This window comes from Lepidochelys kempii, chromosome 10 (assembly GCF_965140265.1).
Source record: "Lepidochelys kempii isolate rLepKem1 chromosome 10, rLepKem1.hap2, whole genome shotgun sequence".
Classification (NCBI taxonomy): Eukaryota; Metazoa; Chordata; order Testudines; family Cheloniidae; genus Lepidochelys; species Lepidochelys kempii.
In genome coordinates, this window is record NC_133265.1 from 25,806,820 (window position 1) to 26,077,700 (window position 270,881).

The window sequence follows — 270,881 nt, forward strand, 5'->3', positions numbered from 1 at the left end:
CCCTGACAACACAAGATAAGTGGAGGCTTTGCAGCACGCTCCCACTTGTGTGCCAGCCCCTGAAATGCCACCTTCCTCCAAGGGCTCTGGGGGTTTGGGGTAGGGAGCTGTTGGAGCCGGTATGGACAGGACAGGCTCCCCTCCAAACTTAGAGCACTTCCACACAGATGGTAATAGAGTATGAAAACAAATGCAAAGAAAAAACCCCTCCACTCCCCCCACCCCTACCTGTGGTCAACATGCTAAGCTGTGCCCTATACTGCCCTGTGTTCTCTCAGCCCTGGTCTATACTGTACAGAGTTAGGTCGGCATAAGGCAGCTTAAGTCAACCTATCTCTGTAAGCATCTACACTAAAATGTAGCTCCCACCGACATAACTCGCCCACTCGAGAGGCGTAGTGCTTAAGTTGATGTCATTAGGTCAATGCAGTGTCATTGTAGACACTGTGTTGCTTACATTGGCTGTTGCTGCCTTCCAGAAACCATCCCACAATGCCACACACTGGCAGTTAAATTGGTGCAATCACTCCTGGTGAAAACGAGCACCACTGACACAAGGTGTGTAGTGTGGACATGTAAAACCGATTCAATTACTGCCTTGGCTGTTGACGTAACTTAGATCGATTTAATTTTGTAGTGTAGACTTGCCCTAGGAAACTAGGGAAATACAAAGTTACATTGCCAGTTCCCACACATCCTAAACTCTGCCCGTTCTGGCTTTATTCTGTCATTAGTCTGCACAAGTCTCCCATTGGTTTCACTGGATGTTCTCAATGGTGGCAGGTCCAGGCTCCATGTGTTCCTGGTAACAGGACATGCCCCCAAAACTCTCTCCTCCAGTGTTCAGCCATTGTCGATTTCAACAAGGATGTTATTGCTTCACATTTGAAAATCTGAGCCTGGATTCTTGGGACAGACCGAAATAACTCAACAGAAGCCCCAGGGAGTGTAATATCACCCCTTGAATGTTTTTATGAGACTCTTGTAATTTTGTTTTCCTTCAGGGGGAAAAAACGTAGTCATTCAACCCTCAACAATCTGGTTCCAGCTCCTGGAAAGATCAACAGGTTCATATACAGCATTTTCCCCCCCCTCACAGCAAATTATACCTTTCAAAGAGATATTAAAATCAATGTGATTGTTTAGTAATTGAATTGTACTGTGGTTTAGAAGCCCTGGCTTCCGCTAAAACTGAATTACTCATTTTCTACCACTTTCGCAGTGAAGGGCAGATGCTAACCTCAGTCAGTAAAGGTTGGCTTATGGTTTAAAAATGTCTGGTAAAGGTACAAGTGAGAGCAGCTTCTAAACTAAGATACACAGTGGGAAATGCTGTTTGGTTTTGATTGTGCTACTGGAACACTGAAGGGACAAGTGCTACAGGGAGTTTCTCAAAGAACATATCCAGGTTAAGCAATAAGATGTTCCGGAATATGTAGCTGGTTTATACCAACTGGACCCCTGAAAATTCATCCATTGCTACTGATCTTTGAAATCTTTTTAAAGGTAGGACCTAAGACCATGTTCACGTGCAGTAGCTGCAGAATAAATGCTTGGATACTATAAATCTGTTAGTCTCTAAGGTGCCACAAGTACTCCTGTTCTTTTTATGGTGGTGAATGTTACACAAAGCCTTAAATTAGACACAATGTGGAATCCTAGGGATGGAAACTAAAAATTATGCTTCCTAAGGACCCAGTAGATTCATATGGAGTAACATGAGGTCACAATTCACAAACATGACTATGGTTTGGATGCTTAACTGAGAACCTCTATTCCTTTTTCATTCACTCTTTTTAAAAAAAAAAATTCTTTAAAAATATTTTTTGTAATGCATGACCTCGTTTTGTCTTCTGGCCCAATCCTGCCATTGGTCCAATCCTCTTTCTGCTGATTTCTATGGGAGCAGAAACAAGTCCTAGTTAGTTCTATAGAGCATTTTTTCCCATATAACCTGTCGAAAAACAGGTGAGTCAGCAAAAGTGTCTTTTAGTCTTCATCCGATGAGCTCCTCTAGGAACAGGGTCTAAACTCTGTAATCAGTCAAGTAAATCTTCAGGGCTGTGCAGGACGGGTTAGATCTTGCACCTTCTGATAACATTGAAACCATTGTGCTCCATAAAATAGCCACAATACTTTCCTGCCTCACAGAGGTTTGTGATGACTGATTAGTTTGTGGATGAATATGTGCTCTGTAGAGCTAAGCAGTCTTCATTCTCCAAACAAGGCCAGCATAAGCTAAAAGGCAAAGTCTGCATATTTCCTTCTTCCATCTGTTCCAACATAGTCCAGATTTGAGATGTCAACAAGATCTCATCTCTGTTTTGAAAGGGTCAGTTCACACAAATGATAGGTCATTCTGTTCTTGCTATTAGGGTGTAAGTTATTTCCTAGGCCTATCATGGGATGCTCTTCATTGAGCAGTAATCTCCAAGATAATAGCAGAATTAAATCAGAACTTCCAGGCAACCCAACACACATGAGTTGACATTACTTAACCCAGATGATGCCCGCCACTGAGTTATTTCATTACAAGTAACTGTGTATCACAAAGAATTATTGTCAGTATCCCTAATACATGCTACATTTTTTTAAATCTCCAGAATCTGTCCATCTACAGTCACAGACTGTACACCTGCCACACAGCGACTGGAGTTCCTGATAGTTTCTGTTGTGCTGGGTGTGTTCCCTGCCTTGCAGCTATGCAAGCACCTACAGGCTTGTCGAAACACAAAAGTTGCACTGGTTTAATTTAAGCCCCAACTTGTTTACACACACAAGCTGCACCACTTTAACTATGCTGGTGTAACTATACTCCCTCCCCAGTGTGGACAATTATATCTGTATAAATATGCTTACACCAATATAGCTTTCTCATACACATTGTAAGGAGAGTGATCACTTTACATAAGCTATTACCAGCAGGAGAGTGGGGTGGGGGGAGAGAAAACCTTTTGTAGTGATAATCACCCATTTTTTCATGGTTTGTGTGTATAAAAACGTCTTCTGTACTTTCCACAGTATGCATCCGATGATGTGAGGTGTAGCTCACGAAAGCTTACGCTCAAATAAATTGGTTAGTCTCTAAGGTGCCACAAGTCCTCCTTTTCTTTTTGTGAATACAGACTAACATGGCTGTTACTCTGAAACCAATATAGCTTATTTTCATGTGAGAGGAGGGATAAGATATTCTGGTATAATGTACCTGTAGACCAATATAACTGCACCCACACTAGTATAACAATACTAGTAAAAATCACACCACTAATTGACATAGTTACTCTAGTACAAAACCTTTGTGTCGACCAGGCCTTTGTTAAACAAATACAAATCCCTAACGTGAGCATGTTTATATCTGTTTAGCTTGCCCTGCGCTAAATCTAGTTTAAACCACTATGAGTGTCCACACACAAAGATGCACTAAATCAGGGGAGAATGGCAGCTTTAGTTAAACAGGTGCAACTCTGTGTGTCAACCTGGCTGGAGTTTATTCGATATCGCTCATAGGTATGAAAGTTAGAACTGGTGTTAATACCTTTAAAAAGAAAAAACTCAGGTAGGACAGTTCAGGATCAGCCCCTAGTTAATCCCAGGCATGTGATCTTAAACCCCTTGATTTAAAAAATAAAAAATAGACAAAGAGCATTCTCTCCTTTAGGTACTTGGCTGGCTGGTTCTGGCTCCCATGCTGAGGGTCTAACTGATAGCCATATGTGGAGCTGGGAAGGAATTTTTTCCCAGGTCAGATTGGCAGTGACCTCAGTGTGGGGTGGGGTTCACCTTCCTCTGCAGTAGGGAATGCAGGTCACTTGCCAGGATTATCTGGGTACATCTCACTTAATCTTTTCTCCGTCACTGCAGGGACCTCGAGCACCGGTGTACCTGGGTCCCTCCTATTGTCTGCTGGTGGCACATAATAGTCTAGTCTCCTGTGGGCTGTATTACCTTGCTCTAACGTTGGTTGTTACATTTAGTGGGCTGGTGCTAGGTGGCACTGGTGGCCTGTGATATACAGGAGGTCGGACTAGAACAGTGGTTCTCAACCTTTCAGGGCTCAGGACCCATTTGTAAATGTTTATGGACTGTCGTGACCCAATAAGTGAGGGTTGGGTCCTGCTCGGCACCCTGCCCACAGTGGCGGTTCCTGCAGCTTCTATGCTGTGAGGCTGGTTGGGCATGACTCTCTACTCCTGGTATTATAACCTCTGGAAGTGGAGTTGTGACTTGGCTCATGGGGTTGCAGAGTCACTCATTCAGATTTGGCCTACCTGGCCTCCTGTCATCATAACGGCTGGGCCAAACCTGAGTGGTGCCAGGACCCCAGAGGTTGCAGTGCCTAGAGCAGGGAGGTGATCCCAGTCAGCCCTGTGGGACAGGAGCCACAGGAGCTGCCACACGGCCCTTTGAAGCATTTTGGTGACCCAATTTTGGGTCCCGACCCACAGTTTAAGAAACGCTGGACTGGATAGTCTGCTGGTCCCTTCTGGCCTTAAACTTGATGACTCTAAGAGCAGGCTCCTAAATGGGTTTAATGGGAACAAGTTCATTCTTGGTGTATCTCTGCTGACATCAGAGATCTTTCAGCAGGGAAAAGTTGGGCCCGTTTGTGTTTGATGGACAGAAGACCCCTCCTCCACTAGCTGTACATTTCCTCCCAGCAACGTTCTGCAGCATGTCCTCCAATGAAGGGGTCTTCCCTCTCTCTCCCCTCATGCCAATCCCCTGACCCATTCCTCTTGCTGCTGGCTGATCCTCACCAGCCTGGGGGAAATAAGCTGACTTTGCTGCTTTCTCTTCTCTGTGACTGACTGACTCTGGTTCGACATGGCAAATGCACCAAGAGGTAGGGAGGACTCAATGCATCCGTGACTGACTGCGTGGGGTGAAGGGGCCGACTTGGTATAATAGCTCCAGAATCTGCCCTGGCTAGCAGCAAAAATCCCTGTACTGAAGGGAGCTTGTCACTCATAGCAAATGCTTCCAGGAACCTCAGGCAGGCCTGGAACAGATGGGAAAAAGGGAAAGTCCTGAGCTATCCCTTCCTTGCCGTGTGTCTAACTGGCAGAGACTGTTTGAGGCTGCAGCCTGACAGCTCAATGGTGCTTCATGCCATCTACAAAGGGTCGGGCTTCCTTGTAAACCCTAAGCTATCTGCTGGGGAGTGAGTTAGTGAACACCTTGCTTCTTGCCCTTGCATTTATAAGCTGCCAGGGCAATTGGGAAGCAGCTGCTGGGGACTGTTCCAACTAAACTGTTTCTCGATAGAAAATGGGGTTTTGAGTCAAATTTTTTGCAAAAAGTGTCTTCTTTACACAGAAAATTTAGATTTTTGTCATTGAAGAAACAAACTCCCCCCTAAAATTTCAGGTTTTGGTCGAAAATTTCCAGTATTTGAAATTCTGTTGAAAAACAAAAGTTTTACCTGGAAAGTCTTAGATTAAAACAATTGGTTTTTTTTTCATTTGTGTCAAAATTTTCAATGGAGGAAAAAAAATTTCAAACAGAGTTTTAGTGCCTGATTCGCCAACTGTTACTCATGTGAGAAGTTCCCCTGCAGTCAATGGAGGTGGTACTAGCTCTATTGCCTTATATCTTGTGTAATCATTTAGCCCCGTTAAAAGCACAAAGGGAGTATAAAGTGCTATCAGATCAGTTGTGTATATCTACTTTGCACAGTGGAAATGATTAGACTGGGTGCAGGTAATGGAGAACAGACCCTTCAGAGCCCTGAAGCAGCTGCTCCTTAAGGCCTTGATTCATCAAAGTACTTTAGCGTGTGCTGAAACATTTTGCTGAATTGTGGCCTAATTGCTCATTCTCATGTAGAACAGACACTCTCAGAATTGTAGGGTCCTACTTAAAGACAAAACAGTCCCATCAATTCATCATGGTTGTCCCCCTGCAAGAGGTCAGATGTGACATTACTACCGAGGTCCTAAGCCAAGCAAGCTAAGCAGCAGCCTTCTTCCATGTTAACCTCAGCAACAGGACTCTACAACAATCTTTATTGTTTTGCATTTTGAAACAAAACATAATGCAATTTTCTTCACAATCCCCCCACCCCTTTATACAGTCAAGAAATATAAAACCCTGAACCACAGTACTGACCGGTTAATATTACAGGGAGAAAAATAAACAAACCTTTCCATCAGGACAGGTTTATAGGTCAGCCGGTTGTTTGCACAAACCAGTATTCTCACACACTCTGTGTCAAGCCAATGTTTTGATGCCTCTTCCAGAGTCATCACATAACAAATCCCTTCCGTTGTTAGTACACAGGTATTTACTTCATGACCCAGCAATGTCAACTCTATAAATATAGAACTTCAGCTGCAAACAAAGCTACCTCAATCAGCTGTCGGAATGCAGTTAAGGGCAGTGCCAATGGAGAGGATGGGACCATCCTCATAACTTGTTTTTTTCCATCAGATGCATTATGAGCCTCATTATTCTCCCACTGAAGTCAATGGAAGCTTTTCCATTTGCTTCAGTGAGAGCAGAAGCATGCCCAGAAGCTGTTATCCACATGAAGATTTGTCACGAACTTCAAAAGATGATGTTCTCCTAGGGAACTTCACTGGAGGGCTCTGAAGAATGGTGATGGAATTTGGACACTTTCATGTCTGGGTCACTGGTCTGAATTTGGCAGGGGATGGTAATGACCAAGAGCCTTAGAAATCAGCCTTAGCACACTCCATGCAATTCTCAAAGCAGGTGACGTATGCTGCAACCAGGCCCTGCCCACTGTATTTGTATGCACCCACCTTGCACTCTGACAACCCTCTCTGAAGGTATCGTGCATGTGTATCTTATACTTGCACCCTTAGATGTCTGTTCACACAGGAGTTTGCACCCATGTAAGCTTTTGAAAATCTTCCTGTCTATTTAATAATAATAGGAGAAAATGCTACCAAATCTCAGGGGTTTAGAAAGGCTTTATAAAAAAACAATTATTTTTCAAAGCCAATCTCTTCTTTTGGGCCTGCAATCTGCTTGTGATGGGATAGGTCAGTGAGTTAGACCTCCCCAATGTATTTCCCACCAAGTGGGGCGGATTGCTGTTTTCTGTGAGACGTTCCATAGGTCTCCAGTGCTGCCTGATTGTACTTTCCAGAGCACTTCTGACTCGTACCTAAAAAAAGAATTGATTAGGAGGACGAATGCTGTATCTGGTCATCAAATATTTAAACCTGGAAAACTTTCCACAGACTAGCAAGCCTGCGATTCTTGAAACACCCTTGTCTCCCCAGATACAACTCACCATTGTCTGATAGTGTTTTCAGTGGATTTTTCCAAGGTAATGCAGACACAGCTGCAAAAAAGATCAAGTCTTTTATACTTTTCTGTAGTAATCAGTAAAGTGACACGCCCCTGGCTAAGAGAATACACTGTGTGTATGCCTTGCTATTGATATGACTGAGGAAACAAACACTGTAAGCTTACTGATGACAGATGTGATAACAAGTTCAGGATGAATCCCATAATACACAATTACTTTGTATATAGGGTTTCTGCTTAAAACTCCTGAATCCAGGATTAGAGGGGATTCTGCCTTGATCCCACAAAGAGATCCAAACAGGGGCAGGCTCCTCTTAATTTCAGTCACCTATAGATTTCAACAAGGCTCTGCCCAAACAAATCTCACTGTGGGATTGGGGCCTTGTGTTGTCCTCTATGTAGCTCAGTACCCAGCCTGTACTTTGATTTTAGCTATATTACTAACATGGCACTGAGCTGCTTGAAAAGCACAATTTCCGATAGCCTCCCCAGTACAGATTTGTCAGGCTTTTTGACCAGCAATAGGATGTTTTCTACAGATTTTGTGTTGCTGGATTCTTGTAAAGATCTTCCCCGTCTAGAATTGTTTGTAAATGCTTTTCCTTTTTTTATTCCTTTTGATAATTAATAGTTCTAGCACTGCGGAGAATAGGAACAGGGAGAAAGGGAAGCCTTGTCTAGTTCTTCGTTTGAAGAGAATGTTTTCAGATTGTAGACGATGTTTTTTTTCTTCCTATGCAGATGGCCTGGCATACATTGATTTGTTTTTATTTCATTTTTGTTGTGGTGAAATCTAGAAACCCCAATCAAGTTGTCCTAGACACTGTACACATAGTAAAAGAAAGTCCCTGCTCCAAAGAACTTACCATTTAAGGCCCCAGTCCTATAAATACTTACCTGTATGCTTAATTTTAACTACTGTCACTAGTCCCTTTGACAGTGAATAGGACTATTTGTAGTTTGTAAAGTTCAGTGCATGTGTAAGCCATTGCAGGATCAGGGTTGAAATAGACAAGACAGACAGAGGGGCTGGAGAAGGAAGTAGTATTACGCCCATTTTGCAGATGGGGAATTGAAGCACAGTGAGATTAATGGGAAGATTTCCAAAAGTACTCAGTTCCCAGATTTTCAAGAGTTCAGCTTCTATTTAGGGACCGAAATAAAGTGTCCAGTTTTTCAATAGTGCTCAGTGTTAGGCCATTTTAATTCAGTATCTAAATGGATGATGAACGCTTGAAAATCTAGCTCTACAAGGAATGTGTCTGAGAGCAAGTATTGAAGCCAGGTCTTTTGAATAAGAAGTCCATTTTTTTCACCACAAAATCATCCTTTATCCGCCCACTTACACTCTTAATTTTACTTTACCCCTTACTTGTAACATATGGCTTCATAATTATGACAAGTGAAACAAAACAAACTGCATTTGGGTGACTGGCAATGCTGCTTTCTCCTTGGCCTAGTAATGCCACAATGTTTTTGCCCCTCATATGCCATACAAAGATGAATAATGTGCCTTGTGGAGTTTTAAGCTGGAAAGATCAAGACCTGCCACTGAAGAGATTTCACTCAAAATAATTGACTCATAGTACTATTATAATAACTATGTTAAATATTTTTAGTAAAATTATGTTTATTATGTATATTTCTTAATAATCTTCACCTACTCTAACATTTTCAACAGTTTGGTTTTGTCATGTAGAACCAAAGCATGTAGTGGCTGTAGCAAGGGGCTTGGTATTAGGACACCTGGGTTCTGTTCCTAGCTCTGTCACTTACTGGTTGAATGAACTTGTCACATAACTTCTCTGAAGCTTACTCATCTGTAAAGAAGGATGATTTATACTTTCCCCTCTGAGGTGTTGTGAAGCTAATTTGTAAAACAATTTGAAACATTTGGATGCTGGATTTTATATCTAGATGAGCAAAATAAATAACTAAAATAAAAATGAAAGAAGCACTAAGCAGGGACTTGACCAGTGTTATTAGTCACTGGCATTCAGCCATCACTACTTGATTTAAAATCCAAGATGGCAGCACTTTGTAGGTGTCTCAGCTCCTTCAAAATGGTGATTTGTGCAGTTTTCAGGGTGGGAAATAAAAAATGAACCTGTGCACCCCTCAGGGTCACAGACCTGAAGAAATGGAGTGACTGGCTCCATCCACTTCCTCCAGAATCAAAAAGTTTGAGAGGGATGGGGACGGGAGGCAATAAAAATGGCTGGGGGGGAATCTCACAGATGTATTCTCTGCTGGGTTTCCTGCCTTCTTGTTTCCCAAGCCTCTCTCTGAAAAGCCAGCCCTCGCTCGGTGTCTGGGAATAGGGACCGTGCCTGCTACAAGTTCTCTCTCAAATAGACTTATCAACCTTTATACATAGGGAATCTCAGCAACTGCAGCTGTTGCATGTACAAAATAGTGCCGCTTTCTAGATGGCCATTCCATATTCGTGACTTTGCCACAGGCAGCCTTCATCCACTATAGCCAGTCATAAAAGAAAACACTAAAGTGGGATAGTATTGTTTAGCATTGCGTTCTCCCAAGATAAACCTGTGAGCCTAAACTGATTGTGCTGTGGGCGGGGTGGGGGGGGTGTTAATTGGACAAGACATAACCTCCATTTTGTTCTTGCTATAATTAACCATCATTATGCCTGAAAATGTAAATTCTACCACAATGAAGATCAAACTTAATTAGGCTGCTCAGCAAAAGAGAAATTCTTTAGCTTAATTGTTGGGAAGCTCATGAGGTTTTACTTTCTATAGTATGTGGTAAAACAAATGCATGTAAGTAGTCTGGGTGCCAAAAATATATATATATATATAGATATAGATATATATTCACACAGAATGCTAACTTTCGCAAAGTGCTCAGCAGCCTGGCTAATTAACTGGGATTCATCCGCTGATTCGGGCATCTGCTAGCAGTAGTAAAATAAGGGTAATTTTGATCCTTGCTTAGCTCTAAAATTGGAAACTAGTTCAAAAATTGTAGCTGTCTCAGTTCCTTGATCAATTGGCTTTTATAGTTTGTACACCAACACACACTTTCCCATTTATTGCTGTGCATGAATGAGGCACAGTGTACCAGTGTCTCTGCTAGGTATGCTTTCAAGGGATAATCAGTGTATGGTTCAGTGTTTTATGATTGTCTTGTACCTGGCATCCTGATCTTAGATTGAGCTTTTCTCCTCAATGCACTGTGACTCACAGCTGAAATGCATCTTCTCAGGGGCCCTTTGCTGAGTCTTGTCTTCAGATGTTAATGATACAGGCCTAGTAGTTCATAGCTTGACTTCATAGTGTGTGTAATGCAAAATTTGCATAAGCTCTATTTGAGTAGTTGACAGTCATTCAGATCCAGCGTGACATGGAACTCAGTAAAGAACCAGAATCAGATTGGCCTTTTGATTCCTTATGGTGATGTTATGGCATACATGCTTATAATTGAATGCAACCCAGCCTCTACAAGCATATGATATGAATGGGAATCTCAGACCTCATGGGGGGCAGGGCCAGAGGCTGGGACATCTGAATAATATGCTGCTGAGTGTCCAGTGCATGGCAGGGAAGTGGAACTAGCAGCAGGCAGTTCCTATGGTACACCTAATGAGAGGTTGTATGTAGGGGGGTGCAGCCTGAAGAGTGAATGAAGAAGGGGCTGTGTTTTGTTTCTGAAAACTAACTGTCACTTTAAAACAAAATTAGTTGAAGGCAGCGTGGACAGTTTTCACTTAAGCCTTGTCTTCAGTGCTCACAAAGGTATGCTTTTTACCTCAGAGAAACTAATGCACATGAGCTCTCTCAAGGTAAAAACACAGCAAGGACCAGGCACTTTACGGTAACCTAGGAGATGTTGTTGCTTGATGTCTGGGTTTCGAGGATGTGCATATCTGTTTTGACATATCTGACTTTGGCCTGCTGTTTTTGCCAGGTTATCTATCTTCATTTGTAGTTTTTTGGAGGTATTGCTTAGGGCTGCCAACTTTCTAATTGCAAAAAACCTTGCCCCATCCCTTCCCTGAGGCCCTGTCCCCACTTACTTCAGCCCCTCTCCCTCTGTTGCTTGCTCTCCCCCACCCTTATTCACTTTCACTGGGCTGGGGCAGGGGACTGAAGTGTGGGAGGGGGTGAGAGCTCCAGCTGGGGGTGCAGGCTCTGGGGTGGGGCCAGAAATGAGGGGTTCAGGATGCAGGAGGGGGCTCCAGGCTGGGGCAGTGGGTTGGAGTGCGGGAGGCAGTGTGGGCTCCGGGAGGGAGTTAGGGTGCAGAAGGGGGTTCCGACCTGGGGCAAGGGGTTTGGGGTGTGGGCTCCTGCCAGGCAGCGCTTACCTCAGGCAGCACCCATTCTGTGGTGCAGTTGGGCTAAGGCAGACTCCCTGCCTGCCCTGGCTCTGTACTGCTCCCGGAAGCAGCCAGCATGTCCGGCCCCTAGGTGGCAGCTCTGCACCCTGCCTGCGACCACAGGCACCGTCCCCGCAGCTCCCGTTGGCTGCTGTTCCCAGCTAATGGGAGCTGCAGAGTCAGCGCTGGAGGTGGGGGTAGCACGTGGAGCTTCCCTGATCGTCCCTGCGCCTGGGGGCCAGACATACCAGCCACTTGCAGGAGCTGTGCAGAGCCAGGGCAGGCAGGACGCCGGCTTTCGCTCCGCTGCGCCGCTGACCAGACTTTTAGCGGCCCAGTTAGCTGTGCTGACCAGAGCCGACAGGGTCCCTTTTTGACCGGGTGTTCCAATCAAAAAACGGATGCCTGGCAACCCTAGTATCGCTCCATAGCATAATACCACTAATAAAGTCTAGATCTTCTGTGCATTTGCCATCTATCCATACCGTGCCAGGGTTTGTGTTGCTAATAGACGTCTTCATTATCCATTCTATGGCAATGCCAAACAACAGCAGAGATCAAATGCAGCCCAGTTTCATGCCAGTGTCCACTTCGATCCATTCTGTTGTGTGGTTGTTCACCCTTGCATAGCACTTTGCATCTATATATGGCATTAATCATGCTGACAACTTTAGCTAGGATTCCATATGACTGAAGAATGTTCCACAATGTATGGCTGTGCAGACTGTCAAAAGCTTTTTGAAAGTCAATGAAATTGATAACGAGGGAAACCTGCCATTCTATACAGTCTTCTATGGTGGACCTTATTGTGAATAGAAGGTTTACCCAGGGTCTCTTGATTCTCAATCCAGCCTATTCTTTTCTAAGTTTGCATTCACTGCCTTTCATCCTGTGTAGTAAACCCCTGTAACAGAGAGTCATGTAACTCCTCTCCAGTTGCTACAGTCAGTGAGATCACCCTTTTTGAACATTCTGACAATGATTTTATGTTTCTGCTGGTCAGGAAAAATCTCCTTTTCCCAGACTTCATTAACACCTCTGCCAGTTTCATGAGGGTGGTGGTATCAAGTGTTTTTAGTACTTCTGCTATGATTTGATCATCTCCTGCTGCGTTGTTGGTTTTCAGCTTCTTGTTACTGCCTGTACTTCTGACATCTCTATGAGACCAATATTAATGTCAGGTTAATCAGATCTGCAACTTTCATCAAGAAAACAGAACAGTTCCGCTACCTAGGCAGCACCATACTAACCAACAAAGACCTCAAGAAGGAAGTGACATCAAGGATAGAAAAGACATCCACACCATTCACTAAATTCAAGAACATATGGAAGTTAAAGGTATACAGTACCAGAATAAAACTGAGAATTTTCAATTTGAACATAATCTCAATGCTACGTTTGGCCATGAGAGCTGGAGATCTTCCAAAATGTTAGACAGAAAACTAGACAACTTCATGGGCATTGAACTAGACAATAATCCTGGGCGTTGAATGGAAAGAGTTAATCACCAGCGAAGAGATCCAAGAAATCACCAATCATCAGCTCTTCTACTCCAAAATCAGAAGGAAGCGCTGAACGTATTTGGGGCATGTATTCCAGATACCATCACGTGGACTTCCACATGAAGGTGTCAAGCGTAAACCGACTGGTGTGAGGAAATAAGGGCACCCAAACAAAACATTAAAAAACCCTTAGTAGGGAGGCCAGAACAGTCGATTTCAATACCATAGACCAGATGGAAGCAGAGACAAATGACAGAGAGGAATGGAAGAGACTTGTTACTGCCCTGTGCATCTATACTGGCATGGGAAAGATGAAATGTAAATGAGGTGAGGTCAACCCCGCGTGAGGGTATAAGCCTGACCTCGTGAGTTTAGCTCATGATAAAACTAAAGTGTCTGTTCTTCACTGTTTTAAATTTGCATGTTTTTGCACTGATTTTGTTACAAAATAAAATTATATTATTTAGGACATAATTCACCTTTATTAGTTCAAAATATATGCTGCTGAGTGCACCGCAGTTCTGAAAGCAACCAATTACCTGTTACTGCATGATGTCACACAACTCATAGGATCATTCAGAAATAAAATTAGTAAGTGCATTGACAATGTTCCATTCCCATCTGTACAGCAATCATCACACGATTCCTGGCAGGCCACAAAAGAGCAGGGCCAGGTAGAGCACACTACAACACACATTACTCTGGCTTACCATTAAAATGGTCTTTCAAAGCCTCCCTGAGCCATACAGCTCTGAGCTGAGCTCTTCTAATAGCCCTTGCATCTGGCTGTTCAAATTCAGTAGACAGCCACTCTACCTCCGTCCTCCACTCCCATGGAAACTTTCCCCCTTTGCTTCACATACATTAGGCAGAACACAGCAGGCAGCTATAACCATTGGGATATTCTTCTCACTGAGGTCCAATCTTGTGAATAAACAATGCCAGCGGCCCTTCAAACAACCAAAGGCACATTCAACTGTCATTTACACAGAGGCACTGACTTTCTGAGTTCCCGGGGGGGTGCCTGACCCCCCCAACTCGACCCCAAACCCCCACCCCCATCCCGCCTCTCCTCCCCATTCCGCCCTTTCCCCCACCTCTTCCTGTCCCTGCTCCTCCTCCTCTCCCCCTGAGTCTCCTGCATGCTGCTGAACAGCTGATTGTGGTGGGTGGGAAGGGGCTGATCGGCAGGGCCTGCCAATGGGCATGACAGCTGGGGATGAGGGGGAGGAGCTGCCAGTTTCCTGTGGGTGCTCCACCCCAGAGCACCCATTGAGTCGGTGCCTATGATTCTGCACCAGCTGAATTGCTGGTTGAATTGTTCCTTTGTGCTCTCAAGGTGGCTGGTGTACAGCTTCAAAGCCAGGGAAGCATGGGGTACCCGGTCCACCAGGATGATTATTGGCATTTCAACATTGCCAATGGTAATCCAGCGGTTGGGAAAGAAAGTACCTGCTTGTAGCTTTCTGAACAGTTCTGTATTCTTAAAGATGTGAGTATCAAGCACCTTCCCTGACCAGCCCATACTGATGTTGGAGAAGCATCCCCAGTGGCAAGATGTTCTGTTGCCAAATCGGGATATTTGTGCTGTCTATTGCTCCACCACAGTTCAAGAACCCCATTGCTGCATATCTATCCACTATGTTCTGCACATTGCCAAGAGTCACTGTCTGTGTAGCAGGAGGTGATTAATGGCCCTACACACTTGCATCACAATAGCCCCCGTGGTGGATTTCCTGATTCCAAATTCATTCCAGACTGACCAGTAGCAATCTGGCATTGGAAGTTACCACAGTGCAATTACCACTCGCTTCTCCGCTGTCAATGAAGCTCTCACTTTTGGTGTCTGGAGGACTGGGTGAGCTCAGCGCACAGATCCAGGAATGTGGCCAGAAGTTATGTAGCTTTTGGTACTATGTGATCCTACCAGTCAGTGTTCGCTTCTTGGGCTCAGAAGCGAAGCGCCACCATCTGCAACTGCTCCATGAATGCCACCAACAACCTTGAACTGGTTCTCGCTATGTCCAACAGCAATCCGTCCTCCAAGGAATCGTCATGTTCTCCACTCATTCATTTCCTCTTGTGGCTTTGCAAACACTCCAGGATCATGCATCCTGTGGTTGCATTGCTCATGATAATAGTGTAGAGCTGTGCAGGCTCTATGCTGCTGTCAGGGATAGCAGACAGTGAGAAGGGTTGTGCAGCTTTGTGGGTCTTTGGGGGGAAAAAAGGCATGAAAAAATTATGGGATACAGATAACATTATGGAATGGAGACAGTTGCAAACTGGGATGTTAGCCCTATGTTCCCATTCATCCCTGAGTGACTTGCTTAGGCCCCATCATGCATTGCCAGAACTTCCCAAAAGACGGTGTGCTCAATGGCGGTGAGTTGCACAATGAGATACCTACCTAGGGTGCCCCACACTGTGCATCAGTAAACTCCTGGTGAGTATGTGCACCACCAACACAAGGAGCCAAGTATACATGCACACAAGCAATGTACTAACTGTGGCAGCTGTATGCTGGGTTGCCAACCCTCCAGAATTAAAGATTAATCTCTAATTAAAGATTATGTCATGTGATGAAATCTCCAAGAATTCGTCCAACCAAAGTTGGCAACCCTAGTGTGTGCCAATGTAACTCGAGTTGACATAATTTTGTCACGTAGACATGGCCTCAGTCTTTCATTACAATGGATGGAACTGGGAGACATATTGGAAATGAGAAGGAAAGGCTATGGGACAAGCAGTTAAAGGGCAGAATGAGGGGAATGTAAACTGAAAGCAAGGAAAGAAACAGAACCTGTTTAAGGTCAGACATGACAATTGTCATCATTTCGTGCCTGTCTCTCTGGAAGCCACAATCAGAAGTTCCCCATCATTGCCTCAATTGATACCAATTTCACCAGGGATTGGGAATTGCCTTTCCAGAAATAAAAATGTAGTACTTTGGGTGGAGGTAAAGTGTTGGTTATGATCTTTAGAGCCCTAAATAGCATGGGACCAGCCTACCTGAGGGATCCCCTCTCTCCCCGTGTCATAGTACTATAGTTGTGGGCAGCAGGGGTGCCAGAGCTGGATCCCCCTTGTATAAAAGAGAGGTGGAATGACTAGAGGGCATCTCCTGTGAGGGCTCCAGGACTCTGGATCTTTTTCCCCACCTCCTCATCCAAAATATTCCAAATATGGTGACCTTTCAGGCATGCTGCAAAAGACATTGAGAGGGCTTGGGGAGAGACTGAGGGTTGAAATGATCACTTTAATGTTGCTGAGACTTCATTGAGGTGTTAATGGTATCAGTGTGCCTAGAGCCTGGGAAAGGCATTTTTTAAATTATTTTTAAATAAAAATGAATATTCAAAGATTATTTGCTACCACAATTAGCATTTCCTTTACTGTACTGGGCCACACACCCTAACTCCACTCTTTAACACCCTATGTGAGGGACATCTGAAATTATAATTTGTTTTCTTTATGAACACCAGTGTTTTCATGTTTTCCCTGATCTTGCTGCTATAACTCATCAGAGAAGAGCAGAGGGCTATTCACTTCCTACACTTATGTAAACTGAGTGGAATTAAACTAAAGTGTAATTCAAATAACAGGTGACTAAGATAATGTGGGCACACAGTGATTTAGTTGTTTATTTGAAAAATTTGAGCTTATAAAATGTGGTGCCTATGTCTCTCTCTCTGGTTATATGGTAAACAGCTTTTAACAGGATGTGGAACATATGTTGAGGTTTGATATGAAAGATGGCATATGGTGATTCTGTACTATGCTATTATTGATTTGCATAAAGAATGGTGGCATTTAGTAATGAAGGGTGAAATCCACCCTCATGTAAAGAACCAGTAAAAATCCTACCTACTACTTGAGACCTGTTTAGAGGACTTACGTGGTCTTGTGCTAGCACCGTGCATAGGGGCATTTTTCGCCCAATCTTAATGAGATCCAGCCCATTATCCAATTTTTCCCCCCAGTCCAAGTGATGAAAACACAGCGGATGAAATTCCATTCTCTGCACATTTTAAATGAATGAAAAGCTTCACATCAGTATCCATGGTGCTGTGCTATTGAATGTGTGTTCTTGAGAAATTACAGGCCCCATCCCTAAGTAGCTTGCAGACTGATAGAGAAGTGGCCACAAAGCATAACATAAAACAAAGTAGACAGAGAATAACGGATGGTCACTATAGCAGGCACATGTTATGGAATAAGATCACAAGATCATCCTTCCTCCTGTGGTCTGTTACCTAATGCTGGTTATGGTAGAACAAGGATCTGCAGCCCTAGGACATCAGAAAAACATGGCAATGGGTATTTGTAAATTCGTGGACCAACTCCCCAGCCAGTGCACAATAAAGCTAATATCAATGGCAGAATTTCAACCCCTTTCTTCAGGGTTTTCTTCATTGAACAAAACAATTCAGTGCCAACTCTACCCAGCTCCAAGCTTTCCTAGATGACACTGTTCCTTCTTGAAACCCAAGTCCTGCTTCCTGGTCTTCCCTAACAACTAACCACATTAAAGCTTCCCTGGAGGGATCTTTTACCAGACCTTCCACCTGGTTCGTGCATAGAGATTCCTCCTTCCCTTGACCCTACATCTTCCTTTTATAGGAAATGCTGACTCTGTTCTGTCACATGACCTGACTTGCCCAATTAGCCACGGCCTTGAAATAGAGGGCTTGGGCACACGTATTTGCCCCAGGACCAGTGCCCTGCCGCAAAGTGTTGTGTTCAGTTCATTTTAGGGATGGTCCTTGCTCTCTTGAAGAATCAGCATACTGTTATCAAAGGTGCTGTTGCTTTCAGTAGACATGTTCCCTAAATAAAGGTGTGCATGGAATAATGGCAGGCTGGGCAGGGATAGGTTGGATTGCTCTCCAGGGATAATGCTACCACAGTGATCTCAAGAGCGGGGTCCCTGAGACATCCAAAGAAATCGTTTGGATCTGAAGGAAGCAGCAGGGGCTAAAAAATAAGGAACTAGTCTCAGAGTCAGGAGGCCAGGGTTTTATTCCCAGCTTTGCCACTGTCTTGCTCTGTAACCATAGGAAGTCACGTAATTGTTCTGTGCCTCAGTTTCCCCATTCGGAAAATGCAGGGTGTGATGATAATGCTCTCCCACCTTTACCATGAGTAAAAAGTGTGCTATAAAAATGTGATCCCAGTGTGACGAACCCTCACAATTAAATTGCCTAATGTGATTTGGCCCCTGGTGGAGCCAAATTCGATACAAGAAACTCCAGCCTTCACATTATTTCCAGCTTTGCCCAGGGGAGAAATGCCCTCTGTTTGGCTACCTCCTCCATTTCCCAGCCCTCTGGAGAAAACCAGTCAATCAGGGCTGCTGCAGGAGGCAGAAAGATCTCTCTCTCCTACCCTCAGGAGCGTGGAGGAGTTTTGGGGTAGTAGAGAGGGGATGGGGGGAGAGGAAGCAAAAAAGAGCCCAGCAGCTCTAGGCAGCCCAGCATCCTCCTCCTCCCCCCCTACATCCTCCCTCTATCCTTGCAACACCAGCTGGGAAGGAAGAGAGGGGCTGAACAATCATTGGAGCTGCAGGAGGAGCAGAGGTGTGCCGAGGGGCCAGGGGCTGATATGGGCTCGGAGGTGCAGAACTGATGTGGGAACATAATTAATTGCTAGGCTGGGGGCTGGGTAGATGTGGGGGTAGGTGGTGGGGATACAGAATCAATGAATTAGACGTTTGGAGACAGAAAGATGTTGGAAGCTCTGCACCATCTGGCAGCCTGGGAGAGCTGGTGCAGCAGGGGCCATGTGCACGCTCATGCACACAGACATGCTGGGGTAGCCAGGGGGAGTTATAAAATCCAAAGGCAGACCAAAAACATGAGAGAAATTTGGGTCTAAAAATTAGGTTTGGGTTTTTTTGTTTTAAATCTCATGATTTGGAGATGGGGGGTGACTCCTGGTTTTTGAAAGTTTTAGAGTGGCAATTCTATGATTCAAGCCCATCAAAATCCTTGGGAGTTTCCATTGATATGAATAGGCTTTAGCTCAATGGATGTGCTTATTATTATTATCTTATATTATATTATATTGTGCTTAATATTATTATATTATTATTATTATTATTAATCATTATTATTATTATTTATTTGCTTTCCTTTCACCCTCCTCCTTCCCTAGAAACTAGTCCAATCACACAACCTAAAAGGATAGATGTGCAAGAATAAAATTAAAGCCTTAGGTAGGAAAACTCACAAGTCTCCATATTATGCCCCACTAAGCTGTAATATTTTTTGTGGAATAAGAACTCAGGGGCCAAAGGGACAAGATACCACTGATGATGGCTAATTTGCTCCCATGTAGTATTATTAATTTTCCCTCCTATTTCTTATTCAGGTCTAATGGTGAGTAATGTATATAACCAGAAGTTTTGGAATAACACAAACTGTTTATTTTTCCCAATGAGAGAAATAGCATTTGAGCTTATTTGGGGCAGTTTTAAGTATAATTTGCACACTGCTCTTAGTGCCTACTATTCCTTGTGTGGTTAGGAGTGACTAAATAAAACAAGCATATCATTTTTGCTCCTATAAACCAAACAGTTAACTTCGCAGTGATACTGAGACGTGCTTTGTCTGTTGTCTATAAATAGGAAAAGAAAAGGAAAGGAGACATTTCAAGCCCTATCTACACTACAGCCTTGTATGGTTTCTAAAACCAGGACAGCATCAGCCAGTAAAACTGTATTAACTAAAAACATTAGTCCAACTGGATCCTGAAGACTGTCTGTTAAGCCAGCCAAGACTGTCACGTGCATGGAGCCTTTGGCCAAATTCAGAGGCTGACGTGACTGTGGGCATAAGTTGGTGAGAAATCTGGCATTCAGTAGATAGGAGTGTGACTCGTATTGATTCTGTAGGGTCCAAATTCATTCCCTGGAATAAGTGAGTACAGTTCCCTTTGGCTTAAGTCAACCTCTAACTGTTGGGGGTTAGGAAAAGAATGTCCCTGATGGCATAACTCCATAACTGCCTACTGCAGTGTTTCGTTCACCTTTCTCTGAAGCAGTCTATGCTGTGTGCTCTTGGCAATAGGATGGTGGACTAAGCAGACCACTGCTCTGGTCTGATCTAGTCTGGAAATCCCTGTGTTCCTACAAAACCCAGTTAGAGGTGCACCTGTTTATAGCAGGGGTTGAAGTTGGCCCTAGGAATGTTGGGGATGGTTGGTTAAAATATGGCTTTCCCATAAACTCTCTTGGTTCCTTTTCCTGCTACAGCTTCCTTTTTCTGCCCCTTTGCGGAGCAAATTACACAAGCCTTGAACAGCCACTGAATGCCAAATCAGTGGATGTTACACTACTACAAATCACTTACATATTTTCTGACTCACACATAGTTGATGTGTAACTTACACCACAGCTGAATTTCTTATCGTGGCAATCAGACAAAAAAGATCAATTAGGTTATTTGGCCCATTCCCTGCCAGTGGAGGGTTAGTTCCGAATACATTTTCTATTGCTTTGTCCACCCTCAGGATGTCTTTCCTATTACTCAGCCTAAGTTTTCCTTTTCTTATTCATTTATCCAATTACATCACATGCTTTTCTTTCAGTAAATTGAAGCATTAATTAAATATTAGTTATTATTCTTTGCAGACCAAATGTACTCAGTGGTGCCTGAGCTCAGACGGTTCTCGCGTTCTGGTTGTTACTAATATAAAAGATTCTTTGTTTTGTCTGGCATGTTTTGTTTGTCTTTTACAAGACTCTGTGTTTGCACAGAAAAAATAGTTAAAAAGAAAGATCTCAAGATATTAACAATATTTGTGTAGAGTGAAAAGTAGCAAATTCCGTTTGTGTGTCATTGGGCCAAATCTTCCCTTGTGTAACTCCCTACAAGTTACTGAAGTTATGCCAGGGATGAATTTGGCCCTTTTTGTTTTAGTGAAAATTCTGGTATTTTACAGCATGGCCTTTCAGTCCTACAGTTGTTCTGGAACTTGATGCTAGTACATTTAACACTTGTGTATTGCAGATGCATACCATAGCCCAGATCCTGCAAACACTTAAGCACGTGCTTCACTTCAATCAGGTGAGTAAAATAATAGGATGGCCTTCAAGTTCAGTATATGTGTGAGCATTTGCAGGACTGGGGTTCACCTTAACCACAATTTAAACACGTTGGTACAGAGAAGATGGTGCCCCATTTAAGTGGTCTCTGATGGTCTGTTCAGGGCATGAAGGGCTTTTAAAAGTTACAGAAGAATTTTGTTTTCCTGAGTCTCTTAGAATTAGTGATTTCCAGCTTGTGTGCTGTTCTCTAGTACCAGCAATTAAATATGCACTAGCTGAGGATTGCAGAGATCACACAGTAGAAGCGTATAAAAACATTTAATAACAGTGGTAATTTGAATACAGAAAATCCTATTGAATTTGTGTTGCAACTACTTTTAAGCAGTGCGTTTTTATTGCCTTTTGCTATGAAACATTTGCTTCTTGCTCAGAGCCCTTCATTAACCTGTGGACTTTGCATTGTAATTGCATGCCTGGCCCAGTGCTATTGTTGCTAATTTTGGTTGGACGTATTCCTGGAGGTTTCATCACATGACATAATCTTTAATTAAAGATTAATATTTAATTCCTGGAGACTCCAGGACAACCCTGTAGGGTTGGAACCCTAGAAACTTCATTTCCAGAGGATGGGGGGTGGATGCATGAGGCACATAGAGAGCTTTATCCCTGATGCTGCAGTGCCTGGGTCCCCAGGAAGCTGAGAATAAATAAGGGCATGTCTACGCTACAAAATTAGATCAATCCCTAATTTGCATTGGCATACAGCCGCCGCAGTAATTACAACACTTGTGCATGTCTACACTCTGCTCCTTGGATCGCTGGTGCGTATCCTTACCAGGAGCACTTGCACTGATTGAACTGTCAGTGTGGGGCATTGTGGGATGGCTTCTGAAAGCCAGCAACAGTAGATATAAGCAACACAATGTTTACACTGACACTGCGTCGGCCTAACTACATTGACATTGACTGTTCTCACGGAGGTAGAGTAATGAAGTCAGTTCAGTGGGTGAGTTATGTCGGTGGGAGTGAAATTTTAGTGTACACACTCAGAACTTGTCAACACGTGTAATGCTGTAGTGTGGTTTATTCACAATTCTGAGTGACATAAAGTATGCTGAGAGAAACTTAGTAGTGTAGACACACAACCTTACATAGTTAGGTTGACATAAACTGCTTTGCATTGACCTAACTCCGTAGTGTAGACCAAGCTTGGGTCTACACTGAAACTACTACAGCAGCACAACTGAGGCTGCACCACTGTAGTGCTTCAGGATAGACACTACCTATGCTGATGGAAGGGGTTCAATCCGAGAAGTGGCAGAAGAATTCTTCCATCGGCCTAGTACTATCTTCACTGGGAGTTAGGTCAGCATAGCTACATCTCAGGGGCGCAGACCAGCCCTGCGTTAGGGGATCTCTTCATGCTTTGCCCTTGAGGGGAGCGAGCCAGGGTCTCAGGGTTTCCTTGACACTGGGGGCTGGTCTACACTAGAAAGTTATGTCGACCTAGCTATGTCGCTGAGAGACCTAGTTAAGGCGACCTAAGCCCCATCGTAGACAGCGCTAAGTTGACACATGAATTGTTCCTTCGACTTAGCTACCACCTCTCAAGGGTGTGGATTTACTACAGCCACTTACAAGTAAGGCCTTGTCTACACTAAAGGGAAAAGTCGATCTAAGCTACACCATTTGAGTTACGTAAATAGAGTAACTCAAATCGACGTAGCTCAGATCTACTTATTGCGGGGTCCATACTATGCGATGTCGACGGGAGACGCTCTCCCGTTGACTCCCCTTACTTTTCTCGATCAGGTGGAGTACAGGAGTGGATGGCAGAGCGATCAGCGGCCGATTTAGCGAGTCTTCACTAGATACCACGAGCGCTGCAAGTGTAGACAAGCCTTAAGTGCTCTACACTGCTGCCTTGGCGTTTCTAGTGTAGACACACCCCACCACAAGCCAAACACTTTGTCTCCGGAGTCCAGAACTTTCTAAACTGCCCACAGCAGTATGAGGACAGCTCCTTGGGGAGCAGGGTTTTCAAGCCATTTGGCAGAAGGGCTGGTGTATTCTTGGGTGTATTCAAACTGTGAGCAGACCCAGCACTTAGGGCTCCCCCAGCCTGAGGCTTGGCAAAATTCACTTTTTAATTTTTTTTATCATTCTGACGGATAATATCAACATTTATTTTTAAGCATTGTTAATTTTTATCCATTTAAATTTCCACAATTGCGGGAATTTCCGGTGGGCGGGGAGGTAGTGGGCTCAGCCCATCGGGAGCTCTCAGCCAATAATTAGTTAATGACAGTAGATCCTGCCATTCAAAACAATGAAAGCTTTGTACCTGGGAAAACGCAAATTGTCAGAAAGCACAGTGCAAATACCTCTCAATCAAACTGGAGTAAGTTCTCCAGCTTTTTTCTTCCTTTGCTTGTCTGTAAATGTTGATGATTCGTGATGGAAATATTTTTTTCATGGGGCTTGGGGGATGTACAGTAAAATCCCCGTTTACTCATAAAAATCGAGTCCTTCCAAGCCTTACCCATTGTGCATGCAACCCCGAGCGCCGGCCCCCTTCCCTGCCGGCCTCCCAGCCTCCTCCTCCCCTGCTGCATGCCCCCAGCACCGCCCCTCCACGGTCCATGTCCCCCGGCCGGGGGCCCCAGCTCCTCCGCGCGTAGCCCTGTCCCCGCCCCGTGCGATTGTCTCCAGCTAGGGGGTGGCTCCCGCTTTCAGCCCTGCCCACCTCACCCCCCCGCAGGCGGCGCAGGCACCGGGCGAGCCGTTTGGCCCCTGGAGTTACAGAAGCTGCGGCCGCCGGAGCCTGCTGCACAGCGAGCGAGCGAGAGAAGTTGCCCTGGAAGGTGGGTGGGCCGGGTGCATGCGGACTGCAGCCACATGCAGCGGGGGGGGGAGGAGGAGGAGGAGGAGTGCAGGGGGCGCAAACGTACGGGGCCACCAAAGCAACTTGCACGGGAGACGGGGGAGCCTGGCCGCGAGGGGATAGTCCCATGCGCGGGGGGGCAGGCATGCAGGTTGTTGCAAGTTAAGCGGCATGCACCTGGAGCTGGCAGAGTTCACGCTGCCGTGGTTGCCCGGGCGGTAGAGGGGTGGGGCAGGGTATTGCTACAGGTTGCAGCTGGCTCTCCTGCGAAGCCATCCTCGAGGGGCAGGGGAGGCGGTGCAGGCAGGTTTCAGAGTAACAGCCCTGTCAGTCTGTATTCGCAAAAAGAAAAGTACTCCTTTTCTTGGTGCAAGCAGCGTGTGCTAGCCGGAGTGAGACATCCGGTTGTAACAATGGGTTGCTTTGCAAGTGGCTCTAAAGTAGAAAGCAGAACTCGGGGAACTCTCCGATGCTCCCCTTCTACTTTGCGTCCCCCGCAAGCCCCCAGTCTCTGGCGCGCTCCAGAGGCTGCCCCGTATGGCCTCGGTTGTGCCTCCTTTGCTGCTCCGGAGGAGCCCAAAGTGAAGTGCGTGTGCAGCCGGGAGGCTCAGTAAACAGAAAGCCTGGGAGGGGACTGTGCATTCCCCACCCAATGGCTGAAAGAAGAGATCTGGCTGTGTGTGGTTGGGTTGGGAGCCAAGTAGTGGAGCCACCTCACGCTTTCCCCTTGGCTGATGGCTGATGCTCTTGCTTTAGAATCAGCTCGATGGGGCAAATCCTCTCTCTTCCCTCCGACCCCCCTTTTTCTCCACGCTTCTCCATTCACTTCTGAAGGGTGCCTTTTACATGACTGCCACGAACGCAGACTACCCGAATCCGGTGGCATACAAACTGATTTCTTCACCTTCATACCTGCCAGCATTTGAAAGCTATCAATAAGGACACGTGGGGAAGAAAAATGGAGACCTCCTTTTAACTGCTGAAATTCATTGGAGCGGGAGGGCTTTTTGGCTGGATGGAATAGGGCAAATGACAGATCTGTTGCTTAGTAGAGGCTGTCCATGCTAAACGGGGGCAGTTAGTATAGAAGGTTTGAAAAGGTCCTTTCATTTCAGTTTTGTGTGTGTACTGTAGCAGATTTGTACTTATAGAGGGTCTATAATTAGCATATTTGGTGACTGGACTTTTAAGTGCTGCCTGGGGGAAAAAATTAGGTTTGGGTCTGGGCTCGCTCCTAACACTCACTGAAGGGGGAATCACAGAGGTTTCATCATCTCTCTCATTCCACTGAATTTACTGTAACAAGAGGGAATTCAATCTGAAGACCGGTGTTGGCTCTGTAAACCTTTTTGGAATGCACATTTTTTCCCTTGCAAACTGTGAATATATAATTATTCCACGCAAAGGAAAACATTTACTGCAGTAAACATAAATTTAGGCAATGCATGAGAAAGAAGAGCCCAGAAGACAAGCTCTTCACATAGGAAGGAAAAAAACAACAACCCTTCTTACATTATTCTGGACTTTGTAGGATAGACAGGAAAAAACAATAAAGTGCACAAAGTCTTTTATGTTGTCTTTTCACAGGGACAGTTGCACATTTCAAATAATAACAGTATTTCTTGTATTAATTAGCACCTCAGATTATTAAAGCTGGGAAAAAAACTAAGTCTAATTTACTTTGTTTTTTATGCTGTCCGTTCACACTTTGCTTAGCTCTCAACAATGAAAACAGACCAAGTGCACTAAGTTTCACTTTTGGGTTCAGTTGCTGCAAAATATGTGTTGCAAATACTACTGGGAGTGGATGTCAGTTTGTTTTTTTCCCTACAGTGTTTCTATAGGAATTTACAAAACTAATGCTAAGGAATGTTATTTACAAAACTTTATTTGGGGCTAGATATGATCTCTTTAAAAAGAGAGGGTGAACAGTTGTGTTTAAATCGAGACTGTTTCAAATGATACTCTGGACACTTATTGTTTGTGAAGTTGAGTTTTTAACTGTCTGTTTTAGCTTAAATCATCTCTCTTATTTTTATATTCTTCCATTTGGCAGATATATTTATATCTCTTTCTCCAGCATTTTATTAATAATGGAGGTTGGCTCACCGTAGGTCTGATTTAAGCCTGATTCCTGTGTAGCTGTTGTGATGGTAGCATTGAAATATGCCATGAAGCACTCAGATTTGGATCAGAGGATTTACCTGCGGGCTCTTATTTTTCATCCTAGCAAAGTGCTATATTACCTTGGCCAAATACTGTATAAAATTTGGCTGCCCAAATGAATTTTGGCTTGTAGTATTTATTAATTAATTTATGCTAGCACCAAGAGGCCCTGATCAAGATTGTGGCCTCATTTCTTTTAGGAGTTGTACACGTGTGGAAGTAGACATGGTCTCTGCACTTACAAGCTTACAGTCAGAAATATGTTCTAACGTATATTGTAGGACAAAAAGAATCTGAAAGTTCAAATGTACTCAGAGCCTCCAATACCTATTGAAGTCAATGGGAGTCTTTCCATTGACTTGCAGGGGTTCTCACAACACATTTTTTGGTGGCCTCAGAGTGTAGTCACTAACTCTTGCTGGAGGCCGCACTGAAACTTTTTCCTAAAAAACTTAATTAACTTTAGGAAAAACAAATAGATATGCATGTGTACACATCCAGATTATTGCAGTTTATTTATGTAGGGTTTTTTTGCAGACTCAGTAATTAAAATAATGCTGTGAAAAGTGATATTTATATGTTTGTTAATATCATTTTTCACAGCAAGTCCTGGCAAGTTAAGACTTGGATGGAGGGGCCAGAGGTGAGACAGCAGGGGCCAGGGAGGATTGATGGAGGAGTGGGGGGGTGAGGCAGCAAAGGCCAGGGGTGATGGATGGATGCGGGGCCCCGCCACCGTGTGTTCGGAGATGTGGGTTGGTGCCTGGGTTTGGGGGTCGGTGCCCTGGGCCGGGGATCAGCACCCACTGCCACACAGCCGAGGGTCAGCACCCGGAGCCAGCACCTGCTGCTGTGTGACTGGGGCTTGGGGTCCGCGCCCGTTGCTGCACAGCTGGGGCTAGGAGTCCGTGTCCTGGGCCAGCACCCACTGGAGCCAGCTGTTGCGCGACCAGGACTGGAGGTTGGTGTCCAGGGCCAGCACCTGCTGGTGCCCGCTGCTGCATGGCGGGGCTGGGGATCTGCGCCTGGGGCTGGGGATCGGCACCCATGGCCAGCACTTGCCGGAACCCAGGGTTGATATCCAAGAACAGTGCCCAAGATCAATGGCCAGGGCTGGGGGTTGGAGCACATGGCCGGGGGTTGGCTGCCGCACGGCCAGGGCTAGGGGTTGGCATCTGGAGCCAGCACTGGGGATCTGCACCCAGGGCCAGCAGCTGCTGGAGCTCAGGGTCGGCGCCTGGGACTAAGTGACTAGGGCTGGGGGTCTGAGTGCACGGATGGGGGTCAGCACCTGGGGCCAGCAGGACTGGGGATCAGCGCCATGCAGCCAGAGCCAGGGATTGGAGCCCACCACTGCATGGCCAGGGGTTGGAGTCTGAAGCCCATCCTGGAGCCTAGTCTGCAGCCAGGCTCCCTAAGTCCCCGCCGCCCAACCACCCCAGGCTGAAGTCCGAGCCCCACTAACCCCCTCTGTTCTCCCCCAGGTAGAGAACTGACCTTGCTCCTTCAGCGTTGTGCCCCACCTGTGTCCGCAGATTGGCACATCCAGGAGCAACAGGCAGGGAGTGGGATGGGCTGATGCTTTGCCCCAGGAAGCTGTCGTGGCTGCAGGGAAACCCGTTGGTGGCTGCATTTGAGAAATGGTGCTTTAGTGGCCTTTGGATCAGGTTCTTGTGTATGACACCAAAGATACCTGCTGTCAAACACCTATAGACATGTGTTTGAAATGTGTTCGAAAGAGATGATATCTCCCTTGCAGTCTGTACTAATTTCTGGGTACTTCAGTACTGGAAATTTGTAGATAACGTGGAATGAACTGGGGGAAGAGAAACCAGAATGATTAAAGAGTTGGAGGGCTTGATTTCTGAGAGAAGATTAAAAGAACTATGGGGGAGGGATAGCTCAGTGGTTTGAGCATTGGCCTGCTAAATCCAGGGTTGTGAGTTCAATCCTTGAGGGGGGCAATTTAGGGATTTGGGGCAAAAATTGGGGATTGATCCTGCTTTGAACAGGGGGTTGGACTAGATGACCTCCTGAGGTCCCTTCCAACCGCGATAATCTATGATCTAAACATGGATATATTGGTCAAATGGCCACTAACTTAGTTAGTTAGGCAGGGGGAAGTGAGGACATGGTAGTGTACAATATTTGGAAGTAGAAGCATCTTCCGGGAAAGAGGGAAATGTAATCACGATAGTCCAGTAGATTAAAGCTACGTATAATATAGCTTGTTAAGGGGTTTGGGTCCTTCATGATGAAAGATGCTACAAATGTAGCATGATCATGGGTGAAATTACATCTTAAATACCAGGAAGAATCTCCTGACAGATAGCTAGATTGATTACTGTGGAATAGTCTTTGAAGGAAAGTGGTGGAAGCCCTTTTTAAGGTTGGGGAAATCCTGAAAAGAATAACTTTCAGAGGAAGCCAATGGGTTTTTACCTTGGAAATCTAGCTCTGCAGATATTTTGGATTTCAGTCAGGAAAGCTGAGGAGTAATCCAGGATCTGCCACTCATCCAATCTGCGTATGATTGGATGCCTGCTTGAAACTCAGTGGGGGACTGGAACTGAATGGGGGGCCAGCATTCGTCAGCTTTTCACTTATTATAGAACCAGAAAGAGACTTCTAGCAAGAAGACTGGCCACCGTCCGCCCATGAGGTTGGAACAGCAGGTGTTGGGCCACACAGCGGTGTGCAGATCATGTCCAATTGATCTGTTAGCCACCAGAAAGTGCAGGAAGTTGATAAGTTCGTGTAAGAAAAAGGAAACAAAAGGCTATGTGTGTTCTTCTAGAAGGTGATAGGTTTTTTTAAAAAAGTAAACTGTTTACTTCTCCCGCGGGTCTGTTGTGTAAAATAAAAGGACGATCAAATACTCTATAGAGAAATGGAGGATAGATAATGGTGATTTGGTGTAGAATCATAGAACCATAGGGTTAGATGGGACTGCAAGGGTCATCCAGTCTCATCACCTGACAAAATTTAGGATTTGTTGTGTCTAAACCATCCAAGACAGATGGCTATCCTGACTCCTTTTGAAAACCTCCAGTGAAGGAGCTTCCTGGACTTCCTTAGGCAGTTTGTTCCATTTTCCTACCGTTCTTGCAGTTAGGAAGTTTTTCCTGGGATTTAATCTAAATCACTGTGTTGTAGTTTGAACCCATTGTCTCTTGTCCTGCCCTCTGTGGCAAGAGAGAACAGTTTTTCTCTATGCCTGATTAGTCTCTCTCAAACTGCACTAGTAAAGCCAAAGAGAGGAATTACATGAGTTCATCCAAGTAATTACCATCTCTTCTGTTTCAGTGCAGAAAAAGAGGGTTTCCTAAAAAGGTTCCAAAGAGTTGTTTTGTTTTGTATTGCCTACCTCCGTATAATATTGTCTTTTCATCATGTCCAAGGCAGCCCTCTGGGAAGACAAGTTATCTTCATTTCCTCAGACTTCTAAACTGTCCTCACTTCATTTCTTTTTATTACTCTATGGTAGGATTGTCTCTTGAGGGTCACAGAGGGTAATTCAAAGCTGAGGTTGATGCTGTAGTAGGTTTGAATTGTTTTCTTGTTCAGATCTGTAATTCCATTGCTTTAAGTTGACCTCTGCTAGCTGGGTAATGGATTTGTAATTTTCTCTCAATGCTCTTTTTCATTTTCATACTCTGTGTGTGCAGATTTGTGGTATCTGATGTCTGACTTATGCCACCAAGAATAACATTAAATGAGGCAAGAGAGAACCTTCATTCACCCCATGGTTCTTGTTCAAACATTGTTGAGGCCTCACGGCTTTTGGAACATTAATTCCTACAGCATGATCTCTGCTTTATGTGAATGAGGAAGTATCCTGGCAGAAAGATTGTGACGTGACTCTTCATAAACAAGCATATGCAGTATCACGTTAAAGGAAAACTTCACCCATTTTTCTCAGCTCAGTAGTATGAAAATTCACACATTAAGAAGCAATTCATGAGGGATGAAATTCATCCCAGAGCAGAGAGTAAGGCCCTATACTTAAATGTGATCAGAAAAGTGTGTGTGTGTGACAGAGAGAGAGAGTATGTGAGAAAATTGGTTTGTGCTCTCTTTGTCTCTTTGATGTATAAAGAAGGCCTGAAATGTGGTTTTTTCATATATATGAAAATTATATGGAATATATAAAAATTATACTTGGGTTGTCCCCCCCCCCTCCAGGAATGTGAGACATGTCAAATCATATCTTCCCTGTTTTTGCTGTAGGGTTTATTGGTGACTCAGAGTGGGAGCTTTCTCAGAGCTAACTGAAGGGGTAGGGTTTAAATAGCCTGAATAAAAATTACTTCCCATCTCAGTTAATCAAGGTTCACTTTAATGGTTTCTCTGATGTTGTCATAATTCTACTAGTTCTTCATTCACTCATAGTCTTCCAGGAAAAACAGATTAGACGACCGGAATTTCTAATGCCAAAAAAACAAAACAAAACCAAAAAAAGCCCCAAAAAATCCAAGCAGGGGAAGAGATGTTGGGAGGTGGTAGTGGAGGTAGGGGAAACTTTCCCAGCCTCCGTCACACATCACAAAGAAACAAAAGAGTCACAGACGCCATTTTCTGTTCCTTTGCAAATCATCAGTGAGCCCTGCGCTCAAGTGGGATGTTTAGGGCCATTGTGCTGCTTCTCCTGCATGGGGATGAATAAAAATGAATATGGATAAACCGAAATAACAAATCCCTTTTAATAACAATTGCCATTTCTGAATCTTGTGTCAGGAAGTGACACCAGCCGTGTTAGAATACAGCATTAAGAGCCTGTAAGCCAGTTTCCAACCTGTGTTAATAATGTAACGGGCATAGGGGAATTAATGTTAAGATACGCTACATTAGCCATTGTTTGAATATTGGACATTTTATGCTAATCTAGCAGTCTGCCCTGGATTCTGCCCTTGTGAGGGGGAAACCCTGCTGGCCGGGGGAAAGTGCTCTGAAAATGCCTGCATCTTCCAGCGCTTCTTGAAGGCACACCAGGGGGCATGGTGTGCCTTCAAGATGATCTGAGCTTATACAGCCAGTCCCGCTAGGTTGCTTAGTGAACTCCCCCCAAACACACACGTGTGCCGGACAGCATGACTGATTTAGGAGCTGAGGCTCCTCCTTCAGAGTTGCATGGAACCCTTTGTCTGAGACGGGTAGGTGCTGTGGGAAAGCAAGTTAACGTTGCAGCTAGTGACACCAACTCCCCTGTGGATTTCCATTGGGAAAGATGCTGAATTCAGAGAGGAGCATATCACCTAGGGGATCTGATTTCCAGTCCTCCCAGACTGATGTGGAGAGACATCCAGGGACCATGTTGGATTGGCTCTGCTACTCAGATCGCTGTGTGTGCTTCGGGTGCTCTGCACTGGGCCACAGAGGAAAGTAATAGGACCTTAAGTGTTCAATTTAAAACACTAAACATTATAGTAGGAACTAGAATAGTCTATTATTTTGGGCTTTGACGTTGCTGGTGCCCAAAAGACATCCCAGTGCAGACATGGCCGAGGCAATTAGGACTTTTAATTGTCCACCAATGGCAGAAACTGTGGAGAGTGTAGTGTAGACAGAAGTCCACCTTTCTTACCATAGTCCTCTAGCCCTGCTCTGTGTAGAAATGTCTGAGTCCCCTTTTCAGGACACCTCCATCAATGGAGAATTGAGGTCCAGGTGCCTTGTTATCAGAAGGTCCTGTCTGTAACTAAACTTGAACAAATATGCATCAGATGGCATACTGTGAATCCCCTGCTCCCCCTGGTCAGCAGCAGTTACCTGCACAAGTTCTCCTGTTAACAACAAATGCTCCACAGTGAGAAGAAGAGGTTGGTAACCAGGTCCAGTGTTTGCTCGTACATTTCTCTTGATCAATGAACTTTTAGGCAGCTGGTCTGAAGAAAATGGAGGCATTTTTCCTTTAGAGGGAGGTATGTGTTGAGTTGTGGAAATGACTCCATCCCCTTTAACCCAAAGCCCCATGTCTTGCTTCCAGAAGTGTTGTTTTTCTTCAGGTCTATGTATTTTCTGACACTGCTGCAGTTTCAGATAACATCCAGACAAGGAGTGTATTGTGTCCAGGAAACATTAGCGCTTGACCTTCCAGTTTACTTCAAAGTTTGCTTCTCTGTGTGCTACTGTGTTCACCAGAACCTAAGCAATAGGCAGAGTGAATAAGTCATGCTGCTGACAAAGCAAGTAATGAAGCAAAATGTTCTATCTAGATACTAATATAGGCCTTATCACCACAGTAGCTGGGCTCCTGCCTTCTTGGAAGTGGTGATAGGTGGTTTTCCTGGGCTGATGTGTGCATGCATGCTTGGTTGTTTCAAAAAACTGCTTAGAGGAAGTTGCTATGCTCTCAGGTACTTGATGAGAATGGAATAATCATCATATCTGAAGGCCATGTAAGAGTTGTAATCAACACTTAGAAATGCAACCTTGGCCGTTAGGCATTTTCTTTCCACAGATGCTTGTCCATGAAGCAGTTGTTGAAGTGTAAACAAATATGATTCAGTCTTTTCTGACCAAGAGCAGGATGACAATGCCAGTCAGCATAAGCATGGGAACTAGGGGCATGGTGGGTGCTGCAGAACCCGCAGGTTTTGTGTGGGATCCTGGCCACCGACCCCACACCCAGGGTCCCGGTGCTGCTGGCCCCAGGCCCTGAGCTCTGCTCCTGGCCCCGTGCCCGGGGTCCTGGCTGATGCCAGCCCTGCACCTGTGGCTCTCCTCATGGCCTGGGGCTCTGCTTTGGGGAGAGGGGGCACGGAAAGGGGTAAGGGCGGTGCAAAGTAAAAAGCTTGGGGACCACTGGCTTTCAGCACCCTCGCTGTAAAAAGTGTTCCAGCACCACTGCCAGTCAGCACTGCTCAAAAAAGTATCCAGGCCTGTATGCCCTGCTAACAGCCAGCTAGTAAGAGGGAATGTGATCTGCTTTTTAGGTTTTGTCTTGAGAATGGTCAGTTACTTCTTATTTCAGATGGTACTTAGAGCAAATCTGTCAATAACGATTATGAAATAGGGCACAAGGCCTTTCCAAAGTGCTAGGTAGATAATGGTAGATGAAGGATTTTTGTTATAGAAAGGAGGCATGAAATACTGGTTAAGTAGAAGACTCCCAAGTTGGAAGATGGGTTCTGTTCCTGGCTTTGCCATTGATTTGTGTGGAGAAAGTGTGTCTGAGAAGTGACCCTGAAAGCGACATTGTAGGGTTCCATGGTTACTCATTCTCATGACTTCGAAATAGTGCTGATGAAGAAAAAGGAGGGCAGCACAAGATTTGGTGTGGACTATAGACAATGAAATGAAGTTGTTTTAAAGCAGGGATCAGCAACCTTTGGCATCCGGCCTGTCAGGGAAATCCACTGGCAGGCCGGGAAGGTTTGTTTACCTGCAGCGTCCGCAGGTTCAGCCGATCGCAGCTCCCACTGCCTGCGGTTCGCCGTTCCAGGCCAATGGGGGCTGTAGGAAGCGGCGGCCAGCACGCCCCTCGGCCCACACCGCTTCCCGCAGCCTCCATTGGCCTGGAACAGCTAACTGTGGCCAGTGGGAGCTGCGATCGGCCGAACCTGCAGATGTTGCAGGTAAACAAACTGGCCTGGTCCGCCAGAGGATTTCCCTAACAGGCCACGTGCCAAAGGTTGCCGATCCCTGTTTTAAAGGATTCTTACCTTTTCCCGGAATAGATGATACCCTACAGAAGCAGGTTCTATCTGGTTTTCCACACTGGACCTTAAAAGTGAATATTGGCAAGTGGAAGTGGATCCAAAAGACAGGGAAAGGACCTTTTGTCTTAATGCCAGCCCTGGAAGTCACGGTGGATTTTCAAAGTCCAACCAAGAGTTTGCCATTCCCACATCATCATAACAAAAGTACAATGCCCCTAGCCCTCCACACCCATTCTCAGTTGACCCCAGGCACTAGCATAATAAACACAAATGATACTTATGCCCTTGTTGACTTCTGCCAGTTCCATTGCTTCTACTAGGTTTACACCAAATTGGTGTAACTTTTGGTCCTGAAATTGGAACTTAGTTGATGTGAAGAGGTAATAGAATCCAGATTCACACCCATAGCTGTTGAGCTCACGATAAAATTGTATTTGCTCACTATTTGGCTCTGAGCCCATCTGTAGAGCTGGTCTGCAGAGTAGAGGTGCTGGTTTTGCACTGTTGCTTTTCAGAGTAAAGCTACTCTCACTTTTCTGTGCCTCAGGCCAGGTGTACATTATGGGCGCGACAGTGGCAAAGTTATTGCACTGTAGCTATGCCACTGCAGTGCCATAGTGTGGATGCGTCCTACACAATGGAAAAGGTTTTTCCACCTTCTCGAGTGACAGTGGCTAGGTTGATGGCAGCATTCTTCTGTCAACCTAGCTGTGCCTATGCCATGGGTGAGGTTAGCATACTGGGCTTTGGGTAAAATGGGAATAATAAGTTATCTTTTAAGGCTTAATTAATTGTTGTGTTAAAACATTTTTGAGCCTCGCTAGAAGATACTATAGAAGTCCAAGGTATTATACTTGTGTTTTTCAGACTGCCAGCCGGATGATCATTTAGTAGGATTAGTCTAACTTGCACTCTACAAAGGGTTAAAATGCTATCTGAAATGACTCCTGCCCCTCAGGCTGTTGTAGAGCTTGTGGTTTATGGGTATGTTGCCTCAGCCTACTACTGCTTTGTGCAGCCACAAATCTTGCTTATGCCATGTACTGATTTTTATTTTAATCAGTGTGGGAAAACAGAATTTGTTTACTGACCCTACTTGCTGTAGTATTAATTGTGCTATCAAGGCCTGGTTGGGAAGGGATCTAATTGGACAGAAGGTAAAGTGGCTACATTCTCTGTAATACAGGTAGTTGGTCATGTATACATTTGCAGAGGAAACAGTTTTGTGGCATTTGAATGTTAAATAGCACTTGTCCTATATATCTTAGCTAAATTAACTGAGAAGTTTTGCGTGAGACTCTAAACGTTTTATTTTGTATTAAAGTTGATTAAGCCCTTACCTTGAAATGATGCATAAGTGCTTTCGTATATTAAATTAGTCACTATTAGAAGTGTGACAGATGTTCTTGTTCAGAGCGTGAAAATCCAATTGTATCTAGTGTTTCTGGTCCTGGGAAAAATCTGAATGTGAATCTATGTGAGCAGACTTGAGTCTAAGGGCAGACAGCTCTGCTGCCTTTGCTGCTGCAGGGTGAAATTGACAAGACTTGGTTCAGTTTCACTTTGCTGTTGCTTTGGGAAGCCCTGGATGTATCAGCCTGAGCAGAGACCAGAGCTGGTCCCTAGGGAGTAAGATTCAGAAGTAACAAGAACTTTCCATCTTTACAGCCAGATTACAAGAGAAAGATATGCACCTTCAATTGATGCAATTGTCCGCTGGCACAGCAAAGAGTATACACATTACTTCTCTCAGTCCGATTGGCAGCAAGTTTATTTTCAACCTGATCCCAATCTGTTTCATACACAAGGAGAGTAACGAGACAAGAACTGTGGCTTGACTGAAAGGAAATATAAAGCATGTTATATAAAGTATCATTAGCATGTTGACAACAAACACTCTAGCTCCAAACAGGTGTTATGTCTCCCAAGTGCTGTACAAACGCCAACTAATCCCCAAAACACCACTATGAAGTAGGTAGATATCATCCCAGTTGTATAGATGGGGACACTGAGGCACAGAGGTGAAATGACTTACAGAGGCCAGTACTGTGAAGCATTGTCAGATTCAGGATTACAGTTCAGTAGTTTCTGGCTCCCTCTCCCAAACTTGATCTGCTATCTTATGCTGTTCTCATTTAGGTTTAGTTTTTCAGTTTGTTTGTTTTGTGGCCTAACTTTGACTCTGAGTTTTTAATATGGTTCTGTTGTTGTGCTCTGATTGCTTGGCATTTGCTAAACTTTCAGGTGTTTGACTACAGGTTAGGGTAAAATGCCTCTGGGGTTGCAGTAGCTAGAGTAAGAGAGTAGTATTTATAAAATCCTATTGTCATTGCTCAATAAATCTGCCTTTTTGCCATGTTTACTATAAAAATTACTGTGGGCCCTGAAGTGGTTTAAAAATTGAAATATATTAATCCTGCCACTCTCTCCTGATTACTGCAACTGCTGATTTGGTTTCATAATTTTGTTTTTGAAAGTACAGATTCCCAGTCTTCAGTTCGATTGCTTAGGAGAGCTGTTCCATTATATATAAGGTGCGTGCAGTAGTTTAAATTATTCAGCAGTCTAAAATTCATTTAATTGATTAATAGGGGACGAGTTTCCAGAGTGATACCTGAACCACATCTTCTGTCAGAGCGTTAACTTGGTGAGGATACTATGAGATTTCTTTTTTCTTGTCTATTCTCTTTTTTAGAAATACTTCAGCAGGAGAATCCCTTACAGGAGCAGAGGAAACTAAGCACTACTGTGCAAAGATGCAGTGCTGACCATCTCCTGCTACTGAAGGTCTTCTGTGGTGTGGTAGAAGGAGGAGCAGACCCTAAGGCCATGTCTACACTACAGCCTATGTCAGCAAAACATATGTCGCTCAGGGGTGTGAATATTCCATCCCCCTGAGTGATATAAGTTTCTCCAGCATAAGTGATAGTTTGTACAGCACTGTGCCAGCAGGAGAGCTTCTCTGGCCGACATAGCTACTGCTGCTCGTTGAGGTGGTGTTGTTTTGTTGACTGGAGAGCTCTCTCCCATTGGCATAGAGCAGCTACACAGGAGATCTTACAGCAGTGCAGCTGCATTGGTGTAGACATGTGCTAATATACAAAATGGAAGAGATGCACAGAGATGGGGAGAAAAGCAGAGAAAAGTAGCCATTAAATGGGCTGCTAGCGCTTCCCTGTTAGAACTCTGGTATCCCCCCTCTCTCCCTGCTTTGAGAGTGTGTATGGAAAATCTGCTCCTTTTGTCTGATGCTAATGGAATTTAAATAAGCCTGAGAAATTTGTCAGTTAGTGCAGGTTAAGTAGGTGTGTCATTATGTGGTGGGGGTTTTTTTATTTGTTTTTTGGTCAGGGGAGATGTGGGAAGAGACACTAAATTTTATGCATGTGGAGTATGGTTCTAATACTTTGTTGTGGTAGAATATCTACCATGGTCTTGAAAAGCTTGTTTAGGGACTAATCGATTTTCTGGGAGGTAGGGAGAGTTTGACAGATCAAAGACATTTCTTCCACCTTCTTCCTTCCTCCCCAGAAACTGAGAATTCTACTCCTTCTTCTCTACAGAAATTGAGAATTTGTCATTTACTAAGATGATAGATAATTGGATCTTTGTGACTCATTAATTGATACATAAGTAGATTGGTAATGATGTCTCAGTCACAAACTTTAGATGGATTGGTTTTAGAGAGTCTGAATGTTGGATTAGACTCAGATTATTAGACTCAAATGTTTAGGTTGATTTATAGAATGACGAATATGAGACGCTGAGATGACAGGTGCATTATTGCAGGGAGAAGTATAGAAAAGAAAGGGAAAAGACTTTGGTAGCCTGAGGTTACTTCACAGCACCAGTGAGGGGATCAAGTTATTTGTATAATATGTAAGTAGCTGCTGGCATCGCACCACAGCACTTGTTTCTTGCTGAAACATTTGCAAGGAAAATGTCCTTATAGGATTAATCTTTCTGAATCTGTCTTTGACTAATCCAACAGGTATTTGTGCTGCATAAATACTTACAAATATAAACCTACACTTTTTAATATGATTTAATTTTTTATCGAAGACCTTAGTTGGGGAGGAAAGTTAGGGTATGTCTTCACTTAGGGGGACTATACTGGCATAGTATAGCCCTGTCATGTAAGTGCAGTCTATACCTCCCCGAATGATGTTGGCCATGTCAATTGGGAAGCACTCCTCTGTTGTCATAGCTGCGTCTACACTGGGGGTTATGGCGACATACCTATGTCAGTTGGGGTGGGTTTTTTTTTTCACACCCCTGACCGACACAGCTATGTTGATATAACTCTTTTAAGCGTAGACCAATACTTAGTTGTGTTTTAATTAGTTCTGATATGTCTGTAACCACTTACACCTGATGCTGGTGGTAACTGTAATTGGAAGGACCCAGAATTCCAAGTGGTTTGGGAAGTTTGGCACTTGGTAACTTAATAAAACTGTATTTTGGAGTGCTGATGGAGTGGTGTGAGAGAAGCCATCCATCCAGCTCTGTTCTGAACTGCATTGCCCGACCTTCATGTCTGAGAGCCTTGAGTGTAAGACTTCTGCAATGTTCAGTGTGTATGTGTTAGCAGTAATTGAGCTGGCTGGAGAGAGAGGAAAATGTGAGTGGATACTGGGCCCCAGTCCTACAACTGAAACCATGTGGACAGCCCCTTACACTCCTTGTGGAGCTCTGTTGACTTCCTTATGATTTTATATCGGAACAGGAATCTGTCCACATGTTTTGAATTGGAGTCTTAGTTTGTACCGTATGCTTGTGTACTGCAAAAGTGGGAGCTCCAAAATGGAGATATATCCATAGCGTTCAGAGATTAGTCTGCTGTGCTCTAGTTTTTAACAGTTGTTGTGGTTGTGAATCCTGAATTTCTGCTGATTTAACATTGTTCAGAACTTGATGATAGAACTGGCTGTTTGTTTTATGCTAACTTGCCTACATAATAGTATGTAATGAAGCAACTAACTAGGAATTCCATATAGAAGTAATTTGTTAGAGGTGCCCTGCAAAGGATTACAAAAATTGTTGAACTTGAGTCCCTTTTTTACTAGGATACGTAGAAACTATGAGAACATTTTAATCTCTCTCCCCCCCTTATCCCCCCCTCCCCCCGCTTCTTTACATTTAGAAATATTAGGAGTGAAACGTCTGGTCGTTCCTGGAGGACTGCCTGGGTATGCGATAATGTATGTATTGTGTGCTCCCACACTTTATCTGAACTTGGTTGGACCTTTGACAAAATATTCCTTTGTCCAAAGTGTATTTTAGTCATTGAAGTTGAATAGGTGTTAACAAAAAGTGCAGATTTAAACAGCCTGTTTAAAATATATGTATATTTTTTCCTCTCTAAGTAGTTCAGCTTTCACTCTTAACTCAAGTGACGGTGGCATTTCACTAGTTGTCCAGTCTTCCAGGACAGATGCAAAAGAAACAAGCAGAAGCCGCCCTCCACCAACTTTCCCATCTCTTCTTACTCATCATACAGAAGCAAATAGTAACACAAACATATTACCTTCTCCCCACCATCTACAGGTCACCATTAAATACCTTTGACCTAGCCTGACTTAGCGATATGGGCTAATGTATGGGCCCCCTCCTTTTGATATTTTGGTTTATTGATTGAGCTGTAGTTGAAAAAAAGTAGTGTCTGGATAACTATTAGCTTTGTTTTGGACCTTGAAGCTAGTATGCGTGATGGGGCAGAAGTTGCAGAGCCAACTGTTTGTGTTTGTTATAATTTATAACAAAGTAAAGCTTGTACAACTCCTATCTTACTGTAAGCTTTTTAAAGGTTTAAGTTTAATCCACGTTTACAAATGGAATTTTCAGATTTTTGAATGATTAACTTGTTAAAATGTATTCTTGCTAGGTTCTGCAACAGTTATGTAAATGATTCAGTAGATGAAAAAAGCTCCAAAACACTTTGTGGTCTATGTACTGCAAAGGGCCACTTCTTTCAACCCCAATTAATTTTGATTAGCAGTTTCTAAAGGCTATCGAACAAATATGGTGCAATGAAAATAGTTCTTAATTGCTTATATTGCTTTCTGGACGCTGTTGGTTCTGAGTCTGTAAAGCAAATTTGAAATACAGTACCTCAAATTTGTTTTACACACTTATTACGCAACTTCCTGTCTTGAGAGACTGTTCCAAAATATCCCCCAAATATACAATTCCACTCCTCTTTATTTTGAATAAAGCCACCTCTGTTATGCAACTTATTTATTTAGTTATTTGTTGGTGTCCATAATGCTGTCAAGACAGGTTTCATGGAAGTATTTCGTGATTGAACTATCCTTGTGAGTTCATGAAAAGAAAGAAAGGAATCTCTGCAATTTTCACGGAATATGTATATAGTACTGTTCACACCCATATGGCTTAATTTAACTTCACAACATAATGTTTCATTTTTAGTATCTAAATACCACATTCATCCTAACGTTTCAAGCTTTTGGTAAGCATCTCAATCAAGTGAGTAGCTGGCAAGCTATTAAAGTACAGTAGAATTTCAGAGTTACAAACACCTTGGGCATGGGGTTGTTCGTATCTCTGAAATGTTTGTAACTCTGAACATAACGTTATGGTTCTTTCAAAAGTTTACAACTGAACATTGACTTAATACAGCTGCCATAAACATACTGGTAAGGGTAGCATAAAATCCCTCCTTCACCTGTAAGGGGTTAAGAAGCTCAAATAACCTGGTTGGCCCAACCTGATCAAAAGGATCAATAAGGGAAGAAGATCCTTTCAAATCTGTGGGGCGGGGGAGGTTTTGTTTGCGTGGTCTTTTGTTGTTCTCTCCGAGACAGAGAGACCAGGGCAGAAAAAAAAACCCTCTCCTAAAACCCTACCAGAAATAAGCATCTAGATGACAAAAATTGTAAGTAAAGCAAGGAAATACGTTAGATTATCTTTTGTTTTAGCTTGTGAATTTTCCCTATGCTAAGCGGGAGGTTTATTCCTGTGTTTTGTAACTTTAAAGTTTTATCTAGAGGGGAATCCTCTGTGTTTTAAATCTTACTACCCTGTAAAATTATCTTCCATCTTGATTTTACAGAGGTGCTTCTTTTACTTTTTTCTTTATAATAAAGTTCTGCTTTTAAGAACCTGATTGGTTTTTAGTGTCCAGTCTCTGATCACCTTGTTTACCTATTTAGTTGGTATATGATTCTCAAGCCTCCCATGGAAAGGGGGTGAAGGGCCTTGGGGGGATATTTTGTGGAAACAGGAACTCCAAGTGATCCCTTTCCTGAATCTTTGTCTAACTCACTTGGTGGTGGCAGCGATACCATCCAAGGACAAGGAAGAATTTGTGCCATGGGGAAGTTTTTAACCTAAGCTGGTAGAATTAAGCTTAGGGGGTCTTCCATGTGGGTCCCCACATCTGTACCCCAGAGTTCAGAGTGGGGAGGGAACTCTGACAACAGCTTTGAAACTTTACTACACAGAAGAAAAATGCCACTTTTAACCATCTTTATTTAAATGAAACAAGCACAGAAACAGTTCCTTACCTCGTCAAATCTTTTTTTTTAAACTATCCCTTTTTTTGTCTCTGCTGCCTGACTGCGTACTTCCGGTTCCAAATGAGATATGTGGTTGACTGGTCAGTTCGTAACTATGGTGTTCGTAACTCTGAGGTTCTACTGTAGGTAACTGACACTTGCAGTTTCTATAGAAAAAGCTCAATCCTGTTTAAATATATATTTTTAGTTGTATTTTATTTTATTTTATTTTTTATGGTGGAAAGAGGGAGCGCCTAAAGGTAAATTTTTTCAAAGCACCTCAGTTCATGTTCAAAAATGGGGTGTTGGAAGCAATATAAGCTAAATTGAAAAAAAGGTTCTCTAATTCCAGAATAAGAGTCCACATGTGGTGTCATCCCGGTATAGCTACAGCTTTGTAGTTATACTGGCATAGTTATGTGGGTACATTTCCTCATGTACACAAGTGCTAAATCACTTAGGCACTTTTGAAAAATGTCACCTTTTTCAAAGGGTCTGGGATAGGCTTTTTCAATAGAAATGAAATAAATCCTGGAACCGCATGCATCTTTGTTATTTGAAGTCGATGCTCTGCCCACATGCACGCAGTTGCAGAAATGGGGCCTGAAATTTGTAACAGAACAGGATAGGAACCAAAACGCATGTGCTACTCTATGCTACTCTGCCTACAGAACAGTTGCAGTGAAGGCACAAGTGATAGGAAATTCAGATTGTTCAGATTAATCCCTTTCCATCTGTAGTTCAGTTTGGAGATAGATAAACTCATTGTGACTGAAGTCTATCAGTAAGGATGGCATAAAAAGTATTACATATTGCCTCTCTGCTTCAAGAACAAGCATAATAACGAATAATAATGGCTAATAATGAGTTGATGTGGGGTGCAGAGATCTATAACGGCATGAGCATTCTTTGCCATGGGCCATAAAACATTGATTATGGAACATTGATTACACATGCTGATCCACATGCTTCAAGGTAACTTGTAGACAGGCTAAAGCTTTAGAAACACTTGTTACTACGCAGGAGTGTTATCTAGTGGTAAGGTGTATGCCTTTTTCTGTCTCTCTTATTTTTCTTTTAAACTCTAGGTGAAAGCCTCCCTCACCCCTAATATGTGTGTGTTAATTACATGAGTAAAATTCATTCATCTTTACACATACAAAACTGCACCTCCCCTTCCCCCCGCCTTCCTGCTCTGGCCTGGCTGGTAGCATCCTGGCACCCTTTCTTTCCCTTGCCCTCATTCAGTGTCCTTGCCCCTCCATTCTTCCTCCCTCCCCAGACCCCAGTTCTTTCCCCATTGTGAACTCCCTTCCATGTTTCCTTGTTCCATATGCTCTCTCCCTCCTCTCCACAGTCCCCCTCCACTTTCCCCGTGTTCTGCCTGGGCCTCGTAGGGGGACAGGGTTAGCTGAGGGCAGTAGACCTTGTTCCCACTGGGAACAATAAGAGATGGCAGCCATCTTTACTAGGAGCAGCCTCACTTTTACCTGAAGAGACTGTGGAGAAGTGGCAGTCGCCTTGGCTGAGGGCAGTATATGGCTTCCATTCCATTGAGAGCCATGGGACATAGTAGCCATTTTAAGCAAGGGAACTTGGGGGGAACGTGAGGAAAGCTCCTGCTTTCTTCTGGCTGGATCTGAGTGCAGCATAGATACCCAGAACCAGGAAAAATGTAGTAACAGTGTGAGAGTTGGCAACTCTGGAGCCGGGGTCTGGTACTGGGACCCCTGGATTCTGTTCCCAACGTGGGAGGAGAGCTGTTAGAACAAGGGGCTGCACTGTGGAGGGGCTGAGATCTATTCCCAGGCCAGTCACTGGCGCAACTGGCGGCCTTCTAGCTGGGTGCTGGGAAATGCCAGGCTGTAACATGGCAGTCTTGCCGCAGAAACCAGCAGGCCGATCTTGCTGGGGCAAGTGCCTCCTGAGCCGGGCTGAGTGCCCTCCTCCACTCCCATTGGCTTCATTGAGTCAAGGGTGCTCAGCCACAAGGCAGAATCGGGCCTCAGGGAGTGCAGGTCCTGAAAGGAAGTGTCCTTTATAGGCTTACTTGACTGTCCTGATGCTTATAGGATGGTGAGCTATATCTCGGGTCGGGGTAGAGGAAAGATTGTGAGTGGGGGGGAAAAGTGGGACAGCATAATAAGTTGCTGTGGCCTCGTCTACACACAAACTTGTGCTCGTTTAATGAAAGGTATAGTTATAAATGATTCAGTTAACCACTGCAAGCTAGTATGTAGATGTTCTTATTTCATGTTAAGGTTTTGCTTAATCCTGTGAAGCAAACAAACAAAAAAGTTAAATCAAAGCAAGCCACTGAATTTGAAAGTAGTGTGCCCACACTAGGGGCTTGTACCATTTAACTAAAGCAGTTTATAAACTGATCTAGTTAAATCATTTCTCAGTCCGTGTAAACAAGGCCTTAAGCAGTTTCTAAACCAATTTAGTTAAATCTGAACAACTTCTGTGTGTAGACAAGGCCTTAGTTTTAAGATTCAGGCAAACTGAGCAAATCTGCATGAAATAGGATAGTTTAGATATCCAGATCGCTTGGAGAGGGAGTTCAGGGTAGAGGGAGACACTGTCCTCTTCATAGTTTGGTTTTAGATAAGGCCCAGTGATGTTTATTGAGCCTGGAGGATGAGCCCCCTGTACCAATTTACCTGTGGCAGGCTGCACCTAGCTCACTTTTTTCTGTTTGTTTAAAAGCATCATTTTAAGGTTCCTGATTGATTCCCTTCTGCTAAGCCTGTGGAAGCAAGAAACTGCAGCAGCAGTGGTGAATATCATATTACCCAGAAGAGAGAGTCTTGACTTTTTTTATTTTTGATAGGGCTGTCTACAGGATATTATTGAATAATGTTTGTACCCTGTATAAACCACTGAAATAATATGCATGTTGTCTGATGCACATCTCTCTTCCATTCTCCTCCTTAAATCTGATATTGTTTAAATGGTGTCTTCTTGTGTGTTTACATTATCAATAGAATATACTGACCTGAAAAAATGCCCCCTAATTTATGAATGCACCTTATAGATTGTGTTTATGCCTGATTCGACCTTCTTGTAGACAGCTCCTTGCTATGTAGTAGCTGCTTTCTTCTGCTACCTCCATGGAAGGTTTTGGTAAAAAAAAGGTTAGCTACATTCTTAAGCAAAGATTTTCTAAGAGTTTGCCTTGCACCTAATGTATCTGCCTACTTTGGAATTAGGTTTCGAATGTACCTGGGGCATAGTCTGGCAATGCCAAAGTTGTTGTTAACATACTGCGTGATTATAGCAAATGGTCTCTTTTCCCAATGCTTGTTTAATTAGACATGAGAGCATGACTTGTGTGTCATAGTGCTCCCTGTGTTTTGTAAAAGCATCAGCACCTCAAAAGCACAGTGCAACCGCTCTGGACTTTAGTGTTAATTGACGTATCTGTAGGAGTCTTGGAAAGTTTCCTCATATGCAAACTAGTATATTACTAAAGGGGAAACTCTTGGACAAGCTATTTCACAATCTTTGTTTTAGAGGAACAGCCGTGTTAGTCTGTATTCGCAAAAAGAAAAGGAGTACTTGTGGCACCTTAGAGACTAAATTGGTTAGTCTCTAAGGTGCCACAAGTACTCCTTTTCTTTTTGCGAATCTTTGTTTTGTAAGTACTTGACTTTGCTGTGGTTTGGGAATAGGAGCTCAGTGCTCTCAAAGGATGAGTACTTTGAACAAAGCTTTGAATGTGCACCTGGCATGTCAGAGTATAGTTGAAGGCTGGAGAAACCTGCTTGTCTGGTTGCCTTGGCTGAGTAGAAATTTTGCATATGTTGAAAGGGATAGGAGTCTTACGAGGGATTGACACCACATTTTGGGGCAGAGCAGTTTCTTCAGGAGAGGAGAGTGAGAGAGCAGAGTCGCCTAAGTGATCCCTCTTCGCCGGATGGGAGCAGAGGATGGAGAAAGGTATTTGTAGAGTCAGTTTCATCAATACTAATAATTTTCTCCCTTGTTGAAAACACCCTTGTGAGCATCAACGGAACAGGAAAACCCTTGAAAAAAGATTTTTAAAAGGAAGTAAATTCCGGACACATCATCTATCAGAAACTGGGGTTTTAAAAAATTAGTCAGCTTCACAAATGTGGTGTTGACAGCGTCCCTTTAAATCTAATCTCATGCCACAGGATACCAGGCTTTATGCAGAATAGCTAAGCAGGCCTGTTTGTGCCTCTGCACATGCAGTCAGTACTGTATCCTCTCAGGGACCACTTTCAGGCACACTACTGTCTTCTGTCCAGCTGATGTTGTGCCCCAGCTACAGCGAGCCCAGGTCTCTTCTTCATGCTCTGATGTTACTGCACATGGAGACTTTGGAATATGCCCAGCTGAGTTTTCAAATGATAATCTCTTTGAAGCTGTATGGACTGGATGTAGATGCTACTGTGTTTTGCGAGTGAAAGAGAAACTGTTCATAAGGAGCTGGTCTACCTTGGGAACTTCCGTCGGCCTAGCTATGTCTCTCAGGGGCATGAAAAATCCACACCCCTGAGAGATGTAGCTATGCCAGCCTAACCCCTAGTGCAGACAGTGCTAGGTCTAGAATTCTTACATCGACCTACCTACTGCCTCTTGGAGAGGTGGATTATGTATGCCAATGGGAGAACCCCTCCTGTCACTGAAGTGCTACAGCGGCATATATGTACCCAAGCTGAGAGATTTCTTGAAATGTCTCTCATAACTTGTCTGTTTAGTTTCATGGTCCCTGTCCTGGTCAAAAGTGAGATTAGATTTCCTTTGTAGTCTATTATTGTGCCAGTAGGAATTCATCACTTTGGGAAAATAGTTTCTGCATTTTTTGAGGGGCTGGAGGCTTCGTTTAGGGTGTGGGGTGCACAAAGAGGACAATGACAATAAAAATGACTTTTTATATAGCCTACAAATAGGGGTATCTTTTGCATAGTTAATATTCTCTCCCCCTCTAACTTTTTAACCTATCTCAATAGGTTTTTGCAGCACTTAATAGGAAATTTCATAATAAAGATCACAATACCCCAGAGTAAGGAATAGCTTCCATGTACTGTTACTGATGTGATGTGTATTTGACAGATCCTATATTTATATATCATATGTTGGCGTTCCCATGTCATTCAAATGTTCTATTAGTTGTTTGAAAAAGATAAACAGCAAAAAAATACTTAGCATTCTTGTGTATATGCGTGTGTGTGTGTATATCTATATATATTAGGGCCATCAAGCGATTAAAAAATTAATCGTGATTAATTGTGTGATAAATCGCACTGTTAAAGAATAATAGAATACAATTTATTTAAATATTTTGGATGTTTTCTACATTTTCAAATATATTGACTTCAATTACCACACAGAATACAAAGTGTACAGTGCTCACTTTATATTATTATTTTTAATTACAAATGTTTGCGCTATAAAAATGATAAAAGAAATGGTATTTTTCAATTCCCCCATAACAAGTATTGTAGTGCAACCTCTTTACCATGAAAGTTAAACTTACAAATGTAGAATTATGTAAAAAAAAAACTGCACTCAGAAATAAAACAATGTAATCTTTAGAGCCTACAAGTCCACTCAGTCCTACTTCTTGTTCAGCCAATCGCTCAGACAAACAAGTTTGTTTACATTTGCAGGAGATAATGCTGCCTCCTTCTTGTTTACAGTGTCACCTGAAAGTGAGAACTGGTGTTTGCATGGCACTGTTGTAGCTGGCCCCAAAAGATATTTATATGCCAGATGTGCTAAAGATTCATAAGTCCCTTCCTGCTTCAACCACCATTCCAGAGGACATGGTTCTGCTCGATGACGGGTTCTGCTCGATAATGATCCAAAGCAGCACGGACCAATGCAAATTCATTTTCATCATCTGAGTCAGATGCCACCAGCAGAAGGTTGATTTTCTTTTTTGGTGGTTCCATTCTGTAGTTTCCGCATTAGAGTGTTGCTCTTTTGAGGCTTCTGAAAGCATGCTCCACACCTCATCCCTCTCAGATTTTGGAAGGCACTTCGGATTCTTAAACCTTGGGTCAAGTGCTGTAGCTATCTTTAGAAATCTCACATTGGTACCTTCTTTGCGTTTTGTCAGATCTGCTGTGAAAATATATGATTAAAATGAACAACATGTGCCAGGTCATCAGCTGAGACTGTTATAACATGAAATATATGGCAGAATATGGGTAAAACACAGAGCAGGAGACATATAATTCTCGCCCAAGGAGTTCAGTCACAAATTTAATTAACGCATCTTTTTTTAATGAGCGTCATCAGCATGGAAGCATGTCCTCTGGAATTGTGGTTGAAGCAGGAAGGGGCATACGAATGTTTAGCACATCTGGCATGTAAATACTTTGCAATTCCAACTACAAAAGTGCCATGCAAACACCTGTTCTCACTTTCAGGTGACATTGTAAATAAGACGCGGGCAGCATTTTGTCCTGTAAATGTAAACAAACTTGTTTGTCTTAGCAATTGGCTGAACAAGAAGTAGGACTGAGTGGACTTGTAGGCTCTAAAGTTTTACATTGTTTTGTTTTTTTGAGTGCAGTTATGTAAAAAAAAAATTCTACATATGTAAGTTGCGCTTTCATGATAAAGAGATTGCACTACAGTACTTGTGTGAGGTGAATTGAAAAATACTATTTCTTTATCATTTTTACAGTGCAAATATTTGTAATAAAAAATAGTAATATAAAGTGATCACTGTACACTTTGTATTCTGTGTTGAAATTGCAATCAATTTATTTGAAAATGTAGAAAAAATCCAAAAATATTTAGTACATTTCAATTGGTAATCTATTGTTTAACAGTGTGATTAAAAGTGCAATTAATCGCGATAAATTTTTTTAATCACAATTAATTTTTTTAGTTAATCGTGTGAATTAACTGTGATTAATTGACAGTCCTAATATATAATATGCTTTGATGGAAGGTTACATTTGTTAATAATTACAGAGTATTTTGTGTTTAAATCTGCTCGTATTTTAGTTGACATCTGGGTGGGGTTTTCGAAAACATCTAAGTGAAAATCTCACACCTATGTATAAAGTTATATTGATGCTATAAATGGCACCATCTAAATATTTTGCTAATTCATTTATACATATTAATTATATCAGCTTATTGCCTCAAAGCGCCAGGCACCTTTGGGGCTCCACTCTGATAGACACCTGGTGTCTGGTGTCTGTCAGAGTGGAGCCTCAAAGGTGCCTGAGGCTTTGAGGCAATGGAAGGAAGTCTATCCTTCAAAGTGTCTGTAATCTTAACAATAAATAAATAAATTAAATAAATGCAAAATACAAGCATATTGATCCAGGTTTATAGTTGGAAAATGTCCAGTGAAGGAAGAGTGTGTGTGTGTGTGTATGTGAGAGAGAGCAAATGTAAGGCTGTTAAAAACAGATGGGTTTATTTTTCAGCAGGCAGCAAGAACTGTGCATCTTCACCTTCTGTTTCTGTTTATTTATTGGCATTTCCATGGCACTCAACGCCATAGCATAAAAGAATCTCAGCAGACTCCTGAGTTAATCCTCATAACCACTTTTGAGTTAACAAAGTGTTGTTAACTCCAGTTGTACAAGTGGGGAAACTGAGGCACGTCATCATTAAAGGACTTAGCCACACACAGAGATAGTAGTAGTGCAGAAACAGAATCTATATCTCCTTACTTACTGTTCTGTGCCTTAACTTACACTTTCTTCTCTCTTCTGTCCTCCCCACGACTAAAACAAAGTGCCGTCTACCCCTACCTGTGTCACCTTTGCCAGGGCTCAGTTAAGAAAATGTTCAGATACCTTCAGAAAACCCTGCATTTATACTTCGTGTCATCTGTTTGGGATTAGCTAGCATTGCACTAATGCGTAAGGAATTTTTCACTTGGAATTAGACTGTGCTCTGTTGTTGGAGCAGGACCTTTTTGCTTGGAATTGAAAATAGTACTCAGAGATAATGTTTTCCATTCCACCAGCGTATGTAGTTCCAGGCTGAAATGCTTCTTACTGATGAAAGCTCTGTTTCAAATGAAACTACAAATGGATGCAAGCTGCCTTAAAACTGTTTGTTCATTTTGAAAATGAGGGTTAGCTTGAACTTGTGCAACAAACCAACTCTCTTCTTGTGAACCCTGTCTTTGCAGAGTTTAAATTTGTTGGCCTAGAGGTATGATTCGTGCTCTGTGGGTATGAGGATCTGATTTAAATCCCAGAAAAGCCCTTGAAGAGATTGTAAAAATTAGCTGTACCTATATATTTGTAAGCAAGGGTCATCATGTGGCTGAGAAACCAGAGTGGAATGCAGGGGACTTGGGTTAAATTTCAGTGTCTGCTGTAGATTCCTGTGTGACCGTGGTCCATGAATAAATCACCTAACCTTTTTGGACTTCTGTTTCCCCATCTGTCAAATGGGGATCACACTTCCTGGCTTGTGAGTGTGTTGTGAATATAAAATTCATTTCAATCAATGCTCAGATACCCCCATGATGGGGGCCATATTAGAACGTACAGAGAGACATTTTTAAAAAGCCAAATGTAATGAAGAAAAATCTTTCAGTGGGACCCTCTGCAGTGCTGTCTATTGAGTCTGTAAATAGAGAATCAATAGTTGTGAGAGTTGTCAATTGTCCTCGGTTGTGTTACTATGTTCACAACATTAATTCTGAACCCTATTGATGAACACTGAAATATCAACATTAACTCCCTTTCACTGCTAATAATTTTAACAGAAATAGTCACCTGTTTGGGATAGTGGGAAGACCTTAAGTAGAGTGTCCTCTCATCTGGTTGAAAAGGCCATGATAAGATTTCCTTCAGTCAAGACTATTCTAGAATAATTTTATGGGATGGGATTTTAAGAGGAGCCTTTTGGGAGCTAGGGTCAATTGGGAGTTCATTACATGATTCCCTTACACTCCATTGAAATCTCAGCTGTGTTAACATTTACCTTAGTTTTGACTATGCAGCCTGACCCCTGCAGGAACCTGTTTCAGCTCAGGGCTTTATGACATATTTTAAATATGTTATCATAAACTTTGACATGACAGCTTTCTAGGTTTCTTTTCAGTAACATTGCTGATATTTAGAAAATACTTCGTCTCACGGAGATAACATAAACTACAGAAATGCACCAAATCGTCCTTGATCAATGCTCCTATAACCCTTCCTTTGTCGTCTTTGACAATAAAGTTGCTGTTGTCAGTGGCTTGTAGGTTACACAGTCGGTATTGTTTGTAGGGCCAATCTGCCACGTTATATTTTTGTCATCAGAATACATATTGATTGTGTGAAACCCTATTTCCAAACAGTGTTAGGAATTTATATTTTAATTGATTGGATTGTAAGTATTTTGGAAATATTTTGTTTTTCACTCTGCCCTGGTCTACACTACAGGGTTAGGTCGAATTTAGCCGTGTTAGGTCGATTTTAAAATGACTGCTTTTACACAACCAACCCTGTTCTGTCAACCTAAAGGGCTCTTAAAATCAACTTCTGTACTCCTACCCGGCGAGGGGAGTAGCGCTAAAATCGACCTTGCTGGGTCGAATTTGGGGTAGTGCAGAGGCAATTCGATGGTATTGGCCTCTGGGAGCTATCCCAGAGTGCTCCAATGTGACCGCTCTGGACAGCACTTTGAACTCCGATGTGTTAGCCAGGTACACAGGAAAAGCCCTGGGAACTTTTGAATTTCATTTCCTGTTTGGTCAGCGTGGCGAGCTCAGCAGCACAGGTGACCATGCAGTCCCCCCAGAATCGCAAACGAGCTCCAGCCTGGACCAAAAGGGAGACACTGGATCTGATTGCTGTATGGGGAGAAGAATCTGTGCAGGCCGAACTCCGATCAAAAAGAAGAAATGCTAATATATATGCCAAAATCACACAGGGCATGATGGAGAGAGGCTACAACAGGGACACACAGCAGTGCTGCGTGAAAGTTAAGGAGCTCAGGCAAGCCTACCAAAAGACAAAGGAGGCAAACAGTCGCTCCAGGTCAGAGCCCCATACATGCCGCTTCTATGATCAGCTGCATGCCATTCTAGGAGGGACCCGACCACTACCCCACCGCTGTCTGTGTACACCTGCAAGGGGGGAGTCTTATGAAACAGGGAGGAGGATTTTGTGGATGAGGAAGAGGAGGAGGAGGAGAATCGTTCTCCCCGGCAGCCAGGAACTTTTCATCACCCTGGAGCCAATACCCTTCCAAGTTAGGATCCCTGACCCTGAAGCCGGAGAAGGCACCTCTGGTGAGTGCACATTTGTAACTACAGTACAGGGTTTAAAAGCAATAGTGTTTAATGTTTGATTTGCCCTGAAGACTTGGGATGTATTTGCGGCCAGTACAGCTACTGGAAAAATCTGTTAACGTGTCTGGGGATGTAGCGGGAATCCTCCAGGGACATCTCCATGAAGCTCTCCTGGAGGTACTCTGAAAGCTTTTACAGAAGGTTTTTGGGGAGGGCTGCCTTATTTCGTCCTCCACGGTAGGACACTTTACCACACCAAGCCAGTAGCAAGTAGTCTGGAATCATTGCAGTACCAAGCATGGCAGTGAATGGTTCTGGGTTTTGGTCGCATTCAAGCAACATTTGGTCTATATCTTTCTGTGTCAGCCTCAGGAGGGTGATATCATTCATGGTCACCTGGTTGAAATAGGGGAATTTTTGTAAGGGAACAGTAAAAGGACCCCGTTCATGCTGGGCTGTTTGCGCTTGGGTGAAAGGATCATCCCGGAGAATAGCCATGTGGCAGGGGGAGGGGTGAAGGGATCATCCCAGAGAATAGCCACACGGAGGGGTGGAGGGAGGTGTGTGCTGCACATCCACCCGAAAACCGCAGCCCCTCCCTTTAAATGTGAAACCCAACCGACATTGCTTTCTATGGGAAAGGAGGGCGCTGCAGTTTGAAACCATTCCCACATGTTATGAAGGCATAAGAAGCCAACCCCGGGTACCCTTTGACTTAACATGGTTGCCTGGAAATGGAATTCTGTTGCCCAGCCGTGTGTGATGTGTCACCATACCGGCAGGCGCTCAATAGAAAAGGCAAAATGTGACCTTGTACCTAAAGCACATGTGCTGTCTGCTGTGAATTGCTTGATTCACTGTGAAAGAGTCTCCCTTTTGTTCTCAGAAATGTATCATCTTAAATTTTACTCTCCCTTTTTATCCTCCCACAGGTGCAAATGTTTCTGTGCTCCCCCTATTAGCTCTGTCCCTGAAGTTATCGTAGATTAGAAGGTGAAAAAAATGCACTCGCGATGACATGTTTTTGGTGCTTATGCAGTCCTCCTGCACTGATAGGGCACAGCTTAATGCATGGAGGCATTCAGTGGCAGAGGCCAGGAAAGCATTAAGTGACAATGATGAGCAGAGCAGGAGGTGATGCTAAGGCTAATGGGGGAGCAAACGGACATGATGAGCTGCAGGAAAGCCAACAAGAGCACAGACCCCCACTGCATCCACTGTATAACCACCTGCCCTCCTCCCCAAGTTCCATATCCTCCTCAGCAAGACTACCAAGAATGGGGGGGGGAAGGCGGGGGGAGAAGGCTCCGGGCACCCAGCCACTCCACTCCAGAGGATGGCCCAAGCAACAGGAGGCTGTCATTCAAACAGTTTTGATTTGTAGTGTGGCTACAATAAGCAAAGTGGCCTTGTCCTTCCCTCCTCCCCCACCCCACCCGGACTACCTTGTCAGTTATCTCACTTTTTTTTAATTAATAAAGAAAGAATGCATGGTTTCAAAACAAGTTACTTTATTTCCTTTGCCAGCTGTGATCAAAGGGGGAAGGGTGGTTGGCTTACAGAGAATTAAAATCAACAAAGGGGGTGGGTTTGCATCAAGGAGAAACACACACAACTGTCACACCGTAGCCTGGCCAGTCATGAAACTGGTTTCAAAGCCTCTCTGATGTGCAGCGCACCCAGCTGTGCTCTTCTAATTGCCCTGGTGTTTGGCTGCTCCAAATCAGCCGCCAGGTGATTTTCTTCAACCTCCCACCCCGCCATAAACATCTCCCCTTACTCTTACAGATATTGTGGAGCACACAGCAAGCAGCAATAACAATGGGATTGTTGGTTGCACTGAGGTCTAACCTAGTCAGCAAACAGCACCAGCAGGCTTTTAAATGTCCAAATGCACATTCTACCACCATTCTGCACTTGCTCAGCCTATAGTTGAACTGCTCCTTACTACTGTCCAGGCTGCCTGTGTACGGCTTCATGAGCCATGGGAGCAAGGGGTAGGCTGGGTCCCCAAGGATAACTATTGGCATTTCAACATCCCCAACGGTAATTTTCTGGTCTGGGAAGTAAGTCCCTTCTTGCAGCTGCTCGAACAGCCTGGAGGTCCTAAAAATGCGAGCATCATGCACCTTTTCCAGCCATCCCACGTTGATTTCGGTGAAATGTCCCTTGTGATCCACCAGTGCTTGCAGCACCATTGAGAAGTACCACTTGCAGTTTACATACTGATTGGCAAGATGGTCTGGTGCCAAGATAGGGATATGCATTCCGTCTATTGCTCCACCACAATTAGGGAAACCTGTTGCAGCAAAGCCATCCACTATGACCTGCACATTTCCCAGAGTCACTACCCTTGATAACAGAAGGTCAGTGATTGCATTGGCTACTTTGATCACAGCAGTCGCCACAGTAGATTTGCACTCTCCAAATTGATTCCCGACTGACGGGTAGCAGTCAGGCATTGCAAGCTTCCACAGGGCTATTGCCACTCACTTCTCAACTGGCAGGGCAGCTCTCATCTTGGTATTCCTGCGCTTCAGGGCCGGGGAAAGCAACTCACAAAGTTCAAGGAAAGTGGCAGCCACTGTGAATCATCCTATACCCGCAACACTATGCGGTCCCACCAGTCTGTGCTTGTTTTCCGGGCCCAGAATTGGTGTTCCACTGTATCATCCAGCCCCACTGCTGCCATGATGTCCCAATTGCCATAGCCCGTGCTTTCAGGAATGTCTGTGTCCAGGTCCTCCTCACAATCGTCCTCGTGCTGGAGTCTCTTAGCCAGGTTCTGCACATACTGCAGGATAATGCGCGAGATGTTTACAATGCTCACAACAGCAGCAGTGAGCTGAATGGGCTCCATGCTTGCCATGCTATGGCGTCTGCATGGGTAACCCAGGAAAACAGGCGCGAAACGATGGTCTGCCGTTGCTTTCACGGAGGGAGGGAAGGAGGGGAGACTGACGACATGTACCCAAAACCACCTGCGACAATGTTTTTGCCCCATCAGGCATTGGGAGCTTAACCCAGAATTCCAATGGGGAGCGGAGACTGTGGGAACTGTGGGATAGCTACCCACAGTGCACCACTCCGTGAGTCAATGCTAGCCACGGTATTGAGGACGCACTCCACCGATTTAATGCGCTTAGTGGGGACATACACAATCGACTGTATACAATCGATTTCTAAAGATCGACTTCTATAAAATCAACCTAATTTCGTAGTGTAGACATACTCTTCGTGGAAGATATGCACCGGGGGCATCTCTAAAGAATGTGTATGGTGTTGAATGTTATAATGTGTCTAGTGAGTTTGTGGTTCCGGATTGTTAGCCCAGTAAGAAGCTGGAGATTAAGCCTCTTAAAGTAGCATTTTCCTTGAGGTTTCAGTGGTTGAGTTTGACCCGAGTCCCTCAATCTGCTGATGAGTACAGACTGTGACTAATTTGAATGGATACTAGGTAAAATTCTAATAAGTGACATAGGCTCCTAAATCCCATTGACTTTGAATGGGATTTAGATGCTTTTGAAATGTTGGCCTGCTAACTATATTGTAGTTGCATGGAAACAAATGCCCCATTTACTTTAGCAGTAATACTCTAAAAGCACATGTTTTAACAAATGCAAACATTTTAAAGTACCAATACATACAAGGAGTGTGATTCTTCAGGAAGTTATTGATTCATGTTATCTGAAATACTAATTAGGTTCAATGCTCAAGCAAGTAAACCCCCAACAGAAATCGAGGAAAAATCATGAACTTTTCCTGAAATGTCTTGTCCAAAGGGGTTCCATGGCATGTAAGACCTTCCCAGTTTGCACTCTGTTGGCAGATTGCTTTTATTTCTTTACGTCAATTGATTCACAACTATCTGGCTGTCCTTGCAGGTCTTCTGTTACTTCTGTCTTCACTGTCCCTGTCCTGTTCCTTTGGTTTATTTGTTGCATTTCCTTGTTGCATCGTGCTTGAAATTAGGTGATTAGCCCTCTAAGGCAAGGGCTGTCTCTTGCTCTGTGTTTTTATGTAACATCTAGGTTCTGATCCTGATTTACAACCTCTGGGCTCTACTGTAATACGAATAATAAGTGAGAGTCAGGGAAATACATCTGCTTTGGTCATAGGGTGGGCAGGGGGAAGGGAGGGGGAGAAGAGGGGAGAGTACGAAGGGTTACAAATACCTTACAAATGAATGGTAAGCCCTTTTTTGGACATTGATCACATTTTATTTTATGTCAACAATGCAAAGGGCACAGGGATAGGATAAAGTGAAACAGTAAGGTGAGTCAGCACACTTCAAAATCTTTATAGCCTTTTTGTGTGTAAATGTCTTTGCAGGCCATCTATATATCAAACTAAAATAGATTAATGTGCTTCCGGCTGCTTCCCATCCTCCCCTGCTTTACAAGGCACAGGGGAAACACAGTTACTTTGTGCTTTGCTTGTTATAGATATAAGCAAAATGCCAAGGGTTTCTTCTCTGTGTCCCCTGACGAGTGGATTCAAATGTGTATAACCTGGTAAAAGCCTTGCTTCTTTGTAAAAATTTGTACTGATGCTGGTACAACAGCCCATGTCACCTCTGATTTGTTCAGTTTTCAAACTGGAATTTTAAATCACCTCTGTTTTACTTTTGCTTTAGGGTTCGTTGGAGACATCTTAGGTCTCTACTGCCATTGGGGTTGCTCAGCCCTTGAGAGCAAAGAAAATAAATAAAGAGACCTTTTGAGTTTCAGTTGTAACACTGGGGTCTCTTCTTGACTTCCTCAGCAAAAGCTTGTTCAGCAAATCACTAGGAAAAAAAAATTGGGAAACCCTATGGCTTTGGCACTGTTGTCCCAATCCCTGCCAAATGTTGAGCCCACTTACATCAGGGCTGACATTGGCCAATGACTCTAAGGCTGTGTCTACACTACAGCCTATGTCGACAAAACTTACGTCGCTCAGGGGTGTGAATATTCCACTCTCCCTCCAGCAACATACATTACACCATCATAAGCATATGATGGGGGGAGGGATAGCTCAGTGGTTTGAGCATTGGCCTGCTAAACCCAGGGTTGTGAGTTCAATCCTTGAGGGGGCCATTTGGGATCTGGGGCAAAAACTGGAGATTGGTCCTGCTTTGAGCAGGGGCCTGGACTAGATGACCTCCTGAGGTCCCTTCCAACCCTGATATTCTATGATTCTATGATAAGTGTTCATGTGCACAGCATTGTGTCAGCGGGAGAGCTTCTCCGGCCAACATGGCTTACGCTGCTCACGGAGACAGGGTTTTTATGCCAACGGGAGAGGTCTTGCCTTTCAGCATAGAGTATCTGCAGCAGCGCCGCTGTGTCCAAGGAACAAGACGTACCCCAAGGAACCATCTGTGTCCAAATAATCTGAAAAAAGCATTTATTTCAGCAGGGCGTTGGGGCCCTTGAGGATGTGGTGTGAAAAGTTCAAGCCTTGCTAAAGGGAACATGAAGATCTTGTCTCTTCCACCTTACCCTCTTGACACCTCAAGTAATTAAACCAAGAAAGGTTTTTCCCTGATGTCTTCATTCTAAAGAGGCTGCTTTAATTTTATACTTGATAGTTTCAATAAGGAACTAATGGGAATGGAATTGTTGTATTGACAGCAAGAATGTGACTCTTTTAGCTAAGGATTCGCTCCATAATTCATGGGAAGGGGTGTGTAGGAGTCTGAGCAGGGTGTGAGATGGGTTTCTTTTGTCTGGTTTGAACAACTCCAGTTTGAATCAGCTTTTGGTCTTGGTGATATGTTTTCTGGAACTGTTAGTTGCTACAGCCTATAATGTGGATGCAATTATACCAGTATAGCTTATGCCCCCGTATTCCCAGTTATACCAGTATAGCTATATCGGGGTAAGCACTTTTATTTTGGTGTAAGTGTACCCACACTGGGGGAGTTGTCCTGCTACATTGGTATAATTAAGCAGCACAGCATCTGTGTGTAGAGGAGCCCTTGATCACATTCCTTCAAGTGGATGGGTGAGTGGGTGGAGGTGTGTCAAAGAGACTCAGTGCTTCAAAGTGCTGTTGTTTACTCTTCTGTTATTCACTGAAATATACATGAAAGTAAAAGAAAAGAGAAGCTTAAATCGTAGGTGACGTTGTCAGTGGGTTTCTACTCCATGTACCAGCAGCTATAGCAGTTGTTTATGTATTAAATTAAAAAAAATAATGCTATTACATTTAAAAATAATTAAACCAGGATCCTTTTGCACTGCCATATGAAACCAGTTCAACAGGGCTTTCACTCAAGAGAAATACACAGGGTATAAGCATATACTGTAGCCCCAACAAGAAGGTGTCTGATTGTAACTGGCCAAAACCAGTCAAATGCAATTTGGGAAGCTTTTCTTTCCCTTGTTTCCCTGACTAGTCCTTTCACTAAGAGGTTTTTACTTTTTCTGGCTTTTGTATTCCTCATCACCACTCCCATGCCTTTAAATGAGGCTTTTCGTGTATGTGACATGGTCTCAGTCCTGTAATGCTGGGAAAATAAACTCCTGAGAGTTTTGGATTGTTTGTGTCATTAGAAACACAGAACTTGAGATTGGGGTAAGGAAAGGAAAAGACCTTTTTTCCTTTCCTGCTATTCAAAGTGGGTAAGGACAAGACTGGCTGGTGTTCATGGGATTGGGATTCTTAATTTAAATATGGAGTATTTGCCTCTCCATCATTGGTCTGAATCCAACCCAGGTGGTAAGGACAGACAGTTACCATTGAACTGCAGTGTGGTCTCAGTCTAGCCCCAGTGGGTAGATATGTTCTTATCAATGTGACACCCTTTTGCGGAGTTTTGGCAAGAAGACCAAGAATTTGACTGGTTTGGAGAATCGGGTCAGTTCTGCACTACAAACGTTTCCCAGCATAGCTCGTCACTCATGGGTGTGATTAGTTTGTGACCTCTGACCAACACAGCTGTGTAGTGTAGATGCAGCTGTACCAAAAAAACGGCACTTTTGTTGGCATAGCTTATTTCACTGGGGGTGGGGGTGCATGGAATAAGCTATATCGACAAAAGTTTTTGCTGGTGTAGTCTGTGTCTACGCTAGGAGCACTTTGCTGGTATAATATACTGGCATAGCTCTACCAGCAAAGCGCTCCTAGCATAGACCTTGCCTCACTTATCTTTTCCCTAGTGATGGTTCCTCCTGGTCTGGGCTGAGTTCTGCTGAATATGGCTTGCACTTCCACGGCCTCTGCAGTACCTGTTCTGTGAACAAATTTCTGTAAATTTCAGTCTTCTGGGCTGCAAATCCAGCACTTTTCATATACCTAAAAAAATTCCCTTCCAGTTACCAAGTAAAAGGAAAGAAAAAAGAGCTGTGTGTTTCCAATAGAAATTCCACTTCTTCTATGAGTGGAGGCAGGCCAGGCCTTTGATTCTGGATCAGGGTTTAGGACCAATCCCAGATTTTCTGCCTCCAAGCCTGTAGAGAATGCAGACTTTAATCTGTTTTATCAAATAAAAAAATGTCTTAGGCAGGAACCTAGGAATGCTTTTTAATTTTATGGGTTTTTTTATATAGGTAAATTGTCAATATACATGAAATGAGACTAGCTATGTTAGAAATAGGGCAGCAAATCTGTGAGCCAACAGATGGCCTTTGGAAATTTTCTGTGGGAATTTCCCGATGCAGTTTGTGAGAACTAGCTGATAGAAAATGTATGTAATATGATCCTGCACATAGCAATACGCCTTGGTGCATTAATATCTGGGAATATGGGTGCAGGGAAGTGACCCCGCTTTGATGATTTAATAGAAGCTGGAAAACTATGATCTTTACTGAAAAGGTCAAAATCTTGTACTAAATCAGAATTTCCTCCTCCTGGTAGATATTCCTCAGGGATCAGGAATGTCTTCTGAGCCCACATCTTCAGCTTCTGAGCAGTCCCCCACTTCTCCAGGGTCTCCACGTTCTCTCCGCCTGCCTGAAAACCGCAGAACAAGAGATCGTTCTCCATCTCCCATGCGAGGTTACCTTATCCCAAGCCCCCTTCCAACTCGTCGGACCAGGACGTTTTCAGCGTGAGTATTGGGGGAGCAACGTGGGAGGAGGGAAGGACACCTATTGACATATGACCTCTTTTAATAGTGTTCTGTGAATCTGCACAAAAAACAAGTTTAATAGAGTTATTCAAGGTATATACTAGTTTTCCTGGTATAACTCTGTCCTTGTTGGGTTTGGCTGGATGCTGCGTTTGTGGGTTGCTTGAAGCTGTCTTACAAAGTGTGTGTGTGGTTGTGGTTGTTTTTAATTAGTTAAGACCCTGATCCTCCATTGCAGTCTGCCTTGTCTTGATCCTTCACCCTCCATGACCCACCCATCCAGTGCAGGCCCCTGAGGATTCTACCAAGACAAGGTGTATCCAGAGTGGCCTGGTGAAATAAATATTGCTGAAGTGTCTTCCCCAAAGAGGTCACAGTCTGGTCACTTTTGACCGAACGTATGACGTGGACCTGTGATAAAGAGCAAATCCGTACAATACAACTGTGCACCAAAGCCCACTGAAGGCAATGGGAGTCTTTCCCTTGAATTCAATTAACTTTGGATCAGGCTGTAAGTGGTCCAGTAAAGGATATTACCTCACACAGCTTGTCTCTCTAATATTCTGGGATCCACACGAGTACAACTACACTGCATATATATAATATGAAGCTGTTTTCAGCCATTGGACCCCAATCCTGGAATGAGGTCTTTATGGGAGCTGGGGTCTGTCCAAGCAGACCTCACAGTAAAATTCTACATCACTAAGACCTCAGTCTTTCAGTTTGTCTATATTTTAAATGCTTCTGCATCTAGTTGGCTTGTTATGTTTGTCAGCTGTGTTTTGCTGCTGTGTAACCCAGCTTCTCTTGTCAGAAATTAACATTACTGATTCATAGGAGAATTAAGATTGAGGTTATTTATATTAGCAGTTGTGTTCAAAGTGAGTTTTAAAAAAAACAACAGCCACACCAGAAGAGGTGAACTTAACATGATGTTAATTACAAAATACTTCAGTTGCTCTGAACCTTTATAATGGACCATTTATGGTTTTAAAAAAACCTCAGGAAGTGCTTGCCCAGTTTGATGTCTGGGCTTGATGTGACCTTGAAACATACCTAGGGTTAGACTTTTCCTATGACTAAATTATAGGCTCTAACTATCAGTCATTAATCTCCACTCCAGCTCTTAAAGACTTAGGGTGTTTGTTTTTTTTGTTTGTTTTTTTGGTGGGTGGGGGAGCTCCTGCGATTCTCTAATCACTGTTAATTGTCAGAATCTTGCTGATTTGGTAACTCTGAAAATTAAAACAGCTGTTAATTTTGATTGCCCTTTTTAAACAAAAGGAGCTCTAAGCCAGTTCAGAGTCCTAAGCTGTATGGAAAGAAAGACTGTGGTGGCAAACATCTTGTTGCACCAGTTAGATCTTTTAAATTCATTTCTGATGCATGTGACCTGAAATTCTCCACTTTCAGTTGGTTCATTACAGATTTGAGGTCTTCTCCTATAATCACTGTAGGGAGGAGTGCTTATTTCCCTGAATAGGCTGATTTGAAGTCAATGGATTACTCAGGGCAGTAAGTGTTATACCCAGTAATAAATACTCACAGGATCAGGCCCTTAGTTCACTTTTGGAGGTAGAAATAAAGTTATTCGTGGACACTTTTTTCCATACTGTATGTGGTTATTTAAATTTTCTGTCCGGTTTTCTGGGGCTTGTGGCTTTAAATGAGTGATTCAGGAACAGAGCAGATTTTCTTCTAAGAGATTTTTCAATTCACTCATATCTAAATAAACCCTCTGAAAGTGACCTACATTGTGAAAATTAGGGCTTATCTAAGTGGCAATACAAATGACTTACTGGGGGTTAGCCAGCTCATAATAGCATCCAGCCAGCAGCTCAGAAATGAGAGAGAATCGGCTACAGTGCGAGCAAGGAAGAGGTCAGAAGGGCTGTTGACAAACTGAAACGCTACGTTCCCACCTCCTGCCAACTTTTGATTGGGTTCCACGTGGTGGCAGCAGCACAACAAACAAACAAACAAACAGTACCACAGAATCAGGCACAAAGTGCCGGACTACAGCACCAGCATAGATCTGTATTGATTTTGATCCATTTTCAAAGGCCATTGGGTGCTAGATAAGATGTGTGTAGCATATCATACTGTATGTTAAAATAGTTTGCACAGAGAGACATGTTAGTGGCGTGTGACTGAACATTTGGACTGTTGTGTTCAGTGTGGATGGTATTCTCTAGCTCTGGTGTTGGTGGAAGCCCACATATAACTGAACATGAACTGCTTATTTGTGTCCCTCTCCCTATGCAGGACCGTGCGGGCCTCTGAAGGCCCTGTCTATAAAGGAGTCTGTAAATGCTTCTGTCGCTCCAAAGGCCATGGCTTCATTACTCCTGCAGATGGAGGGCCAGACATCTTTGTACACATTTCTGAGTAAGTCTTTCAAGTTGGATGTTGTAATTTACAGCTGATTGGCAATCTCCTTTCCCCTCTTTCCCCACCTCCCATTACTCAGGTTATAAAGGGGTCTGTGTTGTGAAACTTTAACCTCAGTGCAGAAAAATATGCAAATATTATGGAAAGTAGTAGGCTAATCTGGTTATTGAGCAATACTATAAAGTCATAGATTTTTAGGCCAGAAGGGACTATTAGATCATTTAGCCTGACCTTCTGTATGTCACAGGCCTTTACATTTCACTCAGTGTGTTCTGCATTGAGTCCAATTACTTGTGTTTGATTAAAGCATACCTTCCAGAAAGGCCAAGAGCTGCCAATTTTCATTCACTTTTTTCCCTCTTAAGTTTTCTTCCCAATCAATTTCTTCCCTCACCTTTGGGAAATTAGCCCTTTTGAAGCATCAAGTATCTATATTACTGATTGTCTTCTGTTTGCCCACAATAAATGTAATCAGATCGTGATCACTGGTCCCTAGGTAACCGCCAATTTCCAGGCCAGTGGTTAGTTCATTGTCATTTGTCATAATGAAGTTCAAAATCAAATTAACTTGTATTGGGTGCAATACCCTTTTTGTTAAAAAATTATCATCTATGATTTTTAGAAACTCCAAGTGATGTTTCCTACTGGCTTCATGAGACCTCCAGAATGGAGGTCATGGGACCTCCAATTTTTAAAAAGGGCTTCGGAGGTGATTCTAGGAATTATAGGCCAGTAAGCCTGATTTCAGTACTGGGAAAACTGGTCGAAACAATAATAAAGAACAGAATTGTCAGACACATAGATGAACATAATTTATTGGGGAAGAGTTAACATGTTTTTTGTAAATGGAAATCATGCCACACCAATCTACTAGAATTCTTTGAGGGGGTGGAGAAGCATGTGGACAAGGGGGATCCAGTGGATATAGTGTACTTAGATTTTCAGAAAGCCTTTCACAAGGTCCCTCACCAAAGGCTCTTAAGCAAAGTAAGATGTCATGGGATAAGAGGGAAGGTCCTCTCATGGATTGGTAACTGGTTAAAAGATAGGAAACAAAGGAGAGGAATAAATGGTCAGTTTTCAGAATGGAGAGAGGTAAATAGTGGTGTGCCCCAGGGGTCTGTACTGGGCCCAGTCCTATTCAACATATTCATAAATGATCTGGAAAAAGGGGTAAACAGTGAGGTGGCAAAATTTGCAGATGAAACAAAACTACTCAAGATAGTTAAGTCCCAGGCAGACTGCGAAGAGCTACAGAAGGATCTCTCAAAACTGGGTGACTGGGCAACAAAATGGCAGATGAAATTAAATGTTGATACATGCAAAATAATGCACATTGGAAAATAGAATCCCAACTATAAATATAAAATGATGGTGTCTAAATTAGCTGTTACCACTCAAGAAAGGGGGGAGGGATAGCTCAGTGGTTTGAAAATTGGCCTGCTAACCCAGGGTTGTGAGTTCAATCCTTGAGGGGGCCATTTAGGGATCTGGAGCAAAAATTGGGGATTGGTCCTGCTTTGAGCAGGGGGTTGGACTAGATGACCTCCTGAGGTCCCTTCCAACCCTGATATTCTATGATTCTATGATCTTGGGGTCATTGTGGATACTTCTCTGAAAACATCCACTCAATGTGCAGCAGCAGTCAAAAAAGCAAACAAAATGTTGGGAATCATTAAGAAAGGGATAGATAATAAGACAGAAAATATCATATTGCCTCTAAATAAATCCAGGGTACACCCACATCTTGAATACTGTGTGCAGATGTGGTTGCCCCATCTCAAATAAGATATATTGGAATTGGAAAAGGTTCAGAAAAGGGCTACAAAAATGATTAGGGGCATGGAACAGCTTCCGTATTAGGAATGATTAAAAAGACTGGGACTTTTCGGCTTGGAAAAGAGATGACTCTGGGGGGATTATGATAGAAGTCTATAAAATCATGACTGGTGTGGAGAAAGTAAATAAGGAAGTGTTATTTACTCCTTCTTATAACACAAGAACTAGGGATCACCAAATGAAATTAATAGGCAGCAGGTTTAAAACAAAAGGAAGGATTTTTTCACACAATGCACAGTCAACCTGTGGAACTCCTTGCCAGAGGATGTTCTGAAGGCCAAGACTATAGCAGGGTTCAAAAAAGAACTAGATGAATTCATGCAGGATGGGCAGGGATGGTGTCCCTACCCTCTGTTTGCTAGATGCTGAGAATGGGTGACAGGGGATGGATCACTTGATGATTACCTGTTCTTTTCATTCCCTCTGGGGCACTTGGGGTTGGCCATTGTCAGAAGACAGGATACTGGGCTAGATGGACCTTTGGTCTGGCCCAGTAGGGCCGTTCTTGTGTTCTTATGTTGTGCTTATATGGTGCCCATATTGGTGCCCAGCAGCATCACAGGTTTTCTTTACAGATGAGTGTTTAAGGAGTAATTTATCCTGCTCTCTGGGTTGATTTGGTGGCCTGTAACAAGCCTCCACTAGTAGCCTTCCTTGGGTTTTGTGAGTTAGCAATTGATCCATGTGCATTCAAGGTCCTGTAGTTCTTAGTTATCAGTGATCCTAAAACAGGTGATAGTGTCTTTAACGTAGAGTGACCCTATCCTCCCCAGCTCTTTTACCCACTCTCTCCTTCCTGAGCAGGTTGTAACTGATGATTTTAACATTGCAATCATGTGAAATATCCCACCAGCTATCAGGAATACCAGTAACCGCAATTTTTTTCTCATCAATGAGAACTACCTGTTCCTCTCACGTGTGTCCCACACACCTAGCATTGGTATATAAGCAACTGAAAAATTTCTTCTCTTCACATCCCTTCCATATTGGTTCAATTTGTTCAAACACATGGAGTTTGAGATTGTACCGTGTTTGCCTCCTCAGCACCTCCCCTTGTGTTGATCCTTCAGTAATTCTTTGTTTAAATATGGGCACTTATTTACTCTGGCCCCACCTGGCTCCTATTTCAGTGATACTGGTGGTGTAGAAGTTGGAGCAAGTGCAGTTCTTGATAAATATGTACCACTTCGATAATGCAGTGTCATGTGCATTATTAACCTCCCCTACGCCTGCCAGACTTGCAAACAATGCATGTGCTCTTGAAAACGTATCTCTGGGTGAAGTGCTTTTCTGCTGGAGCTCTTCACTGCACTGGCCCCAGTAGTGAATGTCTGCAGGTTCAAGCCCCACTGATGGTGGTGGTCATGATTTATTTGTATTTCAGGAGTGCCTAGAGGTCTCAACTTAGATTGGGGCCTCATGCTAGGCTCAGTTTGGCTCTGCACAAACACATTGGAAAAGATGACCCCTGCCCTGAAAAGCTTACAGTTGAAATAGAGAGGGCAGAGAGAGAGTGGGAGGGTAGCAGGCAGGCTATTGGCAAAGATGGGAATTGAACATCGGTCTCCTGAATCCCAGTCTAGTGCCTTATCTACTGAACCACCCTGCCTCTCATTTGTGTTTTCCTGAGTAATTTCAGGATTGGCTCTTTTTGCCTGATGATCCCACTATTACTGGTGTCCAGTTTTTCTGAATGCATCATGGTCTGATGCAGAGTTGCTTTATGTTTTCCTTCCAAATACTGTTTTATAAGCATGTTAGCAAGTTTAACACTTCCAAGTTTTGTGGGACTGGAAGGCTGTATATGTCTAGGGTCTAACTCTTCTCTCATTGAAGTAAGTGGGAGTTTTTCCATTGATATTAATAAGAACAGGATTGGGCCTTTAGTTTAAATGTTCAGTTTCAGATCTACAGTTTTAAAATAGTTGACATTTCCCTCCCTCTTATTAATATGTGCAATTACCAAAGTGTTGAAGATTTCAACAAGTTCTGTGTTCTTTAATTATTCTGAAGTATGGTTCAGGTAGGTGGAAATAGCTTTTGTGGTTGAAAGTGAATGGAAGTGTCACTGTCTCTTCTGACACCAGGCAGTGCAGAAATGATTTAATAACTCTTTGCTTTTCAGCATCTTGCATTGGGAATTAGAAACACTGTTCTTCATTAATGGGCATTGCTCATTTCAGGAGCGTTGTATAACCCATAATGGCTCAGTAGATTCTAATGACTCAGTTATCATTATATAGTGTCACTTTCAACATACGATCTGTGTTTACAGGGGTTCACTTCTTCTGTGTGTTTTTCAGCCTCCAGCCTCTCTCACGTGAGATTTGACTAGGAGTGGCATGAAACTGGTTGACCAGGTTTGCAGCACAGACATTTTGAAACAAAACTTGAATCCTTTATCTGCACTCACCAACTTTAGGGGGTTAGATAAAAAGGGACCCCACTGAATTTTGCTCATCTCTACAATGCGGGAAGCTCAGTGGATATTCTAAACAGCAAGTGTTAATCTGGCTGCTTCTCACCGCAGATGAACGTTACTTTAACTTAAAACCAGAAGCCCTGATTTTAAGGTAAAGAAATGCAGTGTAATGCTTGGGATTTTGTTTTGTTTTTCCTGAGCAACTTTGGTAAGATTGTCTGATCCTCTTTTATTTGCTCCCACAGCTGTGAGGAATAGCAAGGTTACGTTTCAATGCAAATGTGTCTCATAAGTCCATCGAACTAAAAGTATCTCATCAAATTAAACCATTCTTCTGTCTGTTTTACCTACCGTTGTAACAAGTAACTCCTAAGTTTACTAGAGTTGAAAGAGATCAGAGGGGAGAAGTTCTCTGGTTCAGTTTGTTTTTACTTTGATAGCACTTGTGTATATTCGGTTTCACTCTTTCTCCTGGTACAGGCAGTCAGGCCCTGATCCTGCAAACTGTTCAGCTTGGGCAGAACTTGAGACCCATGTGGAGCCCGGTAGTAGTGGTACCCACAGCAGGTGTGTGGTGGAATTTCCCTTTGGAAGCATTTCTGAAATGATGACTCTCAGTAGTGTCTGATGTGAAAACTCAGTATTGCCTGATATGTAACCAAACCAAAGGCTGATCCACAAAACTCGTGGTGTCTACTTTTTCTGGCCTTCTGCATTAAGTATTGATTCCAGAAAACCAAGTACCTTTATTGAAAAGCTTCCTTGAGATTATTGGAAAGGCTTAATTTTATTATAATGAAAAGTAATTAAACTAGAAAGACGTTATGGCCCACCAAGTGCTGTAAGGTTTTCATGCACTTTGTCATTGTTTAGAGCTGGGCTTGAAAAATCCACTTCCCAATGGGGGTATGAAACTTTCCCTGGCAGGGTCTTCTAATCCCTTCTCTAACCACAAGGCAGTGCTTTAAAATGAACCAGTATCTCCAAGGTAACAGTGTTATTATAGCAGCAATGATTATAGCAAATTTTCTGTCCTTGTGAATATCCTATCTCCATTGTTTTGATTTCATAGCCAGCAATTTAATGGGGGCTAACGGAGGCTCACATAAATGCTGGGTTCTTGACTGTCATTGAAGCATAACAACTCATATGACTGTAATTTATTCTTTGTTCTCCATCTGTCCTTCCCAAAAAGACTGGGCGCAGTTCCTGATGGATGATGATCTGAGGGCTTTGAAGCTTTTGTGTGGTAGTCAATAGTAGAGGCGATCCCTGCAGAGCTTGCTTGTCAGCAGTTTCCCAAACCATCCTGCTGGTGCAGGACAGAATAGTCAGGGAAGTGTGTGGAAGAGAACAAGACAAGCTGCTGCATAGTACGAGGTACATACTGCAGCATGTGCACTGCTGGTCCCTTGGGGCTGGGGAGTGCTCATGGTGATGGTTGCTAGTGTTCTAGTGAGCATTAGGGAGCACGCAGTGAAGGCTTGTTTATTGCCCAACCCTGTACAGTGCAGAGCAGGATTTGGCCCTAAACTGGCTTGACTATAGAGGTGAGACTGGAAGCTAGCTCATCAGAGCATGTTAACAAGTGAATGAACCATCTGCTTCAGAAAACACCATTGTAGGAGCAGCTGATCCCATGGAATGGGAAGGTGATGTATCTTGCTTCTGTGGCTTTCTGCAGTTTATTAGAACTTGGCTCCAATGAGGAACGGATGCACTGCAGAGACCTTCACACTGTCCTTCAGGCTGGAATATCCTGACCACAGTGTTAGTGAACCAGTTCTCAGAACTGGTTCTCTGTTTGCACTCCCTACTCTTACCTCTCTCCCCGCCTCTCTGCATCATAAACAGCTCTTGCAGAGATTCCCTGGCTTGTTGTAGTTTCCTAATGTATTGGGGCATGAGTTCTGGAAGAACTAGGTTCATTACGTCCGTAACTAAGGTTGCTATATTAGCCAGAAACAGTTTGTAAATGGGGATACCCTGGGATGCATTTTCATTTCAGGCCACACATTCATACGTCTGCTATCAGAAGAGATTACTGAAAGGCAAGAGTTTTACTTTGGGCCATGACATCCTCCTTTTACATCTAGATGTCACACTCCTGTTGCATGAAGGAAATCAGACATTGCCTTTGTTACCCTTCCAGGCTCTTTGGCAGGAATATAGGGATTATCTTTTTCAAACTCCTCTTTGACTTGCTATCAGTTGAGTTGCAAGACCAGCATCTTGCCTTAACACTCTTTGGGCTGTTCTTGTACCTGTAGAGTGGGGTATAAAATCATGTATTGGAGACATGAGAAGTAGTAATTTTTCTCCGGAAGGTGAGTCTAGTTCTGAGCTGAGGGACAGAATTGAAAGTGAATATTCCAGCAAAAGAATCGAAGCTTCAGCACCAAGGGAACTCGCAGTGCAACAGCTCTGAAATTGTCTTGAATGGAGAATGTTTCTTTGCTTATTGGAATCTGCCAGTTTAGAACCTCATTGAGGTAAGCCTGGCAAGTGTGACTGTATCCCTTAAACAACAGAGAGCTAGCAGGCTTATACTGTGGTGTGATTCCTCTTAAAGCACCTAACCTGGCCATGGTCTTTCTCACTGCTTTTCAAGTTTGAAGTATTTGTATTAGCAGGGGTTTGTCCAAGTGCACAGGTCATAATGTTTGATTGAGCGCTCAGAACTTCTATGGAAGCAAAAAATGAGGACTCGGCAGTGAGTTGAAGTGATGCTTTGTACAAAACACGTGTTGTTAATGGCTAAATACCATCTGTTGCTGTGCACCAGTAATGAAATCTGTTCATGTTAAACTATAATTCCATGGAGTTGCCATCCCATTGCTATACCGTATGAACATGCCCAAAGGTGGACCAAGCATCCCTTTGGATTTTTATAGCCTGTTTTAGACTCTCTCTCTCTCTCTCTCTCTCTCTTTCCTGTTTCTCTGCTCCATGAAACACATTAGCTGAGTCACAGGTTGGATTTTATCGTTTGAATATCCCAAGTGACTTTTTGAGTGGCAAAAGGAAGCAGAGAGCTGCTCTGCACAGCCCTGCCTCTGTTACATTTTAAAAGGAGATGGTCCTGAACAATATTCCCCAGTCGGACCTCTTGTCTTCTTAACCCTCTGCCCACTGGAATCTTGGGGTGTTGAAAATCCAGATCTGATTGTTCTGATTTGAGTCCATTGCTGGTTCTAAAGTACCACAGGCAGGCTGTGGCTTTGCCTAGCCCAGAGCTGCAGTCCGTCTTCTTCCCACACTGCCAGTCAGATGGGTTGCTTTCATTGGTATACTGAAATATCCAAAGCAGGATCTGTTATGGCAGGTAGAACTAGCTCCTACAGGAAGAGGGGGAACAAATCATTCAATGTTATTTGGAGGGGTATGGAAATGAGCAAATTAGTGAGCAGGATTTTCCGTAGGTTTTTCTGCCATTCATGTATTTTCACACATAATACTAATGCAAAGTGGACTTCCCATTGAAAACTACAACAGTATGTGTCCACAATGATGTTGATGATAACCCAAACCTAGACCCCGGTCTGCTGCATCCCAAGTAGCCAAGAGAAAAGATGAGTTTTGTGGCATGTTCTGGGGGCTGACAATTCTGTGGCTTGGTCCAAGGATAGGATAGCAACTACAGTGTCTCACATGGGCAAACAGGCAGCTATTGAGGTAGCCAGACCCCAAACCATTTGGGCCTTCTTGGGCCAAAACCATGGCTGAGCACTGGAGTCATGTTCTCTGTGTGGTGCGCTGCTTAAGAATGTGGCATGCCTGACTAATCTAATTGCCTTCTATGATGAGATAACTGGCTCTGTGGATGAGGGGAAAGCAGTGGACGTGTTGTTCCTTGATTTTAGCAAAGCTTTTGACACGGTCTACCACAGTATTCTTGCCAGCAAGTTAAAGAAGTTTGGCTGGATGAATGGACTATAAAGTGGATAGAAAGTTGGCTAGATTGTCAGGCTCATGATCAATGGCTCCATGTCTAGTTGGCAGCCGGTATCAAGTGGAGTGCCTCAAGGATCGGTCCTCAGGCCGCTTTTGTTCAATATCTTCATAAATGATCTGGAGGATGGTGTGGATTGCACACTCAGCAAGTTTGCAGATGACACTAAACTGGGAGGAGAGATAGATATGCTGGAGGGTAGGGATAGGAGGGACCTAGACAAATTAGAGGATTGGGCCAAAAGAAATCTGATGAGGTTCAACAAGGACAAGTGCAGACTCCTGCACTTAGGACGGAAGAATCCCATGCACCGGTCCAGACTGGGGACCGAATGGCTCGGCAGCAGTTCTGCCGAGAAGGACCTAGGGGTTACAGTGGACGAGAAGCTGGATATGAGTCCACAGTGTGCCCTTGTTGCCAAGAAAGCCAATGGCATTTTGGGATGTATATGTAGGGGCATTGCCAGCAGACCGAGGGACGTGATAGTTCCCCTCTATTCGACACTGGTGAGACATCTGGAGTACTGTGTCCAGTTTTGGGCTCCACACTACAAGAAGGATGTGGAAAAATTGGAAAGAGTCCAGCGGAGGGCAACAAAAATGATTAGGGGACTGGAACACATGACTTATGAGGAGAGGCTGAGGGAACTGGGATTGTTTAGTCTGCGGAAGAGAAGAATGAGGGGGGATTTGATAGCTGCTTTCAACTACCTGAAAGGGGGTTCCAAAGAGGATGGATCTAGAGTGTTCTCAGTGGTAGCTGATGACAGAACAAGGAGTAATGGTCTCAAGTTGCAGTGGGGGAGGTTTAGGTTGGATATTAGGAAAAACTTTTTCACTGGGAGGGTGGTGAAACACTGGAATGGGTTACCTAGAGAGGTGGTGGAATCTCCTTCCTTAGATATTTTTAAGGTCAGGCTTGACAAAGCCCTGGCTGGGATGATTTAGTTGGGGATTGGTCCTGCTTTGAGCAGGGGGTTGGACTAGATGACCTCCTGAGGTCCCTTCCAACACTGATATTCTATGATTCTATGACTTCATCTTGCAGGTGGCCTCATGATGCAGCCCCACCTTGGACGTGTACATGCAGAGAGCTTGTTCTAAAATCTAGGCACTTATCCTGTGAAAGTTCTGTCCTTCATGCTCATGCTATTGGTCATCAGTTTCCTGCTTCTAGTTCAATATCACTGTTACGAAGGTGGGACGTAACTGGCATGGAATAGGCATTTCTCTTCGGTAGCTAGGGACAGTCTCATAGATGGTTCTGAATATCAGGACATGGACAGTCTGTTCACTAGAGAGCTGACACCAAGAGCTGGGAATCAGGGTGAAATATGTCTCTGGAGACTGCTTCGCTTCGTACCATTTGGAGCTTTTTCCGGGGTTTTATTCCGTGGCATCAAGTGTAGGTTTCCGTGGCTTTATTCAGTGGCATCAAGTGTAGGTTTCTTTGGAATTGTGGCTCGTAGAACGAACCATTGATTATTTAGCAGGGGGCTCTGTTGTTGTTATCGAACCTTCCCCAGGTGCAGGGTCTGCCTCACAGTGGTAGGGCAGAAATCCCGCAAAAGTTCCAAGGTTTCTCTTTGTGTTGTTGGCTCAAACTCCATTAAGGAAGGTGGATTGAGCAACTCTCTCTTTTTGTCTTGGCTTCCATGGCCCCTTGTTAGGTCATCCCCTCTTTTGTTGATTGCAAGACTGGAGCAGTTTGCCTGGGACTGAAGTTATCTGAAGGCATTCAGGTTTGATAACCCAGGTTAGCTCTACTGGTGTCTCCTGTCTTGCTACTCAATAAAAATATTAGTGTTGTAGGGGTATTAAATGAGTTACAAAGTGTGCAAGATACACAGATCTTAGAAGCATTGAAACTAGCTATCTAGGGCAAGTCTCGGCCATGCAGGATTGTTCCTTCTGACATATTTTGACCACACTGAAAACACTTACACTAAAAGGTTTCCCTTTGACTTTGTCTTTGTCCCTGGAGGGCTAACTAGAGCCTTACTGATATGAATAGCAACTCTGAGACTGTAACATTCCATATTTAGACAATTTTTTAATAAGAGCCCCTCCTTCGATTCATGTGCAGGCCTCCCTAAAAATAGTGCAGTATAAGATACTCACAATCATCACAATGGTATTGTGATGGGAAACGAGAGTTGCCAGATAGCATAAAACTTAATATACATGCTCTCAGTTCTACCCGGAGTCAGGAACAACATTTTCTATTTTAATATTTTTGGCTGAGATTTTTCAAAGTCCCCTAAGGGATTTAGATGCAGAATTCAATTTAAAATTAAAGGCAGTTGGTGTCCAAATCCCTTAAGTAGCTTTGGACAAACTCAGCCTTATTTTCAAATATTCATCAGTCCATAAGAACAAGACATCTTTGTGTTTTAGCCTCCTAGCAGATCCTCTACTAGATTACATCTATAATCTGCATTGCATTTAATGCAAACGTAGTCAAAAAGAAAACAGCTATCACATACTGAAACACTTTGATTCTTTTTGCTTAGTTTATCTGATCTCTTCAAGTTCACTTGATTTCCAAAACTAAACTTATGCTCCCGCCTGTAACTCAAAGAAGGGTTTCAAAACAACCTTTGAATTATTCCTTCATCTTAGACTCCATCACTCAATGCGTTTTTCCACTCCCTCTCTACTGCTGATTTGTCATCTTTCCCATAGCTATATAGTTTTCTTTTTGCCACCAATGGAGAGACTAATCCAGCTCAAACATTGCTTGCTCTTTAACATCAAAACATCATTTAACCATGTCACAAGTCAGGAGCAATTCTCTGTCCCGTGTTTTGCAGCCTGTTTGTGTACTGTGGACACAAAGTTAACATTGCCATATCCAGTGAGACACGCAGTGGGAAGATACAGGGGAAAGAATCTCCATTCAGTAGGAAGCCAAGCGCATCAGTGTGTGAGAAATGAAATCTGTCTGCAGCCCTGGGCCATTCTTGCTGGGTCAAAAGGATTGTCCTGTTTTTGATCAAGTAACTCTATGTCAACAGGAAGGGGAAGGGGAAGATGTGAGGCAGAGAAGCATTAGAGGGAGGAAGCACTTAGAGCCTTTCTAGGGTGGAGTGAGATTTTTCTCATAAACTTCAGTCTCCTGGCATGTCGGTTTGTATAAGGTTAGAAGACGAGCACAAAATTGATGCCGTCAACATAATGCTCAAACATTTCCTGCCTCTCTTACTAACAATAGCGTAGATTAAACTGAAACTGGACGATGGTTCCAGGGGTCTAAGGACAGCCCACTGTAAAACTTTCATCACACGGGCTGGACACTTGCTGTTCTTACTGGTTGGGCGTACTCACAGAGACCTCCATTTTGGAGTACGGTCACCAGGAGTTAATTTTGCCTTGAACAGCATGCCAAGGCAGTTCGGAGCAGAATTAGGATTTTTAGGATCATACTGGTAAAATGTAAATGGATTCTAACATTGTGGAAGGAGAAAGCAGCAACTAGCTTTGTCCATTGGGTTAATTAACTTAAAAGAGCTTGGGTCAGAGTAAGTCCAGCTTTATTAAACTGACAATGTATGGATTACAATGATGCCAGCTTCTTGTTCTCTGTGTGGGCACCCAGTGGGCGAATAGCTGTGTGGATAGAAAAGGTAAGATGGTAATGGAGAGCATAACCTTCAGCCTCTGTACCCATCCCATTCACTCTTCTCCCTAAGACATAGTCTGCACTGCAGGCAGGTGCAGCTCTCATGTTATGTACATGTTGGTGCACATGCTCTGGATTATTAGGAAAAGCTTTCTGTTAATGTGCACCTGGTTTCCCTTTCATCTCGAGAGCTAGCCACATACATGTAACTATACGTATCGTTCAGATTTTCTCGCTAGTCAAACATCAGTACAAAATAATAAACCAATAGATGTTACCACTGAGGGTAATCTTTTTTCTTTTTTTTTTCCACTCTGCGTGGACAAGAACACAAGAGACTTGATTGCTTGCTCTGTTGCTCGTGTACTTAGCACGTTGCTGCTGTGTTCAGGGTTTGCAGGAGGCAGTTAAAATCCTTTCCGTCTAAGGCTAGTTGTCAGTGTCTCTTTTGAATGCCTCAGCATGCACAGAGTTTAGATCGATGTCACCTGCGTTCAGAAAAGTTTTTAAAGCGAAAGCTGACCCCTATTTGCGGAGCAGCTCCTTCAGCCAAACCGACGACAAGGCTTGGGAATGGCACCAGTTTGGATTGAAGCCTGTAAAGCAGTGATGTGACTGCATGCGCTCAACACCTAGCATGCGTGTGTCAGTGAGATGGAGGTGCTTTTGGCTGTCGGGATGATGAATAGATGCTGCTTTGTTTCCAATCCTTTCTAACTCTGCAGCTGTTGCTTTATAAAACGTTGCCTGGAGTTGGCAGAGTGTGTTTGAAGCCCCATGGAAAAGAATGCATCACTGCTCTTTGCTCCATTGCTTCCACTGGTACAGGTTGACCATATCTTTTCTACTTATATTTTCTGTATGCAGGTGATGGAGTCTTGAATTAATGGTTTTGGTCACTGTTTTAGGTATTTTATTCTGTCACCTGGAGCCCCTTACCAGGGGGCTGTGTGTATTTAGTGGTTGTGCACCAGTGCCTTTCACTGAATGGCATTTGGTCTGCTCAGGTGCATCTCTAAGCCCCAGGGACATTGGCGGACAAAAGAGAGTGTGAGTTTTGTTGCCAGTAATAGCTAACGGGGATTCTCTGTTGGCCCAAATAATAGAAGCCTATGGGCTGTTTGGAGCTGAGGGTCCTCAGGTTTGTTCCTCCTGCACATACATGATAGGGTGTGACAGTGGAGTTATAGCAAAGCTGCTGATTTTGTTACAGCTTATGGGCAATTGGCATTCACCGTTGTGCCCAGACTACATCTGGGATAGCATGGCCCAGTGCTGAGTCCTTTAGGTAAGTTATATTCCCCTCGGGTACTTATTGTAAAAATGCCATCCCCAGACGGGTAGTGATGAGTGGAACATGAGTCTTCTGTTTGAATGACTCAGGCTGATTCATATCAGGCTTATCATCTCTAAGAGTATGGCTACACTGCAGTAAAACCCCTGTGGCTGGCCCGCATCAGCTGACATGGGCTGTGGGACTATAACATTTCAGTGTAGATGTTCACGCTTGGGCTGGCTCTGGGACCTGCAAGTGGGGAGGGTCCTAGAGCCTGGGCGCCAGCCCAAGGCTAAATGTCTACGCTGTAGTTTTGTAGCCCCAGAGCCCAAGCCCCACATGGGCCAGCCGCAGGAGTTAAATTACAATGTAGATATACCCCTTGTCATAAATATAAAGGGAAGGGTAACCTCCTTTCTGTGTACAAAACTATAAAATCCCCCCTGGCCAGAGGCAAAACCCTTTCACCTGTAAAGGGTTAAGAAGCTAGGATAACCTTGCTGGCACCTGACCAAAATGACCAATGAGGAGACAAGTTACTTTCAAAGCTGGGGGTTGGGGGGGACAAAGGGTCTGTGTCTGTCTGTGTGATGCTTTTGCCAGGAACAGAAAAGGAATGGTGTCTTAGAACTTAGTAAGTAATCTAGCTAGATATGCGTTAGATTATGATTTCTTTAAATGGCTGAGAAAATAAGCTGTGCTGAATGGAATGGATATTCCTGTCTTTGTGTCTTTTTGTAACTTAAGGTTTTGCCTAGAGGGATTCTCTGTGTTTTGAATCTAATTACCCTGTAAGGTATTTACCATCCTGATTTTACAGAGGTGATTCTTTTACTTTTTCTTTAATTAAAATTCTTCTTTTAAGAACCTGATTGTTTTTTCATTGTTCTTAAGCTCCAAGGGTTCGGGTCTGTGTTCACCTATGCAAATTGGTGAGGATTTTTATCAAGCCTTCCCCAGGAAAGGGGGTGTAGGGCTTGGGGGGATATTTTGTGGGGAAGACGTCTCCAAGTGGTCTCTTTCCCTGTTCTTTGTTTAACACGCTTGGTGGTGGCAGCAAAGGGTTCAAGGACAAGGCAAAGTTTGTACCTTGAGAAAGTTTTTAACCGAAGCTGGTAAGAATAAGCTTAGGGGGTCTTTCATGCAGGTCCCCACATCTGTACCCTAGAGTTCAGAGTGGGGAAGGAACCTTGACACCCCTAGTTGAAGAGCAGCGACAAAAGCTGCATCAGCTCATCTGTCAGTGCTCATTAGCTCATTCTCTGAATTTCCCCACAGCACCTATCGTTCTTCAGTGATGCTCAGATTAACCCTTTGACACGGGGACTTTGGCTTTCTGGTGCCCTGTACCACAGTGCTAGTGCTGTGATGCTGCATTGACAGTCAGGACATCTCACATTTGTATCTAAGCCCCTGGGAGCAGCTTGGAGCGCCATGTACGTAGTAAGAGTGTCTTGTTGGGTCACATTGGAAGTATTTGGGACATAAAGGCACAAGGCAGACTGGATGCCAGAGGGGTGGTAGCCATTTCTTTTGAGCACTTCCAGTGGTTCCACTGAGGATAGTTTCAATAGTCTCTGCTTTCAAGAAGCTACTTGTACCCACTCTCTACGGCAAGCTCCTGGAGCCAGGAGATGTCAAGTCTCAAATAGTCATATGGTTAGTGTGATCAGAGGCAGATTAAGATTTACTGGGGCCCTGGACACAAAGAACTTTTGCCCTGCCCCCCCTCCTCCCCCCTTACCCAGGTTCTGGTGCTCCTGCGGGGGGGAGTGGGGGGCAAATTGGCCAGGGCCCCTGGGCGTGGGCCCATGCATTAATCCACCACTGAGTTTGATGCAGCTGTGGGTTGAGAGGGCAGCCTGGAGCCATGGGAGGTAAAGACCAGTTGGATCAGGCTGTGTGGGGAAGGTGCATTGAATTTGGTGGAGCTGGTATTAAATCATAATGGAAGACTTAACTTAGATTTCCCCTGGGAAAGCTTTTTCTGCCTTATGTTGCCATTCCTTATTGCTGTAAAAGGCTGATTTTACACAGGGATTGCTTCTGCAGAGGCTCTGTGTTGACTGCTTTGCTCCATGCTGGTCTGTCTGGAGTTGTATTCCCGTGGGAAAGAGGAGCTTTTCTGCAGCTATTTTTTTAACCTATATGGTAGGAAAATGTGTGGCTGAGAGTTGGCTACACAATTATTATTAATCACTTGGGCTCCCACAGCCTTCAGGGTTGAAAAGCTATAAGCCCAGCTTCCTGCTGTTTTTGCTTTATTAGTGGCAGGCTGCTGGAAGGAGGGAAGGAGGGGTCCTTGGAAAAGTTTGTAGCAGTCAGTGGAAAAAGTGGTGGGTTAGTAACCTTTAACGTTCTCTATGGCTGACCCTGATATTGGGAACTAGGAGGAGGAGATACATTATTTCCAGGCGGGTTCTGCTTGGATTGCATACAGTAAACAGCTACCAATTAATAAGCTGACTATGCAGCTTTGGGTGTACTTGCTCTGAGGCCTCTGTACCCACCTTAACGCTGCTGATGAATGGCAGATAAAGGGAGCGAGTGTTGTCAATGGAAGTTGAAAATGGCTCAGCATTTGCCTGTTCCCTGAGGCCCACGTTTAGTATTTTTTGCACAGCGTAAGGCTTTAGAGGAAAAAACTCTAAGGCATTTGACACTCTCTTGTATATTAATTTCGATGTCCATTCTGTTCCCCGCCAAAAATGTTGAGGGAATTAAGGCTGAGAGTACATCTCCGTAACTTAAGGGTAAACATCATCATCGGGATGTTGTAATTCTCCCAAAATCCAGGAGTGGAGATGATGCTTAAAAGAAATCCAACCAAGTTAAGGTAAGAATGACACATTTAAGGGTTAGGCAACCTATAATTGTAGACTGCCGTGATGCCATGGAATAATCGTATGGTTATGACTTGAGGCATTGAATCAACTGGTTCAGCATCAGACCTTTCCCCTCAGGGTGTGACTACAGGGCAGAGGGGAACACGGCCTGGCCCCGCTGCAAAAAGCTGGCTTGAGATGTGGAAAAGGTGGGAAATATCTGTATTTCTGGAAGAATAGATGTGACAGAGTTTCCCACCTCACTAGGGTGTGAAGGGGTTAATGTCTTTCCTGGAACAGGGTACTGGGGAAGAAGTCACATGGGCTGGAGGCATCTCTGGAGTGGTGAATGCTCAAGACCCCTCAGCAACTGAACCTAGCCCTTGGAGACACAGTGGAGGACAGAGATCCGTCATTAACTTTTAATGACTGGCAGCCAAACATGTGGCACCAGCACAGCTGCAACTTGAAACCAAGACCCTGAGGTGTCAGCTCGCTGGAATAAGAATTTGGCTGCCAAGTGCAGTATGGCAAATTGAGTCCTAGATGCTCTGGGCTAGAGGCAGGGTGTACTGCTAGCATGGACATCTGTGTAAGCTTCGCTCTCCCATTCTCACCTTCCCGTACTGTGTTCAGTTGACTAGTAAGTGCTGGCTTGTTTTTGAGAAGGCCATCCTATGTTGCTGCAAAACGTCTGCTGGTTGTATGGTTCCCAACAAGGGGTAAGTCTCCAACAGGGGCATAAAGTCCTTTGGACTCGTTGGAGAAACCACAGGAAGAAACGGAGTCATGCAGCCAGAGCCCCAGTCTTGGAGTGGGCAGAGCCATGAGGCTCTCCCTTGCAAAAAGTGAAGGCCTAGGGCAGAGCGCTAATGGGGTATACTCCCAGAAAGAGTGTATAAAGGTCAGAGGCCTGGTAGGCCCTGGGGATCTAAAGATAGGAATTTAATCTGAAAGAAAAGTGCGGGTTATAGAGTTGATGAAGCAGCTGTTACAGAGCAATAGCAGAAGTGGTACAACTAATTATTCTGCAAGTGCCAGAATACATTTACCTGGAGCTCTCTTCCCCCCCCCCCCCTTCTTTTTTGTGTGTGTGTTTTTCCCTTAACAGTATTGAAGGAGAATATGTTCTGGTGGCTGGCGATGAAGTCACCTACAAGATGTGCTCTATTCCACCTAAGAATGAGAAGCTGCAAGCTGTAGACGTGGTCATTACCCATCTAGCACCTGGAACAAAACACGAGACCTGGTCAGGGCATGTTATTAGTTCCTAAGTTATCCCGCATGAAGCTGTATCATCGAAGACACTCAACAACTGACTTTCACGTGAGACTGACAAATGAATATTTTGCATATTGAGTGGGAAAACTGTTAATAAGGTAGGAGTTGGCCAAATTACCATTTTTACAATAGGCACGATACTTAAAAACAACATACAAACTCTAAGGGAAAAAAATAGCTTAAGGAAATTTCCATGCCGGGTGTGTCTGCTTTTGTGATCTGTGACTTGAGTGATAGTGGATGCCCAAAGGTGTTAGGAACTCTAACTAAAACAGATTGGAGTGATAAGATTTTCTATCAAAATGGCAGCACCGAGGGACATGCTTAGAGACCCAGTATCTACCTGTAACATATTGTTCCCTTTGGCTAAATTTCTGTAAATGTGGTGAATGCTCAGGCAGCAGAATGTCAGCAGAATACTGCTAAAAAGTCTCAGAGTAAATGTACTTGTGAGAGAGAGAGAGAGAAAGAGAGAGAGAGAGAGACATTCGTTGCTGCAATTTCTTTTCTTCACAAGCTAAATAACAAGCACATTGTACAGTCTTAATCTGACAGCTCTCAGTTTTGACAGCACCTTCTGGTTAACTGTCAGGTGGAACAGTTGCAAATTAGCTAGCTGCAGGAGTGTGGAATTGTTAGCTTTATTAAATGTGGGTTGTTTGTGCATTTACTTGTGTGCCTTGATGGGTGATTAGCAACAGATTTACAGACCAGTAGTTACAAAAGTAGGTTGCTTCGCACTAAGCAGTAGAAAAGCAACAGAGGTGGGAGTGGTTCACAGCCTCTGATAGTGCCTGAATTTAATGAAATCTTTAAACTGCCTTGATTTTTTTCATATATACATGTTTGCGAGAGTAGTTAGTGTCTACCATGGCTTGTTAGCATTTACAGTCATGGCAGTTGCAAAAAAGCGAACTCTGCCGTGTTCAGATCACTGTATATAAAACGCTGTGTGAATTATTTAGTAGCTTGAGTGAGAGAGCCTTGTAGTGGATTCTGCGTCCTGCTTTCCTGCCAAGCCTGCTCAGTGCTGTGTAGTGCTGCGGCCACCACCTAGAATCTCTTCTCCGCTTCTGTTCCCGCAGGCTTTCGCGCAGACAAACCATTGTAACTGTTCATTTCTGCATTGGCTCTGCAACTGCTTGTCCTCCGTAAATTTTCCAAATGAAGCATTGTCCCCCCACAGAGTGAGCAGAAATTAAACCGGTTGAAATGAAACTCTCTTCTCTTAGTTACGTGGCATTTGCCTGTTCACTATAGTAACAATCAGGACTTGTGCTGTTGTGGAATGCATGAAGATGCTATTTCACAGAGAAAAGTGAAATGGCCCAAGCCATTTCAACCTACAGTGATTTAAAAGAAAAGAAATGTGAAGGTTAATAATTACTGTGATATTTCGTTTCACTTTTAATTCATCTATATTGTACTGCTTAGTTTGTAAGCTACTTTGAGTTTTAAACCTGTATTTGTTGTGGGTTTAATATGCTGTAGATTGTAGATTAGCATACACTGCTTCCTTCACAATAAAAGTTTATTTCATAACTGGTTGATAAGTTATCATCGGTATACTCACTCACGACCTATTCTGTATTTAAGACTAGTACTAATTAAAAGTTTGTGTGTGTGTGTGAGTGAGTGAGAGAGAGAGGTGAAGTTGTTCACAAAAATCACTTCTGTGCAATATCAAATTATGGGTGTTGGAAAATGAGTAACTTTACAGTTTCCTAGCTGGTGAAAACATTAGTTAAATCTAGCAGTTGTGTAGGTTGACTGACCTCTGGTGTATTTTATTAGAAGACTTTAGGTTTTAAGTAAAATCTGTATTCTTTTTCAGGTGTTTACTTGATAATCACAAAGCTTGTTTATTTATGATCACTGCACTCATGACCAGTGAGACTTGCTGTCTGCAGGCTATAACTAGATCAGGCGTAACATGTTTAAGACCCAGCCCACAAAAACACAATGTAATCAACTTGTGTTTGTAGAACAGCCACATTGGTGACTATAAACATGGTGCTTGCTACGTTTTGATATGTAATTGTGCATGTGAGTTTCAGCCCTGTGTAGACATCAGTCTGTCCTATTTAGGGCTTTACTTGCCCTCTGCAAAGCACTTTGACAGCATATGAAGGGTTAGCTTCAATATCAATAGCCTACACTACGCTGAATGAGATGTTGGGTTTTAAGAAAATGTTGTAACTATTTTCCTTATTTTTGGATGTCAAGCTGCACTCATTTATCCCCCCAGGAACACAGATGTCAGTGTTCCCAAGAGCGCGCTGGTCCAAGGTTCAATTGTTGATAGTAGGTCACATTTTAAACGGTAGTTCTAGAATAGCTTAGCAATAAATTGTGATCTAGTAATAACAGTGTGTGTGTGGGAGGAGGGGTGCGCACACGCCAGCCACAAGGAAACCAGGTGGCTCTGTTGTTCTGCCTTCTGTGTAAGCCACTAAGCTAAGGCAGGGGATGCGGGTTGTTCACAGCAAGAACTCAATATTAACTTCACTATGGAATCCCGCAGGTCTAGTGGAAAGCGCCCATCTCCCCACCCCTCTCTCTCTCTTCCCACCTCTATCTAACAGCACAGATTCCTCAGCCCCGCACAGAGGAGTTCAGCTAGAGGGGCCAGAAGAAAACTATGCCACAGAGGTCTGATGTTTTCAGGTACTTTTCATTCCTGGTTTGTAATTTATTTTATCAGAACATGGAGGTTACATGAGTGAATTTCTCTGCAGTCCCATGACTGCAGTTTTTCTTTAAGGTTCTCCATTGTAAGGGATCTGCAGCCCTTTGCACGAGGAACAACACTTAGTCGCATACGCTCAGGAGTGGAACCCACCAGCTGTTCACTGTGGCGCATTACTGCGGCATCCTTATTGCTTGAGTCTGCTATTTGCTGACTTGTTTTCCACCTCAAGGGTTCTCAGTCAGCAAATTCAATAGCTAATGGTCTGCCATAAGATTGTTTCAGAGTTACCATCAGACCCTGTCCTCATGGCCGCACAGCAAAGGGCTGGATTGTGGAGGAAAGGTACCATCATGCTACTGGCATGGGAGCCTTAAAGCTCTTAATCAGTGGCAGGGGATGGATCAGTTGATGTTGCCTGCACCTGGCATTGGCCGCTGTTGGACAGCAGGGCACGGGGCTAGATAAACCATTGGTCTGACCCAGAATGGCCATTCTTATGTAGAATTTAAAGCTGCTTTGCAAGCCACTTTCAGTGCCTGAGAACTTTGAGAGGCAGAACTGGCTCCCTGACAAGCCTCCCCCACACGGAGCAGAGATTGGCACAGAGAAAATCGAGCCCATCTTGTGAACGGGCTGAACAGAAAGTAAAATAAAAATGCTCTTAGTAATCTGTGAGCAACAGCAGCTGGAGGCTATCAAATAAGGGAAGGATCTTCTCCTTACATAGTAATCTGATTGTAGTTTGGCTGAAATGTTTCCTAGGAAATCTGTACAACTAGGGTTTGAACTGTTGTAAAAATCAGAATCTTCTTATTATGGCTTCCTGTCTTTCTTAACTCAGCAATTGAGTCTTGGTTTTTTCCTTTGTTTAGTTATTTTATTATTCGTATTTCATTTCATCCCAGTTGTGGTTTGAACTGGAGTTTTCCCTCCCCCATTTTTTCTTTAGGACCCCTGCTTTTGGTCCATTAGCACTCCGGCTTATGCAGAAGATTCTGGGGTTTAAGCCCTGCCAGACTTGCCCGAGGTCTTTTCCTCCCTCGTGACAGACATTTGAGTTACCTCCAAGACACTCAGGTCTCGTCAAAGTGTAAGGTCGTACAGGGTTTAAAGGCAGGTCTCGGAAGGATAGAGCTGTCTGAAACGCCCTCTAATGGAATGCTCACTAGCCCCGATGGGTTCCACATTGGCCTCTACATCCCAGGCTCTGCCAGTGACTGTTGCAGCTTAAGCAGCACCTTTAGAGACTAGGACACCGAAGAAGCCTCTTTCCCACACCTGAGAAATGTGGAGGAGGTGTAGGTCAGCCCCTTAAATCCTACTCTAAGGAGACTTCATGGCCCTCAAAGGCTCCAGCTAAGGCTCTATCTGATTCCAGTACTGAGCCAAAAAAGCAGGGTGCAGAGAACTCTTCTAATAGACAGGACAGGGAGCCTTCTTCCTCGGTACAGACTGACACCTCTTGGCACCAAGATGCACCTGGCCCTTCTATGCAGGCTTGGATACCCTCACCTTCCGTGCAGAGCTCTGAGATCAGAGCATGGCTCATAGATGGTTCTCGAGCATGGAGCTAACCTGCTTCAATAAAGTCCAATCAATCTAGCAGAAAACCTAGTACTCGCAAAATTTACCTTCAAAAGTAAACTGCTTCCATTCCTGGTGTTTTCTTCGAAATGTCTGATGCGTAAGAAGAGTGCTCTCCCACGATCCTAGTATGACTGAGGTCCCAGGGGAGCCACACTGAGGTTACTCAATTAGGGCAAACAATCCCCAAAGCTGATGGATATTCCAATACTTAGATTTACAAAGCCTGCACAAAAAAGCTCCAACAATACCCTTACTGGTTGCACAGAAGCCAAAACACAGTTCTCTTAAAACAACCCAGCCATGGGCTTCCACCCAGCCAAGTCAAATATGAAAGTTCTACCAATCCCAAAGGATCAGACACATCACCTCCCAAGTTAATGAATATTTCAGATCTTACCCAACTAAACTAACATTGAAAAAGAAGAGAGAGTGAGTATTGGTTAAAGGATCAATATACATACAGACATGAGTACAGTTCTGAGATCAGTTTCGTAGTAGAGATAGTGCATGCTGGAGTTAGAGTTCTTAGAATTAGTCCAAACATTCAGGCCACTCTTCATAGCCAGGGTGATCCAGGTGGGATTGAAGATCTCAGTCTTACAATTTGAACTTCCCTTGCATAAAGCAGATCTGAGATAAAAATGATCAGGACCTAATGCATCAGGACCTAAGCATCACCGGTAATTAGCTATACCGATTAACATAAGACAATTGCCTTAATCACTATGCTGCTATCACTATATTTACAGTTAAACGTTAAGATCTCTGAATTAGCAGAATACAGCATAGACAGGAACTGTTTGTTTGATTACATATATATATGTTAAGAGGTTGACAACATAAAGACTGCAGGATGCTTAATCCTTTCTGGCCATGTGGCACACCTAGACTGCCTGTTGGATTTAGAAACAATGGGTTCAGTCAGAGTACATTTGGTTGCCCACACTACTACAGCCAGATGGCAGCGAGGTTTACACAACTTATTTTCTCCCTGTATAGCCCAAGTGAGACTTTAATGTGGGGCTCAGTGCCCTGAGGAACTCTCCTATCACCTTTGAACCAATGGCTTTCCATTCTTTCCTCCACCTCTCCCTCAAGAGTTCATTCCTTGGAGCAGTGCTTCCCAGAATTGGGACGCCGCTTGTTCAGGGAAAGCCCCTGGCGGACTGGGCCAGTTTACCTGCCGCGTCCGCAAGTTCAGCCGATCGCGGCTCCCGCTGGCCGCAGTTTGCTCCTCAGCCCGCATCGCTTCCTGCAGCCCCCATTGGCCTGGAGCAGCAAACCGCGGCCAGTGGGAGCCGCGATCGGCCGGACGCGGCAGGTAAACAAACCAGCCTGGTCCACCAGGGGCTTTCCCTGGACAAGCGGCGTCCCAAGGTTGAGAAACATTGCCTTGTAGCCATCATTTGGCTAGATGAAGGGGAGCACTCAATGCTCTCAGGGTAGACCTGCCATTTACTACCTTCTGTAGAGAGAGAGGATTACACTGTGTCCCCATCCTTGCTTCCTGCTTGAAGTCTCTTTATTAATCACACAAGCTGCCCACCAGTGATCAATGGCTCCATGTCTAGTTGGCAGCCGGTATCAAGTGGAGTGCCCCAAGGGTTGGTCCTGGGGCCGGTTTTGTTCAATATCTTCATAAATGATCTGGAGGATGGTGTGGATTGCACTCTCAGCAAATTTGCGGATGATACTAAACTGGGAGGAGTGGTAGATACGCTGGAGGGGAGGGATAGGATACAGAAGGACCTAGACAATTTGGAGGATTGGGCCAAAAGAAATCTGATGAGGTTCAATAAGGATAAGTGCAGGGTCCTGCACTTAGGACAGAAGAACCCAATGCACCGCTACAGACTAGGGACCGAATGGCTAGGCAGCAGTTCTGCGGAAAAGGACCTAGGGGTGACAGTGGACGAGAAGCTGGATATGAGTCAGCCGTGTGCCCTTGTTGCCAAGAAGGCCAATGGCATTTTGGGATGTATAAGTAGGGGGCATAGCGAGCAGATCGAGGGACGTGATCGTTCCCCTCTATTCGACATTGGTGAGGCCTCATCTGGAGTACTGTGTCCAGTTTTGGGCCCCACACTTCAAGAAGGATGTGGATAAATTGGAGAGAGTCCAGTGAAGGGCAACAAAAATGATTAGGGGTCTGGAACACATGAGTTATGAGGAGAGGCTGAGGGAGCTGGGATTGTTTAGCCTGCAGAAGAGAAGAATGAGGGGGGATTTGATAGCTGCTTTCAACTACCTGAAAGGGGGTTCCAAAGAGGATGGCTCTAGACTGTTCTCAGTGGTAGCAGATGACAGAACGAGGAGTAATGGTCTCAAGTTGCAGTGGGGGAGGTTTAGATTGGATATTAGGAAAAACTTTTTCACTGGGAGGGTGGTGAAACACTGGAATGCGTTACCTAGGGAGGTGGTAGAATCTCCTTCCTTAGAGGTTTTTAAGGTCAGGCTTGACAAAGCCCTGGCTGGGATGATTTAACTGGGAATTGGTCCTGCTTCGAGCAGGGGGTTGGACTAGATGACCTTCTGGGGTCCCTTCCAACCCTGATATTCTATGATTCTATGATCTATCCCAAAGCCTCATGCCACCAGAGAGGAAACCAGCCTACCTAAGCTAGATGACAGAAGGGCTCTCAGCTGATACCTTAAGACCTCCTGGGCCTTTCCTAGATCGTCTGCAGCGAGGATGAAGGGACAACCTAGTTTGACTCAAAGACCATCAAAGCGGGTTTTGCATTGCAGTTTAACCTGTTATGAATCTGCTGGGATACAGCCCCATCCCGCCTGCAAAGGGCCAGCGTATTCAACTAGCACTCAGTCCACAGCTAAAGTTCTACTGAAAGATAGCAGAAACCTCTGGGACTGCGCCTTGGTCTTCCATTCACATTTGTCAATCATTATGGCAGTTTCGCTGCTGCTGCGCTCCTCTGAACAGTCTTGCCTCCTTGAGATGTTTTGTCCTTATGAGTGCTCCAGTACCTGCTGCTCACGTGAGCAAGCCTCGAGTGGCGGTGGGGCCGCGCCTCCCCTCCTTTAGCGTTGCAGAGACTGCTTTGCATTCGGCGGGGGCAAGTGCACGGGTGACACAGGGGTGCGCCCCCAGAGATGAAACATCTTGAACTCTGACCTCAATAGCAAAACGCTCACTGCTCAATCTTTATTTACGAAGGAAGAAAACTTGGCATGTTACAGCTCGCCCTAGAGCACATTTATTATGTGACATCATCCAAGGCTGTGTCAGACAAGTCTCTTGAATGGTGGGCTGAGAAACACAGGAAGGGTTGGAACTTCCTAAAGTTTTTTTTAAACCATATTCTAGAAAAGGGATTGGCAACAGCAGCGCGCACGCACACAAAAAGGGAGGGGCGAACAGAGTTTAGTTCTTTGCTAGTGAGACTAATAGGCCCGGCTGTTCCTTTTTAAAAAAGGAATTTCAATGTGACTGCAATGCTGCTAGAATAGACACAAGAGAGAAAAGAGCAACACAGGCAAACTCAATTATTTTGTGTCAAGGTCCAGACAACATAATACAAAAACACTAACGCTACTGTCTGTCAAAAGTTACGGGCAGTCTGGTTATTGACTAGCCCTGCCATAGATGACAAATTCAGCCCAGTTCTCTTAGGACGAGGTCACTTCAGCAATAATAGGCAGTATTTCCACTCACTAAGCTGCAGAGTGTTACGATGAGGGTCCATTTGCATATATAAGGCAATGAAAAAATGGTAATACTGTAACATAACTGGCCAGTCAAGACTCTGCTACAAGACACGTGAACCACAGCAGTAACTGAAGATTATTAAAATATGGGGCTGCAGTGTTCTCAATGCAGCTGCCTATGGCAGTCTTTCCAGTGACTTCAATAAAACTTGCATTGCCTTTTGACCAATGAAATTAGTCTGAGACTCAACTAACCCCACCTGGCACATTCTGAATACTTGGTCAGCTTTAGTCATATCCTGTTGAGTGGTTTGTCTGCAAGGTGTTTTTTGTTTACAGAGAGGCTTATTTGTTTGCATGAGACAAAATTCGGTAGCTAACCTGTTTCTCAGTGAGTTGAAGGCTTCAGCTCACAGTAACAAATAGTAAGCTTCATACAAAATCTAAAATAGTTACTGTTAGGGTGAAATGTAGTGTGAACAATTTGTTATACAGGGAAATGATAGTATGTTTAGTGCTGCAACAAACACTCTAGGATCTGGTCTTAGACCAAAATGTACAGTGTAGGCAACATTCCACTTTGCTACTATCAATTGCTGCTTCAACTTGTTATTAAATATACAAACCCATCTCTCTCTTGGTACAGACTAGTTTGCAAGGCATGATTAATGTTCTGACAAGTTATTTAATTATCCTATACTGCAGTAATAGATGTGACCATTACACTTTGCAAGGAAAACACAGTGAAGGGCAAGACATTTTAAAGGTAATTTATACAGGTATAAGGCTGCTGGGCCTTTCTGTTCCTTGTACATTGGCGGTTTATTTAATCCACGTCTAAGCACCAGTAATTTTGCTGCAGTTCCCCGTAGAGGACGATGGGAGCTGTGGTGGACCTTTAGCTCAAACAGGTTGGAGGAAAAATATTTGGTTTAAATGCCAAGGGAAGAGATGTTTGTTTATGGCATTACAAGGAGGAAATGGAACTGATTGGTTCTCCAGTCTTTCAGGTAAAACAAGATGACAAGTCTCTCTCCCTGTTTATTACACCTATTTTGAAAGCACATTGGTGTCATTTCTCCCTTCGTCCACTAAATCTAAATCCAAAACATACATTTCTAGGAATCAAATAAGCCAGTGAAATTTTAATTTTAGCCTATGAGGAGTTAAATCAGGTCGTGTAAATTTGATCCAAAAACATCTAGGAGTTTTCAATTATGTTTCCCAATGTACCACTTCAGAGAAAAAACAGCTGAACCTACATATCCTAGTTAGATAATTCATTTTTAAAAAGACATCAGTACATAACTGAATTAAAAATATGAAAGAGTTGTTCCTAAACAAATGTTGCTATGCTTGACAAATCAACATTGAATTCTCCCTAGTAACATATGACTAACAGGACATTTACTCTTTGTGAACCATTATGAAAGAACACCACTGGAAAGAAGTGAAATATTTCATGTTTGAAGGGATTGGTATTTCTTCTTCAACTCAGTGTTTGGCTGCTGTCAAATCTAAAGGAAAGCAAAGTCATTTATTTAAAAAAGAGCTCTTCACAGATTCTTCTTGTGTCCTCTGGTGATGTAACACTGTGGCCTACTGTTCGGGAGTCTGTGTAGATTTCATAATCATTTCCACCCTGGGGACAAGAGAGAGAAACAAATCAATTGCCTTCTTCATAGAGCAGATGCATGCTCGCTTACACGGTGTATATGCATTAAGGACATTGTGTGTGTTGTGAAAAGGGTGGATGTGAATGGCTTTCAAACTCCAATGGAGCAACAGTCCACTGAAAAGGTTTCTGGAGAGCCAGCTCGTGCAGCACATAAACAAACACAGGTTAGGCTTAACCAGCATTTGAATTGTTATTTACTGCAATAGTAACTTAATCCATTTGTTACTCACCAAAGAGTGTATAAAATAGAAAAAATACTAAACCACTGTCTAGTCATTTGTATGTAAAAGCTGATTTACATACAAATGACTAGACGGTGTAGTAGATTCAATCTGTACACTTACTGGTCAATATGCTCAGAGTAGCTTTTGATTATTTTCTTAGAAAAATCTCTCCACTGTACCATTTAACAAATTCAGTGTCTTTCAAAGATGGGGATAATTGAAGATATACTAAAGTAACTTTTTAAAAGCCTGAGCTAAACGGTACAAACCTTTACGTCAGGTCTAATACTATAAAGTTTTGTTGGTATAGCTATGTTGGTGTGCCAACATGCCCACAAAATCCCCACGTATATGCAGCTATGCTGCCATAAAAACCGTCAGCATATGCTGTGTCTACACAAGGGAGATTAGCCCTTCAGATTTTACTGGCCCAATTGGACACTCACAAGTAACTTACTTATACCGCAAACAGGAAGCTTGTCTGTAAAATGCCTACTGTACAGTTGATAGGAGTGACAAATCATGACTGAGTTATGCATGTTATTTCCAACTTGTGCTAATAAACTTTTATATCATCCCACATCTTGTAATTTCCTTATCATATTTTACAGAAAAACTATTGTACATTTTTTTTTTTTTAAAGAAAAGCACCTTTTATTAATCAGGCTCTCTCACAGCTACAGATAGATAATTGCTAATCTTTCAAGCCCCTTAATTTCAACATCTTGATTTATTTAAAAAAAAATCCTCTTCAGCCCTAGAAAGATGCTTAATACCTTCTGATGGAGGGGATGTGAAAAGACTGGTGTGCAGGGGCAGGGTCTTCCCACACAATTTGATTTTGGTAGGGAGATGTCTCAGGCACTCTGCCGGCTACACAACACAGTTGTGCAAGGGGACAGGGGCCTTACTCCTTCATATTCCCCTGTGAGTGTCCACAATAGATTTAGTATCAAGTAGTTTTTAAAAATCTAACCATGTGAATGCCCCTTCAATTTGATCTGTAAAAGATGGGTTGGAAACAGAGGCAGAGGTTACACTAGTATTTCCAACATACGATTTTTCAGAAGCCAATGCAAGTCCTTATTTTCATGGTGTGACCTAACTGTCTATGTGGACCCTGCTGGTGTGCACTAGGGAGCTTTTAGTGCATGTTAGCAGGGTCCACTGATGCACCTTGTAGACCAGCTAGGTAACTGCAGCTAGCTTGTTCTGTGCACTCTTATTTAAAATCACTCCAACAACACAGCTGTACAGTTCAGTAACAGTACATTTGGAAGAGAGTTTGTTTTGTGCACAAAGTTCTTGTGGTTTTGAGACTGCACAGCACAAGCTGTTCTGACACAATGGTGCTGCTGAATTAGTCTAATCCAATGGTTCTCAAACTTTTTGTACTGGTGACCCCTTTCACACAGCAAGCCTCTGAGTGTGACCCCCAATCCCCCTTATTAATGAGGTTGTAAAGCAGGAGCCCAGGCAGAAGAACTCGCTTTCAGTGTGTAACATGCCAGAGGCCCTTGGAGCTAGAGAATTTTTAATATTTTACACTGAGTGGATTAGAGGGAGGGGGAGAGACATTTTATTCTGTCAAATGGCTAGACAGAAATTGGCTTAAATATTTTTGAGGAAGAAAATGCAGGGTATTAAATAGAGGTAAAAAAGTTCAGCAACGTGAGGTGGTGCCAGTCCAAGAAATGTTTGACAAAAGATTAAAGCCATAGGGTGGTTTCAGTCTCTAATCTAATTGATTAAAAAGTCCTGCTTATGGAGCTTTCCGTTTGGGAAAGGGATTCTAAATGTATATGCAGAATAGTGCAGTACTCACTGGCATGGTCTTATCTCCAAAGAAATAGACAGTCTTGTATCCATCGTTGCCAGCAATTCCTAAGCAGTATCTCTTATCCCAACCATTTGGAAATACATCAAAGCTTATCTGCCCCCCTAAGTAAAAGGTAGACAAGAGGCAAGTGTTAACGGGGGAGGGGAAAAAAAGGAACTCTGCTGACTGAGGCTGAACGCCACTGAAGCAGATTCTGATAAAGGAAACTGAACAAGTCCGAGACATGAATGAAATGGAGTTAAGGCTGAGAGAACACATCAAGACTTTAGTGTAAAACACATTCCAGGGATGTTACAATGGTTACCAAACCAAGTGTTCTACACACAGGATATTCAGATGTTTAAATTTAAAAGAAATCCAAACATCTTTAGTACACCCAAACAAACTGAACCCTGGCCTGTAGCAACAGGATGCAAGACCGCAGGATTTTGATTAAGGCGTGTTAGTGTTTGTGGTCCCAAACTAAACTGAGTTTTAAAGGTTTAGAATTTCTTCCTATCCACGGTATCATGCAGTTCTACTAGGACCAAATTTCAATTCAAACATCTCTCAGAAAAATTAAAAATAGATGTTTAAAGTTCAAGTGACTGCTTTTGAGCGAAAGCAGATCATGCCGCGCCCTTGTTCTACACAGCAGAAAGGGTGGCAGGCTTGGCAGATTCAGACATTGGAGAAAAAGGTAAGTGAAGCCTTTACTCCATCGGTCCTCCTTTTTCCAAGCCTGTAGAAGCTTCTCAGGCTTGCCTTCACTTAATACGGTACAGCAGCACAGCGCTGCAGTATAGACGGGATTCTCCCATCGGCATAGGTAATCCATCTTTCCAAGAGGTAGTAGCTAGCTTGATGGAAGAATTCTGTGTAGTGCTGTCTACACAGGGACTTAGGTAGCTTAACTACATCCCTCAGAGGTGTGGATTTTTCACACCCCGACCGATGTAGTTAAATCAACCTAATTTTCTAGTGTAGACCAGGCCCCAGTGCGAATCAAGCTCTACAAGTGTGTCTGAACTCTCCCTGACACAAACTTTGCAACCAATTCAGCAGAAAATGAGTGTAAATTAAGTTTGTGTGTATTAATGAGGACTGTCAGGTTATCACTCTGTGCTTTGAACCAATTAATTCTGAATGGAGCCAATGCCAGAACCCCCACCAGCTCTACAAAAACAATGACCGTTTTCAGGGACACCACATATCAGAGACTGTCTGACGCTGGATATACAATTAAACTCGTCCATTGACATAATCCCTCAGCATGGGAAGGAAGCTACCTGACTCAGTGCATACCATCTTCTGGAAAGAGACGTTCTCAAACACAAGAAAGATTTTCAGGTAAGAATTCCAGCCACTGACAAACAAATCCATTTGAATAGCCTGTGTGGAGTGCATAAGACCCGCTCCTACTCCTTTTCTCAATGTTCTAATGGAATATACAACATTGTGGGTGAGTTCCTGGTTCTTTGAACATGACTGCGTTCACACAGTAAGATTTCATAAGAGTTTTGAAATAGATGAATAGGAGGAAGTCAATCTTTTAAAGATAGTGATCTTATAAAGAAAAACTTTTCACTCTATTATGGTTAACTCTGAGTTGATACTTTTATTCTAAACCTGTATTTTTCCAAGGGATTTTTTTTTTTATCATGTCAAGCTTAACACTGGGCTGAAATATGACACAGTCTCAAACAGGAGGATTTTCTTGATATTTTAAAAATGTTTTGCCCAGTTCAAGTGGATGTCATCATAGAGGACTGTTCATGGCAAGCCCTGTTTGAAACTCATTTTGCCCCAAATGTTTAACTCTGCCAGAGGTAGAGACAGACAACCATTTATTCTTTCTACTATGAATGAAAGAGAAAGTGGAGAATTTGCCCAGAGATTTTCAGTAGGAAAAAAATAGGAAAGACAAGCCTAGAAAGACACATCCCTACTGTACAGAATTACTGTGCATCTTGTTTCTCCTCTTGAATTTCCTTTCTGACTCACCCCCCTCCGCCCCCCAATAATACAACCACTGAAAGTAAAAGTCAAGGGCTAGTAATGGAGGCAGTGTTCATGCAGTAAGTATTTGTCATGTACATGGTGGGCAGAAGAAGCATCTCATTAGTCAGAAATGTGTAATTCGTTTTTACAAATCAAGCAAAATCAACTGTATGAGTGACATCCGAAGATAATGAACTAACAAAAAGAGATGCAGTTTTCCTTTTGTTGTGGTGTCTTCTACCACAAAGGACCTAATGAAAGACTTCATATACAAAATGGCAGCAGCCATCCCCACCCTGGCCACTGAGTCATACAGCATGAGCAATCTGGCAAGAGGGCATGATTTTTTTTAAATGAAATTCTTTTTTTAAAAGATGTGATACCTATAGAAAATGTGAGGCCTTTTCCTGCAAATTCTCTTTGTAAATCAGCTACAAATTTCTCTCTTATATGTTCCCTCTGTTAAAAACAAAAACAAAGACGCATCAGTTAAGTGATTTTTATTTAGTAATCAGTATCAGAAAAGGCAATAGTAAGCAGGGAACTGTGGTTCTAGCTAGCTGCTCCCAAGTCCATGGATGCAATGGTGCAGTATTAGTCTTACAGAGCTAAGTTCTGCTCAGCATACACCAATGTAGTCTGGAGTATCTCCATGGGGCTACTATGACATTACACAAGTGTACAGTGAATGCAAACAGAATTTGACCTATACCATGTTATTTTTCACTTCCGTCTGAGGAGCTCCACATATTCTACATACTAATGAATTAAAAATTAATGAATGGTGTATTATACCCTTGCTGAAAAGCTCAATTTCACAGCAAGGGTGTAATACAAGGGGAAACTGAGGCACTGAGAGGTTAAGAACAAATTTTCAAAGGTGGTCTCTAATTTTGGATGCCTCACACTTTTGGGCGCCTCACACTTTTGGGCCTGAGACACACTGAAAATCAAGCCTAGTTTTCTAAAAGTTAGGCAGCCAGTAACTGAGGTACTCTAACTTAGAGACATCATTGGAAATCTTGGGTCTTGGTGACCTGTCCAACGTCACAAAAGAAGTCTGAGACAATGTAGGAAACAGAACCCAGATTTCTCAATTCCCAGTCTTACGCTTTTAGGCACAAAACCATCTCTGCCTTGGTAAATGTAACTGCATTTTAAAGATGGCTAATGCTGAGTAGTTTAAGCCTCAAGTTTAGGTTTTGTTTAAAAAGCATTAGAGAAGGTAATAGGAAAAAAAGAGTATTTTCATTAATTTTCAAAGAACATAAAGCTACTACAGTGATTGGTGCTATACAAAACCCAAGACACACTGACAGACGAGGGGTTTCTGGGAGGACTGATGCAGGGTAAGAAGGAAGGGAGATTTATAGGATTGGAAACACCTCACAACAGCATTGTGCTAGAGCACCAGAAAGAGAAAGCGAGATCACCTAATCTGCTTTTTACATTTCCTGCAGTTTGAACAATGAAACTCAACCAACAGCAGGGAGAAAGGTGTTAAACACAGGAAGGGGAGTTTTTGAAAATATAATTTGACCGTGACAGTGTCCTTTAGAACAGTGAGGAGTAAGAGATGTAACCCATTTTAAAAATTGACTCACTTTATCAAATTCATAGAACTCAATTCGCTCTTCCTGGCTGCAGCTTCTCCCAACAGGGCAGACATTCAGCATCCCATTTCGGAACTCAATAAAAGTACCCCTGAAAAAGAGAGTCAACTGTCACTGCTGAAAATGGAGGCAAGTCCACGTATGTCTGAAAGGCAAACACAGCGATGATCAGATTGCTGAAGCTGAATCTCAAGAACTTTTGCTCTGTTACTGAGATCTCCAAAAATGGCATTATGTGATGAAAATATTACAGTTTAAAGGAACTGTGTTTGCCCATTACATTAGTGATAGCTGAGGAAAACATGCAAGTTTTCATTTCAAATTGCAAAATGTAATTACCCAAGTAGAAATTTGCTTAGGATGTCAGAGTAAACATGATTACTACGTATCTTGCACATTGTTGATAAAAACAGTTGTAAGTGCTCAAGACCTTGTGGGTCAGATGATCAGCCCCATTCCTCTTCCTCTGTGTAAGCAGCTAGAAACCCAGCAGGATTCAATTCCCCTGGCGTGGAGGAATCTTTGATGAGTGCAGAGCTCTTTTAGCCATCTTATACTACCCCTGTTGATCTCTGGTATAGAAGACACTCCCATTGAAAAGGATGCATGCCAGAAGCACCCCTTCACTCTAATAATCACTCCTTAGTTGCTGGATCAGCTCAGCTGTGGCTGGACAGAACTGAAAGCAACCTTAGGACAGTTCTTAGCCAGCCCCAATATTGGGGAGCTGCAAGGGTAGCTTAAACCTATCTTTCACTCTCCCTGTCCCAGCTGTATGGAGCAAAAGATCTAGCTCAGCATCTCCAGCAGTTGCATTCCCAAATACGGTGCAGGGCAATTGGTCTCAAATTTTAGAAGAAAACTTGCAAACTTATAATTTATGGAAGCAATAATGCCTTTGAATTCCAGCTGCATCAAGAAATTCCTTTTACATTAAGTTTAATTTTCCCTTCCTGGGAAATGAAAATAGGAGGTATCCCAATCAGCACCCAATGTTCTGTCTTTCTAGATTTTTATGGAGTAATTTGTTCTATGGGGAATAAGTAATTCCCTGTTCCCTGGCCAGCAACTCTGGACAATCTTTTCTTTTGATCCTTCTTCACCTGCTCCAATAGCAGAGCTTGTCTTCCTATGTATGGGATTGCTGGAACAATAATATATATCTATCTCAATTATACAGGGTGCCCTCAAACACAAACCATCCAGCTCTAACTGGACTGGACATTGTCTTCCCTATTGATGCTCAACATCCCAAAAGCGGGAATACCCTCTCCCCTAAGATGTGCATGTGCATATACCTACCTTTTCTTTGGCAGTTTAATCTTTGCAATGTAACTCAGACAATAGTTGATTAGATCTTGGAGCAGGTCCTCACCCAGATGGCTTTGAATGCTCTAAACGTACAAAAAGACCTGTCAGCTATAGGTCCAGAATTCAGGGTTCTGAAAGTAGCTAACTGACAACACAGGTTTGGGATATTCCTGCATAGCAGATCGCAGAAAAACATGTCTTAGATAAGTGATTTTCAGTTAGTATGTGTGCGGTATGGTAAGGCTCCCATTCTCTACCTTAATCATATACTGCTGTGCTGGGCAACTGACTACCTCTCCCTGTGATCCTCTAAGCCCCTAGTTCAAACTGTGGGTTAGAAAATGCAGGATTGAATGGAAAGGGGCAGACAGTGGCTAGTACAGTGTGGGATACCACTGTCTTAGATTTCAGTCTGGGCCCTGAGCTATTTTATTTTCCATTCTGCAATAGCTAGATTGAGTAACTGAAGATTATCACAATATTAGATTTAATCAACAGTATTTTCTCATCCACTTACAGTATTTCTTGTATAAAATACACTAGTATTTAATATTAAATCTTAGTATAAAATACACTAATCAATCAAGAGTTCACTCTAGGAGCTAGATCTTAAGTAGCAGCCAGGGTACACTCCACTCATTTGGAGGGTGGGGAAGGAAAAAAGATGAAAGCCACCTTCCAGTTTCTCAATTCTCAGGCCTGTCAGGGATCAGATATAATTCAGAGTAGCCTCAAGGGTACTCTAAATGAGGCCCAATTGCCATGGAAATTCCATGAGCTTGGGATCACTAGAGGGCTCCAGCCATGATCCCTATGCCAGAGGCTCGGAGAGATGTCACTCAAGAATATCCCATGCTGGAAAAATTCTCACCTAGCCAAATCTACCAGGTTTTGAGCAGCACAAAACAGGAGGTCTGAGGTAAGGATCTGGCCCCATACCTCGTGTCAGTCTACAAGGAGCAAGATGAAGCGTCAATTATACAAATAAAAGACAACATATAAAATAATTTCAGACTTTGTTAAAAAATGATCACTAAAACTGCATACATACCTGCTTGCACAAAAATTCCCCGTCTTTGTATGACACGAGACCATTTTCTGGAAAGACGTAGTCAAATTTTTCAACCACTAAAATACAAACAAAAAAATGCTGCAGCGTCTACTTTAATTTGCCTTCCCTCATACTTTATAATATGTAAACCCTTTCAGGTCAAAATACGGTAGTTTTTAGAATATTAAGCACAAAAGTTACACACTTGTAATGTCCGGTGAGAGACTCCAAGGACCTAATCCTGCAACTCCTCTGTATTTGTTCCTCCTTTGGAAGTCACTGGGAGACTAACATCATGTGAAGAGCTTGTAGTTAAGTTACATACATTTAGTGTTAAGGATCTGACTCCATCCTTAGCACATTTCTTTGTACTTTATTATTGTAAACTGTCCTGGATCCAGTAAGTATTGCAAAACCTTGGAACAACAATCTGGTGATTGTTTAAACTGATTGATTAAACTGATAAGGGGACAAAGGAAAGTTTACCTATTTGAGAGTGATGTTTTTAATGCAACTCTGCCTTATTAAGATTTGTGTGTGTGTGTGTGTTTACACTGAATTATAGGAGTATTGAGTCTCCTCTGAAATATGTTAGTAGTATTAGAAGATGAAAATATATGGTTACAAAATGGTAAATCCAAGCAGCTTGTTCTGAGCCATTAACTATGTTGCAATAGGAAAACGTACTGTACTATTTATTTCACTACAAGCTGTGCGATACTGCTGCTGAAACGAAAATTCAGCATTTGGATTCAAATGAATTTTGCAGGAATAGGCTGAAGACCACTATCAGACCAGCTGTGGAACAGAATATTCTGTTTCAAGAAAAGCTGTGAAATCACATCCTGACCTGAACATTTGCAGCAGTTGTAACACTGCTGGAGATTATTTCAGGGTATCAGGATCTTGCTAGCGTAGGACAAGATGACTTCCTGGAGGCCACTTACAGGCCACGGTTAGGTAACATGTTTGTGGCATGTTCTGGGCTTGCAGATTTGTGAATTACGGAAGGCTATTACTATTGATCTTTCACATTAAAAATATTACATAGAGTTGAAAAGGAAAAGAACCAGATTTTCTTTTCAGAGCCACCATCTAATAAAACCAGCTCCTGCATGGATGAACACATTAGATAGCTTAACAACATATGTAGTGAGATATGCACACCTCCATTTTATAAAGATGTTAAAATATATCTTACTACAATGGTAGTGTGGAGTCAGTACTTCACTCTGAGTCGCAATCCCTTAAGAAAAAATTTCAAGATCTTTAAGATATAAAATCATCCTACCCAAAAGCATAGGTACTAGATAGGACTTTTAATGCAGCTGGTAGGTGTCCACATAGGGTATAAAATTCAGCAATTGTCATATTCTAACCTGAGCAGGTTCTGAGTGGGACAGTAAATAACTAACATTTCATGAAATTGATGTGGTATAATAAACACAGAGAAACTGATACTCAGAACAAGGAATAAGGAAGCTTGCATTTAATGAACAACTCCAGGAGAAAGAGTTTGTATTTACGCATCAGGACTACCTCATAAGCAATTCGTTTCAACTGGGATTGCATCATCCTCTTTTCTTACCATCGTCTCCCAGCTGCTCTTGAATTTTGTCCAAGTCTGAACCACCTACAAGTCCAACTCTCACCTTCTTCCGCAGCTTCTGCAGAAATTCTGCCATTTCTGCTGTGATTTTCTACATTAAAAGAAGAGTTTACAATTTTTAGGTAGTCTAGGTACTTTTAGTTTGAGATACCAGTTGACCGTAGATACAACAGTGCAGTGGGAAAAAGGTCACTGGGAACTAAATTGTGTTGGGCTTTAAGAAACAATATGAGAGCTTTTCAAAAATGCCTATGAGAAAATCTTCCTATAAGGTAAAAATGCCTTAAATAAGAAGGAAGCCACTACAGCATTTGGCTCACTAATGCAGTGTGTTCCCTATTGCTAAAAAGTCAAAAAACTGCACTGGCTTCTGAGGTGTCTTCTAGGTCAGCCTCCACATAGACTGAACTAATCCCCCCCACCCAGTTTGGAAGTCAGAGGCAAGTATGACAACGTCCATATTCAAATAAATGGCTTACAATCACCACACTAAACTCATAGGTTAAAAAATGGCACTTATGGGCACTGCTGCTTCCTGAAACCAAGAAAAACTGAGAATCCAAAAGCTCCCTCCCCTAAACTGCAAGCCAACAACATTATGTGCACCCGCAACTCTCTCAAGATGGAACAGTAGGCATTTCCTTCAAATTACTGGCATTATCTCCATTTTTAATTCATTGAGCTTCAGTCAGCCAACTCTCATTCCAGCCAGCCAGCTATTATTTATTGAGACAAAGTTACTCCTAAAAACAGAACAAAAGACAGTAAAATAATACGAAGGTACATCATCATCTTAAATCTAATGAATTTTTAAAAATGAGTTAAATTAGTTTCAGGCCAGACAACTGCCCACAAGTGTCCTTGCTAAATTTTTGTGGCTTTATAACAACTTTCTTTTAAGATGTCTCTTCTGTTACTGTGAGAGAGACTCGTGCAAAACAAAAGAAACAACAAAACTGGCTATATGCGAAGTATTGTCAAAGGTACAAAGTAAATAAACTGAAAAACAGTTGAAAATGTCATCCACTTTTTCAATTATAGTTACACTGAATATATAAAATATTCAAAAGTAATATGATTTTTATTTTGAAGCTGTTACAAAAAAATCTTGTTACAAGAAATCTCAGTTTGACTTAAACTCAGTGCATATGACTATATAATTATTCATTTCCTAAACCTTGTATGTTACTTCTAAATCAATAGAAAATAAATATTCCAGCCCCCCGGGGAAAAAACCTGAGCTGCACCTCTATTTATTTTTCTGAATCTCAAAGTGAGATATATTAATGTCTGTTCAACAAAATCCATCCCCCAGTGTAATATGGTTATTGCTAGCAGAGGTTTTGGAATAATTAAGGAAAGAAGCTCCTGTGACAGTTAAACATTGGAGCTGACAACAAAACATGCTTCTTAAAGCTGAATCCTAATAATCAGGAATATTATAAAAAAGTTATAACCCAGAACTTATATTTTCTTCCTTGCCCACATACTGAACTCATCCCATGGGGCAGCAATGGGTACTTTAAGCTTGCATTATATAACACCTCCTCTGCCACTCCCACCCTCAGTGTACTGGTTCCTATCCTTTCAGGACTACTGTACAGTTTACCAGACAAAGGCCTCGCGTGAACTTGTCAAGCAGTCTCCCATTTAGCAGTATGCACTATAATATCATGTGGCATTTGTCTTAATCCAAGTCTCCAGTCTCAAAAGTCACCTAAATTGTTACCAAAAAATTACTGCAATCAGAATGGACAGGGCTCATCATTAAAAATAGCAACACAGAGTAGTAGTCACAAAGCCCTAAGTTTCTGGGTGGCTACTCTTTCAGAGTTTGCACATGGGACAGAACTGGTGATCAGAATGTCACAGCAACAAGAGATTTTTGTAGTGTAGTATGTATTTTCTAAATGGACAACGAACCTAATTCTCAATTACTGAGAGACAATCCCCACTCATTGATATATTTTGCTTTCCACAACCAAATCTTTGTACAACTTTTCATGAGTGATGTACCCAAGAATTCAAATTCTAATATCTAAATTGTATTGTTAAATCTAAATTTGGGATATTGCTGATTATGTACTCTATGTATCATATGTAAAACTTTTAAAAACTAACTTTGTATGTGTGGATAATCTAAGCACTATACCCAGATATACAGACACGTTTCTCAATCTATGTATTGTATAACTTTAACATTTGCGTTAATAAAAATTTTAAATCTATCACACGTGCCGCTTGTGTGAATATTTTCAGCCAAAACCTATTTTTGCTGAAGAATACAGATTTGGGTCAACCAAAAATTAATGCAAAGCCATGACAAATGTGCAGAACAGTTTCATTCCAAAAAACTTTTTAAAAAAGTTTTGATTTTTTCAGTACTTGAAATGAGTTTTTTTCTGAAGTTTACTTCAGTTTTAATTTTAAAAAGTTTCAAAAAGCTCTAAAACAGAATGAAATATTTAGCGTGACCCAAACTAATTTTTTTTTTTTTTAACACTTTGGTTAACTGAAAAGTTCAAAAAATGTTCATCCCACATCGACCTGAAACTATTTTCCTCTCCAATTTTTCAGCGTGGCCAGTTGAGTTGACAGAGTGGAGAAATCAGTTTTTTGCACAGTTCTAATCATAAGTCACTGACACACGGTGTTGACAAGCCAGAATACTACAAGCGACATTACCATCTTCCATCCACATGGCAAACAAAGCATGAAAAGAACATGACTGTAACACAGGGGCCCCCTATTGGTGTAAAAGTGATGCATGGAATATTAGTACAGGAGGGAAATTGTAGGTGCTAAATCTTTGGTGGGACTGGAAACTACTATTTTCTAGGTCTTTGATAGTGTAACTCTCAGGGTTTGTCAATTGCATATTTTGGAGTCAGACCTGATGGGTCTGGCAGACAGTATCACCGATAACCCTGCCCAAACCACACCCCTCTCCCCAATAACCTCCCCAGGCTCCCAGTCCAGCCAGAGACTCCCCTAATAATCACCTGCCCAGGTCCTTCTACCCTATACTCCATAACCTCCCATTCATCCGCCATGTAACACCACAGCCCACCCCAACCCTATACCCCCCCAGAACCCACCGTCAACAACCTCCCACACATCCCACAACCCACCCCAACCCCATAAACTCCCACACATCCCCATATCAGCCCACCCGAGGCCTATACCCCCCCACAACCCATCCCAACCCCATAAACTCCCACACATCCCCATATAGCCCACCCCAACCCTCTACCCCCCCCCACAACTCACCATCAACAACCTCCCACACATCCCCATATCTGCCCACAACCCACCCCAACCCCATAAACTCCCACACATCCCCATATCAGCCCACCCGAGGCCTATACCCCCCCACAACCCATCCCAACCCCATAAACTCCCACACATCCCCATATAGCCCACCCCAACCCTCTACCCCCCCCCACAACTCACCATCAACAACCTCCCACACATCCCCATATCAACCCACCCGAGGCCTATAGCCCCCCACAGCCCCTACCCTATGCCCCCCACAGCCCTCCCCAACCCCCACACCCTCCCACACATCCCCCTATCAGCCCACAGGCCACCCCAGCCCTATACCCCCACAACCCACCCGCAACCCCATAAACTCCCACACGTTCCTCCATGTGACGCCCAGCCCCAAAGCCTCCCATATATGACCCCCCGACCCACTCCAGGGCCCGCTCCAGGTCCGAAAGCCCCAGGGACACCCCCGCCGGCTCACCTGCCTGGGGGCGGTCAGGGTCCCGTCCACATCGAAGAGGCACAGGACGCTGCTGCCCGGCGCCGCCATACTGCGGATGACGTGGCTCAGTCCGGCCAGCCGGGCGCTGCACTCGCTTCCGGCTCTGCGCGACTCCGCCGCGGGGGATGCCGGGAACCCAAACGCTCCACCGAAAGGCGCCCGCAGCGCCCCCCCCCCCGCTCCCCCCCACAGTGCAGCGCGCCGGGCCGCGACACTCGTGGCGGCGCAGGCGCAGTGTGCGGCCGCGTAGCTTCACCTCCCTACGCGTCGAGATGGTAAGAGGCCGGGGACTGGCGTTGGGGGATGCGGCCCAGCGCCCGCTCGTAGGCCGGGCCCCGGCGGTATTCGCAGGCGTGCTAGGCGCTGTACATGGCGCACAGCGCTAATACTCCGCCTCTCGAGGGCCGGTCCCAGCAGTAGCTGGGCTGGGCTGGGGTGGGGGACGAGCGGGCCAGGCCGCCCTCAACGGCGCGGGGGGAAGGCGCGGTCGGCGAGGCGCCGCGGGGGGAAGCCCTTTGCCGGCAGACACGCCGGGGAGGTGGCGGTACCTAGCGCCTGGACAGCCCCCATGACGTTTCGCCGAGGGCCGGTGCCGGTCCCCTTGCTGCCCTAAAGCGAGGCTGTTGGGCGCTCCCGGGCCCTTTCGCCTGTATGCGCCGTGATGCGGCTGCTCCTGGGCCGCTCTACGCCTCTGGAGCAAGGAATTCTGCCTCTTCCGTGCTGCGTACACGGGCCTCAGACTGCAACCTGCGCCTGAGTAAGTGTCTCAACACAAACACAGGCTTCACCAGTTCGCTTAGAACACAGTAGGAGTGTAACGGCTACACCCTGATGGTCCTCAAGCTGCTACAGAGACAGATATTATAAGAGCTGCAAGTGTTGTGTAATGCCAGTATTGAAAGATTTAATGGTGTGGTATGGGAATGTTTTCTTTTAGGCTGGAATCTTCAAAACCAGGACTCGACTCCACTTGCTACCTTCCTTTGGGAGATCTCTACCAAGGGAGCTTTCACCAAGATTGTGGAAAAGAGAAGACATGTGCCTACCCCGTAGCTTTGGGACCCATATGTTCTTACAGCCACAGAGATGGCAACCTGACAGTGCTAATTTTTATCCTGGGACAGGGCTGGCACTGCACAGATGTGCTGGCAGCTTAACCCCCACCAACAGAGTCTTAGAAAAGTCTATGATTGAGAACAAAGAACAGTTCAAACTGGTCTACAAGTTTCCAGGAATTAAATATTGTAGAATATTTTCAAGAATGAAGTTGCTACAGACTGGTATAACCATAGTCATCCTCCCTCCTGTCTATCACCTCTATCTGCAGGAACAAGTTTCTCAGGATTTTCTGTTGTATGTCACTGCCACTGCTTGCTTTGCTTCTGCAATGCTGTATGGTATAAGTTATTTTCTCAGACGAATGATTGGACTGATGTACTTAAATGAAGCTGGCACCATTGTAAAAGTGGCACACTTAACATTTTGGGGAAGAAAGAAAGAAATTTATTGTCCAATTGAAACTGTAATGATGTTGAGTGACACTGGAGATGCTAAAAATGAAGTACTGCTCCAGTTTAAACAGCACAATAGCACACAGGTTTTATATTTTACCCTAACGTTTGGCCATATTGTGGATAAACAGAGGTTTGCCCAAATATTTGGAGGATTTTAGTGACTCATTAGATGCAATGACCAACATTTTCCAAGCGTCTAGCTTGTTTAATGTTTTTCCATTGCTCTTCATGCTGAATTCATAGCTTAATAGATTTGTAAGCACTCAAATATGGAATATTTCCAGACTTTTTCCATACAAATCCTTTATGAGCTAACATGCACACCCATGTTTGTATAAAGGGGATACAATGATGTAGCAACCCACTAGACAGAAGTTCCTGTACAGATGAAAGGGGAATCTCATCACACACAACCATTATGTAAAGAAATATAGTTTAATATTCATGTCTGATGGTAACTTACACAGTTGAAATCTTTAAAATTGTTTCACCTTAATCTGCAGTTGCAGTTGAGTGTGGTGGTGGTGGTTTTTTTGCGTCTTTCTCTCAGTGTGGCTTTCAGACTGTAGAATGGCAGTTAAAAAAAACATTTATTGGTAAAACTGAACAAATGTAATTTGCTATCATAGATATAACATAGCAGCCCACAGTGCCATTTTTAGTCTCTTGTGAGACTGCACTTCCAATTTATATAAAATTTTGATCAGGCAAGTCTTATTTATATTAACATGAAAAATTAATAAGTTATTAAAACTGTATCCTGGTACAGGGATTTTCAAAGATATTGTCATGGGAGTAAGGTGGAATTGCTTGCTCGCTCTCTTGTCTTCTGGGCTGGCACCAACTGGAAAGTTTGCCACTCACTTTTTTCTGTAACAGTTGTTCTGTCAGATCAAAAGGTGTTAATGGAATCCAGAGTGAACTTTGTCCATCTTTCATCTGTAGCTTGTGGGTTCAGTGCTTGGATGATCTTCACAAGGCTCTAAGTATTGCTTGGAGAAAAATATGTTGCAAGAGAATATCTACTTCAACTATATGAAAGCACGAAGTAGCTGGACAGTGTCTCAAGAGCCACAGTAAAGCATTTTAAATTGTGTACATAATGAAAAGGGTCAAAAATTCTGAAGAGAAGTATGTTACAGTAGTACTATTTACAGACACACCATCAGGTTCCTGTCCAAGTTTAAAAAACATTTTCTTACCCTGGTCTATAGACAATGTCTTAGGTTATTGAAACAAAGAATTTTAAGCATTTATTTTTCAGTGCTTATGCTCTGTTTGGATTTTCTTTTTCAATTTAACCAACTGAAACTGTCAATTTCATTTTCTTAGGCATAGCATTGTAATATTTGGGTTGCAAAAACAGCAGGGGAATGGTTATTTTTAAAAGATTAACATTAAAACAAAGAATCATGGAAATATTTGAATTGGGCTGAAATTTTATAAAAAGTGGGTGCATGCACAACTTCATGTCATCACTGATTGGGATCTTTCGACAGCAACAGTGCCCACACAGGAGCTAAATAGCACATCAGTTCAAAATATCCTTCCACTGACCAGACTGCAGTTAGAATACATTTGCTTTTTTGCTGTGTGTGGTATGGACTGTACTTATCACAAATTTAAAAAAACCCAAAGTTGCACTGTATAAAGTGTTAAGACTTCAGTTGTGTTGCTTACTGATACGGAATGACAGGTAATTAAGCAGATTTATAAAGCACAGTATGTATTTTAATGACAATGTAATGGCTACCTTTATTACTGTCATGTGAAAAATTACAAACGTCAACACAAGCAAACCATATGGTATAGTGGGAGCTGTTTGATTAAAGTTGCACCACTTTACATAGTATTATGAAAGTTCATAGGAGTAAATCCTGCCCAGTGCCTCTCCAGATATGGAATGCTCTGGTTACACACCATCAGTATCTGTGTTTGTGTTCGCTTTTGGCAGTCTCACAGAGGCATATAGCTGCCCCCACTGCTATGCGCACCTGGAGAGGCTGGAAGAATCACTATTCAAATTCTGTACTCCCCTTCCCCCCTGACCCCCCCCCCCCCCCCCACCGAGGACAGCAGCTTTACTGCTCCATGGCCTGGGTGGAGAGTAGTCCTTACCTCCCCAAAGATGTCCTTACCAGTGAGCTGGAAATCAGGATCAAGATTTACTCCATAATGAGAAGCAGGCCTGGACATGGAGAAAACATGGACTCAGGGAAACCCATGGTGGGGAAAAAGGGGCAGTTTGCCCAGGAGTCCTGTTTGAGAGGGCCACCAAACCTAGTGGTGTTGCAAACTGTTGTATCAGATTGCAACATCACGCACTGAAATTTGGCCCAGTGAGCCTGGGACACGAGGTGAGCCTTATCCTGGGGTGAGTATGGGGTGGGCTCACTCTCCAACCCCCTCCCCTCTGTGGTAATCTGTTTGGAAGGGTGGGGAGCCTCAGTTTTAGATTTTGCCCCAGGCCCTCAAATCCTCTGTGTGGCCCTGTATGGACTTTATACCTATAATAAATTTCATTGTATATTAATGAAGGGCCTGATCCTGCAATTTTATCCTTTTCACATTAAAATAATTGAATTAGTAAAGGGAGAGGATGGCTGGTGGGATAAGATAGATTACTCAGTACAAAAACACTTGAAATTGACCAAATAAAGTTCTACAAGAAATCGTGGTCTAAGAAGCACAAAGTATCCTTATCTAAACCTAACCTGTCAGATAAGAGCAATTACAGAGCAGCTGCCAAAGGAGGTCACTAAGGCATCATAAATGGAAATGTTCAAGAAGAACATAGGTGATCACAAGCATTAGCTCAGAGTTCATTCCACCTTTTAACATCTTTGGAGGTTCCATTTCTCATTACTTAGCTGCTCTCAATTATTCTAGTATTACTGATTTCTGCGACAGATTTACAACTGAGTGTCAAATGTTTTGCCTAGAGTCAAATAATTCCTAAAAACATACAGCACGTTAATGCAAAATCCTCTCTGCTGCACTGGTATGCAAGAGTAGAGGAAGAAAGATAAGGATTAGGGAACAAGCAGCAAGGTAGGACCTTATGAGTGCTACGCTGAAAGGCCAGCCAATGTGAGATTGCCATGTTCCTAAGGATATGTATGCACTTTGGGGTGGTGGTTTGAGTCTCAGCTTAAGAAGGCATCTCTGTACTAGCTATTATTGAGCTAGCACACTAAAAATAGAACACAGCCATGGAGGCACAAGGGGTGAGAGGGGCTAGCAACCCGACGTACATACCTGTCTGAGATGCTAGGCACATACTTGGGACAGCTACCAGCTCCTGCTGCCACAGCTACACACTGTTTTTAATGCATTAGTTAGATCAGAGCTAGCACAGTTATGTATCCTCAAGCTGGGAATTACACTCCCATCTTGAAGTGTTAAGACATACCTTAAGGGATGGAGGTGTAACCCTACCCCAATCAAATGGATTACATGCTGCAGTCACAGCAGCATGGTGTGCACAAAGTGCACTTTGCTTCTGCTTGTAGGAGCAACAAAGAGCATTTCCCAGGGCACCTTCAAACCTGTCCTGTGAAATCCTGCTATGACTGGGTAAAGTTCATAGTAGAATTTTGCAGGGAGTATGTCTGCTCCCTCCACTGTGCTGAACAGGGCAGGATTCTGCTCACTGATAATACTGTGAACATTGAGGTCTGAACTATCCCCATCTATGAAATGGATAATTACTTAGTTTTTTTTAAAATGCACCCTCAACACCCATAAGTACACCTACCTCGCTGGCGTGTTGTGAAACTTAATCAACTGATGTTGAGAAAACTACTGATTCAGAGAATGAAATGATAGTCATCTGGATGGTGCTCACTCAGTGCTGAATATCAATCAAAGACCTGTACATGAAAAGTCTGCTGGATAACATTAACATTTCTATCACAAATTCAAGAAAAACCTACAAATGTTGAGTTGTTCTGGAAGTGCTGAAGACTTTTCTTACAGCATTTTTACTTCATGTAGCAAACCTAGGACAATTGGCAAATAATTTAGTTCTCAGTGTTCACTTGCCTTGGAAGAATTAGCTATAATTTTCAGGGTTGTTTCCACACCTCGTCCTTGGCTCATTTTTGTGTGTGTAAAAAGAAAAGCAGTACTTGTGGCACCTTAGAGACTAACCAATTTATTTGAGCATAAGCTTTCATGAGCTACAGCTCACTTCATGTGTGTGTGTTGCAGAGGGAAAATCACCACCATTTAAACACATAACTCAGACCAACCCTGATTTGCAGTCTACTAATGCAGAGCCAGTAGGGGGAGTTCACATCATTCCTATGGCTTGGCTGAACTCAACGCTAGTGCAGTAAAGCAAGAGGAAATGACAAAGCAGTCGGTTGGCTTGTGATTCCTCTTGGCTTAAATACTAATGCAGCCGGAGGTATCACCTGACAAGAGTGGACTATGTGTATGGTGGACTATCCTCCAAAGAGTATATACAAATACAGAACTATATAGTGAGCATAACATTTGATTGTATATTTTTATTTAAAAAGTGTATCTCTAACAATAAAAAGTGCTACTGGAGGAGTTCAATTATAAATATTTTATTTAATAATACTGATTACACCGGAAACTTACTTATTTCATGGATTTGTGTACATTGCTACCAGTTACATCATGAAGTGCAGTTAGGTATTTTTGTTTAAACATTTGGCACGGTCCACAATATGCTGTAAACAATATTACTTTATTATGCTTAGGCTGCAGTGCTCTCTGTGTATGTTTTCTAACATAATCTGAACAACATACATTTTGCACAATTTTATACAGTTACTGAGTGTCAGTAAGAGTTATAAAAAACACCAAGAGTATTTATAATAAAAGTGAGGATGTGATAAGACTTCATTACTGGAACTTTGATTCTGTAAAAGTACAAGATTTGCTAAAGACGTTTACTAAAATCTACTGACTGATATGTTGAATGAACTAATTACCAAAATGTTGTCAAATGAGGAATTTTTTAGTTTGACTTTCTGCTTGATAGTATTATATCTGCTAGGATTGGGATGACAATGAGGTTTCACTGTACAGTTATTTACCAACCCTTCATCTAGTCTTTTGTAATCTACATATAATTCCAAGTTTTATCCTGACTTTTGCTGGCTAGTTCCCTAACTATGAACTTTTACAGATAATCATCAGAAAACTAACAGTCAAAAGCCCTGTCTACACTATGAAAACTCTGACCAATGAGTTTCAGAGTTCCGGTGTGTAGCACAGACAGGCTTACATGGATCTCCTTATTTTTAAATTAGCAGAAGTGAATTTCCTTGGTTGCTAGTTGGCAGTAATTATGAAAGTTACTTCTTAGGCAGAAATATTACGGTTTTCAAAACAGACCAGAAGACTTAGACATATCTTTCATTGAAATTATCAGAACTTGTGTCTAAATCTCCTATGCTGCTGAGCAGGTCTCAACCTAAATATTTAAGTGCTTCCACTGAATTTAATTTTTAATTCTTATTTATTGGCTCAGGACATGAAAAATTCACAAGTCAGTTCAAAATATTTTTCACCCTGAATGACGTTCAGTCATTATTCAGTCAAAATTCAAACGTTCCTTAGTGAAGAGAAAGGAAATACATAACAGCACTAGCTTAGCAAATCAGCTTCATGAAAATATTCTTTCTACTGGACAGAGGAAAGGCATATATAAAGGAGATACCCCAAAACAACTGTCTGATAGTGAACAGATTAACAGACCACTGACATTTATAGATCCTGTGATTTTCTAAAGGACCCTAAGCGTGAGAGAAGAAATCTACTAAAACAATAGAATTATTTTGCATTAGAGCTGTGCACTTGGTAAGGACTCCATCACAACAGATCTGATGTCAAGTAATGGCTTGGTACAAAACAATGCATCTGTGGTTTTGCAAAATACCTTGAATTAGAAATTTTGCTAAATCAATGGCTGCATATTATGGGCAAGCAGGTTAAATAATCCTGCAGCCCAACGCATTTTAGATTGCTAAAATAAGGCTGCAGTACATGCTTCATTTTATTTCCTAAGCTTCAGCAATTTGGGTACAGTTTTGTGTGCACAAGTCTCACTTTATACATTAGGAATAACTAATCAAGGGCCAGAAAGGAATTATTCCCCCCCGCTCACTTCCATGTACTACTCAACTGGCCAGATGCATCAATGCCTCTAAAGAACTAGGTATATGTCGAAGGCAGATCTGATGGTCCCTTGGTCCAGTCTGGTATGGCAGATGGTGTGTTTGTATTTATGGGACCACAGCTGGAAGTGATTCTCTGAAATACTGTACTTGGCAGTGCTGGAAAGCAGAGCTTGCTTTGAAACATCTGTTCTCTCCTCCCAGTCACTGTCAGACAGTGGCACTTTCTGCCTGGCAGACATCTCCTAAGCTTCTACCCCACACTCACAAGACCTGCTGCTTCCTCTGGACACAAAGCGGAGAAAGGAAAGTTACAGCATTTACCTATGAAAATATAGATATTATTGTGTTGTGTTTAAATAATCAAATATGCAAGGCAGTGCATGTCTGTAGAGTTATTCCTTGTTTCCTGCTCTGACCCAAGGCTGAAAACGGAGGGCAATCTAGCACCCAACAAGTGCAATATCCCCTGCAAACACACTGCTCAGAGCACAGGCATTTTAGATGCACTTGCTAGGGATCTGTGAAACTCCAAAGCTCTATGAGCATCCAGAGTTTCAGTTTAAAGCAGCTGGACTTGCTGGTAAGCATGGGAAAAAAACCAACAGCTTCATTTTATGAATTCACATTTTGTCCTGTAAGTGAATATATATATATATATATCTATCTCAATTAAGTAAATTAATTTCGTTATCTTAGAGGACTGGACTGTTCAGTATAAGAAAGTGTGTGTTTACTTGAAGTCTGCTAAGATGTCACTGAAGACGTTCAGAAAGAGGTGCGCGTGGTGATCCTTGAAGATCAGAGTTGGGCGGAAACGGATCGATCTGTCACCACAGCCTCCCAGGACAACACCTAAGGCAATAAGATGTACCTTAGTGACTTCCCACTTTGTAGGATACACAGCACATACCATTCTTTCAGGATGAAGTTCATCCCAGTGCAGAGGGCCAATACAAGCTTCTCCACAGCACTGCAGACCCATGTAAAGCCATAAATGGGGTTTCAGTGGTGCAAAGGGGCCTGGAGCTGATCACCTGACACAACAACAAACATAAGCAGCACGGTAGCAGTTTGATGCTTCTCACCAGATGTTTGAAATGCGGGAAGTAGTCCTAGCAGTGACAAGGGAGGCCAAATAGTATCACAAAGAGACTGATGCTCAGGCAGTGACAAAGACTGAAAGCGAGCATTAATACTCTTAACACAGTCACAGCCTACATCACAGTACAAGATGTTTGCTAGTTTTCATCTTTGGTGTGATGTTTTTGTATTTAATACACTGTTAAGTACAGAAGGTCAAGAGTAACCATCCAAAGGGACTGGCCAATCATTGAATCCGTACTAAATTTTTTTTTTAAATGTAAAGTATTCTCCTGATTCTGAAACAATTTATCCATTCTCCCAATCAAAGGCTGCAGTACTGCTAAAATCTCTGTTGCTCAGCTGCGGCCATGTCTACACTACAGAATTTTGTTGACAAAATTATGGTGCTTTAACTAAACCGCTTTAATTAAACCACTACTGCATGTCCACACTATACTCCTTGTTTTGGCAGAGTGCACCCACACTAGCAACTCTTGCATCAACGCAGAGAGCAGTGCACTATGAGTAGCTATCCCACTGTGCAACTGGCTGCAGGGTGCTTTGGGAAGGGCTTGCAATGCCTCATGGGGCAGGTACAGTGTCACTTGATGCAAGTTTCTCAAACCCATTGTTCCATGGGCATTGCCAGCTGCTTTTCAACTGAAATGTTTGTGAGGGTGTGGGAGAGAGAGGGAGTATGTGACAGGGATAGGGTTGCCAACCCTCCAGGATTATTCTGCAGTCTCCAGGAACTAAAGATTAATCTTTAATTAAAGATAATGTCATGTGATGAAACCTCCAGGAATTCATCCAACCAAAGTTGGCAACCCTAGACAGGGAGCGGGGGGGGAGGAGGAGGAAGGGGAAGAAAGAGAGACAGTGCGTGTTGGGGAGTGTTTGAGCGAGTGTGGGGAAAATGTGTATGTGAGAGACAGACAGAATGTGTGTGAGGGAAGTGATTATGTCGGCATGCTGTCTAAGTTCAGACAGCAGCCGGAAACAACCAGTCCTGAGGCAGGGGGAGCGGAACACCCTGAACATCAGACATGCCTACTGCTTTCTTCTTAGTGCCAGAGAGAGCAGGATTCCACGTTCATGATTTGCTCTTTGCTGCAAGAGGGGAGCGGCATGTTCAGCTGTGAGAACTTCAAGGAGCTTTGAAAGGGGAGGGGTGCATACTTGTGTAGCTGTATACAGGGCAGCAGAGTTCAAAACATTGAGCAGAGCGGTCACAATAGGCATTGTAGGATACTGGGGGAGGCCAGTTATGGCGACATAAACTGTAGCATCTACATGGATGCTTTCTCGCTTTAATTTTGCCACAAAAAGCTTTATGCCTCTCGTCAAGGTGGTTTTGTTTTGCCGACATAAGTAGCTTTTTAGTGTGTACACCTCCACTGTTTTGTTGTCAAAAGCTGCCTTCTGCCGACAAAACTGTGTAGTGTAGACAAGGCCTGGTCCACACCCACCCACCCACACCTACCCTACAGCACTAACTAGTTTTGAAGTGGCCCTGAAAGTGTTTCTCCTTCAGCTTTCTCGGTTGGCTCACTTTTCATAAGCAAGGAGGATGTTGATTTTCTTTTATAGTTTTCTAAAATGTTAGTCTGACAGTAATTTCAGCAGAGGGACAGCACCAAGTTCATGAATACAATTGTCTGCTCTATGTGTACCATTCTTAAGCTACCTTAGTCTTGGACGGCTAAGAATTCATAGAATCAGGGGGATGTTTAAAACAATAAGGTAGGTTGCATTTTAAATTTGGAGTCTCTCAGCAATGAAAATCTCTCTCTAAAGCTTGGGTGGGAAAAAATAAATTCCCACAAAGAAGATCTGTCTCGTCTCTAAAGTACAATAATTGCTGGTACTTTTGTTACTGTTTTAGGGAGCTTCAAGGGTTATTTCATCACTGAGTATTGCATAAAGTTAATAGCTTTCACCCTCCCCCATTCTGGGATTTAAATCTTTTTCACCTTTTGCATCTTAATTTGTCTGAGTCAGTTCTATAAGCAGGATGTACAGATAGACTTTCTGAAGCCTCAAATTTAATAACAGGCATTTCCCCAAAACCGTATTTATTTTAAAACTTATAATGTTACAAAGATTTTCATTGCACAGGAGTCTTATTTTATGGAAATGCAAGATCACAGCCCTAATGCCTAATGGAAACTGTTTTACTGTTTCAGCTTTTACAAAGAAAAGGTTTTGCTCCCCAACCCCACATGTCAACATAATACTAGAATTTAACAGTCCTCTAAAAAACCACTGTATAATTGTATAAACCTAAAGATCTACAGTGACTAGTGATTTGGGGTGCCTGACTTGAGACAAATTAGAAGGAACCTTATTTTCAGAGGCTGGGTGCTCAGCACTTTGTTTGAAATTCAGGCCCCTTCTAAGGTGTCTCAAGTTGGGCACCCAAAAATCACTAGTTACTTTTGAAAATCTTGACCAGCTACAGATACACTTCTATAGACGATCTATTATTATGAAATTATAGTCTGCACAGTTGTATAAACTGTGGTATGTCATGACATAAAATGACAGTTCTATAAACTATAAATTGTTGTAAGCTACACTGCAAGAAGAGTGGATTATATAGGGATATATACACACACACTCGATTATGTGATTTTCTATACACAAATAAATTTTGAGTATTACCAGCCTAAATAGAACATTCCACTGTTATAGAAAAAAGATCTCATTTTCTAATTAAAAAATTAAAATTATAAATGGCATTATAAAATATTACTCATACATACATGATAAATTAGTGTGGTGGTGTAAATGTATTCACTAACAAAAAAAGCCTTGGTAGAACTAACCTCTATTTTAATATAAAAATTAAAATCTCCACTGAAGTGTTAGGCTGTATGTAGAACATTAGGGGAACATTTCTGTTGTCTTACATCCCGAATGTGGAAACAACCTGAGGCTTTGGCATCATGCTTATGGAAATAGTATGTTATTTCCTCAGCCAGGGAAAACACAATTTTCTGGAACTTTTTCATTCCCTGGTGCAACATCCGTGTGACATTGTCTATGCGCCACAGGAGAAAAATCAAATGCATGCGGGGATGTGATACTGAAAGCCACTCTCCCGCATGACATGTGGACAGACTTTATCATACCTTTATTTCTGGCTATTGCAATTAGCTTGGTCCTGGTTGCATCATTTGGAGTGTCAAACGAACAGAATGTCCCTCGCCCTCTCGCTCTGCTGATGAGATGGGGGTAACGAGCCTAGAATAAAGAGTTATGGGAGCATTACTTCTACATCTGCTGTCAGACCTTTCCAGCAGAGACTCCAGGACATTCTGCTGGTGAGCTGTGCACCTTGGGATTCTGACACGTGGAAACTCTGCCTTCTCAGTATCTGCAGCCACGGAAATACTACACAGTTTTAATTTCTGACACAGGGTCCTGTGACCAATTTACCAAGCTACAATAACTGCCTGGTGTTGCTGGAAAGTTTAGTAACTAGAAACTTAGATGTCTATTCCTGTTAGAAATGTGTGTTCTCTCTCATAAGGACATAAAGGAGTCTGACAGAGTTCACCCCACAGAACAGGATCAATAGGCAATATTTACTTGGATTTTTAAAATGCACCCATCCTGTACATTTGGGATACTGCCAAGGCAAATAAGAACATAAGAATGGCCACACTGGGTCAGCCCAGTATCCTGTCTACCGACAGTGGCCAGAGGGAGTGAACCTAACAGGTAATGATCTAGTGATCTCTCTCCTGCCATCCATCTCCACCCTCTGACAAACAGAGGCTAGGGACACCATTCCTTACCCATCCTGGCTAATAGCCATTAATGGACTTAACCTCCATGAATTTATCCAGTTCTCTTTTAAACCCTGTTATAGTCCTAGCCTTCACAACCTCCTCAGCCAAGGAGTTCCACAGGTTGACTGTGCGATGAGTGAAGAAGAACTTCCTTTTATTTGTTTTAAACCTGCTGCCCATTAATTTCATTTGGTGGCCCCTAGTTCTTATATTATGGGAACAAGTAAATAACGTTTCCTTCTTCACTTTCTCCACACCAATCATAATTTTTTTACCTCTATCATATCCCCCGTTAGTCTCCTCTTTTCCAAGCTGAAAAGTCCTAGCCTCTTTAATCTCTCCTCATATGGGACCCGTTCCAAACCCCTAATCATTTTAGTTGCCCTTCTCTGAACCTTTTCTAATGCCAGTATATCTTTTTTGAGATGAGGGGACCACATCTGTACGCAGTGTTCAAGATGTGGGCGTATCACGGATTTATATAAGGGCAATAAAATATTCTCTGTCTTATTCTCTATCCCTTTTTAAATTATTCCTAACACCCTGTTTGCTTTTTTGACTGCCTACTGCGTTGACGTCTTCAGAGAACTATCCACAATTACTCCAACATCTCTTTCCTGATTAGTTGTAGCTAAATTAGCCTCCACCATATTGTATGTGGGGTTATTTTTTTTTTTCAATGTACATTTCTTTACATTTATCCGCATTAAATTTCATTTGCCATTTTGTTGCCGAATCACTTAGTTTTGTGAGATCTTTTTGAAGTTCTTCCCAGTCTGCTTTGGTCTTAACTATCTTGAGCAGTTTAGTATCATCTGCAAACTTTGCCACCTCATTGTTTACCCCTTTCTCCAGATCATTTATGAATAAGTTGAATGGGATTGGTCCTAGGACTGACCTTTGGGGAACACCACTAGTTACTCCTCTACATTCTGAAAATTTACCATTTATTCCTGTCCTTTGTTCCCTGTCTTTTAACCAGTTCTCAATCCATGAAAGGATCTTCCCTCTTATCCCATGACAACTTAATTTACGTAAGAGTCTTTGGTGAGGGACCTTGTCCACATGTTTGTTGACCCCCTCAAAGAACTCTAATAGATTAGTAAGACATGATCTCCCTTTACAGAAACCATGTTGACTTTTGCGCAACAATTTATGTTCTTCTGTATGTCTGACAATTTTACTAGTTTCAACTAATTTGCCCGGTACTGACATTAGACTTACCTGTCTGTAATTGCCAGGATCACCTCTAGAGCTCTTCTTAAATATTGGCGTTACATTAGGTATCTTCCAGTCATCGGGTACAGTAGCTGACATAAAGGACAGTTTACAAACCATACTTAATAGTTCCGCAATTTCACATTTGAGTTCTTTCAGAACTCTTGGGTGAATGCCATCTGGTCCCAGTGACTTGTTACTGTTAAGATTCTCAATTAATTCCAAAACCTCCTCTAGTGACACTTCAATCTGTGACAATTCCTCAGATTTGTCACCTACAAAAGACGTCTCAGGTTTGGGAATCTCCCTAACATCCTCAGCCGTGAAGACTGAAGCAAAGAATTCATTTACTTTCTCCATGATGACTTTATCGTCTTTAAGTGCTCCTTTTTGTATCTCAATCGTCCAGGGGCCCCACTGTTTGTTTAGCAGGCTTCCTGCTTCTGATGTACTTAAAAAACATTTTGTTATTACCTTTTGAGTTAAGTAGTTAAGCCACGGTGGCTCTTTTTTAGTTCTTTTACTGTGTTTTTTAATTTGGGGTATATATTTAAGTTGAGCCCCTATTATGGTGTCTTTGAAAAGTGTCCATGCAGCTTGCGGGGATTTCACTCTAGTCACTGTACCTTTTAATTTCTGTTTAACTAACCTCCTCATTTTGTATAGTTCCCCTTTCTGAAATTAAATGCCACAGTGTTGGGCTGTTGAAGTGTTCTTCCCACCACAGAAATGTTAAATGTTGTTATATTATGGTCATTATTTCCAAGTGGTCCTGTTATAGTTACCTCTTGGACCGGATCCTGCGCTCCACTCAGGACTAGATCGAGTTTTGCCTCGCCCCTTGTGGGTTCCTGTACCAGCTGCTCCAAGACGCAGTTATTTAAAGTATCAAGAAATTTTGTCTCTGCATTTCGTCCGGAGGTGACATGTACCCAGTCAATATAGGGATAATTGATATCCCCTACTATTATTGAGTTTTTTCTTTTGATAGCCTCTCTTATCTCCCTTAGCATCTCATCCTCACTATCACTAGCCTTGTCAGGCGGTCGATAATAGATCCCTACTGTTATATTCTTATTAGAGCATGGAATTACTATCCATAGAGATTCTGTGGAACATGTGGATTCATTTAAGATTTTTATTTCATTTGATTCTACATTTTCTTTCACATATAGTGCCACTTCCCCCACCTCCCCCCAACGACCTGTTCTGTCCTTCCGATATATTTTGTACCCCGGAATGATTGTGTCCCATTGATTGTCCTCACTCCACCAGGTTTCTGTGATGCCTATTATATCAATATCCTCCTTTAACACGAGGCACTCTAGTTCACCCATCTTATTATTTAGACTTCTAGCATTTGTGTACAAGCACTTTAAAAAACTTGTCACTGTTTATTTGTCTGCCCTTTTCTGATGTGTCAGATTCTTTATGTGAATGTTTCTCGTCTGATCTGGCCCATACTTTATCCTCTTTCATCCCCCCTACTGACTAAAACCTAGAGAATCTCTATCAATAGACTCTACTCGAAGAGAAGTCTCTGTCCAATCCATGTGCTCCTCTGCAGCAATCGGCTTCACCCATCTCTTAGTTTAAAGACTGCTCTGCAACCTTTTTAACGTTAAGTGCCAGCAGTCTGGATCCACTTTGGTTTAGGTGGAGCCCATCCTTCCTGTATAGGCTCCCCCATCCCAAAATTTTCCCCAGTTCCTAATATATTTAAACCCCTCCTCTCTACACCATCGTCTCATCCACGCATCGAGACTCTGACGCTCTGCCTGCCCACCTGGCCCTGCGCGTGGAACTGGTAGCATTTCTGAGAATGCCACCATAGAGGTCCTAGATTTCAGTCTCTTTCCTAGCCGCCTAAATTTGGCCTCCAGGACGTCTCTCCTACCCTCCCTACGTCATTGGTACTTACATGTACCACGACCACTGGCTCCTCCCCAGCACTACACATAAGTCTATCTAGATCCACAACCTTTGCACTAGGCAGGCAAGTCACCATACAGTTCTCAAACCCAGATATCTAGGTTTCTAATGATCAAATCTCCCCTTACTAACACCTGCCTTTTCCTAATGACTGGAGTTCCCCCCCTCCACCCTCCCCGGAGAGGTAACCTCAGTGCAAGAGGATACCCCAACATCATCTGGAAGGAGGGTCCCAACTATGGGAAGGTTTCCTTCTGTTCCCATTGACTGCCCTCCTTCTCTGGGCCTTTCATCCTCCTTAACAGCGCAGGGACTGTCTGACCGGAGGTGGGACAAACCTACAGGGTCCTGGAAAGCCTCATCAACATACCTCTCTGCCTCCCTTAGCTCCTCCAGTTCCGCCACCCTGGCCTCCAAAGCCCGTACACAGTCTCTGAGGGCCAGGAGCTCCTGGCACCGAATGCACACATACGCCACCCGCTCACAGAGCAGGTAATCATACATGCTACAGCAAGTGCAATAAACAGGATAACCCCCACTCTGCTGCTGGGCTTCTGCCTGCATTTTCTCCTACAGTTACCTAGGTTAATGATAGGGTTTTTGTTTAAATCAAGAAGTTTTGATTATAGTTTAGTTTAAAGGTTTTGAAGATTGGCAAGTGTACCTCGCCCCCTTCCCAACTCCTTCTCGAAACTCCCAGTTAGCAGTCCCTGGTCGCAAAGCTCCCTGGTCACTTTTTCACTGCTTCATAAAGCCCTGGCCTTCTTGATAGCCCTGCACCCTGACTAAGGCTCAGCCAATGAACAGAGGCTTCTGGATTTCGAACCCTGTTTTGAAGCTCACAGCTTCCAACTGCCGGCCACAGCCCACGGTCTGAGCACAAACCACTTACTGAATGGTGCTAGAAACCAGCTTATCTTCATGTTGCATAAGCTGTAAGTTTTGCTAGACACAAATATATTCTGTTGCTAAAAATACATATACACAGTAGTAGGTATGTTCAACCCCTTGCCCATTATGATGCTTATTTCTAGTGAAGTGGTAACTTTGTTTTCTAAGTGAGACTAGCAAGAGTTTAGCTCTTTATTCCCCAAGGAAGCATGCACCACTGTGTGGCTGGGACATAGCCTTTTTTAATGAAAAGAGAAAAATGAAAAGGGCAACAGCAGGGATTTTTGTATAGAAAGAAAAATCTCACTCCCCAATATAAGAGCATAAGAACTGGCATACTGTGTCAGATCAGGGTCCATCTTGCCCATATCCTGTCTCCAACAGTGGCCCAATAGAACTTCAGGGGGAGTGTACAAAACAGGGCAATTACAGAATGATCCACCCCTGTCCTCCTCCGGGTTGTGGTAGTCAGAGGTTTACAGTTTCTCTGAGCATGGAGTTGCATCCCTGATCATCGTGACTAATAGTCATCCTCCATGAACTTATCCAGTTCTTGTTTGAACCCATTTTATTTAATATGCACCACACTTTGAGGAGATGACCTTATATACGACTGTCTCTATGCAGCACATTGAACTAGTGTCTGGTATATTCTATAGGACTGCTTTTAATTAAAAAACAACAACCCAACCACCCATGATCAATAGTTTAGTACAGAAGCTGAGGCAGCGAGATCTGTCATGTCCACAGACTGAACCCATCATAACTCAGCTTCAGGACACAAATCCTGCAAACTGAAGTTAAAGAGTAAACAATTTTAATTTACCCCATAAATCTCAAAGAAAAGAAACCACATGGTCACTTCTCCCTGTCTGCTTGGACAGGATCATTAATGAGTAGCTCCTGAGGGAGAACAGCAGTTAACCATTTGCAAACAAATGTGCTGGTTGTACTCCTCTTTGTCCACCCACTATTCACAGATTAATCATAAGATCATAGAATATCAGGGTTGGAGGGACTTCAGGAGGTCATCTAGTCCAACCACCTGCTCAATTGGACAAACACTTCCCCTATCTTAGTCACACAGCTTCTAAGTGCCAATAGATTCCTATATTCCTAGCATTAGCTTAGTATCTCACAGTAAATAACCATTCAAAAACCTTTTGTGCTAGTACAGACTGGCCTGATTATTGTAAAAGCGTCAGTAAACCCAGATTTTATTTGTATTAAAAACAATTTCAGTGAATGCACCAGGATTTTGAGGTGGGCCCAATCCTGCACTCTGCTGGTGATCACAATGGGGCTCAGACACTGCTGAGCAGTGCGATAAAGACCTCAGTCAATAAAAACTCTAATACTTGTGGTGGAAAAGGCCCATCATCTCTTCATTTTCTTGTCTAGAAGACAAGTGGGACTTCTGTAGTACAAGGAGATATTTAACCTTAAAACAATAAAACCAGGACAATTAAACCTGTGTACACTGATGGTAAACCACACAGTAGAACTCAGACTCATAGACTAAGGCCAAAGGGGACTATCTTGATCATCTAGTCCAGAGGTGGGGTACCTACGGCAGGCCAGAAGCCCCAATCCTCGGGCCCCCACATCGCACTGGAGCTGTGAGTGCTAGTTCGCCCCGCCAGGCCCTTAAAAGTCCGGTCAGCTCCATGCCGCTCCCAGAAGCAGCCGGTATGTCCAGCCCCTAAGCACAGGGGCAATCAAGGAAACTCTGCATGCTGCCCCCGCCCCCAGCACCAGTTCCGCAGCTCCCATTGGCCGGGAACTGTGACCAATGGGAGCTGTGGGGGCGGCGCCTGTGAACACAGCAGCATGCAGAGCTGCCTGGCTGCGCCTCTGCCTAGGAGGTCGGACATGCCGGCCATTTCCGGGAGAAGCGCAGAGCCAGGGCAGGCAGGAAGCCTACCTTAGCCCTGCTGTGCCGCCAACTGGGAGCTGCCTCAGTTAAGTACTGCCCGGCCAGAGCCCACACCCTGAACCCCCTGCCCCAGGTCGGAACCCCCTCCCGCACCCTGCAAGTTACCTGCAAGTCCAGCAGCCCGGCCAGTAGAGCTTTCCCTGCATGGGCTGCATTGTTTAGAAGGTCTTCCCTCTTAATAACATTAAGGACTTCAACAAGCATGAGGTTCTTGGCGGGATCTCCAAGCCAGGTGTTAAAAATCCGATATGGCTGGAGGGAGAGGGGAAAAAAATTGTGGAAGATGGTGAGAGGCAATTTGAATCAAAGCAATGCTGTACACAAAGGAAAGTGAATACATGGGTGTCAACAAACATCTGGGGCACCAGAAATGAACACTCGGTGCCTCTTCTGTGTTGTAGGAACAGAAAGCCTGCCCAGAAGGGAGCAGATCCACAGCATTTAAGAAGAACCAGGGAGAAGCCACTCTGCGCAGAGAATGGCACACTGTCCTTTGTAACCTCACTGAAATGGATGTGTGTGTAACTGAGGCCATGTGCTTGTGGGATTATACAGAGTGTGTGTCAAATAACAGCTCCATCCCACTCAGATATGTCATGCGCATTGCCACATATCGGATGAACTCAGTTGCAGGCCAGCTGAGTTTATTAGATATGCAGCAATACTGCTCACCAGGCATTTGAGAACAGAAGCATGTCCCAAGGTTCAGCACATTGTAGAATCATTCCCAGAAATCGGTCATCTTCCTTCACTCATTAATACTTAGGACTACAGAGTCCAAGGTACACTAAAACACTTACACCATCGGGCCTGAACTCCTCCTTGTGAAAAAATCCTCCTGTCATCATCTTCTTACTAAACGTTACCACATCAGCTGGGTCATCTAAGCCCCAGTGTTCATGGGCCCAAAACTTCCCAGTGCAGCCGCCTCCTGTCTGCACCTCGTCCACCAGAAATGCACAGCCATGCTGTTCAGAAAGATTGAGAGATCAGGGAACTTGAATCCATGTTTCCAAAACAAATATTCACCTCTCTTACTAAATACATAAATACTAAGAGTTAAGTAATAGTGCACAGAACAATATGTCAGGAGAACTGTTCTAAACATCCCTTTCATGTCAGTCTGTGAACAGTTTATCTTTTACTACATCATCAAAAGAAATTCAGCTATTTTTCAGGAAGATACACAGTAATCTGGTTTTTATACAAGCTTGTGAGGACAACAGAGAAAAGAACCATATTTTATGTAGACTGTCTCAAAACAATTATATGGGATATTAGGGGGGTAATTTTCAAAAGTTCAAAAAGCAGTTAGACTTTAAATTCCCAATGAAAGTCAATGGGAGTTAGGAGCCTAACTTCCATTTGTGCTTTTGAAAGTTTCCATCTACAACACTGGGGGCCAGTCACGTTCGAGAGAGACAGGCAACATCACAGCACATCTGTTCTGTAACATAAAGCACTTTGGAATGGTTGGCCAATCAGGTCACCCTGATTAGCTGAAAATTCCAGCCCTTTAAAAAAAAAAAAAAAAAGATGTTACTTGCAATGGACTACTCCAGTGATCCTGTGCAGGCAGGGACATTTTGAAAAGTCACATTAAAACAGATTACTAAGTGTGTTCAACACAGTATTGTTACAACATTGGCACATCCTCAGTTTGGGCAAGACAAAAACTGCTGGATTTAGCCTCATCTAAACCGCTCAAATGATGCCACTATGAGAAAAATGAGTGGGCAGTGAGAGCACTTGTTAACAAAGGGAAACTATGCTGTTTCATCCTACAGAACAGGGTTACCCAAATGTCATTAACATGTTTTTCCATGAACACACTTTCAGGTTTCTCCCCCAGAACCTTTACAAGAAGAAAATGAAAGGTTGGTCTCATCTCCCCTTTTAAATGGCTCCCATGACATTCCAAATGTTATAAAACATCTTGTCCATTTTTGTCATTTACTGGTTCATCTGAACTTACATCTGGACTCAACTTCTGCTTTTACTTTTGCTGGGTCTATATTTGCAAATACAAATGTTCCAAAAAGAAAAATACTTCTTCACCATCCCAACTACTGTTCCTGGAATTGTGTGAGCCTCTCTATGGAAGTTAGCTTTATAGCTTAAGGAACACTGATGAGGAACCAGGATTTATCAGACTGGACCAATCCCTCGGACTCCCTTGAGAGTGGGGGAATTTATTCAATAGAACAAGTCACTGCTAACTCTCTGAGAACACTTCAAATGGAACAGGAGGTGTTACTGTGCTGCTGAAGAGGCACTGATGGGTCTGAGCACATACACATCATTGCCACCAGTGCCATTTGAGAGGTCTGCTAGGATGTTTGGACAATTATGTTAGTCTTCAGAAGGGGATTACGAGAAACCCATTGAAATGGTCTGGAGAAAATGCCAGTTAACTTGAGAAGCAGGAATGAAGTCTTGCAAACTCAGCTAACCATTTAGTGGACCTCTAAATGTTTGATTTACCTTTCTGGTAATGTCCCGTAGCTTCCTGAAGAAGTCATCTGAAGCATGATTGTCTCCCCCCTCTGACTGAATTGGTTCAATGATTATTCCAGCAACAATCTTCTTCTTTTTCCTGTACTTTACAATCAGATCTTCCACCTGTATATCAAACACGGATATTACATTTTCCTCCCACGATATAATGGCAAGTTTCCTCCCAGGAAAAACTAGTCCTTCCTGGCACCAGACGCTGGACTTCTTTGGTGCAAAGATCACTGGTGGCATCAAAAACCACAAACATTAACATGAAAGAATTAACATGTGGTTGCTGAAGAAATTAGGATTGTTACGTACTTCTTAATTTGGATTATTGTTAAAGTGCTATAATTTTAAACCATTTTAACCCAGCTCACATTAATTTACAATAATGCTTGTTTGAAAGTTGTAGCAAAACTGAGGGAAATAATGGAAACCACTTTAGTTTATTAAGCCACTCAAATGATGCTGAAGAAAAATCAGTTACATATTGTGCCACTAAGTGAAACCCCATCTAATCATTTTGAATTATTAGTATTACAAGGAAATATACTGCAGATACCTTGAAATTAAGCAGATTAAATAGTGCAGAACTTTTGTTGCTGAGAACATTTTATAGAAAAATGTTAATTAATCCCAGAGTACCAGTTGTTGATGGTTCGTAATATAATTTGTGTCTGGAAATTTCCACTCCAAGCTTCCTGGGGCTGGTAACAGCTTATGCTATTTAAAGTGACATTTTTCTGAAGGTGCTGATCAGCTATTATAGGGCCTTTCAAACAAATCATCATCTCTTTATAATCTTTAAGTTTGTGAATTGATCCTTTGCATCCTTGCTTTCTCCACTGACATGTTGGTTTTTTGCTGTTTGTCATAACAGCATGTATCCCAAAAGCATTTTGCTATGCAAGTAGTTTTTCCTGATTGTATCCAGGTTTGAATAAAAACTCACTCCAGTGTAACCCAACATGTCCATCTGAACGATCCTGCTGCGGAGTGATAGTGCTTCGTTTAGGACATCCTAGCCTGTTGAAGTGTAAATAGTTATGAAGTCTCAAATTCATCATTGTTCTGTTTGAGATCACAGAGCTGCTATGCCTTGTAACCCTCTGCAGTCTCCTGTAAGGGCATGCTTCCAAGTGATGGCTTGGGGCCTCCACTTCACTGCCACTCTCAGGGCAGGTCTACACTACAGCACAGATTGACACTCTGAGATCGAGCCACCTGCGGTCGATTTAGCGGGTCTAGTAAAGACCCACCAAATCGACTGCAGATTGCTATCCAGTCAACCCCTGTACTCTACCCCGACGAGAAAAGTAAGGTAAGTCAACGGGAAATTTTCTCCCATCGACCCCCGCGGTGTAGACTCTGCGGTAACTCGACCTAAGGTACGTCGACTCCAGTTACATTATTCATGGCTCCTTTATCAGGGCCAATTTTGCTTGGCTCCTTGCAGGAGTATTCTCTCTTGGAAATTCTATAACCACAAAATCTATGCAGTGACAGAGTTCAGCCTTTTCAAAACAAACTACTACTTATTAGTCAGCAAGAACACAGCAGTCAGAGAAATGGGTTAAAATAACAAATAAGGCTGACATGCAGGAACCTTACTCATAACTTGCAAGGAGAGAATGAATTTTAAGTAAGTTCCAATCAGCCTAGACATTCCTACTCTTGGGCTGGGAGAGACAGCCCATGCAGCATACTCTCAGGGTATGTCTACACCGCAATTAAAAACCCATGGCAGGCACATACCAGCTGACTCTGGTTCGTGTGGCTCAGGCTAAGGGGCTGTTTAATTGCAATGCAGATGTTCGGGCTCAGGCTGCAGCCTGAACTCTGGGACCCTTCCACCTTTCAGGGTCCAACAGTCCAGGCTCCAGACCAAGCCTGAACCTCTATACTGCAATTAAACAGCCCCTTAGTTTGAGCCCGAGTCAGCTGGCATGGGCCAGCTGCGGGTTTTTAACTGCAGTGCAGACATACCCTCGGTATCTGTGTCAGAGCCTTACATCCAGCTGCTCCTGCCTGCTCACCCTCTTTCCTCTCTAGACAGAGGTCTTTAAAGATTTAGTATCCCTTTGATCCTTTGTTTGGGTCTTGGAAAAATAAACTAGCTAGCTTGATTGGAGCCATGCAGAGGCACACTCCCCATTTAATAGATCCTCCACTGTTCTGTTGAGGACCCTCAGTATTCTCTGCAGAGATACCTTATCTGTCATTGTTTTATTTCCTGTTTTTTTTTTCCCCTAACAACCTCCTCTGATATACTCACATGCAGTTATACAGAATAACACTTAGCAGCTAAATTGGGGCAGATACAATATTCACAGAAATAACACAGAAACCTACCAGGTTCTGCACAGCTTTGCTGCAGGATTGTGCAGGGAAAAGAAGAGTGTTTATAAGGAGGATAAAACTCTTCCTGAAGCACAAATATCTCATAATCAGGAAGAGATGGCCAGAATATTGAGAATCATGAAAGGGGAATATTTAAGCTATGTTAAGATCACGTCGAAAAGTGGCTATGAAAAAAATACACCTTTTTACTCACCGTGTGTCTGCCCTGAGTTATTTCTACTAATAAAACAAGCATTCACTTATCTTAGTACTGCTGAGCCAGTGCAGCTATGGGAGAGCAACCTGGACTCTGTGCTGCATTATGCTTCAACAGAAATATCAGCTATATTCTGACTGCAGGATTGCTATTAGCGATGATTAAGGCTCCACGTTGGTCACAGACGTCACGGAAGTCATGGATTCCATGACTTTCCATGACCTCTGCAGTGGCTGGTGTGCCTGGCCCAGGGGCTACCGGAGCAGCTCGGGCAGCCCTTGGGCCAGTCTCGCCTCCTCTCCCCCTACCCTGCACCCCCGGCAGCAGGAGTTTGGGTGTAGGGAGGCTCAGGGGTGGGGTGGTGCTTACCTAGGACGGGCTCCCTGAAAGGGCTACAGGAACTCCCCTCCCTCTGCTCCTAGCTCCACATGCGGCCTATGCTAGCAGGCACCGCCCCTCCAGCTCCCATTGGCCACGGTTCCCAGCCAATTAGAGCTGCCAAACTGGGATTTGGGGAGGAGAGGAGGCAGCATGTGGAGCTCAGGACCTGGGTAAGGAGCCTGCCGCAGCTCGTCAACTCGCCCCCGCACCGAGCACCCATGGCGCCCTCCCCCCACCCCGAGCAACCCCCACAGGCCGTTCCCCCCAAGCCACCCCCTCCTTCCCAAGTTTTAATCAGGAGTATATAGTAAAAGTCATGGACAGGTCACAAACCGTGAACTTTTGTTTACTGCCCATGACCGGTCTGTGACTTTTACTAAAAACAGCCGACAGTAAAATGTAGCCTTAGCAATAATGTAAAGGGCAGAATGGAACACAACTTGATTTCCAGATCCCAGCTGGATTTTGCAAGGTTAGCAGAAAAATCAGTTTTTTAATTTGGAAATGAAGCCTCAATCCTGCAACTGGCTCTGCATAGGACCCTCACTACACCTACACAGGCAGACCTCATTGGCTTCACTGGGGAGTCACACAGGCATATAACTTCATGGAGCTGGTTATTGGATCAGAGCATGAATCCAGAAATCTTAAACAGAAAAGCAGGAAAATCCATGTCACTTTTACAGAGTTGCTTTTCAGAGGACTAAGCACACTAAGGCTCACCCTTGTGCACATTTCCCTCTCCCAAATTTGGGAGAGAAAATTAATTCAGATGTTTTTAAACAAACCTTTCCTTGCATGCGAAATTTCACTCTGGTTCTGCAGATTTCTGCAGATCATTCATAATTTCATAGTCGACAGTTCTTTTTAAATGGCAGCAGAGGCAGGCTATTAACTGTAACAGCTTAGGGAGTACTGCTTTCATCAAAGGCCATTCCAATTCCTGAAAATGTTCTTCCCAGTTAACAGCAGCTAATCCCACTAACACTTCATTATTTCAAAATGAAAACAGAATGCAGCCAGTGAAGTACTCACCTCTTCTAAACAGCGGGCTTCTTCCTGTTGATTCTCTTTCACAAAATCTTCCAGGGGGTATTTTAGTCTTGGGAATGGAGCAATTGGCCAGTCAAATGATGGAATGTCTAATTTGTGAATTGCTTTAGAGTGAGTTGTAGCTAAGCAACCTACACCCAGAAAAACAAAAATTAAAACAAAAGCTCACTAGAAATAAGGAAAGAAACATTCTGAGAGGTGAGAAACTGTCTTCTACTGGAAATAACTAGATGATTCTGTTTTAACTGCAGTGTTCAGATTAATTTATATTTGATTATTCTGGAGTATTGATGGATTGGGTTTGGGGATTTCTACTAGGTGCAGCATCATTCTCAAGAGTTGAATGGCTTCTACGCTATTTAAAATGTAATTTACAAAAAAGGTAGGAGAATCTGGTTACAGGATGGTAATGGCCACTATGGTTAAAACTGGGTTTCATCTTCCCAGTATTGACAAGATCAAACCATGTTCTGAATCAAGCTACAGCCCTGCAAAGTTCAAAGCAGTAGCACAGTTAGGTAACATTTAAAATATGAAACTCTCCCATCTGCACTGGCAGGACCAAATGGTACCAGATAATATCCTGTTAAATAGGTCCCCCCAATACGGTAGATTTTTAATAGTGTAGATGGCAAAACTATGGGCCTAGAATTACATAAGGGCATCTCCTTGAAGGTGAAAATCCACAGTAAACCACACCTCCAGTTGAAACAAAATGCTGTTTTAGTACATTTCTAACAAATTCCATTAGTATCAGATTTAGGTTCCTAATATTTTAATAAATCTATGGGTTTTTTTACTGATCGTATTTCTATCACCAATTCATTGCAAAAGAACCTTTCATTTAAAAAAATACAAATACAATGAGATAAATATGCATTGCTGTGTCTAATATCAGCTGAGAAAGGAAGAGGGAAAAATATATAAGTTACTGGGAGTGTTTTTCTTACCCAGGGTTCTTCCATGGAATCCACCCATAAAGGACAGAATACTATAGTCAGGGCAGCCTGGAGACTGAAATCAAATACAGGATATGTCACTGAGCTATTCAAACAACAGGAAGGTGGCAGTGTAGCTTACTGGAATTATAAACAGGATTACATAACTAGACTTGAAGAACACACAAACATTCTACGTGTAATCAAACGGCCAGTCAAGAGTATGTCCATCAGAGCGTTAGGAAAGACAGCAAGATTTTTGCAACTTTTGGCTGTTGACTCAACTAAAATACAAGCAAGTTTCACTCTTCAGGCAGCAAGTTCCATAAAGTATATTCACACATTTCTTTGCCAAGAAATAGCCTTCATCCCTTTAAAATTATCTGATCTCCTGTAAATACCACGAATACTAAAGACAAATATCTGCCAATTTAGCATTTCATCTTCAGATTGCTTTGCAAATACTAACCAATTAATCCTCCCAACACACTGTGGGGTGGGGAGGAGGTCAATCAGCCCAATTTTTTAGAAATCAAGACAGATGGTGAATTGCCAAAGGTCACAAGGGAATTAGTGCCCAACACATGGATCGTTACTTCAATACTTATAAGCGTAAGCATGTATGTAGGTGTTTGCAGAATTGGGTCCAAAGTGGCAATTAGACACAGGAACACCTGAGTCCTCAGTGCTGCACTCAGATCACCACCACACACCTCTCTATTTTGATTCACTTATTGGACGCTGAATGAAAAATAAACCAGTATAATGCGTATGGAAACTTTACATTAGCTGAACTTTAAAAGGGACACTGTTGGGTTATTTTAAAGAGACTAGTCCCCTTCTTTGTGACCTAATCTTAAAAGTGAAAGAACTGCCTCCATTCCTGCTGTTGGTTTATATCCTGTGCTAATCAGTCTCTCTCTCTCTCTCTCTCTCTGGTTCCCAACATTTAGTTTCCAAACACCAAAGGTGAATATTAAAATTAAACAAACCCCTCTTCTTTCTGCATTTGTCCTTTTCTTTTAGGATTTAATGGAAACTCTTCTACTGTAATGTTTCGTAAAACTTGTAAGGTTTGTTTCTGTTAAATGCAAATCCTATATTTTTAGGCCCAAAATTCTCAACCAGTTTTTCTTTAGCCAGTAGTACTTCAATGCCACTGCATGGTGGGGAACACTGGAGAGAAAAACAGGCCTAGCACCCCTGGGAACAGAGGCAGGGAGTGCCTTAACTTTATACTATGAAAGGATGGCCCTTAAATATCACAAGGCCGATGACCTCAGTGGGACCTCTGCAGCTTTGGAGAGGCAGAAGATACCCTTCCTGGAACAGCAAAAAAATGCTTAGATCAACACACTGTGGATTTAATCCTAAACTGCAGTGAGCTCACACAAGATGTAGCCGTGGGAGGGATAAAAGTACTTCTAGCACATCTACCACTTCCCTCAATCCTGGGGTTGCTGATATAAATCAGATCATAGGGCGGCTTTAACTCATGCCAGCTGGAATGATCCCTAGGAGACCATTCCATCAGTCCAGGATTGCAAGAACACAGTGTGCTTCAATCCCCATTTCTTACCCTGGCTTTGGCCCAATTTAAAGCACATCCCAGCTCCCCTTCCAGCAGAAGAATTTCCAGGAGCCTCTTCAAGACAGTTTTAAGCATTGCACCACCGGAGCAACACAACAGGAACGTACCCTGAACCAAGGATCTGACCCTGGAGTTGTAGATCCTGTAATTTCCAAGATGCTCACAACTTAGAAGGTGTCCCAAATTAAACACATTCCCCCACTTGATTAGTAACCTTGTGTATTAAGGTTTGTGACTGGCTAGAGCAACACAATCTGGGTTAGAGCTGAATTGGCACTTCACAGGCTTTCCAGCTGTATCTTAATTTCTTGCTCCCATGTGATTATTCCCTGGCAAACTAGCTTCTTGATTAATTTTAAGTCATTAAACCACAATTTTGGAAAAAATTAAGAGGACTGTTAATGTTCGTAATCTTTATTTAAAAAATCTGTGTATATTAGTGCTCCCCACAGTCTCTCTCAGCACTGCACGTCTCTCTAGCAGATGGTGTATCATATAAAGAAGGCCGTTTTAACACAAGTCACAACTACTTTCCGGGGAGGCAGTAGGATGCCCATAGCAGGCCTAGAATTTTGGTTGGGAGTGAGTGGTAATTGACCATTCTTGAAGCTTTTAGGTACTAGGATCCATTGCAATGTTAGAAAGCCCTGGATTTTTTTCTGTAAACAAATCAAACACTAACAGTCTGGGTGAGATAACAGAACAGTAAAGTTACCTGGTTAATCATGCATGTCTCCAGTTCTTCCTTTGTGACATTATTATTACCCCTTTCTTTGTTCTGCAAAAGTAATGAAGAGGTTTTTATGAGCTGTCCTAGGTGAATCTCACATTATTTGCTGGTGAAGTCTTGCTGAAAAATCCCACTGTAACAAAGTGTCTGAAGGATTAACCAGCAGGTAAAATGACAGACTTGACGAAACCATATATGGATTTTTAATCTACAAATTACATGGGATCTCCAAAGCTTAACAGGCACAAGTCTGTCTGGAATGGGCATGAGACGATAGTTAGAAAATCCTTTCTATTTCTCTCTTTTTAAAAAGAGAATAAATCTTTTCAGTATTTCAGATGTAGTGGAAGCTTCAGGGTTTGTCTGTGCGACCACTCTTCACTGCCCATTTGTCTCTCCTTTAGCTAATTATGAGTTTGTTTAGTCTAAAGCGGACAGTAAGTTTTTCCTCTGAAGAGATACATACATGGTTTCTCATGAGTTTCATGTTATGTGGGATGATCTAGCATTAGAGGCATTATATACTCATTCTGAAAGTCAAAAGGAGAATGAAGGGACTTACCTATTTTGTTATTAGATGAATTTAGAGGGACCAGAGAATGGCTTAGGGAACTAGTAACAAGATTAGCTTCTTTTAGATGGTAAGCTCTCCAAAGCAGGGACTCTCTCTTTATCTATGTTTGCATTAGGGACAATGGGACATGAATCCTAATTGGGACCTTTGGGCTCTACTGTAATATATAAGCAACAATAACATATGGATTTAAACTAATGGTTGCAGCAGATTTAACTGGTTACCTGTATGCCACCGTCACCCAACAACATTCCATTCAGATGTTAAAAGATTTGGCCAGCACTAGTTTAGTTCACGATATTAGGAGAGAGACTGTGAATGAGCATAGCCACTTGTGACTCAGGCTTTGTTTACGCTAGCACTTTTTCACACCCCTGATTGACAGAAGTTTCACCAACAAAAGTGCTGGTTTGGACAGCGCTATGTCAATAGGACAGCATCTCCCACCGACATAGCTACCGCCACTTAACGGGGGTGGTTTATTCATGCTGGCAGGAGAGTTCTCTTCCACCAGTATAGAGCAGCTACGCAGGAGACCTTACAGTGGTGCAGCTGGAGCAATACAACTGGGCAGCTGTAAGGTCCATAGTGTAGACATAACTTAATGCTGTTTCCAAACTAGGGCCAAGGAAGATTTTATACCAGACCCGTGCATGTTTAGTTTAAGCAACACATTTTAAGATAAAAGCTTGAAAAAAATGTTTGTTTAAAAAATAGCCTCACTGGTACTTTTGTAACCAACTTCTTCTAACCCCTTTTTGCCCTAGAATCACACACAGGCCTTGGAATGCCAGAAACAAAAATGCACTGCACAAATTTAAAGAATGATGCTTTTCCAAAATAGTTTTGCTATGAGCCATGTGGTCCTACTAGCTTCAGGGTGAAATTTCACGTGTTGGTTTTGACCTAAAAAAACCAGAAACTGCTTGGTATCTGTCCCTCCCTCTTCCCACCTCCAGCACATCACAGCTGCATCAGCAGCTTTCCTTTCATTTGGAATGCTTCTGTCCCCTTCTTCCACTCACCACACCCAAGTCTGAAATAGCCCAAATTTATACACTGCAAAGCCCATTTGTTTGCACAGGCATGGTCAGAGGACAGACAGTTGAGGGTAGAATTTCTGGTGAGTGAGAAAGTGTGCTGGAGGGTTTTAAACTGCATCAGTCACATGATTTGTGATGGTAAAGAGGGAGGAAGGAGTGCTGCTGCACTGGCTGATCTTTACTTTGTACCTCCTGTGTTCTAATGTTTTTAAAATGCATGTCAAGGGAGCCCAAAGTCCTGTATGGGTGCCTTTCAGTGTGGAGTTTGTAGCATACTGGAATCTAAATAAATATTGTGGAAACCAGGAGAGAAACACAGCCTCTGTTTGGAGCCCTGCCAGCTCATGAGAGCGCAAATCTTTAAATAATCACTTGTTCAAGCAAAATGCGAATTTTATATCTCTACTTTTACCTGATCCACTTAATTCTGACCAGGGGGAGGAGGCGGCACAGGGAGAAAAGAAAAAACAATAGTTTTTTAGTGAGAAAGCTGCTGACACATCTGGGATCTTCCAAGTGAGAAAGTCAAAAGTGCAAAGGTCTATTCTGTTTTCTACAGTTTAATCCATAATTGTATAACTAAAGGAACGCATTCCATGTAGATTCGGTTCTTATGAAGCACTGTCGATGTTTACGTGCTGCAGTATTGTAAAGAGTCATACTCAGTATTTTGACTTACCCTGTACCACATGAATATTGCTTTAAAGGCATTTTCATTAGAGCAGGATCCACAAGACATGGTGACAACCTGTTGCAGGCCCTTCGGAGCCACCTGTCAACAACGGAGACGTAATAAAGCTAAAATAGCACAGTTATGAAACAAAGCAAAAACACTAACCAGCCCCATTTCAATCCCTTACTCAGAATAAATTCAGTGTGGTGTCTGCATGCAGACACACCATAACTTCTCACATTCAGCTCTTAAGAGAATCAAAGGTTTGGTTTCATCACAGTGCGGGGGTGGGAGGTTCTCTCTGAAATTTCATCTGCAAAGTTCTCTGCATGGGAACATCCAGCTTCATTTATGGATCCCATTCTCTTGAAAAGGAGAAGGCAGGTGATTCAGCTGCTAACAGTTAAACCACAACATTTCTTATTCAAATGCTTTTATTTTTACCCTTGTAAGTCTGTACCCTGAATACCATCTAAAAAGAAAAGGAGTACTTGTGGCACCTTAGAGACTAACCAATTTATTTGAGCATAAGCTTTTGTGAGCTACAGCTCACTTCATCAGCCATCTGTTTCTTCATAAACATTGATCACAATTTTAACAAAGAAAGAGAAAACGCACACATTCCTTTACAGAATAGTTACACAAATAACTACCACCTGGAGAAAGGCACATATGGGAAATAACCTCAATGCCAAACTCCGCATGCTCGGCACACACGGAAAAGAAGGTTGACAAGCAGAGTACGTCACTTGGAGAAAGCCTCTAGTGAAAATGCAACAATGGAAGGTTTGGGGGCCTCATCTTTAGCTGTTCACACTTTGAGCTAAAGGATGCTTAGACAGAACTTTACCCTTGTACTTTCTGGGTTCCATGTGAAATTTTTCACTTATGAAAGGGCATTCATAAACTGGAAAAGGGGTAGAACACTAACAAAGCAAAAACATTGCTTCCTTTGATGCTTAGCTCTTCAAGTTGTAAGCCATGATTACTGTCAACACTCAGTCTCATTATCCATAATTTCAGTAGACATCTTCAAGAATACAGAATAATGATTATTTAATAATAATTCCAACCTTTGAATCTCTTCAAGAGTGGAAAAGCAGGACCATCTGTTCAGTTCTCTTTAAAAAAACCCTATTGTGCCTTAAAATCTCTTCAAATCCTGTTTCCATCATCGCTTTAAACATTGGAGGTTGGATTTTGTTATGTTCTTTAGGCCCTGATCACGCAAAGCAGATAAACACATGCTTAACTTTTTGAATGTGAGTAGTCTCATTAACTAAAGCAGCTACTGCATTTTTCATTGTGTTTCATACCTTCTGAATCCCTTCATCGGGGTTAACATGGATGGTAGGAATATTCTAATGGAGGTTGTTTAATATAAGTGCACAGAGCTCTTATTTCTTATTTGTGATTAAGTAACTTTGCAATTTACTGATGCACTAGAAATTTCAGATCCTTCCTCTCAGGTTGGGTTCATACCATACATGCACTTTGGAGAATATGCAGACTTCGAATATGGTAAATCATCATAGTTCATTCTTAAACTTACCGAAAGCAAAGATTCCTTTAAGGTTTCAGCAAAATTCCCTGGAGGTAAAATCCCAAGAGCAGGTCTGTTAATAAATGTACTCTGCAAAATGAAGGAAGAGAAACAGTAAGTATTTAATATCATAAGAAAAAAGCTGCGATGTTGAGACTGATTCAAAAAATGTAAATGTAAATTAAACTAAGTCTAAAGTTCAAGTACACTGACATTAGGCAAATTCTTAAATAGTTCCAGTTATGACACAGAAGTTTTAAAAATAACTGAAAATAGTCAAGTCTCAATAAATATGCCCATTTTTCTGTTTAAGCCCAAATTTTATTTTCTTTGAGGGTCACCTTTAAAGAGATATATTCTGTACTGCAGTGAAATGTTTTTTCTTTAACACTGATCTTTTATCCCTATAGCCTATTCTTTCACCAAAATCTCAGTTCCTTTTATACAGAGGAAATAAACTTTAAAGCCTTAATTATTTGGCTTCAGTTAGAATGGCTAAACTTAAATTTAATTAAGATAGTGTAATAGTTTCTTCCTTATCAGGCTTCAAGGGAGACCAGTTCTGAACACTGTGGGTATAAACACCCCCCAGATATTATTACAGTATAGGATTTTGAGGATGGAGGAACTAGACAAAGATATGTTCAAAGGACAGGAGAAAGATAAACTGCAAGAATCAGCAATGCAATTGTCACAATAAAATAGTTTCCCTGCAATTAAATTATGCTCACAAACACACATGCTCTCTCCCTTATAAAATCCTCTCACACATTCACAATAGTGAGGAGTACATCAAGGGAATAACATGTAAGGCAAAACCAAGTCTGGATGAATGGATACTGTAGGGGGAATGGGGATTTGTGTTCTGATTCAATGAGATACTACTACATCATATTATGTAAAATTGCATTCAACGGTTTTGTCCAGCTTAGTTTTAGTAGTAACTTGATTCTGCGCTCAGAGGTTGATCAGATTGGTACTGGATTGTGAGAGAAGAGGATTAAAATCATCAAAATTACTGGCCATAGTTTACATTTTGAATTGATTGCGTTTACTCAGCTGCAGTTCCAATCCCCAATACTCATGAAGATAATCTCACTGGTGAGACAGAGCTACACAGCAAAGACTGACATGAACAATGGCTGAGAAAGCAGAGATGATATTCATAGAATCACGGAAATGTAGGACTGAAAGGACCTCGATAGGTCATCTAATCCAGTCCCCTGCACTAAGGCAGAACTAAAGATTATCCAGCTAATCCCTCACATGTATTTGTTTAACCTGTTCTTAAAAACTTCCATTGATGAAGATTCCACAACTTCCCTAGGTAATTTGTTCCAGTCCTTAACTACACTTATAGTTAGCAAGTTTTTCCTAATGGCTAACCTAAATTTCCCTTGCTGCAATTTAAACCTATTCCTTCTTGCCCTGTCCTCAGTGGTTAAGGAGAACAATTAAATCACTTGCTTCTTTATAACAACCTTTATGTACTAGAAGACTTCTGTCCCCCAACCCACCCAAGTCTTCTCTTCTCCAGACTAAACAAACCCAATTTTTTCAATCTTTCCTCATACATCATATTTTCTAGACCTTTAATCAGTGCTTAATTTGTAATGAAAGAGGTGCCAGGGCACAAGCAATTTTTTTTTTCTTTTATAACCGATGCAAGCCCAGAGGTGCCAGGGCTATGAACTGCCAAGCACAGAGGTGCTGGGTCTCAGCCCTGGCAAGCCCAGACACAAATTAAGCACTGCCTTTAATAATTTCTGTTGCTCTCCTCTGGACTTTCTCTAATTTGTCCACATCTTTCCTGAAGTGTGGTGCCCAGAACAGGACACAGTACTCCAGTTGAGGCATTATCATGCTGAGTAGAATAAAATAATTACTTCTTGTAACTTGCTTACAACACTCCTGCTAATACATTCCTGAATGATTGTTTGCTTTCTTCAGTTCTGTTTTCCATGCTGTCTTTGGGAGATACCTGGAAGGCTCTACTGTACTGCAGTATATTTGTGTTTGACGTTTAAGGCAAATGGCATGATAAACAATATTTAAAACACCTTTCATCCACAGATCTCAAACACTTTGCAAAGGGGAGTATCATTATCCTTATTTTACAAATGGGGAAGTGGAGGCACAGAGAGGTTAAGTGCTTTCTCCAAGAGTCCACACCACTCAGTGGCTAAGCTGGAAGTAGAATCCAAGCCTCCTGGATTCCCAGTCCAGTGTCCTATCCACTGGACCATTGCCACTGTGCATGTAATTCTCTCACACATTAGGATATGTGGGTAAGGATAAAAGGGGTAAAAAACAAGGGTGATGTCTTGGTAGGGGTCTACTACAGAACACCTAACCAGAAAGAAGAGGTAGGTGAGGCTTTTGTTGTTGTTTTTTTAAAAAAGCTAACAAAATCATCCAAAGCACAGGACTTGGTGGTGATGGGGAACTTCAAAATAACACAGCAGGGTACAGATTATCCAACAAGCTCTTCGACTGTATTGGAGACAATTTTTTATTTCAGAAGGTGGAGAAAGCTACTAGGGGAGAAACTGTTCTAGATCTGATTTTGACAAATAGGGAGGAAATGGTTGAGAATTTGACAGTGGAAGGCAGCTTTGGTGAAAGTGATCATGAAATGGTAGAGTTAATGATTCTAAGGAATGGTAGGAGGGAGAACAGCAAAAAAGAGACAATGGATTTCAAGAAGACAGACTTTAGCAAACTCGGAGAGTTGGTAGGTAAGATCCCCTGGGAAGCAACTGAAGAAAGTTCACAGTTTTTCGGAGAGACATTATTAAGGGCACAAGAGCAAACTATCCCACTGAGTAGGAAAGTATGGCAAGAGACCACCCTGGCTTAATGAGGAGATCTTCACTGATTTAAAAATCAAAAAAGAGTCCTACAAAAAGTGGAAACTAGGTCAAATTACAAAGGAGGAATATAAAAAAATAATACACGTATGTGGGGACAAAATTAGAAAGGCTAAGTCACAAAACGAGATCAAGCTAGCTAGAGACATAAAGGGTAACAAGAAAACATTCTACAAATACATTAGAAGCAAGAGGAAGACCAAGGGCAGGGCAGGCCCGTTACTCAATGGTAGGGGAAAAACAACAACAGAACATGTGGAAATGGCAGGGGTGCTCAATGACTTCTTTGTTTTGGTTTTCACCAAAATGGTTGGTGGTGATTGGACACCTAACATAGTGAATGCCAGTGAAAATGAGGTAGGATCAGAGGCTAAAATATGGAAAGCACAAGTTAAAAATTACTTAGACAAATTAGATGTCTTCAAGTCACCAGGGCCCAATGAAATGCATCCTAGAGTACCTAAGGAACTGACTGAGGAGATATCTGAGCCATTAGCGATTGCCTTTGAAAAGTCATGGAAGACAGGAGAGATTCCAGAAGACTGGAAAAGGGCAAATATAGTGCCCATCTATAAAAAGGGAAATAAGGACAACCCGGGGAATCACAGACCAATCAGCTTAACTTCTGTAGTGGGAAAGATAATGAAGCAAATAATTAAGCAATGAATTTGCAAACGTCTAGAAGATAATAAGGTGATAAGTAACAGTCAGCATGGATTTGTCAAGAACAAATCCTGTCAAACCAACCTGATAGCTTTCTTTGACAGAGTAACAAGCCTTGTGGATAGGGGGAAAGCGGTAGACGTGGTATATCTTAACATTAGTAAACCTTTTGATACTGTCTCGCATGACCTTCTCATAAACAAATTAGGATAATGCAACTGAGATGGAGCTACTGTAAGGTGATTGGAAACCCATTCCCAGAGAGTAGTTATCAGTGGTTCACAGTCATGCTGGAAGGGCATAACGAGTGGGGTCCCGCAGGGATCAGTTCTGGGTCCAGTTCTGGGTCCAGTTCTGTTCATTATCTTCATCAATGATTTAGATAATGGCATACAGAGTACACTTATAAAGTTTGTGGCCATTACCAAGCTGGGAGGGGTTGCAAGTGCTTTGAAGGATAGGATAAAAATTCAAAATGATCCAGACAAAGTGGAGAAATGGTCTGAAGTAAATAGCATGAAATTCAATAAGGACAAATGCAAAGTACTCCACTTAGAAAGAAATAATCAGTTGCACACATACAAAATGGGAAATGACTGCATAGGAAGGAGTACTGTGGAAAGGGATCTGGGGCTTATAGTGGACTACAAGCTAAATGTAAGTCAATAGTGTAACACTGTTGTAAAAAAAGCAAACATCTTTCTGGACTGTATTAGCAGGAGTGTTGAAAGCAAGACATGAGAAGTAATTCTTCCGCTTTACTCCACGCTGATTAGGCTTCAACTGGAGTATTGTGTCTACTTCTGGGTGCCACATTTCAGGAAAGATGTGGACAAACTGGAGAATGTCCAAAGAAGAGCAACAAAAATGATTAAAAGTCTAGGAAACTTGACCTATGAGGGAAGACTGAAAAAACTGGGTTTGCTTTGTCTGGAGAAGAGAAGACAGAGGGGACATGATAACAGTTTCAAGTACATAAAAGGAGGAGGGAGAAGAATTGTTGTTCTTAACCTCTGAGGATAGGACAAGAACCAATGGGCTTAAATTGCAGCAAGGGAGGTTTAGGTTGGATATTAGGAAAAACTTCCTGTCAGGGTGGTTAAGCACTGGAATAAATTGCCTAGGGAGGTTGTGGAATCTCATCACTGGAGATTTTTAAGAGCATGTTAGACAAACACCTGTCAGGGATGGTCTAGATAATACTTATTCCTGCCATGAGTGCAGGAGACTGGACTGGACTAGATGACCTCTCGAGGTCCCTTCTAGTCCTATGATTGTATGATCCTATGATGTGCATTTATTCTTACCCAAGGAGACTGGCTTTCACCAAAGATTGGTTGGACACTGAAGATTCTCTTTGACTCCGGGCTGCCTTCCTCTCAGCTTAGCAGCTCAGGTTCAAAATGTTTCCAATGAAATAAATGGTTTGGTGTTCTGGTTCCTTTTATTTGTGTGGCCAGCCTCCTAGGAGTCTGAAGCATGCCCCTTTACCATGACTGCATGTTAAGGAAGTTCTCCTTTGTGCACTAGCATGTTAAATTTCTTCTTTCAGATTGTAACAATGGGCTAAGCAGATGATGGTGTTCTCTACTCATCTCATTTATGTTGTGGGTAACTAGTCTCCCTTTGGCAACAGCCTCTCCCAGCATTACATCTGAGTAATTTGGCTGGCAGCTGCAGAATTCCCTGCAGACAAGAGAGAGGAACCCATTCTCTTGGTCCAGCTCTGAGCCATTCAGCAGCCACTAAGGCTGGAGTAGCCTCCATAGCCCGAGCACCCCTCTCGAAGGCATGGGGAAGACTGAATGATCTTTGTAGCAATGGATTCTCCAGCTCTATCCCCAATTTTCTTCTGTACAACAACATGCAGGGACACACTGGGAAGCTGAACTCCTCTTTGCGTCCCAGGGGTGGGGTCCTCCCCAACTCAGTAGAAACAAAATGTCTCCACTACAAGAGTCCTCGGCACCTACAGAGATGGCCACAGCAAGATTTGCCCCCCAAAGAGAAGCTAGTGAAAGATTAACTACAAGCACATCTAAGTGAAGCCAACATACTAGACCCAGCACAATCTGGCTTTAGAACCAGACACAGAACTGAAACTGCTTTAGTGGCACTGATGGAAGATCTCTTCCTGACAATGGATAGAAGCCAGACATCCATTCTCATCCTCCTAGACCTCTCTGCAACATTCAACGCTATTGACCATGAGATACTGCTGTTTCACCTGACAGAGATGGCAAGAGTTCGGGGTGATGCACTAAAATGGCTTCAGTCCTTCCTGCAGTGATACACCAAAGAACAGTAATGGGAACTGCACTTCTATCACTAGACCCTTCAGTTGCGGGGTTCCACAAAGATTAATTCTCTCTCTGGTTCTTTTCAGCATCTATACGGAACCACTGCGTGAACTGATCAGATGACATGGTCTCAAGTGCCAGTGATATACAGATGATAAACAGCTCTATCTATCCTTCACCACTTATGACCATGTCAACCACCACCAAGATGGCCCTGTGCTTGGATGAGATCAGCTTATGGATGAACAACAACTGGCTGAATTTGAATCCAAGCAGAAGAGGTGATGCTGGTGGGCAAAGGAAAGTATTTTGAGGAGTTTTCAGCCATGATAGTCTCTCCTGTGATTGAAGGTTCATGTCCACAATTGGTCAATTCAGTCCATAGTCTAGGAGTACTCTTGAATTCCTTACACCACAACAGCCACAAGTAATGCTTTCTACCTTCTCTGGTTGGCTGGGAGACTCCATCCCATCCTGATGTATGAAAACTTGGCCTTAGTTATTCAGGCCTTCATCACCTCTCAGCTGGACTATAGCAATGTAAGATACCTGGGCATGAAACCTTCAACACTTACATAACTCCAAATAATACAAAATGCTCCTCAGCAACAAAGGCTACTGTGAGCACATCACACCTGTCCTCTGTGGCTTCCCATAGAATTCTGAATCAAATTCAAGGTCTTGGTCCTTATCATCAAAGTGCTCCAGGGCCAGGGCCCAGGATACCTAAATGATTGTTTAAAGCTCTTTGAGAGCTGTCTGAGACTAGGAAATTAACTCCCCAGGACAGGACTATCACAAACCTCATCACTTTCCGTTCCAAGTGCAAGGTGGATTTCTTTGACCTTGTTTTCTACAATATACACACACAGAAAAAACAAACAAAAGAAATCCATGCCATCAAAACAAGCCACTCCACTGCTTCTTCCTCTGGGAACAGGATGAGTGAACAAAACAGTGCGTGACAGCAGTTAGTCAAGTTGCTTAATACACTCCTAGAAGGTATGCAGATACTATGGCAATGACCATAGTATAAAAACCCTCATAGTTTAGAGTTTAGTGTTGGTGGTCAGTGGGTGATAACTGAGTGGGGAGTCAGTGAGCACCAACCTGTACAGTACACTGTTTGAAAAACAGTTTTTGTTCTTCAAAATCACTGTTAAATTATTAATACAGATTAATTTGGTAAATTTATTCAAGTAACTTGAATGGAATATCATGGATTGAAGTGTTTCTCCATAGCACAGATTTTTAATCTTTGCAGGTGTTTTATTGTCACAAAATATGCTACTTTTATGTTAAAAGTGAATTAAGTACAAGTCAGTAACGTTTGGCAATTAATTAATGTATCAAAGCAGGCTCAACAACCCATGTTTACTACAAAACAATGCTACTTTTCCCAAGTTGTAGAATTACAGTCTGAGCTCCAGTGAAGTAAGTCCTTATAGGTCTCCAGAGAGGAAAGACTGTTTTCCTAAATCCTCTATGTGGTCTCAAGTTGCAGTGGGGGAGGTCTAGGTTGGATATTAGGAAACACTATTTCACTAGGAGGGTGGTGAAGCACTGGAATGGGTTACCTAGGGAGGTGGTAGAATCTTCATCCTTAGAGAGTTTTCAGACCTATCAGTTTTGGCTGGGATGATTTTGTTGGTGTTGGTCCTGCTTTGAGCAGGGATTGGACTAGATGACCTTCTGAGGTCTCTTCCAACCGTAATATTCTATGATTCTATGAACAGTGTCTGTGCGGATCATGTTTAGGAGAGATGGGTCTAGCTATAAAGTTCCTATCTGCACTTTGCAGGCATTCTGATCTGAGATTTGTTCCAAGCTTCTCTCTGACGTTTAAAGTGCCAGTATACAAATAAGCTAGTGCCACCAAACATAATGGTGGTAGACAGCTCTTTGTTAGATTAATGCTACATTGTAATTAGGGTGTTTTGAATAAAGTTATCTCTTAGGAAAAAATGCCCCATTTTAACGAAAATATGATCTATTTTCTGCTGGCACTTAGTTTAAAAACTGCTCTGCAACCTTTTTAAAGTTAAGAGATGGGGGAACCAGACTGCTGCAGAGACGCACGTGGATCAGACAGAGACTTCTCTTAGAGGAGAGTCTACTGATAGAGATTCTTTAGGTTTTAAGTCAGGAGGAGAGGATGAAAGAGGACAAAGTATGGGCCAGATCAGATGAGAAACATTCACACAAAGAATCTGACACATCAGAAAAGGGCAGACAAATAAACAGTGACAAGTTTTTAAAGTGCTTGCACACAAATGCTAGAAGTCTAAATAATAAGATGGGTGAACTAGAGTGCCTCGTGTTAAAGGAGGATATTGATATAATAGGCATCACAGAAACCTGGTGGAGTGAAGACAATCAATGGGACACAATCAGTCCAGGGTACAAAATATGTCGGAAGGACAGAACAGGTCGTGCGGGGGTGGGAGAGAGGGGACACTATATGTGAAAGAAAATGTAGAATCAAATGAAATAATCTTAAATGAATCCACATGTTCCATAGAACCTCTATGGATAGTAATTCCATGCTCTAATAAGAATATAACAGTAGGGATCTATTATCGACCACCTGACCAGGACAGTGAGAGTGACGATGAAATGCTAAGGGAGATTAGCGAGGCTATCAAAAGAAAAAAACTCAATAATAGTGGGGGATTTCAATTATCCCCATATTGAAAAAGTGACCATAATATAACATTTAACATTCCTGTGGTGGGAAGAACACCTCAACAGCCCAACACTGTGGCATTTAATTTCAGAAAGGGGAACTATGCAAAATGAGGAGGTTAGTTAAACAGAAATTAGAAGGTACAGTGACTAGAATGAAATCCCCGCAAGCTGCAAGGACACTTTTCAAAGACAGCATAATAGGGGCTCAACTTAAATGTATACCCCAAATTAAAAAACACAGTAGAAGAACTAAAAAAGAGCCACCGTGGCTTAACAACCATGTAAAAGAAGCAGTGAGAGATAAAAAGGCATCTTTTAAAAAGTGGAAGTCAAATCGTAGTGAGGTAAATAGAAAGGAGCATAAACACTGCCAAATTAAATATAAAAATGTAATAAGAAAATCCAAAAAGGAATTTGAAGAACAGCTAGCCAAAAACTCAAAAGGTAATAACAAAATGTTTTTTAAGTACATCAGAAGCAGGAAGCCTGCTAAACAACCAGTGGGGCCCTTGGACAATCAAGTTACAAAAGGAGCACTTAAAGATGATAAAGTCATTGTGGAGAAACTAAATGAATTGTTTGCTTCAGTCTTCACGGCTGAGGATGTTAGGGAGATTCCCAAACCTGAGCCGTCTTTTGTAGGTGACAAATCTGAGGAATTGTCAGAGATTGAAGTGTCACTAGAGGAGGTTTTGGAATTAATTGAGAAACTTAACAGTAACAAGTCACTGGGAACAGATGGCATTCCCCCAAGAGTTCTGAAAGAACACAAATGTGAAATTGCGGAACTATCGACTATGGTTTGTAACCTATCCTTTAAGTCAGCTACCGTACCCAGTGACTGGAAGATAGCTAATGTAACACCAATATTTAAGAAGGGCTCTAGAGGTGATCTGGGCAATTACAGACCAGTAAGTCTAACATTAGTACCGGGCAAATTAGTTGAAATAATAGTAAAGAATAAAATTGTCAGACACACAGAAGAACATAAATTGTTGCGCAAAAGTCAACATGGTTTCTGTAAAGGGAGATCATGTCTTACTAATCTATTAGAGTTCTTTGAGGGGGTCAACAAACATGTGGACAAGGTCCCTCACCAAAGGCTCTTACGTAAATTAAGTTGTCATGGGATAAGAGGGAAGATCCTTTCTTGGATTGAGAACTGGTTAAAAGACAGGGAACAAAGGGCAGGAATAAATGGTAAATTTTCAGAAGGTAGAGGGGTAACTAGTGGTGTTCCCCAAGGGTCAGTCCTAGAACCAATCCCATTCAACTTATTCATAAATGATCTGGAGAAAGGGGTAAACAATGAGGTGGCAAAGTTTGCAGATGATACTAAACTGCTCAAGATAGTTAAGACCAAAGCAGACTGGGAAGAAGAACTTCAAAAAGATCTCACAAAACTAAGTGATTCAGAAACAAAATATAGCAAATGAAATGTAATGTGGATAAATGTAAAGTAATGCACATTGAAAAAAATAACCCCAACTATACATACAATATGATTCGGGCTAATTTAGCTACAACTAATCAGGAGAAAGAATCACCCTCTTTGGAGAAATGAAAACTCTCCTTGAGAATTCACTGATCTGGTCTTTCACATCTACACAGTGTTGCTGAGCTTTTGGGTTCAGACTCTCATACAGTTCAGGGCTTAATTTGGAATCATGCAAGGTTTTCAGTTAAGTTAATTCAGCTCATCATCCCATGCATTCACCCACATGCACAAGCTAAACTGTTAAAAGTCAAATTAAAAAATATATATACAAAAATCATGGAACCCATGACCTTCAGAAAGGCCATGGCAAAAAAGCAGATTGAATTATAATGCAATATTATTCAAACATCTTTCATGTTGGATTCCCTCCCATAATTTCCACTTCATAGGCAACAAGGGTGTAGGATGCTGTGCTTTCTGAAGACTCACACTGCTAACCAATATATTCACATTATCTGCATAATTATTCCATATCTGACGTCCCAGTCCTTGTCCTCAAAGGACACCTGCACAACACCTTCAAAAGACAAGCCTGGGAACATAAATTTACAATTCGGCTAGACACTGAAAATCATGGACTTAATAAAGACACTGAATTTATGGCCATTTTTTAAAAGTTAACACAAGATAAACCAGTAACAAGGGTGGGAGGGGTGAAGGACTGATTTAATTATTTTGTGTCTTTTATGCAAACCACTTACCAAGTTCTGTGGCTGCTGGAGAAGTTTTATCAGAGATGGATGGCTGTAACCTGAAACAAAAGAAGGAGACTATTTCCATCTGGTTTCAAGTAGCCTTTTTGAGATTTATTCATCAGTATGTACTGTAGTTTAGAGAGTAACTTTATTTACTTAACTTGCTTTTTTCTTAGGGCATGGCTACACTTGCAGATAGAGAGCACTTTGAGTTAAGCCAGCCTTCAGAGAGCGCAGTAGGGAAAGCGCTGCAGTGTGTCCACACTAACAGCTTCAAGCGCACTGGCGTGGCCACATTTGTGGCACTTGCAGCGCCTTTGGGAGGGGTGCATTGTGGGCAACTACCCCAGCATGCCAGTGACTGCAATGTGCTTTTCAAATGGCGGGGTGGGGAGTGGAGTGTGACAGGGAGTGTTGTGTGTATGTGGGGGGAGAGAGAGTGGGTATTTGGGGGACTGAGAACATGTCAGCATGCTGTCTTGTAAATTCAGACAGCAGCAGACCCCCCTCCCTCCCACCTCTCTCTCTCTCTCTCTCACACACAGCATTCCACACTAATGGTTGCTTTGTCTCAGAGCAGATAAGCAGCCAGCTATCAGAAACAGAGCTTTCAACGGGCATATCCGCATTCCTGCAGCAGTTCAAAAACAATGACAAGAGTGGCCTCTTGACTTAAGGGGATTATAGGACGTTTCCGGAGGCTGATCAGAGTGCAGTAATACAACACCTTGTTCACACTGGCGCTGCGGCGCTCCAGCGAAGGTGCAGCAAACATTATTCCACTCGCCGAGGTGGAGTAACAGCAGCGCTGTAGCCGTGGAGTCAGAGCGCTCTACGTGCCTTGCCAGTGTGGATGAGTAGTGAGCTAATGCACCCGGGGCTCCTGTATTGCGCTGTAACTCGCAAGTATAGCCAAGCCCTTAGTGTCGTCTCTAACCTTTGCCTGTATTAAAGTATTAAAGGTTGGTCCCTTTCTAAAGTGGCACAAACCGTTTTTCCCCTATGACTTACATTCTCTTCAGTAGCTGTGGGACAAATGCAGCATCTGATTACAGGGACGCGTGATACCACCAAACACTCTGGTGTAAGACTTCATTGAGTGTTAGGGCTTATCACCAAATTGACAATTAGGTTGAAATGGACACAACATGATCTGTTGTCCTATTAAAGTTTGATTAAAACAGATAACACAGTTACAGACAGTTTGAAAAGGAATCAGGCCCATAGGTGACATATGTGAATCTTTCTTGTATAAATGAAGCTCTTTCATGATTAATCTTTTTAACCATCAGTTTGAAGTGCTGCCATCCACTTGAGTGGTGGAAATTTGCTTCCTCTTCACTCTGGGATTACCATGTTAACACTTCCCATTTCTCTTTAGTACCACATGTATCTGTCACCCACTTTCTTTTACTCAGAATGGGGTCACTGTTTGCTAGATCAGTGCCACTAACATTTTTCGGCTCAGATTCTATTACTGTAAATGTTTAGAAAGCATGCACTGTGGACTGCTTATTTTCCCACTCTGAAGAGATTCTTTCCAAGAACAGAAGGATAGTAATCCTAACCTTGACTTGTTTGAGTAAAATGACCTTCATCAAGCACTGAACATTGTATTTTCATACACACTCATTTGTCCACTCAAAGTCATCCTGGAAAATTATGCTCCATCCTTATGCTTGTCAGCCCATACTAGTCCATCGCTTCCAAGCACAGAAGGGATGAATATCATATAAATATCACGCAAAAGTGGCCAATGATCACAAAGTGGGAGGAGAGGACCCCTAGTAGCATCATTCCACCTATCACCCCTGAACTTGTGGAAGTTCTTACACAAAAATGGCACATAGTTTGGGCTCTTGGGTTTGGTGAGGGGGTATCTGATATAACCCCTGGCAAAGTAGCATATTATATCCAAATGAACAATATGAACTGACACTGGATAGCAATGGAGTCTGGTTGCTCTAGAGCTATAAGAGTTCCTTTGGCCAATGGACAGCAAGAGCATCCAGCGACCTGTCACTCAACAGCAGACCCACAAGTTCACTGTTCCCTATGGGAACTTTTGGCCAGGCCCACTCCCCCAGTGACATGCTGCCTCAGGAAGCCAGCTTCAAAAACATGAAGTTATGAGAGTTATTGATTCCCTTCCCACCTGTTTTCTTCCCCAAAGGGAATAACAATTTGCAGGAGAAACAGCACTTCATTTAATCAATACTGAGGACTTCAGTAACTCATCCAGAGGTTATGGCCCTACTACAGGAGTGGGTGGGTAAGGTTCTGTGGCCTGCAGTGTGCAAAAGATCAGACTGATGATCATGATGATCCCTTCTGAACGTAAAGTCTACAAGTCTATAAAGGAAAAACAATGCCAAGCAAGTCTGCATTAAAATAGTTGTGGGTGACAACTACACATTTACTGAACTCCTAGGGTAAGTTCATTTAGCTATTACAAGTTTCATTACATAATGCAGCCTATCACAGAATTATGGACCAGATTTAATTATGGATTTTTTGTCCGTAATAAAAAGGTACAGTTATAATTCAATGGCAAAACAGCACTGTTCTAGCGAACGTTTTGTACAGATACCAACAATGCTGAGGCCTACTCAAAAGCGAGAAACACTAGGCATCGCGCAGAGGTCTGCCAATGGCTTGACAGCTCTCTCTGGCACATCTGTTACATTTGGATAGCATTCATAACTACTTGCCCACATTAAGCATTCATTTCACACAATCTCTGCAAGATTCTGCCTTTTTAAAAAAAGAGCATATATTGGGTCACATTCTTAGCCGTGTCTTCATTTGTGCACATGCATATACATAAACCCACATTTTGCAGGTGCAGACACCAGTGCATGATCTTTTACAATCCTAACACAAGGCGTGGGTGTGCACATGCACCAAAGTACATAGACAGGTGCATGCCAAGGCTATAAGTCAACCGTACTGTATTTGTTTGAGGTGTAACACACGCAGTAATGCACACGATGGCAGTGGAGTGTACAAGTCTTTGTAACATGTTATAACAGTGGTTCACCTCCATTACCACTAGAGATCCCTAGTTATGAATCACTATTTAAAGTCAAGAAAACCAAACCAAAACTTATGTTAGATGTGCTGGTTTTATCATCTTCCATCATGCTGGGGACAGGAAGAGAGAATGACATGGCAGTCGTCACTGCCTTTCTGCAGAGACATCAGGAATAGGTGTTTCCATACCTCAACGACTGGCTGATCAAAGGTCGCTCCAGGACACAAGTGGAAACTCAGGTCTCGTTTATCAGAACCACCTTTGAGAACCTGGGTCTGTAAAATCGACTCTGTCCCCCATCCAGAGGATAGAGTTCACAAGGGTGATAATGGACTCGACCCAAGCCAGGGCATTCCTCCCACAGGTGAGGTTTCAACCCTCAACGACATGATCCAGGGAGTCATGCAGTTTCCCACCACTACCATGAGAAACTGCCTGAAGCTTCTCGGGCACATGGCAGCCTGTACTTACGTGGTACAGCTCCAGCCACTCCAGTCATGGCTCGTGTCAGTCTATCGACCAGCCCTGGACAGCTTGGACAGGATCGTGACCCTGCCTTGCCCTATCCTCGATTTGTTCTGCTGGTGGACCAATGCCCAGCAGGTGTGCTCAGGAGTCCCTTTTGCTGCCCCACAGCCAACCCTGTAGTTGGTGATGGACGTGTCAGACTTGGGCTGGGGAGCTCATCTGGGGGACCACAGGACTGAAGGCCTCTGATCACAGGCAGATCTGCGCCTCCACATCAATGTCAGATAGCTCAGAGCGGTGTGCTTAGTGTGTCAGATATTCTGCCCTTTCCTAACTGGACAATAGGTATCAGTCGTGATGCACAATATGGCTGCAATGTTCTATATCAACAAACGGGGGTGCACGCTCCTCTCCCCTATGCCAGGAAGCCCTTATTCTATGGGACTTGTGTGTAGAACATTCAGTCCACCTGCAGGTGTTGTACCTCCCCGGGATTCAAAACGACATGCCGAACCACCTCAGCAGGTCATTTCGCAGCCACGAGTGGTCCCTTTGCCCGGACGTCGCAAATTCAGTCTTCCAGAGGTGGGAATTTCCCCTAATTGACCTCTTCGCCATGCGATGCAACAGGAAGTGCCAGCAGTTCTGCTCCTTCCAGAATCATAGCCCAGGCTCCACAGCACATGTGTTCCTCTTCCATTGGGGAGCGGCTCTCCTGTATGCATTCCTGCCGATACCGCACGTTCACAAGGTCCTGCTCAAGATCTGCAGAAATCGTGCTCAGGTCATACTGATAGTACCGGCCTGGCCCCATCAGCACTGGTACACATCCCTCTTAGACATGTCCATGGGAGCCCCGATTACCTTGCCAATCTCCCCGGACCTTCTCACAAAGGATCACAGATGTCTCCAACACCCAACCCTACGGACACTCCATCTTACAGCATAGAGGCTCTACATTTGAATCCATCGGAACTTTCCTGTTCAGACCAGGTTAGACAGGTCCTCCTTGACAGTAGGAAACTCTCGATGAGAGCCACATACCTTGCCAAAAGTGGAAGAGATTTTCAATCTGGTTGGCGCAGCGTGACTCACCCCCGACACTAGCCTCAGTGCTGCACATTCTAGACTACCTTCTATATCTGAAGCAGGAGGGTCTCTCGTTGACTCCTATAAGAGTACAATTGGCTGCCACCTCAGCCTTCCACCCGGGGATACAGGGCCGCTCGGCTTTTACTAACCCCATGGTCAGCCGCTTCTTAAAGGGGCTCAACAGGTTGTACCCGCATGTCCGTCAACCAGTTCTGGCCTGGGATCTCATCTTGGTCCTCTCTAGGTTCATGGGGCCACCTTTTGAGCCTTTAGCAACATGCTCCCTGCTCTCTCTCTCCTACAAGGTTGCGTTCCCAGTAGCGATAACCTCGGCCAGGAGGGTGTCTGAGCTCAAGGCCCTAACTTCAGGCCCACCCTACACCAGGTTCTTTAAGGACAAGGTTCAGCTCAGGCCCCACCCTGCTTTCTTTCCGAAGGCTGTCTCACAGTTCCATATCAACCAGGACATCTTCCTCCCCGTTTTCTACCCTAAACCTCATTCTAGTAACAGAGACTAGACAGGGAGCAGAGACTCCACACTCTGGATGTCCGCAGGGCGCTGGCCCTTTACACTGAGAGAACGAAACCATTCAGGAAGTCGGTCCAGTTGTTCGTGGTGGTGGCTGACGGGATGAAAAGGTCAGTCGGGTTCATCCCAATGCATTTCATCATGGATCGTGTCCTGTATCCATGAGTGCTATGACCTGACAGATGTTCCTGCACTTCCAATCACGGGGCACTCTACCAGGGCGCAGGCTTCATCTACAGCGTTCCTGGATCAGGTTCCTACCCAGGACATCTGCAGAGCAGTGACATGGTCTTCTATTCACACTTTCGCTGTGCATTATGCGATGACCCGACAGGCAATACTCCAATCAGTGGACAGCTCCAACCCCACCTCCTAAATTTGGCTTAGGAGTCACCTGATTGGAATGGACATGAACAAGCACTTGAAGAAGAAAAAACGGTTACTCCTAGTAATTGTTGTTCTTCGAGATGTGTTGTTCACGTCCATTCTAACACCCACCCTCCCACCCGTCTGTTGGAGTAGCCAGCAAGAAGGAACTGAGGGGGTGGTGGGTTGGCAGGGCTCTATATTAGGCGCCTGGGAGGCGCGACTCCAGCAGGCACCCAGGCCGATCTGACGGATTCTGCTAGGGGAAAAATCTTCCGGCCAACATGCACGCGCACACACCTGATTGGAATGGACATGAACAAGCACTCAAAGAACATCACTGGCATTCAGATGAATTTTCAAATAAATAGCTGACTGTAAAAATCAACTGAACTAAAACCAGCGATTTCTTTACCTCTGGCCCAGACTGGAACTTTGAGTCCTTTTTAACATATTTTTATTTTAATAGCAACCCTCATTAGAGACCAAGATTAAATCTTGGGCTATCTGTTTCAGCAATCAATATTTAAACTTCTGCATTAATATTTCTCTTCCCTACTGCAACATCTTCAAGAGAATACATTAAAATGTTAAGACCCAACTCTTTGATAGAACCTGGAAATACTAAATATGAAACAAATCTCATATGGCACACGGTTCATTTGTTACAAAGCAACACGTCTGAAGGTAGCATTAGACAGAAGTTAAGCTATGCTAACTGCTGTAGAAACTCCAGGAATTTCTCTGAACTGGGAGATAAGTCATGATCAAATTTTGTTTCAGAATTTAAAAAAAAAAAAAAAAGGACCCATAATGTGGGTCTCAACCCACAGTTGAGAACCCCTGTCCTAGTCACACCTTCTCAAGGCTTAACTTTTTCTTGAACATCCCTCCCACTCTATACATCAGACACTGCAGTGCTCCACCACCTAACACCTAAATGCATCTTTTCAATCTTGATGACCAATACCACGCACACTGGGCTAAATTCTGATCTCAGTTATTCTTGTGTAAATGCAGAGTAATGTCAATGAGGTCAATAGAATGACTCAATTCACACCAGTATATCTGAGATTAGAATCTAGCCTTATATTTTAAAGGAGTCCCTAACAAAGACACTACATAGGAACACCATTTTTTTCTTGAATTAAGTTGCTCTGAAAACACTGCCTACCTCCTGTTCTCCTCTCTGCATGTAGCTCGTTTTATACTAATTTCTCCTTATCTCTGTTCCAGCAATACAGTACAACATCCTTCACTTGTCACTGATCATACAGCAGATAATTATCTTTCAAAGAAGAAAAATCTGGAAGCTGGGAGGTATCAAGGAGAGAAAAACCAACTTCCTAACACTCTAGTTTTTAAGTACCAAACACATCATCCCACATTCTTGCACAATTAATCATCACACATTTCTCAAACGCAAGAAAAAGGAAAAGGGAAAACTATATTAGAAACCCCTCCACTAACCCACATACTAATGAAAACATCTCCCTAATTTTCTCTAGTACAAAATTGCATAACCACAAGTGGTAACTATGTACATAACTGAAAGATATTGCTTTCTGAACTGGACTGAAACCAAATGGAGCTCTTGCTGCATTATGTTTTTTTTTTCATATGCAGTGATTGGAATAGTGCTGTAAAAAGTAAAGGTGGTTCTTAACAAGAACATTTAAGATATGATGAGCAACTGTATGTTATACTAGTGTCCAAAGTCTCTCCTTTAGATTTGATAGTGGGCATGATACAAAACTCTGGTATCTGATCAGAGATCAGACTAAGTTTCATACCAGAAACTAAGTCAGTTGTGTGGAGAACAAAGTCAACTTCTTTAAAAAAAAACCCACCTATTAATTATGAAAAAACAATGGAAAGAATGGGAATGATTTGAGAAAAAAGTATAAACTTCAGCACAGGGTAGAAAGGTCTTATTATTTGGAACCTTTATAATATAGATTTTCATGGATATTTGGATTTATTTAGATAAGTGTTTATCTGATAAAACAAGTCCACACTAAATTAATAGCAAAAACATAACCAAGTGCTGTAGAATCTTAGACGAACACATTAATATATAAAAGGAAACCAACATGGTGTGCTACCATTTCCACCTAAAGAGGCCCAACAACAGAACTCCTCATGCCGAAATGAGAGCTCTAACACAAAACAAGAATAAAGCCAACAGGCTTTCAAAAACTTAAATATAAATCTGTCCTGTGTTCTGATACACTAAACAATGGCTCTGACTGTTCCAAATGCATGGCCTTTCCACTGAGAATGCCCTCATACTATGGCTACAGGTATGTTAACCCCAGGAACCAACAGCAAGAAAAGACTCTCCAGCTCTTACAGTCTGTGACTGGATATGGGTGATCTTTTAAATAACTCCATCTCAAGCTATTTAGGACTTTATAGATTGTACTTGTGATGGGTTCGGTCACAGAGACCCCCTTGGGACTGTCACCTGATCTGCTGAAATTACCTCTGAGCCCATTTTCCCTGCCAGTTTGAGACTTCCAGAACCCAGTCTTGTTGAGCCAGACATGCTAGCCTGCTGCAACACAGACCCAGGGCCTGGTCCATGCCCACAAAGCTGCAGACTTAACTGAAAACAGCTTAGCAGGTTACCTGTCTCCAGCACCCAGACACCCAGTTCCCAATGGGATCCAAACTCCAAATAAATCTGTTTTACTCTGTATGAAGCTTATACAGGGTAAACTCATAAATTGTCCGCCCTCTATAACACCGATAGAGAGATATGCACAGCTGTTTGCTCCCCCAGGTATCAACCACGTACTCTGGGTTTATTAATAAACAAAAGTTATTTTATTAAGTATAAAAAGTAGGATTTAAGTGGTTTTAAGTAATAACAGATAGAACAACGTAAATCACCATGCAAAATAAAGCAAAAACATGCAAGGCTAAGCCTAATACATTAAGAAACTGATTACAGGTAATGTCTCACCCCCAGAGATGTTCCAATAAGCTTCTTTCACAGACTAGACTCCTTCCTAGTCTGGGCCCAATCCTCTCCCCGGTACAGTTCTTGTTAGTTCCAGCAGACATCTCAGGTGGTAAACAGGGGTTTCCTCATGACTGGCAGCCCCTTTTGTCCTGCTCCACCCCCTCTTATAGCTTTGGTACAAGGCGGGAATCTTTTGTCTCTCTGGGTCCCCACCCCTCCTTCTAAATGGAAAAGTACCAGTTATAAGACGGATTTCGTTATCAGGTGACATGGTCACATATCACTGTAAAACGCCTAGTCTCCATTCCCCATGGGCTGGCCCACACGTACTAAGGAAGGCTTTCCAGTAACTAAGGCCATTTACAACTGATTGTTTCTGGAGCACCCTTAATGGTCTCCAATTAATAGGTTTACATCAATGATACAAGTTTATATCTTATTCTCCTAACTCCAGATATAGAAATAATACATGGAAACAAATAGGATGAACACACTTAGTAGCTTTCTAATGACACCATACAAGGGGTATTTAGCGTAAAGCATATTCCAGTTATGTCATATTCATAAGCATATTTCCATAAAGCATATGGAGTGCAACGTCACAGTACTCACACACTTGCAGAAAGATAGCCAATGCAAAGCAGAGAGCAGATTGGGTTATGAATTCACTGTGGCTCACCAAACTCAAGAGAAGAGCAGCTACGTTCCATACTAGCTGAAGGTCTCAAGTGTTTGTTATGGGTAGCCCCAACCAGAGTGCATATACATAATCTAGCCTGAGAGTTATAGGACATTGATCAATGATGCATAGTCTGCTTTGGAGAGAAATGTTGCCAGCCATTGGTGACTATACCACCTGTGGTAGCTACTTCTTATCTGTGAATCTACAGCCTGTAATGGATCCAATGTAACCTTGAAACAGGTATCTATATTGGTAAAAGCCAGACAAACTCCTGAAGTCAAAGCTGTACTCTCAGCCTTAGCCTGTTCAACAAATGCTTTCCTTACCTACTAGCATCAATTTGTCTTAACTCATCTGAGCCGCAGCCAGTTCGCATGCACCCAGTCTCTTCCTTTTGCTATCAGATGCTGTTCTTTCCCATTGTTGAAATTAGAAGAGATGTAGACCTAAAGCACTGTTATCACTGCAGACCAAAATATGTTCCCTAAACAGCCACAGATATACACTGAACACAAGGGTCACAAAATGGAACCCCAAACACAACACCCTTGGGAAGAAAAAGCACCTATTACCTACTCTTTGAGCACTCCAGACAGAAGGAGCAAACCTCTGAAATACTATTCCATCAACAACAGTAAGTCAGTGCAGGAAAGACAATCAAGCCTTGTGATCAGTGGTAGCTTTAATGTATGTTGTAACTTATGATTTTATTTTCTCTGTACTGAAACTTTGAATTCCTATGGTTCTGCCTGTCTGCAGAAGCATTTCTGTTTTCAGAGTTGCTGTGGCGTATTACAGCTGAGACCATGCACTCTCCGGGTTCCTTCTTGCTTTCCTAAACTAAAACAAGAGAGTCTATTTGAAACTGAAAAAATATATTCTGCCCTTATCACAGAGAAACATTACAGTATTGCAGGCTGCTGATAGGACTAACTAAATCAAGGGTGCTTAACTTATGCCCATCACTTGTCAATGGGACTACTCGCATGCTTAAGGGTAAACAGACATGTAGATATATGCAGTACCGGGGCCCTAGTATATCTATTTTAAAGTCTGATTTTAAAATAATGTAAGACCCAAGGCAGGGACCAGCATATTATTTTATACTCCCTCTCTTTGGTTATTTGGAAACCTCATTTTTCTTGGTACTGACAGTCTTACTTCATATTGATGTCATAACTAAGCACATCATGCCTCTAAATTCCTTGTTCTAGTTTCATTATAACAACCTATCTTTTCTTTCCAAGCACTGACACATTAGACTAACATGAGAGAGGATCAATTTTAAATTTTAAATACTGTTTTGAACATTTTGGTCTACAATGAGTAAAATCTCAACAGTATTTTAATTGTGTGTCATGCTACCAGGAATCATTTAAGATTATTATGAAGAAAGTAGATCTGGTTACCCAGCCACAGACAACACAACTGAGTTTGCACTGAATCTATCGGGGAAGTATCGGGGGTATGTTGGAGGGAATAAAGTGATTATCTGCTGCTGCTGAAAAACTACCTGCTGTATGAGAGACCTCCAGATTAAACCCTATGGAACGCTGACATGAACAGAGACAACTATCCAAGAAGCTTAGATACTAACTTTCATATTGCTTGTAAAAATGTGTAAATATGCTGCCTTTATTCGGATGCCCCATCCTTCTCCAAAGCCCAAATTCAGAGAGTGTCCTCTCCCCATTCTCTTTCATTTTTCCATCCACACACAATGTCCATCCTAACTCATGCCATCCTCTTCTTATTCTCCATACCCCAACCCCTGCCATTCTGACCCCCTCCTCACATTGTTCATTCTTCTCTCTCCTCTGGTATATCCTGTTGCTTCCCTACTCCACACACAAACCCCAGACAATTGAGGTGGAGTCCCTGAAGCCTGACTCTTTCCCAAAAGCAGGCTGCTGGATTTGTGGTCCCCCAAGCATTTCTGAGAAGGACTTACATCCATGTGAGATTGATAACTCAGTTCCTCTTCTTGCCAGTTAATCATTACATAAATATTATCAACAAAGAAAAAGTCCAAGAAGCAGAATATAATGGACATTTAGGCTAGAATGGCAAGGAGGTGGCATTCTGTTCTGCTGCCAACAAGGGCACTTGAGTCAGCAGCCTCAGGGCTCCCATTCTCCCAGTTTATGTCTACACTGCAGTTAGACACCTGCGGCTGCCCCGGGCTCACAGGGCTAGCTAGGGCTAAGCGACTGTTTAATTGTGGTGCAGATGTTCAGGCTTGGGCTGCAGCATGAGCTCTGGGACCCTCTCACTAACCAATTCATCCCTGTTGCTCAACCCCAGATCCAAAATGGATGAACCTCTAGTTGTTTCCTTGTCTTTATGAAAAATTGTATATGGGGCGTATGCCATAAGTGCTCCAATTTCACCAACCCGCCAGGCAGACCTTGTAACAAGAAATGCTGTTTTCATAGATAAATGAACATAGGAGCATATTGCCATTGGTTTGAATGGAGGTCTAGTAAGAGAGTGTAGGAAGAGGCCAGGGTTCCAAGTCAGGATTGGATCCCGTACGTGAGGGTAAAGATTTTGGAGGTCCATAGGAATCGTTTCATGAGAGGGTGGGTGAAGACGGAGTGGCTGTCTATCTCAAGGTCATGATGGCTGCCAAATGCACATGAATGGAGCTCGTGGATAACCCCAATTGAGGTCTAAAATATAGTCCAGGATAAGTGGTAATGGAGCGCTCATTGCCTCGACCTGATTGGAGGCACACCAGGATTGGAATCTAGTCCATTTGTGGGGGTAACTCGTATCTCACCTGCTATTAAAGAGTACTTGTTTAACTGACTACTTGTTTAACTGCTTCCGATCAGGTTATTTCCACATAGGTCTAGACGTGATAAATCGATTCCCGAGCACTTTCCCATCAACTCCTGTTCTCCAGCGCCGTGAGAGGCACAGGCAGAGTCAAAGGGGGAGCGTCAGCAGTTGACTCACCGCGGAGAAGACACCACAGTAAGTTGATCTAAGTACATCGACTTTGTTATTCACGTAGCTGAAGTTGCGTAACTTAGATTGATCACCCCTACTGTAGATCAGGGCTAAGTGAGACTTGCCAAAGTTCTGTTTTTCATGAACAGGAATGGGGGAAAGAAGAGCCACACTTGACTAGCCGAACAGCCCAGAAAATTTAATTCCAAGCCATACTCTCTTCTATCCTTGAAGCTCACCACTGAAAATTATGTAAAGTATTAGAATGGATATATCAAACATTCCCCCTCCTTCACCTTGGATGGGCATATCATCAAATTCCATTCACTTCCCATAAGTCTCATTTCCATGTTTTAACCCTGCTCCAAGAATGTCACCCAAAGTTGACTGAACTTCATCGCTGTAGACAGCATGCATCCAATTAACTCTTTCCTTCCCATTTCTCATTAGACAGCTACAGTGTGATAACAGAGATGTTCATATAAATCACTTCTGGGTAACAATGTAGTTCAACAAACATACTCACTTTTTTTACAACGAACTGGGAAAGGATTTTTCTAATTTACACTTTGGGGAAGAATTATTACTTGTTTTTTCAGATGTGTAGATGGGATGAAGTTTACCAAAAAGAAGAAAAGAAAGATAAAAATGGAGGGACGAATTTGACTTTGCTACAATATAGTGACCTAAGCTACCATATACTATGGAAAAATCCAACCCATTTGCTCTGTGCCAGAAGAGGATGCTAGCCATGTGGTATTAAAGATACACAGCAATGGGCAAGTACCATTGTCTACTTAAATAATCTGTTATGGAAGTTTCTTTTCCATTGACTAAGCAAGACCAGCATTTCTCATCTTATTTGTACATTTTAGGTTTCACGTGCAAAGGAGTATGAGTTGTCAGGTATTTTTCATTATTAAGTTACAGAGTTTTTTGAGATCTTGTACCAAAGGTGATTTTATCCTAACAGATTTGTTTTCTAATTGGAATAATTTGTGTTTCAAATATTAAGCCATCTCCTTTTGCACATTCCTGATAGGCATCTAAGAACTGATAATGCTCCCATTACTGTGGTAATTACATGCAAAATATGGTGAAGACTAGAACAACTTAAAAAGATAATTAGCGTTTAGTACACAATTTGAGAAACAAATTTCTTAAAGGATCTGGACTACATACACCAAGACATATCTTTCATGAATGCCATCACCTGACTCCAGTAATAAGAACATAAGAACAGCCATTCTGAGTCAGACCAAAGGTCCATCTAGCCCAATATCCTGTCTTCCGACAGTGGCCAGTGCCAGGTGCCCCATAGGGAATGCACAGAACAGGTAATCATCAAGTGATCCATCTCCTGTTGCCCATTCCCAGCTTCTGGCAAACAGAGGCTAGGGATACCATCCCTGCCCATCCTGGCTAGTAGCCATTGATGGACCTATCCTCCATGAATTTATCTAGTTCTTTTTTGAACCCTGTTATAGTCTTGGCCTTCACAACATCATCTGGCAAGGAGTTCCACAGGTTGACTGTGCATTGTGTGAAAAAATACTTCCTTTTATTTGTTTTAAACCTGCTGCCTTTTAATTTCATTTAGTGGCCCCTAGTTCTTGTGTTCTGAGAAGTAACACTTCCTTATTTACTTTCTCCACACCAGTCATGATTTTGTAGACCTCTATCATATTCCCCCCTTAGTCTTATTAATCTCTCCGCATACGGCAGCAGTTCCATACCCCTAATCATTTTTGCTGCTCTTTTCCGAACCTTTTCCAAGTCCAATATATCTTTTTTGAGATTGGGCAACCACATCTGCATGCTGTATTCAAGATGTGGGTGTACCATGGATTTAAATAGAGGCAATATGATATTTTCTGTCTTATCTATCCTTTTCTTAATGATTTCCAATAAGCATGGCATATGTGCTCCAGACATATATTTCAAATCTAAGGATATACAATAAATGAAAAAATCTTTCATACATACTGTAACAACTTTTTGCACATCTACAAGTTAAAAGAACATTAAGGTTGTAAAGTCAAGCACTTTAAAGTTAGCATTAATTCTGGCATTTCCTATCTACAACCTCAATTTGGCCCCCTTGTTTTATGCATTATGCTACAATTTTTAATTACATAATCACACACTATATTTTCCCCAGGACCCCTGTCTCATGTGGCAATTTTGTGATGTAGATGAATGGGAGGCTAACATAATACCAAACTCATTTTCATTTATACAAATCCAGGGTCAAATCCATTTAGATTAGATGTTGTTTAGTGCAGAAACACACAGTGTCCCCTAAAACCACTGCTACTTCCACATTAGAGCCAACTAAATTATTTCCCAAAAGCGGCCTCAGAGAGAAAGCACGGCAATTGTATTAATGGGAATAAGGTGCAAGTAGTGAGGAGTTCTGGAATGCTATACATTTATTAAGGTGCAATGTGCAAAGCATGTTATTTGACAACATAATTGCAAAAAGATTAACTCAAAGATTTAGGACTTTACAAATGCTGCAATGACTCAAACATTGCTAAATTATGGATTCAGAGAAACATGAGGTGGTGATTGAATTATCACAATTTCTATACAGGGTATATCTCCTAGCTTTCTAGTTACCCCAGAACTTTTTGCTGGTGCTCTTCCAACAGAAATATTTCCTTAAACAAGTCAGAAGTAACATGTATACAGTGCAAGTACACTGATCACTCAGTGGTCATAAATCTGCATTCTTTGCATTTGTGCTTCGATCACTGCCTGATTTTCCTTTCCACTGAAATATTTCTCAAAAGTTAACCCAGTTTTCCAGAGTCTGACAACTCCATCCTTCAGTTCCTTGCCCATCAATCTGCCTGCCACCATAACTTTAAATCAGCACTACAGCCTAATCTTTTATGCAGCTTTATCATATTAGATTCCACAACTGGTTCTTTGCTTCCTTTTCCAATTCTTTGTGGATTGAAGTACAAACTTAAACAACAAAGAAAGAGGAAGTTACTCACCTTGTGCAGTAACGATGGTTCTTCAAGATCTGTGTCCCTATGGGTGCTCCACTTTACGTGTCTGTGTGCCCCTGCACCTTTAATCGGAGATTTTTGGTAGCAGTGTCCCATTGAGCCCACGCATGTGCTCTCCCTCCCTTGTGGTCTGCCTCGAGCCTATTTAGCACTGCATGAGAGAACACCCCCCTACCCCCCACTTCCTTCTCTAACACACAGCCCTATAGAGAACTTTGAAGTAGAGGGGAGGAGGGTGGGTTGTGGAGCACCCACAGGGACACACATCTCCAAGAACCATTGTTACTGTACAAGGTGAGTAACTTCCTCTTCTTTGAGTAGTGTCCCTATGGGTGCTCCACTTTAGGTGACTCCTGAGCAGTACCCACCACTGGAGGCTGGGACTTCAGAGTGGAGTCTTTTACTACTCCAGAATACTCTGGAGTCGAAGATAGTGTCAGCAGCCAAATCTTCAGTGATCGCATAATGTTCTGCGAAAGTATGGGCAGAGGCCCAAGTCATTGCTCTACAGATTGCTGAAATAGGGGTATCCCTACGGGATGTGATTGAGGTAGAAACTTACTTTGTGGAGTGCATATGGACTCTGGACAGAAGTAAGTTGTGCCCTTGATAAGTAATTAATGCAACTAGAGACCCATTTTGATAGTCTTTGAGGCGATATCACAGTGCTTTTGGATTTTCTGTGGACGAAAGGAAGAGTTCAGGAGATTTCCTGAAGTCCTTAGTCCTGTCCAAGTAGAATGCTAATGTCCTTCTAATATCTAGCATATGCACAATTGTCTCCCAGTTGTCACAATGTGGTTTTGGGAAAAAACAGGGAGATGGATCTGTTGATTCATATGGAAAGTGCAGAAAAAGTAGGGAGAAACTTGGGATATGTCCTTAGAGTTACTTTGTCTTTAAAAGAAAAAAAAAAAGGCCGTGAATGATGGATGTGTGATCAGGGCCACTATTTCTCCTATGTGCCTAGCTGAGGTGATGGCAATTAGAAATGCTGTCTTCATGGACAGTCTGTGAGAGAGAACAAGTTGCCCTGGACTCGGAGGGAGGTCTAGTCAAAGCCAGGCTGGAACAGGTGGTGTCACACGGGGGAAGAGATTCCCAATGCCCTTAAAGAATCTACGCATTAGTGGGTGAGCAAACACCAAGTGGGAAGCCATTTTCGCCACAAGATGTATCTTAAGGGAGCTGAGTGAGAGTTTAAAATGTAGTGCAAAATCAGAGGGAGGAATGATGAGGTTGGGTCTGTGTGTTTGGAATGACACAAACTTGGAGTCATTTCCATTTTGTAGATAAGTATGTCGAGTGGTCAACTTGTGGTTGTGTTGCAACACATCTTTCCACTCGTCAGAGCATTCTGCCTCTAAGCCTTGGAACTAAGAAGGAGCCAAGCCTGGAGGCGGAGGACCCATGGGTTGGGGTGAAGGGTCAGCCCATTGTTTTGAGAGGGCTGAAGAGAAACAGGAGGGCATATTGCCATCTGTGTCAGGTAAGGAAGCCAGACTTATCATGGTCAAGAGGGGCAATCAGAATAACTCTCGCTTTGTCTTGTTGAATTTTCAACAGAATCTTGGATAGAGTAGGAAACTGGGAAAAGACATACAAGTGGTCCCTGTCCCATGGGAAGATGAGGGCAACTTCCAGTGAATGTTTCCCAAGACCAGTCCTGGAGCAGTAACAAGGACCCTTTTTGTTCCATTAAGTAGTGAAGAGATCCATAGGCAGGGTTCCCCAAAGGGCGGATATATCTTGAAGCACCTCTGAATTCAGTACACACCCATTGTTGTGAGAAAATTCCAACAGACTGTTGGTTGTCACGTTCTGTATCCCTGGTAGATAGACAGCTGAGATGAGCACACTGTGATGGGTGCATCAATTCCAAAGTTTGAGTGCTTTCTTGTAGAGGGAGGAAGATCTGGCAGTTCCTTGTCTGTTTATACAAAACATACAGGTAACATTAAGTCCATCATGACCTTTGTGTGTTGGTTTTGAAGAAAGGCAGAGAGTGTGCACAAGCACTCCTGACAGCACTTAGCCCCAAAAGAGTGATATGGAAGGTCATTTCTGTTGAAGGCCATTTGTCCTGAACCTTGTTGTTGTGTAGGTGAGCTCCCCAGCGTATTAGGGAGACATGTGTACCAGGGTTGTGAATGTGGGTAGTGAGAGGAGTGCTGTCACTCGTACTGCATCAGGTTGGTGCTGATAAAGTCCAGCCACTATACCGAGATTAGTATGCCACTACAAAGAAGAGAACCTTGGAGAATACCCTGTGTGGAGCAGTCTGTACTGATAATGATCCTGCCCCAAAGGTAAGCAGTAGGAAATCTCCTGTACAATGGTTGTATTGAGATATGGAAGTAGGCACCCTGTGGTTCAGGGCTAGAAATCAATCTCTTTGCTCTAGAGCTGGTCCTAACTTCTGTGAAGTAGGGTAAGGTGACTTCTGAGTGGCGTGACAGGTGTACAGATGGCAGCTGATGCTGTAAGTTATCATTGTTCAGGCCCTCGACCAGCTCATCAAAGGTGCTTATAAGAGGCAGTTTGAGAGATCACGGACTAGGATGTAGACTGTTCCCATTTTTGAGCCCTGGGCCTCTTAAACTGTGGCTCATAACAGCATTGAGATGGTGGGTATTGAGAAGATTGTGACCTGACGTCTGGTTGAGAGGTATATCTTCTCTTCTGTCTCACAGTGTAGATTCCTAAGGAGTGTAATGTGGTCCGAGAATCCTTCAGGATGTGGAGAGAAAATCTGTGTTCTCCACAAAGAGTTCAGCCCTCCAAACTGGAATTCTGTAGCTCTTTGGGCAATCTAGAGAGATGTAGCCAACAACCACAAAAACCAGAACCCGCCTCAGTACCACTATCATGGAGACTGGGTGGGCAGCTGTAACAGCTACATCAGGTGGTGTCTCTAGGACCAGTCTGGCTATTAACTGACCGTCTCTAAGAATGGTCTGAATCTGTTCTTTTTGTGTTTCCAGAAATGTTCCAGAAACATAATGGGTTTCCCATGATTAATAAAATTGTATTTTGCCATGACAGTTTGGTAATTTAGGACTCTAAACCGTAATGTTGTCGATGAATACCCCATCTTGCCAAGGCTGATCGTATGGAGTTGACTTGACATTATGTTGCTTGCTTCGTGCATTAACCACATCCACTATGACTGAGTTAGGTTGCAGCTGTTGAAAAACAAAGTCTGCCTCTTTGGGTAGAGATGTAGGGTTGTTTTTGTTTACACTCTGTTGCAGGTTGGTGCGATGGAGGCTGGTGTCTGCCAGATGACTTTGGTAGGATCTAGAATCACCTCATTAATTGGGAGGACAATTCTAGATGAGAAGGTGGTGTGCAGAATATCCACCAACTTGTGATGTGTATCTGCCACATCCTGTAGGGGAATCTGCAGCTCGTCTGCCATCCTCTTGGTAAGATCCAGAAAGTTCCTAAAATCTTCACCTAGTGATGAGAGGTGGGCAGCACAGCCTCATCTGGGAAGGATGGGGAGAAGTGTGCTGGAGAGGTAGCTTCCTCTTTGGGTTCTTTTTTCCTGTTCTGAAAAAACTTTCTCCTGCCCTGGCTCAAGTGCTCTGGACAGCCAGGCTGTAGCAAACCATCTGGTGTACTCTCCCTGAGAGACACCGGGGATGGTCGCGACATGTGTGTACACATCACCGAAGAGTTACAATATGGCCTTGGGGGATAGAGGGAGGAAGGCAGGCATGGGCGGTGGGCTTACCTCAAGGGGCCCATACCGCAATTGTAGGTTGGCTTGACGGAATTGGGGAGGATCCTTGTCGTGTGATGGTGGGCCACGATGAGGGGCTAGGGAATGATCTCCTCCTGGCCAGTGCCAGATTTGTCAGTGGGCAAGGGCCGCTGACTGGGGTATTGGTAGTATACAGCCTGGTGCCAAGGGCGATTCTGGGTGTCGGGATGTGCTCGATACCGGGGTCCTGGTACCACGTAATGGGGATTGTGGTTCTTCCCTAATCATCAGGTCTCCAGGGTACCAGAGCTCATGCAGTACCATGGGTTCATTTGGTACCACAAAGGAGTGTCTGTGGACATTGTCAGTACCGATAGTTTGGCGGAGCACTCCCTAAATGAGAGTTTTGTTGTGCCCAGTACAGAAAGATTGTTGGTGCCACTATTTTAGAGATGGTACAGTAATTGTCTCTCCGTGGGTACTGAGGCCACAGGTCTCCAGAGTATCAGAGCACGTGTGTTACCATGGGCTCATGTGGTATCACAGAGGAGTGTCTGTAGTGTCGGCAAAGAGTTCTGTGGCACCTTATAGACTAACAGACGTATTGGAGCATAAGCTTGTGTGGGTGAATACCCACTTCGTCGTGTGGGCTCTTCTATCAGGGCCTGAGCCTCTCCTCAGCTCCCCCACGCCTGCCCAGCACTGCGCTGTCCTGGGTGCTGGTCTCCTTTGCTCAGGAGACAGACCTTCTCCCTTGAAGGTCTGGGAGAGACTGCCTGCTCCCTTCCTGGGCAGCCTTTATATAGGGCCTAGCCTAGCCCTGATTGGCTGGCTGTAATACTGGCCCTGATTGGCTCTCTACAGGCCCTCCCTGATTGACTGCCACCTTGCGCAGCCGCTCTGGCCTGTTGTAGCCCAATCTGGCATGGTGGTGGGGCACCGCCACACCTCAAAGTCCAATCAAATTAATGCAGCCTTCGCATCTGGAAGCTACATATATGGACTGTTTTCAAAAGAGGCTATGAAATGGCAAACTTTTAAATTAAATGTTTTGACAACAATGCTTAGCTCTTACATGGTGTTTTCCATCTTCTACAATCGTTACAAACATTAAACAGAAATGCTATCTGCTATTTCAGTCCCAGTTCAGGTCAGCAATATTAAGTGGACCAGCAGCCATAGAAGATGAAAGTGGTGTTAAAATACTGAATTAATTGCGTCCAAAAGAACCTTTATTTTAGTGAATTTAGATGAACGGTGCCAACTTGACAGCCCTAGATAGCACACTCTTCCATCCACTGTATAATGCAGTAGGGGTACAGCAAGCTTTCCCTGCACTTCCCATCAATGTGCCTCAGTAGTGGCCCAGATGTACCACCTAACGATGGGAGTGAGGTTCAGTTCTCATTTCCATTTAGCCTCTCTGCTGAGAGTGTCAACAGGAGGACAGTTAGAGGTAGTTTCTCCAATGTAGACACCTGTCCTCTAGGACCTGGGTCAAGATCAGCAACCAGTTGGCATATGCTAATAACTTTGGTTAATGCATCTGACCTTTCAAACTGGAGGGTAAATACTTCCTCTACTATTCTAAACCTCCAGACTCACTCCCCAGGTGACCTTTTACAAAAGTATGTTAGGGGACCAAAACAGCAAGAGAAAGTAGTCATGAACCTGACTATTGGCAATACAAGACTTGATTTAAACAACATCGTTGGATTCTCTCAAGTGTAATGATGTGCAAACATACCTAGCAAGTCCATATAGGATGACCTAGCTTAAATACTTTAGAACCAAATTGTTTCAATTGCTGTGATCAACATAAACAATGTACAAAGTGGGCTAGCACTGATCAGGTACATGATAACACCAAGGGAACTCTGCAGGGCTAGCCCCACAGTATGCCAATAATGTATTTCATCACACAGACTCATAAGGAACTAGAAAAAATGGATTTCAGACGCAACATATTTGGTATCTACAGAAGAGAGATGTGAAGATAAGAATGCCTTCAAATGAATGTGTTTTGTCTGCAGTTGGAAGAGGTTGAGTGGGAGGACAGTCTTTGTCTCAGAAGGGCAGCTGTGTCTTTAAGGCAATATGCTTGCTCAAATATTGCATTTCGGCCATTAAATTTAATAAGAAACTTGTTTTAAAAGTTATAGAACCCTCCACCCCCCGTGATTCAATCCAAGACTAATATTATGGCTCCTTTTGGGTCCCAATATATGCTTCAAGTGAACCATGTGTATGAATCCTAAAGCAGATCCTCCAGCTATATAGAGATGCAGTTATGGAATATAGAGCAGTGAAGCACTGACTGCAATGAGGCATACATGGTGTCAGCTATTTCACTGTTAATCAATCAGCTTCTCCAGCAGAGATTGAGAGAGAAAGGAGCAGTTCCATAGCAAACCAAGAGCTTTAGCACAATCTGGCTCTTACCTATTGGGATGGATGAAATCTGAGAGTAGAGATCCAGCATGCGATTGCCATCTACGTCTACAAGGTAGTTCCCTCGGCTCTCTTGATAATTGCAAAAAAAGTGCACAGCTTCTGCATTCTTACAGGAAAAAATAAACCAATAAATCTAGTAAGTGGCAGAATATTCAGTTCAATCTGGAGACAGTAAATGGGGGACATATACAGTAAAACCTTTTAAAAAGTATTGCTAGAATACAAACATACACATCTCTGTTGTATGGAAATTAAGTTTACTGTAGCCTCTTACAAAAATGGGATTTTAATAAGAAGTGCAGTAGAGACACAGGAGGGAACAGAATGCAGTACAGTATTTCACACCTCCTCATCGAAGGCTCTCAAGGTGTTTTACAAGCATCAGTGAATTAAATGAAGATAATGATTTGCCCAAGGTCAAATACTGAGTCAGTAGCAGAATAGAGAATAAAACACAGTATTCCTGACTCAATCTGTTCCTCTAATAATCCGCACACACACACTGTGTGCATGTGGTCTTGCATGTGCCAGTTGGTGAGTAAAGTTGAACTGCAAGGGTATGGTTTCTGCACATAAATCAAGTGTGCACATTGCAGAATTGCTCTTTTCGTCAAGGAAATATATAGTTATACTGACATACTTTTAAGATCAAAGATTCCTATGCTCATATCCTCTGCTTAATAGCAATTAAAAAAATCACCACATTCAGTCAGAATCCCTAAAGAGGTAAATAATAAAAAATAGGGTACACTGACTTCACAAAACATTTCAGCATTTTAAAACTGTTATAGAGTTATTTTATATTAAACATTATACAATAATTTAACCATAAAATACTACTGTCACAATTCAGGGCAATTACACCTGTATTCCCCCTTCAGTGGCCCAATCCCCTGTGTTATTCCCAGCAATGACAGTCTGCCTAAACAAACCTGCTTGCTTTCTCTTCAGACACTGATAACAGACTTATTGCTACAGTTATAAGTAACATACAGCTCTTTCTAAGCAAGCCTACTTTATTCTTAAGGTAAAAAGCATTACAGAGAAAACATCATAAAAACAATAAAAGAACCTACACACATGCTAAGAAGCTAACCAGAGACCACCACAACTCTAACACGGCCTCAGGCAAGAGCAGTCTTTCAACACCCCACCCTCGGGGTTTTCTTGTGGTCACAAGTTCATAACAGCTTCAGCTCAGAACAAGCACACAGTTTTATAGGCCCCAGTAAGTCAAGTTCTTCCAATCCTTCCCTAAGGATGTGGCCTGCTGTGGACCAGAGGTCCTTTCCATTGGCTGTCACTCTTTGGAGAGGTCAGTTTGAACTAGTATGTGTGTGTCCGGGGGGGTGGAGAAATGGCTTCAAAGGCTGATCATGGAGGAAGTATATTAGCATCCCCCTCCCTATTTGAAACAGTACATACAATGCCACAGTAACACATACACAATTGCATTTGTAATACAGTTTACCCCAAAAGGTATTAACCCCAATTCAGTAATGTTTAACTTTATTCAATAAAGTTTATCTTCATTCCATGAGGTTTGTTCAGGATATCATAGGATATTGTTAGTCTGTTACAACTACTCCTAGATTTAAATTTTTTGCCTAGTTTTGCATTATGAACCTAAAGCTAGAAAATCTGATTTTAAAATGGAAAGGCTGAGAGATTGGCAGCAAAAAATAAACTTGATGAGTTACCTGAATTCCATTTAGCTGTTTCATTAACTCCTGAAAGAAAATAATAAAAAAATCAAGAGCATGATAAACATAGTTTGTACACTTCAACTGAACTGCTTTAGTGATTTCTATTAAACACTTGACTCCGTCAGAAGGAAATAATGTCCAGCTACTTGAAACCCTCATGTCACTTACAAAACTAAAGTATCAATTTGTAATCAGCACAACCAGTTCTGTGCTGGGAGACAAGCAAATACACTTTGCTCTCCTGCAGATGGGAGGTTTCATTAGATTCACTTGCTTCTAATTCTTAATACTAGCAGCAGACATTAAGAAACCAGGAGGTTAGACACAAAGGGCAAAATCTCCTCTCTGATCAGCCATTGAAAATCTTTACTCAGATACTCTGCCATCTCCCCAGCAGCTCCTTTAGTTGCCCCCCCCCCCCAACATTTTGCGGGCCCTGGTACAACAGTACCACTTGCACCATTGAAGTTACACTATTGAAGCAGAACTTTACCGGTGAGATCTTTCATGCAGATCTGGGAGGAGAGTTTTGTCTTAAAACATTTTGACAGACAGACAACCTGACATTTGCCTAACTCTTTTCGTAATCTGATCTAAGTGTGTGCACAGTTATTTTCTTGCTGCTGGGAATTCCACCCATTGGTGTTCTTTAGTGTTGTTTCTTCCATTTTAGTCTGTCATTCTGGGGTCTTGAAAGAAAATGGATTCTCTGTATTGTGTAATCATTTATTTAGGATAACAATAATCTTTAGCTCCTGGTTTTTTATATATCAGGCCTGGTACTGTGTTTTGGTCAATCAAAATATGGCTATGGGGGTGGGGGTGTGTGTGACTAAAACCACCTCACTTTGTGAACTTACTCTGGACCTAGGCCCAGGAACTTCTGTCTTCATTAACGGTCCATCATAATCAAAGTCCACATCAATTTTAGCTGCAGTTTGACTGATCAATCTGTGCCCTGTAAGAAATAAAAACAATGAAAAAACTAAATTACAAACTCCCCCCCAAAATAAAAATATCCAATTCTTCTTCTTTATAAGAATATCCAACAGCTGAGGACATCTGTGTTGTACTCTGTGAAGAAAACTTTCAGGGCCTGATTCGGATCTTGTACCAATATAAATTAGGAGCAACTTCAAGGAAGACAGTAGCATTATCCCAGTACAAGTGAGATCAGAAATGGGCCTCCCTAGCTCTTCACTAGAGAAGAGGAGACAGTCTACTGTTTAGAGAAGGGGGAATGGGAGTCAGGAATCTTAGGTTCTATTTCCATTTCTGTTACTGACTTGATGTGTTGTTACATTGAGCAAGTTTACCCGTGGACTCCCATCTGTAAGATGGAGGTGATTCACTACCTGCAGAAGCACAGTGACCATTTGAAAATTCCCATGAAATCCTCAAATGAAAGGTCTTACGGTATGCTTAGTAATAATTCTAAGGATGTAAAAGAAGATGTATACCTCAGAAAAGAAAAATGGCTTTGTTAAACAAATGAATACTGCATGACTAAGACAGCATGCACTGCAGCTCAGAGAGCTGGGTCATACTGTGGTTATCTTTATTCTGACCTATGGGTAGACTGCTGCTCTGCAGCCATGCGTGTAATGGAGGAAAGATAACAGACCTGACATCTCTAATGAAGCAGAAAGGCAGAAAACTACCATGCTTCATCAGTAATAGACTGCTCCAGTTTTTTAAAGGAACTTCTGAAAAATATAGGATTTGCGTGTTGTTTTAAAGGATGTAGAAAATAGCTTTTTCTGTTGTCCTCACCAAAACTGTAAGGTTTAATATTCAAGAGTAAAACAGTTCACAAGATACAATCTAAGCGGTATTTCCTGAGTAAAATCTGAGGCGTTCACATGTGATGAAAAAGAGCAAGGCAAATCTTGTAGGATCTTAAGGTTTTTAAACTTACATCACATTCAAGGAAACATGATCAGTGGAGTTTCTGGTCAAGGGTCCACATTAATTTCCTGTACGTACTGACATGGACACAAAATATTCAGAGTGCTAAAGTACGTAATAAGCAGTACTTACAGACCAAAAGTGTTTGCAAACTTTGCAAATCTGATACTGCTAACTGTTAGCAGTGAGATAAGTGTGCTTTACATTTGTGATGCTCCATACAAATACTAATCAATCAATCAATCAATCAGTCCTTACCAACACAGTATCCTCCTCTTACACATATCAGTCCACAGATTATTTGTAGACCATACCCCTAAAATCGTTCCATCAATTTGCAGGATATATTCCAAAATGTTTAATAAATACCAACTTCCCTAAAAATAGCTAGATCATATATACATACATGGGATTTTATCCAAGAATACCGACAACTGTCACAAATACTGAGAATTACTTCACTGAACGTCTGATGTAAAACATTAAGTGCATATTCAGAGTGAGTATAAAATGCATTTGTTGTGAATTTTTCTATGATCCTGTCAGAGGGCAGATTAATTAACTGCAACAATTTAGCACTAGAGGATATTTAAAGCGATACATACTCTGAGGAATCCCTCACCATGTTCAGGGATGCAGGCCAAAACAGTTTAAATGTTACATTTTTCCAGATTATAATTTGACACTTCACAATTTTAAAAAAAAAATCACGTTATTTATTTATTTATGATATCTCCCGTCACTTAAGAGCAGGGTGCCTAAAGTCAAGAAACAAAGGGATGCAGTACCAAGGTAGGAGCCTGAAGGCCACACATGGGATTGATTAGTTTCCCATCGGAAACAGAGTCTTTCCACTGTCTTTATTAGGAGTTGGATTAGCTTCCAGTTCCTAAACCCTCCCAGTTCCCAAGGGGCAAACTACCCTGTTACACTTGGACCTAGCCATGTTAAATTCTAAACATGCATGTTTGTACTCTCCATTTAAGTAGGATGGGCAAGGAGAGTACAGATGCCAGAGCATTATCAGGGAACCAAGAAAAAAAAAAAAGACAACAAGCTTGTCTCTGTACTCTTCAACTACAGCAAAATTATTAACTGTACAACCAAACTAACATTCTCATCCACAATTTTTGGCTGCACGGTACCCAAGGGCCATTCCCCAGAAAATTATCTCCTGTAAATTAATCTCAATTGGTGTAACTGATTCAGCATTTTAGTAGCACCACACCTATACCAGGTCGATACGTGGTAAATGGACACTAGACGGATTCATCAGACCACAGGTAGAAGTTACCATTCAACAATATCACATTGAGTGCCAGGAACAGATCTGCCAATCACCCCTAAAGTGAAACACAACAGAATGTACCAGAGCTCCAGAAAGATAAACATATGGGAAGGCAGGCAAATGCCCAGGTATGTGGAAAGCATCCTGTAGCAGAGTGCAGTATTATCAGCTGTCTAACCCTCTACTTTTCTGCAGATAAATTATACTGTGGAAAAATAAAACAGAATTCCACAGCTCACTTTCCCCCACAAGATTTTAGATTCAGAAGGGGCTTGAGAAGCTTATTAGAGTCATTTTGCTTGAAATAAATATTTAGTAAAAGAAATAATGGAAGGAATCTCACATCTGCAATTCTCAGCAGAGTGCCTTTGAATTTTGAACAGAACCATTTGGCCAAGATTTTCAGAAATGACTTAATTTTATATGCCTCAGTTTTTGGGTGCCCAGTTTGAGACACCTTAAAGAGGTCTGATTTTCAAAAAGGGGAGAGCACCCAGCCTCTGACTGGCAGCCACGTTTAAGTAATCTCTAGCTGAGTACTCAAATGCTGCTCACTTTGGAAAATTTTGGCCACAGACTACAATTATTCTCATCAGTTTTAATCCTGAGTGCTACACCTTAGTTTAAGTGACAACACCATAAGGAAGTGCATTATTAATGAGCTTTGTTTGGAAAGCAATGTCACTCCATTTTTGTGCCATTCCTGTTTAGCAGTGGTATAAATAGTGGGCTGCATGACAAAGTAGTTTCATCAGAGAAGTTACTGGATATAAGAGTTCTGAAGCTCATTAAAAGCAACACAATTCATAGCTGATAAGGGCTGTACATTTAGTAGCTCAGCTATAAAGTCAAAAAGATTAAAAGGCAGATAAGACACTAAAATAATCTTTAATTCTGCCCTCAGAGAATGAGATCACAATGTATCCTATGACACAAATTTATCCTCTCTTCCTCCAGCTCTGCAGTTTTCATTGGCAGATAGCTCTATTTCTCTTCCCTCAGTCCCACCACACCATCCAAACATCTATTTGCTGCCTTGGTCTCTCCTTCAGTCTGAGCTGCCCTTTCTCTCTGTGCAGGAACACATCACCTATTTCAAAGACAAGATCCTCTGCAGTCTCCCTCCCCAATTCCCTTTTCCTCCTACCCAGTGTCACTACACCTATTCTTATTTGCCTCAGCCTATGTATCCAATCCAGTTTTTTACAACTTTCAACAAACAGCCAATTAGCTAATGAAGATAGGAAGGGTGCGTGTACAGGGATTCAAACCCCTTCACGGGGACAAAGTACTTCTTTTCCGCCTCTTTGGATGTGGGTGGAATGGAAGACGGGGACTCCTGGGTGGATGGGCAATGCGACCTGGGCCGGGGAGGGGATGACATTGAAGAGGTTATCTGAGTCCTCAGCTAGCTTCTCAACCTCCAAATTAGATTGGCAGCCACCTTCTTGAGCAGGGCTTGGTGCTCCCTGAAGTCACCAAGGGAGCTATTGGTTTGTGAGGGCCCTGCCACCACCTCATCCAAGGATGACGAGGACGACTGCACCGCTGGAGGGTGGGGAGCAACCCCTTCCTCAATTGGGGACCGCTCTGCGGCCTCCGGAGCCTCCCGTGAAGCTTCCACATCAGACTCAGTACCATGCTCCGACTCCAGTGCCAGCTTGTCCGAAGCGATGGGAGTAAGGTGCCAGCATAACAGGTACACCCCGACAGGTTTCAGTATTGCCACTGGGCAGGCCACTGCCCTTGACACCATGCTGGTGCCACAGGTGCCTTGGCGGGTTCCCGCTGGGAGGCAATTCCCCTTTACGGGGTGTCATAAATATAAAGGGAAGGGTAATCATCTTTAAAATCCCTCCTGGCCAGAGGAAAAATCCTTTCAGCTGTAAAGGGTTAAGAAGCTCAAGGTAACCTCGCTGGCACCTGACCAAAATGACCAATAACGAGACAAGATACTTTCAAAAGCTGGGAGGAGGGAGAAAAACAAAGGGTCTGTGTCTGTCTATGTGATGCTTTTGCCAGGGTCAGAACAGGAATGGAGTCTTAGAACTTAGTAAGTAATCTAGCTAGGTATGTGTTAGATTATGATTTCTTTAAATGGCTGAGAAAATAGCTGTGCTGAATAAAATGAATATTCCTGTCTGTGTGTCTTTTTTGTAACTTAAGGTTTTGCCTAGAGGAATTCTCTATGTTTTGAATCTAATTACCCTGTAAGGTATTTACCATCCTGATTTTACAGAGGTGATTCCTTTTTACTTCTATTAAAAGTCTTCTTGTAAGGAAACTGAATGCTTTTTCATTGTTCTAAGATCCAAGGGTTTGGGTTTGTGATCACCTATGCAAATTGGTGAGGATTTTTACCAAACCTTCCCCAGGAAGTGGGGTGCAACAGTTGGGAGGATTTTGGGGAGAAAGACGTGTCCAAACTATGTTTTCTCTGGAACCCAGATAAAGTTTGGTGGTGGCAGTGGAAGTCCAGGAGCAAAGGGTAAAATAGTTTGTACCTTGAGGAAGTTTTAACCTAAGCTGGTAAAAGTAAGCTTAGGGGGTTTTCATGCAGGTCCCCACATCTCTACCCTAGAGTTCAGAGTGGGGAAGGAACCTTGACACGGGGGAAGGGCCGAACTGGCCCTCCGACCTGGACCACTGCCTTTCTGGTGACCAGGGCGAGGCTGTCTGATTCTGTCAACTGACCCTCGTTGGCGACCAGTACAGAGAAGGTGAGGACCGGTGCCTGCCTGAAGAACAGTACCAGGGCCCAGCGACTGGTACCATGACCAGGAATGATCCTGTAATGGAGGGAAACTGATGGCTAGGAGACCTGTGAGGCGATAGTGATTGGCACCTTGCCGATCACGGGGATTGGTACTGCGACTCCGGAGTCCCATGTCTTGTTGGTGGCGACCATGGAATCAGAGATGTGAGACTCCTGGCTGGAGACCGAGGCTGCAGTGCCAGGTTCCTGGGCCATGGCAGAGGGGAATGACGCCTGTGGTCCGGGGACACTCCACTGCCTTTTGGGGTGGTCCCATAACTGGCCTGACCATTGGCACCAGTGTCTTGGCAGGATCCGCTGTGCGGCCAGCAGTCTGCAGTGCTGGTCGGCCTAACTGTTCTTTGGCCACCGGCCCTGCTTCAGGCGCAGATGGTCCGCTACCGCTCCATGGCCTACATGGTCCAACCACAGTGGTACCCCCGAGAGCCTCCGTAGCGGACACAAGGCCTAACACAGGTCCTTTGCCCGAAGTTCCCTTCTTGTGCGGTGCCAGTGGACCAGTCGACCTAGACTGCTTCTTCAGTACCAGTGAGGGGGAATGGTTCCAGGCGTACTCTGGTGCCGGCAGTGCACTGCGTGCCGAAGCCAAAGTACCGGGCGTGGAGTCTGAATGTGAGGGCTCCAATCTTGGGTGCAGAGCGAATGTCAATCATTCCTCAATCAAATGTCCCGCTCTTTCTGAGTCCAAGGATGAAAGTTTTTGCAGATCTGGCCCTTGTCTTTTCTACGGGTTTCCCCCAAACACTTTAAACAGCTATTGTGAGGGTCACTGATGGCCATTGGCCGGCTGCACTCAGAACACGGCTTGAAGCCTGGGGAATGGGGCATGCCCCGCTCTGGGACAAAGTCTCAGTCAGGACTCTAACTTTTACTAAAACACTTAACAACTAACTAATCACTTAACTAAACAACAAAGGAGAACGATCTAAACAATTAAGAACCGCTAATGCTCTTGCCATGCAATACCAGATGCTCCAACCAACCATCATGGGCGGTAAGACGCAACTGAGAGGGCGTAGGCCCGGCGGCACCTGATATACCACCGCATGAGCATGGCACTCCAGAGGGCCCCACAGTCAACCCTGTGGATATCGCTAAGGCAGAAACCTCTGACAACTGTGCATGTGGTCGCACACACACCTAGAATGGAATTGGCATAAGCAAGCACTCGAAAAAGAAAGGAAAGTTTTAGGAGTGTTTTTAAAGTTTAGAGATACTACAGAAGAGTCAGACTATGACACCCTTTGCCACATTAAAAGCATCTTGAGCCATGAGTTGCCCTACTGACTTCAGTGAGACTACTTGTGTAGTGAGGCACTAGCCAATCTGTTAAGTATTGTAATCTTGCCCTTAATAATAATAATATTCATCTGAAAAATTTTCCTATTAATCTCAGCCAGACTCTCCGAGTAAATGTACTCGTTCTGAAGGCCATTCAAGTTTGCTACCTAATTTAAAAATCAAATCATGCTCAGAAAAAAAAAAGTATCCTTCCTTAATGACAGATACATTACCGTTACCCCAATAACGCACTCCCCACTTGCAAAATGGAGGGGGAGGGGAAGAACATTTGTAAAACACCCTGAAAAGACTGAGAGCTAAGTATTCTATCCATCCCTTGGATTTTTTTTTTTTATTTATAATTGTTCAATAAAAAAAGTCTATCATCAACTCCATGGGCAAATTCTGCTCTGGATGGTGCAGCAAAGGAAGCAGAAGGTGTTTCCCAGTGCATCCTCCTCAACAGAAATCCCACCAGCCAGGACAAGAGCTACACAGTGGGGAAGCTATCTGGAGTAGTTTCTGCTGCTCCCCTGGCTAGTGGTTTTCACAGCATAAGTCACTAAGGATTCATTTCTTTCAGCAGCTAGATTCATTGCACAGTAAAATTGATCTACACTAGACTGATTTTCAGAGGTTCTGAGCACTTTTGAGAAATCAGGCCATATACTGAAGAAAACAGACTGGGAGCAGATTAAGAACACCTTACAAGAACACTCACATCAAAAGCAATAATCCATAAGTAACTGTGCATATGTGCACACACACACACACACTCACACTCACTCTTTGAAGGGATCAGTGTAGGAAAAAAAAAGCGTACATTACAGCATTCTAAGGAATACTGAAAAGAAAAACAATAAAATACTCAGCAGAGCAGCAAAGAACTAAGCAAGGGTCATTCCCACCCCTTTTTGTTGTTGGTATTTATGCAAAAGTTCCTGTGAAGTAGACATTTGCTAAAGGCACGTAATAGTACTTTAAAAACAAGCACAACTGTACTGTGCAGTGCTGCATAAATTTACGTTGCCATAGCTCATGTGTCTTATTGTATGAATAAACTAAATCTCTGGCACACAGCGCAGGAATTATTCAACTGAACTGAAAACATGTTATTGCTCCCCAGTTAACATAATAGTCTTCGTGCCTTAACGGTGATTTCATCAAATTAGAAATGTTGATCAATTTGTGGAACAGTTTTTGTTTTTTTTTAATAAAACCTTTTCAGGAGCAGTTTATCCAAACTATCTTAATTTTCAGTAAGTGCTGGTGACCCTGAGCCATTTGAAAATGAGAAACGCAAATATCAATTTTCCCCATTTGTTTGCTGTCATCTGCAATATATTACACTTCGTTTTCCACCAAAGATAAATAACTTTTAGGCTGTTTAACAGATATAATATACAAACACATTTTTTACTTGTTTTCTAAAGAAGAAGCCTACATATCTAGTTAACAGAGCACCTGAATTCATGAGAACCTGTGTAATAGCAGATCTGATTTATTACTCTCTACTATTTCATAAGGAATCTCTCCCCGTCTCCTTATCATTTCACCTCCACCCCATCCGCACCCCCGACACCTCTTTGAAATTGAGAAGCTTTGCCATATGCAAAACAATAGATGCATGTTTCACCAGATCAAAGAATCTGAAGAGAATTCCCTTCTCATCTTGGGTTGAAAACTGAAGAGATGTCCGGGGTCGGGGGGGAGTGCGGATCCTAACAAAGCCTTTGGTGAATTAGTCCCAGTTTGGCTTCAGACAGATATATTTTCTGACTATCAACACCGTACATTTGTTTTAACCTCTCGCCACTTTGAGAAAGTGGTGGGCAGATTATGGGTGCACAGTAGCTCACACATTTTCTGGCAGTGCCAATAGATATATTCTTTCAGCCTTGCAGTATTCCATTTACCCACTTACATAGGGTATGTATTTTTATTTAAAAGGGAAATAAACAAAAATGTTAACTAAAGTAAATCAGGAATCTGTGCAAATATACATTCATAGCAATTCTGAAAGGTTGATTTGCTGATCTTTTGTGTCTCAAATGAGTATCAGTCAAGTTCTAGAATAAATTTGCATAGGGAAATAAGAAAAGAGCTCTCATCTTAACAGCTAGGAAACAGATTAAAATACTGTCAAGATGGCTCAGAATAGCACATTTGCATATGGCTCAGGTCAGCTCCTACAACAAGACCTGTGGACAGATGCTCAACTCATGTTAATGGTCAAAACTCCGTTGAAGTAAATGAAACTGTGACAATTTACACCAACTGAGGAATCTCCCGCCAAGCTTGTCTGACACAGCACTCTTGTACTGAAAGAAGAGATACTGATGCTGCACTGTTAGAGGTGATGACCATCAGATGATGTGTTAAATCCAGGTCCCTTCTGAAGGACGCTGTCCAGACAAAATTTAAGGAGCCCAGGCCGCATTGTAAGAGAGTAAGAGACAAAAATTTTCTGTGCAAACAAACATTCCCACTCATGTCCAAAAAGGTGTCAGTTATTCCTGAGCGCATAATGGTTTACACATTGACCCACATGTTCCCAGCTTTATTGTTATCTAAATTGTAACAGAATGTTGGGACCCCTCCAGGATGAAAAGATCCACATAAACCCATGTTTTCTACTACAGGCAGGCCCAAATGGATGTGCTGTTATTGGGGCAAGGAGATCTCAATTTAATAATATACCTATTAGGCATCAAGTATCAGAGGGGAGCTGTGTTAGTCTGTATCCACAAAAACAATGAGGAGTCCAGTGGCACCTTAAAGACTAACAAATTTATTTGGACATAAGTTTTTGTGGGTAAAAAAACCCACTTCTTCAGATACAAGTGAAGAAGTGGGGTTTTTTACCCACGAAAGCTTATGCCCAAATAAATCTCCTTGTTGTTTCTACTTAGGCATGTGGAGATTAACAAATAGGCTATGCAAAAACAGGATAAACTCTAGGAATTTTATGGCTTGTTGGAACCCTGTCCAACATACTGAGCTAAAAGTCTTTGCTCTCTGTAACTGGTCTTATATCCAAGTGAGTAAGGACCTACCAGATCATTACCTGTTATGTTTAACGTTATGGTTACTTTTAATGAACTTCATAAAATGGAAGTGACCTATCTCTGGGCACCAGGTTTTGAAAAATGTGGCTTCTGTCCTTAAAAGGTAGCTGTAATTGTATGATTGAAAAAAAAAACAACAAAAAAACAGTTTTAGGTATTTCCGGCTCCCAATTGGTTATTAATACTGTCTTTATTATTATAGGATGATCAAACGTGAAATGTCATTGGGGTTATGTTACAGCCTTACTCCTCAGAACTAGAAAGCATCCGTGTCTGAAACCTCCCTCAACAATCTCATGTACTTTGCATACTTATGCTGATCATTTGCCAGTAGCAGACTAAGGCCTTGTCTACACTACCAAGTTTTGTTGCCAAAAACTGCCCTTTGGCGACAAAACAGCAAGAGCGTACACACTACAATGGGACTTTTGTCACAAAAAATGCCCAGTTTTGGTGACAGAAAACTTCCACCTTTATGAGAGACTTTTGTCTTCTCCCCTTCATTTATTGTCGACAAAGAGCCAGTGTAGACACTGCTGATTGTTTTGTCGACAGAACTGGCTTTCACCAGTATCCCACAATGCCTGCCCCGATTGCTCTCCTCAGTGTTTTGATCTCTGCTGCCCTGCAGGCATGCGCCCCTCCCCTTTCAAAGCTCCAGGAAGTATCTGTGTGCTGCTCTGTGTGGGAAACAACAAAGAGCAAATCATAGGAAAGCTCCTGTTCTGCCCTGCACTAGGAGCACAGCAGCAGGCAGACTGCTGCTGCAGGGGGAGGGGGACAGACTGCTGCGCTGCTTTGCTGTTCTTCAGCACAGACAGCTCACAGAGCTATTCATGATGCTGCTCTCGGCAGCTGAGGGGGCTGTAGTAGAACTCACGCAGAGATCAGCTCTTCCTTCCCACAACACTGCACTGTTGGATAGATACCCACAGTGCATTGTTCACACTGTTGATGATGGTGTCCCCAGTGTGGACATGATCTGTCGACAGAGGGAGCAAGTGTGAACACACTTTGGCGATTTTTGTTTTGTCAACTTTTGTATGTCGACATAAGTTTTGTCAACAAAACTTGGTAGTTTTACCATTTATACTCATGTTGTTACACCAGTATAACCGCCAGCGTAGACACTTTATATCTGGTATAAGAGTGGCTTTTTTGGTTTAAACTTCTCCCAAGGTGACATAAGATGAACAAAAAAAAAAAAAAAGACCACTCTTCGACCAGAATAAGAATGGCTGTGCAGTGGTATACTACTGGTATACTAATGAGTTAAATTCACAGTTTAGTTTACACCAGTATAACTTTCTTGTGTAAAAAAGGCCTACCTGTAGCTGGGTTTGTAAATTTCATCCAGTGGGCCAAATTCATCCACTGACTTTTGTAAAATGCTTAGGAAATGTCTTGATGGGCAAAAAGAGGTACTTTCTTACACTGTGTTAGCTTATCACGATTGTAAAGCCTTCTGTACGCTTGTTATGATGCAGGCTATTTCTCTGAAGTTGTTAGCTGCTCCTGTTATAGCTGTAGATATTTAGCCTGAAGTGTTAGCCTGTGAACAAGCATTAAGAGAGCTTTTCAATCATGTTTGGCTAACATAATATGACAGCACACTTTTTGCCTGTCAGACAGGGCCTTGGAGATCCTCAGATAAAAGGTGCTATGTAAATATAAGTATTAGTACTAATATACTGTATAATTTGTAGAGAATTTTCTAGCAGCAAAACAATCTGCAGTTTAAAGACTGTCAGTATATTAAGTTAAATTCCACCCTTCTTACTGCTGGCTTTTCAAACTTCTACAGAGCCCATTTATTTTGCTGTTAAATATGTCAGCAACATTAACAAATAAGCATGGTGTAACATTTAATGTAACAGGGATGGCATCATTTGCTTCAGGAGAGAAAAGGGTAGTTGTTTTCTGCTCTCTTTTTTTATTTACCACCATCATTCACCAGCCTTCTCTCTCAGCATTTCTAATAATCATACTTAGGCTTGGAAGGATTAGACTTTTATCAGTAAATGTTGATAAACATCAATTTCACTGTATACACATAAACCGACGAAAGATTATTTCCATCAGTAATCAAATAATCAAAATTTACAGATAAGCAAAGTAAGAAAAGGGCTGCTTGAAAACTTATTAGAGTTTGATTTAAGGCTGTGTACTTTGTATATTTGGACACATGATGTGGACAATTTGTGTTATAATGGTTAAAGCTTGAACTTTTTATTCTCAACATCTACTGTCATTAAATAAATACCATTCCCCTCCCCCCCCATTTCCCACGACTGTGAAAATTTAAATAGATAAAAATTGCTTAATAAACTGATATTTTCCATCAAAAGTAACAAAATGAAAGTCAAGTTCTAACAAGTGTAACAATACTTCACATTACTATAGAAACTTCCAGCCAAAGATCTCAGACATTAATTAACAGGTGCATCCTTTTAATAGCCTTTCAGTGTCATCAGCAGTGCAACTCCAACCCTGTGGTTCTGGTGAAAGGGCAGCAGTGATGGAGGGAGCTGTGTTTAGTATAGGCCTGCAGAGGAAGTGCTTACCCTTGAAAAGCCAAGAGGAAGATGGGTGTAAACACCCACGGTTCAATTCTGGTCTTCACAGAACACTGATGTAAATCAGCAGTAACTTCACTGAAGGCAGTGTAGTTAAACCAGTGTAATCAAGAGGAAAACCCAATTCAAGGAAGGAAGAGAGAAAACTGGGTGTAGGAATAAAAACTTATTTTTAGGAATCCTCATCCTTCCCTCCACAAGAGCATGTGTAGTGAGAGCTCCTTTTCCCCAAAGAAGGCAGACTGTCTTTCTGCATTGCCACATGATAGCAGTAATATTGCATATCATAACAACGCATGCAGATCTATTACTGCAATATTCACTGTCTTACTTCATTGTGTTTGATAAAAAAAAAAATAGTTAGGAGCTGGAAGGCTGCAAGCTAATACAAGAATGATTTTGATTTACCAATCTCTCTCTTTCAGCCACTGGAAGCAGAATCCATTACTAAAGGATCTTGACAGGGAGATGCAATAGGCCAGGCTATCATGAGCTGCTTGGAGAATGAACACTGCTATTGCATCACACTCTGCAAACTGAGCCTGTTTGTACAGAATGCTTACAGCGTAACATTAGAAGCCAGTAAGTGCAACAATTCCATATGAGGTGGCTTGTGCTTTGGTACCCCCTCCCTCACTCAGGGCTAGCTGGGAGTAGGGAAAGAATTCCCCACCACAGAGAAACACAGAGACCTGATACAAACAGGCTGTACAGTGGAAATGCTCACCTCAAAGAGCAAGGCAACAGCAGGTGCCAGGCCATGACAAACCTGAGAAAGAGAGGGCCAAGATGAGTAGACAGCTGCTCATGAAAAGTATGTAGTATCAGTGAGGACTACAATGATCCAAACACCCTGGAGAGCAATGGGAACCACAGTCATGGCTATGTCCTTTCACACACTGAACTGGACACAAAACGGAACAGCAGCTCTATATTAGAACTGCTCTAACCAAAATTACCTCCCCCACTCCCTGAGATGAATGAACTACTGGAATCTGTCTCAAGATAGGAGAGAAACAGGGTGCACAATGTAAACTGTCCCCTAGAAGGTAAAAGGGACAAAACCCCTAGACTGGAAAAGTCAGCGAGCCTGTATATACCCAGGGATCCCAGACCCACTGACCCCACCCCACCCCACCCCCTGGCAGCACAAAAGTAGAGCACTTAGAAACCCTGTAGTTATAACAGACACTAGGACCAATTCTCCTCTCACATTAATGTATACCCGGAGTTACTTCACTGAAAACAGTGGAGTGACACCAGCATAAGTGGGAGGAGAATCAAGCCTGAAACATGTTAGTGAGAGTACAGATCACTCTGTCCCAGCCCCTAATTTGTTCAGCATTTCACTTTAGGCACCTCCCGTACATCTATAAAAAACAAAGAGCAAACTTTAAAAGTGCAGGGCAGGGGAGGAGGAAGGGGGCAAATATTAATATAGACAAAGGAGTAGGACTGACAGTGAGGAATCTTCAGGGCTTCTCATTTTACAAGCAATCAATCAAAGATCAATAGTATCTGAAAGCCCCACAATCTTTCACATGTTTATCCTCACAACATTCCTGTGAAGCACAGAAGTGCCATTATCCCCATTTTACTGACGGGGGAATGGAGGCAAAAGGAAAGTGACTTGCCCAAGGTCACGCAGTCAGACTGTGGCTGAGCAGCGAAATAAACCCAGGTCTCTCAAGTCCTAGGTTAGTGCCCTACCACTGGATCATCCTGCCTCTCTACAACTGCTTTTTCAGTAAAAGAAAGTGTGTGTGTATGTGTGTGTGTATATATGGCAGAAGACAGTGCTCATACCTCAGTGAGTGTGTGCATCTCAGAGCACAGCAAAAACTCTGCCAGTGCTAGTGTGAAGTGGAACAAATATTTAGACTGAAGTTACCAATTCCGATCAATTTGCAGTGTGTTGAACTGGTGACCAAAACAGAATTTTATTTTATTAAGAATCTAAATCACATGCAATCCAGAGAGGAGAAACCACCTAGAGCCACTATTGTTTCCATAACATAAAAGCACTCATACACAGATTCTCCTGCAAGTTATTCTACTGACATTAAGACAGGATTACATATATTTCATATAAATCCACACATCCTGTGTGCTCAATCTATTTTGTTTAAGTTGTTAAATCTGCCATCTTTTCATTTCAGGGATAGAAACTACTTTTAGGGACAGCCATCTTGAGATCAAGTAGTGAAGAAACATAAGGGGAGACTGGTTAAAAGTCCTTTTTAAAATAACCAATATTTTAATGGGTGTTTTTAAATAAATACTTTAGAAACCAAAACAGAATCTTAAAAGTTCAGCTTGCTTTTCAAGTTAAAATGCAAACAAACAAACAAATAAATAAATAAAAAAAGCTACCAGCATCAAATCAGCTTGGACTGTGAACACACTAGTCAGTTCCCTTTCTGGTTCTCTTCTCATGGACTAGCACAGTCCTGCATAGCCAATGCTTTGAAAACACTGCAGGGAACATTTACATTAGAAATGAGCTCCCACCCCAAAGTCAGATCTCCACCCTCTCCCTAAAGCTTTTGGGGAGTTAAGATCTATCTTAGTTTAAATGCAACCATTTCTTTTTCCACTGACAAAAGTTTCATGAAATTTTTTTTATTAATATTATGTTCCAGAGAAACTTTTCTCCCACACACTCTTCAACACTTAATTTTGGGGTTATTCATCTTTTTACATTTGCCTGCTGCACTGAATTTCAGCTAATCAATTTCCCCATTTCTTCACACCTGCTCCTTTGTCAGATGACTGGTTTATTTCATTCTGATGAGCAACATTCTGATGAGACTCCCATAACTTGTGCTTTTGAAGTCAAGAATAATCAAGCATAGTGATCCTTTTATTGAGAATACATTTGTTGTAGAGGCAACCTGTACATAATTATTCTGCTCAATATGTGCTCATAGCTGAAGCATGACAGTGCACAGCCACACAGATTTCTACCAGGGAACAGTCACTTTCTCCTCCCACCCCACTTTAATTTTGTCATTTAAATATTGCAATATACAAACATCCAACTTACTGGATATCGTTGTAATGGCTTTGATACCCACCTGAGAGCTTTAGGTTCTGCTGCAATTGAAAACCAATGCAATCTGTTATATTAATTTTGATGGAATAAATGGGCCCAAAGAGTCAAAGGGGTTAATATGACCCTGTCACCGTTCCACATTAAACAGTTTTGAACAAGGTTCGAGGTTTGGTACCATGGCAAATACACCATTAAAAATCCTTTTAACCTTTTGTTAAAGATAAAGAAAAAAAGGAAAAAGAGTTAAAGCATCTGAAATATAAACTATTCAGTAAAGCTTTCTTTTTAACAACATCCCTTATTCATTTTTCCTTTGGCTGAAGATAATTTTTAGAATGAAAACTGCCCTGTTTGACAGACTTTTAGATGGTAGTAAAGATGGCAATAACTGTCCTTTTTGACGAAAAGAGAAGTTAGTTGAGATGGCCTGGAGCTGTTAAAATCTGGTCCCTTTTCCTAAAAGAAAAGACAAGACACACAAAACTGAAGAGAAAAGAACAGCAAAAATAGAAAACTTCTAGAAATAGGCAGCTTCTACGCCTGGTGTTAGTTCTCACTTGCAGCCTCGCTGCTGGAGAAACACAGGCACAGCACACAGTCTTAGCAGCCACTCCAAGATTTGGCAAACTTGTACCAGCATTGGGCTGTTTAAGGCATTGCTGTTAGCTGCCTTTCTGGTCTAAGACTCACAGCAGTGTTGAAAAATATGCAGTCTTAGCCGGTTAAGCCAATTCTTATTAAACAGAAGGCAAAATAAGAGGGAAAGGAAAGAGAAGAAATGAGGTGGGGAAAGAAAAAGACACACAATTTGGGGAGCGGGGGGAAGAGAGAGAGAGCACATGATAGTGAGCACACACACCAATGTCATTTGGGTCCCTCTTTCTGGTCAGGACAACACTCTGGATTATGACAGGAAGGCCCAATGGTGGCTCCTGAGAGACGGTGGAGGTGACAGACATGATGGTGAAGCTCACTCCTTTCTGTTCTCCTCTCTTTCAGTAAGCCAGTGCCCACGTTCACCAATTTTCCTTCCAAAGTCTCTCTCTCTCTCTCTTTTTTTTTTCAAAAGGACCCCAAAAGGGAGTGATGGGTGGAATAGCATAGCCCCTCATTATTTTGTTCACCAATTAGACCTAATTTCCAACACACCAATTTTGGTCCATTAATTTCTAGTCTCTTGTTTACCAGACATGATTTTAACATAGTCCTTGAGTTATATCAGTAAGTCTTTTTGTTTAGACTAATTAATCTGTTCCCCTTTTGCAACTTTTCCCATCAACATTTATTCTGACAAGTTATTCTGACATTTTATGAACTTTTATTTACTGTCCCCCCAGTTAAGCTCACAACTGGAATAAATTTGTGGTCCAATTATCAATAAAGCTCCCTGGGGCAGGTCTTTCTCTGTTCTATACAGCACTACGTACTCTGAGTGCATAATAATAATGGAAAATCTATGGGAGAGGGTTTTAGTGGTAGCATACTCAAGAAGGTTTCCACATATTGTTCTCCAGAGAGGATGGGTGTAACATCACGCTCCTGGGTGTCTTGTAAACATCAGGGATTAAACCTAGGATCTCTGACTCTGAGAACATGAGCCTGCCTCTACAGCCTGAGCTAAAAGACACCACTCTGTTAGACAAGGATGTAGTAGGCTCATCAATCTCTATGTGGCCCAGTCACCACTAGAAGGGTACAGAGAACCACAAAGAGTGGGTGGGATTACAGATGCTTGACCCCAATCCTACCATACTCTTCAATCTCGGTGGATACTTTCACAACACAGAACTATACATGTGGTAGCCCTGAAACCATACCCGATTCCAGGACCATCTGCTCTTCTCTCTAACTCCCTGGTGGGGCTTCTCCATACTCAAGGAATTTCCCCAATGTAGAGGGAACTCTTCTGAGAAGTTGGTGGAGCCATTCCTGCAGATTTACTGCCATTTGTGGTGGATTGGCAAGGAAGACAGGCCAGTGCTCATACACCCCATCCCACATCACACACTCACCAAAGTGGATCCCCAGGCCCATTGATGGGTGGAAAATGCCATGGAGGTGGATGACCTACTACTCCAGACCCCTCAGACCTCTCCCTTCCCCCTCCCCACACTGCAATATAATTATTGTCCTGGTTTGGGAAGCATAATTTCAAGAGACAAATGAGCTCAAAGCACTGATAGCCAATAAGGGCTTGGTTGCTCCAAGCACTTTCCTTTGTACCTTATTGACTGGATGATCCCTGCCTTTACACAACACAGACCATCAGTGCGTCACAGGCATGAATACAACTGTATTTTCCCAACTGCAGCATTGAACTGATGCATTCACATGGTTACAAGAATAGACTGACTGACTATGTCAAGCAGAGGTCAGCTGCTCTCTGAAGCACAACATTAGAAAGGAAGTCAATTCCTTCAGCATGAAGTTTTGTTTTTGAGTGGAGGTGAGGCTTCTGTGTTTGTCTGGGATTTATTCGCAAAGAAGAAGAAGCCATTCAGTCCAAATTCTATTTGATATAAAACTGGATAAAACAGACGCTGGATCTTAAATTTTATACTGTTTTACCTATCATACAAAAGCCAGCTCAATCTATACCTTTAGAAAAGATCATGAGGGCCAAGGAGTTTAATATTTGCTTTGAAGAGATTGTAAGCTTAATATTTCTATATAGTATATTAACATACAGGACAGTATCCAAGCAAGAATTTTTTCATTACACACCTAAGATCAGATAATAGTTTGACACTTTATATAGCTCTTGCATGAAACACATAGCTAACTGGTGCACTGTCAGAAAAGTAATGTGCTCTCAATAAGGGAGCTCTTACTAATGCAAAACTCCCACTGATTTCACTGAAGTAGGGAATGCAGGATCATATCTAAAGTGCATAAAGAAAAAGAAATAATAAAGGCCACTTTTGATGGTTGATTTCTCATTTCCACACTGTGCAATGTCACAAAGATGTCCCATAAAAGCAGAATTCCGCATTTGAAAAAGAAAGATTTGTTTCAGTTAGTGAAAATTCTATTGTAGCACAAAACAGCTCCTAGTTGAGTATTTCTTCTACCGCTTGCAGTCTTTAAGAACAACTGTTTCTGACATTTCTGGGCTATGACTGCAGCATTAGCTAAAGCTGCTGAATGCAGTGGTAATTCTTCAAAATCTGGAGGATCAAAGACTATTAGACAAAACCTGGCAATAGTAAATTACACTGATAATATTTTACATAAGCATGAAGGGAATACTTACCACATGCAAATAGCCTGGAGTTCTGTTGCAGAGAACAAGTCAGCTGTCGACTGAGCAACATCAAGGCCATTTTACTCTTTCTTTAACCAGAAAAACCTTAAACTGGAGAGAGCACCTTATTCCAGCTGATGTTCTGAAAAAAAGGAAAAGAAAAAATGTACCTATGTTCCCATTGATTTAATCATCACGATTACCATTTCATTCATCCAAATGGAGAGAGCCAGAAAGAATGTCATACAGTGGGTTGCTGCTGGAGTCTAATGGAAGGGTAAGGATTGAGAACACAACCTATCTGATGACGTCTTCTTCTCCAGGCAAATGACTCCGAACCATCATCTAAACCTTTTATCCCTAATAAAGGCCCATGGACGCCATACTGAATCTTACAATTTACATCAGCCACAGAGCTCACAGATGGCCTCATTATAGCAACATGAAACAAGATGAACAAGCCATGAGTTAACTGAGAGAAGGAGATTTCCCTCCCCCTTATTATTATTACAAGGTAAAAAAATTATTATTGGTACCTAGCTCTTATATAGCATTTTCATTAGTAGCTCTCAAAGTTCTTGAAAAGGTCAGTATTATTACTGCCACGTTGCAGATGGGGAGAGCAAGTGACTTGCCCAAGGTTACCCAGCAAACTAGTGACAGAACCAGAATTAAAACTCAGGTCTTTTAATTCCCAGTCCAGGGCCCTATCCACTAAGCCACAGTGCCTCCCTGTGGTATCTTTGATTCTTGTTGGCAACTTACAATTTGTGACCCTTGTGCTTCCAGGAATTGCAAATGCCAAGCAGGATATAAGATCCCCTTTATATTATGAACTAAGGTCCACCATCTAACACTGAAAGGCACTTTTTGCACAAAAGATGACCTTTCATTTTACTTACTCTCTCTAGCCTGCTTTGTTGTGGAACTATATTGATGACAGCTTTAAAAATTGTTACTAACTTGTGACTCTTAAAGAGATTTGTCATTTAGATTAATCATAAATTATGGGAAGCAGTTGTGACTTTTTTTCCTTTTGACTTCACATAATAAAAAAACATCCAGAGAGACTCTGCAAAAGAAGCTACAAAACCAAGATGAAGGAAAGGACATCAGGAAGGGGGGTGGGCAGAACAAATCCCCTGAAAACATTCAGTATCTTCTACAGATAGTTCAAAGACTAGTCAATGTTATGGGCCAAATTCCATGACCAAAGCCATGGGTGCTGTACGATTGGAACAGGACCATTTATATCATTAATATTGCCACTATTGGACAACTGCAACAAATCTTGTACAAAGTGTATCATGTAAGATGTTAGTGGGAAAGCTATGATTTGCTGAGTACGATTATCCTTTTCTATGCATGTATGATCTTTGTATCTAAAGTTATGAATACTGACTATGTACCAGTATTTAAAATGTGTTTGCTCCTGGGGTAACACCCATAAGATAGTTTACATCCACTATAGCCAGCACAATGTGAATGGACCATTCAAGCTGATAGCTCATTAAACAACTCTCACAATGGGCCATAGAAGAAATTCATCCAGCATAGGGAGCCTTCCTGTAGACCTTTAGCCAGAATATGGGTAATGGCTACTCCTATGAGTCATCAAAACATGCAAGGCATGTGACTCGCTCATGTGACCCTAGACTCCATCTTGTGCCTGTAATTTTCCACAAACTAAGACTGAGAACATTCCCTCCACATGGGAAAAGGTATATTAAAGGACCACAGAAGTATCTCCATTTTGCGTCTTTCCTGCTCTAATCTCTTACACTAAAAGGAGCATATTGACTGAGGACCTTCCAATTTTTTTGGAAGTTACCAGAGTCTTTACAAGCCAGCAGTCTGTAATATCACTGCTATAAACCTGATCCAAGAACTTTGCAATGATTGTATGTATATAACTTCCTAACCTTTTTAACTCTCTCCTTTTTTTCTCTTCTAATATTTAAAGGTTTATTTATATACTAAAGGATTGGCAACAGTGTGATTATTGGGTAAGATCTGAGCTCTATACTGACCTGGCTATGTGGTTGATCTCTTGGGATTAGAGGGCCCTATAGGTGATGGTTTTCAGTAACAACTCATCACAGAGTTCAGTGTCTGGGTAGTGAGACAAGAGCTGGAATGCCTAAGGAGACTGCATTTCTGACTTCTTGCTAACCAGTGTGGTGAGACAGAAGTTTACTTTTGTTACTGGCTTACTATTTCAAATGGAAGAATGACCGCCAGTTTTGGGTGAGTCTGCCCTATTTATCAGCAGCTTGTCCTGAATCTGGTATTCTCAGCTGCGACCCACTGAGGCACAGTGACAGTGCTGCGCACAGGTATCCAAGGGAAGACACTACAATCCAAGTAGCCTTGCTAGTGAAGACTTGGACCTGGATTGTAACCATAGGGTGCGTACGGGGTGTGCTGGGTGTGCCCAGGCACACCCTTATGCAGGAGTGGGCAAGCTCATCGTGCCCGGCCCGCCTGAGCTCCCGGCCAGGGCTCTCCCTGGCCCGACCCCTGCCTTCCCCCATTCCCCGGCGCCTCAGCACGCCACATCCAGGAGCAGCCCTGGACAGCGCTGCAGTGGCGTGGCTTGGGCTGCTCCTGAGCGCGGTGCGCTGCGTCTCCGGGAGAGGGGGGAGGCGGGAATAAGCGGCATGGTGAGGGGCCTGGGACCAGGGGCTTTGGATTAGAGGCAGGAAGTCCCGGGGACAGTCAGGGGACAGGGAGCGGGGGCAGTTAGATGGGACATAGGTTCGGGGGGGGGGCGGTCAGGGGATGGGGAACAGGGGGTTGGATCGTGGGAGTTCAGGGGGTCTGTCAGGAGGTGCGGGGGTGGATAGGGGTCGGGGCAGTCAGGGGACAGGGAGCAGGGGGGGTTGGTGGGGGGTGGGGTCCCAGGGTGGTGGTTGTGAGGGGTCTTGGGGGGCGGTCAGGGGACAAGGAGCAAGATGGGTCGGGGATTCTGAGGGGGGCAGTCGTGGGGGCAGGAAGTGGGTGGGGGTCGGATAGGGGGCACAGCCTTCCCTACCTGGCCCTTCATACAGTTTTGGAACCTCGATGTGGCCCTTGGGCCAAAAAGTTTGTCCACGGCTGCCCTAATGTCTCCAAAAAAAAAAAAAAGTCCCTGTCAATCTGAATTTATTAATTTGGAAAGACGATTTTTGTGTTGAAAAGAGCTCCTATATCTTCCCTAAGATAATCAGCCTAATATTTGGTTGCACATAGATTAGACATAGCTCAATTTAAAATCAAACCTGTTTTGAAATCTGCCAAGCTGAGAAAACACTTACATAGTATTTGTTGTGTACTTTGGAAAAGTTAGAGACTCACTGTAATGACATGACACCCACTTCTCATGAGCGCCTCTTCTGGTCAGATGTGTCTGTGGTCTTTAAACAGTCCCAGCCCTGGTATGGGGCCGTACCCACAGGCCTTGCTCCCTGGAGACAATGGTTGTGTCATTTCTGGCCCCAGCTGGGCCACTAAGTAGTTTAGATCCACTTCTGGGGGGTTTACCGCTGTCTGTAGGCCATTTCCGCAGTGGCCTATGGGGACAGGGGAGACCGGGCCCACTCACTACTCCAGGTCCCAGTCAGGGACCTCAAGAATAGGACACCACCTTGTCCCTTTAACAAAAACTACTTTCAGTTCTCTCAGCCACTTCCCCGCAGTCCCAGCCTTCACCAGTGCTTTACCCTTAGCTCACAGCCTTCCAGTGTTCAGGCCCAGTAGCCAGCCAGGACTCTTTCCCACCCCTGTCTACCAGCTTTGAGCTGTCCATGGTGCTGCAGTTCCCTTTAGCCAGCCAGGATCATCATCTACTCTTGACGGCACTCTGCGCCAAAAAAAATTAAAATTCTGTGCACAGTTTTTTAAAATTCTGCAAATTTTATTTGTCAAATATGGAGGCTTCAGCGTGGCAGTGGGGAGCACAGGCCAGGGGCTGCACAGAGGTGGGAGATCACTGTGCAGCTCCCCACCCGGGACACGGACTCAGCGGCGAGGCTGCACCAAACCCTGACACAGCGCAAGGACTGGACCTGCCCCAGAAACATCCCAGGGCCCTGCCCCGCCATGCCAGGTGTGGGCAGCAGGCACATCATGGCAGGATCCAAGCGTGGAGGGGCTTAGTGTGGGGGGACTCAGGTGTGGGCTGAGAGGGTTCTGTGTGGGGCAATCTGGGTGCAGGTGGCTCAGTGGGAGATCTGGGTGCAGGGGGATCTGAATGCACAAGGGATTGTTGGGGGGTTCTGGGTGCACTGTAATAGGACTCTGTAATAGGTGAAAGGTGGCTGCAGCTCGGCAGGAGGGTCTGAGTGTTGTGGGGATAGAGCTCAACAGGGGGGTCAGAGTGGGGAGCTCAGTCGGAGAGGTTCAAATGCTGGGGTGCAGCTGGTTGGGGCTCAATAGGAAGGGGATCTGGGGCCGGGTGGCTCATCATGATAATCCAGCTGCAGAGGGAGTGGGGCTCATTGGGAGTAGGCGTTCTGGGTGTGGGGGTGGTGTGAGGCTCGTCGGGAAGGTCTGGGTATGAGGGGGTCTGGATGCACGGGGGTTCGGTGGACGGGGGAGCAGCGCCCTATACAGTGATCCCTCCCCCTGAAGCTGAGGAGTGATGGGTGCAGGAAGCACAGGGAGAGTGCAGTTTGCAGAGCTCCCTACAGCTGGGGAAGAAATCTGGGGGTGGGTTGGACAACCCCAGATGCCACGTAGGGGAAGAGGAAGTCCGGTCTTCTCCAGCCCAGCCAGGACTAGCAGCTGAGTTCGGCGGAGGGTAGGAGCCACCAGCCAGGTCCTCCCCAGTCGCACCCCGTGCCCCACAGTGATTTACCTCTCTGCCAGCTGCCCTGGGCAGCCAAAACATACTTCTAGGGAGGTCTTATGACCGCTGTTGGGGCTTCCCTTTGCTTCCCCATCAGAAGGTCACTTTTCTGTGGGGAAGCAAAGAAATCTGTGGGAGACATAAATTCTGCACACAAGCAGTGGCACAGAATTCCCCCAAGAGTAATCATCTGCACTCCTCTGGCTCCAGGAAGTAACTAACTGGCTGCTCCCTGCAGCCTCTCTGATTGGCTTGCCCTTTGCAGTCTCTCTAGGCCACTCGGAGGACTTAGCTCCACTGCTCCATCCCTGGGATGGACATGTCAGGACCCTGAAGCCTCCAGTAGGAGGCCTCCAGGCCTAATCCACGCCGTCATACTCATGATATACATTTATTAATTTTGGATCAGGAGCTTAATGAAGCTGGAGTTACCACTTGTAGAAAGCAGAGTTACTTTGTTTCCAGCAGAAGGTTTATTTAATTTGGTCCCCTTAATGCCTATTAATATTTTCCATCACATTCCTCTCCATTTCCTCCATATAGGCTCAAATCCTTCAAAGACTTACACACCTGCTGAACTTCACACACTGTGTATTCCCATTGACTTCAATGAGACTCCCCACCAGCATGTAAAGTTAAGCATGTGCTCTATCAAAATTGTACTTTATACATTGATTTTATGATATATTCTGTTTTTCTGGCATATGCCTGGGTCAAAAGCCAATGTCACTGTGGTAGGAAACTGTTTACAGGACAAAGAAGTCATGGCCCCACCCATTGCCCCACTAGTTAATAAGCCAGGATCTTACAGCTCTGAACTATCTACTTTTTCTTTACTACTGTAATCCCTGGTTTCTTTCACATCCCTTAACTAAATTTGCTTTATAAGGCATTACCTCAGAAACATCCCTACAAAACTGATAAAACTGTAATCAGTCATTATTTTCTGTACTGATAACACACAAAACATGGCCATGAAGGCTAAAATTTAACTTGGGGAAAAATAATGGATTTATTATATATATTAGGTCATCTAGTCTAGTCCCTTTCAGGATTGATCCCTTCTGCATGTTCTGTAGTAGCTTGTCTTGGCCACCTTCCTTCTGAATTATGAGATGCTTCTGTGTATGCAGATCAAACACACACCGGCTTTAGTTTTGCAGCCATATCATGCTGCATATCTACTTTCTTTCCAATATCACCCCTAGCTTTCTTTCAGCATTATTGCTTTTCACACATCTTCCTTCCCACTAAATCTCTGTGTTACCAACTGTTTTCCCTGAACAGATTATCTTATATTTTTGCTGGCAGAATCTTATTTTATTATTTCCTACCTATCTAGCATCCTTTAAGTTATAATGTTCATGCAATGTTTAAAATTACATTTTGAGATGGTACTGGCTTTATGTAAAAGCTCCTTGAAAACAACACAAAATTATTATTACAAGAGTTTAAGAATTAAGTAGCTTGCTTTAATTTTGCTTGACAGCTGTTTTAAAACATTTTATTATTTGTTGCAGCCCGAGATCAGACTATATCATAGATAAGGCTAAAATTTAATCACAGGTATTTTTAGTAAAAGTCATGGACAGGTCATCGGGCAACAGATAAAAATTCACGGCCCATAACCTGCCCATGACTTTTCTCCAAAATACCCCTTACTAAATCTCTACTTCTGGGGCCCCGCTGTTCCAGGAGGCGGGAGGGCTACTAAGGGAGGCCCTGCTCCAGTGCTGGGAGTTGACTGTCCCCCTGCCACTGGGGAGCGCTCTCTGGATGGCCTCCATGCACCCCTAGGGCTGCTTCTCCAGCTGCCCAGGGACCGCTGGTCAGGCACTCCCCAGAGCCAGCCACACCGGCCACTGTTCTGGAGGTCCCAGGAGCCAGCTGCCCAGGGCTGCCTGAGCAACAGCCGGTGCGGCTGGCCCCAGGACCGCTGCTCAGACATTCCCCGGGGCTCCCCAGGACTGCTGCTTCGGTGGTCCCCAGGACCAGCCGCACTGGCCACTGCTGTCCACAACTGCCAGGGCAGCTGGCCCTGGGTCACTCCGGCAACAGCCGGTGCGGCTGGCCATGGGGTGCCCGAGCTTAAGTCAGCTGCACCAGCCGCTGCGGAAGTCATGGAATCAGTGACTTCTACAACCTTCGTAAAAGAATCACAGCCTTAATCTTAATAGAAATATAGATCTGGAAGGTGCCTCAAGAGGTCATATAACCCATCCCCCCATGGTGAGGCAGGAATAAGTATATCTAGACCATTCCTGACAGGTATTTGCCTAAACTGTTCTTAGAAACCTCAGCTAACAGGGATTCCACAATCTCCCTTGGTAACCTGTTCTTCAGCTTAACTATCCTTTATCACATAGTAAAGAAAACCAATTCCCTCTCTACTTCCATTATGCATAGCTCCTCTCACAAAGCCCTATCTTTTAACTGATTGGTACATTTGCCTAAATGCTCATTAAGTTGTGGCCATTCGTGCATCCTGTCTGCACTTAGGATTTTTCTTCTAATTTCCCACTAGTGTAGCACTATCAATGCAAGCAATCTCAGTATAATTCACTCTACAGGGCACATAAACTTAAGGGCATAGGTTTTTATTTATTTTATTATTTTTGGTTTATTTGTTGTTTTAGACACATACACCCAGTTTAGTATTGGAAATACTTTGCATTTTACTAAAACATACCCTACAAGACAAATCTACATTTCAGAATGAAGTTCACAGGATCTGTATCTGAAACAAAAAGTGCCAGGGTAAGAGGTGAAACACACATATTTCAAGAATGTGAGAGAGAAGACATCATTGCTGCTGACTGCAGGCTTCTAGCTCATTCTTCCTGTTTAAAACACAGGAGCCTGCTTTAAATTCATGGGGGCAGATTCATTTCTCTCTTAGCTGCTGAAAAAACATTTAACCGGGGATAATGAAGTGGTTTAGAAAATTGAAACACAAGCTGTGCAATGCAATTACCCCAAAGATCTCCACAACCATTTGGGGAGAATGCGCTCTCTTTCCTTAATTATTGCTTTTTGTTGGCTGCCCTCACTTGTAAAACCTTGACTTTGCTAGGCAGGCACAGCATTTATGCCACTATGTGAGTGTTCATACCCTCAAGCTCACACACTGTTTATTTACTTCCAACGCAGATCTGAGACCAAGAAGGGCTTTTTAATTTCATGTAGAAAATTTAGTGCTGTTGAAAGGTGGAAGACTGACAGCCCTAGAGACTGCAGTTCTGTCGTTATCCATCGACCTGGTTCCAAGCAGGCAGCCACAATGCAAACTTCCCTATACTGTTCCATCAACACGCTTAAAGGCAAAAGTGGAAATACAACCTCTAGAAGCAAAAGAGCAGTTCCTTTTCCAAGCACCTTGGATCGTTTATATGATAGATATTTACCCAAAAGCTGAGATGAGTAGTTCATTTCACAATTCAGTACACTGTTGTCAGGCGACACTTTAATTTAAAAAAAGGAGGGCAAAGTGAGGAACCAAGGCCTGATCTACACTAGAAAATTAGGGTGACATAACTATATCGCTCGGGGTGTGAAAAATCCACACTACGGAGCAGCGTTAGTTACACCAATCTAAAATCCCATGTAGACAGCACTAGGTCAATGGAAGAATTCTTTCATCAATCTAGCTGCTGCATCTTTATGCCAATGTGCTGCTGTAGCATTTTAAGCATAGATGAGTCCCAAATCAGCTAAGATAACTGCTCCTGATCCTGGAGTCAACAGTCATGAATGGCACTATTCACAACGAGAAGGGACATAATTAGTAGCTGGGCAAATACTGCAAAGAGAATTCATAAATATTGTTTTGAATAAACCCTGAATTTGCTAGGATGATATATACAAACCTTTTTAATACTTCTTCACAAGAATATTCATGGTAAGACAATGTGTCCCGAATAATGTACAAATATGTATACACAAGCATTCACACTGCAAATACATATCATTATCTCCTAGATCGGGAAGTGGCACTTATGAGAGCAGTTGTCCCAACCCACAGACACAATAATCCAAAAGGAGAGAGATGTAGATGTGTCACCTGTTTTGCACCCTTTGCAAAACAGACTGTGCATCTGGATGAAAAACAGAATTACTCTGTGTGAATGTGACAAGAAAAAAACATGAACATTAAGTCTGCAAAAGAGCCAATAAATCCCTCTTTAAAGTATGAAGATCCAGTTGTTTTCAAAGCTAGGGTCCATATATGTAGCTAAATGTAATACACTCTTTCGTGGAAAAGAGAATAGGGAAAGCTTAAAAAACATCCCAAATGTCCCTCAGTCTTTATCTCCTGCTGGCTCTCCCCTTCCTCTCTTTCCCATCATAACCTTCCCCAAAAAGCATAAAAGTCCGCCAATGAATTAAATCAGACTTCTTTCCTGTTTGTAGATGTTAGGTAACACCATCATCATATTTAATTATGAACAAATAATACTGGAAAAACAGCTCATGAAGAGCCCAAAGGCTGAACTATTTTTGTACATTTCACAAACAGCTGGGGGTTGGTGTTGGGTCCAGCTCTCAGAATAAATTGCTTGTTCATCTAGCCTCTAGCCATAGTCATGTTCTTCCCCAGGATTTATCTGAGCAAGGATGGGTGAACCTAATGACTTTCTGCCAACTACATCAGAGACAGACTACTTATACAGTACCTGCCACTCAAGGGCCTCAAAATGCATGGTACTCATTAACCATCACGACCCTTGTGAAGTAGGTATATATACCATTTCACTGGTGAATAGGGAGCAACTTGACAACCTTCACATGTTATTGATTAACCTTGTTACATGTTATTAATTAACGTAACAAATGTCATTAAAGGATAATAGACATTGCTTAATCAATCTACCGTTAGGATTAGCAATGTGAAATCTGTTAAGAGCCCTTGTCCAGGAAGCATCAAAGAACATAAGACAAGCGCTGTGTATGTACCAACTTAAAGCAGAAGGTCTGTCACTTGTATGACTATCTTTCAAGAGTTCTTAAGGAGAATGACGCTGATGTTGCTCTGCAAGAAACTCATGCTGTAGACTATAAGCAAGCTGTAAAATATAAAATTAATGGCTATGGACTCATTACCACCATGAATGATGCAAAGTATGGCTTCACCACATACATCAGGCATGGTCTTAAGATGTCTATCCTGGAGGAATCCAGGATGTTCGTTATGGTCTGTTGTCCGATTCTTAAGTCAGCAATAGAGATTCCCATGTTCACTTGTAAATTAATGGAGAGGGTTTTATTGGCCCATCTCACCCCATCTTTGAAGTCATTCTACCAAAGGATCAGGCCAGTTTCGGACTGGCACGAAGTTGCTGCAACCAGGTTCTCACCATTACTAGTTATATTGAGGGTGGCTTCCAGCAGAATGTAAGAATCAAAACAGCATCAACTGATTTATCTGCTGCCTGTGACACAGTATGGAGATATGAGCTATTGCCCAAGGTCATCAAATACCATAGCACTATGAGACTCCTGTCCACAATGTTGAGCAAATGTAGCTAGAGTGTCCTTTTGAATGGGCAGATCAGCAAAGCACATGTCCTCTGTGGTGGTTTACCTCAAGGATCTGCGTTGTCCCACCTTCACTATATAATACCTATATTAATGTCTTACCTGACACAATTTTGCATATGTTCATTTATGCTGATTGCCTGTACTGCAAGAGTGATGTTAAGACCTCACTGCCATCAGTGACATCCTCTCCACCAACCTCAAGATAACATAGGAATACTTTCAGTACTAGAAACTCTGCCCCAATGCCTCCAAAAGCTTGATAATAGCCTTTCCCCTAAACAACAAAGCTGCCAAGGAACCACTTAATGTCATCTTTCACCATCAACAGATCTGAAATGACCCCTATCTGAAGTGTAACTCTAGAGAGAAGCTTGTCTTTTAAAGCTCATCTGGAAAAGACAAGACAAGATAAAAGCAACAACTAGCCTCATCCGAAAACTCATAGGCACAATATGGGGTGCCAATGCACACACATTTTGAACAGCCACTGTAGCAGTGATATACTCTATCACTAAATTTAGTACACCAGTCTGGACAGACAGCTCACATTCCAAATCTCTGGATGTGTAGCTTAATGCCACAAAGAGAATTATAGCTGGAACATTAAAATCAACATCTGTTCAATGGTTGCCCACTCTGGCACGTATATCTGGCTGCACCCAAGTTAAGGAGTGACATGCATCCGGAGAGAGAGGTACAAGTGAACCATGACCAACTTGAACTTACGAATCCATGAGGACCTCCAGAACTTTACGAAGACATGCATGAAATCTTGTAAGCCTTTTTGGCATTGGGCTAAAGCTCTTAAAAATGTCCTAGTTCAGGGGTTCTCAAACTTCATTATACCGGGACCCCCTTCTGACAACAAAGTTACTATATGTCACCGGGGGGGAGGGAGGCATGGAGCCCAAGCTCTGCCACCCCAGGTGAGGGTGGAACTTGGGCTTCAGCCCCAGGTCCCAGCAAGTCCACAGCTTGAGAACCGCTGTCCTAATTCACTCTGGAGGTACACTGGAAAGAATTCTGGGCTAATATTAATGTCTCAAACAACATCTGATTGCCAACCCACAAAAGAACTTTCAGGCTTCAATCTCTGCCAGAAACAATGATCCACATTGAACAGTTTCAGAACATAGCATGGTAGATGTGGTCATCTCTTACACCACTGCAAGATGAGAGACAATGTAACTGTGGACACCAGTCACAAACTATGGACCACACTGTAGTATAGTGCCCGTGTCAATCTTTTGCTGGTGGTATCTCAGACTTACACCAAGCCACTTCTGAAGCTACTCACTTATCTGGACTTGGCTATTTGAATGTTGCTAATCACTTCTTTTGCCATACAAAGATGATGACAGGTGAATACATCAAAGCAGAGAGAAAGTAAGCAACTTCCCTGAGGATCACACAGTTACTAGCAGAGCTAAGGATAGTACCTAGAAATCCTGACTTACTGCTCTAACCACTTTAAAAAACCCTAATGTAAAAAATCTGGCAGTATGTTAGCTGAGGGTATTTGGGGATTGTTTAATTGTAATTCATTCAGCCACAGGAAGAGAGTCAAGAATTCAGCCATTTGTGTATGTGCAACAAAAGAACAATAATAGATCACATGTTAAGTCTTTTTCCTTCAAGACTTTTTCTCAGGTCATTCATGGTGGTTATTCTCTGTCTGCATGTCCAAAACTGGCAATGAATGGCACACTAGTAAAATACGGCTCCCACTTGCAAAGACTGAGCCTGACGGTACATTTAGGAAAAAAAAAAAACACACAGGCAGGAAGCCATCTTTCAAAGGTCCACATGCTCCTTCTGTCAGCAGCCTTCTCTCCCCATTGGTCAGACTCTGGGAAGTCTAATTAAAATGCTAATTGAATTATGTACCTTTGTGCAGCTTGTTTTAAAGGTGTGTAAAGTGTTTTTTACATTTTTTTTAAAACCATCTTTTTCTTAAAAAACAATTGATAGGAAATGTACCAAAGGTGAAAGAATATTCAAAGCCCAGAGAGCTGCAGGAGTGTGATAACCAATGGCCAAGGTACGGTTTCCTGAAAACCCACACTGCGGGAAGTAGGAAAATACTACCAAATGGGAGTAACTTTGAACTGGAGGGACACATCTTCCTTCTAGCTTCCATATGACCTCAGTGTATCAAGGAGGTTATAGACTCTACTTCCAGGAGGAGGGATTCCTTTCGTACCACCCCACCAAGCAATCCATAGAAAGGTAACAAGACAGCCTCGGCAGAGTTAAGGTGTAACGATGCTGGTTCTGGTGGGACCCAACTGAGTGCACCAATTCAGGACAAACTGCTTAAAGCAGGGCAGTTACAGCCCAAGGCTGAGGTTTCTGTGCACACCAAGGCAAACCAAACCAGCCAGATAGAGAGGACTTTGGTCTCACCCCACTGGCTAACCATAAGTCACACAAAGCAATTCCCTTAGACACTCCAGTTTCCCAGTATCACCATCAGTGCCACTCATTATGGGGACAAATGGTTATGAAAACCAATACCCCAGTAAAAGAAAAGAGGTTTCTCTCGATCCCAAAGGACCAAGCCCCAGACCCAGGTCAATATAAAAATCAGATCTTACCCATAAATCACGCTGTTGCCAATCCTTTAGAATCTAAAATCTAAAGGTTTATTCATAAAAGGAAAAAGATATAGATGAGAGCTAGAATTGGTTAAATGGAATCAATTACATACAGTAATGGCACAATTCTTGGTTCAGGCTTGCAGCAGTGATAGAATAAACTTCAGGTTCAAATCAAGTCTTTGGAGGACATCCACAGCTGGGATGGGTCTTTCAGCCCTTGGTTCAAAGCTTCAGTGTAGCAAAGTTCCTTCAGAGGTAAGAAGCAGGATTGAAGACCAGATGGAGGAGCTGCAGCAGCTTTTTATATTCTCTTGCCATGTGGTCTTTTTTTTCTTTGTTCCAAAGAGAAACTGTCCATCACATGGCATGGAAAAAAACCTCAGAGTTCTGTCCATAGGCATGTCCCTGCATACCTTGCTAAGTTGCAAGGCGCGTCTGCCTTCTCTCAGTGGGTCAATTGTATAGCTGATGGTCCTTAATGGGCCATCAAGCAGGCTAGGCAGAGCTGACACCAACTTGTCTGGAGTGTTCCCTAGAGGCATAGCACAAGTTTGAAATACAGACAGTACAGAACCAATATTCATAACTTTAACTACAAAAATGACACACACATATAGACAGTATAATCATAACCAGCAAACCATAACCTTGTCTTAGACACCTCATTTGACCCACTTTATACAAGATTTGGTGCCACTACAGGACCTTGGTTACAACAGGTTTCAGAGTAACAGTCGTGTTAGTCTGTATTCGCAAAAAGAAAAGGAGTACTTGTGGCACCTTAGAGACTAACCAATTTATTTGAGCATAAGCTTTCGTGAGCTACAGCTCACTTCATTGGATGCATCCAATGAAGTGAGCTGTAGCTCACGAAAGCTTATGCTCAAATAAATTGGTTAGTCTCTAAGGTGCCACAAGTACTCCTTTTCTTTTTGGTTACAACAATGTTCTATAAGGTCCCAGTTCAAGTCAATAACGTCACATAAGAGGACAGCCATTATTTGCAGAGAGAGTACACGACTCGGGAAAAACACATGAAGGTAAAACGGCAGAAACTGGCAGTGAGAAAAATTAAGCTACACACCAGTTACATTTAGCAACCAGATATTTTTTGGTGCCAACCAATTCTTAATTTTGTGATTTTGGATTTTTTGGGGTTGTTTTTCAGTCTCACAACTAACTCCATGGCAGTTTTAGAGTTTTGCACTTCAATGGCAAGTATATATCAAACAGAGTACCTCCAGGACTGACCATGAATAGACTACAATGCCAACTCAATGATCAGGATTCCTATAGCAACTGAGCCATGTTCAGTGGAAGGATTCTGCTCAGTATGTGCTGGGTTCATGGTGTGACAGTCCACAGCCATCAGCATCTCAAGGAGAACAGGATTCCTCAAGGCCTCTCAGCATTAAGAAAGAGGGGGAGACACCTATCTGACAAAGTTTCCCAAGGAATAGTCAGAAAGCCAGCACAAAAAAGAACCACTAGGAAGTGGAGTGTTCTACTTTGGATTGCACAGTTCATCAGCAGCATTATCACCAGTATCATTAATACTGTAATGAGCAATGACTATCGCAGAATGGAAACATGCATTCCCACAGGGTACATCCACATTGCACCTGGGAGCATGCTTCCCAGCTGAGGCAGACAGACACAAATGCTAGTTCTACTCGAGAAGTGTAACTGGGGGTAGCACAGGCAGCAGCTCGGGCAGCCCAGGGGTTCCAGGCAGGTTTGTACTCAGGCAGCCAGCCCAAGCTGCTGCCCTTACTGCCATTTTAGCCATAGGTACATTTTGCACACTGATATTTACTTTTGACTATTTGTTCGTCTAATAGTCTTAAAGGTTCTCTGTAGAACAGGATATAATTGGGAACGTCACAATTGCATTTAGGGTGACCAGACATCCCGATAAAATCAGGACTGTCCCAATTTTTAGGCCGTTGTCCCGCGTCCTGACGCCATTTTTCCCGATATTGCGGCTTTGGCCGCTCCGGTCTTTTTTTTTTTTTTGCTTCCCTGTAGGGAGCCAGGGTGGCTCCCCTCCGAACCAGAGGGTAAAGAGCCACCCTTTCAGCCTGAGTGGGCGGGGCCAGGCCAAGCTTCCGCCAATCCCTGGAAGGGGCAGGGTGGGACAGGAAGTACAAAGGGCGGGGCCCTCTGCCCAGTGAAGAGAGCACCAGGGAGGGAGGGAGACACGGGTTGCTCCCTCGCGATCCTGCTGCTGACCCAGGCGAAGCCCTGGGCAAGGAGGAGCCTGACCGGGAGGACAGCCTGTGGCAACCAGGGCTGCCAGCCGCTGAATACCCAGAGGACCTGGAGGGGCCTGACTGCAGCCCGGGCCAGCGTGAGTCTGATACCGAGGGGGAGCGGCAGTGCCCCACAGCGGAATACCCGGAGGAGATGGAGGGACCAGAGCGACCCGCCTGAGAGACCAGGTAGGAAGTAGCCCAGGGGCCGACTATACTGTGGGGTGGGTGTGTTTGGTCAGCGGGTGCGGACAGCCCCGCTGACCCAGCGGCGGGACTTTTGCCTCCCGCTACTGTCAGGGTCCTGGGCTGGAACGCAGTGGAGTTGGGTGGGCCTGCGTTCCCCTACCCCGGCGCTCCCCTGCCTGGGGGGCACGCCACTGACTCCGGCCAGCACACCTTCCCCGCTAATTCCCCAATGCCCGGAAGGTGTGGCTGAGGCCTGCCACGGAGACCATAGCTCTCCATCATCCCTAGGGGCTCAGAGGACCGACCAACACCTGTCACATTCCCCCATGTGCCCTGATATTTTTTCCGTTAAATCTGGTCACCCTAATTGCATTTGAGTTCTCAAATACATAGGTTGTCGTATTTACAAACAAGCCTGAGTTTTTGTTCTTCCTATGTGCTTATTCACTTTCATTTTATTGATCAAACACTCCTTACCACCACCACCACCCTGCAATATGTTTACCATTCAGAAAATAAGTGGGGCTGTTCTGCTTTTCACAGTCTTGACAGTGAGCAGCAGCAGATTTGCCATGGTAGTGACACACAGGTGAACACAGCAACAGTGAGGACACAGTGATATGGAAGGGCTTTGCAGTGTGGCTGCTCACACCCAGTCTGGGTGCTCAGACATGGAAGCTGATCACACAAGTTAACTACGCAGTGAAGACATATCCTAATGGATCACACCATTAGAAAAATCTCCCCTACAATATTCAGCCTAACCGTACAAAGGCTTTTGACCTGGTCAGCAGAAAGTCTTTTCCAACTGCTAGAGAGACCCCATTCTCCTCAGTCTGATTCAATCCTTCCCCAGTGGCATGATGTCTACAGTTCAGTATTATGGTGACCAACCTGACAGCTTTGAAATCTGCAGTGGTGTCAAACAGTAATGTGTGTTGGCACCAACACTCTTCAGTACATTCTTCTCTCTCTGCTTCATCATGCTAACCTAGCACGAGGGATGTACATCACCATACCAGATCAGATGGAAACCTCTTCAACTTTACACATGTAACAGCAAAAAGCAAAGAAACTCCTGGTGATAACAGAACTTTTTTTCACCAGTGACTCAGTGCTCATCACATACGCAGGAGTTCCAGCACCTTGGCAATAGCTTTGCTCTAGCTTATGATGAATTTTGACTAATCATCACTCTAAATGACAGGTTTCAGAGTAGCAGCCGTGTTAGTCTGTATCCGCAAAAAGAAAAGGAGGACTTGTGGCATCTTAAAGGCTAACAAATCACTCTAAAGAAGACAATGATTATGGCACAAGGTGTGTCGACTGCATCAGATGTTTTAATAGCTAGCTCCACGCTAAAAGTTGTGCATAAGTTCTGCTATCCAGGATCAACTTTGGACAACTTATCTTTAGGTGACAAGCTTAATTCTTGCACCAGAAAGGCAGCTACCCCATTCGGCCCACTGACCAAGTGCATGTGGGAAAACAGGAAGCTAACATTCAACACCAAGATATGGGTCTATCAGACATGCACTCTGAGAATGCTGCTGCATGGTAGCGAGACCTAGACCACTTACTTACAGGCACGAGAGAAGATTAATCACTTTCCACACTTGCTGTCTTTGTTGTATTCTAAACACCAAGTGCGAAGCCAGAGTTCCTGACACCAAAGTACTTGAGAAAGCAAAATTGCCAACTCTAATGTTTTCTCCAACTCAGATGTTTCTGTTGGCTTGATCATTTGTACTGGATGGACACTGGATGCATTCCAAAGGATCTCTTGGATGGAGAACTTGCAGAAGATCCAAGGCCACTGGGCCAACCTAGGCTTGGGTTCAAGGACATTTGCAAGCAGGACTTGAAAAGTTTGAACATCAACACTGCACGCTGGGAAGATGCAGTTAGCAACAGGCCACAACAGAAGGTAGTGCTGCACCAGCGAATCAAAGAGGCTGAAGAGAGGTGTTAAAGAGAGAGGAAAACGAAGAAGGTAACAAGGGCTAGTAGCACACCAGTTTCATGCTCTGGTCCTGCACTTCTTGCCTGCATTATTTATGGCAAGGACTGTTGCTTGAGAATTTGGACTTTTTAGCCACTTGTGATGCTGCAGCATGACGTGCTGTAACTGAACTGCTTTGGTGCTTACACCATCGTTTTTCAAGATGGATGGCTGCCATATAACCCATTGTATCACCCTGAACTATGCCTTGCTTTTGTTGGTGCTTATATTCTTCAAATACTTGGCAACAATTATGTCTCTACCATGCTTCTTATCTATTTAACCAGAATATTGTAGTAAAAATAGTAAAGATATGAAACTTCATTGAAATAAAATATTTGAGATGGGACTCCCAACAGAACAGTAAAACCAGTCACAAAATATCCTAAATATTCTAACCCACTGAGCTAATGAACTACTGCTTAAAGGAATGTCAGTGGGGAAATTTAGACCATCTTTATGTCAACTAATGCCTCACTTATGGGGAGTGTCTTTTCAACCATACTAAGCAGAAAATAAGGTAGTTATGCCATTGAAATCGGTGAGGCCAGGCCTCCACTCTAAGGGCATGGCTACACTGGAAACTTCAAAGCACTGTTGCGGGAGCGCTCCCGTGGCAGCGCTTTGAAGTGTGAGTGTGATCGTGCGCAAGTGGAGTGGTCCACCTCCATGAGGGAATTAGCTCAGAGCGCTGGGAACACGGCTCCCAGCGCTCAGAGCCAGTCCACACTAGCACTTTAAAGCTCTCAGACTTGCTTTTTCACCCCCGAGCCAGCAAGTTAGAACGCTATAAAATGTAAGTGTAGCCAAGCCCTAAGGCTTTGTATAGACTAGGATTTAAAGATGTGCTGTTTGACTGGTTTAAGTATCACAATCTAACACTTTAAGACTCATCCAGACAAGACAAGTCATACTTTAGTATATATTTAGACAGCAAACCGTCCACAAAGGGGACCATCTTTTTGTTACATGTTTATATAGCACAAGCATGCCTTAAGGCCTGCTGCAGTACAAATACCAAACAACAACAAGCCACCTAGTCAAGTTAAGGTCTAGTCTCCATTCTAGGTTTCAACTTGGTCAGTTTAGCAAGTACAATTTACTGTATCTTTAGAAAGTGTTCGATAGATTGAGCTAGTTAATATGATCTAACATCACATCTTTAATCCAAGTCTACATAAAGCCCAAGGGGGGTGGGGGGAGCCTGAAGCCTAAATTCAGACGTATTAACTTGAAGCCCTGAGTTATTCTGAGTGATAACACTTTGTGGGAGAGGTGAGGTGTAGTAACAGCTTTATCACAACGAATAAACAGAATGAACTGGAAAGAGGTAAATGCAGAAATACTGCAGAAGTGGGAGTAGTGTCTTGGATGTAACATTAATCAAAAGAACACAGTCTGACTGGGTACCGGATCAGAGCAGTTTGCTGGAGTTGTAAGAGCATTGTGCAATATGTAAATTATAAACTGAGTTTTCCTTTCATCATCTAATACCCCTTATCAACAATACACACAGTTCTCTGATTAGACTGAGAGGAAAGTATCCTGTGTCTGGATCAAATCATGTCTACTGGAACAAAGAAGATAGGAAAAATTGAATACCAGTATTCAATTGGGCTAACTGCTCAGAAGCCACTCAATAGAAGTTAAAAGAAAAGGAGTACTTGTGGCACCTTAGAGATTAACCAATTTATTTGAGCATAAGCTTTCGTGAGCTACAGCTCACTTCATCGGATGCATAGAAGTTAGTGGTGCCGAGACTTTTGCTGGGAGTTTTAGTGAACCAGGTGTGTGTGCTGGGCAGAATCTGTATTTATGTGGGGGAAGAAAGGACCAAGAAACATCAAGGACTTGGGGGCAAGATGGAAATAGGGATGGTTAGGATGCAGGCTGGAGACCCAGAGACTGAGGGTCTAGAAGGAAGGAGTTGGTAGGGAGAGGACGTAGGCTTTGTATAGTGTGTGTCAGCACAAGGATGCAGACTTAACACTAATAATCCACTAAAGTAGTATACATAATGGAAATAAATAGCATATTTGTTAGCACACACATCTCAGACCAGGCAGCAGGTCAGCTGTGCCAAAGGATACTCCTGGCCTCATGGATCTTACAGAGTAATAGTGATGGTGCCTGTGAACCAGGAAGAATCACAATGTGAACAGCATTTCTTTCCATCCCACAGAAGCTACAGAAAGAGACTTTACAAAACTGAGGAGATCTTAAACTGAATTGGTCTAATAAGTTTTGAGGAACAAAACAAAAAATCTTTAAAAAGCCTTCTGAGAGTGAAGGCCACAGATGCATAAAGACGCACATTTTGGGAAGCATCTAATAAAGGAATGACAAAATTTAGGTCTTCACATCGAGGCTGAAGCATCTTAGAAATGGCTGGAACTTTTGTTAACACTATACTGTTTGAGGAACAACATAAATACCTAATACATCAGGCCATGTGTCACTTGAAAAGCATTCAAGTTAGTGTAAACTGTTACATTTTAATTTGAAAATATTAACATATTGCAATATAAAGTATATACAATCACATGAAAAGAAATAAATTAAGAGGTATAAACCTGAAGCAAAGTTCTTTCTCATGACATCTACTTCGCACTTATCTATTAAGCCAAAGAACTTCCTTCTTCTTGCAAGGACAGGGTTTTGGAGGGGTTTTTTTTTGTTGGTTTTTGTTTTTTTGGTAGATTATGGATTTGACAAGGAAGTGAAACATCAGTAAAAATCTAATAGAGTTGTCAATTTCTGTGCCCTTATAATATAGAGTGACAAGGTGGTATAGATTTAAAATGTTTGGTTTTTATTTATATTTAAAAAGTTTCTCCTCTGGAGTATAAGATCTATATTTTACGTGAATTGTAATGCTGTTGAAAGATGCCAAATGGACAGCCCTGGAGACAGAAGACCTTTATTTAGCCATGGAATAGATACAGCAAGGGCAATAGCAGTTAAAGCTTCCATACAGACCTACAGGAACAACTTTGGGGGTTGGGGGGGTCAGATTATAGTTCAGTCTAAATAGTCCCTTTAGTCCTTCCCTGTTTACTAAGGCTACTAATATGGATACCAGTTAGAACAGGGATTGTCTTTTTGTTTTGGGTTTGTTCAGTGTCTAGCACAATGGGGTACAAGTCCATGAGTGGGACTCCTTGGTGCTACAGAAATACGAATATATAACTATTGTGCTACTTCTATTCAGAAGTGAATTTAGGCTAAACAGGACTCCACTTCAAATACTTAAATTTTCCCAAGGCAAATTCTTCTTCCCAGCCCTCATCCCCTAACACTTTTTGAGCCCTTCATATTCCTTCTAAATGAGGCTGCTCAAGTCCAGTTCCATGGCAGGCTGTGCCAGCTGACAAATTAGAAATGCACTGGGTCACTTCCTACTGCTATACTTGTGACTGACTCACTGTTGCATGGGCAGTTGGACCCCCTCTATTCCCAGTGTCCTCAACCAATGATTCTCCACAAATATATCCCTGAGTCAGGGGGTGGTGAGTTTGAAACAAAGATCTGAACAAACTACCCTGTGATCTCCAGCCCAAAGAGCCAATAGATGGTAACAACTTTTCATTTCTCAAATCTTGAGCTAAATGATAGAAACATGATCTAATTAACATACTGTTGAAGCCACTTATGAGGACAGCCTCATTACTCTCTCCTCTTTGGAACAAAGGAAACTTTCGAGAATCAGAGTACAGGTCTAAAACTGTACTGGGACAGAATCAAATGCAGGAGGCATGTTTGAAGGTTTAGAATCAGTTTCTTACAAGCTCAGCGAGTTCTGGTGACAGTTGTGGAACTATCCTTATATTTGGCATAAACCTATGTGTTAGGTACATGGATAAATGACTGGTAAAACACAAAACTATACACTTATTACCTTATTAGCAGCAAATTTTTTAAAAAAATTCTTAAACTGCATAATATTAAGGTTGCAATGATTACCTTGGTTACTCATCTGTATGTACAAATCCTAACTCTCAAATACTTCCTTAAACTGGCATATTCTGAATCAAACTATGCACTTAATTTTTATTCATTTAAAAAAAACTGGAAAAATACCCCAAATTAAAACCTCATTATGAAGCTTCTGATGTTTCACAAAAAGGAACATCCAGCCTAGTTTTCAAAGGGGTCAAACAAACCAACCCCATAATGACAGACACATACTTTTAGATTAATTGTCCCACAATTATTTCCAAACCCCCAGAATGCTAAACCTAAAGTAAAGGTTTATCTGCTCAAACCTTATCTGTATTTGTTCACTCCAACCCAACATCCCACCAAAGCTTTCTCAGAGATCATGAAACTAACTAGATTAAAATGGTCAAATGAAACTGATTCCAAAAGTGTCACTCGTTCTTCTGTTTCCTGAAGGCATAAAGGATACTTACAAAATTAATCTATACAAAACAAAAAACACCCCACACATTATAGAGGGAGGATTAGAAATTTAAAAGAGAGCCTTAAGGTGACTCTCATTTTATTTGAAGGAACAGGAAAGCAAATGGTGACTATAAGGTGACTAGCAAACATTTCAAAAAATAGTTATACGCACTTGAACAAAGACACTCCTTCGAATATAGCAAGGGATGTTACGGGTTACAAAAAGGGTTTCTACAGGTATGTTAGCAACAAGAAAAAGGTCAGGGAAAGTGTGGGACTCTTAATGAATGGGGGAGGCAACCTAGTGACAGATGATGTGGAAAAAGCTGAAGTACTCAATGATTTTTTTTTTGCCTCGGTCTTCACAGACAAGGGCAGCTCCCACACTGCTGACTTGGGCAACACAGTATGGGGAGGTGGTGAACAACCCACAGTGGTGGAAGAACAAGTTAAGGACTATTTACAAAACCTGGACATGCACAAGTCCATGGGTCCAGATCTAATGCATCCGAGGGTGCTGGGGGAATTGGCTAATCTGATTGCAGAGCCACTGGCCATTATCTTTGAAAACTTGTGGCGATACATGGAGATCCCGGACGATTGGAAAAAGGCAAATATAGTCCCCATCTTTAAAAAAGGGAAGGAGAACCCAGGGAACTACAGACTGATCAGCCTCACCTCAGTCCCTGAAAAAATCAGGGAGCAGGTCCTCAAGGAAACCATTTTGAAGCACTTGGAGGAGAGGAAGATGATCAGGAACAGTCAACATAGATTCACCAAGGGCTAGCCATGCCTGACCAACTTGATTGCCTTCTATGATGAGATAACTGGCTCTGTGGATATGGGGAAAGCAGTGGATGTGATATATCTTGACTTTAGCAAAGCTTTTAATACAGTCTCCCATAGTATTCTTGCCAGCAAGTTAAAGTGTGGATTGGAGGGACTATAAGGTGGATAGAAAGCTGGCTAGACTGTCGGGCTCAAGGGGGAGTGATCAATGGCTCGATGTCTAGCTGGCAGCCGGTATCAAGCGGAGTGCCCCATGGGTCTGTCCTGGGGCCAGTTTTGTTCAACATCTTTATTAACAATCTGGATGACAGGATAAGTTGCACCCTCAGAAAGTTCGCAGATGACACTAAGCTGGGGGAAGAGGTAGATACCCTGGAGGGTAAGGATAGGGTCCAGAGTGACCTAGACAAATTGGAGGATTGGGCCAAAAGAAATATGATGAGGTTCAACAAAGACAAGTGCAGAGTCCTGCACTTAGGATGGAAGAATCCCATGCACCGCTACAGGCTGGGGACGACTGGCTAAGCAGCAGTTCTGTAGAAAAGGACCTGGGGATTACAGTGGATGAGAAGCTGGATATGAGTCAGCAGTGTGCCCTTTTTGCCAAGAAGGCTAATGACATATTGGGCTGCATTAGTAGGAGCATTGCCAGCAGATCGAGGGAAGTGATTATTCCCCTCTATTTGGCACTGGCGAGCCCACATCTGGAGTACTGCATCCAGTTTTGAGCCCCCACTACAGAAGGGATGTGGACAAATTGGAGAGAGTCCAGTGGAGGGCAACGAAAATGATCAAGGTGCTGGGGGCACATGACTTATGAGGAGAGGCTGAGGGAACTGGGCTTGTTTAGTCTGCAGAAGAGAAGAGTGAGGGGGGATTTAACAGCAGCCTTCAACTACTTGAAGGGGAGTTCCAAAGAGGATGGAGCTAGGCTGTTCTCAGTGGTGGCAGATGACAGAACAAGGAGCAGTGGTCTCAAATTGCAGTGGGGGAGGTCTAGGTTGGATATTAGGAAACACTATTACAATAGCAGGGTGGTGAAGCACTGGAATGGGTTACCTAGGGAGGTGGTGGAATCTCCATCCTTAGAGGTTTTTAAGGCCCGGCTTGACAAAGCCCTGGCTGGGATGATTTAGTTGGTGTTGATCATGTTTTGAGCAGGGGGTTGGACTAGATGACCTCCTGAGGTCTCTTCCAACCCTAATCTTCTATGATTCTATGAATATCTAAATACATACATTATTCTCTTTAAAGCAAGCTGCTGTTATCTGCATTGTTGAGAAATAACATTGATGCCAGCTCCTTTTAGTAACTGCCAAAAGACCAAAGATCAATCAGAGAAAAAAAATCTAGCAGCAACTCTGCAGTTCAACTGAGGAGAAAAAACAGCCATCTATTTTAAATATATCTAGCTCTTACAAATTGCCTGTGCTCAATCTAAACCCAGGGTGAGGTTGGGGAGAAAGATGGCCAATTCAGTTCAAAACAAGGCCACATGACTGCATAGACTGGTACCTGCTCTGTCACTTAACACATAGGTGTAGCACTTTAACTCACATCTGTATAAGCTCCAAAATTAACTCAATGAATGTTCTTGTTCAGAAATACAGTAGTGATGGATCTAGAACTGGAATGTACTCATTTCAAATGAACTGCTAGCTTCCAAATACTGTATCTTCCTTATAACTGTGTGATTAAAAAATAGCATGTCTCTCTAAAGATTAGCTCTGTAACACATCATTTGTGCTCTGGCTTATAATGCCACAGCTGTAATATCAGGGAACACGATTCCTACAAAATATCTAGTCTTATATTTGTTTCCTTGATATCCTGCACAGTGAGCATGCATGCATGAATGCGTGTATGTATATATAATTAGCAATCATGATGCACTGTAGTATCAGCTCCCCATGGTGCATTCATTCTCTGAACTGTGGAATTAAAGAGAAATACATATGTGCTCACAATAAAAGCAGTGACTATGTAGTAACAGTAACAAAAACCAAGAGCTGGCTGTCTTGCTAGATGCACTGAGAAACACAGCAGACTTGAATGCCACTGATGGGTTGCCATGGCTACAAGGGGGCAGGGGAGGAAACAAGAGGAAAGATGAACCAGTGTGCAGTAAAAGGCTGAGCTATTTCAGTTTTAAATCACTGTGACAGCACTTCAGCTGAGCTATTACATGGTTGCTGTGGTAACAAATAGGAGAAAAATCACAGAGGAAATCTGTAATTATTACAAGGGAGATAGTGACTTACCCAGTTCAGTAATCAGCATATTACAGTGATTCAAGCTGCCATGAACTCCTAACCACTATGGAATAATGCAGGATCATCAAGCCATACCTGCTGCAGTGCCACACCAGAATGAAATGCAAGCAAGATCCAGTCTTGGTTGCTTCACACTATGTCTCAGCAAGAGAGTTTTCTAACTGCTCTACGTAGCCAAGTCCAGCTGCCTTGCATTAATGGATTTAGACACTTGCAATGTTAGAAGGGAAGAAAACCATGGACCTGGATTCAAGAAGGAAGAAGAATTGAACTGTATACCATGCATGATTTAAACATCACTACACTGTTCTTTAATTCCCTCCTCAAGACCTCCTGTAATAAATGGCCAACTGATAACATCCAGACTTACTGCCAGTAGGAATACTGATACTTATAAGGAAGGGAACCCCCTTCTGCACAGAGCCAAGGGAGGCTGTTGCTCCCCTCTCCTTGGCCATGCAACCATTGCCTGGGACCTCAAGTGGCTCCTTGGTAGCAGCCAGGGAGGGAACACAGAGGGAGGCAGTATAGATCCCTGCTATGTTGCCTATGCCATGTGGAAGTCCAAACACTGAGCAAGTCTTAGAAAAAGGTGCAGCCCGTGCTCCACTCTGGGAAAGCTGTGAAGGGGCATACACAGAGCCAGGAGAAGCAGAGAGTGGTGATATCACATCACAGGAGCAGCACGCCACTCTATCCCTCCACGGAAATCATTGGAAATTGATCAACCTTTTGTGCATACACGTATGTGTGCACTGTACATATGGATTTTCTTTAACATCACAAAATATTTAAGTGCACCACATCTAGTAACCTTTGACTACTTACTATTCAGTTGTCTTTGGCAATAACCTCTGTACTTTAAATACAAATCTTTATTTCACATATTCAGCAAGGCTTTTTTTTTTTAAAAAAAATCAGAAACAAATGTGTTAAAAAGAAAAAAGTGTCACTTGCTAACATACCAACATTTTATTATAAGCTAAATTGGTCACTGATGGATAATCCTAGTGATTATGCACATTTTGGTTCAGTATGTCTTATTTGTTCAACAGCGTATGGAATTATGAAGTCTAAATTGGTTGCAGGTCTGATGTGTTCTTCTGACCTTTGGACAGAGCCAAGGAAATGCCAAAAACCCTTGGTCTGAAGCTCTAGTGATAGCAGGCTTTGGAGAAGATCTTTGGGATTCTTATCACCTTCCATGTGAACTACAGACCACACCGCCAAATAGTACGCATATTCCACATGAAGCCTATTAATCAGAACAATAAATCTTGGAATACCAGGGAAGTTCCAGATAACTGGAGGAAAGCTAACACTGTGCCAATTTGTAAAAAGGTTAAACAGGATGTAAGCAGGGTCTGAATGAGCTCTCCCCGACATCTTGTTATGAGCAGGAGGAAGAGGCTTCAGGAGCAGATCCTATTTGCATAGACATGCCCAGTCACGTAGCAGATGGAGTTGCTTTGCTGAAATGATCAATTGTGGCTGGTTTTGTTTTATAACTCACTCTAATTGCAGGGGCAATTAAATGTTGTTATCCTTATCGTATGAGTAAAGGGCAGCAAAACTGTGTTTAGAATGCCCTGATTGCAGGGGTCACTAACCTAAACTGAACCTCAGTTGCGATGCAGGAGACAGGGATGCCAAATCCCAGTGAAGATGAGAGTGGGTGGGGACAGATGTTCTACCTGGTGATGTGGGCTCTGCCTCAAGAATCCTAGGTGCCCTTTGACCTGCTCCTCCCTAGTATTTAATGACAGAGCTGATGAGACTCAATCGAGAGTCCTTGTTTCCAGTGGTGATTTCTATAGTTGACATCACTGCAGGGCAAGACTAGGAGCTAAGCCTTAGACCAGAGGCGGGCAAACTTTTTGGCCTGAGGGCCACATCGGGTTTCCAAAATTGCATGGAGGGCCAGTTAGGGGAGGCTGTGCCTCCCCAAACAGCCAGGCATGGCTTGGCCCCCGACTCCTATCCGACCCCGCCCCTGCTTCTCGCCCCCGACGGCCCCCCCGAGACTCCTAGCCCATCCAAACCTCCCTGTTCCCTGACGGCCCCCCCGAGACTCCTAGCCCATCCAAACCTCCCTGTTCCCTGACGGCCCCCCCGGGACTCCTAGCCCATCCAAACCTCCCTGTTCCCTGATGCCCCCACAGGACACCTGCCCCATCCAAACCTCCCTGTCCCCTGACAGCTCCCCCTGCCCAGAGCATTGTGCTGGCAGCGCAATGAGCTGAGGCTGTGCGGGAGGGGGAACAGCAGGGGAGGGGCCGGGGGCTAGCCTCCCAGGCCAGGAGCTCAGGGGCCAGGCAGAAGGGTCCCGCAGGCCGGATGTGGCCAGTAGTTTGCCCACCTCTGCCTTAGGCCATTGGTGGGGCACAGTGAAAGACAACACAAAGACTGAACTGACTGTGAGGTTCCCCACTACCTGCTGAAATCACTAAGAACTGGATTAAATGGTGGAACCTCAGAATGTGATGTTGTGGGAGCAGAAAGTGACAACAGAGAAACAATAGAAGCAGAAGGAGCAGCAGATGCTTTGCTCAGTGCCTTCCCTCCTCCCCCCATGCACCCCAAGGGTGGGAGGTAAACTCTGTTAACACACCTCAGAGTCTTTTGCTAACCAAGGACAGCCAACTAAGAGCGAGATACAGCAGAAGGATAGGAGAGTAATGTGGTAAAAGGACATTTGTTCATCAGACTTTCTCTGAACAAGGTGGGAAACTGAGGCAAAGGACACTGCGTGCTTATGGTTGCATGCTTTTGAATGTGGTTGTGCTGTTTTCCCACATTAATGCTTGGCTCCCTCTTTTAATAGAAGTTTTCTTTTGTTACACACAGAGTCATTGCATGCGAGAGGGGAAGTATTGCCTCTTAGAGGTTCCCAAGAGTGGCATTACATTTTCCCAGATTTCTGGGTGGGGGGCTTAAACAGGTTCTGTTTTGTATTGTTAAGAGGAATCCCTACATATTGAACCCAGCCCTGGCTGCTGCCGACTTCACCTGGCAGAAGGGTTACAGGGATGACCCAGGTAATTATAGGCCTATCCGTGTGATATCATTCCAGGCAAGATAATGGCACTCAATTAAGAATTAAAGGAGGGTAATATAATTAATGCAACTCAACATGGGATTACGGAAAATAGATCCTGTCAACTAACTTGATTTATTTTTATGCTATAATAAGTCAGGTTGATAAAAGGTAATAGTGTTGATGTAATATACCTAGACTTCTGGAAGGTGTTTAGCTTGCTACCGTATAACATTTTGATTAAAAACCAGAGTGATATAAAATTAACATGGCACATAATAAATGGATTAAAAACTGGCTAACAGGTCTCATATCATCATTGTAAATGGCAAATCATCAAGTGGGTGTGTTTCCAATGGAATCCCAGAGAGATGAATTCTTGGCACTACACTATTTAATATTTTTATTAATGACCTGAAAGAAAACAAACTAATCACTGATAAAGTATGCAAGTAACACAAAAATTGCAGGAGTAGTAAATAATGAAGAGGACAGGTCTCTGATACAGAGTGGATTGGATTACTTGGTAAACTGGGTGCAAGCAAAAAGTATGTGTTTTAACACTGTAAATGTAAACATATATATGTAGGAACAAAGAATATAGGCAACACTAACAAGATGGAGGAGACTACCCTGGAAAGCAGTGAATCTGAAAACAATTTCTGGGTTTCAGAGTAACAGCCATGTTAGTCTGTATTCGCAAAAAGAAAAGGAGTACTTGTGGCACCTTAGACTAACCAATTTATTTGAGCATAAGCTTTCGTGAGCTACAGCTCACTTCATTGGATCCATACTGTGGAAAATACAGAAGATGTTTGTTTTTATACACACAAATCATGAAAAAATGGGTGTTTATCACTACAAAAGGTTTTCTCTCCCCCTACCCCACTCTCCTGCTGGTAATAGCTTATGTAAAGTGGTCACTCTCCTTACAAAGTGTATGATAATCAAGGTGGGCCATTTCACTATCAGAGGCCCGTTCACCTGCACATCTACCAATGTGATCTATGCCATCATGTGCCAGCAATGCCCCTCTGCCATGTACATTGGTCAAACTGGACAGTCTCTATGTAAAAGAATAAATGGACACAAATCAGATGTCAAGAATTATAACATTCATAAACCAGTTGGAAAACACTTCAATCTCTCTGGTCACGCGATTACAGACATGAAATTTGCGATATTACAACAGAAAAACTTCAAATCCAGACTCCAGCGAGAGACTGCTGAATTGGAATTCATTTGCAAATTGGATACAATTAACTTAGGCTTGAATAGAAACTGGGAGTGGCTAAGTCATTATTCAAGGTAACCTATTTCCCCTTGTTTTCCTAACCCACCCCACCCACCCCTCCTCCTCAGATGTTCTTGTTAAACCCTGGTTTTGTGCTGGAAATGGCCCACCTTGATTATCATACACATTGTAAGCAGGAGAGTGAATTTGTGTGGGGGAGTGGAGGGTGAGAAAACCTGGATTTGTGCTGGAAATGGCCCACCTGATGATCACTTTAGATAAGCTATTACCAGCAGGACAGTGGAGTGGGAATAGGTATTGTTTCATATTCTCTGTGTATATATAAAGCCTGCTGCAGTTTCCACGATATGCATCTGAGGAAGTGAGCTGTAGCTCACGAAAGCTTATGCTCTAATAAATTGGTTAGTCTCTAAGGTGCCACAAGTACTCCTTTTCTTATTGTAAGGAGAGTGATCACTTTACATAAGCTGTTACCAGCAGGAGAGTGGAGTGGGGGGAGAGAAAACCTTTTGTAGTGATAAACACCCATTTTTTCATGATTTGTGTGTATAAAAACAAACATCTTCTGTATTTTCCACAGTGTGGATCCGATGAAGTGAGCTGTAGCTCACGAAAGCTTATGCTCAAATAAATTGGTTAGTCTCTAAGGTGCCGCAAGTACTCCTTTTCTTTTTGCGAATTTTGGGGTTGTGATGGATAGCCAGCTGAACATGAGTTCCCAGTGCGACACTGGCCAAAAGGATGCATAACCACAGGAATCTCAAGCAGGTGTAGAGAGGCTATGTAACCTCTGTATTTGGCACTGGTGCAGCTGCTGCTGGAATACTGTGTCCAGTTCCGTTGCCCACAATTCAAGAAAGATGCTGATAAATTGGAAAGGGTTCAGAGAAGAAGCCACAAGAATGATTAAAGGATTAGAAAACATGCCTTATAATGGTAGACTCAGGGGCTCAATCGGTTTATCTTAAAGGGAAGGTTAATGCAGGACTTGATTACAGTCTATAACTAACTACGTGGGGAACAAATATTTGATAACAGGCTTCTCAATCTAACAGAGAAAGGTAAGACATGATCCAATGGCTGGAAGTTCAAGCTAGACAAATTCAGACTGGTAATAACATGTAAATTTTTAACAGTGAGGGTAATTAACTATTGGAACAACTTACCAAGGGTCGTGGCAGCTTCTCCATCACTGGCAATTTTAAAATTAAGATTGGATATTTTTCTAAAAGATATACTCTAGGCATTATTTTGGGGATGTTCTCTGGCCTGTGTTATACAGGTGAGTCAGATGACATGATCACAATGCTTCTTTCAGGCCTTGGAATCTATCAGTGGTATCACAAATGTCAATCATTTGCCAGAACTATACCAAGCAATCCACAGATCACAGGCATTCAAGATGATCTGGATCAAATACTGATGTTAATCCCTTACCCCTTTTATTCTAGTGCTGAATGCTGATTACTTAATTGAATATCTGTTTAAACGTATTAGTTATCCCATACATTATTATTAATATAAATAGTTAATTTATGGAGACAAAAGCTTCTTGCCTATACTGGCTGCTGGGAAAAATAAAAGCAACTGTAATATTGGCTTTGTAGCGAATCAAGTAACTAGCTACACTATGAAACTACTTTAATCACTAGCTAAGAAGAAACAAATATTCCTGTGCAGACAGAAGGTTAATTTCATGACCATATCAGCTAGCAGAGAGTGAGGGGGACTGTGAGGAGTTGGGAGTGGTAGGTAGTTATACCCACAATCTATAGAATGCTGGGGTTTCTCTGAGAAATTTACTACCACATTTAAAGTTATGTGGCTGAACAGCCAGGATAATGACTCCCAAGATGGGCTGCACGGACACAGTATTATAAAGGAGATATTACCTCTCCAGTGGCAAACACTCTGCTTGATAGGGTATGGCTTAATTCACTAAGTTTTATAAAGCAATTTGAAATCCTTGGCTAGGAGGTGCTATCAAAGCATTATAGTAATAGTAATTATTATTATTGTTATTTACATTGCAGTAGCACCCAGAGGCTCCAGTCAGGATAGGGATCCCGTTGTGCTAAGCACTGTATAAAACACAGTCCCCTGCTCCAAAGATATCACCATCGAATTCAACACTAGAGACCGACTTTATAATTCCTGCACCAAAAGCGTCAACGTAAAAAGACTAAATTATATCTTCCTACCCATATCAAGCTGGAATAAATGTTCTGAAAGAAGGTGTGGCTGCTCAGAATCCTCTCTCTTCCGCCACTGTACATTTTACCACATGCATTTTCTACACCAATGTCCATCGAGATGCTTAGGCTCCCCTATCACCATAATATTCGAACATCTCAACTAATGTACCCTTAACAACTCTGTGAGATCAGGAAGTATTATCATCCCCATTTTCACAGATGGGGACCCAATGCACGAGATATTAAACAACATACCCAAGGTCACATGGAAAGTCTGTGGCAGAGCTAGGAACTGAACTCAGATATGCTGAGATCCAGTCCGGTAATCTAAAGGACTATTGTTCTTTTCACGATTTCAACAAAACTATGGGTCATAACACAAGCCAGTCATTGATTTCAATCCTAATTTATCAGGACTAACGTTAGTTACAAGTCCTTTTTGAGTAGCATGTTGTAGGAAAGAACACAGTCAACCAACGAAAGTAGTAGTGCAGCCTGAAAACAGCACACTGGATTTTTCCAGGGAAACTTACAGCACATTTTCTGCTCTTATGAACTGATCCTTCTAGTTATTATGTTCTTATTCAAAAGCACACTTTTCTATCAAATTAATTTATTCTTTCATACATGCATCAGTTTCAGTGTATTATCACGAGAAGCATGTGCTAAAAGGAAGAAGATCAAGATCTAGAAAGATTGGTACACAGTAGCAAATGAAAGCACAAGGTAACTATGAAGACTGGTTATTTTTACCCCCAGTAATATAAGGTCTAGCCATGTTACTGATTGCTGTGATATTTACAGACACATGGTTTTACTATAAGTGACCAGACATACTAGCAAAGAAAATGATGATTTATTTTATAAGCCTTCAATAGGCAGTGGCTCAGACACATTAGAAAGCAACAGCCAGAGACTTGTTAGGAAATACAAAATGTTCCATACAATGCACAGAACTGTAACACTTGAGTAAAACAAAATACCCAGACATAGCAGCTCCTGGGGGTAGAGACAAAATGTCAAAAACATAAATGTCATATATGCCTTCAAGAAATAGAACATATCAGCATCAAGCAGTAGACGGCAAAACAAACTGGGACATTCACCGTCACATTCTGTTCATAATTTAAAAACACTGACATGCTAAGGGACTAAAAAGTAAGCCCTGAGAACTCCAAACTTTTTGAGGAGGAAATGTGTCACTCATTTAAAATGCCTGCAGTCCTTGAAAAGGAATGAGCATCTTGTTTTCACTGGAGTATCAAATCAACATTTACATACTGACAGCTACTACAATCAGAGTGATTTGATTATAACTAATCAAAGCCCACACCACCACAGGCGTCTTCCATAAAGAGGCACACCACATACATTAACAGCAGGTCGACAATCATTTCTATTTATGACTGCTCCTGAAACGGGAAACCAAGACTTCAAGATTCCTGCAGCAAAGGGATTGCAGAACTTTATGGCCCTATCTTCCTTAATCAGCTATTTGACTCCTTGAGCCAAGTCACCGGTTCAGGGAAAGGAAGACACACCTTTGGACAACTTATAAATTTGTCTTTGTGGTCATTAATAAAGGACTTTCCGATCCCTCAGCACCCTATCAGGGGATAGGATCTGTTATTATGATTACTCCTGGGGGCATTCTGTGCCAAAAAATTAAAAATTCTCCATCAACAGATTAAAAATTCTGCACACAGTATTTTAAAATTCTGCAAATTTTATTTGTCAAAATAAACTACATAATAATGCCATTTTCAATTATTTTGGTAATTTATTTCAAAATACCTGTCAGCAAGTATGTCTGTAACAATACAGGCACACAAAAATTCCTTCAAGAATAGAGAGTTAAAGAAACCCCTAGGACAACCCAGTTCCTGTTTTTCTGCCTCCTTCCCCCCCTCCAGAGCCCAGCCAGCCCAGAAACCCACAACCCCTCCCCCCAGAGCCAAGCTGCAGGGCTCCCCCTTGCCCAGATACCTGCATCCCTTCCCCCCTGACCCGGATATTTGCACCCGCTCCCCCCTGCCCCCACAGCCCAGCCACAGGTCCCCCTTTTCCCAGATACCCAAACCCCCTCCCCTCCAGAGCTCAGCCACGGGCCCCCCCAGGGCCCAGATACCCGCATCCCCTCCTCCCCAAATCCCAGCCATGGTCCCCCCAGACCAGACACCCAACCCTCTCCCCACTCAGAGCCCAGGGATCCAGAGTGGGAGACAGCCTGATGCTCAGTCCCAGGCTTACACAGAGTTTCCTGCCTGCTGCCCTCTCCTTCCCTCAAGGCATGATGGGAACTGCAACTGACAGGAACCCTCTAGCTCCCGCTCCCTCTCCCCAACAGTGTCTTCTCTGTGCAAGCTGGACTCTGCAAGGTCCAGTGGCTCCGAGTGACAACTAGCAGCACTGCAGCCCATTTCTATGAGGGAAAAGGAAATTCTGCATGCACGTTAATTTCTGCAAAATTCTGCATTGCACAGTGGTGCAAAATTCCCCCAGAAGTAATTATGGGGAGTGATGTGGCAGAAAATCACATGCAGAGAGACCGATGGCCCAATACCACTTTCTATTACACATGTGCAACCCTATTAAGCCAATTAGCTTGTATGCATAACTAAGAGCAAGGTCCCTAATCACTATAAATAGTCTACAAACGTAAGTTATCCTCTGTAATAATCAATACCATAGCTATCCTAACTAGTTTGATCACTGGCTTAACTGTAAACTATTGCTATGAAGTCTTTCAGTGTAGTTAGAAGGGAATATATGAGACAGTGCAGACAATGGCTAAAAATTAAGTTGGCCTGGCATATTCTTTGCACTTTACAACTTAAATGTTTAGATGGTGGCATTTTTCCTTTACTCACTGGCGCAAGAGCTACCAAAAACAAACACATACCTACTGCAGCTCACAAATAGGAATTACTATTGTAAACAGCATGCAATGTTCTAGGAAGTAGGAACTGGGGAGAAGAGTTAGGACCTTATTTGGACAAAAGTGATGGGATGACTTCAGAGAAAGGCACATCAGAAAATGGAGGAGAAAAAAAACAGAACAATGTTGGATTGCTCAATTTCAGTGGATACCCAAATAGCCACAGTAGTAAAAAATGCATTCTTTCATCGATGGCTGACTAGAAGACTGTGTCCCATACTACTGAACTCAATATGGAAGCCTTATAGCTAAACTAATTTTCAGGAGGCAACTGTCCTCTCTGAAGAAAAAATAAGCATAGTGAATGCTGGAAATTCAGTACAATCAACCTCAGTACCTCACTAGGAACCCGTTACTTTCCAACAAATTTGAGGGATGGATGTGTGTACGTATGCATGGCAGGGGCAGGTTTGCACAGTGTCACTCAAGTATCAGATATCTGATATAATTCACTCAGACAAACAAAACCAGTGGCCCAGTCTCCATTTTAGGACTAATTTGGGGTTACAAGTGTCAAAGCCATTTAGACAGTAGCTACTTAAAATTAACATGAGAGAGGCGATAAGTCAAACCTTTTTTTAAAAAAAAGCTAAACAGTGTGAACAGATGAACTAAAGGGCTACATAGAAGTCAGGTAGGGTCTCACATACCTATACTCCTAACATTATCTCATCATTGCCCATGTATCACAATTAGGCCAAAGCATACCTTGCAGCATTCAGCTTGAGATTTTCAAAGCTAGACACATATCTGTTCTATTAAATTTAATGGAAAATGTGTCTAAATCCCCTAAACTGTTTTGAAAACCTCAACAATCATCTCCAGACTCCAGCTGATGAGACTGCTTGGAAGGCAAAATTAAATTAACATTGATCCAATTCAATAAGGTACTTATGCTCATGTGCAACTTTAAGCATATGAATAGCCTCAATGAGATAAATGAGACTACTCATGCTTAAGATGACTCATGAGCTTAAGTATCTCACCAACTCTTGGCCACAGCTCACTTCATCGGATGCATACTGTGGAAAGTGTAGAAGATCTTTTTATATGTGATCACTTTAGATAAGCTATTACCAGCAGGAGAGTGAGGTGGGAGGAGGTATCCCACCGGTCAGTTTAGCAGGTCTTCACTAGACCTGCCACAGCGTTGATCCACGGTAAGAGGAGACGAGCCCTTGGTGTCAACTCACTCAGTGATACTTTAAATCTCAACCAATGGAATTAGAAAGAATTTGGAGATCACACTCAGAATCTGAGTCTTTCCTCGTGGCACAGGAAAATGAGGTAGTGCTTGGCTTGGCTCACTATCAATAGGTATTTTACTGCTGAATCTGTCCTGTCATGCTAGAGCAATTTGTTTTGATTGTTAGGGGGCTTATTGCTTCACCCACGTACTTCCCTGGTCCTTCTCACATGAACAGAGAGCAACAATACCCGAAGTCCAAAGCAGCAAACAATTGGATGTTCATTGGGGTGAACTTCCAGCAAGCTTAAATCCAAGTTCCTTTTTCCTTATTTTCGAATCCCAACTTACTTCCAGTTAGCCCGGAATTTAGCCTGGTTAGCCCCTAATTTATATAGTAATATTCTCAGCTATACCTATATTGATAAGTGAGTTCCTACCAAACAGAAAATTATCAAACTAAATTTCCTTTTACATCTTCTAGGCTCTTCCCTTTCTCTGGAGGTGATAGATCAGATCACCTTTCTAACAGCCCCAGATTGCCTTATTTCAATATGACTAGTTTGGAATGTAAGGATGTGACCATATGCTTCCCAGTTTATGGCTGCTCCCACTGCTTAGCCAAAGGCCCTAGCTTAAGAATGGGGCCTCAGACTGTCACAGTGAGAGAAGGCCCTTACACAAGCAGACAGTGATTTTCATTCTCTCTTTTGTACCTCTAACCAACTAAATGATAAACATATACCTACACTCAAAGTATAGGCCTTTACAGACAGGCCTGAATATCTATATCCTAACACTCCACCCCTTTTTTTCCTTTTTCTTTTGGGATCCTTCTGCCCAGGTATCCCTGGAAAAGCATAGGACATACAGTGACACATTTCCTGATAGGGCCAGGCATCAAGGTGGAATGTGTCGTTGCTCCATCTGTCCCACTGCCTCTTGTGTAGTACCATGCCCTGCACCTTCTCTCATACAGGCATACCATACCTATTCCAATTAGTGTTCCAGACTTCCCATTATAGTGGGCCCAAGAAGGTTGGGTCTGGGTTGTCTAGTACACTGTGGGGTGGGGAGGGCTTACTACTTTACTTATAGGCTATAATTAGTGGCTGTTCTCTAGGGGGTTGTGTCCCCCTTGATTGTTTCCATATGCAATGTAACACACAAATACAGTTAACACCACACCAGCTGCTTTGATAATCCACAGCAACAAGGAGAGTCCTGCAGTATGGTCCAACATCCGAGGTACCACCAAAACACTGCCTCTCCTCCTTCGATAGGGTCAAGATCTTAATGTATCCAGTTGCTGGCGGTTGCAACAAGCTGCCTCTGCAGGTTTTGCGTGCTTTTGTCCATATTATAAGTTCATTGAATGTCCACAGAGAAATGGGTTATTGTCCAAACCAACTTAACCACTCGGTATGGAATCAGGCCGTATGCCCTGGTTCAATTATTTACAACAATAAGATTTATAGATCCATTTGCGCGCCAAAGTCCAGATAGCAGTGTGTAGATGTGTGTAGTTGGTTATGAGCTGGTGTAATTGTGCCCCCTAGTAATATGTACATTCCCAGCAAAACCCCTCATACACAGTACACCCAATTGTCCACCCCTTGCCATAGGCCATTGGCTGTGCTCCTCCATGGCCATCAGGGAGGGGCACATCCAAACATCTTCTCTGGATTTACACCGTTTTACAAACCCCTCCATTGATTCCCAGTGATCTCCTCCACTTCTCATTATTTTTATAGGGCTTGTGGGGACTATTTTAGTTGCCGTTCCATTTCCAGGTACCACAGTAGCTATTACACAGGTGCTGGCCTCCTAGTTGAGCATTTTGCATACCCATACACATCTCCCCCGTGCCCCCAGGTTAGCTTTTTGAAGCCATCCCTGACCCACGTCATGAGGTTGTGTGTTCACTGAAACACAACAATGCTAGCAACAAGACAAATGCCACAGACAAACACCACAAAACACAAATCCATGGTATTATGGGTTATTTTTCTGTTGGCGCCAGCTTGCTTGTAGAGTGTTTGAAAAACAAAAGAAACAATTTCCACCCCCTGATGGGGACAGATTATTGCTTAATAATAATACCACTTTCTTTTACAAATATCCTTGCTAATTGCAGGAAAAACAGAAGAATTACCTCTTGGCTGTACTTATTTTATTCTATCGTTAGGCTAGTGAATTACCCCATGCACTGGTTATTTATGAAATTCATGAGGTGGTGTACCTCAGTTTCCCCTCTTGTACAACAGACCAGGTTTGCAATAGTTTTTCTGCTGTACTAAGCTTTAAGTTTATTCTCAGATAATAGCTGAGAGGCCACTTCATATTTTAGCATTGTACGTACACACACCCACACCCCGCTTAGGCTTAACCTGTCCCCCTTATTTTCAGGCTTGACTTGTTTTTCCACCTCCCTTTCCTGGAGGGCCATAATTTGAGTCTTCTAGTAGCTTGTTTGCTGACCAGATGTATTTATTATTTGCAGCTCCTTTGTTTCTTTGTGCTGCCACTTATGGGCAGTTATTCCCTCACTTATGGGCAATTCTTCCCTTTCCCCACCAGCTAGGTAATTTGCATCCACACAGAAGCCCTTTGGCTTGCTTTTGGATTCAAAGCTATTAGCAGCTCAGAGACGGTCTTAAAAGGGAAACATTTCACTTCCACCAGAATTCTGATTACTTTCCACTTTCATCTCCTGCTTTAAAACACACAGAGATCTGAAAAAGAAAGCACAACCTATTGTGGCTCCTTTTGGAGCCCTAATAGGATTTTAATTAAGTACCATGTTTTCTTTGCATTTCTTTTACTCATTCTCCAATATACACTGCACAAGTCCTGGGAAAATGCACATTCTTTCCATAGTTTAACCTCCATAACATTATATTAGCCATATTAATTTTACATAAGGTGTAACTGCCTCCCCCGTGCCCACAGAGTTTTCATGCACCCCCACCAAAGCGACAGTTCGATCCCCCAGAGCTACCCCAAGGTTCAGTGTTTCCATCATTGCTCCCCTTTTTTCTTTTCTTTTTCCTGTGCGCACATACAAAATTCTCTTTTGCCCTACATCCCTTGCACTGCGATTACTCTTTTTTACACAACTGTACCCCAATTACACTCCCATCTTGTACAACTAGAGACAGCAATGGGCAGCCAAGTTAAGTTCCAATAGAAACCCCTTACATTCCTTTAGTGATTTTGATTACATTACCCAATAGTCAACTAATTTGGATCAGAGTCTTTCTCCGCCTGCTGCCTGCAGCAGTCCCTTATAGATCATTTTTGTGGGAAAAGGGCCCATTTCCCCTCAGAATAGCTGTAAAGTCTTCTGGGGACAGAAGCATAGTGGTGGTAGTAGCCACTCTACCTGACCCCCTTGTATAATTTAAATTACCAAGCTTCCATCCAATGTGACTGCAGAGTTGCACATACACTTACATTTATATAACTGGGTTTCATCATTAAACCAAAAACTTCCTTCTTGTAACACAACTGTTACTCTTTACCAAGTACAATTATTGCCACACAGCTGCCTTAACCTGTGCTGTCTTTACCTTGAGACTGTTCAAAAAGGCATGCTTGCCCAGGGATCTTTTACTCCAAAAAATTCCAGTGGAATACAGAAGACCTCCATCATGCTTTGTTCAAAAACTCAAAAACATTTTACATAAGTATCCAAAGTACCCTCTATTAAAACTTCAGAAAAAGCAAAAGCATGGAAAGACGGAGGGAGAGGAGGGGGAAGAGGTGGAAAGAAACCAATTAAGCCGGTGAGGTTAGTTTAAAGTACAGGCTACCAGCAGCAAATTAAGTAAACTGAGAGAAAGAAAGGAAAAGAAGAAAAGGATATAGTTAACTCTGAGCCAAGAGTAGGATCTCTGGGTTGAAATACTTGGGAACCCTTACCTCCAGGTTTTCATCCTGGCTCTGGGAGAAGAGTGGGGGTTGTTACTTGCTCCTGCAAACCCTGCCATTTTTCACTTCAAAACTGTTTTTTCCCCCCACTCCCCAACTTACTTCCTGTTTGCTCCTAATTTATATAGTAATAGTCTCAGCTATACCTTAACCAATCATTTAACTAAAATTTACCTAACCAATCCTAACATATTGTAACATGATTAGCTAACCAATTATATCCCACCACCTTAATTAGTTTACAAATTAGTTTACACCCAGCAAAATTAATTATACAGCAGACAGAAACAATCATAAAACCAGACAAAGACCATGCAAATAAACAATAACAAAGTGGGAACTATAATGACAAAACAATACAGAAGTGAGGATTTTACAACTACATCTATAAAGACATAAGAGTTTCCCTAGCTGTGTCTATTGATCAGTAAGTTCTTACCAAACAGAAAACTATCAAACTAAATTTCCTTTTCTTCTAGGCTCTTCCCTTTCTCTGGAGGAAATATATCGGATCATCTTTCTAACAGCCCCAGATTGCCTTATTTCAATATAACTAGTTTGAAATGTAAGGATGTAACCATACGCTTCCCGGTTTATGGCTGCTCCCACTGCTTAGCCAAAGGCCTTAGATTAAGAACAGAGCCTCAGACTGTCACAGTGAAAGAAGGCCCTTACACAAGAAAGCAGTGATTTTAGTTTTCTTTTATACCTCTATAACCAGCTAAATAATCAACATATACCTACATTCTTAAAGTATAGGCCTCTACAGACAGGCCTGAATATCTATATCCTAACACTGATTTCTAAATAGCTTTTTAAACTAGCAGTATTAACTTCCTCTAACCCCAAGCAAGGCAACCATTCTTTTAAACACTATCAGACCTATCCACTGAGCTATTCAGAATTTATTTCCCCTACTACACTTCCTGGTGTCCCAATTTTAATTCATGCACATCAAAAGTCATTAAAATAGCATCATGTAATAGAATATGTCATCTGGGCCGGGGGTAGAAATACAGGTTACAAGGAAGAATGGATTTGCCAACCCACATTTTAGGCATTAAATGTAAAGGGGCGCTGCCAGATTAATTTGAAAAATAATTGCCCATGCTACAAACAATATCTTTGTTCACTCTGCTTGTATGATTTATCCTCCCCCTCCCACTTTGTTGTCAGGTCTTTGTTGTTGGGGCTGTGTCTCACTATATATTTGTACAGTGTCTAGCACAATAGGGTCAAGATTTAGCTCAGCTTGGGTCTCTAGATGCTATCCTAATAATTTATATTACTAATAAACTACACAAGAGATTGCAGGTTAAGAATGAGGTGCATCTGCAATGCTATGCTATCAGGAAGCTTATACAATACACCTGCACAGTTCTTCGCTTTGGTAACAGTACATATTTATTTTATGGCAATGCCCAAAGGCCCCAGTCGGATTCGGGCCCCATTGTGTTGGGTGTTGTACAGAAGGACACTGTTCTTTCACTTTCCTGAACATTACTGATTCCTACTTTTTGAACTCCCCTTAGCGATTTGTTGCAACACACTGAAACAGTTCACCCTTTCTGAATTCATTAATACACTAAGCACGAGCTCAGATTTTAGTGGGCACGATGCTTAAAGGGGAAAGGGTACTGCCAAATCTTGTTGAATACACTCCGTCTTCTGGGATCCCAGATTACAGGAAAAGGAACTTGCAAGAGTCCAGGCAGTGCCAGGGTACCAATTTCCAAAAGCAGCTTTTCTCTTTGTTGATATGAAGATTACAGATGGATGTCAAGTTGACACCTGAAAGTTGATTCAAATACCCCCAATAAAGTGCAAAAATGGAGCACTGTGAAAATACTTTCATTGCTCTATTTCCCTGCCCAGGTCCCCACTTACTGTTCTTTCTATGTGACAACCACTAACTGATCAGGCTACAATAGAAAAAACAAGGTTGCAACAAACAGTCTCATTTAGTTATTGATAAAGAGGATATTCTAATTTGAAGGGAGTTCTGAAGAAATTCTGCACCCACGTTTAGTTTATGGAGTAAAAAAGAACTTGTGCTAGACAGAAGTATGAACCTCATAGAAATGTTCACATTCTTTGATAATACTCCTCTACTTTCGATCCCCCCAACCTATATGTATAAAACTATCACACATATCCATACACCACCTTAGGTCAAGTACTTTGGAAGTATTGGACAACCTAGATATCTGAACTGGCTTTCCTGAACCTGCACTTACTATGAATAGATGAAGGTCACAGGTGAGAGTTCTGGTGGGACAGATTCTCTCCCTTCCTTTTCTGTCCATATCTCCCAGTTTTTTCTCTCCTCTTTTCCAACCTTGTTTTGCATGTCACCGGGTCTTTCAGTCTAGAGAGCCTATCCCTGCAAAGGTCCAACACATGCTCTTCCAACCTCTCCTGGCCCCTGGAGAGAGAATGTCTATCTGCAGTATCTCCTGTCTTACATAGTCACATGCCAGATCTACATTAGCCTTTTAACTGGAAAAGTCTCTCACGGTTGCAAAAACTGCTTCAGCTATTCTACAGGTGGCAATGAATGGAGAAGCAGACAGGATTTCAGGTGGCCCCCAACACAAAGCCTGCTCAAAGCAGATTTATGAGACACAGTGGTAAAAACACTATTGTGTTGTCTATATTAGCACTCCCACTGGAGGAGCTGGACCAGTGTTAGGAACAAGAAAATTTTTCAAAAGAAGGAATAGTGTTGCAAAGACTAGAGATGGGAGGATTTATCAAAAGAGGTTCGAGGCCTTGAGAAGGTAAGTGTGGAAAAGATCTGTCCACATGACTCTGGAAGGACACTACACTGCAGATAATCTGGAGGACTTCAGGAAGAAGTTTTGTTCTGGCCCCATCAATACCGTAAGAGGCAGAAGGGAAATGAAGGGAAAGTGCAAGTAAAATGTATTGGACATTTCTGAATGCTGCCTGTACAAGACACATTTACAATCAGAACAAACCAAGCTGTAACAAGCCGCATTGTCAATCGATCCAATTTTCTCAGTTGATGCTGAAAATTTCACAGAGGAGAATGCAACCCAAACTACAATGATCAAAGGATGTGCAGTTTTTTCACGATCACTGTCTCCTGCCCATGCTGTTATTTTATTTGGAAATGTTTCACTGAAAAACACACAGCAGTATCTCTCTCATGCGGACTGTCCCAGCAGCAGCTCTTGGGTCTGCTGAGCTGTGCGATAGTTCAGTTGTCATCATTCATGTTACAAAGTGGGCAGGGTTTAATTATGCTCCAAGAATAAATCTTAGCAGATGCCAAGTGAGTACTGCTCAAAAAGTGATTACTCAGCCTGTTCACTATTATCCAATCAATTTTCCTCCCCAGATTTGAATCATGGAAATATTCCAAGATGAGTACGAGACATATGCAAAATTTCAAAATTCAGCCATTTCGAGTAAAAAAAAGTGTGGCAATTGTTGGGGGTTTTTTTTTGTTTTTTTTTTACACCACTGGGGGGGGGGGGAGACTTCATCCTCACAGTTCAAAAGAGCTAAACATATTTTCTACTTAAACTTGCAGAAAGCAATTGACCTTTTGGCTGAGAGCCAACATGGAAGACTTTTTTTTATAGTAATACAAGTAAGCAAAAACACTGATAACAGGATTACAGACAAACGTCTTGCAACAATAATTATAGCTATACAGCTAATATAGTAATTTTTCCATGTCCTATTGCCCAGCCAAGGAGACACACCACTGCTCTTCCCCACTACATCAGGACTTCAGGGAGCAGGGCCAAACAAAAGTCAGAAATCGGGGAGGGGAGGCGGGATGTGTGTGTGTGTGCGCGTGCGTGTGTGAGAACGTGACCTTCCATGCCCCCCCCCCACACACACACACACACGTCACTTCTATCCTCAGCTCACCCTTTCTCTTCGGGTTCCATGGCCTCCTCTCCTACGTTACCAGCACTCCCAGCTATCTTCAAGACACCACTGACTTCCTGAGGAAACTACAATCCATCAGTGATCTTCCTGAAAACACCATCCTAGCCACTATGGATGTAGAAGCCCTCCACACAAAGATGGACTACAAGCCATCAGGAACAGTATCTCTGATAATGTCACGGCAAACCTGGTGGCTGAACTTTGTGACTATGCCCTCACCCATAACTATTTCACATTTGGGGACAATGTATACCTTCAAATCAGTGGCACTGCCATGGGTACCCGCATGGCCCCACAGTACGCCAACATTTTTATGGCTGACTTAGAACAACGCTTCCTCAGCTCTCATCCCCTAATGCCCCTACTCTACTTGCGCTACATTGATGACCTCTTCATTATCCGGACCCATGGAAAAGAAGCCCTTGAGGAATTCCACCATGATTTCAACAATTTCCATCCCACCATCAACCTCAGCCTGGACCACTCCACACAAGAGATCCGCTTCCTGGACACTACGGTGCTAATAAGCGATGGTCACATAACCACCACCCTATACCGGAAACCTACTGACCGCTATGCCTTCCTACATGTCTCCAGCTTTCATCCAGACCACACCAGACAATCCATTGTCTACAGCCAAGCTCTACGATACAACGGCATTTGCTCCAACCCCTCAGACAGAGAAACACCTACAACATCTCTATCAAGCATTCTTACAACTACAATACCCACCTGCTGAAGTGAAGAAACAGACTGACAGAGACAGAAGAGTACCCAGAAGTTACCTACTACAGGACAGGCTCAACAAAGAAAATAACAGAACGCCACTAGCCATTACCTTCAGCCCCCAACCAAAACCTCTCCAACGCATCATCAAAGATCTACAACCTATCCTGAAGGATGACCCATCACTCTCACAGATCTTGGGAGACAGGCCAGCCCTTGCTTACAGGCAGCCCCCCAGCCTGAAGCAAATACTCACCAGCAACCACCCACACACAACAGAACCACTAATCCAGGAACCTATCCTTGCAACAAAGCCCATTGCCAACCGTGTCCACATATCTATTCAGGGGACACCATCATAGGGCCTAATCACATCAGCCACACTATCAGAGGCTCGTTCACCTGCGCATCTACCAATGTGATCTATGCCATCATGTGCCAGCAATGCCCCTCTGCCATGTACATTGGTCAAACTGGACAGTCTCTAGGTAAAAGAATAAATGGACACAAATCAGACGTCAAGAATTATAACGTTCAAAAATCAGTCGGAGAACACTTCAATCTGTTTGGTCACTTGATTACAGACCTAAAAGTGGCAATTCTTCAATAAAAAAACTTCAAAAACAGACTCCAATGAGAGACTGCTGAATTGGAATTAATTTGCAAACTGGATACAAATAACTTAGGCTTGAATAAAGACTGGGAGTGGATGGGTCATTACACAAAGTAAAACAATTTCCCCATATTTATCCCCCCCCCCCCCGCCCCCGTTCCTCACACCTTCTTGTCAACTGCTGGAAATGGCCCACCTTGATTATCACTACAAAAGGTTTTCCCCTCCCCCACTCTCCTGCTGGAAACAGCTCACCTTACCTGATCACTCTCCTTACAGTGTGTATGGTAACACCCATTGTTTCATGTTCCCTGTATATATAAATCTCCCCACTGTATTTTCTACTGAATGCATCCGATGAAGTGAGCTGTAGCTCACAAAAGCTTATGCTCCAATAAATTTGTTAGTCTCTAAGGTGCCACAAGTCCTCCTTTTCTTTTTACAGCTTCCCAGTTCCAGACAGCTTCCTTTTCAACTAGCTTCCTTCTCACAACCAGCTTTGCTCCCTTTCTGGAACACTTGCCACAGGGCTATCTCCCTGAGCACTTGGCCCCTTGTTCCAGGGACCCACCCCCGGAGTCAGCCCCACTTCTCCGTAGTACCTCTTCCCAGGAACAGCCTGCTCCAATCATTCCTCTTCGTGCTCCTGACAGGCCTTTATAGCCATAGGTGTAGCCCTGCCTCCTTAAATTGGCTCATTGGGGCCTACCTTCTCTGACCCAAGCGAGCTGGCATTGGTCTACTCACAAGGATCAGCGACCCTGTGACAGGCACCAAAGTGGGAAAATGTTGGCCTGTGGCAAAAGTGGTTGAAAACATTCAACTGTATCCTATTGTGGAGGGATGTGGTAGCTAGAGAGTCCTGCACTGAGGACATCTTGCAGCAACAGGACTCCACTCAAACAAGGGTATACTGACAATATTAGACTGAAGATTGGGGCCTGAGATCATTACTAGGGCACATGTGTAAACTCAGAAGTAAATTCATTGAAAAAATAAGAGGAAGTGACTGTGTAGGTTATTTATATGTTTGCATCTGAATTCAGAATTCTGAATTTCCCTTGCAAAAGCTAAGACCATCACAACATTAAGAAAGCAGTTTGCAACAAAATGCTAGCAGCAACAGCTGCTACAAGAGAAAAAGAACCCTGAACTGTAGTCTTGGCAGGTAAAGCATCATTCAAAAACCTGGTAAATTTTGCAGGCCTGACAGAATAGCTGTGTCCTGGCATTAATTTCTGAACTAAGATTTAATTAACTGGATCACAGGTATAAAGCTCTCCAGAATAAACATAGCCAACTTGGTGGCTCATGGATGAGGAAAGTTTGAAAAGGTCAGGATTTATTTATGTTTTTGGGTAAATTAACTATATGTGTTTTTTCAATGGAGCTTTAATCAGTAAATCTCATCAATACATGGAATCTTGAGCTTTCTTGCCTTTAAACTGCCCAGAATCTTGCCACAGAAAAGGAAATGCTGCAGTTCCATGGACTTACACATTTTAGACCCAGAGGCAAAAATACAAACTTCATGCAGCACAATAAAGCCACTCATCTGAACAAATGCTTCTTTTCTGTATTAATACTCAGACATATACCTGTGATGGATCCTTTGAAAGATCTGTGCAAGATAAACTAAAGGCAAGCGAGCTATTTGGGTTTGAGGGAAATTCTGTATCAGTAACCGAAACATTGTGAGTTCATATACCTGATCCTCTATTTTCTCTTTGTGCAGCAAACAATTTTGCAGCACGCCCAGTAAGCACAGCACTTTAGCTAGCACACTGTAGCGTTGTCTTTTATAAAAGCCAGCCTCATAACTAGGAGCAAGATGTGTATCCTTGATACAACAAGTGAAAAGCTTTCAGCAGTGTCTCCAACGTACATTCACTAAGGCAGCTAGTGAAAAATTCCCTGATCTGATGTAGAAGAATGAACAGATTCAACAGCCTGAGCTGGAAAAGCAGCTACACAGGAACATTTTCACTGCAGTGCCTGGCACTATGGCAGCTACAAAGTACTATGGAGAGAAAGACTAAAATCCACACACAATAGGGACAGAGGGATTTACCACTGCACATCCATGTGTCACAGTCCAAGGAACCATGTGATCATTTATTCTACAGTGCTGCAATATGTAATTTCATGGAACAGAATGAGAAACTAACAGCACTGCAATAGCCTGTATTTCTTTGTTCTCTCCGTCACATGTAGCAAGTTTATACAAATGTTTACTAAAATATTAAAACAACATTTTTAAAAAATTCAATGGAGTAAACTTGCTCACCATCTAAGCACACAAGCTACTCTGATTTTCTGCATTTGTTGATGGATTTCAAGAGGTAGACAGATGGCTGTGATCTTTTATCACAAAGCTAACAAATGCAATGGTTTTAGCACAGAATGTGCCCAAGGCCATGCCTTCTAAGATCCATTTGCACCAGGGAGCACATCTCCACAGGGCACCAACCTAATTTACTATACAGCAACAAGAAAAGGAGTACTTGTGGCACCTTAGAGACTAACCAATTTATTTGAGCATGAGCTTTCGTGAGCTACAGCTCACTTCATCGGATGCATACCGTGGAAACTGCAGCAGACATTATATACACACAGAGATCATGAAACAATACCTCCTCCCACCCCACTGTCCTGCTGGTAATAGCTTATCTAAAGTGATCATCAAGTTGGGCCATTTCCAGCACAAATCCAGGTTTTCTCACCCTCCATATGCCATCATGTGCCAGCAATGCCCCTCTACCATTTACATTGGTCAAACTGGACAGTCTCTACGTAAAAGAATAAATGGACACAAATCAGATGTCAAGAATTATAACATTCGTAAACCAGTCGGAGAACACTTCAATCTCTCTGGTCACGCAATCACAGACATGAAGGTCGCTATCTTAAAACAAAAAAAACTTCAAATCCAGACTCCAGCGAGAAATTGCTGAATTGGAATTCATTTGCAAATTGGATACTATTAATTTAGGCTTAAATAGAGACTGGGAGTGGCTAAGTCATTATGCAAGGTAGCCTATTTCCCCTTGTTTTTTCCTACCCCCCCTCCCCCCAAAGATGTTCTGGTTAAACTTGGATTTAAACTTGGAGAGTGGTCAGTTTGGATGAGCTATTACCAGCAGGAGAGTGAGTTTGTGTGTGTGTGTGTGTCCCCGGAGGAAAAAGTGGGGGGGGGTGAGAGAGCCTGGATTTGTGCTGGACATGGCCCACCTTGATTACCATGCACACTGTAGGGAGAGTGGTCACTTTTGATGAGCTATTACCAGCAGGATAGTGAGTTTGTGTGTGTGGTTTTTGGAGGGGGGTGAGAGAACCTGGATTTGTGCAGGAAATGGCCCATCTTGATTATCATGCACATTGTGAAGAGAGTTGTCACTTTGGATGGGCTATTACCAGCAGGAGAGTGAGTTTGTGTGTGTGTGGGGGGGGGGGGGGGGTGGAGGGTGAGAAAACCTGGATTTGTGCTGGAAATGGCCCAACTTGATGATCACTTTAGATAAGCTATTACCAGCAGGACAGTGGGATGGGAGGAGGTATTGTTTCATGATCTCTGTGTGTATATAATGTCTGCTGCAGTTTCCACGGTATGCATCCGATGAAGTGAGCTCTAGCTCACGAAAGCTCATGCTCAAATAAATTGGTTAGTCTCTAAGGTGCCACAAGTACTCCTTTTCTTTTTGCGAATACAGACTAACACGGCTGTTACTCTGAAACCTGTTATACAGCAACAGGCACACAAATGATTAACCACCTCCTAAGTATCCTGTTTGCTTTGCTAGGTTTCTAAGAAGTACCTGCCTCCCTTAAGGATTGTGGACTGAGGGAGACCTGAGGAGCAGGATCCTACTTTTCCAAAGGGGGTGGGGTCAGGAATGAGCACTGAGGCATAATACAGACTCCAGCTCCCATAAATCAGAGAAGAGGTTAAAAGCTACAAAAGAAAGAATTTATGACAACATTTTGACTTTGAGCCAATTTGAAGGCCTTAGAAAAACCCAGAACTCTTATTTTAGCACAAATACCATATGCCCACCAACAACATTGTTTTTACCTTTTTCCTACCCCATGGGTATTGTTTCAGACAACGGAACTATGTTCTGGGTGCACTATTGTGATCTGATAAAATACATCACAAAACATGTGCAGTCTGGGATAGATGACTTGAACCGTGAATCACTGAAAGAGTTTGTCACTTGCTGATAGCAGTTCCAGCATCTAATGCAAGCTTGTCAGTGTACGAAACAGTCCATGAAGAAAGGAAATTTAAAAATAAATCAGAGACTGGAACAAGAATATGTTGGCGTGTTGTCTATGAAAGGAAATAGCTGTTCTATAGGTTTATCTTATTTATCCTTTCACAAATAATAGGCCCACCATATTAACTACCTATGTGGTGGATTAATGGCCCTTTAATCTACATACTCTAGAGAGACAATACCGCACTGTACTTAAAGTATCATTCTCTCTCCAGGGACACAGCAGGAATAGTCTCCTACATATGACTATTAGCTGCCCTCACTGGTCTTTCTCCTGTCAGATGAAGATAAATGCCCAGCTCTTCTACTACCAACTATGCCCATATGGAAAAAGAGCACAGGGTGTTTGGTTCAGACTCACCACAGTGTCTGGAAGGCTCCTGATCACTGGCAAAAAGATCTTTTCTTTTGGGGAATAACACATACCATTCAATGAGCCTCTTTGAAGGAAACCATGGTACTGATAAATTGGCAACTGCAAAGTATTTAGTTCCTTCAGTTTAGAACCTTCCTGGATATACCATATACTTTATACTATATAAAGTAGTAACGGGAAAATGCCTCACACCTTCCCTCGGACTCTCACCCATGAAGATTTAGTCTCCCTACAAGATATCTATGCTCTTTATACGTATTACACACATACACACTTAAAATTCACGAGAAGGAGATTCTTCATCCATTAAGTTAAAAGCAAGAAAGCAGATGCCCTGGCTTTGCTTGATGGGAACTGATGTTGTACAGCCAATATATTGACAGGTTTTAGGACAGGGGTGGGAAAACTACAGCCCAGGGGCTGCATCCAGTCCTTCAGACGTTTTAATCCGGCCCTCAAACTCCCGCCAGGGAGTGGGGTCTGGGGCTTGCCCTGCTCCGCACAGCTCCTGGAAGCAGAGACGTTTCCGTCCTCCAGCTCCTATGCATAGGGGGAGCCAGGGGGCTCCGCACTCTACCCCTGCCCCAAGCGCTGCCCTCACAGCTCCTATTGGCCAAGAACCGTGGCCAATGGGAGCTGCAGGGGCAGCACCTGCAGACAGGTCAGCGTGCGGAGCCGCTTGGCTGTGCCTCCACGTAGGAGCTAGAGGAAGGACATGCCACAGTTTCCAGGAGCTGCTTGATGTAAGCACCGCCCAGAGCCTGCACCCCGACCCCCTCTCACGCCCCAACCCTGATCCCCCTCCCACCCTCCGAATCCCTCAGTCCTAGCCTGGAGCACCCTCCTGCACCCCCAACCTCTCATCCCCAGCCCCATCCCAGAGCCCACACCCCCTCATCCACACCACCCTGCCGCAGCCCGGAGCTCCTTCCTGCACCCTGAATGCCTCATTTCTGGCCCCACCCCAGAGCCTGCACCCCCAGCCAGAGCCCGCACCCCCTCCCACACCCCATTCTGTGAGCATTCATAGCCCACCATACAGTTTCCATACCCAGATGTGGCCCTCGGGCCAAAAAGTTTGCCCACCCCTGTTTTAGGATATGACTTTTACAGTTAACTTCAATACTATATATAAATGTGATCAGTCAATCTGTTGGTTCCAACAAATTTCTGTGCAATGTTTCCATTTAGTTAAGAGACATGGGGGATTCTTAAGTTTGACTTTAAACTGAAAAAAGAAAGAAAAGGGGATTTCAAGAGATGGAATCTGCCTGCCTTGGGAAGCATGTGACTGGAAATCAAAACCCCTCAGTTTTACATCTAATCTTGCCACTGATTGTGTCACCTTGGACTAGTCATTTTGAGTATGTCTACACTGCAGGATGTACTGTATCTTGGCTCAGGCACATGGAGATGCACATTAGCCAAGCCCGGCACATGGGGATGCGTGTTAGCTAAGCCCTTCTCAGCACAACCATATGCCCTGTACTTGTGTATCCACATACCCACGATTCACAGTGGCACTGCAATTACAGATGTTTGGTGCTAGGATTTATGGGGCATATCCCAGGGTTCCTAGCACCTCACCAACTGGATCTGCTCTTGGAATTGGTTTGCGGTGTATTGTGGGAGACTTTGTCTGTCCTTGATGGACCCTTGTGCAGAAGTGGTTTTTCTCCTGGATCTATTCCTGGGACTCTGCCCCCCACTCCACGGTGGTCTCCTCTGGTGCTGGAGAAACGCATGCCTCTAAGTAACCAGTCTTCCTCAAGAAGAAACGGATGAGTCTCTGCTTCACACATTTGCTGCAGAGCATGAACCCTTTGCAAGAATTGGCAAAGCTCACCAGGCATGTAACTATGCCACAGCAGCCATCAGTACCCACAGGAGAACAGCAGGGGCATCAACCCCACACCACTACTCCCGCCCCTGAATCACACACGCTGGGTAAGGAGCCACCATGTAAGAAGGGGATGGCACAAAGACCACTGCCAGCACCCTGCAGCAGTTCTCAGGGTGCCCAGCAGTCTTACAACCTACTGGGTGAGCAGAAGGTGCCAGCAGCCGCCACCCCTGGGGGTTAAAGTAAACGCTGTGAGGAGGGCAGGGCCAGGGGCAGAGGCAGCTCCCCCCTCCCGGGTTTTAGGTGGGGCTGTGAGGAGGGCAGGGATGGAGACAGGGAGTGGCAGGGGGAACCTAGCAGCCCTCGCTGGGGTTGTAGTAGGGGCTGGGGAAGGCAGGGGGAGATGGGATAAGCCTGACAGCCGCCCCCCCCCCTTGAAGTAGGGGCTGTGAGGAGGGCAGGGACAGAGGCAGGATGTGGGAGGGATAAGCCCGGTAGCCCCTCCCCCGGGTTGAAGAAGGGGTTGTGAGGAGGGCAGGGACAGAGGCAGGGAGGGGGAAGGATAAACCCGGTAGCCCCTCCCCCGGGTTGAAGAAGGGGCTGTGAGGAGGGCAGGGACAGAGGCAGGGAGGGGGAAGGATAAACCCGGGGTGGGGGGGGCTGCCAGGCTGATCCCCCCCCCCGCCTCCTGCCTCTGTCCCTGCCCTCGTCACAGCCCCTATTTCAACCTAGGGGGGGGGGGCTGCCGGGCTTATCCCCCCGCCTCCCACCTCTGTCCCTGCCCTCCTAACAGCCTCTCCTTAAGCCCGGCAGCCCCCCCCCCACCCCCGGTTGAAGTAGGGGCTGTGAAGAGGGCAGGGACAGAGTCAGGAGGTGGGGGGGGATAAGCCCAGCAGTCCCCCCCTCCGGGTTGAATGACCTCCCAAGGTCCCTTCCAACCCGGATATTCTATGATTCTAAGTAGGGGCTGTGAGGAGGACAGGGACAGAGGCAGGAGATGGGAGGGATAAGCTCGGCAGCCCCCCCCCCCCCCCGGTGAAGTAGGGGCTGTGAGGAGGGCAGGGACAGAGGCAGGAGATGGGGGGGATAAGCCCGGCAGTCCCCCCCACCCGGGCTGAAATAGGGGCTGTGAGGAGGACAGGGACAGAGGCAGGAGGCGGGGGGATAAGCCCGGTAGCCCCCCCCCCCCCCGGTGAAGTAGGGGCTGTGAGGAGGGCAGGGACAGAGGCAGGAGATGGGGGGGATAAGCCTGGCAGCCCCCCCCCCGGTGAAGTAGGGGCTGTGAGGACGGCAGGGACAGAGGCAGGAGATGGGGGGGATAAGCCCGGTAGACCCCCCCGGGTTGAAGTAGGGGCTGTAAGGAGGGCAGGGACAGAGGCAGGAGATGGGGGGGATAAGCCCGGCAGCCCCCCCCCTGGGTGAAGTAGGGGCTGCGAGGAGGACAGGGACAGAGGCAGGAGATGGGGGGATAAGCCCGGTAGCCCCCCCCCCCGGGTTGAAGTAGGGGCTGTGAGGAGCGCAGGGACAGAGGCAGGAGGATAAGCCCAGCAGCCCCCCCCCCCCCAGGTTGAAGTAGGGGCTGCGAGGAGGACAGGGACAGAGGCAGGAGATGGGGGGGATAAGCCCGGCAGCCCCCCCCCCCGGGTTGAAGTAGGGGCTGTGAAGAGGGCAGGGACAGAGGCAGGAGATGGGGGGGATAAGCCCGGCAGTCCCCCAGGTTGAAGTAGGGGCTGTGAAGAGGGCAGGGACAGAGGCAGGAGATGGGGGGGATAAGCCCGGCAGCCCCCCCCCGGGTGAAGTAGGGGCTGTGAGGAGGGCAGGGACAGATGCAGGAGATGGGGGGGATAAGCCCGGCAGCCCCCCCCCCCGAGTTGAAGTAGGGGCTGTGAGGAGGACAGGGACAGAGGCAGGAGGCGGGGAGATAAGCCCGGCAGCCCCCCCCCCCGAGTTGAAGTAGGGGCTGCGAGGAGGGCAGGGACAGAGGCAGGAGATGGGGGGGATAAGCCCGGCAGTCCCCCAGGTTGAAGTAGGGGCTGTGAAGAGGGCAGGGACAGAGGCAGGAGGCGGGAAGATAAGCCCGGCAGCCCCCCCCCCGGGTGAAGTAGGGGCTGTGAAGAGGGCAGGGACAGAGGCAGGAGGCGGGAAGATAAGCCCGGCAGCCCCCCCCCCCGGGTGAAGTAGGGGCTGTGAAGAGGGCAGGGACAGAGGCAGGAGATGGGGGGGATAAGCCCGGTAGCCCCCCCCCGGGTTGAAGTAGGGGCTGTGAAGAGGGCAGGGACAGAGGCAGGAGATGGGGGGGATAAGCCCGGTAGCCCCCCCCCGGGTTGAAGTAGGGGCTGTGAAGAGGGCAGGGACAGAGGCAGGAGATGGGGGGGATAAGCCCGGTAGCCCCCCCCGGGTTGAAGTAGGGGCTGTGAAGAGGGCAGGGACAGAGGCAGGAGATGGGGGGGATAAGCCCGGTAGCCCCCCCCCCGGGTTGAAGTAGGGGCTGTGAAGAGGGCAGGGACAGAGGCAGGAGATGGGGGGGATAAGCCCGGTAGCCCCCCCCCGGGTTGAAGTAGGGGCTGCGAGGAGGGCAGGGACGCAGGCGGGCGGGGGGTTCCCAGAAACATCTCGCAGGGGGAGGGGCAGGTTCTGAGCAGCGCCCGGCCGGCTTCCCACAGGGCTGTGGGGCGCCGGGCCAGCAGAGTCCCCGTGCTCCGCACGGGGGGGAGGTTCGGGGATGCCCAGCTGCCCCGCAAGCTGCTCGCAGCCTGCCTCCCCCAGGGCTGGACCTCCCGCCCCGGCTGTGACGAGCGGTCCCCCGCCGCACCGCACTCACCGCGGACGGCGGGCTCTCCCTCCCCGGCTTCAAGGCTCCAGGCTGAGCAGACAGAGCCGCAGGGCCCCGCCGCTCACTCTCACCTTGGCCCGCACTCAGCCCATCCCTGCTCGCCGCAGCCAATCCGCGCCACCGGCCCCCGGCCCCGCTCCCGGCCGGGCCAATCAGAGACTGCGGCCCGGGCACCCTCCCCCCTAAGGGGCGGGGCTAGCTGGCTGGCTGGAGAGGAGGCTCGCGGAGCGTGGGCAGGGGCAAAGGGCGAGTCCTGCTGGGGAGGGGAGCGGGCAGCTCGAGTGTGGGGATCATACAGGGTCAGGGCTAAGTCAAACCCACTCTGAGCATCGCCTGTGCGCTAGTGCCTCTGAGGCGCCTGCAAGGTGCTGAGCACACCCAGCTCCCCTTGAAGCCCCGGGGGGGGGGGGGGGGCGGCTGGTGGCACTCAGCACCGCATCGCGGGCCCTTTGACAGTGGCACGGCTCACTTAATTAGCAGAAGAGAAGCTGGCTTGTATTACTGCGTGAACCAAGTCTCAGGAATTGATGGGGGCAAGGCAGGAACTTGGCAGCCTTTAGGTGCTTGGGCAATTCCTTGGCTGGAGCTGAAATGACACCAGCACAGTGACCTCCTGCCCCAGCTCATCACTCCAGGCTGGATCAAACTTGTCCAAGCTGGATCATTCAGGCCAGGTCTCATGCCAGATTGGTATGGGTAGGTGAACAGAGTCAGCTCAAATATAAGCTGAACCCTGGTGGCATCTTCCCCACAAACCCCAGGAAGCTCTGCTCTGAAGCAAACCTAATCTTAAACCCATGTTCTTAAATCCTGTGTTTTTCAGGGTAATCAGTATAAGGCTTCACATGCACATATTGATTATATATGTCAAGTGCACCCTGCCCAGAATAGTGTGTTCATTTCTGGTCACCTTTCAGAGACAACTGACAAAAATGACTAGATACACAAAAAGCCCTACAAGGTAGAAACTGAAAGGATTTGGACTGTTTAGACATGATAGGAGGTGCATAAAATAAGTAAATGAGGAGCCCCTCTTTACTGTTCCTCATCATAATGCCACAAACAAAACAAAACAAAAAAAAAGAGGGGACATGCAATGAAAATGAAAGGAACCAAATTTACCACTAATACAAACAAAGGGGTTAAATGGTTTTTGTTTGTTTTACATAATGCATAATTATCCTATAGAACTCACCATTATAAGATCTCATGGTGACCAAGAGGTTAACTAGATTAATACAAATATTATATCTTTCTCTAAATAATGATAACTGGGCATGTTCTAAGATATTATACTTATTTCTACAACGGATATACACCCATATGTTTCAGAGCATAAGCCAATCACTATCTGATGGGGTTAGAAAGAAACTTCCCCACGGGCAGGTTTTTTCATAGTTGTCCCTTAAAGAGTCCCACAACTTCCTTCTTCATCTGAAGCCTCTGCCACATCAGAGACAGGATACTGGACTAGATAGATGACTAGTCTGATGCAGCATGGAAACGCCTTGGTTCTCATGCATAAAAGTTAATGGTATGACTCATGGAGATCATAAATATCTCTGAACACAGAGGGGTCTGAGCAGCTTGGTCATCTCTCAATCCCCTATTTGTTTCTTTGTGTGTGAACTTTAAAACCATTTTCTAGAGCAGTCTATGGGTTTCCACTGTTGTAAAGGAAAGGCACAAGCCTCCAACAAGGTTTTGCAGTTCATGTCTATACTTTTACATCATTGCACACCATTGTATTAGACTTTAGGACTAACCTTTGTTCCCGGTATTGGCCAAATCTGATTATAAATCTAGATGAAACTGGAGAAAGAGGTTTCTGCAACTGTAGGACCGTGTTTAGGCTTCCCCTTTGAGTTCTGTAGATTCTTTTAGGCCCATATCTTACAAAGTCTTAAGCATAGGTAAAAGGAAAAGGAGTACTTGTGGCACCTTAGAGACTAACAAGCATAGGTGTTACCTTGTATACATAGGTGGCAGGTATAATAGGACAGGTTTAGGCTTCCCTGGCGCTGCCACCGACCTGCGGCCGGACACCTGGGCCGCGATGGCTCCACCCCTTCCCTGAGGCTCCCATCGCCTGCTGCTGCTGCTTGCCTGCCATGTCTCCTCCACTCCACACACTGCTTGGAGGTCCCCACTTCTCGCTGCATCCCTCCTTGTCAGGGATTAGAGGAGTGAGGAGGGATGCGGAGAGCCAGCGGCAGGCTGGGGAGTGAGGAGGCTTGTCCGGGCACTGGGGTCGGTGGCTTGGCTGGGGGGGCCTTCAGGGCGGGAGGGTCCGGCGGTTCAGCCTGGCATTGGGGCTGGCGCAGTGTTGCGGGATGGCGGCTTAGCCCAGTGCTGGGTGGGGGGGCTGGTGACTCGGCTGGGGGGGCTGGCAGCTGGGGCTGGCCCAGTGGCTCAGGGGGGCCAGCAGCTTGCCCCAGTGCTCACGGGGGAGCGTGGCAACTCGGGTAGGGGGCGGGCAGTGGTTCGACTGGGGAGGAGGGGCACTGGGGCTGACGGCTCGGCCCGGTGTGGCTAGGGCAGGCGGGCCAGGGCTTCTCTGGTTGCGGGGGGCCCCTCCCTTAGGGCTTCTCTTATGGGTGCAGGAGGGAAGATTTGGGGCTCCAGTGTCCGGGGGGTGGGTGGGGCCGACGAGCTAGCCTCCCCAAAGTGGGTGTTCACCCACCGCCCATGCTTGTATATCAAAGCTGTATAGCCTTGCACTGAGGTGGAGACAGAATTGGGAGGCAGACCTGCTGAAAGTATCTGGGTAAGAATAAAAGGAGTAAAAATCCAAGGGTCAGATCATGATAGGTGTCTAATATAGACCACCTCCCAGGAAGAAGAGGTGGATGAGGCCTTTTAAAAAAAAACTGAACAAATCGTCCAAAACATAGGACCTGGTGGTGATGGGAGACTTCAACTACCCAGACATCGATTGGCAAAATAATGGAGCAGGGCACAGATTATCCAACAAGTGCTTGGAATGTCTTGGAGACAACTTTTTATTACAGAAGGTGGAGAAAGTGACTAGGGGAGAGGCTATTGTGGATTTGATTCTGACAAAAAGAGAGGAACTAGTTGAGAATCTGAAAGTGAAAGGCAGCAGGGGTGAAAGTGATCAAGTTAATGACTCTAAGAAATTGTACAAGGGAAAACTGCAGAATAAAGACAATGGACTTCAAGAATGCAGAGTTTAACAACCAGAGAATTGGTAGGTAAGATCCCATGGGAAGCAAGTCTAAGGGGAAAAAAGAGTTTAAGAGAGTTAGCATTTAAAAAAAAAACCCACCACATTATTAAGGGCACAAGAGCAAACTAAACCAATGCATAGAAAAGATAGTATGTATGGTAAGAGGCCACCCTGACTTAACCAGGAGATCTTCCATGAATCATACAAAAAGTGGAAACTAACTCAATTTACGAAGGATGAATATAAAAACCAACACAAACGAACAGGTAGGGATAAAATTAGAAAGGCCAAGGCACAAAACGAGATTAAATTAGCAAGGGCTCTAAAACGTTAACAAGAAAACATTTTACAAATACATGAGAAGCAAGAAGATGATCAAGGACAAGTAAGGCCCATTACTCAAGGAAGGGGGAAAGACAATAACTGTAAACATGGCAACAGCTAAACTGTTAAATGTCTTTTTTGTCTCAACTTTCACCAAAAAAAGGTATAAATTATCAGATGACTAATATAGAGAACACCAGTGTAAATGAGGTAGGATCGGCAGCTAAAATAGGAAAAGAACAAGTTAAAAATTACACTAGAGAGCTTCCAGCGGCACAACTGTACTGGTGCTGCGCTGCTGTAAAAAGTCCTGGGTAGCCGCTCTACGCTGATAGGAGAGAGCTTGCCTGTCAACATAATTAAACCACCTCCAACAAGCAGCAGTAGCTCCATCAGTGGGAGAGTGTCTCCCACTGACACAGCACCATCAACACGGGTACTTCTGTCGGTAGAACTTACCTTGCTCAAGGGTGTGTTTTTTGACATCCCGAGAGACAAAATTTATATCAACAAATTAGAGGTCTGCAAATGTGGCAGAGCCTGATAAAATTCATCCTAGAACACTTAAGGAACTGGCTGAAGAGATCTCTGAGCCATAAGCAATTATCTTTGCGAACTCATGGAAGACGGAAGAGATCCCAGAGGACTGGAAAAGGACAAATATAGTGCCTATCTTTGAAAAGGGGAATAAAGACAAATTATAGACCAGTCAGCTTAACTTCAGTACCTGGAAAGATAATGGGGCAAATAATCAAACAATCCATTTGTAAGCACCTAGAAAAAAATGTAGTAAGTGAGAGTCAACATAGATTTGTCAAGAACTAATCACATCAGACCAATCTATTCTTCTTCTTTGATAGGGTAACAAACCTTGTGGATGGGGGAGAAGCAGTAGATGTGCGAAATCTTGACTCTAGTGAGACTTTTGATACTGCCTCACATGACCTTCTCATAAACAAACTAGACAAATATAGCCTAGACAAACCTATAAGGTGAGTGCATACCTGGCTAGAAAATAGTACTCCGAGTGTAGCTATCAATGGTTCACAATTGAACTGGAATGGCATATTAAGTGGGGTCCCACAAGGATCTGTCCTACGTCCGGTTCTAGTCAATATCATCGTAAGTGATTTACATAATGGTATAGAGAATACACTTTTAAAGTTTGTGGACAATACCAAGCTGGGAGAGGTAGCAAGCAGTTTGGAGGACAGAATTAGAATTCAAAATGATCTTGACAAACCGGAGAAATTATTTGAAATAAATAGGATGACATTCAAGAAGGACAAATCCAAAAGCACTACACTTAGGAAAGAACAATAATTGCACAAATGCAAAATGGGAAATGACTGCCTAGGAAGGAGTACTTCAGAAAAGGATTTGGGTTATCATGGATCACAAACTGAAAAGGAGTTGACAACATAACACTGTTGCAAAAAAGTGAACATAATTCTGGGATGTATTAGCAGGAGTGTTGTAAGCAAGAGACAAGAAGTAATTCTTCCACTCTACTCAGCGCTGATAAGTCCTCAACTGGAATATTGTGTCCATTTTTTGGCTCCACACTTCAGGAAAGAGGTGGACAAATTGGAGAAAGTCCTCAGGAGAGCAACACAAATGATTATAGGTCTAGAAAACATGATCTACGAGGACAGATTTAAAAAAAAAATTGGGCTTGTTTAGTATGGAGATGAGAAGATTGAGGGAGGACATAATAATAGTCTTCAAATACATAAAAGGTTGTTATAAAGAGAAAGGTGATAAATTGTTCTGAACCACTGAGAACAGGACAAGAAGTAATTGGCTTAAATTGCAGCAAGAGCGATTTAGGTTAGACATTAGGAAAAACTTTCCTAACCATAAGGGTAGTTAAGCACTGGAACAAATTACCTAGAGAGGTGGTGGAATGTCTGTCATCACAGGTTTTTAAGAACAGGTTAGAGAAACACCTGTCAGGGATGTTCTAGATAATACTTAGTCCTGCCTCACTGCAGGGGACTAGACTAGATGACCTACTGACATCCCTTCCAGTTCTATATTTCTATGATTCTATAAGCATAACTTTATGATCATTGGGTACACTGACTTTGTGCTTAAGTCTTTGCAGGATCAGAGACTTAGGTCCAATTCAGTTCCCACTGAAATCAATGGAAGTCTTACCATTGACTTTACTACGGAATTAATTGGTCAGGATAAAGTGATGAGCACTAAGCGGGTTTTCTAATAGCCCCTTATTTCTGTTTTACTGGTAACTGTTGGTTTTCTTGCAAATCTCCTGTACTCTTTCATATCTTCAAGGGAGGGGTTAAATTACATTCTGTGGGCCACAAACTGTCCCATTGCTACTTGTGCTAACTATCCAGAGACACTGGGGTATTGTCCAGGAAAAATACACTTCCTGAGAAGGGGAGGGTGCACTAGCTGTTTTTTTGAAACCCCCAAGGAAATCCTGAATTGAATAACAACGATCCCTGCCTCTCTCCTTCCTCTTCTTCTAATAAACAAATTGTCACAAGAGCTCTGGGAGACATAAGAAAATTCAGAGAAGTTCCAACAGGGGGTGCTGTGGTGGGCCAAATTTGATTCTCTTTTATGTTGTTATAAATCTGGATTAACTCTATTCACTTCAATTACAATGTGTAGTCAAAAGCAATATTTGGTCAGTTTTTTAAGGTTTTGTTACAAAAAAGCAGAAATAAAATATTAATTCAAAGAAAAGAATTACGTAGTACACAACATGCATCCTTTGCACACTGAAGTCAGTTGCAAAACTCCTACTGAATTCAGCGTCACAATATTTGGAAAATATCTCATGCGTATACTCAAACGTGGCACCCTTTTATAGGGCCATATTTATAAAATAGAGCAGTGTAAAAACACACAGGGCCAAACTGACTTCACTTTACACCAAGAATGACTTTGATCCATGGTGTCTCCATGAGTACATGCTGGAGATCAAGAGTGATGCTACACAAGGACAATGGAGGGGAAGAGGGGGAAAGATAATAAAGAAGAGTCTCAGACAACAATACCTAAAGATTCACTGGGTGAGCCAAGGCCAGAATACATTATATAAAGGGTGAAATAAGCCTGAGAAGATAGCATAATTCAGTCTCATAAAGCCAAACCTTTGCAAGTCCAGATCAGGAACTGTTAAGATGTTATATAGCTCTGCAACATTATTAAAAATGAGAGGAGCAGAGTACAAATGCAGTACACAAATAGTTTGTGGCCCCTTCCACCAGTCTATCTGCTTTTGATTCTAGGATATTCTGAATTATTAATAATGCATTATGTGTATTATAGTATCACCCAGTCAGGCTTAGGGGCTGCATACTGTATATACATAAGACACTCCTCACCCTTGAATTATTATTAACTAGAAGAACAGAAGAGGAAAGTCACTGAACTGGAAGAATTGCTGTTACAGTACATATTACACCTTCGTCACACAAACAAAATCCCACACAGACGATAGAAAGGAGTGTGCAGTAGGAACTCACCTTACTGAAGCAGCAGGGGTTATTATCTCACCTTTCAGATGCCAGTAGAACTGACTGAAGCAAGCAGTTTGTAGAAATACAAATACATGTAGATAATTTTATTGCTGCACTTGGCTGCTGATGTTGCTGTTAATAGAGACTCCATATGCCACCTGCTGGAAGAAATCTCTCTCGCTCTCAGTTTTGAAGAAAACGGGGCAGATTCTCATCTTGTGAAATCCTTGATGTCAAAGGAGCTGATGATTTACCTCAATTTATATTGATTTACACCAGCTGAGAATCTGACACATTGTTGGATTTGACCCACGAAGTCATCATCATTTTACTGCATGCTCTTGACCTGCAAAGAATCTAAAACATAGGAGGAGAATTCAACTGGTCTTTGACAAAAATGCGGGAAGAAAACATAGCTGGGGGATTGAGGATGACAAATGGATATAAACTGGTCATTGGGAAGTTTAGACTTGAAATTAGACGAAGGTTTCTAACCATCAGAGGAGTAAAGTTTTGGAATAGCCTTCCAAGGGAAGCAGTGGGGGCAAAAGACTTATCTGGCTTTAAGATTAAACTCGATAAGTTTATGGAGGAGATGGTTTGATGGGATAACATGATTTTGGTAATTAATTGATCTTTAACTATTCATGATAAATAGGCCCCATGGCCTGTGATGGGATGTTAGATGGGGTGGGATTTGAGTTACTACAGAAAATTCTTTCCTGGGTATCTGGCTGGTGAATCTTGCCCATATGCTCAGGACTTAGCTGATCGCCATATTGGGGTCGGGAAGGAATTTTCCTCCAGGGCAGACTGGAAGAGGCCCTGGAGGTTTTTCGCCTTCCTCTGTAGCATGGGGAACTGGTCACTTGCTGGAGGATTCTCTGCTCCTTGAAGTCTTTAAACCACGATTTGAGGACTTCAATAGCCGAGACATAGGTGAGAGGTTTTTCGCAGGAGTGGGTGGGTGAGATTCTGTGGCCTGCGTTGTGCAGGAGGTCAGACTAGATGATCATAATGGTCCCTTCTGACCTTCGTATCTATGAATGATGAGGCATCTTTAAAAAAAGTAGCAGTGGGCCAGATCCTCAGCTAGTGTAATTTGGAGTAGTGCTGCTGGAATTAGTTGACTGATTAAAGCAGCTGAGGATCTGGCCCTTGACCTGAATTATCTTTTCAATTCCTATCCTCCTGTCTGGGAGTAGACATGCCTGAGTGAGGCACTAACCTGGGCATTTGTGTACTGTTGTGCTACAGAGAAATACAACAACTTGCTCACATATTCCCCATTTCCTCTGTTACTTTATCTAGGCTAGCAGAGAAACTTCTTTTGTTTACCCTGTTGGAGTCCAATTGACTTGCTCGAAAAAAACGGTTACTCACCTTCTCGTAGTTGTTGTTCTTTGAGATGTATTGCTCATTTCCATTCCAATTAGGTGTGTGTGTGTGTTTTGTTTTCGCTCTGACTGGTGTCAGCTATAGTGCAATGAAATAAAATAAATGTCCAAGGTAACTGAGGCACTCAGGGTCAGATCTTGAGCTGGTGTCAATTGCCAGAACTGTTCTTCGAGTGCTTGCTCATATAAATTCCAATTAGGTGTGTGAGCGCTGCGTGCGCAGTTCGCCGGAAGGTTTTTTCCCTAGCAGCACCCATCGGGTCAGCTCTGGAGCCCCCTGAAGTCGCACCTTCATAGCACCGCATATAAGGCCCTGCCAACCTGCCACCTCTCCAGTTCCTTCTTGCCGGATACTCCAACAGAGAGAAAGGCGGGTGGGTTTGGAATGGACATGAGCAACACATCTCGAAGAACAACAGTTACGAGAAGGTGAGTAACCGTTTTTTCTTCTTCGAGCACTTGCTCATATCGATTCCAATTAGGCGACTCCCAAGCATAGGCGACAATTTTTCCTAGCACCGGTGGGTGCTTGCGCCCCCTGGCCCCGCCCCGACTCCACCCCTACCCAATTCCAACCGCTTCCCGAAAGTACCTGTCCTAACTCCACCTCCTCCCTACCCCTATCGTACTACTTCCCCAAATCCCCGCCCTGGCCCTGCCTCTTCCCTGAGCGCGCTGCCGCGAAACAGCTGGGAGCTAGGGGGAGAAACGGGGATGTGGCACACTCAGGGGAGGAGGTGGAGGTGGAGCGGAGGCAATCTGGGGTGGGGTGGGGAGCTGCCGGTGGGTGCAGAGCAGCCCTGGAGCACCCACAGAGTTGGTGCCTATGCTCCCAAGCCTTACCTAGGACGTGGGGTTGGAGTTTATGGACTCGCTGATTGAAGCACAGCCCTGCCGAACACTGCATCATCCCTGACGTGCTGGGTGATGGTGTAATGTGAAGTGAAGGTGTGGACCGAAGACCACGTAGCTGCTCTGCATATCTCCTGGATCGGTATCTGGGCCAGGAAGGCCACCGAAGATGCCTGAGCTCTGGTGGAGTGTGCGGTCAGAGCGAGGGCAAGGACCTTAGCGAGGTCATAAAGCCAGATACAGGATATGATCCACAATGAAATCCTTTGCATGGACACTGGGAGGCCTTTCATCCTGTCCACTAAAGCAACAAACAGCTGGTTCGACTTACGGAACAGCTTAGTTCGTTCAATATAAAAAGTCAATGCACACCACACATCCAGGGAATGAAGCCTCTGCTCACGGCTATTGGCATGGGGTTTCGGGAAAAAGCCTGGAAGGAATATGTCTTGATTGGTGTGGAAACTTGAGACCACCTTCGGGAGGAACGCCGGGTGGGCTTGCAGTTGCACCTTATCTTTGTAGAAAATGGTATATAGAGGGTCAGATGTGAGAGCCTTGAGCATGGACACCCTCCTGGTTGATGTTATTGAAACCAGAAGGCCACCTTGTAGGAAAGGTAGAAGAGTGAGCATGTATCTAGGGGCTCGAACGGGGGCCCAATCAGCCTCGAGAGTACCAAGTTAAGGTTCCAAGTGGGGGTGGGTCAGCGAATATGAGGATATAATCTGTCTAACCCCTTGAGGAATTGCCGAACCATTTTGTTAGTGAAGATGGTGCATCCATGCTCTCTTGGGTGAAAAGCTGAGATGGCAGCCAGATGAACCTTTATCGAGGAGTGAGACAAGCCCTGCTGTTTCAACTTTAGGAGGTAGTCCAAGATGAGGGGGATTGACAATTGTGTTGGAGGGATATGACACTACAAGCACCAAATTGCAAATCTCTTCCACTTGGCTAGGTAATTCACTCTATTTGAAGACTTTCTGCTACCCAGAACCACCTCCCTAACGGGGTCTGAGCATGTAAGCTCTAGCAGGTTCAGCCATGCAGCTTCCAAGCTGTGAGATAGCCGCCCCCCCCACAGGCACCCCTCTCACGAGCAGCTTCTCATTCCGGAGGTACGAACCCTCCTATTGGTGGGGGCTGTGGAAGAGGTTCCACCGGAGTTCAGGGGAAAGGGGTTTTACTCCTGGTATTTCCTAATACAGAAAGTAAAAGGAGGCCTCAGACCCATCCTGGAGCTGTGCAGCCTCAACAGGTTCATGAAGAAACTAAAGTTTCAAATAGTCTCTTTGTCCACTATCATTCTATCCCTGGATCCAGGAGATTGGTATGCCACCCTCGACTGGAAGGACGCATATTTCCACATTTCCATAATCCCGCCTCACATGCACTTCTTAAGGTTTACAGTCAGGGAGTTCCCACTACCAATTCACAGTACTACCATTCAGCCTATTGTCGACACCTTGGGTGTTTACCAAATCTATGTCAGTCGTGGCCGCTTTTCTATAGAAAAGGCAGGTTCAGGTATTTCCTTACCAAGACGACTGGCTAGTCAAGAGCTGGTCCAGAACACAAGTGGATCAACATCTCCCTCATAAAATCCACCTTCAACACATTGGGCCTCCTCCTAAAAACACTCAAAAGTCAACGCTCACTCTTACTCAGAGAACAGAATTCATAGGGGCAGTGCTAGACTCAACACAGGCCAGAGCATTCCTGCCCCAATCCCGCTTCCAGACCATTCACATCATCATACAGGACCTTCAAACAATTCCCTATAAACAGTGGTGAGCTAGAGCCGGTTTGCACCGGTTCGCTAGAACCGGTTGTTAAATTTAGAAGCCCTTTTAGAACCGGTTGTTCCGCGAGGGACACCTGGTTCTAAAAGGGCTTCTAAATTTAACCGGCCCAAAGTGGTGCCTTAGGCGCCGACTCCATGGGTGCCCCAGGGCTGGAGCACCCAAGGGGAAAATTTGGTGGGTGCAGAGCACCCACCGGCAGCTCCCCGCCCCACCCCGGGTCCCAGCTCACCTCTGTTCCGCCTCCGCCTCCCCCGTGAATGCGCCGCCCTGCTCTGCTTCTCCACGCCCCCAGGCTTCCCGTGAATCAGCTGTTCACGTGGGAAGCCAGGGTGGGCTGAGAAGCAGGTGGTGGCTTTGTACTCAGGCCCAGGGAGGCAGAGGTGAGCTGGGGCAGGGGGGTGCAAGGAGGGCCACCTGCGCCGCAGCAGGTAACCCGGGGGGGGCGCAGGGGAACCGCTCCCCGTCCCAGATCACCTCGGCCACCCTCGGCCTGAGTGGGAAGCTGCGGCCTGCTTCTCAGCCCTCCCAGGCTTCCCGCCAAACAGCTGATTCACAGGAAGCCTGGGGGGTGGGGGGGGCGGGGGGCACGCGGAGAAGCAGAGTGGGGCGGTTCGTTTGGGGCGGAGGCGTAGCAGAAGTGAGGTGAGCTGGGGCCGGGCGCGGGGCGGTTAGCTGCCAGTGCGTGCTCTGCACCCACGAAATTTTCCCTGTGGGTGCTCCAGCCCCGGAGCACCCACGGAGTTGGCACCTAAGGCGCCACTTTTGATGTGATCAGTGGTGAGAGCGGCCGCTCCCCCCCCAGCTGTGCTCCCCCACCCCTAGGAGCCAGAGGGACCTGCCGGATGCTTCCTGGGAGCTGCCCCAGGTAAGCACCTCCGGGACTCCCTACCTCGCCCCCCGGCGGGTTCCTCTGGCTCTTAGGGGTTGGGTGGGCACCCACTACGGTGGCCCATGAGACCTTCCTGCCTGGGGGCAGTCAGGGGATAGGAGAGGGGGGTGAGCAATGACCCCCTCATGGGGTGAGGAGGGAACCAGTTGTTAAGATTTTGTCAGCTCATCACTACCTATAACCACAGTAAGGAGTTGCTTAAAACTCCTAGGTCACATGGCATCTTGCACTATGTAGTGCAACTTGCGAGGCTGAGACTCAGACCTCTCCAAGCTTGGCTGGCATCGGTGTAGCGATCAAGCGGGCACAGTATAGACATGGTGCTGACCCTTCCCCTGGACATTCTCAAGCCTCTTTACTGGTGACTCAACCTGCACTTGACATGAGCAGGGGTCGCGTTTTCCAAACCCCACTCATCCCTATGTCTGACCATCAACGCTTCGGCCATGGGGTGAGGAGCACAGAAATCAGGGCCTCTGGTCTCAGGAGGAACTGATGCTTCACATCAATGTATGGGAGCTCAGGGTGGTCCAGTTGGCATGTTAGGCCTTTCGGCCTCTCCTGGACGGCAAGTGCATATCGGTCTTGACAGACAATACAACAGCAATGTTTTATATCAACACACAGGGGGAGCACACTCCTTTCTCCTGTCAGGAAGCCCTCAAGCTCTGGGAGTTCTGCATAGCACACTCCATACTTTTGGAAGTGTCCTATCTTCCAGGGTCACAAGCAGACCACCTCAGCAGGTCTTTCCATAACCACGAGTGGTCTATCTGCCCAGATGTGATAAACAATGTCTTCCAGCGATGGGAAGTTCCCCAGATCGATGTGTTCGTCACAAGGGCCAACAGGAAGTGCCTACAATTCTGCTCCTTCCGAAACCACAGCCCGGATTCACTGGTGGACGTATTTCTCCTTCCATGGAAGGACTCCCTGTTCTATGTGTTCCCTCCCATACCACTGATTCACAAGGTTCTCCTCAAAATCCGGAGCAATGGAACTTCAGTGATCCTGGTGGAACTCAGCCTGGCCACGTCAGCATTGGTACACCACACTACTGCAGCTATTGGTGGACACTCCAATCACACTACCACTAGTTCTGGGCCTCATCACTCAACATCATGAAAGGCTTTGACATCCCAGACTCGAGTCTGGGACGGGGAGAGAAGAGGAAAATTGGAGCGAATATTCCATCTCTACCATGCGGAGGACCCAACGGTCTGAGGTGGTTTGGGACCACGCTCGGTAGAAATGAGATAGACATTCCAAAAATGGGAAAAAAGGATCCAGTTGAGAGGTTGGTATAACGTCCTCAGGCGCATCCTCAAAATGTCTGCCGAGGGCCTGATGGCTGCCTGGACGACGCAGATCCCCTGTTATCCCAGAGTCCTTCCTTGGCACCTCCCAGACCAAAGCCATTGTGCTGCGTGCCGACAATCTATGCTTCCATTAGCAGCAACTTTAGTCAGTGATTCCTCTCCTTCTTCGTGCAGAGGTAAAAGCTCCTACAGATCTTGCACCTGTCTGCTTGGTGGGACTCCCCCAAGCACTTTAGACAAACTGAATGCAGGTCACCCTTTGGCATAGGCTTCTGGCAAACCCCACATGACTTAACCCCGTGTCCGAGGCACGCGCCGGGTCCCGGAGAGGGACAGGGAAGCGGGGGAGGGAAACACTGGGCCCAGTCCTTGGCTGGTATAAACTGGCACAACTCCTCTGAAGAGATTGGACTCTGCATGGGATAAGCTGTCCACCTGCAGGGAGCTGATTGCTGGATTAGGGTTATAAGTAATAAAAGAGATACATCCTTGTGGACATACTAAGGCTCCATTCCTGCAACCAGATCAATATGGGCAAGCCTCTGTGCTGAAATCAACCTGCCCCCAGGGATGCATGACAGGATCAAGACCTCAGTGCTGTGTACTCTTTGTATTGATTATGTTTTCTTTCTATTTAAAAGTCATGCCCATAGATCAACTTCTGGGCCTATTTGCAATAAACCGATAAAAAACCACCACTACCATGGACCGGCTAAGCCATACTAAATAACATGGACAGCTCAACTCCCACTGCACAGAGGCAGCTTTGGTGTGGTGGCCGGGTCCTTCTTCCTCTTGCCATTGCATCCTTCTCTTACCAGATTGGTACTCGGAGGCTAAGGAGAAGCTGAGCGGCAGTCTCACTCTTCAGCTGTTCCCTAAAGCCTTAGTTCTACAAGAAGCAGGCTATCTGGGTAATAGTCAATAATAACAGTATGAAGCAAAGGACACAAAATATTTACTTGTCTGGGGCTCTCTCAAGCATTGCAAGCAAGATATGTACTTTCCACAAGAGATTCATCATTGTACATACTTTAAAAGATGCAGGAGTTCATTAATATGAAGCAATAGTGTGCAAAATTCTGATACCAACACAAACACCCTGCATTTGATCACAGGGGGGAAAAAGCACTTCATACCTGTTCCATAACTGGCGTTCTTCGATATGTTAGGGTTAACAAATGTCCTTTGTTCTTTGAAAGTCATTGTGTAATCCTCTCCCTTGGGGGAATGCTTAACTGACAACAATGTTAACAGCTTCCTTCAGGAAGCTTTGACACTTTGCATTCAAGACTCCAACCTGGTTGTCTTTGAGTAGTGCTCATTGGTCACTAGCTGGCACCAGCTAGCCAAGCTCCGTAACTGGAGCTCAGCTGGACCTTAAATGGAGTGGGAAACGTAAAAGAGTGCATGGGTGTTTTTCTACTTTTCATTCTAGACCTCTTGGATCCACACGGACAGGATTGGAAGAACTTGGGCCTGCTGAGGCCCCATAAGACTGTGTGTTTATTGTAAGCTGATGTGGTCATCGCCGCAACAGAAGCCCCATGGATGGGGTGCTGAAGGACTGCTCCTTCCAGAGCCCATGCTCTGGGGGGTGGGGAAGGGGGAGAGGAAAGGAGGGGAAATCCCTGGTTACCTGATTAGCAGCAGTGTAGGTTTTTTTATTGTTGTTAATATGTTTTCTCTGTAATTCTTTTTACCTTAAGAATAAAGCAGGCTCGCTTAGAAAGAGCTGTGTGGTAACTATAATTGTGGGCAGTCAAACTGTTATCCACCTTTTATGACTTGTTCTTCTAGATGTGTCACTCATGTCCATTCCAACATAGGTGTGTGCTCTCCCAGAGCACCACTGCTGGAAAGGTTTCCCTCAGTGGTATCCATCAGGTCAGCTCCACAGCTCCCTGGAGTTGCGTGCTCATAGTGCCGGTATAAAGGGACCAGCAGCCCCCTCAGTTCTTTCTTACCATTCATGAGTGGCAGAGCAGCGAATAAAACTGACGAGATCCTAGCTCCAGACCACTCACCTCCACAAAAGCATGCTTTGTCCCTGACATCTCTTGTAATTTCTTTCGTCTTCTTTTGTAAGTTCTGTACAGGCACAAGTCTCATCTTTATGTGAAAGGATATTTCTTTACAAACATTATAGATCCACTAGGACTACTTGTGTACATAAGAGTGAAGGATTTGGGCCCCTAAGTAGAACATGCCATTAGATTTATAAGGACCTGATTAGAACCTGGTGTGATGGGGCATACATACCCCACAATACCACAGGCAGGGAAGGAATTAGTTGCCAGCAAAGAGACCCAGGCAGAGAGCGCATCTGGCCAGTTAGCGCGTTTACTTCTGGGCTAATTGGGGCAAATGCTTAAGCAGGAAGAGGCAAGAGGCCATCTGGCTTCCTTAGTTGGAAGAAACCCCAAAGCCTAAAAAGGTGTAGAAGCTGTTGATAATCTTGCTATTAAAGGGCCTTGGAAGGAGTGAGAGGGTTTGAGGAGACGCCTTGGGGCGGAGAAGCTTGTTTTCTTTGGGACTTCCTGATTTATCTGGCCTTCTGCTACACATTCCCTGTCTCACACAGACCATACACTCTAACCCCTCTTGGCCAAAAGGGAAGTCTTAAGGAAAAAATCTCCAGCCAATGGCCCCATAAAGAAAGTGAGACATTGTTAAATTCTTGCTGACACGTATGACTTCCTTCATTCCTGAAGTTGTAGTGACATCTAGTGGTTAACACTCCCCCCAGACCTAAAAGTGAGGCACATCTGTGATTGATTTACTGCTTAGACCGGAGTTCTAATTTGGAGAAGAAATGATTTACCAGTACCCACTCCCAAGCCGATGAGAGAGGGTAGCCTACCAAGCTGGTTACTGAGCCCCACGCTGAGCAGAGCTACTTGCTGTGAGTTTCCTCCCCTTGCTGCTGGACTGGGCAGATCTTGAATTCTGAAGGCAGCTGGGCTGCATGAGTTTGCCAGATGGCATCCTAAGCAAACCAATCAATAATTGCTGAACAAAGCAAGAGAAGCCAGTGACAAACAGCAAGGCATCAAATACAAATTGTCAAACCCCATCTAAAGCAACCAGGCCATCATTTTCAAATGTGGGTGCCTAAACCTGGACACCTAAACGCATATTTAAAACATGTAAATGTGGCTTGTTTCAGACAGGGGCTACAGCTGCTCAACCTATCTATTTCAGTGGAAGCCATGGGTGCTCAGCACTTTTGGAGAGCAAAACGAGACATTCCTTTAACCATTTTCAATGGAAAAATAGCTGATTCTCCCTTGTAGTATCAGGAAGTATCAGTAGGAGCGCTGACGAAAGGATAAATCGAGGGTTTTGAGAGAAGTGAAGGAAGATATACATGTATCTCAAAATATTCTGAATACTTGGTGAGCACGTTATTTTAAACTATATGCATATATGATGTATAGGCTATTATATTTATATTTGCTTGAATATAGGCTAGTTTTTCCTCACTCTCTCAATGCCTGTCTAGAAAGTACCAGTCTTTTTTCTGGTAATTCTCTCTCTCTCTTTAGTGCATGTAGCTTGTTGTCACTCTGTTGCCAAGGTGTTTGCTCGAGATTAATTAGTGGGCCTGGGGGAGACAGACGATAGAGAAAAGAATGCGAGGAGAGATGTCTGCCTAGAAAAAGACTGGGATTTTCTGCTCGCCAGGTTTGGAGTGCGCAAGATAATATTTTATTATAGGTAGTAGACTATGTAAAAATTCTTATATAGACTTATAAATCATATATCATATGCATAAGACGTATTTTTATAGTATAGCAAAAGAAAAATCCCAACAATTCATTGTTTTATAGCAAAAATTCAATCAGAATAAATATTTGTAAATATATTTTATATATAGTCTGGATAAACTTTATATTTTCCTAACAAAATTAATCAGACGTTTTTTCATTTATTCATATGAAAAGAAGGATAATTTTCCTTATTCATGGTGTAAAAAAAATTATATCCTTTTGTTTTCCTGTGAGAACATAGGCAAAATAGCACTAACTTTCACAGAAATATCCTGGTAAAACAACACAGGTTTTTGGCATATATATTACTAAAAATATTTGTTGTTGTATAGATATATAAATCTCAATGTTTAAAATATAAAATTAATTTTTTTAACCTGTTTCAATACAAAACTTTCTGCTACTAATTTTAGTACCATATTCGGTAATTCAGCATAAAAACAAAACAAATCTATTGGAAAAATACAATTTTCTGATGATTGACTTATTACCTGGGTTTAATTCATATCAATATAACTAATAGTTGAACTCTAAGCATGTGGCTTATCCATATCCTATATCCTCTATAGCTTCTTTTATCCTCTGTTGCCATCTTATATCATCTAAGAGTCTCACTGCGCATTCAGACAAGGAATTCCACAATTTAGATGCCCCAACAGAGAAGAAAAATTTCCTGAGAACTTCTAGTAAATTGTAGTGACTGTGGTTTTTTATTTTGTATTTTTTATATTGTATTGTTTATGTCTGCTTTACTTACATATGCAATTAGTTCAAAGAATTAGTCTAAAATTTATTTGTAATGATGTCATTGTTACAGACAGGGCTGCTGAAAATGAAGATTATTATTCTATTCTTACAACTTTGCCTTTTTTTAATGTAAATATAAAGCTTTTGTGTTTATAAATTCAATGTCCTTTCTGTGAAAATAATAAATTCTTTTTTTTTATGGTATGGGGCCTCTTACACTTGACATACGTTTGGGCCTCAGAATGTCATAATCCAGCCCTGCTTCTAACAATTCAAGTAGCATGCTGTATAGGTACAGGACAGACAGGGTTGATGTTGAACTCTCTAGATCTAACTAGTCCATTATTGTAAATCCTAAGCCTCTGTCATTAGTACTGACAAGCATAGGAAACTCTTCTTCAGCCCGCGATATAAAACAGTTCAATACTCATGATAGCATTGTGGTTGCTATCAAGGACACTTTGATAATTTGTAGATTCAAGATAGCACATACTCAGTCCTGCAGCCTTGCCAATTTGGGCTGTGATCTCATCACAGTTAACCTAATTCCAGGCCTTGACAGGAATGAGTGAGCAGACCTCTTCCCCCCCTCCCCCAAATCTCAAACCAACCACCCACAAACCCAACCCAACACCCCAAAAAAATCCACCAAAATGCTGCTGGCCATAAGTTAGTTGGGTGCAGTATGTAGTATTAGCCACTGGTTTTGAGAACCAGGATATGTTTATGCTTGTCTACAAGCATTACACACTGAAATTGCCATAATCTTCCTGCTAATTTGCACCTGTGGAAGTGGACTGATGCCAGAGTTTCAGGAAGTTAGTAACTGTACAGTGCTGCACAGTATTAAATAACTTCAGCATATTTATTCCTCTTTCCAAGTGTAAATTCATGTACAGCTTTTGTCAGAGGTCTTACTGCAACAGGAGGATAACTTCGAGTTTCTTGCTACCTCATTTTTCCAGACGCACAACGCATGTTGATGAATTGTGCTTCGGGAGGGCGGGGAGAATCTCTACTAGGTTGGTGCATCCATTAAAATTTATCCATTAAAATACAACCACATTTTATTTATTTGTATCCTTCAAACCTATCATTAGTCTGGAAAGAATGAAATAGGGAAGCAACCAGTTTCAAATATTTCCTTTTACAAGCTTTCCCATTTTAATTGATTTTTAAATACATTACACAAATCCTACATAAAGGACTTTCAGTTTTAATTAGCTCAATAGTTGTACAGGTAAGTTCCAGATGAATAATACATACTAACAAATGGAACATTAGACTCCTGTCGCAAATTAAGTGTGTCTTTGAGTGATCATAATGCAGATGCTAAAGTAATATTGCTTTATTTAAAAGTTTATAATGGGGCGGATGATGCATACACCAAGTTTGGTATGGAAATCAGTATCAAGAAACCAGTTGCCACATCACAAGGTACCAACATTCCACCTAAAATCTATGTCAATAAAGAAGCTCTGGACAACATGGATCACTTCTGCTATCTTGGCACAATTCTTACCCACTCATTTAACCTTGCTAGGGAACTTGATGCCAGAATTGCAAAGCTTCTGTTATCTCTGGCAAACTTACCTCACGTGTTTGAAACAAGTTGCTAACCCTGAACACAAAGTCTGTTTATCAGGCTTGTGTCCTTAGTACTCTCCTTTACGGTTGTGAAAGCTGGGTTACATATCCCAAGCAGGAGCAGAGATTGAACAGTTTCCTCCTCTACTGTCATAGAAAAATCCTTGGAGTTACTTAGTACCAAGAGATCACCAAAAACGAGACCCATGAGAAAACCAGCCTACAGTCTATGCAGACTATGCTGGATGTTTGCAGGTTTTGCTGGTTGGGACATGTGGAGTGCATACCTCAAGAACATTTGCTGATGGCTGTGCGCTATGGCCAACTTAAGAACTGCCTGCAAGGGAGAGGAAGGCCAAAGCTCTGATACAGCAACAAGGTCAAGCAAGGCCTCAAGAAATTCAGCATTCCCACTGACAACTGGGAAAATCCTGCCCACAATTGTTCAGTTTGGAGAAGCCAGGTTAAAACTGGTGCAATAACCATGGAGAGCCATCAGAGAGACCAGGCTGAGGCCCGCAGGCAAGCCAGGAAGCAGAGTATGCTTCAACTTCCATCTGGTGAGTGGACCTGTAGCCACTGTGGGAAGGTTTGCTGCTCATGCATTGGGCTCTTTGCCCATACCATTGCTAAGCAACACTGACGGATCGACTTTCTCACAGCTCCTTTCATCTGTCAAGATGTTAGATGGCTATATATATATATATATATATATATATAAAATGGGGGTTTCTGAAATAGTTATATTTAATGGTAACATGGGGTGGCACAAGAACCCGAGTGGATAAGATATGGTTTATTTTTAATATGCAGTTCATGTTTTAAACTTACACCACTCAATTTATTTTAGCTAAGTATAGAAACATAGAGGCAGGATCCTCAGGCCTGTGATAACATTGAGTTGGATGCTCATTGGATCCAAGCAGCTGCAGTCCAAAAAATCAATTATTGCTTCAGGGAAATTTGGTGGGTCTAATAGGTTAATCTATACTCATCAAATCAGAGCATTCCAGGGCACTAGTATAGAAGGTTAGCTATCAACAAATCATTATTAGAGACCTTCTCCTGGGTTCTTTAAAATTCAGTACACCACTTATTTCCTAAATTACAGGAACTGTGAAGGGAGAGGGCAGGTCAAACGTTGCAGTTTGTGTTGACTGAGCTCACTGCACACACCAGGGACTCCTTGTATCCCTCTATTCCCCCGCCCCCACCAGTTCCCTGCTGTGTGCCACTTTCCCACCTCCCTCTATTTCAGTGTTGACAGAGTTCCCTCTCCACTCTGAACTCTGGGGTACAGATGTGGGGACCTGCATGAAAGACCCCCTAATCTTATTTCTACCAGCTTAGGTTAAAAATTTCCCCAAGGCACAAATCCTTTCCTTGTCCTTGGATGGTATTGCTGCCACCACCAAGCGATTTAGACAAAAATTCAGGAAAAGGACCACTTGGAGTCCCTATTTCCCCAAAATATCCCCCCAAGCCCCTTCACCCCCTTTCCTGGGGAGGCTTAAGAATAATATACCAACCAATTGCCTTTAATATAAGTACAGACCAGACCCTTTATCTTTAAGGCACTAAAATCAATCAGGGTCTTAAAAGAAGAACTTAGTATAAAAAAGGACCTCTGTAAAATCGGGATGGAAGGTAACTTCAGAGGGTGATAAAAAGATTTAAAACACAGAGAATTCCCCCCTAGGCTCCGCTTCAAAATTACAAAACAAAAAACAAACAAACAAACAACAACAAAAAAAACAGGAATAAAACACTAATCTTAGCATAGGGAAAATTCACAAGCTAAAACAGAAGATAATCTAATGCATTTTCTTGCCTTACTTACAATTTTTGTAATCTTACATGCTCATTTCAGATAGGCTTTTAGGAGAGGTTTTTTCCTGCCTGGTCCCTCTCTCTGTCCAAGGAGGGAACAAAGAGAGCCCAAACAAACACCCTCCCCCAGAATTGAAAGTATCTTCTTTCCTCATTGGCCCTTTTGGTAAGGTGCCAACTAGGTTATTTGAGCTTCTTACCCCGTACAGGTAAAGATTCAGTACAGCTACCCGGGAGGGATTTTATGCTACCCTTAGCTGTATGTTTATGACAAGTGTGTAGCCCTGGCTTGACATAAGTACTTGCCTCATTTCTTGTGGGCATGACTGAGAGGTGAACTTGTAAATAAGGGCTTACCAAGCAGTAGGCTAAAATGATAGAATATGTGAGCCAGCTAAAATAAGCAGGAATGTCCTGAGGCTAGGAGCAATGGACAAGATAAACCTGGAATATAAAGATCAGGTTCTACATGGACAATGCATGGACAGAACACGCTGAACATAGATTGGTTCCTGAAAAGTAACCAATCAAAGATGTGTGATATAATGCATAGTAAATGCAATGTAATATGCAAAAGTATTCAAAATAAGGTTTCTGTGTAACTTGGAATGTGTGGTACACTCTATACCAGGGATCGGTAACCTTTGGCAGGTGGCCCGTCAGGGAAATCTGCTGGCAGACTCTGACGGTTTACCTGCAGCGTCCACAAGATTTGGCCGATTGCAGCTCCGACTGGCCACGGTTTGCCGTTCCAGGCCAATGGGGGCTGCGGGAAGCGGCGCAGGCTGAGGGATGCTGTGATCGGCCACACCTTCGGACACTGCAGGTAAATAAACCATCCCGGCCCGCCAACGGATTTCCCTGATGGGCCGCGTGCCAAAGGTTGCCGATCCCTGCCCTATACCCAATCTACGCTTGAGTCTGACCAACTCAACATAGCTTTGCTGTATGTAAAATAAAGGAACCTCAGTGACGAAACCTGGAGTTTTTTGGATCCAAAAGAACTAGATGAAGTGAAGTGTTCTCCCAGATTGAACAAGGTGTTCTGGATAAGCCAAGTGGAAGAGATTTCAGAGGGAATGCTAACACAGTGATTACCTTTGACTTCCCACATTATTTCCTCTATGCTTGAGGTTCTTTGTGCATCCCTTTCCCAATCTCCACTACGGGCCAGGTTCCCTCTCCCTCTCTCTCCATCTACATTCCACCTAGAAGCCCCATTTTTCTCTCCCCGAACTCCGGATCCCCGCTTCCACACATCCCCAGGTTCCTGCTTCCTTAATCACCACCACTTTGCAGGTCTCTGTCCCCGCCCCCACCCTTCTCAGGATCCCAGCTTCCTCTCCCTTCCATTCCCCCAAACCACTGCCACCAACCTTCCCTGCAGAGCTTTCTTGTTTCTGCTAGAATCCATGAGACAGCTAACCTCTCAACACAGGAAGTTAAGCTGCTGCCTTTAATATGTGTAGGTAACAGCAGGGGGTGGCAGAGAGATTCATTGCGTGCAGTTATAGGCAGACTAAAGGTTCTAATCTTCCCATGAATCAGGCTTTTCTGGTGTTCCAATTAGCATCAATATCAATAGGGTTGTGCTCCCTGGTACCTACAACATTCCTGGAAATTTTGGAATCGACTGAATGCAGCATTCCAAAGTTACCTTAGTCAAAGGAACACCCTCAAACTGTGTGTTAGACATCACCTCCTGTGGCCAACTTATTTGCAAATTACATGCAACAGGGGGCTAAGAAACATCCAGAAGTGGAAAACCTGGGAAATGGGGTCAAGGTGCTATGAGAAAATACTTTACACCAATGTCTCAAAGTGGGACTTTGGCACTTAACATACGGCTCTCTCTGCCTATGGAATGTTCTAGGAGTCAAATTGGAGAGTGGATTTGGACAAAATGGAGAGAGTCCAGCGGAGGGCAATGAAAATGAGTAGGGGGCTGTGGCACATGACTATGAGGAGAGGCTGAGGGAACTGGGGTTATTTAGTCTGCAGAAGAGAAAAGAGTGAGGGGGGATTTAATAACAGTTGTGACAAAATTCCCCCTCTACCTTGGTGGGTCCTGCGCTTATTGGCGGATTTGCTTGCCTCAGAGATTCACAGCAGCCCTCAGTTTGGCCACTTTCGTGGCTCAGATTTGCCGTTCACTCAGATAACCTCATCACTGGCCAGCATGGGGAAAAGGAGAAGAACAACCCCTGCAGTCTCTGCTGATCCACCATGTAGGTCGGGGAACAGCCCAAAGACCCCCCCTCTGGTGGAAGCCACAGTCCAGGACAACTCCTCCTGTGTCTGATCAGGAGTTTGGGGGGAACCTGGGCCCGTCCTCTACTCCGGGTTCCAGCCCAGGGCCCTGTCGATTGCAGCTGTCTAGAGTGCCTCCTGGAACAGCTGTGTGACAGCTACAACTCCCTGGGCTACTTCCCCATGGCCTCCTCCTAACACCTGCTTTATCCTCACCACAGGACCTCCTCCTGGTGTCTGATAACGCTTGTACTCCTCAGTTCTCCAGCAGCACATCCTCTCACTCCCAGCTCCTTACACGCCTCTCACTAACTGAAGTGAGGTCCTTTTTAAACCCAGGTGCTCTTATTAGCCAGCTGTCCTAATTGATTCTAGCAGCTTCTTCTTAATTGGCTCCAGGTGTCCTAATTAGCCTGCTCACCTTAACTGGTTCCAGCAAGTTCCTGCTTGTTCTGGAACTGCCCCATCACTTTACCCAGGGAAAAGGGATCTACTTAACCTGGGATTAATATATCTGCCTTCGATCACTCTTCTGTAGCCATGTGGCCTGACCCTGTCACTCAGCCTTCAACTACCTGAAGGGGGCCAAGGAGCTTCCAAGGAGGCTGAAGCTCGGCTGTTCATCTGGGCTTGTTTAGTCTGCAGAAGAGTGAGGGGGGATTTAACAGCAGCCTTCAACTACTTGAAGGGGAGTTCCAAAGAGGATGGAGCTAGGCTGTTCTCAGTGGTGGCAGATGACAGAACAAGGAGCGATGGTCTCAAATTGCAGTGGGGGAGGTCTAAGCTGGATATTGGGAAATACTACTACAACAGGAGGGTGCTGAAGCACTGGAATGGGTTAAATCTCCATCCTTAGAGGTTTTTAAGGCCCGGCTTAACAAAGCCCTGGCTGTGATGATTTAGTTGGTTTTGGTCCTCCTTTGAGCAGGGGGTGGGACTAGATGACCTCCTGAGGCCTCGTCCAACCCAAATCTTCTAGGATTCTATGAAAGTGAGTGACGTGCAGCAGATCAGGCTGTAGGAATGGTGTATGAACAACCACCTAAAAGTGAATGTATAACAGCAAATAAAGTAAACAATGTACTAAATAAAAGTAGGTAAAATAATCCTCTGGCAACTACATCAAGTTCAATACTATGCATGTTTTTGCTAGTACTGAGGCAAAGTCAAACGAACTGAACAGCTCAACCAGAGCAGTGAAAGTGAGCACACTCACCGTGTGTACGCAAGGTAAAAGGAGGAGGAACCTTTGGAATGCACGTCCACCTAGAAGCTCAAATTGTTCCTTTAATCGATCAATATCAAAACTAATATTGACTAGAGTTTCTTTCCAAAAACCGCTGAAGTTGAAAGAGGACCTCAGACTGGTAGTTGTATGTGAAAGTCATCATGTTGAGCTCATGACATCGTTTCACTTTGGAGAAAAGACCCATAAAGTGGAAATTTAAACTGTGTCTATATACACTGGCACGGTACTAAGGTAGACTTGCTATAAATAGAGCTGATGTTAGAAGCTAGTATTTCCAGGATTCAACAAACTTTCCACCTCAGGAGGTGATTGATACTCCTCCTTTCAGCAGAGATAAATGCCAGGGTCATATTTTCTTCAGTGACTTCTTCCACACACAGCAACAATTTGTCTGAATGTTTGTAACTAATTGGACTAGTAGATCAGAGATTAAAAAGTGTTCTTGGATAGATGAGTGCTCACTTGGAAAAGAAACGACCTCCTCCCCCTCCCGCCCACAAAGGTGTCCAAATGCAATTGTTTCAATTATCAGTTACAAAAGGATAGCTATGCTGAGCATTCTCTTTTCCTTTATAACGTTCACAAAATTACAGGACCTACAGGAGTGGGTGATACTGGCTTATCCTACACCTGCTAGTTTGTAAATGGAAGCATAAGCCTTTAATTCTATTACTAGCTACCAAAATTATAACTGAAATTAGAAAAAACGAGGAAGGGGAACTGTGTCTACAGTGATTGGGGAAAAAAGGCAGGGGGAGGGAGCATAAAACCTCCTCCCTTCTAATTCCCATCCAAGATAGCCCATCTTAATGATTTTGTCATCTACCACCTTAGTTTGCTTGGCAGGCTACGTGAATGGAATCGGAGGCCCCATGGCAATTTCTAGCGGACAGCTATCTGCATCATGAAAGTGACCAACAAAATTGGCACCCTTGATTGTTGTCTCAATAGAAAAGGACAGGCAGTGAAAGAGAAGGTAGGCTGAAGATCACTCAAGACAAATCAGCAAGAATCTGAGCTATATCTGTTTGGTGTTGAGGATTTGGTTTCCATTGCAGCATCTTTGCTTATGTATTCAGCTCCTTCCACGAACGCTCAAATTCACTGGAAGAGTTGCTTGCTTAAACTACCCACTCAGTAAAAAGGCAGAAAAACTATCAGGGAAGACCTGAAGCCTGTTGCTTGAGCTACTGAACCCTAATAACCTATATTGTTACACTACATATTCTGGCCAACATTCTAAGATCTAAAGTTGTGTCCAAAACACAATTCAGGCACCAGACAAAAAAGTCTTCATGTCCGCCACAATCTGGCACACCACAAGTGGATATTTTTCACACAGGCTTAGTAGCATTTTCTAAATCATGCTTTATTAGGAAAACATATCATTTTGCCAAACATATAATGGAAGTCATATCAGATAAGGTGAAAACTAAATTTCTGGGTGCAACACTTGTGTATACAATATTTGTACAAACTTTTGGTTTTGTTGCTATCAGTAGAACAAATTAAATTGCTTTAGGCTAAAATGTGAATAGTAAGTCCTCAGTAAGGTCACACGCTATTAGTACTATTTAAAAGTACTGTTATGGCAAGAAACATGGCTATGTAAGAGCTGCACATTCTTACTCAAAACTTTTATTCTAGGTATGCTGAGTAATACCTGCCTAACTTTCTGGCATAGGTTTTTCCTTTTCTTATGTGTTAGTACTGGACAGCTAAGTACACTGATGAGAGTGCAAGTTCCCTTTCTGGCTCTTGTACCCTCAGAGCTGTTACCTATTTTTGGTTGCAGAATCTGTTTTTGGTGATAAGGGGCAACACAGCAGGACTTCAGACTGAAACTGCAGCCACAGCCATTTTTAATCGTAATGGGAGCAACTCTAAATTAAAGTCATTGGTCCAAACATGTAACCATTTTTTTTTAAAACAACATCACTTTTAGAGTATAGCCAAACTTAAACATTCCAGAGAGATAAAAGAATTACCTTTGATCACCTAGAAAATATTTTAAGTGAATAAATGTCACACTCCCTTTTATTTTAAACAGCTGGCTTTCACCCTTCCTCATACAATGGATCTCAGCATGCAATACTCCATTTAGATCTAATCAGAACCAGTTATGTTAAAAAAGGAGAATAAATCTACAATGTCACTCTACCTGTATAATCCAAAGTTTCCTTCTGCTGATGGTTGGGTTGACTTTTCAGGCTCCTCTGAAAGTGAAAAATCTGCACAGCAAGAGTAAACACACTACCTTAAGCACACACAGCTTTTCCACATAAAGGGTCTGTTTCACTTATCTTGTTACACCACAATTTCAAAACACAAATTAATTTTCAAAGTAAAACCATGCCGTTAGTATTAACCCAAAAACAACAAAGCCTTTGGCCACACTGATTACACAGCATAACAGTTTAGCAAAAGCACATTCCACAACCGCAAAGGCTCCGCTTCCTTTCAGTAGTCACCACTGACCCAAGATCTTCATGTTTTCTAAAGCTTATAACTTGGTTGTAAAAGTCTGCTTCTAGCTGAAACTTCTTTGGCAGCAATTTATTGACATTATGCCACAAGCTAAGAAATTTGAAACAATTGCTCATTTGTTGTGTTAATATCACTTTAAAAATGCAAAAATGCAGAGTTTTGATATATTAGATAAATGGCACATTTCAACACACATTAAATTGTCAACGTATTTTAAAAAATTAAATACAAGTCCGTCCGTCCCCCCATCCCCCCCCGAAGAGTGATCAACATCCACAGCTGAGGTCAGTTTTTTCAGAACAGCTCAGCTCCCACTTAGGCACCTATATGAAGTGACCAGACTTCTAACACCACTCAGCACCTTGCAGCTGCTTGTCTACTGCTGGGCATGATGCAGTTTTAAAGAGCTGACCACTTCTTTAGATGCGTAAGTGGGAGGTCCTGGGCTCTTGAAAATCTGGCAAAAATCTGAACAGTCAAATATTTACATGAGCAGACTCTAAATGCATGTTCCCCCAAACAGTCCCCACCAGGTGCCACATTTCAGTCTTCAAGAAAAATACATATTTTAAGTCTTCTTGGAGAGATTTTCTGAACCACAAGAAAATTGACAGATTTTCTTCATGTCAGGTTTGTGACTCAAACCGAATATATACAGAATAACATTTTAATAAGTTCAGAAAGCATGCATGTGCACCTTGTCCCCCACTACATCAACTCAGATAACACAACATCCGTAAGACTTTTTTCTTTCACTTGGACCCTAAATCCAACAGGGCATCTAAGCCGATGTTTAATTTTAAGCACCTGAGTAGTCTCAATGAAATCAATTGGACTACTTGCTAGTTTAATAGTTTTGCTGGATTGGAGCCTTAGCTCCCATCCCTCTGCTGACCAACTCACTCTATTCCTCTTCCTGGACATTCCCTTGCAACTGGCAGCTCCACTCTGCCCCATGATCCTGTTTCCTCTACTTGTTCATGTAGCAGTGCCCCTAGTGGAAGCAGCTAAGTTGCTTCGTTATTTCCACCTATTTTTACTGGCTACTAGACTCTTCTCTGCAATGAAGAGCCTGGATATTTGAAGAAACAAAAATCAGCAGCCAGGACTATGTGAACCGTCAATTCTATTGGATCACCAGTACATGCTCTGCAAACCAGTAGTATCCCATGGACAGCAACTTGGGAACCCTGAATTAAAATATGGTTTTTATCATTGTATTTGAAGTTAAACAATGCTAAAGAAATCCCTGTTTACAGAAGCATTTTTGACATTCATTATAGCCTTTACATGCTCCCACCTCTTTTCAAGGTGTGCAATCCATCTGCATTCAGAGCCACAACTTTGTTATTTAAAAGCTGTAAAAAGTTCACTAACCCCAATGACATACAGAAAAGCAAAGTTCAAAATTAAAGATGCTAGTCAGTACTTAACTCATATGGTTAAAGAAAACTTGTATGTTATGAATAAAATGCCAGACTAAAAAACACTGTGAAGATGATGACACAAGATGATACTACCTAGAAAAACAAAGCTAATCTCATCTTTCTATATTCATTAAATAACACAAGTCCCAGTGGAACTAAGTCAGCCTGATCACATACTATCCAAGATACAATATGTAGCTTCTCTTATCAATGCACCTATCTGGTATAATGAACTATACCTGGGCTAAGATCATCATTACAAAATAATATCCAAGTGTTTTAAGATAGTTAACTAAGGGTTTTGACAGACTGATGTGCTACAGAAATCTAGCCAAGGATATATTAACCATATGGTTAATGGATCAACTGTGTTGTCTAAAGTGCCTCTAATCAAAACAAAACAAAAAAAAACCCCAACAAAACCCTCCCACAAAACTATTTTAACCCAACTAAGATCACCACGTAGAATATCCTCATGCATGTAAAGAGAAAAATCAGTAATTACTGCCCTAAAAAATTAACCAAATCAAGCATAAAACCTCTTTTAAAAACTACTACTAGAGGCCTTGTTTGGCAATCTAGTATAAAGCGCAATACATTACAACATGAAAGATCACAGCTCTCTGGGCTGGAAGAACTACGGAACCAACACATTCAGAGACAGGGAGCATCATGCTGCCCTTTAACCCACTGAAAACAACTCTAAAGAAAGAAGTCTAGAGCTCTTCAGCAGGAGGAAGAGTTCCCACGACTGCAGGTGTGGGGAAAATGGGTGACCATGATGGACCACTAGCATCACCCAAAAAAAAAAAAATTATTACAGAAATATAGAACATATATCGTGGGGTTTGTGTTTATTAACCAGGAGAGCCGTGATCAACAAACGCTACTTTTATTTTTATAGCCAAGAAGTCCAAGAATAT

General features: G+C 43.4%; 4 protein-coding genes across 5 annotated transcripts; 2 read left to right on the forward strand and 2 right to left on the reverse strand.

Moving 5' to 3' along the window:
- The first annotated feature begins 23,782 nt into the window (after window positions 1-23,782).
- Window positions 23,783-80,839, forward strand: CARHSP1 (calcium regulated heat stable protein 1). The gene is given in 5 exon segments (XM_073362479.1): window positions 23,783-23,919; window positions 23,921-24,033; window positions 59,477-59,669; window positions 61,956-62,078; window positions 79,128-80,839. Coding segments are annotated over 5 exon segments (729 nt in total). The 3' UTR covers window positions 79,291-80,839.
- Window positions 80,840-87,997: 7,158 nt separating this feature from the next.
- PMM2 (phosphomannomutase 2) lies at window positions 87,998-102,467 on the reverse strand. Its single transcript, XM_073362487.1, has 8 exons — window positions 102,297-102,467; window positions 98,528-98,639; window positions 96,940-97,016; window positions 95,880-95,971; window positions 94,569-94,668; window positions 93,348-93,423; window positions 90,970-91,085; window positions 87,998-88,884 (listed from the first exon to the last, which is right to left on the reverse strand). Exons 1-8 carry the CDS (start codon window positions 102,363-102,365, stop codon window positions 88,780-88,782), a joined length of 747 nt encoding a protein of 248 aa, XP_073218588.1. The 5' UTR covers window positions 102,366-102,467; the 3' UTR covers window positions 87,998-88,779.
- TMEM186 (transmembrane protein 186) lies at window positions 102,428-108,590 on the forward strand. Its single transcript, XM_073362485.1, has 2 exons — window positions 102,428-102,592; window positions 103,255-108,590. Exons 1-2 carry the CDS (start codon window positions 102,443-102,445, stop codon window positions 103,987-103,989), a joined length of 885 nt encoding a protein of 294 aa, XP_073218586.1. The 5' UTR covers window positions 102,428-102,442; the 3' UTR covers window positions 103,990-108,590.
- ABAT (4-aminobutyrate aminotransferase) lies at window positions 108,393-241,433 on the reverse strand. Of its 2 annotated transcripts, XM_073362483.1 has the most exons (16): window positions 241,324-241,433; window positions 187,331-187,463; window positions 168,986-169,083; window positions 168,120-168,149; window positions 166,408-166,525; window positions 145,149-145,198; window positions 134,438-134,518; window positions 132,892-132,984; window positions 130,581-130,643; window positions 128,287-128,350; window positions 127,319-127,467; window positions 123,331-123,468; window positions 121,647-121,814; window positions 120,952-121,098; window positions 114,207-114,318; window positions 108,393-110,841 (listed from the first exon to the last, which is right to left on the reverse strand). In XM_073362483.1, exons 2-16 carry the CDS (start codon window positions 187,398-187,400, stop codon window positions 110,720-110,722), a joined length of 1,503 nt encoding a protein of 500 aa, XP_073218584.1. In that variant the 5' UTR covers window positions 187,401-187,463; window positions 241,324-241,433; the 3' UTR covers window positions 108,393-110,719. The 2 variants fall into 2 exon arrangements, with proteins under 2 accessions (XP_073218584.1, XP_073218585.1); XM_073362484.1 differs by lacking the exons at window positions 108,393-110,841; window positions 114,207-114,318 and adding an exon at window positions 114,325-116,179.
- Window positions 241,434-270,881: the final 29,448 nt, after the last annotated feature.

Excerpts from the sequence above, each read along its gene's own strand:
- PMM2 (XM_073362487.1), bottom strand. The coding sequence starts at position 102,365 with ATGGCGGCGCCGGGCAGCAGCGTCCTGTGCCTCTTCGATGTGGACGGG. Across the intron at positions 93,424-94,568 it reads AGTTCTATGAATTTGATAAA|AGGGAACATATAAGAGAGAA; the intron begins GTGAGTCAATTT and ends TGTTTTTAACAG. Across the intron at positions 91,086-93,347 it reads AGGCCTCACATTTTCTATAG|GGGGGCAGATAAGCTTTGAT; the intron begins GTATCACATCTT and ends CCTTTTACTTAG.
- TMEM186 (XM_073362485.1), top strand. The coding sequence starts at position 102,443 with ATGCCGGGAACCCAAACGCTCCACCGAAAGGCGCCCGCAGCGCCCCCC. Across the intron at positions 102,593-103,254 it reads CCTCCCTACGCGTCGAGATG|GCTGGAATCTTCAAAACCAG; the intron begins GTAAGAGGCCGG and ends GTTTTCTTTTAG.
- ABAT (XM_073362483.1), bottom strand. The coding sequence starts at position 187,400 with ATGGCCTTGATGTTGCTCAGTCGACAGCTGACTTGTTCTCTGCAACAG. Across the intron at positions 134,519-145,148 it reads TCCAGCAGCCACAGAACTTG|AGTACATTTATTAACAGACC; the intron begins GTAAGTGGTTTG and ends TTCATTTTGCAG. Across the intron at positions 123,469-127,318 it reads AAGCCCGCTGTTTAGAAGAG|GTGGAAGATCTGATTGTAAA; the intron begins GTGAGTACTTCA and ends TTTGATATACAG.